The sequence below is a fragment of the Camelus dromedarius genome, chromosome 31 (genome assembly GCF_036321535.1).
Source record: "Camelus dromedarius isolate mCamDro1 chromosome 31, mCamDro1.pat, whole genome shotgun sequence".
In the NCBI taxonomy this organism is placed as follows: Eukaryota; Metazoa; Chordata; class Mammalia; order Artiodactyla; family Camelidae; genus Camelus; species Camelus dromedarius.
Genome location: NC_087466.1, coordinates 21,730,052 through 21,973,844, shown reverse-complemented (window position 1 = coordinate 21,973,844; position 243,793 = coordinate 21,730,052). Strand labels below are relative to the sequence as shown.

The 243,793-nt window shown below is 46.7% G+C and overlaps 2 long non-coding RNA genes and 1 other non-coding gene across 4 annotated transcripts; 1 reads left to right on the top strand and 2 right to left on the bottom strand.

Annotated features, from left to right (window-relative positions):
- Nucleotides 1–887: 887 nt before the first annotated feature.
- Nucleotides 888–33,701, top strand: LOC135319757 (uncharacterized). Of its 2 annotated transcripts, none has more exons than XR_010378613.1 (3): nt 888–1,874; nt 6,230–6,344; nt 32,987–33,701. It is a non-coding gene; the product is annotated as an uncharacterized LOC135319757 (long non-coding RNA). The 2 variants fall into 2 exon arrangements; XR_010378614.1 differs by lacking the exon at nt 32,987–33,701 and adding an exon at nt 7,326–7,509.
- LOC135319756 (uncharacterized) lies at nt 30,863–160,115 on the bottom strand. Its single transcript, XR_010378612.1, has 7 exons — nt 160,002–160,115; nt 121,868–121,922; nt 121,686–121,785; nt 97,282–97,339; nt 94,176–94,270; nt 53,554–53,676; nt 30,863–31,867 (listed from the first exon to the last, which is right to left on the bottom strand). It is a non-coding gene; the product is annotated as an uncharacterized LOC135319756 (long non-coding RNA).
- TRNAA-UGC (transfer RNA alanine (anticodon UGC)) lies at nt 142,475–142,547 on the bottom strand. Its single transcript has one exon. It is a non-coding gene; the product is annotated as a tRNA-Ala (tRNA).
- Nucleotides 160,116–243,793: the final 83,678 nt, after the last annotated feature.

The following is a 243,793-nucleotide window of genomic DNA, read 5'->3' as shown; positions in this document are numbered from 1 at the left end:
GCCAGGGGCAGAGGACTGCAGAGGAAATAAAAGCAATTCCGATCAGAGGAACAGATGAGCTCGGCTAATGAAGGGGATGAAATTTGGAGCCATGATGAGCCACTGTGTTATAATTGAGCATAAGTCACATTGTCAGTGCTGTTTACAATTTCACATGGCACAGAACCTTGCTCTAATGTCTATTTAATTATTACATTCAGAGGCTTTTTTTTCCCAATAAAGGCTTCTCACTGTAGCCAAATAGTCCACTTAGAAGCTTCTGTGGTACATGGGATTCCAAACTAGCTATGAAACGTTCATCATCGCAGACTTGGAAGAAAATGGCGTGCCAGTCTAAAGACTGGCAAATTCCTGCAGAGATGTTCACATGTTTAGGAATAAAGCCCAATGACTGTGACCTGTCTCTGTGGTTGTAGAAATACTGAGCTGAATTCCAAATATCATGGCAGTCAGGCCAGCATCCTCCTACCAGGAAAAACAAAACAAACAAAACAAAATTTGGAAAGAAAACGCATTCATAAATTTTTGCAAGGGTTGAAAAATCCCTTCTGAGTTGTTTGTTTGTTTGGTTAGTTGCCTTTATTTTTTAACATATCTTTCACAGATATTTCCTTATGTGTGATAAAAACATATGCCTCTTTTTGAAAATGACTGATATGTCATTATCATTCTTAAGTACAATAAAAATAGTGTCTTTAATATCATCAGATAATCTAGTCAGTGTTCAAATTCCCCACATGTCTGAGCCTAGTTTTAAACCTCTAATACAGGATGAGTAGATGTTACATTTTTTTTTTCCGTAGGTGAGCATCCACCTTTGAACTCTCTTTCTTTCCACCAAACTTAGCAAATCCCGTAATTGCATTCATCTTTGCTGGACTTGCCGCAGCTGCTCATTCTGTCACGTCGGTGGCGCTTGGTTTCCTGTAGGCGTTAAGCCAAATAACCAAACTGTGGAGACAGAGCCAGGCTTAGCTTGGTTTAAAAAATGAATTGTGGTACCAGCCTAGTGGAAATTTCCAGTATTGAATTGGAAGAAATGAAAGCTGTGTTTTTAAAGAATGAAAATGAACATTAACCTTCTAATTGCAGTAGCAGAGGTGGGAACCGGGGTGAGGAAGTAGACGCAGCGTCTTCTTAACTCTGTAATATTCCCGAAGCATCCTGGGCTTCTTTAAAATGTATCCGCTACCCCAGATGCACACAGAGGAAGCCAATGGTCTGAAACAGAACTGCCGCAGACCAACCTCTGATGGCTTCCGTTGTTTTCAGGAGCAACTGTCTGTCAAGCAGAAGTTGTCCCGGGAGCACGCCCGGCATTGTAACAGACACAGGACCGCCGACACTGCATTGTGATGTGCTGTGGTCCACCTGCGGCCTCAGGAAGCGTTCTTCTTGATCCAAATGGAAGCTGATTAGAAATAGAAATGAACACAAGAACGTCGCTGGAAACTCTCCATATTCGTCGACTGTTTTGGAATTTAAGTGCTTCAGACCTGCTTCCTAAGTGGGCTTGTTGATGCCTTAGGTCAGGTTGTCAACACTCACTCCGTCTGGGCTGTTTCTGTTTCCAGAACAAAGAACGCATTTCTGTTGCCCTCTGCCTGGAGCTCCTGCCTGGGTCTCGCCCCTCTGCGCCCTCCTTCCTTAAGGACATCATCCTTGTGACACCTAAAGGAGCCTTCCCGGCCCTCGCTGCCCACAGCTTCCCTGTGGCCGTGGTCTCCAGCTGGGCAGACCTGAAGCCCCCCTTTACCCACCGTAAACCCTTCCTGCTCATCTGTCTCCCTTTGGGTCTCCGCCAAGTCCAAGTGATGGTGGCTGACTCCCTTCGTACAGGAAGTTCAGAGCAAATTCCTTCTGCTTGTTCTCAGGTGAGTGGTCCCCCTTCATTTGAACAGCTGTGTGCACACGTGGCTCAGGGCGGGGTGGGGGGTACTGGTTCGGGGCCGAGGGTACTGGCTCGGGGCGGGGCCGGGCCGGGGGAGTGGGTGAGGAGGAGAAGGTTAAGTGTTTATATTAGAGGGAGAAAAGCACATTTCTTCAATTTACCCTCATATGCACACTTTATCCACCAGGGTATATGGAGTTCCTTGAAATGGAGACATTAATTAAGTCACTTTGAGTTAATTTCTCTCTCTGCTAAATTATTATATCCATAGTTAATTCACCCTAGGGATTACCACATGCATATTTGGCTTTTTGGAATCTAATATAAATCTGTACACCCACCACTTGTGAACAATGTAAGCACCCTGGAATCTTTTCATTGAATTTTCCATTCTTCAGTGTAATCATGCATTTTAATTAAACCCAGCAAGACACGGTTATTAGTATTGGCTTGTACTGTAAACATTCATTTAGATTTACCTTCATATTTATTCTATTTTATGTTCTTTCTTTCTTTCTTCATTTCTCTTACCGTCGGTAAGCAAATGAAATTTTTCTTTTTTTAGGTTTAGTTTAGTGTGAGTCTGCTAGCAGTGAATTCTATCAGTTTTTGCTTTTTTGTAAGTCAATTTGTCTTGCCTCTTTGTAACCATAGTTTTGTTGAGAAGAGAATTCCAGTTTAACAGTCATGGTCTTTGCAACGTACAGATTCTATTCCACGGTCTTTTGAGCACTATCAGGCAGTATTGCTCCAAATACTTCTGCTGTTTCATCTTCCTTCTCCTTCCCTTCTGGCCCTTGAAGGCACACCCTTTGGAGATTTTTTTCCCCCATATTCTATGTAATTATTCTGCTCCCCCCCCTTTTCTCTTTCTATGCTTCAGTTTGCACATTTACAACTGGCATGTCTTCCAAATCATGAATCTCTTCTTCAGCTGTGTCCAGAAAGCTGTTACATGTATTCAATCTGCTCTCAAGGTTTAGTTCCAGAATTTTCCTTTGATTGTATTTTACAAACCCTTTTGTCTGTGATGAACGTCCAACATTGTATCATCTGTTTTACTGAATGTTCATCATGGTTTAAAAAATGTTCGGTGTATGTAGCGTCTTCACTCTCGGCGCCACCTGGGGCCTGTGCTGGCTGGTTTCTGTTGCTCCTGTGCTTTTGAACGTTTAATGTTTCAGCTCCTGGCAGGGGATTAGGGGAGGGGAACGTGACTTTTTCTTCCTGTTCATGATTGATGGTGTTAGAGGCCGAGATCTTTCTGCTTCGCCTTTATCTCTGGAGCCCTTTACAGGCTCTGACGTACGTTTGAGTTACTCCTCCTCACGGAGCCCTGTATCCCGACTTTATGACTCTCCACATTTTGAGACGACCGAAAGCTCTGGCTAGTTCCTGGGTTTCTTCAGTGTTAATTTACGTCTTCTGCCTCCTGGCCCCGTCGCTTAAGCTCAGTGCCCGTCTTGAGGGCAGAAGCATGGCTCAGGCTGCTGTCTTCGCTGCTCTGTGCTGTTGGCCCCTAGGTCCTAACAGCCCTCGCGGCCCTGCGGTTCTGCCTTCATTCTCCTCGGCTCTGTGGACACCCGAGCTCTCCGCTCCGCTTCCCTGCCTCAGAGCAGCCCCCGCAACCTCGGCCTGCGTCCCTCTCTCCCCGGGGCCCCGGCAGCAGGTGGCCACGTCCAAGCGTGGCCACAGCAGGAGCTTCCGCCTCGCATGCCCTTCTCCCAGTGCGACCTGGAAACTCCCTCCTCTGAGTCTGTGTCTCGTTGCTGCAAACTCGGGGAGACTCCGTGATCGCTTCTGCAGACACTGTGCCCCAGAAGTGCGGCCACGTGCTCAGGGAGGCCGTCCCACAAGAACTTCACAGACTCCTGGTTGTTCTGTGTTACACGTACATCTGTGTGGGTACACGCATATGCATCCGTGTATTAAACGCTATACATAGCACAACTGTAATACATGAGCGTATAAACATAACACATGCATTTAAATCAAACCGACCCCGGCACAATCTGCGTACAGCACACTCGTTTCAAGTGTACATTTCAATCGTTTGACCCAGACGGGCCCTGGAACTACCCATGCTCGCGCTTCTTGGGTTTACAGCCCCTCCTCTTCCTCTTCACCCTTCTCTCTCCCACCCTTGAAGCCCCTCCCTCAAGGCCCCCTCCCGGAAGGACAAAGGAAAGAGGACAAAGCCATGTGCGTTGCCACTGGTGGGGGGATCCAGCCCAGAGGTTCCGGTTTTACAGGGCAGATTCTGCCTCTGCTGTTGTTTGGGGCAGAGACTGGACCACTGCGGACTGAGCAGCCTGGCGCCCCCTGCAGACTCAGGAGGAAGAGAGCCCGGGGTGGGGGGGGGGGATGAAACAGGCCCCACGTGGCTCACCACTTGCTCTTGGAAACAGCTGCCACACTGGGAGGGAGCCGAAGCAGCTCGGCGGTGAGCGCCTCCGGATGGCGACCCCTCCCCCCGACACGCCACAGCCGGGAGCCTGCCGGCCACGCGAGCTGTCCTCCCCCGTCACAGCAGTACAGCTGGCACCTTAGAGCACAGTGACGCTGCATGAGCCAAAAACGGGCTGACGTTATGTTAGGCAGTTACACTAGGGGCGGGGAGGGGACGGTTGCTGAGGGACAGGTGACTGATGGTTTATCAGAAGCCTTGGCAGGCAAAGCAGCGTAGAGGGCTGTGCTCCCCTGGTGGGATGGTCTCTTCATGTGCTTGTTTATTCACATTTTCAGTTTGGGGCAGCTCTCTAGTATCTCTAGAGACGTTGCTTCTCATGTCTACTAGCTAGGAACGTAGCAGTTCTCAGTGGGAGAGCTGGCAGACTGGGGGCTGACTCATCTTGCTTGGAAATGAATGTGCACAGGGCGTTGGCATTTTCTAAAAATCCCCCAAACTCTCACGTACACGTTGGCCTCTTATTTCTCAAAGATAAATGATTGTGATGTCATCTCAGTTTTTTCCCCCTTGTGTCTATTTTTAGCAACACATATCAAATTGATTTCATTAAAATCATTTTTAACAATTTCAGTTTGGGTCACATTAAACAGCGAAAACAAGAAGGGAGGCTATCAGCCATGAGGAAGAGCGGTTCCTTATTCTCAGGGAGTTTTCAGTCTAGCTTGGGAGACAAAGATAACCCACACTAATGCAGCGGAGACTAATCCCCAACAATTATGTGTGATTTAGAACGCGATTCCGCTGAGTGCAGGGACAGACGCCAGAAACAGTAAGTCGTCCGTCTACCACAGCGCTCTGTGGAATTAGCCAAACTGTAACCGACAGCAGCGTTGGCAATTACAGACAAAATTTACTAGGAAAACTGCGGCGAAGATATATTTACAAGCAACTTAATTTCACTTCTGTAACTTTGGTAATAGGGCATATTTGCATATTTTAAACCCCATTATGACTTTCACATAAATATATAAGGGTACGCTTTGGGCTCGTCATTTTGGTGGAAATGAAAGGTTTGGTTTAGAAGTCTCAGTTGCATGCTCCTTTGTCTGACTCTAACACTGGCTCCTGGAAAGGCTTAGAGGAATTAATTTTCTGGTTTTGATGAAACTGTCTTGGCTGTTTTGACCCACCCTTACCCTGGATTTCCATCAGTTGGCGTATGGGGAGGGTACCAGCCTCTAAGATGCCCTCAGAGGTGCCCACCCCCTGGCACCCCCACCCGTGTGTGATGAGTCCCTTCCCCTTCAGTGTGTGCTGGACTTGGGTCCACTGAACAGAATGCACCGAAATGACGAGAGAGCACTGCTGAGATTAGGTTACAAAAAAGACTGCAGCTGTAACGGGAGGTGTGCCCTCTCACCGCCTCTGGAGGAAAGCAGCTGTCATGAGGACCCTGGTGAACGAGCTTTAATGGTAGAGGACTGAGAACTGTCCAGGGCCCAGCGAGTCTGCCTGTAAGTTGAATTTTGGATCACTGTAACCCTGTCCGACACCCTGACCGCAACCTCCTAAGACTCCTTGAGCCAGAACCATCCAAGAAAACACCACTCGCGGACTCCTGACTCACAGAAATTGTGAGATAATGTTTGTTGTTTTCAGCTGCTAAGTTCAGGCATTATTTCTGTTCACACTACAATAAATAATATAGTGAGAGACCTCCTTGGAGCAATTGTTCTAGGCTTTATTTCTGTGATTTATAATTTATATGGGGCAGAAGGTTGACTTTCATATCATCAGGGGAGAAAAAATGCCACCCTCTGTATGGAAGAGACACTCCATCATAACCTTGGTCAGTGGCTCACAGCTCGGGCCGGGCAGCCAGGGTGTCTGAGAAGCTCGTTTAAAGTGTACGTTTGTGTGTGATTCAGATTCACTTCACTGGACTTCAGGTGGGACCCAAGAATGTGCACATTTCTCCAGATGATGGTTTCAGCCAGTTGGCCTGGGAGACTCTTGACTGACAGCGATGCGTTCATTGATCAGGTAAAATTAAACCTTACGATTTTGTCCAAAAGTTTCCTTGGCATGTGATAGCTGTTAATCTATCTTCACTTCACAGTCAGAGAGAGACTTACTCCTTTCATATTAGAGGGCACTCTTGTATTGACTTAATTTATAACCATATATATAGATATATGCGCATAGATATATGCTTAGATACTTGAGAGCTCACTTGACATGATTAATTAAAGAAGAAATAAGAGGCTAGAGGAGGGAAAAAGTTAATATTTAAGAAGATGAAAAAAGCCAAGAAGAGGAGGATGATGGAGAGATTCAGCTAATTCCTGGCATATGACTCTAGAATCATGAGCATTAAATGCTGTTGTAAATACTGCTTAACAAAGTGACCCGGACGTTACTGGGCGGTCATTCTGCACACCCACTGGGCAAGGGAGCAACATAAGCGTCCTGAGGTTAAACACACGGGCGCTGATCACTCGGGATGAAACTTCCAGCTGAAACATCAAATGCACATTCCAGACGTGCTTCATTTCAGGTAACTGAAAAGGTGGAAAGCTGGGTGAGAAAGGAGATTCTAGGCTAACAAAGATGGTGCTGTCACATGTATATATGAAAATTTTGAACACATTGCTTTAGGAAATAAAAGAAGGAAAACAATGTTTCTAAGATCCTCTGCAATGCCTGATTTTAATTCGGTTTAAGTAAGTTAGTAAGTATTACAAGTAGGCTATTGAATTTTTCATTCACATGCCTGCAAGTTACTATATGCAGGTTCTCTTTTTTTGCCCCCTTCTCGTTGGGGAAATATCCACACATCTAGCAATATTTCCTGTGAGGCTGTCAGTTAGCGCAGACTTGAGGACTCCATTGCTACAGCCGATTGGAAAATGAGTTGCTCAGTTGACAGAACGTTTGTTGATGCTGAAGATCTCATTGGATGGTTAAGAGGCGATGGCAATGCAGAACATTTCTGCTACTGAGCAAACTGTAACTCTCCCCCAGCAAAGCAGAAGCCATGAAGCAGTCTCAGGAAAAGACCAACATTTAATGGCTTTGCATATTACCATGGTCCGAGTTAACGGTGGACATCTAGCAAGAAAATCGACAGATCAGAGCACTGCCACAGAGGAACAGCAAGTAATTCCACCTGTGTCCAGAGGAACACCAGTGAGCCTTGGAACTCAGAACGAGCAAGGACCAAGATCAACTGTTTAGGTTGCTGAGGATTACGGACACCAAAAATGTAACTCATGTAACAGCAGAGTGAGAGACAGCCTTGCAAGGAATTAAAATTACCACCGTTTCAGATAATCGAAATATTTCAGGGTAAGCTTTTGGCATTTTCTTCTACGTGTTTGAGTCCTTTATCTCTCCCCTCCTAACCTTACTGAGAAATAGAGTGTGCACCACACACAGAAATACTTACCTCAGGGCCGCTGGTCTCTGCGAGGGAGGCTTTGAGACTCCGATGCTGCAGCTGATGGGAAAACAAGCTCAGTGACCAGTTCACAGAAAGTGACATGACAGTTGTTAAGAGGACGGGCTTTGGGGTTGATGGGCAACTGGGTTGCAAGAATCAGCTGAGTTTATTAAGCTGAACAAGAAAAAAACTAAGAGTTATGAGAGAGCCTACAAAACTGAAGTAGCATTTTGGACCTTTCTGATGACTCAGAACCGGCACCGTGATGAGCTTCAGTGACCGTGAGCGAGCAGAAGAGCTCCTGGGTGTCTGACCACCTTGCACTAAACACCTACACGGCGACTAGACCTGGCCGGCGGAATCCCCGGCCTGAGTTCCCCAAGCCCCCAAGCCTCTGTCCACCTGAGTTTCATTTGCTGTTCCCTGTATTAAGTGAAACACGCTGGGAAGGGTGCTGTGAAGCGGTGGCATCACTCCCGACAAGTCTTGACAAGGAATGCATTGGTTCTGCTTTCAAGCATGCAGACTGTATCGTGGTTTGGTCAACCTTTGGAAGATTTTTGTTCCAAAATTTTATCCTTCCTAGTCGGACGGAAAGACGGCACTGGCTTCCACAGTATAAAACTTCAGCTGTAGAGATTCGCTTGTCTATGTCCCTGTTGAAGCAGACATTTCTGAACAAAGAAAGTCCGTTCTAAAGAAGGCATTCATATTTTATATGCACTGTAATCAAAGGCGGTGCATTAACTTTAACTAGTGTGTTTCCATAATGGATGCTGGATGGCAAGCCCCCACAACTTGATTAAAGGGCAAAGTGTGTAAAAGGTCATTTTAGGAATGAAAAAAAGAAGGCAGTCTTGCTTTTGAGAAATACATTATAAGAGACATATTCAGTGGGTTAAACTACCGCAGAAGGAAGATGTGTTGATTCTGAGTTAATAATGACGGTGATTTTTTTTACTTCTCTCTGGTTCGTCTTTAAGGAGATTCTATTACTCATTTAGCTGACAAAGATGAAAAGAATTACGGAGCAAGCTAAGCACAGTCATTTCAGAGTGAATGGAGAATTCCTCCTGCGGATGCGAGTCTTTGCTCTTTTTAAAACAGGCACTTGTAAGAGATGTAAGTGATAAGCTCATTATAATTATGATATTTTTTTCCTGCATCTACTCTTGGGCTCCCTTTGTATTATTATCATTTTTTTTTACAATCTTTCAGTGGAAAGGGAGACAAATCCATAGACTTTGAAGGATTCTATTTTTTTTTCTTTTGCTTATGATAAGAGGAAATTTACACCATTCAGGTTCTGAAACTACTATCAAATACAAGAATACACTGTAACACAATTAAAATTTTTTGGTTTTTTTTGTCCTGATCATAGAATGAAAGGATACATGGATAAACCTGAAAAAAGAAAATGATTTTATATATATATGTATATATACACACCTATATATACAGACATATATGTATATATATGAATGTGTGCATACATGTATGCATGCATATATAATTATGCATACATGTATGTATACGTACATTCACATGCATATGCATACATACATATATACACATAGAAATAACAAATAGAAAAGTCTACTCTTTAGTATTTATTTGTTAAAGAAATACCGCTTCCCATGGCAATATGTACTGTGCACAATTTCACATATTGTTGAAAAATCAGGACTACCTCTCTCTTTTGAATTTATCTATCTTATTTCGGGGCGAGGAGGACAGTTGAGGTCAACTGACTAGAAAATATAATTGCCCAGATGTTAATAGGGTTCTTAAATATTACAGACGTTTTATTTGAAAATAATAGAGGCTTAGAACAATGTGCACTTTCCCGGGGCTACTCCCCCTGGTCTGGGTTAGAAGGGACGTGCTGGTCTCTGCTCTGCTTGGCACCAGCCAGGCCATCTGAGACCCGGGATGGAGTCTCAGATGGCCCACGTCACATCCGAGGCTGACGAGGCCACCCCCTCGGACCTCCCTGGGCCTTCCCACGTGGGCTGGGTTCCACGTGTGAGCGTCCCAGGGCGACCAAGCCGAGGCAACACTGCCCTGTCGATGCTTACTCGGAATTCCCGCAGCCCAGCTTCTGGCACATTCTGTGACTGAGACAATCACCAAAGACCACTCCATTCCAAAATCCACATTCTGGGGAGAGCACATCGAGGCCATTTTTGGAAGATTCGTTCCCTCAAGCTAATCATACCCAGATCGTCAGGGCCAACACTATCCCATCAGCACAAACATTGTTTGACCAGCGTCGTGCAACGTGTCCGTCACGGTGGTCGCGAAAGGGAGACCACCTTCCCCGTGTGTCACAGAAGAAGGGCGTGGCATGACTACATCACCCAGAGAGAGCGCTGACATCGGTACCAGAAACGCGCACGAGGTTGTCTTATTCACGTCGGGACTGAAGAGGAGAAATTGCAACCTTTAGGGCAACCTGTATGCAGGTTTAGATTTATTCTATTTTTATTTAAGAGAAGTCCACTGAATTCCCGTCTAGGGACCAGCCTAGGGATTTGTGTCCCTAATTTCCTTGAGGGCTTTCTCTTGACTCAACCAATGAACCTCTGGACAGAGAAAAATAACGCATTTCCTCACACTGTGACCAGGTCGAGACTCAGCATCTAACGTGTGCGAACAACCGTCTTCCCCCCACCCCAGGGTAATGCAGTCGGCCGGTCTAGCAGGTGAAGAAGCTCAGATCCTCTTAGAGGGTCACGTTTCCCCATCCCACGTATCTCTGTGCCCTGAATTTCAAGGATGTGAAATTGTGAGCTTGTCTCGTGCGGTCACAGGATGCACGATCGGGGAGTCCTCACCACCTCTCTCCTGAGGCTGCAGGGCGAGGGGACCGTGTGTATCAGCACGCACTTTTAAAATTTCTGTTTTCCAAACTTACGGTTACGGGGGAGGGGGGCATGTGTGAAGGGGTGGGGAGGGATAAACTGGGAGTTCAGGATTTGCAGACACACACTACTGTATACAGAATAGATAAACAGCAATGTCCTAATGTACAGCACAGGGAACTCTATTCAATACCTTGTAGTGACCTATAATGAAAAAGAATGTGGAAAAATATATACATATATAATATATATATAATATATATAAATGAACCACTATGCTGTACACCAGAAATTAATGAAACTTGGTGAAAAAAAATTTCTGTTTTCTGTTGAATTGACATCTGGAGTCTTGCTGATTAAGGAGACTCCCCGCTCTCAGGGTTAGCTAATTTCTAGGATAGCAAAGGACTGCCCATCTTTCATTTGTAAACCAGCTAATGCAGAGCCCACCCCCCACCCCCTCCTCCACTGAGCTCTCAGACTCTGAGCCGCCGCCCGCCTGCCTTGATCACCACGGGGCCAGGGACCAGACAACCAGGGGTGGCCCCTATGCCCCGAGCCCACTGACACTGTTCCTACCAGCCAGTCCCAAGCCTGCTGCCCTGTTGTTGCCTGCTCCTGCTCATGGACACGGGAGTGAAGGCTCTTGCCCACATTCACATCTTGCGGGATATTCTTGTGATCGTCTGCTTACTTTATATAAGAGGGAAAAAATAGAGCCACAGAGCTCTGGGCATGTAACTCCGCATCATGCTGACTGGTCCTGAGGTTCGGGGTTTTCCATCCGCCTTTGACTCTGTGGGTCAGAGTTCCGGCTGTGCTGTGTGAATGTGTTTTTCACCAGCCCTGCTGTCAAAACCGCTGTCCAGTTTGCTCTCAGCCTCCATCCAGATTTCAGAAGAGAGGTGACCTTGGAGACAAGGCTCACAGGAAGAAGCTTCAAAAGCAGCAAATGGCCCTTGAGTCTTCCGCTGGCCCGACAGGGAACCCCCGAGTCTTGATTTAATAGCTCCATTTTGCATCGGCTAAAACCTCAGCCAGGTACACACGATGTCTAAGGATTTCAAAACAGAGTTGTTGGTTAGTGTAATTTATCCACCCACCTAACTATGTTCATGCTAGCAAAAAAAAAAAAAAGTTTCAAAGAATTTCCATTAGGGAGCATGCAACATAATAAACTCACAACTTTATTTTCCATTCGTGGAGAAAATAAATTAAAATACTGAGTGCCAGTTGCACGACCAGGATTAAGACACATTTCTCTGTATGAGCCGCTGGGGGATAAACTGGTTCCTGGAAGATACAATAAATCCGGACTGGTCTCTGAACTCCAGGATGAATATGAATGCATTTCTCTAGAAAACTGGGCTCCGAAATTCCATAAGAAAATGACTTTCGCTTCACCCGCCAGCCAGAAAATTAGAGGTCTCAAAACCGCCTTTATTTCTGCAACGATTTACAATGACCACATTCAGTTACTCTAACCGGTATCCCACTTCATCAAGTGTTGGTTCAGTTCAAACCAGATGCATCCTGAGCACTGATACAACAGGAATATAATTAGTCTGGGGTGCATGCCTGTTGGGTTCTTTTCTAGAAAAGTTTCTTAGGAGTGGAATTTCTTTTTTTTTTCACATTAAAAAAAAATGAAGTATAGTCAGTTTACAATGTTGGAAATCTCCAGCTTTGTTTAAAAAAAAAATATTTTGGAAGTCTCCTGCACAGAGCGGCCGGAGGTCACATCAGATGAGGGGCGTTCAGATGCAGCTCTGGCAAATCCAGCACAGGGTCACTGCCAGGCCCTGGAGTCTCTGCAGCGTCAAGAAGATAAGGGACTCGTGAGGTATCAGAGTTAAAATACACACACACACACACACACACACACACACACACACACAAAGTGGAGGGGAGCCAGCTGGTAAACCCCGCCCCCTGCAGCCGTCTCTCCAGGGCAGCCTCTGGGCAGGTTGCAAACTGGCTGCCCTGAGGACTTGCCTAGAGCATGTTCTGTTCCATTTCTTGGTCGTTCAAGGGAGCCTTCAGTGCAAGCAAAGAAAGCTTGGATCCTGTATTAGCAATTTTACAATCTGACCGAGCATCTCTCCCGGGCAAGCCATCCAAGGGAGATGGAATTGAGCACAGAATTTGGAAGTATCCGGAACTTGGAAGGGAGATTGACTTTTCTCAGCAAAACTCTGTGCGTACTGACGGTGAAAGCTCTCAATTGCTAGCAGCACATTCGGTTTCAGACATCACCATGTGGACTGAAGCCAGAGGGAAGACAAAACAAGCAAACAAAACGAATCGGTCAGCCCTCTCCAGAACCGCCAGCCTCAGAGACCTCTGATTCAAATAATGCTTCACCTGCACTGTCACTTAGTCACTCAACAAACGGACGTGGGTTAAGTGCAGAAGGTGTGGCAGGTGGACGTGGGCCACAGGAGGCGAGAAGGGGAGTTGATCTGTGTTATGTGCATCTGGTGGGGAATGTTCTGGGATGGAGAGGGCAATGCAGGGGGCTGACATCACCAAAAACGGAGACAGGCATGGGAGTGAGGAGGTTGGGGTGCTGACAACCCAATCTCACTTTGCAGGGTCAGGGAGGGTCTCTCAGACAGCATTTTGCTTTTGTCTTTCAGCGGAGGGTGGGGCGATGCAGAAGGAGGAGACGATTTACACGGAAGCCCCTGAATATGAAGGGGGGCGTCTCTGTCGCTGGGGAGCCACACACGACACGGTGGGGCGAGGGCAGGAAGATTGGCCTGGAGAGCGGCCCCCGCCCCTTCTCCCTTCACCCCCACGCAGCTCAGACTGGGGGTGTTAAGTTCTCTCTGTTAAGTTCTGTTAAGTTCTGTTAAGTTCTCTCTCAGTTAAAATCGCCCAGTTACATGTGTTACTCATAGGACTCTGAGAAAGCCCCCCCGGCTTGGAAAAGAGTCTAAACAGAATCCCAGAGCGGGTGCCCCCTGCTGGGAGCTGGTGTCTGCAGCCCCCGAGGGGGTGCCGCTGTCCAAGGAACTCCATCCGGCCGAGCCGAGGCCCCCTTGGCCAGCTGGCGTCTGTGAGTGACCTGAGACCCCCAGGCGAAGAGCCAAGGCTCTGGTCTTGCCCTCTTTTATCGTTTGTTCGTTTAATTGAAGTACAGTTCATTTATTGCCTTCTTTTTTTAATTGAAGTCTAGTCAGTTTACAATGTTGCGTCAGTCTCTGGTGCACAGCGTAGCAGTTCAGTCACATGTGCACATGCATATATTTGTCTTCATGTTCTTTTTCATTATAGGTTATTACAAGATATTGAATAGAGTTCCCTGTGCTGCACAGTAGAACCTTGTTTTATACATATTTTATATGTAGCTGTTAGTATCTGCAAATCCTGAACTCCCAATTTATCCCTTCCCACCTCACCCACCATGTAACCATAAGTTTGTTTTTAAGGTCTGTGAGTCTGTCTCTGTTTTGTAAATGAGTTCATTTGTGTCTTTTTTTTTTTTTTTTGATTCCACACATAAGTGATATCATATGGTATTTTTCTTTCTCTTTCTGGCTTGCTTCACTTAGAATGATGATCTCCAGGTCCATCCATGTTGCTACAAATTGTTGCCTTCGTTCTTTTTTGGCGGGGAGGACTTGGCTTTCGTATTTATTAGGTTTCTTTCTTTCTTTCTTTTTTTTTAATGGAGGCACTGGGGATTGAACCCAGCTCCTTGTGCATCCCAAGTAGGTGCTTCATCTCTGAGCTACAACCTCCCCCCATTGCCTTCTCTCTAACCCACAGTCATTACATGCATTTCCACCCCACGCTCATCCTCCCGTACAGATTAGTTGCTCAAGAAGAAAAGTGAGCTCATTTGCCAGAAAAGGAGTCGGGCTGGAAGCTGCCCTCCCCTCCCCTCCCCTCCCCTCTTGGGCGGCCCCACTGGCCCTGGGTGGGGGCACTGAGCAGGCGGTACCCCGCAGCCCCCGTGACAGTGACCGTCTGGGGGTCTCGGCTGCGGGGGCTTCTGAGAGGCGATTAGGAAACAGTCCCGGTTACCGGCTGCCACATTCAGATGTTTCATCTCAGTTACACGGAGCTCAGGAAAATAAAAGGTCGTTTCCATCCAGTTCTCTGGTCTCCCCGCGCTTTGGGGAGTTCCCGCCAGGACAGGGTCGTGACCCAGGTCAGTGCACAACGACCAGGGACGCGGAGGTGGCTCAAGTTCTTTCTCTGCAGATCCGGCCCCACCCCCCCTCAACCATGGCTCAGAGGCTCACCTTCCTCAGTAGGATTTTTATATCCAAGCCAAGAAAAGAAATTAAGCTGTTTCGTAGATATTTGATTGTTTTTTTCTCTCTCTACAAACAAGAACCAATGAAGCATTTTGGACGCGCGGGTTCCATTCCCTGCAAGAGCGGCCTCGTCCCGGGACAGCCCTGTCTCTCCATCACCTTCTAGAAACATGCCTGGGGCTTCCCGCCCGTGGCGCCTTCTCTTTCTTCCTGTCTCAGCATGGACGTGATGTCTTTAGGGAGGACCCTTCTCTGCGACCCCCGCACCACTGTTCCCTAGCACACACTCTGCGTCTGTCCTGCCCAGGGCCCATCCTCGCTGTAAATCTTTGCAACCACCATCTGTTTTATCCACCCTGCTCCTAGGAGACCTGGTTTTCTTTACCTCTGTAGCCCCAAGGTTGATTAAGCGCCAGGCACCAAAGAGCCTTCACAAGTATCAGCTGAACTCGTGAATGAATAAATAAACTGAAAGTTAGATATTAAACATACCTACCAATTTCCACGACCCCTCCCCCCAGAGATGTATCATCGGCCACCATTTCCACCAGCTGCCTCACCCCTCTCTATTTCCCGGTAACTTATTGTTGTACTCTTTCTCACTACTGTTCCCAGTTCCCAAATCCGTAGCTTCTCTGTGTGCAAAACAGTTTATTTTCTTGTTTGCTTATCTCTTTTTACTGTGCACCTTTAGGTCTTCCACCTAAAATGATAAATCAAGAAGTTTCAACAACATTTTTTCCCCTAATAGTTGTTCAGTTAGAAAAAAATGTTTCACTGTGATCAGAAGAAGGAAAAAAATCCCAGATCAAAAAGAACGATGGGGTGCCTCCATTGTCTTCTGTCTTTCTGGTACACTGACAAAGTCAAGTTTACCTCATGACCCCAAATGGCTGCTAGTGCTCCAGTCATCACATCCACATTCTAGACAGCAAGAAAAGGTGAGAGGCAGGAGAACCAGATGGGTTTCACCTCTCACTTGCATCAGCTCCATTTAGGGAGCATTTTCAGAACCCTCACACGTAACATTTCTACTATTCAGCACTTAAAATTGGGGCACATTTAATTACAAGAGAGGTCGGGCATAGTGTAACCTTGCGTATGACTGAGTTTTTGATTCTAAAGGAGAAAGAGAGAATGGATATCTGGTAGGCAGCATTCTCCACCTTCTCCTCTCTGTTTCCTGCACATCAAAGAGCTTTCTTGCCCTGGGATCTCGGCTGGTATCTGACAATAACATGCACCGGCAGGGGGTCAGAGGGAGGGAGAAGGGCAAAGGCAAAGTACGAATTTCCCCAGCAAGCCCCCCCCCCCTCCACCGCACTACTGCTGAGACGGGCTGCTTCCTTTCCTGGAGTCCCGGGTCCTGCCCGGTGGCCTCTCAGCACAGCCCTGCCCGTCACTCTGCTCCCGTCCCTCCCCTCTGCGTGCCAGAGGTGGCCCTGTCCCACCTGTTACTAATCCCCCGCGTTTCCCCGCACGACACTGTTCAAGCGAGTCTATTAAGTTCTCCCGGCTCATCCCATGCTATGCGTGTCACCTACGTCCCCTCGGACCCTGAACCACACAGCACCAGCTTTTCGCCCTGATGTTCTGAGGGGGCTGCCCTGCGCACACAGCTGCGTGTGAGGCACTGCGCCTTCTGCGCAGAAATGAGCCGACGCCAGTGCGCAGAAATCGTAGGTCAGCCGCTGAATGCAGCTGACAAAGCAGGGGCCCCAGTAATGCCACGAACAACGTGCCTGCAGCAGGCGGGAATCTCGGACCATGCAGTCCAGCGCTCAGAACGCATGTTTATATTTTATAGATGACTGTGTGACTGTTTCACGGCCCTGTTGTGCTGAGCGGAGCGTGGGGACCCTGATCTCATCTGATGCAAGGTGGGACGGCTCCGTCCGTTCAGCTCTGCCCCGTCTTCACTACCACACCTTGTCTCTGCAAGGCTGTTGCTGCGTAAGAAGTGGAGACTCCGCCTCCTCGAGGGTGTAGTGTCGGCAAAGATTGCCTGGACTCTTTTGCTCGGGCGATTTGTCTCTTCTTCCATTGATGCACTTAGTTATTATGAATATCTGGAGTTCAGGATGATGGTTTGCCTGGAACCCCAGTGCTCTGCTGGATCTAAGAAAAGTCACCGCCTCCCAGTTTTTCCCAGGCGTGCCTTGTTCTAAGTACAAGACCGACCACCAAGTGCTTGACGTGCTGGAGCTGAAGCTAGAAATCCCCCTCCAGTATTTTTTGAAAGAAGATCGTAAAATCCAAATTTGTTTTAACCTGAGGTTGATTCCAAGGAGCTGCTACCATTCCTGGAAGGAACCCCAGGCCCTTATGCACAGAGCATGGGTCAGAGGCGCCACCTTCAGAAAAGCATCAGGAGTGACCGGTGGTGGCAGGGCGCCCCCTTCCACAGTCACCGGGGAGCTCCGCTCCCGGCCCCGTCGAGTGGGGCCAGATGAAGCCACCAGGATCACACCTTTCCGAGGGTGGCTTCCCCGGCGCTCCTGATGTTACGGTCAGAACTGTGAAGTAGGTCGGATCTGTTCTGTCACCTAAAAGCTCCTCGCTAGAACGGTTGGCCTGCTCCCAGCCGTAGGCAGTTGGAAACCCTGACTCAGACTCACTTAAACAGGAAGGAAATTGCTTCCTCTCACATGCGAGATGGAGATCTGGGGAAGATTACTGAGATCTTTGATCCAGCAGCTAAACAAGGTCATGACTGATCAAGGTTCTTCCCGCCCCTCTGCTCTGCTTCTGTAACCACCCTAATTCCTCTGGTCCTTGCAAGAGGGCTTCTAACGGCAGAACCATACGTTTATTTTTTTTCTCTATCACACCTGTGTGTACAGATACATAGATGTGCCCAGAAACTCGCCCAGCCACACTCGGTGAATCTTGGCTGCATTCTGTGTGAGCCAACTTAGGCGATGTCACCTGGCCAATAAGAGTTGCTAAGGGAATGACAAGCCTTAGGCAAGGAGGGAGCTGAGTCTTGAGCGGGGGCTGGAGTCAGCTCGTAAGCTGTGCCGTATGGGAGAGGGGAAGGCACGTTAATGGCATCAGAGCCGTGTTAAGAGGACCGGGGCTCAGAGCTGGAGGGCAGCGTCCACTCCAGAAGCAGTGCCCTGTCCGCAGAAGGTGCGCAGTGGATGAAGGATGCAGGATTGGCCCGGCCTCTCCTCTCACTCTGCAGCATCCCCTCCCCTTCCACGTGCATCCTCCTGCCCTGGGCTGCCGGCTCGGCCGTCTGTCATTCAGGACCGACAGCCAACTCACATTCCCCCGAGGGTTGACACTGAAGCGATCTCACCGCCCCATCAAACTGGAGGAAAGCACATTTCAGTGCAGGAGGGGAGGTGGGACGTGGACGTGCCCCCGGCAGTGCTGCAAACACACCCAGGGCACGACCCTCCGCTCCAATCCCTGTGCCTCGTTGTCTGGGATAAAGGAATTAACGTGTTTCTGGGATGATGATGCTGAGGGTCTGTCCGGACTCTGAGATCCATTCCAGCCGCACATACCGACCTGACTGTATTTTAGAAGCATCTGAGTTCTGACGATCACATAAGCACAGCTTTCTGGGACCCGCAGCAGCGGGGACAGCACACAGCCTAGTTCATCAGCCCCCAGGACAACGACAAACCAGCAACAAGCCAGAAACCGACGAGCGAAACTGACATCCTCTCCCAGTAACGTGCTCTCACGCTGATTGTGCGTATGAGTGTGTGTGCGCGCGTGTGTGTGCGCAGAAGACACAGGCTTTGATCGTCTATTGAGAACTGTCACAGTTTACCCCCTTGTACATGCTTTGGACACAAGTTCAGTCTGTAGCAACCATACCTTTTAAATACCGATGTTCATGCAAGAGCTCACACTCATGGTCCAGTGGCCAACTATTATTAACACGTTACTGAAGCCAGTAGAAAAATCACCTGATGTTATGTGTCTTCGTCATTTGAAAGCAGTATTTCCTCCCCCCCCACCCCTTTTGAAGACAGGGGAAAAAATGGCTCAGAGGTGTTCCTTTTACAACGTATCACTGTTGTGCGCCATTTATTTGAAATATCTCTTCCCATCATTAGAGCTTTCTTGAAGTGCTTCTGCGTCCACCTCAAATATTTGCGGCGTTCGGGCTTGAGATGACTGACGTGTATTTGCTTTTAATTTCCTCGGGTAATGTTTCAGATGGCACCGTGCATCATTATGAAGGGTTTAGAGTTAAATTACGTAGAGGTACCATGTTGCTTCTGATTGCCTGCGTTTGATGAGGTTATGAGAACGGCGGAAATATAAATTACCATAGCAACAAAAGCATGCATTTCACGGCTTGTTTCATAATCTCGTGCCTGAAGAAAAGCGTACAGCTCTTAGCAGCTCAGGCAGGATGCAACGTGACCGCTTAGCTGCTGAGCCGCAAGGGGTCCAGGAATCCGTCAAAGCTGACGGGTGTCGGACCCCTGGAACCATCGGGGCTGACTCGCCTGGCCGTTTCTTTTTAACTTTCCATTCATTGGAACGCCCGAGAGCGTGCACGAGGAAACACGCCTGCCTGCACACCCACGTGCCTCCCCAGAACGGGCGCTTCCTGAGAGCGGATGCTCTGGTCCGGAAAAGGCACCACCTTAAAAAAGCATGTCTTGTTCCATTTGTGAATGTCTCCTTCTCTCCCCACGAAGCAACGGCATCTCTGCCTCCAGAGTAACACGCGTGTATCAAGGGGAGGGGGAGGAAAACTTGAGAAAAGAAAAAAAAAAAGTGGATAGAAATATTACAAGCCCCGTAAGTGAAACATATACCTGGATCTAGTCAAGCCACCAGTGCGTCATGGGTCATCTTGCCTTTGATTGTCTGAGCCTGTCACTGGCTTGCTGCTGCCTCTGATGTTACCCCAGAGATAAAAGTTACAGGGAGGCACCGGGGTCCTTATGTGGCATTTCATAAGCCACGTGGCGTGACTGCTGTCAAGAAAGGAAGTGTGTTTTCGGTGTCCTGTGAGGCAGCAGAGAAGCTTGGGGACAGACAGGTTTGATTCTGGTTCTTTTCTTCTGGCTCTGGAGAGCTTTCCTAGAGTCACCTCTGACTTTGTTCTCTCCACTGGTGACCCTGGATGAGAGTCATGTTACAAAATAGTAGGTGAAGAGGGAATACGTCTGCCCCAGAATCTATATTGTATCAGCATTTAAACTAAATGAATCTCATATTCTGGTACCTGAGAACCGGACAGGTGAATACTCACAATGTTAGATGCTCAGGACCCCAAAATAGGTAAGCTGTCTTAAATCTTGGGGGGTAGGGGGTGGGTAATTAGGTTAATTTATTTATTTACTTATTTAATGGAGGTGCTGGGGATGGAACCCAGGACCCCATGCACGCTAAGCAGACACTCTGTCACTGAGCTGTACCCTCCCCTCAAGCTGTCTTCAATCTTAATGGCAGGATTTTTAAAAACTCAAGAAGGATAACCACAGTCTTCATAATCTTTAGAAGAAAAATTATAAAATTACATACTTACACAAAGGTGAGACATAGCCGGAGCCAGGCAAGCGACCCCACGCAGCGACTCTGTACCCCTAACAGGGGAGAGTTGTTTTTTGGGGGTTTTTTTGGCTTTAAAAGATCTTCTGCATTTCTCTCTCTCTCTCTCTCTCTTTTTTTTCCCCTTGTGAATCTACCAAGACCCTGCGGCAAGAACTGGGTTGTCTTCTTGGCAGGAAAGGTTTTCACTTGGCCTTCGAAGTTTCACCTCTCAGAGTTATTTTTTTCTCTCCTTTAATATCTACTTGCATGAATTGTGTCACAGTCAAGCAGAGTCAGAAATCAGGATCGACCAGCAACAGGCGCTCACTGTGAGGCTGAGGAAGGGGGGGTAGCGGCTAAGAACACAGACGCCGGCCTGAGACACGGGCTTCATTCCCTCATCGGTAAATTTGGGACGACAGTAATAGCCATGGTCATAGCTAAGCTGAGTGGCCAGTGCAAAGCGGTAGGCGCCGTTCCTGGAATTTAACAAGCACCCCGTAAACGGTAGCAATTTTGTGTTCACCATCCCCATCACCCAGAAAGGACGCTGTTACAGGCAACAGAACCAGCCGCGCTGGCAGTGCCAAGCTTCTAGCTCAGCGGGGCGCTCTCAGGGGCCCAAGTACAACGAGCATCTCAAAGGAGATCCTTATACGTGAACTCGGCTTCCGGAGCCAGTGGCCCTCTGTGCCAGCCTGATGCGTCGTTCTGCCCAGCTACCAGCCCGACGCCAGCCCCTGAGTTCCCTGCGGTCTCTTCAACGCACCTGCTCGTGGTGTGCGGGAGGCTGTCTCAGCGTCAGGCTTTTTCTCCTGTTCACGGCGTGGCTCACGCTCGCCCCTGTGCCATCGGGGCTCCTATTTTATTTGAACTGCGCCCTCGATGCCCTTCTCCCCGTTGTTGCCCTGGGACGCTTGGACAAGACACTGAGCAGAGTTCCACAAGGAAAAGGAAGGCGCCTGCATCCAGAGGGAACCTGATTTGACAAGCCAAGGGTTAGCCAGGTCCAGAAGGTGGGACAGCGGGTGATGTCTCTGTGAGATCAGCACCCATGCCCCCACCCCACCAGCAAGGGGACACTGACTTCCCAGGAAGCCGCCTCTTCTCTACTTTGAGTCTTTGTTGGGTGTTAGAAAGGGCCCCTGACCTCGTGGCCGTGAGGCCAAAGTTCTGCCAATCAGCGCATCCTCTGGCCCTGCCCAGAACGAGTGGGCCTGGGGTAGTCACGTGACCCAAGGCGGACCAACGAGACTCAACCCTGGGGTTTCACCTGAGTGGCCGTGGGGAGAGGAATCATGGGTACGTCGGATGCCGGCATCGCTCTTAAGTTACGCCCAGCAGTCTCTTTAATGCACCTGCTCCCGGTATATGTGACACTGTCTTAGTTTTAATTGTCTGGGACCAGGGGCACTTCCAGACCCTGCTCCAAATCGCTCAGGTCCCGATCATTTTTATGGGTGCTCGGCATACCATTGCTCCTACTGAGCGATGTTTTCGCCCAACACCTCACATTATTCATCAGAGCCAAAGGAAAAATACCGTTTTCATTAAGTGACTATTTTTCTAGGTGCTGCTTGGCACGCATTAACATACAGGTGGGCTTTAGCTTTGAAACTCGTAAGTGCTAACAAGGGATGACCTAGTTAGGCGAGCCATTTCCCTCCACGGATGGAAAGCTGCTCCGGAACAACACACACAGAGCAGCAGACAAGCTGCCAGAAGTGAGATCATTCTTAAGAGAGATGTGTGGACGTGAAGATGTCCAAACCCTTTGTGGTAAGGAAGAGGGTTTGTTCCAGGGTATTTGAATATTTGCCAGTGAAAGCAGTCAGCTTTCAGATAAAACGCATGGTAGAATGTGTCCTGCTTCCACAATGACCTCCAGAATCAAGCTGTCACGGGGTTGTTCAATGAGGAGGGGCCATTCAGAGCCCCATGTCCACACTAACGAAAGCGCGAGAGACTGCAGAGCACAGGAGGCTCGGTGCGCTCGGGGTAGATGGCTTAGCGTGTGGAGCCGTCTCTGGTGGGACTGAATCTTGGCTTTCCATCTGTTTTTTTTTTTTAATGTGACCTTCGGTGAAGCACTTTGCCATTCTGTGCCTTAGTTCCTCATCTGTAAAATGGGGCCATAATGAAACCTACCTCAAGGGGCTCTTGTGAGGATTCAGTGAGCTGCCCCTATGAAGTGCTTGGAACAGTGGGCAGGTACGTAGGTGCTGACTGTCGCCATCCTCGCCCTGCTGAGGATGAGTAGCTGCTGACTTGCCTGTATCCCCTTATCAGAAGCCTCTCAGCTCAGCAGGTGTCTCGGGTTTACAGCTGCGTCCATGGCACCCGGGATGCCGTGGCCCAGAACTGATCCTCAACAAATGTCGGTTAAATTCGTGAATTTTAGCACCTTGAGGAAGATAACCCTTGCAGGTGGATTGGACAGTTTGTCTCAGAAAGATGATGAGATGCACTTAGAAGATTCCTGAACCTCCCACGTGATCTTGGCCAAGTTACGTCCCTCCCAGGACGTATTTTCTCATCTGTATTGGATTCTCTTGAAGATTCTTCCAGATAAATTAGCAGGCAGGTCTCACATGCTATCATCTGGTGGTTCTCAGTGCTGCTGCACAGTAGAATTACCTGGCAACCGTCTGAACCATGCCGATTCCAACCGCAGCTGCCTACTGCGTGGTCCCAGCTGAACAATGTTTAGGAAAAGGCAAAGCCACGGAGATCATAAACAGGCCAGTGGTTTCCTGGGGACTCACGGGAGGGCGGGGGGACCAAGCGATGCTGCAGTGGTGGGCGTGGGATGTGACGTGTGTGCGCAACCCCGCAGAGCTTGACAGCACAAGCAGTGAACTCTGATGGAAGCCGTGGACTTGAGGTAACGGCACTGTCTCAGCGTCAGCTCACCCACTGTAACAGATGCACCAAGCTCACGCAGGATGTTAGCAGCAGGTGAGCTGCGTAGCGCTGGGGATGCTGTATGAGAACTCTCTGCCTTTTTTGCAGTTCCTCTGGAAGCTCAAAACTGCTCTCAAGTTCTCTATTAATTAAAAAAAAATACTGATTTCTCTTCTCCACCACCGGAGATGGGTTTGGGGTGGAGCCCGGACGGCTGTGTTTCGAAGATTCTCACCTCATTTTAATGTGCAGTGATTCTGACAACCGCTTATCTGGAATGAAAGGTCTGCGGGGACTGATGGATGTAGCAAGAGGGTATCTGAGTGTAGGGTGAGCGTCCCAGACACTCTAAGTCTGAACTGTGACGTGTGCTTACCTGCCGGTTGCTCTGTCTGGTGGGCGGTGTGTTATTCACGGTTGGAGGCATCCTAACCTCTGACCCATCATTTCCCCAATTAGACTGTGAGTGTCTGGAGGGCAGCGTGCCGCCGCATCTGTTTGTTGTGGTCCCTCAGTGTCCGGCGTGTGATCAGAGGGAACAGGTCCCAGCGCTCACCTGCTGATGGGTTTGGTAGAGTTGGTTGAGGTACCGAAGACTCAAGACTCCCTTCCAGCACGTCTCCAGAGGGAGTGACCAGTGGCCCCACCGGCAACAGGGTTTCCTCACGAGCTCTCCGCCCTCCTCCCCATCCAAGCTCCAAGACGTGGCTGTAATTCTCTTTAAGATTCACAAAGCCCACTGAGTTCTTGTCTTTCAAATACCGTTCCTCTCACATCGGCGCGGCCAAGGGGAGCAACTCAGCCCCAGAGCTGTGCGATTTTCCCTTATCTGATATTTCCAGAAAAGCAAACCCCTGTCTCATTTGCAGGAGGAAATTAAAAATGCATCTTCCTCAACTCAAGGGATAATCTTCAGAAGTTTGGGGGAACCTTTAATTAGAGAGGTAGGATCAGATTAAGGGATTCAGAAGACAAAATACCATCCCAACTTGAATGGCATCTTGCCGTGTGAAGGCTGGCAGTCGCCGGGACCCGCTGGGGAAGGAGTTATCTGACCACCCTGAAGTTTCTGTAACTGAACTTGGAGTGAGAGGAAGGTGATGTTCCAGAGGGTTCACCGTGTTTTCTTGCCAACTGAGACAATTCACTATCTCTCCTGGCAAGTGCAGGGTCCGATGCTAATTTACAGACAAGCGAAGAGGCCTGGCCCTCGAGAGACCTGCAGGCATTTGAGAGACTCACATATTCCCCTAGAACCAGAAAGGTGCCCTTGCTCTCAAATGCAAATCTGTTTTCAGTTGGACCCAGACAAATACATGGGGCTCATATTTCAGCTCCAGGAATCAGGCTTGGCTTTCTCTTTGGATGGGATGAGATAGAAACGCACCCACATGGTTGAGATGTCTTCAGCCCAGACACAGGCAGGGCCTGGAGAGGGTAGAAATCCCCGGATTCCTGGTGAGGGGAGACGTGATCTGTTCAGCGTCAGCCCCACCCCGGCAGGGGGAGCAGAAATATAAAATAAGGCATTTAAGGACACAGAGCTTGGATGTCTGCACCATTTGCAGAAATAAAAATCCAACTGTAGTCTGTGCCGCTCTCTGGCAGAGTGTGCTCTTGGTAAAAAGAGGTTACATAAGTGGATAAATTGAAGCGTACATCATAATTGTGTCAGAAGTGGAATGTTTATTTGTTCCGGGTGAAGCATGGTGTTTAACTGCCGGTATGTCAACCTGAAATTCAAACAAGGAAATCTGTGTCTAGACTTATCATTGGTTAATAAATGATGACTCTGAATTCATCCTCCTTCTGATCCACATTTGACAGAAAGGCAAGTCTGCATTTACAGACCATGTCACGGGTCATTAAAATGTCTCTCAGATCTAGAGGCAATGGCAGGAGCCGAAAAAGAGGCAAAGAAAAGTCTCAGAAAAATGGAAATTTTTTTTCCCCCAGACTCGCTTGCCTGCACAGTAGGCTGATTAGGGCTTTTCCAAGCACCTGAGAAGGGGTAAAATGATGATAAAGTGTGTGAGCTTTAAGAATTAGGTGACGGCTCCTTGGAGGCACTTCTGTCTTCTGTCCTCTGAACTGGCTTGCACCCAGTCCTTCTAACCACGGTTGATTTAGAGGTTCTTACACACACACACATCACCGTAGATGTGTGTGTTGTTTATAGATGCAAAATCATAGGTGCACGGTATAGAAAATTCGGAAAACTTGAAGATAAAAAGGAAATTGTGATGGGGGAGGGCAGAGCTCAGTGGGAGAGCGTGGTTTAGCACGCACGAGGTCCTGGGTTCCGTCCCCAGTGCCTCCTCCAAGAATAAATAAATAAACATACTTACCCCAACCTCCAAAAAAAAAAAAACACCTAAAAAAAAAAAAAATTGTGCTGCCCTGTGACCTTCTCAGTCATAAACAGGGACGTCCCGAGGGTAGGGTAGCACCCTTCCTTGGAAACCACGGCCTGGATCTGAATTCCACGTCTCCATGTCCTCACCGGGTGGTTTGAAAATTAAATGACAAATTATATGTAAAAACATAGTTGCCCCTGGCACCTAATAAATGCTCAGTAAGTGGTGTCTAAGGAAACACGCACAAGACACTTTCACAAAAAGATGCTCGTTGGGGATTAGAGAGAAATTTTAGAAACAATCAAATATCCACCAACTAAGTCATTAATCTTAGCGGCTCTGTAGTAATCCTCCCAGAAGTTCCAAACAGCGAAGCTGGTCTCCATACACTCACGCCATCGGTATTAAGTGATGAAGACACGCATTGTCAGTGAACCCACAGACTGATACCACCTATGATATTAAGAAGCACAGACTCAAACCATATAACTTGGCACAAGTGCTTGTGTCTCATATGGGCACACATGTTCTTATATATGCTTTACACAGGCATTTTCACACGTTCGTAAATTTTGGAAGGTTCCATGCCAGACTGATAACAGATATTCACTAAGGATAACTGTGAAGACAGTGTGAGGCCAAGGAGGGTGTGTGTGTGTGTGTGTGTGTGTGTGTGTGTGTGTGTGTGTGTGTGTCGGGGCGGGTAATTCGGATGCGACAACGGTAAGTGCCAAGGAAACGTGCCCCGCAGAGCAGAGGGAGATTACAGGGGTGATGCCGCTGGCTGGATGCTCTGAGACGCTGACTCCTGAAAACGAGATGCAAAGGAAGCCAAGACTCGAGCCTGGGCTTCTGAGGGGGGACGTTCCAGACAGAGACCAGCCGATGCCAAGTCGTCAGTGTGCCTGCACCCGAAGACGCCTTGTGCCGTTGGCCTTGGCAGGGGCACCAGGAGCCAAAAGCCGGGCGGGTGAGGCTGTCCGTGCCCAGGGCCCAGGTCCTCTCCCGCCGGTCAGCCCCGCGCCCCGGGCCGGACGGCGGGGTGGAGGCTCAGGGGTCCCCCAGGACCCTGCCGAGCCCCTCCCCGCCCCCGGCGCAGCGCTCCCGGGTTACAACCGGGTCCCCTGACAGGTGTCGTCCAAAGGCTTCTTTCCGGCCCCGTGTGACCAGCTTGGCACTTCCTGCTCCTCGCGCTGAACTTCCCATCACGGGGACAGAGGGCGAGGCGGGGAGCGGCCCCACCCGTGCGCTCCTTCCAGCTGTTTCTACTCCAGCTCTGGGCCAGGAGCAGCCTCCGTGTCACCTGCGGGGGTGACGCGCCCCTGCCCTGGCGTCCGGAGAGAAGACGGCGCCAAGACGAAGGCCGGGAGCATCTCTCATCCCCCCAGGCTCGCTTCTGAATCAGCATCCAGGCCTCGCCGCCGGGGGTGATGGATTGCTCGCAGCGTCCAGGCTCCTCGGAGCGCGTCCCCGGTGCGCGGTCAGCTGCCACCAGCTCCCTGCCCGTGACCCACGTGCGTCTTCCCGAAGCGGCCAGATACAGGCTCTCTCCACAAACCTCACCGTCTTCTCCAAGTCTGTCAGCAGCGCCAGTCAAGTCTGTGTGCTCGAGTAGGAGCTTAAAGGCTTCTGGAAACCAGACCCCTTTCCTGGAAGCCGAGTTGTGCTTTGCATCCGTAGGATAAATTAAGTCCAGTGACTGTGCCCGGGGAGGAAGGGGCTGGGGGCACCCCAGATGAAGGAGGGCAGGTGAGCTGGGGCCGGGTCATGCAGGACCTCACCAACCACTCTTGGGACTCTTTTTCAAGACTTTATTTTTAAGAGAAACTTTAAGTTCACAGGAAAATTTCAAGGAAAATATGAAGATTTCCCACCCAAGCACAGCCTCCCCGCCTACACCTCCCCCACCAGGCGGTACATTTGTTACAAGTGAGGACCAGCGCTGACACATCAGTACCACCCAGCGTCCCTGGTTCATGTTAGGGTTCACTTTTTTTTTTTTTTTATTGACGTCTAGTCCGTCTACAATGTGTCAATTTCTAGTGTGCAGTGTAACAGTTCAGTCATCCGTGTACACACGTATATTCCTTTTCATAGTCTTTTCCATTATAGGTTGCTACAAGATATTAAACACAGTTCCCTGTGCTCTGCAGCAGAAACTCATTGTTTATCTATTTTATATTTAGTAGTTCAGTATCTGCAAGCCTCGAACACACAGTTTATCCCCAGGGTTCCCTCTTAATGTTGTTCATTCTGTGGGTTTGGACAGAATAAAGCTGCTGTCAACAGCTGTGTGCAGGTTTTTGTGCGGATGTCAAGTTTTCAATCCCTCTGGGTAAGCAGGAAGGAGGACAGGTGCCCGGCTGCACGGTTAGAGGACGTTTAGTTTTGTAGGAAACTGCCACGCAGTCTTGCACGGCGGCTGGACCGTTCTGCCTTCCCACCGTCGGTGACTGAGAGCTCCTGTTGCTTCACAGCCTCACCAGCATCTGGCGTCAGTGCTCCAGATTCTGGCCATTCGAATTCTGTGTAGAAGTATCTCGCTGTTGTTTTAATTTGCGTTTCTCTGATGACGTACAACGTGGAGCATCTTTTCATGTGCTTATTTTCCATCTGTGTATTATCTTTGAAAAGATGCCTGTTAATATCCTTGTTCCCCTTTTAAATTGGGTGGTCTGTTTTCTTGCTGTCGAGTTTTAAGTATGTTCTGTGTATTAAAGGTAACTGTTCTTCATCAGATGCGTCTTTTGCAAATATTTTCTCCAAGTGTGTGGCTTGTCTTTTCATCCTCTTGAGAGTGTCTTCTGCAGGATGGAAATTTTTAATTTTAATGAAGTGCAGCTTACTAATTCTTTCTTCCAGGGATAGTTCCTTTGGGGTTGTATCTATAAAGTTGTCACAAACTGAGGGTCACCTAGATCTCCTTCTGGAAGCGAATGGCCCTGCGCTTCCATCTCAGTGAATCACAGCTCCCTTCTTCTGTCATCACGTCTACCTTCAAAACATATCCTGACTCTGAAATGGTCTCACCATCTTCACTGCTGCCACCCAGGTACAGGCACCACCTTCTGTCAAGGTCCTTGCCACGATCCCGTCCCGGGACCTCCAGGATTTCATTTTCATCTTCTAGTGCCTCTTCTCAAACAGAAGAGCTCGAGCAATGTTTAAAATCCATTTTATTTTTTTTTTCATTGAAGGGACAGTTGATTTACAATATTCCATTAATTGCAGGTGCGCAGCACAGTGATTCAGTATTTTTACAGATTACACTCCATTAAAAGTTATTTCAAGAAAATGGCTGTAATTCCTTGTGCCCCACAGTATATCCTTGTTGTGTATCTATTTTATACGTACTAGTTTCTGTCTCTCAATCCCAGACACGAGGGGAGAGGGATGGGGGATGGGGGATGTGGCTAGAGCCATTTTTTAAGATACAAATCAGGTGATGCTGCTTTTCTGTTCAGTATCTCGCAAATGGCTTCTCATCACCCTGAGCACCAGATCCAACATCCTTTCGGTAACCTACAGGACCCTAGGTGATGTGGTCCCATCTGCCTCCTTGGACCCATTTCCCATGGCTCGTCCTCCACCCCCTGGACTCCAGCCACACCGGACACCACGCTCCTCCATTACACCTTGTTCCTCCATCCCATCCCATCCCCACCTCCACCTCTGCACCTGCCGGTCTCTCTCCCTGGCACCTTCTTCCCCCGGCCCTCCCCCCATCCCTCCTCTTTCTCTCTTTCTTAGGTCCTCCCTCCCTTCCTCTCCCCTGAGGATGCACATATTCCTTGAAGAAATGGTCGCATTGTTCTCGCTCAGAAATAAACAAAGAAACAAGAACTGCCAGCTCCCCTTCTTTCTCAGCCCCAAGGACATTATTTGGCTGAACTCCCAGACGGTAATGAAGACAGGGAGGCGTTTAAGCTTTGTAATCATTTCTCTGAGGCTGAAAGAATTGGAACATAGGACTGGAAGTTGGCTAAATGCTCCACTGTGTTAAATAAAAATTAATAAGGAGTCTTACTGAACCCTTAGGGGGAATATGGCAAGTGGAATATTTCTGATGGTTTTAACTGGGGTTGATACAAGAGACACTAACAAGACAGGCACAGGTCAGGCAGAATATACACGCCCTACTGTCGAGAAGCAGAGAACACACCTGAATTTAAAACCTCTGCTCTATTCCCTTCTCAGTGCATGGCTCTGAGCCCACTGCTTCTTTTGGCTGAGCCTCAGTTTCCTCATCTGCACAATGGGGCGACAATAGCGCACTCCTCGTAAGGTTGTTGCAATGGCTGAATGAGACGATGACTGCAAATGTCTTAGCACCTTGTCTGGTACGTGGTAGACCTTAGGTACATAATAATAATCATTATTAGCAGCAGTAATATTATATCTATTACTACTACAACTATTATTGTTATTGACAAAGATCACATGGTAAGTAGCTACCATTTGATATTTCTTTATTCTCAGCCTATGATTTTTTTCTGCTCTATGGCTAAAACTCAAACAAACAAACAGAAGTCAGCATTCTTTGAGTTTCCAATCACGCATATATAAACCGTCTTGTTTCACTAAGGGCAAGAATCAAGAGATAAATACAGCGAGCAGATAATAAGAAAGCAAAGCCGCTCCCAAGTTCTGCCCTCCGCCTGGCCGCGACCTGGATTCTAACATTCGGGGTGGGGGGTGGGGGCAGCGTCATTTCAGACCTGCCGATGCAGGGTCTCCAGGAAGCCTGACCCCCTCTGGGGTGTGTCCACGCTGCTGTACACAAGTGGGCCAGTCCTCTGGGTTTAGGGGTGCTTCTCCTAGGTGCGTCTCTCCGGGGAGCCCCCAGTAACCGTCTGGACCCGTGCGGACGGGCCCACGGGTGCGGCACTGACAGACTCGTCTGGGGGAAATGGCTCCAGCGGACGAAAGCTACGCTGGGGCAGGTGGAGAACGAACACCGCACCACCGGGCACCGATGCCTGGGAAGTGATGGGTGGAGCATGTATGCCTCGGGGACGACGAGGCGGACGGCTGCGCCCACAGCACGGCGCTTCCAGGAAACGTGCTGCAAAAGGGAAGGCAGCCCTTGTAACAATGTGACAAGGAGGGCGGCGCGCTAAGCCCGCGTGCGACTCACCTGCAGGCTGCTGCCCCCCGCGCTCGCCTCGCCGCAGCTCGAAACTCGCAGGTGGAAGACGACCCATGAGCCAGGGCCCAGCCCGGCAGAGCTTCTCACGGCCGCCTTCGGAGGTGCACGCTGTCGTCGGCGTGGCTCTTCCCACGGACGTGCGTAAGGGAGCGTGTGCGCCCGTGCGGTGGTGGCTTTCCCAAAGAGGTGCGCGTTTGTTCTCAGACCTGAAAACACGCACACCCACCGGGAACGCATTACCTGTGGCTTAGTTCTCCTTGCCTTCTCTCTCTCTCACCAAAATGACACAGCAGAGGAAGCAGCAGAAAACCTCGATCATCCTGTTTAACAGGGTTATACGTGGGGGACGCAGAGGGGCTTCACCCGCCACCGCCCCTCGGTGCCTGGAAAAGATGGGACGTAATGCTTGACAAAGACCCCACCCTGGGGCTGTCAGCAAACTAAATGCCACCCAGACTTCGATTCTGGGCGTCTCCCTGGCTCCTCCAGGAATTCTCCGATCCGACTCCCGCTTCACGTTCCCGGAAGACTCCTCAAGAGGTGAACGCCTGTCTTCTGAATGTAGCCAGCACAGTAGCATTTACGGAACGTCTTTCCCCCAGTTAATGTACCCACTGGCTGGTGGCTCCCGGGGAAGGGAAGACCTTCGGAGAGGAACTGGGACCCTGCACGGGTTGGTCTGGATGCGGAGGGCAACAGAGGGAAAGCTCCGGAGAGCCTCAGCCAAGTTCTTTGGAAGGTGTTGTGATTCTGCCTTGCTGGTGAGCTTTTGTTTTGGTTACAGCAAAAGTGGGTAATGTTTCTAACCAGCACTTTGGAGCGGAAGGGGAGGGGGTGGGTCCTTGAAGGGCGGGACCCTGTAACTTCTAACCCACAGCCGACTCTGAGAACGGCTCCATTTGTGATGAAAGAACGTTCCTCATGTGTGTCTGCGTTTAACCAGGTCCAGCCCCACGGCAGCGAAGGGTCCCCGTCCAGCAGATCCACAGCCTAACATCGCTCAGCGATGACTGACAGTTCAACCTCCCAAGGGCGAGCTGAGGGAGCCTGTGGGTGAGCAGGTCTTGGTACCTGGAAAAGGGAAAGAAAACCCCTTTCATTCTGATGATGGATTTGGTCACTTACCTTCACGCCTGGAGCCACATTTGTAAAGAACAAGACGTCTTCTGTGAAACAGCAGCTGGGAAAGCCTTTGCAGCCCTTTCTAGGATAAATAATTCGCTGTTAACTGATTCCAGGGTCACTCCTGAAACTGGCATGCCCGGTGGCAGGAAGGAACGATGCTCCGCAGGAAAGTGCTAATGGCGTGGACATTCATTCCCCTTCACCCTCGGCGGGTTACAAGGAAGAGGCGACCCCAGCGCCTTTCAGTTCATCCAGGAATCAATCCTACACGGATATTTAAAGGAGCAACGCCCTCTATTTTCCAGATGAGGCAGACGCCACAGTGTTAGCTTAACAGTGACTTATTTCTTCTATATTCTGCTTTCACTGGAAGCTGACATCTGCTTGCTCAAAACGTCTCACCCTGACAGGTGACACTGCCGCGAGCATGTCCCCGGGGCTCCCTGGGAACCAAGAGTGTGATTAAAGGGGCGCCTGACCCAGGCCTCGTGCCCACACAGGGCTTCCAGTGTGGGCGCTTGTCCTGATCTCAAAGGCAGGCGTCATACCTGAGTGCAGAATCAATGTAACTTGTCAGCCTTAAACCACGACAAAATCTGTCTCTGCTTTCTTCATTTTTCAGTATACAAACAGGAACAAAATACACATGGGCCTAGATTCTTCTCAACCCCTGAGAGATCTGTTCACTTCCTCCACTCCACCCTCTCCCCCCAGACAGACCTGACATCCTTCATATGGACTGCTGTTAAATTATTCTTCACTGGACTTATCACAAGATTAAGGAATCAGTTGGTTATGTGACTAACTGTTTGCCTAATGCCAATCCTTGGTTTCTGATTGTAAAATCAATGAGGGGCTTATTTTAAATTTCATTTAATTATTTTATTTTATTTTACCTTATGTTATCATTTTTTTTTAATTTACTTCATTTTATATTGTATTATTTTACTTAATTTTATTTTCTGTAGTAGCCCAGATTTTATTTTCTTTTACTTTACTATTTCATTTCAACCCATTCCATTCCATTCCATCTCATTTCATTTCATTTCGTTTCATTTTTTGTAGTATCCCAGCGAGAAAACAGAAGAGTGGCCCCTGGCACCTCAGCTCGGCGCTGGTGCCCTCCTGTGAAACACAGACGGTCACAGGACATGGACATCAGGGAAGCCCACCCAGCCACCAGGACGGATCCTGCCACAACCACTCCGTAATCTTGTCCAAACACGGACAAACGCACACCCTCGCCGCGCCACAGGCCGCAGGCATCTCGCTCTGCGGCTGAAACGAGTAACTGTGGCCACTTTACCAACGTCAGGGGTGGCCTGGCTCTGCTCTGCCCTCCTCCCAGAGAAGCCTGAGAAGAATGCCCAGTCATGAATCACCCCCACTTGCTGGCAGCATCCTGTCCGGAGCAAATTCCTGCTTCTTTGAACTCTCCTCAAATCACCCAACACCAACCCAAACCCCACTAACAGGCTTTTTCTGACACCCTCTCACTGAGATGCCCCATGGGTCCCCCACAATGAGCAGCTCATTCAGATGCAGGTGTTTTCTGGGGGCCCTTAGGCTGCTGGGATGCAGCATTGTGTCTGGCACTCGGCAGATATTTGAAAATGGACGCATAAGCTCGAAAAATAACTGTATTGACATTTTTCGGTGTAATCAGTTCTTTGGAATCAGGGAAAAGGGAAAAAGCAAATTGACTTGAAAAGAATCATCATGCATACTACATATAGTTAACTATGAAATGTTTTCCTACGACACGAGCTGCAACGTAAAAATAAGTGAGCAAAATAACTAAACTCTAAACAATAGAAATTTCAGTTCCCAACAAAGTCATCTGAGTTAAAATTCCAGCGTGGTGACTGGTTGGGAGAATAGGACCGCCTGTTGCTAAAGGAGGCTTGTAAGAGATTGTTCCCCTCCCTCCGGGCCCCACTGTGCTCTCTCCATTTTCTCCTCCTCCAGGCAGCCTTCCCTGACCACTGCCGCCCACCCGGCCCCTCTGTTCCCTCACCTCCATGTGCTGGCCCTGCAGATGAGGAGGGCACCAGACTATATCAGAGGAGGCCAGCTCCACAGCCTCCAAGCGCACAAAAGACGGGGGCCTTTCTCCGGCCCTCTTCCCACCTGAAACTCTCAGGGGTGAGGATCACTCACTGTGGCCAGATTGAATCTCTGTCCCGCTGTATTGTTCTCTGTCTGTCCATTACTTTCCTCACCCCTGCAATTGCCCATAGCGACCTCTTGCTTTATGTGGTCCAGTCACCTTGGCTTTCCACTGACCTTCAAACACGCCTGCTCATTCTTGCCGTAAAAAGCCCTTCGATGTGGGATGGCTTTCAAGCAAAAGAGGTGTATAGAAAAGATTAACTTCATAACTGCTGCTTCCTGCCTGCTCACGAGTGCTTGGGGGGAAATGTGCATCGATGCGGTGGCATTAGGTTATTTTATGATCACGCACGAATCCTCGCCTGTTCAGTTTAAGAGATAAAGTCTCAGGTCCCGTCCCCCTGCTCAGTCTGAGTGAATCAGGACCAGTGGCCACCCTACCTTGTAATGCTCACAACAGCCTCGCCGGGTGAGCGCCAGGACTGTCCCGTTGTACAGATGAGGACTACTGAGGCTTACCGAAGTTAACTGATTTCCCTGAGTGCCCGCCCTCACCTCAGTTAGAGTGATAGAGCTTTCTTTGTCTCCATGTCCTTCCACTACAATCTCCCCCAGGCAGGTTCTCTCAACTACTTGTTCTGAACTGAGCTTGGGCACGGGATGTGTTTAAAGTGCCCCAGGTCATTGCCGCAGAGTTAAAAACACAGCCCCCAGCTGACGTGCTTCAGATGACATCCTGAAGCTGACCCTTACTGACTGTGTAACTGGGCAAGTGGTTTCGCGTCTCTGAGCCTCAGTTTCCTGGTCTGTAAAAAAAAAAGGGATCACTGCAATATTTATCTCGTAGGGCTGGTCAGAGAATTGAGTAAGTGGGCAGGTGTAAGGCTGTCAGAGCCGTGCCCGGGAAACAGTAAGCGTTATGCAAGGGTTGCTATTACAAGATAATCATCTTTGAAATGAAAGGAAGTAATGAACATGAAGATTCAAATCAGACGGGACCAGCGCTGTTCGTTTCCAAACAAAATGTTACTAAAGCTTAACACACGGTCGCGGGCTCAAACAGCATCTTCTCCCTTGGCACCTTGGACAGGGTGTTCCCGCTGCCTTGAAGAAATTGAAGCTGGTGGCTGGGGCCGCGGCCCTCATTAATTTTACTACAGACACGACTACCTTCTCCTCCAAAATGCGAAACATAGGTTTTAATTTAGTTTCACGGGTTCCTGCAGGACTGAGGTGACACACTGGAAAATAGATCAATTAGGTTTACTTCCCGGGAAGAAAAATTGCGCTCCTACGAATGGTCCAGGCTGGAAGTCGTCTAGGCTGTAAAGGTGACCCGAGGACGTCCGGTGCTTGACGAGCGATGCTGGGGGGCTGGGGGGGGGGCAGGGCATCCTGTCTTTACCGCCACATGTCCTTGCTCAGGGGGGGTGCGCGCCCTCTGGGAAGGCGGGCGTCCTACAAGCTGAGAGAAGATGGTTTGAGGGGAGCCTGGTAGCTCCCCCTCACGTTGTAAGTTGCACCGCTCACCCCAGCTCCTTCAAACGGAAAGTGCGCTCTGCTCCGTGGCGGGGACGATGGGTGCTGGCGTGGCTTTCCCCAGTCCTTCCTCACCCACCGTAAAAACGCTCGCCTTCGCTTCGTGCCTTAGGGCCCTTCTGTTTAATTTCCTCAGCAGTGGGGATTTAGATTTTTATGGTTCACTGAGCTCAGTTCACCTTCAGACCTGTTTTAAAACAGGCAGCAGTGGAGAATGTACTGAATTTGTTCAAATCACGGTGTTTTCAGCGGGACTAGGCTAGTCCAGTTGTGAAGGACTTCGCTTTCTGCTCTTATCAGGTTCGGATTTTTTTAAAAAATATACTTTTTTCGGGGGTGGGTAGAGCTCAGTGGTAGAGCACGTGCTTAGCACGCACACGGTCCTGGGTTCAATCCCCAATACCTCTATTAAAAAAATAAAAAGTAAAAAATAAAAATAAAAAGTCTTCAATATTCTAATATACATTATTATATATATGAAGAATATATATTATATATTAGATTATATACAATATTATATATGTTAGATTATATAATGGTATATTATATATTATATTATATATCTAATATATATTAGATTAGATATATATTCTTTATATGTGCTTACACACACACACACACACACACACACTTTTGTTTTTCCTCTTCTGGCTCCCCCCCCCCTCCCCCCCGCCAGCTGAGTTCTCTACACGCTGAAGTGTAAGTGGCTTCGACACAGTTGGAGGCTGGGGAACAGAAAAAATTCCAAATCAGCCATTTCTGGAAACATTTTTAGGTATTTCTAAGTGAGGCAGAAACGCGAGAGGCTTCTGATCGCACCGTCCTGGGGTGAGCTTCGGAGACACGCTGCCGGCCCGGGTGGCCACCCGAAAGCGTGCCGCGAACCCACGCCCCGGCGGGCGGCTGCGGTGTCAGGGTGCCTCTTTGGCGACGTGGGTTGCCCCCCAGCCTCCCCGCGAAGCGTCAGTGTGGCTTTTCAGGGAGGATTCTCCTTGCCGCCGCTCCGGCCCTGAGCTCCCCTCCGCATCGCTCCTGAAGGCAGGTGGAGGTTGAATCATCTCAAAATGTGCGGGTGGAGAGAAAAGAACGAGGCTCGGGCTCCTGTGGTCCCCCCGTCCCTGGCCCCCTCTCCACCTGCGCCTTCCAGACTGAAGTGCATTCCGAGCTTGGTTCTCACTGCGTAACTCCCCACAGTGTCCCTTTCACTCCGGCAGCCAGCGTCCTCGGCAGGGTCGTCTGTGGCGACAAATCCTGGGAGGGGGTTCGTGTGATAATGAAATATGGGGATTCTTCAAAAATGAGCAAGATTCTTTACGGCGAGCTTTCCAAGCGGCACGGACGTGTTCACGCGCCTTGTGAGTGTCTGCGAGGGAGGCGTGAAGTGTAGCGTTGCTACCCCCCGGACTCGGACTCGTGTTCCACCGAGCGAGAGCACTCGCTTATTTTTTAACTTTATTTCATTGTTATTATTATGATTTATTTAATTTTGTTTTATTTTATCATCACCTCATTGAACAATCAGGGCGTTCATCAAGCTCCCAGTGTGCCCCGGACCCTGTTCTAGGTACCGGAGGTCGACCCACCCACCAACAAATCAGATAAAGACCACCTCCACGAGCTCACGTTCTGGAGGGGGAAAAAATTTACTTTATAGGAGGGAAATAAAGTGATTAGAAGAAAAACAAACCCGGGTAAGGCTAGAGAGCACTAGACGTGGACACAGAATATTTTACGATTTTCTTTTTATGCATGTTAAGACTTTTTATGGTGGAAATAATAAAAAGTAGAGATGAAAACGGGATGAATGTCTACAGGCTTATTATCGCACCAATTACCCGCTCGTGAGTAATCTCATTTTCTTTTCGGGTGTATTTCAAAACAAATGACAGACACCAATCGTTTTTCAGTAACAAATGCCTTTGCATAAAAAGCTAACAAATAATGACTTTTGGGGGCACAATTACAATGTTATTATGATTCTAACATTAATGAAATTCTTTAATGTTATCTAGTATTCAGGCAGTATTCTGAAATTTACTGATTGTCTCCAAATGTCTTTTATTATAGCTGGTTTGTCTGAATCAGGATGCAAAAAAATAGCAAAAGCAAAAAGAACCACATTGCATTTACATTTAGTTGGCATGTCTCGGAAGAGTCTTGTAACCTGTAAGTTTCCCCCCTTCCTCCCTGTCATCTATTCGCCGAAGAATTTGGAGGCTTGATCAGTTCAAGTTCATGTCTTTCGGCAACGATGTTTCAGGGGCTGTGTTTGAACTTGCTGCTGCGTTGCACCTGGAGGGAGGGAGTTAGGTTTTGGCCACTGGGGTCGAATGGTACCAGCGTTAACCGCCTCCCATTGAATGTCCTCAGCGCTGTTGCTCATAGTCTCCATCCACATCTCCATTAAGGCTCCCAGAACGATTGATATTCTAATTCTAGTGTTTCGTCTGCATACTTAGCTAGAAATGTTTCCATCCGGGGAAAAAAAAACTTTTTTTTTTTTTGCAGTGTAAATGTTGTTAGCGGTCATGATGACACTGTAACCTCTCCTAAAGTTAAAGCAATTTTATTGCTCATGTTTTAAAACCTGTTTGGTCACAGTTTTGCTTACAAATTACAGCGCCTGAGGGGCGGAGTGTTTTCCAAGGCTGAGCTGGGTGCCCGAAGCCTCGTTTGGCCGGCCCCCCCCACCCCCCGCCACCCCGGATTCTGCCGTATTTCTTTATTTTCTTGGAAACGAGCACTTTGTTGGAACAGTGGTATTACGACCGAGGTCGATCTGGTAAACCGAGGACTGTCAGGAGGAGCCAGAGACTCACACTGACATTTCCTGACGAAGGCTGCCGGTCTTGCCCGGAGGACCTCATAGAGCTTCAAGGCTACGCTCAGCTCCGTGTTTTCCTGAACTTATTTCAGAAGAAAAGCACTGTTTCAGCCAGGCAAAGCCCAGCGCTGATGCCGCTGAGGTCCCGGGAGCCAGTTATAAGCACTGCGGCCTGGCTAGTTGTTGGGGAGCCAAGGGCGTGCGCCCCCCCCACCACTGGTTTTCCCACGCGTATCAGACTTTCTCCACATGCTGGTGGCCACGGTGTCTGTTTGGGTGGCCACGTGGCTGAAGAAGCTACTATGGCATTGACGTGACCTCTGAACAACACTGAACCCAGGCAGTGGCTCCTCCTTCTTGAGAAACCTCCATCGCGTGGTTTCAAGGGCATCAGTCACTTTGATTCTAACTCACTGCCCACTTCTCAGTTTCCTAGTCTTGTTTTCTGCATCTCACGTTCCCTGACATATCGAGATGCCCCAGATCTCCACCCTTGGACCAGGGCTTCAAATCACCTATTTTGGCTGCCAGCGGATTCTTTTATTCCCAGCTAACGTCTCGACCGCGCACTCCATACTCCATACCCAGCTGTTTACTGAACATCTTGGTCTTGGATGCGAGCAGACGTCTCGCACTTCATGTCCAAAGCTGAGTTCTAGCTTTCCCCCCGCACCGAACCACCCCAACACTGATTCCCCCCATGCCAGCAAATGTCTTCATCTTTCTTGTGACTCAGGGCAGAGACCTCAGGCTCATCCTCGACGTCTCTCTGTTTCTCCCACTTCACATCCAACCCAGGAGCAAATCCTGCTGGGTCTTTCAGCAAAAACATACTCCAAACCTAACAACTTCTGGACACCTCCAGCCGCTTATCGCCTCCTGTCCTCACCACCACGCTCCCTCACCTGGCTTATGATACAGTCTCGTATGCAGTTCCCTTTCTTTAAAAATCCTTGCCCCTGCTTCAGCCTTTTAATAATACAGCAGCCAGATGAATGGGGTTTTTTAAATGGAAATCCACCATGTCATGCAGTGGCTGCATTTTGCTGCAAGTAAAAGACAAAGTCCTTACACAGACAGGCAGGGCTGGAAGACCTGCATGTCCCCTCTCTGAATTCAGCCCTTACCAGTCACGTTGGCCTTGCTGCCCCTCAAACGTGCCAGTCACGCCCTTGCCCCGGGGCTGTTCGGCACACCGTCCTCTCTGCCTTGACCCCCGAGGGCCTGGTGGCTCCTTCACAACCTCCAAAGCATTGTTCAGAGTCACCCTTCCACGACGTCATCCTTGGCCCAAGCTGGGAGCTCAGCGGCCCTCCGCCTCACTGCCCGGCGACCTTTATCCCACTCTCTCTCTCTCTCTTTACCTCCCATTGCTATTTGACATGTCCGATGTCCCCCTGTTCACCGTCTGCAGCCCCTGGACCACTCACTCCATGAAGGCGGCAGGGGTTCTGTTGACTGCATTCCCAGTCCCTAAAGCAGTGCCTGGCACGTGGCAGGCATTCAATCCGGGGGCTGAACAAAGAAAACAAAACAGAAAAGAAAAATATTTCCGAATGAAAAGAAGCTTCTCTCCCGCCTCTGGGAAAGGAAGTTGCTTAGATGGTTTAGGTAAATCATTCTCCAGCTTGGTTTTCTGAGGCATTCACTCACTGGCGTGACAGATTGGGACCAGGTACAGGCTGGGCAGAAAGTAATATTTTTGTAAATAATTGTTAGATGCATCAAATCATCTTTTTTTTGGGGGGGGGCATTAAATCCAACAGGGATAAATTCTGGCTCCCTGAGACAACTCCAAAAAAAAAAAAAAAAAAAAAGAACAAATTTGAAATGATAGGAGAGTGTGTGAAGGGAAAGTCTCAAAAATCACCACGCACAAGGTCATTTCAGGGGAGGCAGGTGGCAGGAATGAACGGTTAATCTTCAACAACTGGAAAAATCTCCCACCGCCATTTTTCGTCCTTGGATATTGCTTCCAAATCAAATTCCGGGCCGAGTCTGACTTGCTCAGCCAGATCAGCCTCCCCACCTGCAGGGGCGGGCGTCATTATCTACGTTAATGGTCCCACCAAGATGGGGCTTAATATTTCTCAAGAGAGAGAATCTGCCAGAGGAAAACAAAACAAAACAAAACAAAACAAAACAGGAGGTCTATGACAGCCCGCAAAATCAATATTAAAATATCTGAGAACGAAAACCAGGATACCGTCCTGTTTGTGCATTAAACAAGGCTCGGCACATTTTCTACTCGGAGCAAGCAAGCACACACGGTTTGTCTTCTCGCTCCAAGGAATACCTGAGTCGGAATAAAGCTGCAAACAAACCAAAAACAGCCCGCTTTCCGTGATTTACCGTTTTCTCCCGTCAAGGCTCTCTGCAAGACCTGGCCGTTCCTGTGCCCACCCGTCCCAAACTAGCCCTGACCCGTTCCCCGCCTTGTAAGGACTACCTGCAGGTCGCCCAGCCCGGCCGCGAGACCCCACCAGAATGGTCCTGGTTGTTCTCCCTCCCTCGCTACTAAGCCGTCAGAATGATAGATCCTTCACTTCAGTGGGTATCATGGATGAATAATGGATGCAGTGTTGATCGACTTAGTCCTAATGGCTTTCTTATGAGGTTTGCTTCATGCACAGATGCTCAGAGGTGCCGGACAAGGAACCAAAGGCTAACACTTCTAGCTAAAGGTGTCTCTTCATCGGTCTTAGCGAAGTTGCAGAGAATATTTCTGCAGGGTGTCCATCCAGACTTTCTGGGGCCAGCCTCTGCACGCCATCTATGGACTCCACACCACCCACCTCTTGCCAGTTTTTAAAACACATGGAATAGGTTCTTTGGCTCTGAGTAGGATCTTAAAAGAGTAAATGAAAGGATCCACCATGAAAAAGTGCAGAGCAGAGGGAGCGAGGTGTTTTGGCATCATTTGGACAAATCTAGAATGCTTGGGGGCAAGCTGCCACAGACAACTGTCTTAGAGTTTCAACTCACAGGTTCGGGGGCAGCGAGCACACACTTAGGGTTCACGTGCATTTGCGGGCTTACCTATTAAAGAAAATGATTTGCAGGGTTAGGGTCACCAACCATCCTGATTTGACTGTAAATGGCATGGTCTTCGCACTGGAAAGCCTGCAACCTGGGAAAGCTTTCATTTCCAGGTAAATCTGGATTGTCGGTCACTAACAACTCGGACTCTATAAAGTCACGAGCGACTCTAAGTAGACGCTTAGTGAGCAAGAAGAGTGGACTCTTATTCGCAAATGATGAGGCTGACAAGGGATTAATTTCCAGAATACACACATAACTCATACAGCTTAATATAAAAAAGAAACAAAAACGGGTGGGCAGAAGACCTAAATAGAATCTCTCCAAAGAAGACATCCCGGTGGCCAACAGGCACGTGAAAAGATGCTCAACATCGCTAACCATCAGAGAAATGCAGGTCAAAACCACAGTGAGGTATCACCTCACACCTGTCAGAATGGCCGTCATTAAAAAGTCTGCAAATAATAAATGCTGGAGAGGCTGTGGAGAACAGGGAGCCCTCCTGCACTGCTGGTGGGAATGTAAACGGGTGCAGCCACTGTGGAGAACAGTATGGAGGTTCCTTGAAAAACTAAAAATAGACTTACCCTATGATCTAGCAACCCCACTCCTGGGCATGTATCCGGAGAAAACTGTAGCTCGAAAGGACTCACGCACCCCAATGTTCACAGCAGTGCTGTTTGCAGCAGCCAAGACAGGGAAGCCGCCTAAACATCCACTGACAGACGACTGGACAAAGCAGATGTGATACATACACACACGATGGAACACTACTCAGTCATTAGACAGAATGAAATCCTGACATTTGCAGCGACATGGATGGACCTAGAGCTGATCATGTGAAGTGAGGTACGTCAGACGGAAAAAAATACCATATGATACCTCTTATATGTAGAACCTAGAGAAAAAGGACACAAATGAACTTATTTCCAAACCAGAAACACACTGCAGTTTCCAAAGGGGAAAGAAGTGGTGGGGAAGGGAAAGCTAGGAGTTTGGGATTAGCAGATACACACTGCTGTCTATAAAAATGAATAAACTACAAGGTCCCTCTGTAGAGCACAGGGAACTGTGTACAATATAACCCATAATGGAAAAGAATCTGAAAAAGAACATACACATACACACACACACACACGTGCGTGTAACTGAATCACTTTGCTGTACACCCTAAAACTAACATCATCTTGTAAATCAACTATCCTTCAATTAAAAAAAAAAGAAAGGGTGAACTCTTGCCTTCAGGCACCCAGCTCCCGTGAAGCCAAATGCATAACTTAGAGGCATTTGCAGACTTGACAAGTCCCCAACGTCACTACGTGGGTATTTAAAAGTCTATGACTCATCATTTTATCTCAAAGACGGTAACACAACCTCCATTTCTGCCCCGCATCCCTGTGCGAGGTTGTCAGACTGAGGCAGCGGCATGTGCACGACGGGGACGGCAGCCCTTCCCACGAAGCATCTTATGTTTCCCCTGGTTAAACTCAGCCCCGCGTCACAGCTCACCCTCCCGGGCCGCGGCCGTGCCTGGAAACCATTCCTTAGCACCGACGGTACACAAGCCCCCAGCTCCCAGGCGTGAAGGACAGGAGAGCACGCACAACTGAGGCCACGCAGCACAGCCCAGGTGGGACGCTGGCTGGTCAGTGACAGACGACACCTGCACCCAGTACCTGGAGGCTTGTTTGTTTCCTTCCTTCCTAAGGATTTCTGCCGTTGTCAGCACACTTTGTCATGGGGGAAATCCTCCGCATCCCGCTGGGACCTGAGACTGCCCTGACATAGACGCTAATCCACGCAAAGACTCTCGCAGGGCAAGCGGCCCCGCAGCCGGCCTGTGGGTCTCACCCTTGCCCGCGCCTTCGGCCCACCCGGGAAGGCTTCTGTGCCTTAGGCGGTGGTGGTTTCACGGTCCGGACGGCTGGGTCTCGTTCGGGAAAACTTGAGTCTGTGCTTCCGGGGGTGGGTCCCAGGCACTGGTATTTCTTCACACCTCTGAGCTGGAACCAGGGATCAGGAAAAACAAAACAGACAAACTCCAGGGGTAGGTGGATTCCGTTTATGGGATGTATGTTTCAGAGTTGTCACTTTTTAATCACATGTCACTGATACAAGCCGACTTTATTACGCCAAACCCCATCATTCTGTAAAACAAGGGGACACCGTCCAAAATTACAGAGAAAGCCAAGCCAAGGGCTGCCCGCCTCAGGGAGGTCCGCGCCATGCCCTTGGCCGGGCGCTCTCCGGGTGCGCTGGCCGGGAGAGGCCGCAGGTGTGCCCGCTCCCCTGCTCCGCGCTGGCGTGCCTCGCGGCCAGGACATCAGCAAAGGCAAGCACTGAGGCTGATTTCCTAGCTGTGAACGGGAGCAGCCAAGGGTCCTGATTTCTCACAGACAACGCCTCCTCCTCTGGCAGCAGCTGCAATTTCTTTGCTCCTCCCCAGCATGGAAGCCAACTTTGCTTTGTGAATAATCAGCCCCAGTTTGGCCCAATGAAGCCAGGAGGCTTTGAGAGCGCTGTGATGGAGGTGCTGGGGCCATTTCCACGTGTGGATTTCTGTTTGCAGCCAAATGATAAGCAAATCCTAGAGAACCTTTCCTCTTCGCCCCTGGTGGAGCCCACTTCACTTGAATGAACAAATTAGGTCTCCCTTGACATTTAAAAAAAAAATTACCCATCACCAAGTAGCGCACTGTTTTTTTGGAAATAAAGCTCTACCCTACAAATAAAAATGCAGATGGCTTCTGGGAAAAGATCCCTTCTCCAGGAATCTGCAAATAGGAATTGCTAAAGAAAGCAACTTTGGGGCACAATGAAGACCATCGGTTAGAAAGACCACGAGTCTGATTTATACAGCCGTTCAATCTTAGGTGTCCTCCCTTACCCACTGTCTTTCAAATGACTTTCAAAATAAAACTGTATTTTGGCAAAGGCATTTATTTAGAAAAAAATCCCCACAAAGCTTATTTCACATAACATAATGCCTCGCAGGTCCATCCATGTTGTCACAAATGGTGAGATTTCCCTTTTCCAGGCTGAATAATATTCCACTGCATGTGTTTGCCTGTAGCCAAGACATGGAAATAACTCTGAAGTCCGCTGGCAGGTGGATGCATCTTGTGGATTTTACAGCGTCACTGAGACCCACGACTTCTGCAGGAATCAGGTGATGACAGTGATGTGGAGGGAGAGTGAAGACCTCATCATGAGATCGACTTGGGTTCCAATCCCAGCTCTGAGGCTTAACGTGTGACTCTAAAACCAGCCTCGGTGTCCTGAATCATCACACCCTCAACTGTAAACTGGGGAGGAGGGCCGCCGATTAAGGCTTCCTCCATGATTTAATGAGGTCATTTAAAGTCTCTAATAGCATCTTACACACTGTTGACACTCAGTTCCTGTAAATAGATGTACAGCGGCTTGGAATGATTTACAGCTTCTGGACATCAGGGGAAGCAGGGCTGAAATTACAGCCAGGCAGAAATGCGTCCTCCAAAGAGATTCCATCCCCAGAGAAACACTGATCAAGGGGGTCTCGGGTGCCTCTGCCCCCTGGTTACCGATCGCCTCAACCCAGCGAGAGCCCGTGAACTATGTACCCAGCTGCCCCTACTCGTTACGCTGAGATGGTACCACTCACGACAAGACACCAACAAGGGGACACTGGCTTTTATTAAATATCACATGCAAATTGCCCATTTATTCCAGACAAGAGCAGGTAGAAAATATAGAGTTAAATGAGCTCATTAATTTAGCTTTTATTCAAGAACACTCTGACAACGTTTGACACCCAGACATGCTCATCGCATTCGAGATCTTGGGATCAGAAACAGTATTTTGTCAGCAGGAAATAATTATTGTTTTTTTTTTTAGCAGGAAGCAAAAAGAATACCTCTGGGTAATGAATCACCGTCCGATCTGATTCTGGATTAGCATTACTTAATATTTAAAATTGTCTGGAGGAGAGAGATCTTTTTTTTTTTTAATGAAACGTTTAAGTCTGCAGACGATGCTTAAATCTTCCGAGTTGCAAATGTCAAGGGGGAGCGCTGAGCTGAGGAGCGTTCACAGTCTGAATGGGAGGAACAGAAGCGGAATCTTACGATTCATACGTGCACATTGTTTCCACTTAAATCAGGAAATGATTTGGGGAGTCTCAGAAAAATATCTAAGGACCATTTAGGGGCATCGTGGGAAATGCCAAGAAAATTTAGGTCATGATCAGGAAAATATAAATGGAAAACACATTTCTAGAGGAGTGTGTGTGTGTGTCGGTGTGTGTCCTGGAAAACAACATGATGATTTGCTGCAGACACTTCAGCAGGACCCCCTCTGTGCAGCCCTGCTCTAAAGCCCTCCGCCCTCCATCGCCTCCTGTCACCCTCGCCACAGTCCTGTGCAGTTGGCACGAGGGTTCTGCCCGTTTACAGACCAGGAAGCTGAGGTGCAGACACGCTGAATGGCTGGCCCGGGGTCTCGCAGCCGCGAAGTGCAGATTCAAGTCCAGGCCCTCCGCTGGCAGCTCGTCTCCAAGTCCAGCTGCCTCTCAACACAGCTGCGCTCGTGGGCGAAGGAGGGACATCCCGCCCCATCTGCCAGTCTTGAGCAGAGAGGCCCTCTCACCCTCCCAGTCCATCTGCGGGAGGCTTGCTCATGTCTTGTTTCATCCAAGCCCCTCCAGCCCGTGCGGCAGGGACCAGCTCACCCGAGCCAGGCTCCCCTGTCCGTCTCCCATCACCTCCCCCGGGGCAGAGGGCAGGCTCCCAGGTAACGAGGACAGCAGAAGGGATGCGGGTCCTCACCGTCCAACCCACTTCCTCATTAGCTCCACGCTTCCTCTCAAGGGGCCGGCACCTCTCCTTCCAGACCTTTCCTGAGAGTCTAGAGCAGACGAGCTCTAGCTGGCTGCCCTCTGCACGCACCGATTTCCTCCCTGCGCCCACACCCCAGGCATCCCTCTGCCTTCCTTCCTCTGACAGAACCGTGTTGATACGTCCACTCTCTGTCCATGCCTCCCTTCCTCCAGCGGAATAAATGTGTGTGTCTTCCACGTACAACTGGAATTTGTTTCAACTGATCTTCACAACAGCCCTACCAATGAGTCACCACGCCCCATTTTATACATGCGGACACCAAGCCCCACAGCAGCGGGACCATCGGCACCGGGTCGCACCGCCTGTGCGTGGCGGGGAAGGGATGGGGGCCCGTGACCTTTTTCGTGGTACCACTCATCCAGCTCCACCCAAAGTGAGAGCTCCCCCTAAACCGCAAGAAGGTAAGACCAACGCGTTTAAGGGCTAACGCAAAGGACAAAAGGTGTGATTCCACAGACTTGGAGAAGAAGAGGGGGGAGAGAGGGGCGGCCACTCCAAAGGGGTAAGAACCCAGTTTGGGAGCAGATGGAGGAAGAAATGTGCAGAAAGTGTTAGCGATCATTTACATAATTAAAAATCAATGATTTGTCTGCAGATCACATAATATTTAGGGCGAGGATTCATATAGGAAACATGGCCGAATTCAGCAACCCGAAAAAAAGACTGAGCACGTGAGGAGACGAAATCGTGCTTTCAGTCAAACTCAAGGTTTTCGGTGCAGACTTGCGAGAGGAGATATTTGACGCTGTTCCCTGCATCTTGCCACAGAAATGGCCTCAAACGCCCCGGATTATGTGCACTTTGATTTTATTCTGTGGTACGACTATGTTTTGTTCCAACCATTTACAGAGAAGCCGTTTAGAGCTGGAACAATCATGATTTTTGCCAACGTCCAGGGTGATTTAAAAGATTGTAAAATGCACATTGCTTTGATTCAGAGCTCTGAAAGGATTCAGATGCAAATCTCACACCTTTATAGAGCTGACTGATACATAACAAAGGCTTTAGAGCACTTAGCACAGGGTGGAAAGAACTTGCACTTGACGTTCACAGGAGTGTTGCTGTGGTTTGCAGTTGAACATCTATGTCCCTGTTGTGGTCAAAGAGAGGTGAGCAGAAAACTGACACCCCAAGCAAGAAATCTCTGGTACAAATTTTGAAAATTTGAAGATGGGTTGATAAAAACATGATACGGTGCTCACAGGGCGTAGAGGGACCGTCAGGGTTAGGACTAGACCCCTGGACTGTTAAGCGTGAGGGGCTTCAGGACTGGACAGAGGAGAGGACAGGAGGATTATGCAGAGAGCATCACTGACGACCAGCTCCAGTGCGCGGAGGCCTTCCCCACACACCCAACCCAATGCTTACGCGCCAGCTGGGTGTCTCACAGTTCAGCTCAGTTCTGACGCTGTTGACCCGGAGATGGCGCCACAGGAAGGGCTCAGTCCTACAAGACACCCCCAGCGCACCTCAGGCACCATTGCAAGTCCAGGTCATCTGTCTATAAAGCAGGGGATCCTACCCCTACCCCTTGGGTGCAACTCATCTGCCAGGACGGCTCACAGAACTCAGTCTGCTCACTGGATTCCTGGTTTATTACAAAGGATATTAAAGGCTAGAAGTCAACAGCCAGAGACAGAGATACGCAGGGCGAGGTCCAAAACAAAGGAGCTTCTGTCCTTGTGGAGTTTTGGGACCCGGCATGGTGGTATGCGGACAAATTCTGGTTCCCCAACCTGGAAGCTCTTCAAACCCTATGCCTTTGGGTTCTTACAGAGGGTTCATTATGCAGGTATGAGTGAATAAATCATTGGGCATTGGTGATTGAGTCAACCTCCAGCCCCGCCCCCTTCCCAGGACGTCAGGGGGTGGGACTGAAAGTGCCAACCCTCTCTTCGTGTTTGGTTTCCTTGGCAACCAGCCCCCATCTTCAAGGGATTTCGAAAGTCACCTCAGTGACATAAACCCTGTAGATACTGGAAGGGGCTTATTATGAATAATAAGAGCCAGTTCACATTTACGGCACGGAAGGGATTTCAGGAACCGAGGAGAAAAACCAAATATTATAACAAGAGATGCTCCCATTGCTCTTACTACTCAGGAAATTCCAAGGGGCTGAGGGGCTGACAGCCAGGAACCATGTTGGGTTATATGCCGACGCCAACCCCGAGGGAAGCTGGGAAATCGCACACTCACTAATGTTTCCCATCTCTGCAGCGCGAGAAGTGCTTATCCAGGAAGGTCGAAGGGAACTTGCAGCCGAGAAGCTCAGCCACAGCATCACTCGTGTGAGTTACAGGGAAGGAAAAAAACTTAGTGGTTAAAAGCTTGGGCTTTGGAGACAGTCCCTGCCAGTTTTAAATTCTGATTTCTCAATCCAGTATCCTTATGACCTTGGGAAAATTACCCTGTGCCTCAGTGCCTACACCTGTGAAATAGGGTAAGATTAGAAGTTAGCTCATAGGGTTGTCGTGAGAGTTTAAGTTGACCTAAAATTGCACAGTCATCGTCCTGGTGCCCAGCAATAGATGTTATAGGCAAAAACAGAGTGAGGAGAGAAACTGAGCATTTGTGAGCACTTGTGTCATGCATGGAGTGCAAGGATGTCACTATAATCACCATCATCACCATCACCACCAACATCACCACCACCATCACCACCACCATCACCACTATCGTCATCACCACCATCACTACCACCACCATCACCACCATCATCACCACCACCATCACCACCATCATCATCACCACCATCATCATCACCATCATCACCACCATCATCATCACCATCACACCATCATCATCACCATCATCACCACCATCATCATCACCACCATCACCACCATCATCATCTCAATAATCCTTTGAGAAGTAATGTGACCCTCCAGTGTCATGTACCTGGGACATCAGGCTCAGAGTGCACACAGAATGAATACTGATGGAGGAAAGGGCAGCTAAGATCAGTAGAGAGAAAAAGAATTAAAGGTTTTTATTAGTCTGTTTACTAGACACAGTAGATAAATGATCTTAAGAGCAAAGAGTAGGTGATGGAAAATTCCAACTGGAGATGCAAACACACATTCTGATTAGACTGAATGAGCAGATAAGCCGTTGGTTTTAAATGATTTTAAAAAAACCAACATCTGTGTGCTCAAGCCTGTATTTATCAGATGTGCCCTAAAAGAAAATGTGATGGAAAAAACCCCAACTGATATAATCCCAAATTAACTGAGTTAAAAGAAACAATGGATTATATTTTTACATCTTTCTGTTAAGCTAATAGGGCAATTACATTTAATACTTCTAATTTTCAAAAATTAATTTAAAGCAAATTATCTCCACTTAAGTAGACATAATAATAGAATCAAGCTAATAGAGTTTATTTTGAGAATGCAATAGGTATTTATACCACTGCTTATGGTTTATGTTAAGTGCTGTGTAAGTACGCTGTTATCACTATTATTAATAAATTATTTTAATTTGGTTGTAAGTTCAGAATCCATTTGCTCTTAACCCTTGAAGGGCTTTTAAATGGTCGGGTTATTTTCAGGAGCTCCGAGAAACAGATCGTTTAGAGACGCGGTGGCATTCATATCTGTAGACATCTGTATTTCCAATCCCTGAATAAGGTGTCCATTGCAATGCTGACAACAAAAGGCAAGACATAGCACCCTCTAGTCTGTTGGTCCAGAAGGACCCCACTGACATCTATTTCCTGATAGTTTTTCATTAAGGGCATCCTTGCCAAGAGGAAAAAAAACCCATACAATTTACATATACTATATATGTATATATATAATATATGTTTTTAAACTTAAAAAATTAAATATATAAAATATTTCCACATATATATACAGAGAGGGAGAAACTTAAATACACATAGAACCAAATACACTAGTAAGCAAGGCTTTACTTTTGGAAGATGAATAGAGAGATATAATTGATTTGTTTTTTACTAAAAAAAAATAGGGTAAATGAGTTTTTCTAAATTTACATGTGGTGTTTTGGGGGGTGGTGATTCCATGACCTTCCATTTCATTTTTAAGTAAATGGATTTATTGAGACGGACTGCATACACCATGCAACTCACCCAATTAAAGGACACAATTCAGTGTTTCTTAGTATATTTTTGAAGTTGTGCAACCAAGACCACAATCTACTTTTAGAATATATTCAGCCCCCCAATGAAAATCTCATACCCATTGTCAGTCCCTCCTGAGTCCCCCCTGAGTCCCTCCTGAGTCCCCCCTGAGTCCCTCTGGTTCCCTGCAAACATAAATCGACTTTCTACCGCTAGCGATCTGCCTAACCTCGACATTTTGTGTAAACAGGATAATACAGGCTGCGGTCTTTTGTGACTGGCTTCTTTCACGTCCCGGGATGTTGTAAGGTCCTTCTATGCTGTTGCAGGGGTCAGTACCACACTTCTTTTTAGCACCAGATAACATTCCCCTGGAGGGACATCTGACATTTTGCTTATCCATTCATCGCTTGATGGACATTGGGGCTGTTTCCACTTTTTGGCGAGTCTGAAAAGGGCGTGGTGTGGGTGTGGTTGTCCCTTCTCATCTGTCTTGTTGTCTTTTTTTTTTTTTAACATTTTTTATTGATTTATAATCATTTTACAATGTTGTGTCAAATTCCAGTGTTCAGCACAATTTTTCAGTTATTCATGGACATATACACACTCATTGTCACATTTTTTTCTCTGTGAGTTATCATAACATTTTGTGTATATTTCCCTGTGCTATACAGTGTAGTCTATTCTACAATTTTGAAATCCCAGTCTATCCCTTCCCACCCTCCACCCTCCTGGTAACCACAAGTCTGTATTCTCTGTCTGTGAGTCTATTTCTGTCCTTTATTTACGCTTTGTTTTTGTTTGTTTGTTTGTTTTTGTTTTTGTTTTTTAGATTCCACATATGAGCGATCTCATATGGTATTTTTCTTTCTCTTTCTGGCTTCCTTCACTTAGAATGACATTCTCCAGGAGCATCCATGTTGCTGCAAATGGCATTATGTTGTCGGTTTTTATGGCTGAGTACTATTCCATTGTATAAATATACCACTTCTTCTTTATCCAGTCACCTGTTGATGGACATTTAGGCTGTTTCCATGTTTTGGCTATTGTAAATAGTGCTGCTATGAACATTGCGGTGCAGGTGTCATCCTGAAGTAGATCCTTCTGGATACAAGCCCAGGAGTGGGATTCCTGGGTCATATGGTAAGTCTATTCCTAGTCTTTTGAGGAATCTCCACACTGTTTTCCATAGTGGCTGCACCAAACTGCATTCCCACCAGCAGTGTAGGAGGGTTCCCCTTTCTCCACAGCCTCTCCAGCATGTGTCATTTGTGGATTTTTGAATGACGGCCATTCTGACTGGTGTGAGGTGATACCTCATTGTAGTTTTGATTTGCATTTCTCTGATAATTAGTGATATTGAGCATTTTTTCATGTGCTTTTTGATCATTTGTATGTCTTCCTTGGAGAATTGCTTGTTTAGGTCTTCTGCCCATTTTTGGATTGGGTTGTTTATTTTTTTCTTATTGAGTCGTATGAGCTGCTTATATATTCTGGAGATCAAGCCTTTGTCGGTTTCACTTGCAAAAATTTTCTCCCATTCCGTAGGTTTTCTTCTTGTTTTATTTCTGGTTTCCTTTGCTGTGCAGAAGCTTGTAAGTTTCCTTAGGTCCCATTTGTTTATTCTTGCTTTTATTTCTTCTAGGAGAAAATTTTTGAGATGTATGTCAGATAATGTTTTGCCTATGTTTTCCTCTAGGAGGTTTATTGTATCTTGTCTCATGTTTAAGTCTTTAATCCATTTTGAGTTGATTTTTGTATATGGTGTAAGGGAGTGTTCTAGCTTCATGGTTTTACATGCTGCTGTCCAGTTTTCCCAACACCATTTGCTGAAGAGACTGTCTTTATTCCAATGTATATTCTTGCCTCCTTTGTCAAAGATGAGTTGACCAAAAGTTTGTGGGTTCATTTCTGGGCTCTCTATTCTGTTCCATTGGTCTGTATGTCTGTTTTGGTACCAATACCATGCTGTCTTGATGACTGTAGCTCTACAGTATTGCCTGAAGTCTGGGAGAGTTATTCCTCCAGCCTCTTTCTTTTTCCTCAGTAATGCTTTGGCAATTCTAGGTCTTTGATGGTTCCATATGAATTTTATTATGATTTGTTCTAGTTCTGTGAAATATGTCCTGGGTAATTGGATAGGGATTGCATTAAATCTGTAGATTGCCTTGGGCAGTGTGACCATTTTAACAATATTGATTCTTCCAATCCAAGAGCATGGAATATCTTTCCATTTTTTAAAGTCTTCTTTAATTTCCTTCATCAATGGTTTATAGTTTTCTGTGTATAATTCTTTCACCTCCTTGGTTAGATTTATTCCCAGATATTTTATTACTTTGGGTGCTATTTTAAAGGGGATTGTTTCTTTACTTTCTTCTTCTGTTGATTTATCGTTAGTGTAAAGAAATGCAACTGATTTTTGAACGTCAATTTTCTTTAGACTACTTTTCTCCTCTGATGACTGAAATAACTACACTTACCCACCACAGGTAGGATTTCTTACCCGTAAGTTTTAGTCTTTAAAAGCTTCTAATTGACTGCCCACATTAAATTTCTACCAATTACAGTCAAGTGACTGAAAAGCGAATGAATTATTCTCAAAATCGCATCAGTAGGGTGCATTCCATTTTTTATTCCGTGGCACTTTTTCAATGTTGAAAGTAGGAGATACGGTCAGACATAATTGAAATCTTTGCCTGTCTGTGTCTCTAAATAATGAAAATCTTCTCAAGTGTCTTCACCTGGTAATATTTAATTAAAAATATTGTGATGATTCACTCGTTTGGTTTCGTGCCTTCTAATTCTCCTCAGAGACTACAACAAAAGGATGAATTTTCTATGAACACGCAGCCTCAAACTCAATAAAGTAGAACTGAGCCACATTACAAAAGGCTCTTCTTCACTGAAATGAGAGACGAGACCTTTCCAATGGTGCTGCCCCCACGAGCAAACCCAGGGTGTCCTTGACACAGGTCTCAGTGCCCCATCCCCGCCCAGCGCCCCCACCTGCTGAAATGCCGCAGGAAGGGGGGCCCGGAGGGGTGGCTGGAATGAGGATGGATTTGCTTTCCCCGGGTCAGCAGGGTGCGGACTGACCCAACGCGCCATCTTGAGATGCAAATTTGGACAGAAAATCAGGCGGACCCCGAAGTCACTTTACCTTCTCAGCGCTGTGATCCAGGAGGGAAAATCCAGGACGCTCTGTGCGACAGGTGTCCTCTCCTAAGCACCCAGGACCAAGGGGCTTCGTGCAACTTTATGGAAGGAGATCTGGCCAAGCAACCTGGTGAGAAAATACAGTTTAAGAAAATCAACATAGCGACCATAAGGGGTTGGAGAAAAACAGTGCCCCGCCCCTCACATCGCCTTCTCATCAGTCCTTACTGAATACTTGCGCCTGTTCCCCATCAGCAGCAGGTGTTTGGAGAGGTCAGTTGGTGGTAAATGTGGTCTGTGCTGAGATCACAATGACTGAATACTGTGGGGTCTGGTCATGTGTCCTGCAGGTTTGTGGGGAATCGAGTGAAAACAGAGGAGGTGCTCTGTGTGCCCTCAGGATGTGGCCGCTGGCCTTTGGGCGACATAGTGGCCTACTTAGAGGGGACCTGTCAGGATGTCCGCTTGAACCCAGCCTTATTCCCTGGAGACTCAGGCCAGCGAGTCCCTGTGCAGACTTTCCAAGTCCGCTGCTTCAGAGATGCTTCTGCGCTGTGTCCCTTCCCCAGCTCTTAACTCCTGAATTCTTTTCCGTGGCTCTGAGAAAGTCAACCGCTGCCCCTCAGTTGTTATCTTCTAGAGTGCAAGCGGGTTTTTTTTTTGCTGCAGCCCAATTAATTTAGCTGGCGGCTTTTATATTTTAATTAAAGTGGCAGTTTTCATAAATATTCATCAAACACAAATAAGTTTCCAGGGTCAGCAGGCCATGTGCCAGGAAAGAAAGACAGAGATATTTTCCCTTCCCTGGAGCGGGGCTCACACTCATGAATACATAAGCAGCTGTCCAAACTTAGAAGTCTAGCGCTCGTGCGTTTGTTTTATAAGAACTTGTTGAGGGCCAGTAGGTGTGAGATGTGTGGATGGACCTGGATTGAACAAGACATCTACGTCTGCCTACATAACTGTCTGCACATCTGCCCTCCTACCTGTGGTCCAGCTGCGCCTACAGTTACATCCATAACTCCCTCTCAGCATGTGTGTATCCGAGACACGTAAATACACAAATACACACGTATACACGTTCATGGACATACGTGTATATGCATAGATGTGGAACATGTACGTGTGTATATAAAGTCGTGGACTGAAAAAAAACGCACACCCTAAAGGCTGAGAATTACGTTTTATTCAGTGGTCTTGCAGAGAACTTGAGCTTGAGAGGCAGCCTCTCAGATGGCTCTGAGGGACGGCTCTGAAGAGGTAAGGGAGGAGCCAGGAGATGTAGGACATTTTGAAAAACATAAACAAAAACAAAACAAAACCCCCAAGTAGTCAGATTATTTAAGATTACTGTTTATTAAAGAAGAAAGACATCTCAAGTTAACGTCAATGAATTTAGGGCTTCCTATGTATGGGAAGATGCAAGACTCTGGACTTGTTCAAATCATTCCTTTGATCTGCACCTTAACTATCTACGGCCAGTATTCTGTTTCCTCCATCCTGAATCCCCTCGGGGTGCTTAGTCGGAGAAGGGGGAGAGGGCTGCAGTGGCCACAGCATCCTTTGTTTCCTGATACAGCTGAGATGTTCTTCATCCATGGAATGCACAGTTAGAGGAGAGGAAACAGCTCTATAAACACACAGGACGAAGTGTTAGCCGTGGCAGAATGACAGCCATTCTTCTGCATGTTCATCCATTCTGTTAGTCAGGATAAGCGAGGTTTTGCTGTACAACAAATCGCCCCGCACCCACATTTTAATGACTTACAGCAAGCGCAGCATTATAACTCACATGGGACACAGAGAGGAACTTTCATAAACAGGTTTTGCAGGTTCCCTCCCATCTACACACTGAGTTCATACTGTAATTATCTATTAAGATATCTCCCTGTTTAGAGTAGGTCCCTGTCTGCACTCTTTTAGGCAGCTAGGGGGAAGGTCAAAGGTCTTCCTGAGTCTTTTGGGTTTTGATAGTTTTCAGCTCAAAATAATCCACAAGCCAAAGAGACATTTTGGGGGTGGCAAATTTTGCTCCCCTGCAGAAAGAAAGAAGGAGAGAGAGACATTGGGAGAACCTCCTCTCCAGTCCCCTCCCCACTGGCCCTGCCCCAGAATCTCTGAAGCATCAGAGAGAAGAGAAGTGTTAGTAAAATCGGACAGTCTCCACGAACAGACCATTCCCACCCCCAGCACGGAACAAAGGAGGGTATCAAGGCGTCACTTTGTTTAAGTCCTGGCCTTTCTAAAGTGGCTGCTTGAAAGCAATTCTCATCTTCCTTCCTGTGACCGGGTTGAAAAACCCAAGCAGAATACGTTTGGAGCAGCTCATTAGAAGGGACCGTGAGTTTTGTGCAAGTCAGCTGACCCACTGCCACTAATCAAGGGAGGCTGAGACTTTCGATCTGGATGGAAACCGAAAGGATGAAGACACCCCAGCATTAGTTCAGAGAGAACCCTGGGTTTAATTGATGTCACCAGTTTGAAACATGCAGCGATGTGTATTAAGGAAAGAGGAGTTTTGCTCAGCGTGGGTAAGATTTTTTTCTCCCAATGGATACTAACAACATTGCTCACTGATGAATTCCAGCCATTTAATTTGTTCCTTTAAGTAACACGCACACACATACTGTTGGCTTCCCTATTCCGAAGCACTGTGTGATCCCTTTAGACATGCCGGGAAGGAAAGGGCCTTAGTCTGTCGAAGTTAGTGAAGCTTAGTGACTAAGCGACTGATTGAGGGCAACGGAGCAAAGGACTCCGCGTGACTGAACCATTCTGCAACTGAGCAGGACCTTCTGGGGCCTTCCGGGGACCTGGGGTGGGGTCTGTTCCTCGGAAAGGCCCCACAGGGTCCTGCTCAGTGTCAACATTTGGTGATCAGAAGTCTTAGAAACAGAACAGAGGATTCTGTGAGTAGACAGAACACAGGAAGAGCATTTTCCTTAAAACATTGATCCGTATATACATTCCTTTTCGTATTCTTTTCCATTATAGGATACTCCGAGGTATTGAATCTAGCTCCCTGTGCTGTAGAGTAGGGCTTGCTGTTTATCTGTTTTACATACAGCAGTGTATTATCTGCTAACCCCAATATGTATTTATGTATAACTGAACCGCTATGTGTGCACCACAAATGAGCACAACATCGTGAACCGACTCTACTTCAATCAATCAATCACGCAACCAATATATATCAATCTCCCTGTCTCTCTACATATATATATATATACACACACACACATATATAAAATGCTAAAAAAAAACACCCACAGCAGCTCCCTGGTGCCAGGCTGCGAAGGAGGCTGAGCCTCCCACCTGTTTCCTCCTCCTCCGAGATGAAGGAAACCCCCAGTTGCTCGTCCTCGGGGCCTTTTAATTAATTGACCATCTTGACCTTTTATTTGTCAACCCCACATAATTAGCTTCATTTGGCTTCCTAGCTGCCCGATGGAACGTGCGAGAGAATTAACTCATTAAACTAATAAATCCATTATTACGGTTTGTTTACTTCCCTCGAGGCTTTGAGGAGCACTTGCTGGTTTTCAAATAATTAGTTACATGGCGAATTATAGAAAAGACCCTGGTTGGGGGGGTGGGGAACGTAGACTGTGCATCACACCGGGGTCACTTCCGCAGAGTCCCAGACTTCAGGGGCTTGCTGGTTCTGCACCTGTAAGAGTTTTCTCAGGACACGAGGGCCAGGGACAAAGGTCGCACGTGGATCTCAGGTGTAAAATGACGAGTCACAGAAATTAGACCAGGTGTCGTTCTCCAAGCTCCTCGATGCCTTTGTCTCCACGGTCCACCAGATGTTTGATTTTGAAAAAGTTAATTAATGTGTCCCGGCCTCTGAATCGTCCTCTTTGAAATGCAGACGAAATGGAGCATCCAGGGGTGGGCGGATGGTTGAGTCCAATCACCGGTGTCTGGTCCATCTTTGAAACTCAATCTGGGGTCACCTGCAGGATTCTCAGGTGCAGAAAAGGTGTCAGAAAATTAACACGTCACTGAAGCAGCAGCAGCTTTTCAGGGATGGAGAGATGCTACTGGATAGAAGGTTAATATTGTTTTCATTACAGGAGGGTATGTATCTATTCCTGAAAAGGTGTCACTAAATTACTATGAAAACAGGGGGCAGTTTAGAGTCAAAGGAATATATTCTATTCTTGGTTCTCTCCGTTCACAGCCACAGGCTTGCACACTCGAATCCCCGTCATGCTGGCGTGCGAAGACGCGAGTAATTGTGTCTAGAAAACTTTGATTATTGTAGAGACACTGAACCACTGAATTTGGCTGGTAAGTTCTCACCTGCAATAACTTTTGAGAGGACCATTTGTATAAAACTGAGAATTTGGAGCCTTATTACAGGTGTTAGAAACATTTGTTTGTTTGTTTTTTCAGAAAAAAGAACAAAGTAGTGTGCAGTGATAAATGCCGGGATTTGGTCCTTGAATGTCTGGCTCTTTTACAGCTCAGTTCGGGATAAAGGCTGGTGATGCTAATTTCTAACATAAAATTCCATCTGAGCTTAGACAGGCGATAGTGTTTGCTTCACTTAGGATGCTCCTTTATTACTAGACTATAATTGTAACAAACGGGGTACTTAGGCTGCCTTTATGGAAGCAACAATCATAGCAATAATAAAAAAAACGCAGTCATACCGCCTTCACTTAACCCCTGCCTTGGAGTATGTTTTACAGGAAGGTGTTGGGAGCCTTGGGGCTGAAGGCAATCAACGAGGTTCCTACGAAATGACCCAGGAGACATAAAGAAAGGCGGCCATGAAAGGAAGGATTTGGTTCCACGTGGAGGTTCTTTTTTATTTTGTTGACAGTCACATTTTACCTCCTGCTAACAAATAATCAGCTCTCCCATTTCTCCCAGAGCTCGAGGTGCCAGTAACCCAGCAGTGGGTGGGTGGGGCTTATTTCAGATACTCAAGAAAAGAAGGAGCATAAAAGCACATCAGTAAAATTAAAAAGAATAAAAGCATAAAAATTAATTTAAAAACAAAAAATCAAGAAATAAACCACATTAAGTCAATGATACTTCAGTTTTATTTTTGTTGGTTTTATGGGTTTTTTTGTTTGTTTGTTTCTTTTCAAGGTCATGGATGCTATTTCAGGATCCCACTTGGATGGTGGGTTTGGATCTTAGTTTACAAATTCAGGTTTGGGAGAATTTCCCCCCAAATCATCATTTTTGTTCTACGTTTCACCTTCATTCCTCTCCTGAGCCCCGAGTCATCCAGGACGGCAGGAAATCCACCCCAGCCCGCCCAGGGTCGCCTTCATTCCTTCTCTGAGTCTGTGTCTAAGGATCGGAGAGCTGGCTGAGACACCTGGCCCTCGAGTCGTCTGAGACAGCAGACGCTCTTTCTGCCAGAGCTAGGATGTAAGTCCTGCCCTGACTCCAAAACTCACGCCACTGTCTGTCCCCCATCTCTGCACACACGGGGAGTCTGATTTGATCCAAGCAGAAGCAGCAGCCAGTGCAAACTGGTTCTGTTGCCTTTCCCCAACATCCACGCACTGAAAGTCTCCTGTCCTCCTGAGCTTCTGTGTGGAAAGTGTGAGTTTCAGTAGAGATATGGAGAGAAAAACCCAAAGGAGATCTCCAGAAATTATATATATATGATATAAATACATGATATATATGATATAATATATGATATAATACATATGATATTATATTATATATGATATATGATACCTGATATAATATATATGATATATGCTATGATATATGATATAATATATGATATTATATAATATATGATATTACATCATATATACAATCTCAAAAAGATCACTTAAAGATAACACTGATGTTTTTATCTTGGTGGAGGGATTCTGTACAATAATGACTTTACTCTGTAATTGTGGGCTGTCTTCCCAATTTTCTCTAATGAACGTTTGTATGAAAATAGGCATTTACGTAATGGGAAATGCATCGCCATTGTCACACTTAACAAGTGTCCTAATATTTGGCAGCTGTTACACATCTTACCCCAGGCTGCACAAGAGCAGAGCAGTTGACGCCTGCAGAATTCTCTAGAGGTGAAATAGCAAACTGGTCTCGGCTGCCACGCACACTCCCCTGTAGGTGGTGTTTGTTTTCACGTGATGAGAGGGATTCAGAGAGCAGAGCCGGGTCAGAGAGTCATGATCGACTAGTGATGTCTGCTATGAATATAAGTCGGGTAAACGTGGTTTGCCTCTATGTATGTACTGCCCCCAATTTACAACATCGTGGTAAGATAATAGTGATTAAACGTCTGTACTGATGTTGTCAAAGTAAACCTAAATCATTTTTGTTTCACAGAAAAACTCCAGATTAACAGAATCCACGCAAAGCCAGTAATGAGACTTTCCTACCATAAATCCTCCCCACCCCGAGTCTAACACGGGTACCACCAGACACCAGAGCTGGTGCCACCCAGAGACTGCCGGGTGCGTTAGAAGTGAATAACGCATCTCTTGTTATCTCTGTATAAATAACACTAAAGGCAATATTAAAAATACAACCGCATATGTATTTATATATGCAAATCATGTTTCCCAAAAAAATAAATTGGGAAATTAAACTCATCGGCTCAACCTTAAGCTAAAAATTGCATGATTAATCCTTATTTTGTTTTCCTTTAAGCAAAGTGCAGACTCAAAAATTTGACTCTGGTAGGGTTCTAAGTGAATTGCTTAAGGAAAGCAATACTTTTAATTTTGTCACTTTCGCATGGCAGAGAAGCAATTTGGTTACCTAATTACATGTGATTTCACATAGACTAATTTATTTCCTCCTATTTAAATGATGCTATATTATCCTTCGAAATTGCCTTTTTTACAGCATTATTGATTTGTAATTCACATATAATAAACTCTATATATCGACAGCATGCAGTTTGAAAAACTTTGACATGTTTGTATCCATTAAACACTACCACAGGGGCTTCCGGGAGAAGATGGCGGAGTAGAAGGACGCTCGCAGGTCACCCTCTCCCACAAATACACCAAGACCCACATCTACAGACCCACTCAGCCAACCAGAGCACCTGTGGAACTCCGACAGAACATCGCCCTCTTCAAAAGATAAAGACGCCAAAAATCTGGTAGGAGAAAAAGAAAAAAGAAAGCACAAAAGGCAAAGCAGCGCGGGACGGGTCCCGCGGGGAGGGAGCGGCAAAGGAGGACTGGCGCTCGCTCGCTGGGTCTCCCCTCTCCAACTGAGAGGCCAGCGGGACGGAGGGGGAGCCTCCGAGGCTCGGATCTGTACAGAGCAGCCCTTGACTAACAGAACTAAGTTAAACGGGCACAGAGGGTCCCCCCAACACCCAGCCTGAGACGCGGGCTGGCAGCGGCGGGCAGGGCCAGGCTGCCCAAGCCGCGCGGAGGACGGGGGCGGCTGCACGGAGGCAGCCCCGGGGGAACGCAAGGGGCTGCGCGCCGTGGCTGTGGGTGCACAGGGCAGAACAACCTGGGCCCTCCATAAAACAGCAAGGTTGATGTGCTCTCGGGGGAAGGGTGCGCACCCCCATCTCTGAAAACCCGCGGAAAGTTTTCGGGGGAAGAGAGGCGGGGCTCAGGCACAGCCGCCATATCCTCCGCGCTGAGCACCCAGGCGGGGGCGGGGGCGAAACCTGCATCCGCACCAAAGGGCTTAGCAGCCTCAAAGGCCAGACTGAGACTGGCCTGCAGCCCGGGGCAGATAGGATCCTTCCATCCTGGTCCCTCAGAGAACTTGCTCCACAAAGACAAACAAGGAGCTGGGTTCTGGCTCGGAGCAGGGACAGGGCTGTCCCTCGGTCTTCCCCGAGCCCACCCGCGGAGCGCCGACCAGGGCGGAGCGCCGACCAGGGCGGAGCGCCGACCAGGGCGGAGCGCCGACCAGGGCGGAGCGCCGACCAGGGCGGAGCGCCGACCAGGGCGGAGCGCCGACCAGGGCGGAGCGCCGACCAGGGCGGAGCGCCGACCAGGGCGGAGCGCCGACCAGGGCGGAGCGCCGACCAGGGCGGAGCGCGCAGCCGCACAGAGAGCGGAACTACCGGCGGCGCAGGTAGAGCGAGAGCGGCCCCCCGCCTTTCGGGCAGGAACACAGCCCCTGACCAGGTGCTGGGAGGGGGCACGACCCGCCCTCCTACCCGGCCAGTCTGCAACATGTGACTGCGGCATCCGGAGGGGCAGCGACCCGCCCGCCCACAGCAGAGAGCTGCACCTGACCCAGTGTTAGGAGGAGGCGCGATCGGCTTGCCGACAGGTGCTGGGAGCAGCACAGAAGTGGGCGCCAACGGAGGGCCTCTGAAAACAGCAAGCTGAGCTTCCAAAACAGGACGAAGACAGAAAGACTTCACAGTAAAAGCACACAGACTCCAGGAGAACACCGACAAACCACCCCCCCTTTTTTTTTAAATCTGTTTTTACCTGTTCTATTTTCTATTACTCTCTTAATCTTTACTTCTTAATTCATTTCTATTTCTCTTGGGTTTTGATGTCCTGCTATTGATTAGACACAGGTTTCAAATACATCTATTCATCTTACCACCCCCCCTTTTTGTAAAGGTTTTAAAAGGACGTCTCAACCCGATTAATACTCTGCTTCAACTCACTCTTCTATTATTCATTATACACTGTTTTCAAACCCTCTTTCTCCCTTCTTTTAAAATTCTTTCTCTCACTTTTTTTTTCTTTTTTTCCTAAGTTCTATTCCTAAATAGGCATCAGATAGATAAAATCCTTAAGGACTAAAATAAACAACTGATACTCCATAAACCACAGTGCCAAAGAGGTATGAGCAAGATGAAGAAGCAGAAAAACCTTTCCCAATTAAAAGAACAAGAGAAATCCCCTGAAAGAAAGATCAACGAAATAGACATCGATAGCCTACTAGATCAAGATTTCAAAAAAGGAGTGATCGAATTGCTGAAGGAATTAAAAGAAATAGTGTTTAGAGATATAAAATATGTCAAAAATGAAATTGAAGCTATAAAGAAGAGCCAAGTAGAATGGGTAAACTCATTGACAGAGATGAGGAATGATCTAATAGCTGTGCAAAGCCGACTAGATAATGCAGAGGAACGAATTAGTGATCTAGAAGACAGGGCAATAGAAAGCACCCATTCAGAAGAACTACAAGAGAAGCAAATAAAAAATAATGAAAATAGCATAAGGGACCTATGGGATAATATAAAGCATCCCAATCTTCGCATAATAGGGGTCCCAGAAGGAGAAGAAAGATCAAAGGGGATTGAAAAGGTTTTTGAAGAAATCATGACTGAAAACTTCCCAAACTTAAAGAAGGAATCAGATATCCAAGTACAGGAAGCTCAGAGGGTCCCAAACAGGAAGAACCCAAATAGACCCACACCAAGACATATCATAATCAAGATGGCCAGAGTCAAGGATAAAGAAATGATTCTAAAGGTAGCAAGAGAAAAGCAAAGAGTAAGTTACAAGGGAATCCCCATAAGGCTCTCAGCTGATTTCTCTACACAAACACTACAGGCCAGAAGGGAGTGGCAAGATATATTCAAAGCCCTGAATGAAAAAAAGATGCAGCCTAGGATCCTTTATCCAGCAAGGCTATCCTTGAGGATAGAAGGAGAAATAAAGAGTTTCACAGACAAAAAAAAGCTGCAGGAGTTTAGCAACACTAAACCCATGCTAAAAGAAATATTGAAAGGGCTATTCTAAATAGAAAAGCAGCAGGATGCTATAGAAATGAGAAACACACAACTGGAAAGGTGATAACTCATGAATTACAAATAAAGTAAACATGAAATTATAAAAGAAGACATACAAATCACTGAGAGTGGGAGAGGGAGGCAGGGAAATATAGAATATTTTTTTCTTTCTTTTTAAAATTTTTTTTAACAGTAGGATGGGTTTGAGATCATGTTACTATCAGTTTAATAAAAACAGTTATAGTAATGGGTTGATAGATTTACAAAAAAGGGTAACCACAAGCCAAAAATTTACAAAGGAGTCACAAAAATTAAATAAAATCCATGATAATACAAAGGAAAATTACCAAACCACAAAAGGAAGAAGAAAGGAACAAAGAGGATATACCAATTCAACTGCAAAGATAAGTTCAAAATGGCAATAAACACACATCTATCATTAATTACTGTAAATGTTAATGGACTAAATGCTCCAGTCAAAAGACACAGAGTGGCAGACTGGATAATAAAGCAAGAACCTTCAATATGCTGCATACAAGAGACCCACTTTAGGGACAAGGACACATATAGATTGAGAGTGAAAGGATGGAAAAGGATATTCCATGCAAATGGAAAAGCCAAAAAAGCAGGTGTTGCAGTACTGATTTCAGACAAAATAGACTTTAAAACAAAGGCCATAAAGAAAAATAAAGAAGGACATTTTATAATGATTAAAGGAGTGATACATGATGAGGATATTACACTCGTTAATATATATGCACCCAATATAGGAGCACCTAAGTACATACAAGAATTACTAACAAAGATAAAGGGGGATATTGATGGGAATACAATCATAGTTGGAGATTTTAACACTGCATTAACGTCACTAGACAGATCTTCCAGACAGAAAATAAACAAGGCAACAGAGAAATTAAATACTACAATAGAAAAACTAGATTTGGTGGATATTTTCAGAGCATTACACCCCCCAAAAATAGGATATACATTCTTTTCAAGTGCACATGGAACATTTTCCAGGATCGATCATGTACTTGGGCACAAAAGAAACCTCAACAATTTTAAGAAGATAGAAATTATCTCAAGCATCTTTACTGACCACAATGCCATGAAACTGGGAATCAACAACAGAGAAACAAAGGAGAAAAAAAGGAAAGCATGGAGATTAAACAATATGTTATTGAAAAAACAATGGATCAATGAGGAAATCAAAGCTGAAATTAAAAAATACCTTGATACAAATGATAATGAAAGCACAACCACTCAAAACCTATGGGACACAGCAAAGGCAGTGCTAAGAGGGAAGTTTATAGCGATACAGGCCTTCCTCAAAAAAGAAGAACAATCTCAAATAAACAATTTAACCTGAATGAATTAGAAAAAGAAGAACAAAAAGCCCCAAAAAGCAGCAGAAGGAAGGAAATAATAAAGATCAGAGAGGAATTAAATACAATAGAGATTAACAAGACCATAGAAAAAATCAACCAAACCAAAAGCTGGTTTTTTGAAAAAGTAAATAAAATCGACAAACCTCTGGCCAAACTCACAAAGAAGAAAAAAGAGAGAGCACAAATTAGCAAAATAAGAAAGGAAAATGGAGAAATTACAACAAACAAAATAGAAATACAGAATATCATACGAGAATATTATGAAAAACTATATGGAACCAAACTGGATAACCTAGAGGAGATGGACAAGTTTCTGGAAACATACTGTCCACCAACACTGAATCAAGAAGAATCTGAACACTTGAACAATCCGATCACTAGAAAGGAAATAGAAATAGCAATTAAAAACCTCCCTACAAATAAATGTCCAGGACCGGACGGCTTCACCGGGGAATTCTACCAAACATACAAAGAAGAACTCATACCAGTCCTTCTCAAACTCTTCCAGATGATTGAAAAGGAGGGAATACTCCCAAACTCATTCTATGAAGCCACCATCACCCTGATACCAAAACCAGGCAAAGACACTACAAAAAAAGAGAATTATAGGCCAATATCACTGATGAACATAGACGCCAAAATCCTCACCAACATTTTAGCAAATAGAATCCAACAACACATAAAAAAGATTATACATCATGACCAAGTGGGGTTCATCCCAGGGACACAAGGCTGGTTCAACATACGCAAATCAATCAGTGTAATACATCACATCAACAAGAGAAAGGACAAAAACCACATGATCATCTCAATCGATGCAGAAAAAGCATTTGATAAAATTCAACACCCATTTATGATAAAAACTCTCACCAAAGTGGGTATAGAGGGAACATATCTCAACATCATAAAAGCTATATATGACAAACCTACAGCCAGCATAGTACTCAATGGTGAAAAACTCAAAAGCTTCCCACTAAAATCTGGGACAAGACAAGGATGCTCACTATCACCACTCCTATTCAACATAGTCCTGGAAGTCCTAGCCACAGCAGTCAGGCAAGAGAAAGAAATAAAAGGGATCCAAATTGGAAAAGAAGAGGTAAAAGTGTCATTATATGCTGATGTTACTATATATAGAAAACCCTAAAAGGTCCACACAAAAGCTACTAGAGCTGATTGAAGAATTCAGCAAGATAGCAGGTTACAAAATTAACGTTCAAAAATCAGTTGCATTTCTTTACACTAACGATAAATCAACAGAAGAAGAAAGTAAAGAAACAATCCCCTTTAAAATAGCACCCAAAGTAATAAAATATCTGGGAATAAATCTAACCAAGGAGGTGAAAGAATTATACACAGAAAACTATAAACCATTGATGAAGGAAATTAAAGAAGACTTTAAAAAATGGAAAGATATTCCATGCTCTTGGATTGGAAGAATCAATATTGTTAAAATGGTCACACTGCCCAAGGCAATCTACAGATTTAATGCAATCCCTATCCAATTACCCAGGACATATTTCACAGAACTAGAACAAATCATAATAAAATTCATATGGAACCATCAAAGACCTAGAATTGCCAAAGCATTACTGAAGAGAAAGAAAGAGGCTGGAGGAATAACTCTCCCAGACTTCAGGCAATACTGTAGAGCTACAGTCATCAAGACAGCATGGTATTGGTACCAAAACAGACATACAGACCAATGGAACAGAATAGAGAGCCCAGAAATGAACCCACAAACTTTTGGTCAACTCATCTTTGACAAAGGAGGCAAGAATATACATTGGAATAAAGACAGTCTCTTCAGCAAATGGTGTTGGGAAAACTGGACAGCAGCATGTAAAACAATGAAGCTAGAACACTCCCTTACACCATATACAAAAATCAACTCAAAATGGATTAAAGACTTAAACATAAGACAAGATACAATAAACCTCCTAGAGGAAAACATAGGCAAAACATTATCTGACATACATCTCAAAAATTTTCTCCTAGAAGAAATAAAAGCAAGAATAAACAAATGGGACCTAAGGAAACTTACAAGCTTCTGCACAGCAAAGGAAACCAGAAATAAAACAAGAAGAAAACCTACGGAATGGGAGAAAATTTTTGCAAGTGAAACCGACAAAGGCTTGATCTCCAGAATATATAAGCAGCTCATACGACTCAATAAGAAAAAAAATAAACAACCCAATCCAAAAATGGGCAGAAGACCTAAACAAGCAATTCTCCAAGGAAGGCATACAAATGATCAAAAAGCACATGAAAAAATGCTCAATATCACTAATTATCAGAGAAATGCAAATCAAAACTACAATGAGGTATCACCTCACACCAGTCAGAATGGCCGTCATTCAAAAATCCACAAATGACAAATGCTGGAGAGGCTGTGGAGAAAGGGGAACCCTCCTACACTGCTGGTGGGAATGCAGTTTGGTGCAGCCACTATGGAAAACAGTGTGGAGATTCCTCAAAAGACTAGGAATAGACTTACCATATGACCCAGGAATCCCACTCCTGGGCTTGTATCCAGAAGGAAATCTACTTCAGGATGACACCTGCACCGCAATGTTCATAGCAGCACTATTTACAATACTCAAAACATGGAAACAGCCTAAATGTCCATCAACAGGTGACTGGATAAAGAAGAAGTGGTATATTTATACAATGGAATAGTACTCAGCCATAAAAACCGACAACATAATGCCATTTGCAGCAACATGGATGCTCCTGGAGAATGTCATTCTAAGTGAAGGAAGCCAGAAAGAGAAAGAAAAATATCATATGAGATCGCTCATATGTGGAATCTAAAAAACAAAAACAAAAACAAACAAACAAACAAAAACAAAGCGTAAATAAAGGACAGAAATAGACTCACAGACAGAGAATACAGACTTGTGGTTACCAGGGGGGTGGAGGGTGGGAAGGGATAGACTGGGATTTCAAAATTGTAGAATAGACTACACTGTATAGCACAGGGAAATATACACAAAATGTTATGATAACTCACAGAGAAAAAAAAGTGACAATGAGTGTGTATATGTCCATGAATAACTGAAAAATTGTGCTGAACACTGGAATTTGACACAACATTGTAAAATGATTATAAATCAATAAAAAATGTTTAAAAAAAAAAAACACTACCACAGTCAAGATATTGAGCATCCCCCTTAGTTCCAAAAGTTACTTTATGTCCCTTTGTAATTCTTCCCTCCTACTCCAGGCAACCACTGATTGGCTGTCTGTCACTATAGATTAGTTTATATTTCCATAATTTTACATAACTGGAATCCCACTATGTAGTCATTTCAAAAAAACGCTTTCTTTCATTCAGAGCATTTGGTTATCCATTCATGCTACTGGATGTGGCAACTGCTCATTCCTTTTTTACTGCTGAGTAGTACTCCATCGTATGGATATACTACAGTGTATCTGTTTGTTGATGGACATTTAAGATGGCTCAAGTTTTCGGCTGTTGCAAGTAAATTTATGCTCTAATCATCCACATAAAATGAAAGCACATGTATGGACATGTGTTTTAATTTCTCTTGGGTAAATACTTTGGGGCAAGGAGAGCTAAGTCATAGGGAGGTGTTTATTTAACTTTTTAAAGAAACTGCCAAACTGTTTCCAAAGTATTCCAAAGAAATCACATTTTTATATCCCCACTAGGAGTGTTTCAGTTGCTCTGTAGCCTCTCCAATATTTTGTCCAGTCAACCTTTTTAACTTCAGCTATTCTAACAGGAGCGTAGTGTATCTCATCGCGGTGTTAATTTGCACTTCCCTTGTGGGTAATAATGTTTAGTGTCTTTACAGCTTTATTTCGCATCCTGTTCATTTTTTATTAGCCTATGTGACTTTATATTACTGAGGGGGGTAGTTTTTATATATTCTGGATCCAAGTCCTTCATCAGAGACGTACAATTCACAGACATTTACCCCAGCTGAACTCTTCTCTGTTCCTTCTCTCTCTCTCTCTCTTTTGAAGGTACTGGGGATTGAACCCAGGACCTCGTGCTCGCTAAGCACACACTCTACCATGGAGCTACCTTGTCCCCTGCTTCATTCTCCTAACAGTGTTTTTTGAATAGCAGACCTTAATTTTTATTAAGTCAAGTGCAGTATCCTTTCTTTAATCTACAGTGAATCATTCTTTCAATAGTGTAGTAAAGAAAACTATGCTTTCCTTCAGGTCACAAAGTTTTCTCCTGAATTCTCCTCTAGGAGCGATACAGGTCTGTGATGGAGGCTGTGTTCACGCCTGCGTGTGCTGCACAGTGCAGACGCGGCCGGTGTGTCTGGCAGATGGATGCTGAATTCCTGTCGCTCTCTCTTGTCTCGGGGATTTTGTCTCTCTGGGCTCCTAACTCTGGCTCCTCAACTGGGAGCTACCTGGGTTCTGCCTGAGTTTCCTTTTCCACCTTCCAGCCCGGAAAGCCTCTCCAGGCAGCAAGTTAAAACAGTTACTCACTCCAGGGCTCTCCTCACTTATTCCTCATCTCTCAGTGGTCACTGCCCTGATATCTGATGCCCAATGTCTAAAATTCTCATTTCAGACTCGCGGACATAGAGAGTAAACTTATGGTTACCAGGATGCGTAGGGGTTGGGAAGGGATAAATGGGGAATTCAAAATTTGGACCTCTTGGGGAGTGATGGAGCTGTTCGCTGTCCTGATTGTGGTGGTGGGTTCATGGCTGTGTACCTCTATCAAAATTCATCAAATCGTACATCTGACACATGTGTAGTTTACTGTACAGGAATCATACCGTAATAACGGTGTTAAAAAATAAGTCTTGTTTCATATATATACTTTTCCCATTTATTTAAGTTCTCTAAACCAGGAAGGTTTTGGTCCTATTATTTCATTATGGCCAGGAGTAGGAGTTCTTTTTACTCTATTAATAAAAATAAAATCAAAATGAATCTCAATAAAAAAAATTAAATCTATTTTTTTTGCCATTGCTTTAAAACATTGTTTTATTTTATTTATTTATTTATTATTTGCTTACTTGTCTCTTCCTTTTTTTGAGGGGGAGGTAATTAGGTTTTATTTCTTTTAAGTGGAGGTACTGGGGACTGAACCCAGGACCTTGTGCATGGTAGGCATGCATTCTACCACTGAGCTGTACCCTCCCCCTTTAAATCTTTTTTAAAAAATACATTTCCGGGGATGAAGGACACAAAGTCAAAGCAGGTTCTAGAAATCACCGGGGCACGTGCCGAGGACCCCACATTCATGACTCACAGTACATGCCCATCAAACGTAGCCGTGGTTAACTTTCCGGGCAACCGATCCAACCCCGAATATCATCGGTACATGAAAGCAACCTCACAGATATTAGGGAAGGCTCCTGGGGCTCAGCCGGAGACTGAGCTTTCCCCAGACTGGTTTCACACCCGCTGCATTCGTTCTTTTGGTAAAGCGATCCTCTGGGTGCGGGAGTATAACCGTGTACAATCTCCGTAGCATGTGCACGTGCACGTGCTGTATGCAACACAGGTGATCTATGTGTATCGATGTGAAACATTTGCATAGCCCTGTGGCAACACTGATGTTTCCCAAGCACTCCCCATCCTGTTCTATGATTTTATAGAGACAGTGATATTGACAAGGATTTTACAACATGTGGGGCACTGCGGGGAGCCACCTCATAACCTGAGGGCTGAAAGCAAAGACAAAAGGCCTAAAAACCTTAAAGTGCTGGAAGCAGGGCTCTGGGAATGATCAAAGAGACATTCCCTGTCCCGCCACCCCGAGAGTTAATAAAGATATATAGCCACCAAATGTTTTTCTTTAAGATGCTCTGCTTCAGAGAGGTTAAGGAATTTAGGTAAGTAGGATCTAGTTTATGGCCGGAGTGATAAGGATCTTAAAAGCTATAGTTAAAATGTTTTGCTAGAAAATGTAAACCTTAAAGATTGAGACATTTGTCTTTTACAACTGGACATGTAGTAAATCAATAAAAGTAGAAATAGTATATAAGTAACTTGAAAAATAAAGCGGGCGGCGACTTTTAGCCTAGCGTCTTGCAGGCTTGAAGTGCGTCCCTCTCGACCCCACTCTTTGTCTTGTCTCTTTCTTTCTCAGTCTCTCAGCCGCGCCATCAGGACCTGGCTGATTTGCCTGCTGGCTCCGGCAGGGCACCACGCAACCAATTTGTAGCGCCTCTAGCTTCCTTATAAAATAAGCCAGGCGTGTTGTTCCCATTGATCCATTTTTTCCCTCTCAAAGCTTTATTCAATGCTTGTGATATTTTTGAAATTCTAAAATGGGTGTATCAATTACAGAGAGAAACGAGGACATTTTACAGTATTGATCTGTTCCTATTTGTGGCATTTTAACTTAAAAAAAATTTTTTTTTAGTAATGTTGATTTGAACTGGTTGTCATATTACCTGGTAGATGCTAATTCAAGGAGAGGTGTCCTTTTTTTCTTTTTTTTTTTCTTGCTTTCTTTCAAGGTTTACTAGAAAGAAAGACCAGGAAACATTACCGGAGAGAAGTCACAAAGTCATTTATTGGTTTTTTTTTTCTCTGAAGAGTAGTTCGGGGTTTTGTGTGTGTCTGTCTTCTCTATCAGAATAATGTCACACGCTGACTTTTTAAAACTTCCACAGAAATCAGCTGGGCATTGCTAACTGCCAACACTATTTGCAATAACTTTACTCCCAAGAATTTGACCAATTAAAGGTTGGGGACGATCACTGCCACCCCCCCAATTTTTTTTTTTTTTTTTTTGCTCAAAGAGCAGCATATATTCCTTTTTAAAATATTTTTCTTCCCCAAATCCCACCTGAGGTATATGACATGGATTTGCAAAGAGAAAGGAAGCATCAGAAAGGCAGAGAACCAGCGGAGAGTAACCTGAGTTACCTAAAGGTGGTGTGGGACAGCCATTGCTTTATACTGAGTCTTCCTCTCTTTCTCTATATTAGGTGCTTTAATCTTAATTAACATCCCTGGGTGATACCACTCAGATTGCCAGAATTTCATAAATCATCATAAAATCCGCCATCACTTAGTAAATGTCTCCCGTGTTCCGTGGAGCGGGCTGCACACTTCAACAGATGCTACGTTATGCTTGACAGCAACAGATGGGGTAGGTCCTAGGATCACCGCCACTTCCACAGCATCAGCACTCTCCTCCGGACCCTGCAGCCCTGGCTTGTGCCCAAGCACACGGCATGCCTCTGTCGGAGAGGCGGTCACGCTTTTCATACATTCCAGCACTCGTGCAAATTCGCTTAAATAATGTTCTCTTGCAATGAAGATGGATCCCCAGGATCAACTCTGCCAAGCCCAGAATAACTGAAATGATTATTACAATGAAAACAAAAAAATGGAGGGGGGATTTCTTGCATTCTTTCTTTGTAGTAATTAGGAGTGGGGGATGGGGACAAGGGTGGTCACAATGACCAATGGGTATTTTTTTCTTTTTTTTTTAATTGAAGTAGAGTGGATTTACAATGTTGTGTTAGTTTCAGGTGTACAGCACAGTGACTCAGTTATACACACACATACACATTCTTTTTCATATTCTTTTTCTCTGTAGGTTAGTACAAGCTATTGAACATAGTTCCCTGTGCTCTACAGTAGGACCTCGTTTTTATCTCTTTCATACATAGTACTTTGTATTTGCTTATCCCAAACTCCCAACTTATCCCTCCCCTTCTTCCCCCTTTGGTAGTTTGCTTTCTATGTCTGTGAGTCTCTGTTTTGTAAATAAGTTCATTTGTACTTTTTCTAGATTCCACATATAAAATGATATCATATATTTGTCTTTCTCTGTCTGACTTACTTCACTTAGCATGATCATCTCTAGGTCCATCCATGTTGCTGCAAATGACATTATTTCATTTTTTTTTTTTTAATGGCTGAGTGACCAACAGAAATCTAACTTCCCAGACATGTATGAAAATTTGATATTCGATAGCATGGAGAATAGCAGCAATGTAAGAAACTTCCAGAACTGGGGAGGGATGAACCAGGTGCCTGCAGCAAAGAAGGGGAGGGGTGACATACAAGCAGTTTCAAAGCTGGAGCATATTAGGGGAGATGGACGCCTCGTTCTGGAAAAAGTGCTGAGGAGAAGCAGAATGCCACCTCGCTTGTCACCGGCAAACTGATGAGCGGACAGATGTAGGACACAAGCCAGCCATGACCTAAAGGCTTCAGAGAAACCTGTGTCCTCGGGGGGGAAGGAGCCCCCCGAGGAACGTCAATGTCAACAGGAGAAGGGATTATCTCAGACAGGAAAGCAGCGAGGGGTCTCCTGGTTCAGCACAGACCACAAAGCACGCTCAACAAAGTGAGGAAAATCAATGGTTTAGAAGAATCTGAGGGAGTAATCCTTTTTATCTATAAAACAGGTAACCAGGGTTAAATCCTATCAGAAGATCAGATCCTTTTAGTGTATTACAAGTTATTCCCTGTGACCGAAGGTGACTTCTCTCAGGGATGTAAAACCCCAGTAAAATCTACTGATGTAAAATTGATGAAAAGCAGACAGAGCTTACAATCACGTCAGTAGACTGCTAAAATGCGTTGGTTTAAATTCCCCCAAAACAAAGGAAACTGAAAATAAAACATTAAAAAGTCCCACACCCTCAATGGTCTAGAAATAATGCCAACTTCTTCACTCCACGCCAGTACCCGCTCGAAGCTTAGAAAGAAGCGTCAGGCAACTTCTCCGTCACTAATAACATTCCACGTTTTGCAAGCGTTCCTAACCAACGCGACAAGTAAACAAAGCGAAAACAAGGAACGACAGGGTGCAGAAGGATAAATATTGGGAAACACAAGAAAAACTGCCACGATCAGCTGATGTGAAATTAATTACATGGAACATCTGGTAAAAGCCACTGAACACCACGCAGCCCTCTCCCTGCCTCCCTCCCGGCCCCGGAGAGTCCCACGGGGACCGGGTGGGAGACTCGCCCCACACGTGCACAGAGCAGGAGGTCTGTGGGCTGCAAAGGGCCGACAGTGGTGGCCCCGAAAAGCGTGTGACAGACCAAGGCCCTGCTGCTGCCCCCTGGAGGCCCCACCAGGTCTGCGCTGAGACCACGCCTCCCGGGACCGCCCCGCCCCCCCCGGGGCCGCCCCGCCTCCCGGGGCCGCCCCGCCTCCCAGGGGCCGCCCCGCCCCCCGGGGACCGCCCCGCCCCCCAGGGGCCACCCGGCCAGACACGAAGACAGGCTGCCCTGAAGACCCGGGCTTCTTTGATGGTGACTTTGGCTTGAGGGTTCCCAGTGGACATTTACAAATGTTCCAGACTTCCTGGAGTTCTAGATGCCTCCACTCACCCGTCCTTCCCTCTTTTGTTCACAGTTGGACTTGCTGATTTGAAGACTTTTCCCACCTTCCCCAGCTTCCTGCCAACTTTCCCAAAAAGTATTTCCCCTAATCAATCTCTTATCACATTCCATCTTGGTCTCTGCTCTCTGAAGACCCAGGCTAACACACCAACGCTGGATCTTACAATACAGCTGCAGACATCTAAGGACCCTTGATAACCACTTCTCTAAATCTTTATCATTCTTGGTGGCTATTTTAATTTGAGCCACAGGCTTGTCTGCAGCATGAGAGCTTAAAGACCCCAATGACAACTCAGAGTGGGAGGATCTATAAAGAGGGTAACTCCAACCTTGACTTGGGAGCTCCCAGTCTAATGGGTACCATTAATTTCATAAAAAGGACTTAATCTATTTCATTCTACTTTACATGACTTACTCTAATAAATCCCATGCCACCAGCAGTCCTGACACATTGAAGAGATTTCACAGATAACTGGTCACTATTAAATTGTTCACGCATTTATTCTAAATTTGGAAGCAGGCCTAGTGGCTGCCTTTGCTGTGCTTTCTTGCAAATAATCCATCATTTCTAATTATCATTGATTTCAGATGTGACAAGATGTCTAATTCTATCAAAAGGCAAGGTTTGCCAAACACATAAAAATGAATCTGCTTCTAATTACTGGTTTTGATCATCTTAACCCCATTTACTGTTCCCCAGAGACAGACCATTGCCAGAAACACTTTTACTATGATAGACGAAGTAAAGATATTACAGAGAAATGAGCAGAGTTCAGAGGAATCGATAAATGCCTATCTGAGTCACAGAAAGCTGCAAGCGGAATTCACATTTCTTAATTCGGCAGAAAATACATGAGTCTGATTTCGGGTGGCATGAGTCTTACGTGGTAACAACGTTTTGGCAAACATTTTAACTTTATTGCCTATCCGGGAAAGTGATTTGGAAACTCTGGCTATTTGGTTATTATTGTCGAAGTTTGTTGGTGCATCTTTGGGGTTAATGGGCGGTGAGAGCTTTCTCGAGCCATCTGCAAAAGGGAGGTGCTCACATCACGGGTGGACTTGGTACTAGTTACCCCACCAGGGGGCACTGCACTGCTTTGAAGTTTCATATAACTATCTTTAAAATATTTGGCCGTCATAGCTCAGAGAAAAACACTCAATTCTCAGAGAACGTTCGCAGCATCTCCTTTGGAAAACACTTGAGGCGAAAGCCAATATTCTTCTTTAGAAAACAAAATGTGGACTGCTTGGATATTTCCTTGGAAGAAATACCATCTTTTGGTGATCAAGAGACAGAAAATGTTTTCTCTCGGCCACACTTGAATCAAACGACGTCCAACTTTTTAAAATGCTCTTTTATATTCGGAAACAATTGGCTACTCTACCATAATAATGCAGACCTAGGAAATAACGTCCCTTTTGAAAAACATAAAAGCCACACCAGCGCTTCATAGCTATTTTTTCGAGCATCTCTCCTTGACCCATGCCAAGTGCTGACTCAGATTTGCAGACGGCTGTGCTCAGTCATGGATTTTGAAATGACTATTGTCACCACGACAGAGACAGGCCTTGTAAAGATGGAGACAAAAGATAACAAAGAGGAAGAAACACAGCAAAGCAGAGATGTTCTCAGGAAACTGACAACCTCCCTCTCCCAACCAGACTTCCACGAAGGACCACCTGCACCCAAGTCCTTCCTCCGACCTGCCTTCCAGGGAACTTCGGCCCTGCAGGAGGGAAGGCCTTGTCTCTTCACATCAGCACATGTGCCGACTGGAAGTCCTGTGCCATATTCAACGTAAACCACCCATAATTCCCAGCTTCTATTTCTTTTTTCTTTTTTTCAATTGAAGTGTAGTTGATTTACAATGTTGTGTGTTTTAGGTGTACAGCAGAGGGATTCAATCATACATATATATAAGTATTCTTTTCCATTATAGGTTATTACAAGGTATTGAATGTAGTTCCCTGCTATATGCCAGGTCTTCGTTGTTTATCTCTTTTATGTATAGTAGTGTGTATCTGTTAATCCCAAACTCCTAACTTAGCCCTTCCCTCCTCTATTTCTTTAAAGTGGCAAGAAATAAGAGAATGTTGTGAAGCAATCTGAGTCGAGAATCTCTGCATTTTTACGACTTAAAAAAAATATCAAGTTCATCTCTGTATACTTAATTTGGTAAAATGATTTTTTAGTAGTTTATCTTTATATAGTTTTTCCAATACTTTCAACTTGGTTTTCAAAGAAATGACCTCTCTGGTTCTTTTGACACTTCTTCTCCATATTTGCACACTAGCTAATGATTTTATGCAATTAAATGGCAAGGAGGCATCCCCAAAAGTGTCTACAATATGAAGGGGGGGTTACTTTGGGGTTAAGGTTGGGGCTGACTTAGGGCAGAGGGATAGTAAGGGTTGGGAGAGCAGTGAGGAGACGTCATAACTCCCCAAGTTCCAGGAAGAGGTCACGCATCACAGAAGGAAGGACGGGACAGGCCATGTTAGATTCTGGAGCTAGATCAATGAAGGAGAAATATTATACCCCTCGGGGGCAGGTGAAGGGAGAGGAGACCCCTGGGGAATGATGATGAGCTCAAAACAAACTGGTGGCTAAGCCTGCAATAAAAACGAACGTGTGCACACGTATTTTTTAAGTGAGCAGTTGGGAATTTTCTTTCATATCTGTGTAGGAAAACGGAGGCAGGCAGAGTTAAAGTGATTCCAACACGGAGAAGCAGAGTGTGAACATTTCCCAGGCCTTTGCCCTTTATTACATAATCAAAGCCCACGGAATAAAATCACATGCATTTCCCCGGCTCACATTCTCAGCTAAATGTGCCAAAGAAACATGGGTAGATTTAAGCCTGGAAAACTCCCCCTGTGTCTCAAGGGTCTTGTTTGTAGTGAATATTTATGCTGATACTGTAATTTCTAAAAAGAGTGAAAAGCAGAGTCTTAACTCCAGTATTGGGCGTTTTTTTATTAGGTTAAATTTTATTTTTCATAATTGAAACCACTGCCTTTCATTCTTACTAGTAATTGCTGTAATCTGATGGACTTCTGCTTGAATTTATGAAACATAATGACAAATTGCAAATCCATACTATTGGCAAATTAGCGGTTTGCCTCCTTTGAACCAACTTTGCCAGGTTGGAATTTGTTTACTTAATGATGGGTGAGGCAGATGTTAAATGGCAAATGAGCCAAGAGAGGCCGGACTCCTTTAAAGGCGCTTCATACACTGATGGATGCAAAGAGTCTTGTTATGCAAATGGTGCTGATCCCCAAAGGGGACGCTGTGCTTTGAGTTGAGGGTAGAAAAAGGTCACGCCCTGCGTCATCTCCGGCTTTGTTTCCCTTGTGGCTTCCTGGTGCGTGGTCTCTTTTCTGACGGCCCCTCAATTTCTCACATTCGAATGAATGAACTATGGGTACTATGGGTGCCGTGAAACTCTCATGACGCCAACATTCATCTATGCCGATGTCCCTTTAGGACAGGATGCTCCTTTAGGGCAGGAACCAAGCAGCTGAACACCCTTCCGGTCCATTCCATGGACAAGATCTTTCCTTTTCTAGCTAATTCCTGGAATGGGATTTCTGCCAAGGTTTCAGTTTCTGGGGCGGCTATGCACCTGCCTCGCCCAGCGTACCCTCTTCATTCCAGTTCTGCGAATCCCTTGTGTCCATCCCGCATAACTAAGACTCCCACCCACTGCATTTAAATTTTAAAACCTTAATGGAATAAATGTAACAACTACTGAATGTGAACTTTCTATCTGTCGGGAGACTGGACACGGATGGTGAACGCTTCAGTGAAGAAGAGAAAGAGGGAGTAATTTTAAACCTAGAAAGGAAATTCCTGGGGTGACTATGTATTTTTAAGCTTTGTGAAAACAGGGATCCGATTTCATTACACACACACACACACACACACACACACACAGATTAACACAGACAGCACAGTACGGAAGCAGAGTACTGGACCTGACTCAGGGTTCAACAAACACACCACGTGGTGGCCAAGATGGCGGGCTGTCGCCCAGATACCACTGCTGGTCCGTTTATAGAATGACATCACTGGAAGCAGCCACCAGGGAGGGACCAAACTGCCATGTGTCTTGCTCTCGGCCATGTAGTGTGACCATGAGGGAGGTGTGTCGAGGGCCTTAAATATGGGTGTGCCGGCTCTGATGATGGATCCGTCCATCTGTCCACACACATGCAAATAAATACGTATTTATATTTATTTACACAGCAAATACGTACTGCGTACCTGCTGGGGGCAGTGGAGAAGACAGATGAGCTTTGGGGAAAGTCAGATCTGACCTTCCATGGGTACAACGCTTCAATATTTTAAGTCACTTTTACAGTGAACTTTTCCTAGTCACTATTTGTACCTGTACCTCTTCCCTCGCCGTGTCCCTGCCCTCCCGCAAGGCTCTCGAGGCTGGGATCGCTAATCCCACTTGGGAAGTCGCAGCCCCCGCTACTTGCCCGCGGTCACATAGCCAGCAGTGGCCGGGGCTGGACCACCTGCAGGGATCCCGGTCCTCCCTCCCTCTCCTGCTGCATCTCGGAACTGGTTCAGCCCGGCCAGACATCATACACTCAGACAGGACGGCGTGAGCCGAAAGCCACGCTGAAAATGTGCAACCAGAGCAACTCACTAATAAAATAGAAGCATTAAATATTAATTTTATTTATCTTCTTTGTCCCCTACCTTAAACAAAATCATTATTTTCCTTTCTCATACAGTCCTGGCAGACCTGAAATTCCCTGTATTTGCCCAGTATTTCATCTCGTTTCTTCCTTTGCCAGCATCCTCTTCCCAAACACCTTCCCCTGTAACCGTGAGCCTCACCTGCCTGATATTCCGGGAAGTGTGTTTACAACATCTGCATAATCAGTCCCTTTTTATTGTATATTTTTCTTAGTTCTTTGGGCTGTCAATCTACTGTGAGCGAGCTGCGAAGAGAAGATATTTTAACAACACCCTCTCCTAACTGTCATCTGTCACCTTTAATCTCAAAGAAAAAGAAATCAAACATGAAGCTTATGCATAATCCGAGCTGCAGCATAAAATCATGTTTGAGGCATCTAATAAATGCCAGCTTTGGAAACTAGAATTTATAAGGAGGTCCTATTAAAAGCCTGGTATTCCTATGAAGGATTTTATGTTTTCAAAAGTCTCCAGTGAATATCTTCTAGGATGTAAATAAAGTCGCATACTTTGGGGGAACGAAGTCATCAGACACATTTATTACCAGAACTCTCGAATAAAAGCTATGAAAATGTTTCTTATTTTCAAAGGCAACGACTTCTGGGTGGGCAGGGGTCATTTGGTAACTTTGAGATTTCTGAAGGTTGCGCAATTAAATTGAGGAAAATAAATCATTAGAATTTCATTGGGCAAAAATATCTGAAGGAAAGCCCTCCGTTTAGCAATGCGAGTTGCTGCCCTCTGGGGTTTTATCGCTGCAGTCTACCTGCGGATTCCCTGGGTCTATTACCCAACACATCAGAAGAGGGAGCCAAGCTTTGTCCTCAGGACCCCGAGTCCTTTATTTGTGAGAGAAATGAGGGAACAGAGAAAAGCTCCCCAGTGCCTGACACTGAAACACATCGCAGCCCTCACACCCGCGTCAGTCCCTGACCAGTGAGAGGACCTGCTCACCTGGAGAGGTGAGTGCGCGCAAACGGCTGCAGGCAAGGCTGAGCACACTCAAGAGCGTTTCTGGAAAAGACAGACGGCCAAGAACGCGCTGCAGACCCAAGTATGTGAGAAGCCACCGTGGTCAGAATGCCCCTGCAGCGTTTCTCAGCATCGTGGCCGCCTGGCCACGCCCAAGTGGCCCGCGTGATGGAGACTTCCCAAAGGTTAATCAGCAAGGAACCGTCTAGAGGAGACGGCTGGAGAAGTTCCCCAAATGAATGGACATGAATTCCTGGGCACCCAGAACGGATGTCTCTGCCGTGCAGCGGTGCATCCACAAATGACACTGCCAACGATGGGGAGGGTCTTTTTAAAGCTTCTTCGAAGGTGGAATAGACCCGAGTCTATGCCCTTATGCCCGCGTGCTTTAGGAAAACGGAGGCCCTTTGGGTTTTACGAGCGGTTCCTTCCTACTGTACCCTGATGGCAGGGACTTCTTCAGTGACTCCTGACACAAACAGTGGATGAGCCTTGGCTACGATGCAGCCGCGTGCTCGGCATAAGGTGACCAGGACAACAAGCCCCCTTCCCTCTTAAAATAAGAGGTCATCTGTTTTCCCAGGGAAGCGCTGCACAGGAGCAAATTCAATGCTGCGGGGCCCGCCCCAGGAGCGCACCGAGCCGAGAACGTTGCTGGTGCGTGGTAGAAAGCGTGCACTGGAAAAAGATTAAAATAAAAAGAAAAAGATTTTTTAAAAAGCTTGTCGTATAAAAAAGGAAGTCATATAAAAAGAGAACCAGTAGGTTTAAAAGTATTTCCCTAGGAGAGGGAGGGTGTAGCTCAGTGGCAGAGCATGTGTTTAGCACGCACGAGGTCCTGGGTTCCAGCCCCAGTCCCTCCATTAATATAAACAAACAAACCTAATTACCTCCCGCCTCAAAAAAAGTGGCTTCCTAGACCAATACTTGTGCATGCAAAAAATAAAATAAAAATTTAAAAAAATATATAAAATAATCAATGCTTCCCGTGACACGTTGCGCGCGCGCACGCACACACACACACACACACACACACACACACACGGCATTTCTCCACTGAGTTCTGTTTCAGATACCAAGAATGCTCCTTTGGGGAGAACAGTATACAAAACAGCTGAAATCAAGTTGTGATTCAGGTTAGATACCTGACTGGATTACCCACCTCAGCAATTACAAAGTCCCCAACTCTTCCGGTGTCACAGACAATCATTTTTGCTTGTTCAGCTGCCACAGCATTCTACAGATGGCTGTTGTCTGCTGTTATGATGGTTTTGTTATGTGGTTATGCTGTGTTTTTGTTTTGTTTTGTTTTGTTTTTCTGCTCTGTTTTTAACCCAGAAGTGACTTTCTTCCCCATCCAACCTGGCCCATGGCTGTGGTCTGCAAAGATATCCAGCTGGACTCACATTGGGAGCCAGGCTGGAAAGTCAGAAACCAGGTGCAGCCTGGGAGCTAATGGAGTCACTAAAAAGGAAAGGGTGTTGAGTTTCTGCAAGTTGGGTTGAGGAGATAAAGCTCTGATCTCAGCCCAGCCACAAACCAGAGTTTCGGAGAGGCTAAAACCAGCATTTCTGGTTGTGGAATCATTGGACCCTTTCTATCTCAGAGCCCGTCAGCCATTGCTCCCCACCTCCCTTTCTTGGCTCTAGAGGAAGAGGCGTTTGGGAGGGTCCTGAAGGCTGAACATCCGACGGCATTTCGGAGCACACTTACACACAGAAAACACGGTCCAGAAGCTGCAGGGGTTATTTCTAGGAACAGATTCCCAGTGGAGGAGAAGGTGGGGCTTTATGAAAAATTCCAGAACAGAGAGACCCAGGCAGAACGTGAAGTCACCAGGTGTGATCGTAAAAATGGAGCTATTCGTTTACTGCATGAGAACTTTAGGAAAAAAATGGCAGCCAGCCTAGGGCGGCTTAAATACCCAAACTGAGATTCAGACAAGAATCGTGGAATTACAAGGGCTCAGCTACCACGGTGCAAAGAAAGACCCAGCACGGCAATTTAAAAACTACCATCGAATTTTCTCGGTCATTTCTTACTGAGCCCTGACATCCAATAAAGCGCGTGGGGCTGGAGTTGGTCTCTCTGACACCCTTAAAATATGCACCATTTGAATAGAGCACATTTCATCCAAAGGACCAGATGGCTGGTCTCACTTCCCAGTCCCAGCGTGGGGGGGACGCCTGACATCACATCACCGCCACGGGGGACGCCGATGGGCGGGGCATTCTGAGGACTGCTCATCTCAGACCTGGTGCGTGCAGTCCTGATGTGTGGCAACCTGCCTTCTTTCTGTGCCATTTCATCAGCTCCTCTTGGTCATCTGACAGTTCTTTTAACTCTAAACGCACCATCGCTGTAAAACTAAGATAGCGCTTTGACTCTCCAGCAAGTACAAAAAAGTAATTCTTAGAAAAAAAAAAAAAAAGTTAAGGTCATGCCATGAGAGAAAGGGTAAAGTTGATGGAGTGAACCCATGTGTGACTTTTGGAAAATCAAATACTGAATATAAAATTAAAGAGGTCGAGTCTGTCATCACCAAGGTGAATTATCTAATCAAAAAGTAAAATTTCCCTCCGGTGGTTCATCGTCTTCGTTTCTCATGCCTGCTCTCTTTGTAAAAGACGTCAACGACTGAAGTGTGTATTTTGAAAATGCAACAAATATTTTCCCAATGTTCTCGATATTGTGTCTGCAGAAATAAAACGATCTCTCAGGAGCAATTCATTTAGCCTGCAGCTTTCAAATTATACCAGAAATCTACCGTCTTGCAGGGAATGTATCATTTTACGTGAACTGAGCGACAGCTAATAGGAATATAGTCGTAACTGGTAATAGAAATGGTGAGACATAGAAAGGAAGCCAAGGAAATGGCAGTTTACGGTCATCATTTGAAATGTCAAGATAGAAAGATAAGTTTTTTGTTTGCCAAACCACGTAGCCAAAGATCCCTTTTACTTTCCTGTCGCGTTGATTCTGTGTAAGAAATGCAGATTTTCCCCGTTTTCCCTGCATGGTTTGTCAATCATCACAGGATGCTAGCAGGCTGAGATCCAGTAATTAATTATCATTAGATAGGCCCCGAATCCCAGTCAATCAATGCAGATTCAGAAAGGGACATATGACGGGGTCTGATCTTTGCTGCTGTCCCAGGGCACCACGGGAAGCAGTTACCAAGCTGCAGGCGTTTATTTGCAGATTGAAGGGTTGGGCAACCATTTCTGCAGCAAGTCGAAGCGGACAGAAGACGTAAGAGGTCCCTCTTTGCTTGCTTGGTCTTTTTAAAATATGTTTTCATCATTTTTTCACAAAAATCAAACTGTGTGCAACTTTGGGGGGAAAAAAGGTGACTTTGTCATCATAAACAGACGCAGTTGACTTTGTATGTCTTTGTGTTCCTGAGTAGAAGGGACTGGAACGCGGGTTCTGGGTGTTACCTGAGGTCAAAAATCTCTGCTGTACGCATCCTTCAGCTGCATGACTTACAGGTTTGCTCTGTTGTCTTTGAAAGACAACCCGGCCTCTTGTTAGGAGCAGGGCAGGGCCACTTTGGGTGATTCTGCAGTTACAGTGCGGTCGTGAAATGGGGGGAGCCTGGGGCTCCGGGTGCCTGTCAAGCCATCCATGTAGACAATCAGACCGCCTTGGCTGAAATGTACCTGTTTTAACAGCTAATGTTAGGAGTTGGAAGGCAGCTAAGAAGAAGAGATGGGTGGTCCTGATGTGAGAAACATGCTTTCAAGTGTGAATTAAAGCTCTTACCTAGGAAGAAAGAAAAAGGAAGGAAGGGAGGGAGGGAAGAAGGAGGGAAAGAAGGAAGGGAGAGAAAAAAAAAAACTCTAGACAAATTTAAAAAGATGACTCTACCAACCCCCCAAGTTCTGACCATCAAAGTTTGTCTCAACCATGACATCCATTTACGAAGATGTCAACGGTGTGTCATACGAACCGGTAAAGACAGAGGTGACAGAATTGTAAGATAAAGCCTGCAGAGCTGCCCACCTGCCGGAATTCCTATAGAAGCCTTGTACTCCCTCCGTCAAGGGGACGTACCAAGCTCATTTGATCATCGGCCCTATTGCATAGTCCAATGTTTGCACATTTGATACACTCCTTATCAGAGAAAACGTTTTCTTTGCTTTCATGGGTAATTTATTTTACTCTCTGCTAAGCCGTGAAGAGCGAAGCGCAGAACGTGTCAACGCCAGAACGGGTCCCCGCTGCGGCCTGCGGTTCTTCATAACCGACCTTCCCTCCTAATTGAAAGTGTCATTTCTGTGGTTCTCCCAATACTGATCGCTTACTGCCTCTCATGCTCTGGGAATTATCACCCGGAGTTGGGAGAACTATATACACATTGCCCATCCAGTTGGTAGTAACATTTTCTAAAATGTGATCAAATCCAGTCTAGGAAACCACTAGACATGACTGGCTTTAACCTTCCTCAGCCTGTGTGTCCGGTGGTGGGAGGAGAAAAGGGGTGTTTGGGGCTCACGGTCACTAATATCCAGGTTTAACAAGTTCTGGGTGTTGACGGGGTGGGTATGCATCCTGACTTCACCACTTGGGTGCTCTGAGACCTCAGGGAACTCACCTCCTCTCGCCAAGCCTGAATCTTCTCATCTACAAAGTGCTAACAATGCTACCTTCCTCCACGGGGCTGCCGGTGGTCTCAGGGAGATGAAACACACAAAGCACGAGGGACAGTCATTGTGTCATAACGTCCCACGTGGTTAATGGTGGAAATTTTGTCATTCTTCTGGCAATGAATGGCTTTCAGAGATCTCTGTGCATTGAAACAGCTCCATTTTTGTGACTCTGTGTGGGAGAACATTCTTTCGAGCACGTTCGCTTTCCTGTCGTAGACTTCCCTTCTTTATCCCTTTTTCTACAAATGTTATTTTGAATGTATGCTGCGTACCAAGAACCGGGAGTAAAACAATTGTGTCGAAGTGTCAACCTTGTCCGCCCGGGGGAATTTCCTTTTCCATATGAAGACTGGTGTGGTGCCCAAAAGGGCATGAACCAACCCAAGCACTGAGGGGTTTATGGAAGAAACTCTCGCATCCTACTTGAACAGTCGCCCTTTGCAAGTGAGGTACCGAGGCTGGAAGAGGAAAAACAGATGCTTCACTGCAAACCCCATTTTACTGATTTCTCAACTGACAAGACCTGGAGACGTTTAGAGTTGTTTAAATCATTTCCCGCATGCACGACAGCAGGGTCCGCTCTGGATGCACGCCTTGGGTGGATCCAGGAAATCATTTCAGATAATGCCATCTAATGGAGCAGATGACACGATTACATTCCAGTTACTGAGTGCCCCGTCCTACTTACGCCATGAATTGATGCCAATTTGAAGTCGAAATCACTCATAAGAGGCCAATAAAGAAACACCTCTTGGATAAAACAGTGCGACTGAGACTGTTTTTTTTTATGACTTTATGTTCAGCAACATAAATTTGGCGTCAACAGCCAAGCACAGAAAGGACCTACGCGCTTCTGGGGAAGTGACAGCGAGGCGGGATCTCTGCTCATTCCATCAAGAGTCTCTGTGTGCTCCTCTAGAACCTGGTCTTCCAAGGACAGTTTTGGTATTTTTTTTTTCCTAGACATTATGACACATGGAAAAGAAATAGTACAAAGCCCAGAGCCCAAGTATTTCGTATTCTACAAACCCCTAAACCATTGCTGGGCGATTAACACAGACCTGCTCCCAAGAGATGAACGACAGAGAAGAGTCATGAAGACAGAAGAGAGAATTCAACTCCAAGTGCAATTTTGGAGTTAACAGAATGCCCCCATTATTTCGGAGGCATCTAAGGCCAGAATTTCGTCACAGCCGGGCAGTACATATCGCCAGCTTAGTGGCTGAGCACATGCTTAGCATGTACAAGGCTCCGGGTTCAATCTGCCGTTCAAAGCCCAGAATGGGATAAAGACATTTTTTTGGTTTGTTTCAGATCCCAAAGACGGACAAAATGATTGAAAGGCAATTACCAGAGAAAGAAACTGTTTCAAGAGTTTTAATTTATCAGTTTGGGCTCCAAGTTTTTGTGGCCATAATTTTTTCCCCTCAAATTTTATCCACCTACGTGAACGGTAATTACTAGAATAAACTGCCTTATGATTTCTTCTACAGACAAGAGTGACTCTTCCAGCCTGTTTCAGGTGGTTGAGTTATTCAGGGATTAAACGCCTTCTGATCGTTTCTGCAGAAAGCTGTGTTATGTCCGTGTTCAGCCCCGGCCACTTGGCAACACGAAACCGCTATCTGCCGACAAGACCAGGTGTTGGCGTTGGCCTGGGTGACGGCGGCTGCTCAAAGCTGTGACACTTCCGCTCGGCTAAAGGTGAGAAACTCATGTGTCTGACTTATTTGAATAAGTGTATTTTAGGCATGCGTTCCACTCATCTCCCTCCTTTTTCATATGAGACATCCTGGCAAACAGTTGAGAAGGAAGCAGATGAATGGATGGAAGATGCCAGCACATTTAAACAGGCTTCTTTACTGCAGGACTTTTCACAATCATTGCTATGTCGTTGCCCCTCCTGACACTCCGAGGCAGGGATACGGTTTGCGTGGCCTCCCAGCATTCACTGTGGAAGGGCTTTGATGTGACCAGCACACGTGTCACATGGATTTCCCACTATACTCCTGGGAGACCTGCCTGGGCCTTACTCAGAGCCCTCATTTTACAGATGAGGGGAAATGAGTTTGAGAGAAGAAAAGCAACATGCTTAGATTTTCATCTTTTTTTAAGCTTTTTTTTTTTTTTTTTCTGGGGAGAGGGGAGGTAATTAGATTTATTTAATTTTTTTAAGGCTGCACTGAGGATCGAACCCAGGACCTCGCGCATACTAAGCACACGCTCTACCACTGAGCTACCCCCTCCCCACAGAGTTTCATGTCTGTGGCAGTGAGAACTACATTTACTCAAGTCAATTCTTGTTTTTTTGTTAGTTTGCTTGCTTTTCAATTTAGTAGTCTTGGTGATTCCCTTTGAGGATCAAAAACTGACTTTTCCAGAGCAAACACCTTCATGAAAGTTTGCCAGCGCTTCAGAACTACAGTTCAGCTCCCTTTCAATCTAGAAGAGGGCTGAATTCCAACTCAGGGAAGATGGGTCTTTGGGACACTGGTCCACCCTCTTCTCGGTCTATTGGCTTTCCGACTAAAGTCACTATTCCTTGCCCCAACAACAACAAAACCAAAACACAAACAAATAAAACAGAAACTACAATTCATAACAAAGGAGCACCAGGCTCTTACTCTGTCCTTAGCAGAACACCCGAAGGAAGACATCGCCCAGAACTGGCCCTACTCCAGCTCCACGACTGAGCGGTGGGGACCTTCTTCCTTCCCCTCACTTTTCACGCCTAACTTCGCACTTGAAAATCAAACATTTGTTTCTTTGATGGTACCTGAAGGCACTGTGGCCTTTATCCCAATAATAATTAATGTTCTGCCCAAGCCAAGGTTAATGTTCACTTGATTGTCTCCTTTTGTGTTGAAACAATAGACAATCATCAAGAAATAAAATCCCCCCCCCCCCAATGCTGGAGGAAAAGGTGGCTTGCAAGCCCTAAGAAGGATAAATAAGATTTGCACACAAAGACCCACTGCAGGAGCTTTCTGGTGGAAGGGAAGGGAAGTCACAAAAAGACAGAGAATCCAATACAAAAGGCTCTGTTCTGTGTTATCTCTATAATGGATGCCTGGGTTTTAAGAGCTGTAATTAATTATAAACCATCACAAACGGTCAAGAAAAGCCAGTGGCAACAGTCCTAGTGGTTGACAGTCGGCCGTGATTTGAGGACACCTTGTCTCATTAAGGCTGGATAATTTATTAGACATTCAGTCTTCCTCAAGGAGCCTCCAAAGAGAAATTACTAGAAATGCAGAACAGCTTCGGGGAAATCCATGCCAGTGAAGTGGGAAGCCAGCGACAACCCCACGCAGGGTGGGTTCCGCAAGTCTGAGGGACTTCCCTCTCCACCTGGCCGTCTCTTCGCCTGGATGGCGGGGCCGGGGTCTCCTCCCTGCGTCCCTGACACCAGACGCACAGCCAGGCATGGGGCCGGTGCGAATGAGTCATTTTTAAGTAATGATTCGAATTCAGCTGAGAAAACCAGAATATAGTCAAAGTGCAGGAAAAATAAAAGAGGCTAATGTCCCTAAATCCTGAGAGGAAAGAAACCGTCCCAAATTCCCAGCTGGTTGGCGCACACTTATCTGGACCAAATGCTTTGATGAGAAGGAGGGATGGGAGGGTGAGTGGTACCCAGCGCACAGACGGCCTGAAAAATCGAACTTCCCAGACTTCACACTTGCCCAGAATGCGGGGAGCACGAATGGGAAAGGATTGTTCTTCGTTGGTTTTTGAAGCACAGAACGAAGATCTGTCAGATAGGATGTTACCTTCCTTGTAAAACTCAAAGAAGGGCTTCCAGCAAATCTGCTTAGTGATTTGTTAGATACACGGAGAGGTGACCAGGGAAGGTGGCGTTTACCCTCCCTCTTCAGGCCACCCCAGAGCCCGGGAAGTTCCCTCTATTCCTTGAACCCAGACAAGCTTTTACTGAAGATAAATTCAGAGGTGACACTCGGCACCACGTGAGTTATTGGGTGAAATTCCCTGAAAGGCCCATTTCAACCGTTTGAGCCAAACGGCAGCCTTCTGAGCAATGGGAGGGGATTGCATTTAGACTCTGGAAATTTAATCCAGGGCGTCGCTCAGACTTGGGGGGGCCGCAGCCCCGTCAGAAGAGGAGGCAGATGAGTAAGTGATTAAGGAGACGGGGGTGGGGGGGCCTCCAGGCAGAAGCTGAGTGGCTGGAAGGAGCTTTGCAGAAGCTATGTCCTCCCTTACCTTCCAGAGACCCCCTTCTCCCCATCCTGGGATAAAGAAGGGGGGTAGGTAAGGTAGTCACAACCTGACACCAGGTTCCCAAAAAAAAGGGCAGAGCTGGGAGAGGTAACTGATGATGGAGGATAATAAGCCTTTGATGAGGATGTTAATTCCGTCCTTGACTAAATGTCTGAGTCGGGCAGAAGGCAACACACAAAAGGCATTCTGATGTATTATGGAGACCAGCCAGACAGCACACCCAGTTACGTCTGTTATGGAGAAAAATGCCCAGTGAAGGTAAGGGATGAGCACCCCCCGGACCAGCCTCCGCCTCCCTCTGAATTAGGTGCTGAAATTGTTAGCGGAGAGGAGGTAAGATGAAGGCTAGGATCTTAAAGAGATTTACTCACATATTAAAAGTTTAATTTTACGTTAAATCGTGCAGGCAGTTCCAGTGTAATTAAACATTAATTTAAATAGATTTTAACATAATAGCAAAAGGGCTATTTATAGCCCAGAGCAGCCAAATGTTTGAAAACTATTTACCAAGTCCCTCACAGGCGGTGCAAACCGTCCGTGGGTCTACCCGCCAAACGGCAAGCCCACCATCATCAGTAACTCGTCTTCAACGTCAATGAAGCCCCATTAATCTGGATTCCATTATTTAAGGCAGAGTCTGGGAAGCAATTAATTGAATTTGGGATCAGCATAACCTTTCGAAGAAGATGAAAGGGTTTGGTGAGCCGGGAAGTGAAGAGGAATGTGGCTACTTAAATTAAGATGGAAGTGCTTTTTAAAATGGCATAATATTTGCATATAAGACAGTAACAGTAATAATAGTGACTACAAAAGCCAGCTGATCTTTCTCCCAAAAAGGCATCGGCAAGTCCCCCCCTTGGATATCACTGTTAAATCTTCACGCAAGTTCAGAACAGACATCTAACATGCACAGATCCCTACCATTCAGATTTTTGATTCATTCGAATGGGCTTTTTGATTCTCTTACTCTAAGTTTTCTATTCCAAACCCAGCCTCCTAGAAGAGGCAATTCAGAGCAGTGGTTAAGACCATGGGGTCTGGAGCCTCACAGCCCGAGTCAGCTTGGCCTCTCTGCCCTGCCGGCTGTGTGACTCTGAGTCACGTGCTTGGCGTCTCTGGGCCTCCGTTTGTCCATCTGTGAAGTGGGGATGATGAGAATGCCTGTGTCACATCTGCTGTTGGGACTCAATGAGCCGCAAAAGCAAAAGCACTCTGGCTGTGCCTCCCTTCACCGGCTCAAGACCAGCTTTATTGTTGTCATCATCTTGTGACACAAATGTGCCATTCCTGGTTTCACTTCTGGTCCTTCTGCCAGTGAGCTCTGTTAATGCTGAGTTCCGCTCTCTAGCATCAGGGAGCGAGCGACTCGGGCATTGTGTTTGTTTCCTCTTGCTGCTGTAAGGACCCACCATACACTCAGCAGCTTAAAAACAAAAACCCACACATCTATTATCTCGTATTCCTGGAGATTCCAAGTCCTAAAGCCACAGCACCGGCAGGGGCAGGTTCCTCGTGCAGGCTCTGCTGGGGACCCCCTTTCCGTGCCTTTTCCAGCTGCGAGGGCCCAGCATCCCCTGGTCCTCGTCCTGTCGGGTCTTGGGACCTCTGCTTCCCTCAACACGTCTTCTCTGATTCCCACCTCCCTCCTCCCTCTCTTTTCAAATTTCTTTTTCATCATCATGAAATTCCCTGACAGGGAGCTCGCTTCCTCTGGCTCTGGTTTTGAAATCATCAATCCCTTTTCCCGACAGGAGTCACCGTGGAGAGGCCGCCCTCACCCGGACGAGCGACGTGGTCAATGGAGGAGCCACCATGTGCAAGAGGAGCGCGTAGACTTTTTGCCATTTTGTGCCGCCTGGTTTGGGAACAGTGTTCAGAAGTGGGATGGGATATTTGGAATCTAACTGCCAGCCTTCTTCCCTCACGATACAGATCGGTGTCCAAAGCGAAGAGGTTTCTGCTGGGTGTCTTAACCGGGTTCTCCAGGAGCGCCCCGGAGGTGCTCCGACCACACTCTGGGCCGCTCTCTGGATGAGGTCTTCAGCAAAGGTATCCGGGTTCCCCAGCCCAGGGAGGCCCCCATCTTGAAGTCAAGAATCGTGAAGCTCGTCTTAGAAGCCAGGCTGCACCCAGCGCTCGCTGTGGGCGTCTTCTCCAGACCCTGTGCATCTCCTCGTCACCGAAGGCACAAATTAAGCAAAACTCCGACCTGTTCCCAGCTTTATTTCATGCATCACCAGGGCCAGCAGGGCATGGGGGCTGCACTCTGGGGGCCGCAGGCAGCGGTGGGCATGTGGCCAGAGCACATGGCCGAGCACACTGCAGGCTCCCAGGAAGCCGCAGTTTTTTTAGTTTCCAATTTTTATCTGTGGTCATATGTTTCAATTTTTCGAAACTTCTTGAATAGTCTGGAGTCCCTGACGTATCAATGGGCAAGACCATGCTGTTCGTTTGAATCTCTGGAATACAGGTGTTGAGACAGAGTTGGGAGCACACGCAGTTTGCGGGGTGATGCTTGTGGAAGACGAAAGAGAAGAAAGCATGATTGTGCACAGAGGATTCGAGAAACGGATCTGCTCAAGTTGCAGCCAACACAGTGGGGAGGCCCGGAGCAGAGGCTGCCCCCTAGACGAGTCCCACCCTGGACAGAATTAGCCTTGTCAGCGCAGGCAGGCAGCTAGACATGAGCAGAGAAAGGGGGCCACCAGCCAAGTGGCAGGAAACATACATCTTGTGAACAACAGGGGTCCTTGGTCAGAAAAAGAAAAGCAGGAACCTCTGGATTGGTAAGAAATCACACATTTTGGGGTGACAAGTGTCCTGGGGGCCGACAAAGAAAGACGGGGAGAGGCAGGCATCTCCAGCATCTGAATGTAACCTTTTGCTCATTGTGCCCTCATTTCAATAAAATTAGCCTTGCAGATTAGAAATGCCCATCGTGCACCGACGCCAGGACACTTCTGATCCAGACTAAACAAGGACAAAAACCCTCCTCCCCTCAGGAAGGTGGAGCCGGGTGGAAATCAGGGAATGCGACCCCGCACTCCTTCCTCCCCATTGAATATTCCACCCATTCATTTTCACACCCTATGTAACCAACTTGCCAAAGAAACTCAGGGCAGCTGCGAGCCTGAGTCTGCCCGCTCTCCCCTTGAAGGCGTCCCATCTATTACTAAACCCGCACTCTGCTTTCTTGATCATTCCCGGATCCCTTCATTCGTTGGACAGATATTCGCAGGGCTGCGATCTTCACCAGCCCTGTGCCAGGGAGAGCGCGCACTCTGGTGGGCAGTCAGGCCGCTAGCCGGGGCTCCACGGCGACGCACGGGGCTGCGAATTCAGTCACCACAGGGCGCTACGGGTGTGCCAAGGCCAGCTCCACACCCGGTCTCTCGAGCCACGAGTGACCTTGCATTCGACACGCACAACCAGCCTGTCTGCCCAAGCTTCCTGGTGCTGAGGTGGCTGTGTTACTGCAGATGGGCGGTGTTGCAGCTGCCGGGCCGGCTTTTTATCCAAAACAGACACAGCTGACTACTCGGATAAATCTCATTTCTGTCTCAAGAGGGACCTCAGGCTGGACATGCACATTTCTTCCCCTTTGGAATCCCCAGGTGGGCCCGCTGTAGGGAGCTGAGGTCCAAAATCAGGTGGACAGGGGGTCTGAGATCCTGCGTGAGACCTCAAAGCCACGGCAAGGAGAGAAACCAGAGCAGGTGGAGGAAAAAGGCCCACAGAGGGGGAAGCTAGAAGAAAATCACAGCCTAGACTTAAGACACTTAGCCGTGAGCCAAGCCCTGATCTAAGCACGAGGGATCGGGACATTTAACAGCGATGCTGATAATAACAGAAGCTCTCATTACTCCTACTTTACAAGTGAGGAAACTGAGACTCTCTGAAAATGGAGCAGAAAGGTTGCATTCAGCTCCAGGGACAGGGTTTGAGAGCCGATCTGAGGAGGATAAAGTCTGGAGTAGGAGCAAGTACACCTGGACACCCACAGGTGGTCCCGGTGGGATGATGGGTTCCCACCCTGTTAGGAAGAGGAGTCCCATGCCTTCCCTGACCCCGTCACCATCAGGTGACTCCCAGGCAGACGTCCCCACTCCGCAGCTGGCCGTCAGGCACGTGTGACAGTCACGCTCGCCACGTCTGGGGAGCCTCCGCCCTCGAGTCTTCAGCGGACACACAGGTTCTCCCCCCAGGATACTCGGGTCACCAAGCGGCCGTCCGGAAACTGGAGGAACGTCACCCCAGGCACGCATTTCACAGCTGCCGGTTGCACTGGCCCTCCCCCTGGAGTTACCGGACGCAGACAGACCCTGCAGTGGGTGAGCACGTGGGTGAAACTTAGGACCAGCTGCCTCAAAATGCAGACAACACGATGAATCGGGGTAATAAAGTGGTCATTGTGCAGGTGGCTGGATGTAACAAAGGACGTGCAACGGCTGACCAGGGGCTTTGTCTAGGAGGGAGGATGGGCTTCTCAGGAGGAGCGAGGCTCCGTCAAAACCCACCTCCCCTCTTAGCGCTGCAGGACTGTTTGGCTTGAACTTGACAATGATCTTAATTAAGAAGACGACAGTGCTTCACGGAGCAGCTGCTGTGTGTCCAGTACTGCCTGGGGTCTGGGTGTAAAACATGGGAAAAAGGCAGATGAAAAGCCCCTCTCTGAGGGGACTTAGGTTCCAGTGGGGAAGGCAGACACTAAGCAGGTGTCTTAGTGAAAGGTTCAGTGCCTCGGAGGCCACTAGGAGTGCGGCTGGGAGGAGGTGGAGAGAGTGGGATTGGTGGGCGGGGTACCATTTTAGGAAATGGTTGGGAATTCCTCACTGAGAAGGTGATCCCATTGGAACAACTCGGCGTAGCGACGCAACGGCAGAGTAACAGAATGACAGTGAGGATGAACGACAGTTATAAAGCCCTCACTGGGCGCCAGTACTGTCCGCCCAGATGACCTCACTTGGTTCCTCATTTTACAGGTAAGGTAACTGAGGAATAAGAGTTAAAACGCTTGCCCGCACTGTTTATAGCATCTGGGACATGGAAGCAGTCTAAACATCCATCAACAGATGAATGGATAAAGATACGATATATATATATATATATACACACACATACACACAATGGAATACTACTTGGCCATCAAAAAGAACGAAGTAATACCATTTACAGCAATGTGGATGGACCTAGAGATTATCATATTAACCGAAGTAAGTCACTTACATGTGGAAGCTAAAAAATGATACAAATGAGCTTATTTACAAAACAGAAGTATCATTACACTGTGCACCAGAAATTGACAACACTGTAAACTGACTATACTTCAATAAAAATATATATCTACAAAAAAAAAACAAACCACAAACAGAAACAGATGCACAGACATAGAAAACAAGCTTATGGTTACCAAAGGGGATAGGAGTGGGGAGGCATAAATTAGGAGTTTGAGATTAACAGATACACACTACTGTATATAAAACAGATAAACAACAAGATCCTACTGTAGAGCACAGGGAACTATATTCAGTATCTTGTAGTGACCTATAATGGAAAAGAATCTGGAAAAGAGACTAGATCACTTTGCTGTTCACAAGAAACTAACACAAAATTGTAAATCAACTATTAAAAATTAGTTTAAAAAAAAACTTACCTGGGTCACACGGGGCAAGAAGCTAAAAGTTAGGCACTGACCCAGCCAGTCTGACCCCAGCGTCCAAGCTCCGATGCAGTGTCCCTCCGTCTTCCCTGTAATACAGAGGAGAGTGGGTAAGGCTGTGTCTGCAGCCCCATAAACAGGACCCGAGAGGCCGCCTCTGCTGCCTGCTGGCCCGGTGATGTGGGAATTCCCTTCCTTCCTCTTCTTCCTCATCAGCATACAGGTGATAATGACAGGACCCGCTTCCAGGGGTGTGAAGTTTCAATGAGTTAATAAATGCAAAGCCCGGAGCAGAGTTCCGGGCACAGGGTAGGTGCTGCTCACGAAAGAGTGCTACTCCTCTTGAGAGCACCGTTATCATCAGGACCTCCTAAGTCCCGCGTAAGATGGAGGGAAAGTACCAAAGCCATCCTTGGTGGAGAGAAAGTCAGGAGCCACTCGGCTGTCATGCCCGTACGGCCTTGATGGGTGTTTCCAAAGAATCTGTCAAAGGACTGGTACCAACGGACTCTCCTTCAGCAGAACATCAGAGATCTGGCCTCCCCACATTCTTGCCCACACTTCGCAAACTGCGCCTTCACTTGAGCCATGCTGGTGGGTACGCTGCGGGACGGCGCCGTGTTTCCCCGGGGAAGGCTGAGGCCCCTTCCGGAGCCTCTTGGCCCCTTGGCCTCTCTGGGGAGCTGCCTGTCCAAGCCAGAGGCTCATTTTGCTCTACTGAGTTTAGAGTGTCAGAAGGGTGGGTCGTTGTTACTCTCGGGGGAAAGTGGGGGCTGGGAGGGGACAGGAAACGGTTTTCTGGAGCCCTGGTAGTGTTTCGAATTTTTATTTGTGAATGTTGGCTCACACTATAGCAACGCCAAACATCAGAAGAGAAAAAAATGTAAGCAGCGTCTCAGGTGTACACAGGTCATCGGCAGTGGATCCAAAACTAAAGCTCAGTCTCCTGGAGCCAAGAAGCCTTCACCTCTTGCTCCTGGAAGCAGATTTATGACCATGGGCTCAAGGCTCACATATCACCTCCCCAGTTAAGCTTTTTTTTTTTTTTTTTAATTTTTGTTGAAGTGTAGTCTGTTCACAACGTTGCACCAGTTTCCGGTGCACAGCACAATGCTTCAGTCACAGAGGAACATATGGATATGCATTTTCATATTCTTTTCACCATAAGTTACTATAAGATATTGAATATAGTTCCCTGTGCTGCACAGTATGAACTTGTTGTTTATCTATTATATTTACTAGTATCTGCAAATCTCGAACTCCAAAGCTTTCTTTTTAACTTTCTCCTCTCACCCTCCCCCTTGCAGATGAATGGTCATTCCCTCTGTCCCCTCTTATCCTTTGCTCGTATCACTGAGTGTTAGACATCGATGCACTTTATTCATTTATCACATCCACGGTGGCATCTGCCATCTGGCTGCAAGCGTCTGCAGGCCTGGGACAGAGTCTTACCCATCTCTGTCCCCCTGGGCTGACATAAAGTGAAGGATCAAAAAGTGTGCGCTGGGTGGGAAGTGGGATGAGCCATTCAGCGTTTGTTTTCATAGCAGCTGCTCCTGTTCAGAGCGAACTTCGCATCCCCGTCCGTGGAAACGTTGAGTGGGGTCCCCTCAGTCGAGCAGAATCTGTGCTCCATGGGTCAAAGGAGGTAACATTATATGAGAACTAGGTACAGAGGCGTCCTAAGAGCTCAGGTCACAGGAAACTAGAGATCGAGGACTGTGGCAAATGGCTGGTCCCCTCAGGGCTGGAGGAGTCAAGCCCAGAATCCAGGAACGCAGAGGACGGGTCTACAGCCTGCAGGGTGAGAGGCAACCCAGAGCCAGAGTCATACAACCCGGAGTTATAGGACCATGTCTGAAGGCCGGGGGCCCATCGGACTTGTGCGAGTGTTGTGCGACAGGTGTGAGATGGTTCGATTCCCAGATGCCTCCTCTTAGCACTGTTCTAGATGCAGAGAGAAACATTATTGGATGCATTTATAGTTCTCAGCAAACGTCCTCAAAATGCACCCCCAGGAGCACATATGGACCCACTAAGCTGGCTTTCCAACCATACAGAGGAAGCGACTGAAATCCTACATTCAGTTATAAATGAACGTGGGGAATTTGGAAATCTCCCACGACAGCTCTGCGCTCGAGACATCTATGAATCTCAATCTGTCAGTCCCCACGGATAATTCCAGGACATTCGAAACACACAGACGCGGGAGCTCGGGACAGCTGGGCTACCAGCCTCCTCCCCTCCAGCTGAGCTGCTCCACAGGCTCCGCGCGGCTGCCGGGAGCCAGGACGACTTCACACAGGCGGGTGTCCCTCTGCCCGAGTCGAACACATTTAACTCAGTCGACAGAGTTATTGTTCTGAGGCCAAAACGTCTCCACCCCATATCTTCCTTCCGTTCGCCCTGCTGTGTGAGGGCGATATTAATTTCTGACTCTGGGGGGCAGGGTGCCCCCAGCCTCATACAAACGGTGGGAGGGGTCTCTGCTGAGCACTCCCACGACGTAGCTCTTCATCTCACCAGCGGCACCGCAGTGGCAAAACAAATAGTACAGGCTTGTGTCAAGTTTTATAACCAGTCCAATAAAGGACAGGAGCCTCCTATCCTCAGCAACTCTCATGGGATGTGTTTCTCCTCCAATATGCTTCTTCCCCAATTGTTGGTGTCATGGATCCACTAAGGTTAAAAAAAACCTTTAAGAGCCTGAAATTCATGAGGCCACGTCCTTCGTTCCAGCGCAGGAACGGCGAGCTGTCCTCCTTTCTCCTCCGTGGACGTCTCTGAACCCAGACAGTGGTAGTTGCTGCTGGACTCACTCATGGGAACATGGAAACTTGTCAGAGCAAACTCGGGAACCTGCCTGGGAGCTGTGTTTGGTTCCCCTCTCCTGCAGGGCTGGAAGGAACGCCTGAGTCTGGTGATGGCCTTTCTTCCTGAAAGGACTACGCATTTCCTCTCGTCTCATAATCATCCAAGCCTGCATCCTGGGTTATCTCAACAGGAATGGAAAATCATCCGTCAAGGAGAAAAATTCAAATTACGTGGTATCTCCAAAGTCCATCCCTTTAATCAGAAAAGATTAAAGTGTGCCTCTTACCGTCTGGACGAGGCTTCCCAGAATTTAGGGAGAAGCAGATGCCACAAAAATCTAATTTCTAGAGGAAAAAAATAAGAAGGGAAAAATAAAAAGGGATATAAGTTGTTTTGTTTCTTTTATTTTAGTTATTTTTTCTTTTTAACCATCTCAACCATTCCAAACCCCCTCCTAGTTTGGGGTCAGACAGAGTTTTGCATTTAAATGGTCCAAAATAGGCTTTCTGAACAGTGGGCCCCTATAAAAGGGTCATATCATTTATTCCCCAGGGAAATAAAAGGAGCCTGTAAGCCTCTACCAGGTGCAAGGACTGTAATGGGACATAGTCATCATCTAGTTGCAGGAAAAATCATGGACAAGGATTACATCTCCTTTATTCACCGCCACCTTCCTCAGCTCAGGCTGCCGTTAAAGAAAAAATGCCGTAGGCTGGGTGGCATAAGCAGCAGAAATATACTTCTCACAGCTCTGGAGGTGAGTGGTCCAAGCTCAAGGCTGCAGCCAGCTCAGGTCTAGGGGAGCGTTCTCCTGCTGCCTGGTGACTGCTTGCTGAGTCCTCACACAGCAGGGGGAGGGAGAGGGCGCCAGCTCCCGGGAACCTGCTCTTGTAAGGGCACTAGCCTCATGAGCTCATCTGAACCCACCTACTTTCCAAAGGTACCATCTCTCAATACCATCAAATCTGGGGACATGAACTTCAGCATCTGAATTCTGAGGGGATAAGACATTCACTCCCCAGCAACGGTCGCCCCCCAGGATAGGCCAGGACCAGTGTCTAGTCGACGATTATCCAATATTTTGTGAAAGAAGGAAGTTTCCAAATTTGTCTTTCATCTTCCTTTGGTACATACAGATCTGTATTTTTTTTTTTTTTTTTTTTGCCAGTTTAACCCCATCACTACTCCCTTCCGAGCCTGGGGACTACTTCCCAGAAATCTCTTCTAATGAGAGGAAATCAAATGAGATCTGGAAGGCAAAAAGGAAGCAAAAGCCGTTATCACCGTGAGGCCATGGCAGATGGATGTGGCGGCTTCTGTACAAGCTCAGAGCAGCTTATCAGACTGAGCGCCGTTGCTTCGGGCTGAAGTCGCCAGTGACTTTTCCTCTGGCTGTCCAGCTGCAGCCTCCAGACCTTCCCTCCCCAGGTCCAGCCATACTCTAACTCCAACATTAAACCTATTAAACCTCCAATACTTGATACAGATACACTCCCCAGACTTTTTGCCTTTTTTGCAGAAGAATTTTTTTGTATTTTAATTTTTGCATTTGCTGTGTAATATTTTTGTCTCGTTAGCATCTCCTCCCCAAATATATTAACTCATAGAAGTCTTCCTTGCACCTGCTTTTTGAAGGTAAAAAGATGCTTGGGATCTGTGTAGGTTAATGAGAGGAGGATTATGCTGGTGCAGAGCACAGGACACACAAGGTCAGACACTGTAAATAACCGAGGCATAAGCCATACCCAAGAGACACATGCATACACCCTAAATGTGAGCAGGTACAGGGCACAGAGGACTCGGCCAGTAAGAACAGGGGCTCACAGGAGCGTTCTTGGACTATAATTATTATCAAAGAGGAAGATATTTTCCAGAAGGTCCTAGAAGACATCTCCTAATGTCTGATTGGCCGTAACAGGGTCACATGCCCCATGTCTGGCCCAATCACGGCCAGGGCAGTGGGATTATCTGGATTGGATTAGACCAACCATGGTTCATCCCCGGGATGGGGGAGGGGCTAATGTTGCCGGCCACTGTGGGTTCCCAACCTGGTCAGCCACAAGGTGGGATCTCTTCTCCAGGGGGTCAGGCATGATTCTGCAGTATAGACAGGTAGAGCTGAACTGCATTTCATCTCACTGTGACTAACTGATAGTCACAACTGTCCAAAAGTCTTCAGGCTCTTCTGGTTGCACTAAGGTTGCTGTCCATTTGATGCATTTATATCCCTGAATCCTTTCTGATGCTCTGGAAGCTTCCTTTCTGACATAAAGGGTGCAGAACTCAGGCTCAAAGCCTAAGGCAAGTAGCAGCATCAAGGTCATGATGCCCCGTATTTATTTTATTTATTTCCATAATTACCTATTTTTGACACAGAATAATGGTTTTTTCCATTCATAGTATGTAGACAGTTTCCTGTTTTAAAAGTTTTCTTCTCAAATATATTTATTTAAGTAAAATAAGACTTTTAAAGTAAATATCACAGAAATAATAGTACAAATATTGTAATTATGGGAAAAATTGTGAGCATGTTTGGCAAAAATCTGAAATTGGAAAATGCTGTTTAGAGAGCAGGAGAAGAGGTTTGGGAGAAAGATAGGCATTTTTCATTAAAGAGACACCTGACTTTGTCCTGCTTTTAACTGTGATTGGATGAGGATGTGATGCTGGGAGCACTGGCAGCTATTTTGGGGCAAGAAGCAAGAAACATAAGGACCAAGCTAACACACTGAAGAAACTGGAGCAGAAAGATGGAAAAATTCTGGGCGTTTGAAAGTATCTGTAAGTTTTTGAACCAACCATGTGGTCATTCAGCTTTAGACCTGTATTGTATGAAATAATGAATCCCTATTTTATAAATCCATCTACCTGAGTATTTGCTAGTGGGCATGGAGACAAGTTGGTTGGAGGCTTCCCAAAGAAACTGAGTTTCTAATGGTGAAATTCTGAAAACTGTAATACATAGTTTAGGAATGTATTCTGGGCTCCCATGCAGTTTTCCCAGAGGTTCTAAAAAAATGCAAAACATTTCTTATTGTTTCAGCATGAAATTGACCTTAACACAACTGCCCTCTCTTTGCCAGTGCAAATTTCAAACACTTTTTCATGCATATGTTCGTGTTGACTTATTTCATGACACACATTCAGCCAAGTACACAGACCCGCCCCATCGCTCTGTTCCACATTTCAGAGCTCTGACCTGGATGTGTGAGTTTCAATAAAGAAAGATTGCTAAATGCAGTCAAAGCCATAGGGATGTGGAATTGACTTATGGGGGTCAGGGAGTCTGGCTTATTTCTTTTTATTTCAGCAAAAAAAGCACAACTTTCCGATGCTACAGTCTTTGGGAATATCACATAAGAAAAATAAGAAAGTACATTGCTTTTTGTCAGCTTGATAAGTGACCCAGTAAAAATCCCCAAACTCTCTTAGCAGACTGAAAATATGAAATTTATTTTCCAGTTCAGATATATTTATTCTTCCTAAAAAAAAAAAAAAAAAAAGAAAGAAAGTTGAGCTGAAGCTGTGCTAACTCCAATAGTTTCCATGATTTTACTGGGTTTATAAAAAGTAATGATTTTATTAAACTGTAAAACCATGACAGATGGAGAAACTGTAATTTAGAGGGATTAAATGAGCTGAATTTTATATGCCTCTAGCATTTAAGGCATTGAAAAATATCAAAATAATTGGAAAACGATGCATTGTAGACACCCGGCTTTTTCTCAGCTGAACAGCTGATAATCCCTCCTTGCAAGGCTCCAGATGTGTGCTTCCTCTCATAATGGGGAGTTAAAAATAATTCTTTTTCCACGTGATGATCAGCCGTCCCGCGGCTGCCAGGCATCCGCCGGCGGGATGTAGCTGGGCATCTCGGAGCCGCCCAACAATAAATAAATGAGCATGTTCATCACATTATTCCAGTGCAACCTTAATTGCTTCAGAACTGGCTCCAAACTTTTCCAAGTCGGCTCATGATAACGAGCTCTCGGGCTTTTGTCTTCCAGCTCACCACTTCATGCTAAATGGACTGCAACTGGACGTGCCGCTGGATGAATACGTATCAGTGCCGCACGGTGCTTTGATTCCGAGTCTCGGGCTCCGCTAGCATCACGCAATTCCTGACCCACCTTCATCCGTCTTTGTGGGGGTAAAAAGCATGGTGCTGGCATAAGCTTCTGGTGCTGCATTGCTAGTTTCTTATGTCAACTGAAAGCTAAATGCACAACCTAAAAGTTGAGAGTTGTAGTTTACTCAATGAACTTGCTGAGGACTCCGAGCCCCAAAGGCAGCCTCTCCAGGAGCTCTGAGGGACTGCTCGGAAGACGTAAGGGAGGAGCCAGGATATACAGGAGCTTTTGCAACAAACAGCAGGTAGTCGGAACATCAAGCGATCACTGTTAATTAGAGAAAGCCGGGTATCTCAAGTTAAGGAACTGAGCGCTTTCCTGTGAATGGGAAGATGCAGGAGTCTGGGCTCATTGAAATCACTCCTGTGATCTGCACCTTGGCGCTCCAGGGCCAGTGTCCTGTGCTTTCGCATCCTGACTCCTCAGGGGCACCGCTGGTGGCCGGCCGCAATGGCTGATGGCCTGATGGTCACAGCACCCTTTGTTTACTGATACAGCGCATGGCATTCTTCGTCCACGTACCTTAAGAGATCGTGCAATTTTCTTTTCTCAACACCTTGGGGAAGTGAGCCCAGCTCTTACTTCAGCCAGAGCGCTGGATGGACGGTGCACAGAAAGATGCTGAATGGCCTCCTGTGCCACATGTTAGAGTGGGAGCAGCCTCATGCTCCACGTCCCAGGGCCCACGGTGGACTTTCAGCTTGGGGTCGTCGGAATGAGCCATGGCTTGGGAGGAAGGCTTGGAACTTAGTCCCAGTTTGTGCACCAATTCAGCGGGCTGGTGGGCAAGCTCATCCGAAGCATGAAATACCAATGTCCTGACCTGCCTGCCTCCAAGGCTCTTGAACAGATAAAGTAAGGAGACTGTGGGAAGGCTTTTCTCAGGATACGAAGTACCTGTAAGTTTAAGTCAAACTCTGCCTCCAACCAGGCTCTCTTCCTTGTGACTGCAGCCCCCGGGGACTGGGATGTCGCGCCGGGAAGACAGATGCCAGACCCTGCATCGTGCTTTGACCTCCCTGGGGTCGCAAGGGATGGGAGTAGAAAACCCAGATCACGCTGTCAGGACTGTGACACAGTCCACAGCACAGTGTCGACTCCAATCTCCCCCACGTCCGTGCGTGGCTGAAAAGAATGCCTTGCCTGTGACTCGGGACCATAACACAAAATTTTATTTCATCTCCCACTGCCCCTTTCAGATTTATTCAGGGGAGACCTGTGTTTCTGCTCATGCTTAAACAGCAGACCATTGGCTAGGAGCGACTTCACTGTATTCAAAGTAAGATTTGCAACCCCCCGAGTGATGACTACATCTTTGCTGTAGCCGCTCAGACCACCCCGGATGGTTTATGCTAATGGGATGACTCCGTGGGGGGGGGGGGTGTCGACCAGACTGGAATGACCAACCAGCTGCTTGGAGGTTTGGGGCTTTGAGTCAGGTGATGCCAACGCAACCTCCAGGGAGGGGAGGGGGCTGGAAATTGAGTGCAACCACGTGGGCACGGTTCAGTCACTCATACCTCCGCCATGAGGCTCCAATAAAGCAGCCCCGGTGAGCTGCCTTTGTGCACACTGTCACACGTCATCACTGGGAGGAAGCGGTGTTGCCCAGCGCTCCACAGGGAGAGGTCAGTTGGACCCCTCCCCAAGCATCCCTTCCTTTGACTGGTTCTAACTGGACCCTTTTAGGCAGCGGGTTACGTCCATACCCTGTACATACATACGAAAAGGCTGTGGATTTGAGAGAAACCAGTACTGCCACACTGAGCCCGTGTCCCGTGGTGAGGAGGAGCACCCCCGTGCTGCCCTGTGTAAATCCTGGGACCTCCCTGCACATCATGTGGCTGTTGAGATCTTGCACAATCTAGTGCCTGAGGGTGACTGTGAAGTGGTGGGTCCTCCACGACGGGACAAATGCACAAGTGGACTCCTCGGACCAGAAGATGGAAACGAAAGGGCCGAGTGATGGCAGGTGTCAGTCACCGATGCCAGCTGTGTTTGACCCAGTCCAACGAAATGGTTTATACTTTTGGGAAATGCCTGCATTCTGCAGGAGCATCCAGGGAACCTGGATATTCTAAATGGATGTTAGACATCCCTGGATAGTTCAGATATCCTAAAATGGGACTGCAAAGGGAATGACAGCCCCATCAGGAAGGAAGCAAGAAGGATGTGAATTAAGTACATTTTACAGGTGGTGTCTACACACCTGTCATTTTCTGGTCTTTCCATTCATTGGGTCAGATTTCATCATCAACTTAATGGAATAATTCTAAACTTGCAATAAAACATCAAAGTTGTGAACGACTCTAATTTTTTTCTTTTTTACATAATTTCAGGCCAAAGAAATAAAAGGAACAGTGACAGGTCAATCACGACCTCAGCCATTTAACCACATAAAATAGTTTCGAATGGGTAGAAAAGTCGGCCCCACACAGACCCCAGATTTCAGAACAACAGCCATCTCACTCTAATGTGCTTTATCCCAGCGAATAAAAAGGTGGCCTCTGCCCACAGCCTCTGCAGTATCTTAAGAGACCATCCTGAACGTAAAATAAAATAAAAAATTCCATCTAAGCCATAGACCCAGACCAACAATTAAAGCCAGGCTCATTTTCACGATTCTCCTAAAACACAAAGATTAGTTGGTTTTATCTACTGATAACGTTTCAGGCTTCCTCTCGGAGTAAGAGGAAATTTTCCCTGGTGGATTTTAATGCCCTTGAATGTTATTTTTCCATCTACAAAGTAATTGTGCTGCACCGATCTCCAGCTAGGGAAGAATTTATATTAAACTCTTCTCTGTACTTTCCTATATATTTTAAGTCTTCTAAAAATAAGCAACACCCCGCACCGTAGTGCATATAAACTGTATACATTCAAGAAGACGTCTTCAGAAGGTACTAAAGAATGTCAAGACAAAAAAGAAATCTTGAGTGCAGTCTCTGCACTTTGCACAGAAACTTCTAAATAAAAAGTGTTTGTTCTTTTATGAACCTCATTTCAAACTTTCTCTGTTCCTTCTATTTTTGAATCCAATTATACTGAAAGTTTATACATACACGCTGAGCTCTGGGAGGAATGCTCAGTGTCTGGGGGCTCAGTCCTTCCGTCTTCCATTCGAAAAACAATGAGGCGAAGCTATTAGTGAAAAAAATATATATATTTTTTAATATTTCTGAAATAATGCTGATGGGGAAAAGTGGACTTGGAAATACGGGTGAGCATTTCAATTCATATTCTGCCAACTCTTTTGAAGCAGGAAATCACACTGCTGTTTCCCACATTCAGCTTCACAAAGACCCCCTCCACCTAAGCCCGTTTACTCACAGGCTCCTGTGGGGCTAGAACAAAGAGAAGGCTTGGCATAGAGGGGATTATTAAGACGTATCAAGCTATTCAAACCCTGGAGTCCCAGGGAGATTTTGCGTTCCATCCTGAAAGCAAAATGTGGCATTTGCCAAAATGGCCACAGTCACGCTGGTAGTTTCAAAAGTGCACGCACATCTAACAGAGAATCCGTAGGGCACTTGGCAGATACACCCACCTGTTTTGCAGCTGAAACATCTGCAGAAATCTTCAGAGATCCAACTAGAATTCCCAGTGGTTTTGGATTTTTCTTGTGTCTCTAAAGCTTTACCTGGTCCACAGCATCAAGACCCTGGTGATCTTGGACTTATGTAAGCTTCTGCTCCCAACACAAATGCACATACATAGGAACACACACAGATGCGTACATGCACGTAGACACATACAAACACATGCATGTGTACACATGCAGGCACAGATACACAGAGGTGTGTACATGCACACACACAGACATTCCACCCCAATCAATAGCATACACATTATTTTCAAATGCACATGGAGCGTTCTCCAGGATAGATCACATGCTAGGTCACAAAGCAAGTCTCAGAAAATGTTCTTACTGACTGAAATGGCTCCGTCCTTCCGTCTTCCATTCAAAAAACACCTAGGTGATGCTATTAGTGGAAAATATATATTTGTAATATTTCTGAGATAATGCTGATGGGGAAGAATGAACTTGGAAACACAGACTTTGGAAATATGGATGCTTGGACGGAGCTCAAGCATCTTTTCCAGCCACAATCCTCTGAGACTGGAAATCAACTGCAAGAAAAAAAAAGCTACCAAAAACCCCCACAAACACGTGAAGGCAAAACAAATACACTACTAAACAACAATGGATTACCATAGAAATCAAAGGAGAAATCCAAAAACATACTTGGAGACAAATGAAAATGAAAACATAATGATCCAAAACCTATACGATGCAGATAAAACAGTTCTAAGAGGGAAGTTTATAGTGATACAAGCTCACCTCAGGAAATAAGAAAAATCTCAAATAAACAACCTGACTTTACACTTAAAGGAACTAGAAAGAACAAGCAAAACCCAAAGTTAGTAGAAGAAAGGAAATAAGAAAGATCAGAGAAGAAATAAATGAAATAGAGTCTTGATTTCAAACTATACTACAAAGCTATGGTATTCAAAACAGTATGGTTCTGGCACAAAAACAGACACATAGATCAATGGAACAAAATAGGGCGCCCTGAAATAAACCCACACTCAAACGGTCAATTAACCAATGACAAAAGAGGCAAGTGTATACAACGGGGAAGAAACAGTCTCTTTGATAAATGTCTTTGGGGACACTGGACAGCTACATGCAAAAGAATGAATCTGGACTATTTTCTCACATCATACACAAAAATCAGCTCAAAATGAATTAAAGAGTTTAAACTCCTAGAAGAGAACACGGGCAGTATGCTCTTTGATATTGGTCTTAGTAATGTTGTCTTTGTGTGTATTGCCTCAGGCCAGGGAAACAAAAACACAAAACAAGCAAATGGGACGACAACATTAAACTAAAAAGCTTCTGCACAGCGAAGGAAACCATCGACAAAACACAAAGGGAATGGGAGAACGTATTTGCAAATAATGTATCCGATAAAGGGTTAATGTCCAAATCGTCAGAAGAATAATCCAAATGATTAACGAAATCATACAACTCAATATCAAGAAAACAAACAATTCAACGGGCAAAAATGGGCAGAAGACCTAAATAGACATTTCTCCAAAGAAGGCATACAGATGGCCAGTAAACACACAGCCAGGTGCTCAACACATCACACGTCATCAGGGAAATGCAAATCAAAACCACGATGTGCCTGCATAGGGCTGTCTGCATCTTGCTGAGCAACTCTGTCCTCCCTCCTTGCAAAGCCCTCTGGAGGGAGGTGGTGCATTTTCAGCTCTGATGGGAGCCTCTGTCATGTTTTTATTCCCTGAGTTTGCCTCGTGCAGGAAGCCAAGCTATCTTGCCATAAGGATATCTGTAGTTTGCTGCTTTCAGTAGGCTCCGGGCTCATCCCTAAGGGGACAGTCCTTGCTTCCCCATTCCCCCTGCACGCCCCCCTTCCCCATCCCCTAAACTCTACAGAGTCTCCCTTTCCAGAGGGAGATGGCTGGCTGACTGTGATGACTTTTCCTGCAATTGAATTTAGATGCTTCTATTTCAGAAACGAATTCCCATGACGCCTGGGACAAATGTCAAGTATCCAAACGGAGGTAACGCTGAACGTAACTCCGAGGAGGGGCAGGCTTCATTTGAATAATTACATTGAATTAGCATGTGTTTCTCTCTCTGCAACGAGGGACCTCCTCTCCACTGGTCACTGTGGAGACCCAAGGAATTACCCCACACCGGCTAACACAAGAGCTCCTCCCACAAGCACTGGCCATCTTTTAAAATCATCTTTGGTGTTGTTAGTGGTCATTGCTGGCCATCTTCATTTGTTTCATACATGTGCCTGCATTTTCTAGATACTTTATGATAAATACTTATTCCCTTTATTATCGTGAAAATAATCAGCTAAGACAGATGGAGACTGCACAGAATCCAGGACTTCGGAATGAACCGTAATTTGGGTCCAGGTCTGGATGGCTGAGCGTCCTGAAAGCACCCACAGGTGGACCTGCTCACAACACACACGTATTAGAGCTGCTGTTTCCAGAGGGGCTTTGCACCAGGACTGGTGACGCCTCCAGTAAAGTAAGATGCTCCCTCCTTTCTCACGGGGAACCACTGGGCCAAGTGCAGCAGGGACGAGAGGCAGGGGTTTTACAAAGATAATGTAAATTTCCTTCTCTTTTCTAGCAGAGAAAATTCAGGGATAAGTGAGTCTGGTTTTTTCCCCTAGGTCACTGTGCTCACACATTCAGGGCAATGTCTCAGAGGCTCTTACAGGACACCATGATTCTCTGCCTCCACTACACTGGCTTTCATTTTTTTGCGTCAATGACTTGGGTCTTGTGGTTTCATTTTCCAGTTAAATTCTTCTTTAAAAAACCAGTCTTTACCAGTTGCACTTTTCAACCCCAGGTGTGACACCTACAGGACTCGGAACACCAGCTCCTGGGGATAGGCCCTCATCACCCGTGATTTATGACTTGCACCCTGTTCCCACACACACATACAACTGAGCAGGACCCTCGGGGCCTTCCAGGGTCAGACCCCTCCCCGGTGTCCTCTGCTGTAGCTCCTCGCTGAAGTACCCAGGTCACAGTGACCAAAACATGGCTTCCCTCATGCTAAAGCACATTCTAGCCTGACTCTAAATTGCACACATTTCTCTCCTCTTTAGAGGACCCACTGTCCCCCTTCAGCACCCTCTGTTCCAGGCACAGAAACGTCCAGAGTCATGACGCGTTAACTCCTGGCAGAGAAGACAAACACCAGCACAGGGACCACTGGAGGAAGAGGACACGGTCTGACAACCACAGAAACAGGAGGCCCGTCACCAGGTTTTCCTGACATCACTGCCTCCATGTCACGGAGGGAAAAATGCACCCTCTGCACGTGCAGAGTTGTTGCTCAGAAGCTCTGTTCCTTGGACGATCGCTATAAAGCTCCCTGCTACCCCTCCCCGAATGGGGCTCACAGTCTCTAAGGTGTAAGTCGCCCTTTTACCTGGCAAAGAAATAAAGCTATTCTTCCCCACTTCGCCCAAAACTCTGTCTCCAGATTGCAATTCGGTGTCAGGGCACAGAGGCCAGGATTTGGCAACACGCTCACACACACACACACACGTGGATGAGATTCAGGAAGAACGTAGTGGAAGCGGGCTTGGAAGTTCCCACCCATGGACAATGATGCAAAGAGGATGGCTGTGCCCTGGTGTGGGTACCTGGGTCCTCCATCACCCGTCTGGAGACCTGGAGCCACCTCTGATGACTACTGTAGGACCTTCCTTCCTTCCAACTCCTGCTCCTTAAAATTCCACTGTTATGTCCGTGAGCGGTGAGCACAGCTGGGACAGAAGGTTCCATAAACTGAGTCACAGAGAGTAAGACATCCCCGCCCCGCCCCCACACAAACCTGACTTGGAAGTGGACAAAGTCAGGAGGGAGAATCATTGTTCAGATGAGACGGCTGCGTGCAAAAGGCAGGGTCGGAGCAGCAGCAGTCAGCGTTTCTTGAGCCGTCACGGCATCCTGGGTGCCGCCCTAAGCTCGACCGTTCACATTCAAATCTGTAACCATAACCATAACTTTGTTTTCTATGTCTGTGAGCCTCTTTCTGTTTTGGAAATAAGTTCGCGTCTGATTTTAGAGTCCACGTATAAGTGATACCACATGGCATTTGCCTTTCTCTGACTTACTTCACTTAGTGTGATCATTTCTACGGAAAGGGGGGGAGGGCTAAATTGGGAATTTGGGATCAGCAGACACAGACTCCTGTATACACTACAGATAAACAACAAGGTCCTACTATAGAGCACCAGGAACTAGATTCAATAACTTCTAATAACCGATAATGAAAAAGAATCTGAAAAAGAATATATATGTATATATTTCCATGTATAACTGAACCACTCTGCTGTACACCAGGAACTAACACGACGCTGTAAATCAACTCTACTTTAATAAAAAAAATTTGTAATATAAAATAATTTGAAATTATAGAATAATGAGAGGCCAAGGTACAGACCACAGAAATTTAAGGGGCGAGCTTTGTCGTCTTTGCTTAAGGTCTCCTTTAAATAAAGAAAACGTTACAGATTCAGCTTAAAAATTAAAAAATAAAAATCTTGCTTCCCCTCTCCTGTCCCTTATATCGTTGCTGTCATTCATTCAACTGATGCGGAAGCACACATAATTGAATACGTTGCTGCAACTGCTGTTTTGAGCAGATTGTTATCTGTTAGACCAACTAAGAATAAGAAGGCTAAAATTTTTTATTATACTCTCATAACATTTTATTTCTTAGAGATGAAATGGCTCATCAGAGACCGTCATGGGCCGCTCTAACCCAATGTCCGTCTCAGCAGCTATGCCATCTTTAATAAATTAAAATTGTATTAAATCTTCCGACTCTTGAATTCTTGCTTTGCTTCACACTGTCCCCAGAGTTCACCAGGTAGCACTTTATTTTTTCTAAGTTATGCAAGCATCATGCAGAATGCAATTTCTTCTTTGCCACCGATTTACAGTCCCTGTGTTTTTCCTGATAACGGTTTCCTGATCTTAGAGTAGCCACTTCCTTCTCTGGTGCGTGTGTGCGTGTGTGCGTGTGTGCGTGATGCGCACACCTGTCATTTTTCTCTCTCCGTGTGCATCCTGTCACTGCTTTGTCCCCGCCAGAGAAGCAATTGTGAATATTTCACTGGCCATCATATAGATGGGTGTCTAAGTACTGTTAGATTGCAGTATCATTCTATTCCTTTTTACTTTAAAATTTTTGTATTTATTTATTTTTTCAATGGAGGTACTGGGGATTGAGCCCAGGACCTCGTGCATGCTAAGCACGCGCTCAGCCACTGAGCTATACCCTGCCCCTTCTTCTTACTTTTATCCAGGCAAACGGCAAGCCTCATCTGAGATGGTTTCTTAGGCAATCTCCTTTCTGTGCACAGCAATACCATTTTTAGATGTCAGAGTGGAGGTAAAAAATGAGGCTCACACAATGCTCGCATAAATAGATCTAAAAGTCGTCTAACAGAGCGACTGTGCCCACAGACACGAACCCCATCTCTTTCCCATGAAGTTGGAGGTACCAGAGGGGAAAAAATAAACATGTTTATGGTTCTCAGCATTTCCCCAAAATTCATGTTAAAAAAAAGGCTGCATGTAAAGCTTATTGGCCAGACAGCACTCTTTCACGGATACTCATTTACTAAATAAAATCTCTTGTCCAATTCAGATACAAGATATTTCAATAAGGAAAACGAGGCGAGAGAAAGCAGAGAGGAGAACTTGGGTGCTGCCCCTGAACCCTGAAGGGAGGGAAGCAGAGAGAACCAACATCCAGCCTGGGTACCCAGTAAAGGACATGAGTGACAAGTCCCAGAGAATAAAACTTCGATACCAATCAAACAGACCTTGAAGAAAAGACTGATCCCCCAGCCGCCGTGCCCAATTCCTCTTTCTAGAAGCCAAAGAAAACTAGTTTTTGATGGTCAGGCAGGGCAGAGGCTGGTGGTGCAGAAAGACGAGCAGGGGGACAAAATTGAACAAGGCCCAAATCTCAAGTGTTGTGCAGTGCACGTCCTGGTTACCCAGCCACACCTCCATCCCTGCCCTGTACGTAGGTGCATCAAAGCGTGAGCACAGTTCACTGTTAACAAGGGTGCTACTTTCAATTATCTTCCCAGTATGGCTACTCTCAGGCCACACACAAGTAATGACCACCGCGCTTTTTACAAAGGGCGAAGAATAGAAAATCAGCTCCCCAGTCCTTTCTAATTCCAACTGACTGTTCACCCCGAGATAATGAGTAACATCCATGAGTTAGTTCCACGTTCACTGGATCGGCACTGAGCTGATCCTGGGAAGTGTATTAAATGTCCTGTTGAGGCGGGAAGCCCCATAAAAAGACTGGCAAGACCCCAGACAAGGCCACTACTCTCCTGCCAGCACCATCCGGTTCCCTGGTCCAGAGGCTCTATCTCACTTTTTGCCTCTGAAAAGGCTTACTTACCCCTAAAATTCTATTGGTTCCCTGAGCTCACTCCTGATTGGTTATTTCCTTCACTCCTGATTGGTTCATTTCTCTAACTTCTGATTGGACCATTTGTAGTACTTCATTTGCATGGAGCTCACTCCTGATTGGTTATTTCTCTCACTCCTGATTGGTCCATTTCCCTCACTCTGATTGGTTATTTCTCTCCCTCCTGATTGGTCCATTTCTACAAAGCTTGTTCCTGATTAGTTAATTTTGGTTATACCTCACTTGCCTATGATGCTGCAAAGTGTAAACTAGCAGCCAATAAAAGCCTGTGTAAACCTACAGACAGGGTCCAGAATTTGGAGTGTTAACTCCTCTGGGCTTGCTGGTGTAATTAACCTGAGTTGTCCAACTCTCCGAGTGCTGCTTGGTCTCTCGCCCGGATCCAGGTTGCTGCAACTGAGCTGTAGCACTGAGCTGTCACACATTTTTTCTGCGGCACTGTGAGGTTCCTGGTATCTCCTTGTGGCTCATCTCAGGGCACATCCTGGCTTGACACCCAGCTGCCACTGCTCTCTCTAATCTCCCCAGACCTCCACAAATGAAGCTCTGTTAGATCATCCTCTGTTGCTGATCAAAGTCATGGCTCCCCTGTTCAAAAAGCAGAGGGCATAAAGGTGAATACAAGGATGCCTACAAGATAAGTGGAGCTTTACAGTCAGGTGGCTGTTTTCTTTTCAAACATAACTTTGGCACAATCATTTTAAACTCTCAACTGGGCTCTCAGGTTTCTGCTCATGGGATGTCTTGGAAAAGCAAACATAAGCTCAGATCAAGAAAGCAAATACCTGCCCTTCCCTTCCTCCGGCTTCCCTGGATCATTAGGTCCAGAAGTCACCTGCCAAGTTCGCTGCAAACAACAGTCCTCCCCAGGATGCGCCACAGCTTCGGCTCACAGCAAAGCCTGCAGCGGGTGGCTGCTGCCTTTCAGCTCACTGAGCAACACCGTTCTCTAAACTCAAAGGCTGTGGAAATCCCGGCTCTTTGAAACCCTATCAGGAGGCAGGAACCACCTTCTCTTGCCTGGAGGGTCTAGGTCACTTTGACACAGAAAAGCAAGTCTGATTTCCAACTCCAGGGCAGGATTTCAGAAAGGAGCTTTCTGAATGAATACGACTTTGCCATCCATGTGAACTCTGTGTTTCTCAAGCAAGCGGGACCCTGGTTCCAGGGCCAAGGCCAGAGTGATGCTGGCTGTCCCGCGTTGCCCTGGGCGACTCACCCCTCTGCGTGATTTAAATCACACCTGCCCCGCCCACCTCTCATGTGACTTTTGAAGCACTGGGGGAAATGACACATGCAATGCATTTGGCTGGAGGCTGGCACAATGTGCTCAATATAATGTAAGAGTGATGGCTGTTAATGATGCAAAGAGATGTTTCACGGGGTTTAGCACAGGCTTTGCAAGACACAGAGGAAGCATGACTCCCTGGACCTTAGGGAAGCAGTTGTGGGGAAAAGGGGCTTGTTAGGAATAACAAAACACTCATGCCACCTTCATGGTTCTGAACAGAAGATAAAAGACCAAAGATTATAACAAAAGATGCTCTGTGGTTCCTACCACTTAAATTCTAAATTGGGGAGACTTTAGCCAGAACAACGGATGATGTCTTAAATATAGACTTCTTGCGATGCCCCAAGCAGTCCGTAACGTGACATCAGCTCTCGGGGGAACATTCACTGCCATCATCATTGTGAGTATTTCCTGCGTAGACCCGATTTCTAACCATGGGGCTCGTTCCAGTTGCCCTCTGTCTCCCGGAGAAGGGCATCGGGACCCCCACTGGCACCCACAGCCTTAACAACCCTCTGCCACTGAGCAGAACTCAGTTCTCATCTCTCTTTTTCAATCTGTGCAGCTGCCAGACAAGGAGATGAGCAGAGGGGCCGTTAGCAGGAAGCCCTTCTTCTCCAACAACAGCGTCCCGTGAAGAGGCTGTTACACTCCATGGACATAACTGCTTTCCTCTCTAGTTCGTTTTCTGTTTACACGGCAGGATGGGCACTGTATCTTCTCCTTTCAGCCCTACTTCTGCCCTGGAAAAATCTGATCTCCAGCCCCAGGCAGTGATCCGTTCTCTCATTACACCCCAATGCTGGGGGGTTCACTCAGTCCAAAATGCTTGACTCTCGGGGCTGGTAACTATTCAGCAAGTCAGTGCAGAACAGTCACAACAGAAGTCACTTACTTAGGATGGTATTTGGGAGTCTGCGTTTCTTCTTCTCCCCTGCCCCACAGCCAGGGTGTTTATCCCCCATGTCTCTTTAGAGACTGCAACACCCCTTATGCAAGAGATATTATAAAAGCAAATCGATGGAGCTGGAATTCGTTTTGTGATGATGTGAAAGGGACTTGGGGCAGGCAAAAATCTACAGCAGTGAAGGTTCATGAAACTACAACAGCTCTGATTTACTGGGCATCGAAAGAACCAGAAGAAAAGGACTTGTATCAAACGTGGTTTTATGCACTAGTTAGTGACAAATGATGACCAGTCAGTCCCAGAAAAAGCATTTTGTCCTCGTCAATCACGATTAGCAAAATTGTAAGCCTTGCTCAACAGAAGTGCATAATCTCTTTTGCCTCTGTGTGTGCGCGTATGTGCGTGTGCACATGTGTGCTTGTGCACATGTGGGCATGCATGTGTGTGCACATGTGTGCATGCTGTGTGTGTGCGTGTGTGTATTCCTTACCAGATGCACTCAGTTCTCCATAAATCAAGCCTTGGGGGCATCAAATTTTATGCTTGGGCCATTTTTGACAACTCATAAGTCTTGGCCATATGGAACTAAGAAATAGTTTCATGCCAACCATAAACAGGATCCTTTAAAAAATTTAAACAGGAGAGTTTTGTGACAGATTGAAACTCTACTGGGCAAAGCGCTCAACAGAGGCTTTGAAAAAAAGAGTGTATTTTTAACTCCTTTAGACTGTAATTTTGCAGAATGAAAGTGATGGATAACATTTTCATTCTGACCTTTGTCTTCAACCTTCTGGGAGAGCCGTCGCATTAGCAGGTTAAGAACGAGGTAAGTCGGCCCCGTTTTACCTCACGCCTCCCTGCTGAACAAATACCGCACTTTGTGACGTTCTTTCTTGGGTGCTCAGGAAGCAGCATATGCGTCCACGGATGGAGAAGAGGCACGGGTAATTATAACTTCTTATGAGAAAGATGTGAGATCCAAGAAAGGTTCTCCCCAGAATCACAAGTACCCCCACCTCATTTTTCAGAGGCTGACACTGAGGCCCAGCAAAGGGACTAGACTGGACCAAGACACCGACTACCTTTGGAGATGACATTAGTTCTGGCTGTTCATCCGGGTCCCCGATGCCACTAACCTAGAGCTATCTCACATCTCTCTAGAAATCTCTCAAAACCTTGAGCAAAAAAATAAGGTCTGCTGCTGCAACACTGGCCTCTGCACCCCGACAGCCAGGTTGAGACTCGGAGGCAGTTTTGGGAGAATCAGAAAAGAACAGCATTATTGCTTTGCCAAACAAAGGGGAGTCACCATGGGCTCATGCCTTAGGGACTGTGAATTCACCTTGGGGTTGGGTCTTGAGGTTTTACAGAGACGCTGGATGGAACAGAAAAGGTGGTGACCATCAGGGTGTTTCACAGGGCACTACATTCCTCTCAACCTCCGTGAATCCTCCTGGTGTCACGGAGGAACCCCGGAGGGTCTGCCCATTCTTCTGAGATGATCAGCCTGTTACCTCCTTCCTGGAGCATAGCCTCCAGGTTAAAGCTATTCTTGGTAAAGAATATATAGGGAGGGGAGAGCATGATGGAAAAGTCTGGGGGTTATTCAACACAAAGGCAGTAAGGGGGAAAAAGCAACCTGCAGTATTTCTCAGAATGAATCTGCAAAGTTTTAGCATCAGGGAAGCCAGCTGGTTAGTTTTGTTTCTTACTCTGTCAGGTCCGGTATAGTCAATAGACTAGGGGTTTTCTCTGCCTGGGTCACTGGTGTAGCCCACGGATGCAAACGCATCACCTGACACATAGTAGGCGCTTCACAAATGTCTACTGAATAATAAGTTTTAAGGATAGTAAGATAAGAAAATGACTGCTGGAGGATGGACCAGAAGAACACCGGTGAGAAAACAGAAATAGTCGGTCGTCCATTCAAATGCTCCCTTTGTGTTTCCCTCTGTTTGCATATTTCAGCACCAACCCCAGGTGTTCGAATGTTACTATGGAACCAAGACCTCGCGATGGTGCATGAAGGCATCTAACCACCACAGCACCTGTCTGTGAGCCCTACACCGTTGTTCGCTCCGCCAAGATCAGAGACTAGGACGCTCCCATCCCTCACTTTCTCCTTATTTACTCAGCATCTCCTTTATCTCCTTTGAGACGCAGATCTACTCAGATAATATGAGGATAGACAAAAAACAGTACAGGAACATTTAGTAAAGAGAAACATACCAAATACTTTCAATCACACTGAAAGATACCTAATCTCATTCCTCTTTGAAAACATGCCAGTCAAACATGATGGAAATACCACTTCCCAGATTTACAAAACGTACATGTTAATAATCCAGGTTAGTGCATGCAGCAGTAATGCTAATCCTGGCTCATTCTGGTTCCTGAGAGGCAACAGTTAAATTGTTGGAAATAATATAATTTGCAGGATTCCCCCATAGCAAAGTAACTCATATCGGCTTCTAAAGTGTTGACTTGTTTATTTTCCTATTGAATATTCCACAAGCCATAATCACATCCTTTAAAAAGGACTTGGTATTTAAATAGTAATCTCCAGACATTTAAAATTTTAAAAATACACGTATTTGGAATAAAGCCAACTACAAAATAAGAATGGTTTTATTCCTTTGATAACTATGTAAGTTTGAAAAGCTAGGGGTCTAATCTGTTCTTAGAAATAATAATTAGTGCATATACGAAAACTAAAAAAAGTGCAGTATTCTGTATATACGTATTTACATGCAATATAATGTGTATATGCAGTCGAACTGTAATAATTCTACATAATAAAACTGAAAAAGGGAAGAAAACATGTATTTGTTGTTTGTTTGTTTGAATTTTATAGCTATGTAATTGTAGATCCTTAAGAACATTAGCAGAGGCTACTGAAAAGACAGTTTAGTCTCCCTCTTAGTTAAAAACACATTAATAAGGACAAAATGTCTGGGGGAGCCAAGGAACTATATTCAATAGCTTGTAATGGCCTCTCATGAAAGATAATATGAAAAGGAACATATATATATATATGCATATGTGTATATGTATATCTACATACATATATCAGTATGCTGTGCACCAGAAATTAACACAACATTACAAATCAACTTCTCTACCCATCCAGCAGCAAACATTTTGGGAAGACCTTCTTTCCTTGGGTTGCCTGTCAAAAGGAAAAATTCTCCATTGAGAACGATGCCCTGTACATAAGGTACCACTTGCCGAATCTACACTGAGACATGGACGCACCAGTGGAAACATCTGTCAGCTTCTGTTTATCAATCTGGACTTGACTTCCTTTCAAATACCCACATATCAACCAAGAATGCGCTTTTTAACGAACCAGATCTTCATTAAATGCTGCGCTGAGCACATGACTAGGTATATGCAAGACTGAATGATGACTGAATAAATGAATACTACATGGATGAACGAACAAGCTCAGTGAATATTTACGGAACACCCTGGAGATACCAGATGCTGTGTTGGACGTGGAGCCAGGAGTCAACCCCCCGAGACTCGTGAGAACTTACAGAGATCACTGTCTAGTGTGGGTAAAAGGTAGAACCAAGCAAATAAACACACTAAAGGAAAATTCCAGCTCGTGGTAAAAGCTATAAAGGAAACAAGGATTCCAGAGCATTGTTCTGATCTTTGGAAGAGAACTTTAGAAATAATCTTCCTCCATTGTTGCCTCAATTTCATTATTTTCACAGCTAATTTTCAAAAATTCTCACCCAACGGCTACTGTCCAATGACCCTTCTCTCATCATGTTTTCCACACTCCTTAGCTCAGCTCACACACCCTTCATGCTTGTCCTCCAGTATCTTCTCCAGCACGTCCCCTACAAGTGGGGACAACTGACATCGCCTCTATTTTTCAAGCACATTGGGAATTTATTTTTTAAAAAAATAGCCGAAGCCTTTTCTATTATGAGAATGCCTTGTTTCTCACTGTCTTCTTCATCAGATTCTCTCTACTCCCTCCTAACTCCCATATCTCCTTCTAGACCCTTTTCAATCACTGCCCAAGTCGCTAAAATAGAGTGTTTATCACCAGCTGCTGAGATGACATGGCACTCGGTCCCAGCTGAGCTGCACACCCAATAAAACGCACTGAAGACTTTCCAGAGGCAAGACACCAGTGAGTTTTTCATCTTTCTATTCTCAACGCTCAAGATAGTGAATGACATAAAGTATCTGACTGATGGATGGGTGGATGGATGGATGGATGGATGGATGAGCAAAGCTTCTTCCTTTCTCCTTAGCACGAAACCCCTACCCAATGGGAGAGTATGTGAGCCAACCGGAGTCTGTCAGAACCCCCAAATGCAGACAGCTCCAGAAGTGACTTGCCATAAACCTTTTACCTAAGCTGGACTAGAGCTTTTCTTAGGAGCTTTTGGACTGAACTTGGTTGGAAACGATTCTTTTCCTTCCTCATTACAGAGTTGTTGCACAGATAATGAGCTTTGAGCTGCTTTTGGCCATGGTCCCTATTTTCCCAAGACGCTTGTCTGGAGAAATAAAACTAATGCACAGAAATGAGAAACAAGAAGAAAGGGTCCAGTTATAGCTTCATCTCTGGTTCCAACCATCCCCAAGTCCCCAGCCTTCTAAAGATGAGTTTATGAGGTCCAACCTTCCTTTCCACCTTTTCTTTCTGGAAGCAGAATTCCATTCTCAGATTCTCACCCAGCAAGTTTCACCCTGGAGGTAAAGACTTTCCAGGGGACATTTACCGAGTTTGGGAGACATTTTTGGTAGTTTCAAGCACGTGGTTGCCACTGGCATCTGGCAGATGGTGGCGAGGGATGCTGATAAACGCCCTAGAATGCGCAGAACAGACCCTCCCAACGAAGGATGATCAGACCTCAAATGTCAGACTTGAGAAACCGAATCAGTTCAGACTCATCACTTACGACAAGGAGTCTAGCTAGTACATGCATGCCTGGGACTTGTAAAAGCCATGCCCTGAGGCTAAAGGCTACCCTCCACCCTGGGAGGCTAACTGGCAGGTTGCATCTGCAAGTCAATCCCCCAAACATTCATCCCCCAGCGGGGGGAGTCTCCCTGCTAAAAGAATGGATTTCTATTTACAGCGTCTTCCCTGCGATGCATGTGAAAAGCACTTTTCCTCCTTCCTTAATTTTGCTCTCTTCTGGCAAGGTTACACCACCAGCTTTGAAGTTAAATCAAGTAACAACAGAGCTTATTAGCCTTGCTTTTTTTTTTTTTTGAAACATCTCCATCCACCTTCCATGGTTTATGCAGGCTGGCGATGTGGGCTGATTGATTTGACTTAAAGAGCTCCTTCCTGGAGAGCAGACGTCAACTTTTCTGCAATTTGCAGCCTCCGTGCTGTCAGACAGAGCCCGGTCCCTGAGGCTCTATCGATCAGTGAGGGCACTGACTTTTTAATGAACCCACGTGCAATGCAGAATCTGAGTGGCCTTGCATCGATCCGACCTCAGGGGGTACCTTCTTTGCACAGGAAGCTCCCTCTAAGCGTTTCCCATCTCGTTTTGTCTTTGCGATTTTCGCTCCGCTGTTCACCTCCTCCTCAGCCCACACCGGCACGAGATGCTTCACACCCACCTGGCTCCGCACGGACTTGTTTGCTCCCACGTGCGTCCCCAGAGGGTCAAAGACTCTGACTGACCTTAGGACGCTCACCTGAACCCTTCAGCATTCATCAGGAAACTGGTGTTCAGTCATGATGCGTGGGGCCCTGCCACTAACACACCCCCAAGTTATAACAGCCGGCAGGTTCCTTCAGTGCTCCTATCATTTGCATCATCTTGGGTGGTAGCGCACGGCTGACAGAGCACAGACTCTGGGGTGGGGTGAATGGGGCTCAAAGCTCGTTTTACTGGTTGAATATGTGAGTGATCTTGGCACGTGAACTTCCAGAGCCTCAGTCTCTTCCTGCGAAACGGACATGACATCACTTATATCCTAAAGGACTGCTGTATCCAGCACTTTAAATAACCAATGAAAAGGGCCCAAGGAGAGGGGCAGGCGCCTGAGAATCATTCAGCAAACTCGGTTCTCCACTCTCTGCCTTCCGGGCTGCTGTACAGAAAGGACGATCTGAAAAACTTGGGGACGTGGGAAAATCTCTTATTGAGACAGGAAGGGAAAGGGGGCAGGGCATTAAAACCATGACACAGCCACGGAGGACAGGGTCCCCGGATAAAACCGAGATGGCGGAAGAGTCAGCGTCCAGTAGTAGACCCTGCCCTCGTGGCACACCCAGAGGCGCCGTGCCAGTTCCCAGGCTGACCAAAAGTGGCCAAAAAGTGGGCCAAATCCTGGGAACCCTCAGCCCTTACCCAACATAGTGGGAATAGTCCTTCCACTAATTAGCATATGAAATCTCCTGCCCATAAAAACTAACAGCCCCGCCCTCGGGGCCGCGCCCCCTCCTGGGTGAGACGGCCCACACCCTGCCCAGGTGTGCATCTACTTTTACTTTAAGCTAAACACCCCCACACCTTGAGGCCCCGCTCTCTTGCCTTCCGAGGCAGCCCCCACTCCGCCTCTGGAATGTGTGTCTCACTAAATAAATTAGCTTTCACTCTGCGATGGCTCGCTCTTGAATTCTTTCCTGCGCGAAGCCGAGGACCCTCACTTGGCAGGGCGTGTCCCAGGGACTCGCCTGGGACCTGGGACGTGACCCTCTTCTCCCGCCCAATTTTTCTTGCGACAATATTGGTCCTAAAGGACCCTTCAGTTGCACAGAGTAAGTATTTTGGAAAGATTAAGAAACCAAGCCTTGGACAGAGGAAACGACCAGCCCGAGGTAACGGGCAGTGTAGTAGAACCAGGATCTGAATCCACGCCATGTGACTCCAGACTCTGCTGTAGGGACGTCTATGCAGCTATCTACCCACATACAACCACAGCGCTGAAGACTGAAACGCGTCGTCACCAATATGGAAGAGAAGGGAACAGAGTACCTCAGGCTGATGGAGAGATTGAAATGTGGGCACAGAAGTAAAGGAACAGAGAACCCGGGAGAGCAGCAGTGAACAGACGGTGGGGGGAAGACGACGACTGTTTACAGAACCTGATTTAATCATGAGGACGTTCAGGGCAGGAGGGAGTAAATATAAAGGGCTCCTGGCCTCCGGGTGGCACGCAAGGGAGGGAGGGAACCGGGCCCTCCTGGAACTGGGAGAGAGCGCAGATATGCCCCGTGGTGCTCGGGCCACCTGCCCGGAGCTGCCCCCTCGTCTCTGCCACACTCGGCAAAAGGCCAGGCCACTATCTTGTTCCATGTCAACTGGTGGGGAAACTTCAGTTTCCGACACACATCTTTAGAAGCACCTGGGTCTCTCCTTCGTAAGGGGAAGCAGCTTCACCAGGGGAGTTTTTTACAGAAAGATCAGCTTTCGGAGATGGAGGCAAGTGGTAAAAACCAAGCTCCATGAAGAAGGTGCCCTCCGGGGCTGGCCGGCTTCCTCTGCCAGGGCTGAGGCGAGGCTGCGAGGTGAAGGCGACGGGAGGACAGTCTTGCCCCAGAGCTTCTAAGTGTCACTTTGTGTTAGAACAATGGTTACAAAGGGAGAATCTGACAGCTTTCGTGCTGTGGCTGTTAGCACCTTATAAAGTTTGGTAAAAGGAGCCCAATAAGGGCTGAAATAGGTAAGCTATGCCCCGCACTGTCCTCAACACACCTGGACAATTCTCTCCTGTTTAGGTTTTTAACCTTCCAGAGACATAGCCAGAAGCCCCCTGAATTAGTCTCAGAAGCAGCAATGCAGCTTCTAGGAAAGAGTTCCCTCTCTCATAAAGCAGAGAGTCACATAGCTAGAAAGTCCCTTTTTTTTTTTTTTTTTTCCATGACTCCTTTCCTGTTTGGGAAAGGGGTTTGTGTGAAGGGATGTGATGCCTGGAACTGTGGCAGCCACTTTGTGCCCATGAGGAAAGGCTTCTCCTTAATATGTGTAAGGATAGAGGGAAGGAAACACAGAAGGCATCTGAGACCTCAATGAGACGGCTGAATCTTGTTACGTAAGACATTAAATGCATTTATTGTTTAAGCCTCTGTTACCTGTGGCTCAAAGCATCCTTAAGAAAAGCAGCAACAGCAATAGTAATCATCGACCATAATCATGATCGTAATAAACCTTAAATTTGCTACATGATTTGCCTTTTACAAATTGCCGGTTACGTAACGAAATGCCTTACTCGCTGATGTCGCCCATTTTGCCTCAAGAGGCACCTGGAAACATGGATGCTGGTTGACTGATTGATCAATAATGATACTGTGTTATTTTCATAGACTGACAGGGCTTGGGAAGTGGCCCCGGCTTACCTTTTCTGTGAAGAGGAAAAAGCTGAGATTCTTAGCATTGAATTGACTTGCTGAAGGTCATGGAGGCAGTGATCCAGAGAGGAACCTCACTTTTCTGTATCTGAGGCAAAACAGGGTGTGGTTATGAGCACAAAGGGCAGGACACCAAGTGCCTGGGTTCAAATTCCAGCCTGGCCACTTACCGTGTGTGACATTTTGCCCCAGTTACTTGGCTCCTCTGTCCCTCAGTTTCCTCATCTGTAAAATGGAGAGAGTAGCATTACCTCCTTCAGAACTATCAGGCCCTGAATTCACTAAGATCCATGAATTCCTTAGCAGGGTAACTAGTCTGTAATGACCGTTCCAGAAATATTACCTGTTGTCTAATTCTAATGCTATTTCTCCTATCCTGGGAGGCATTTTTGAAAAAGAGCAGGTACGTTGAGTTGGGAATTTATTACTATTTTTGACTGCCCAATAATCACTCTTGCTTCTTTTAGGACAATACTCTGATTTTCCTTTGAGGAACCCCCACTCCTCACTTCTCAGTCCAGGCCGACTGGGCAAGGCTGGACCCAGGAGCGGACAGGTGACCCAGACCTGGACAGACACGGTCATGCCCTTGACCAAAGCCATCATGTTGGACGTGGGATGTGGCCTGAAATGCTTCAGTCAGAGCCAGTTCCAGGGCGTTTGCCAAAATTCTTAGGAAAGAGAACTTCCCTTAATGCTGGGCTTGCCGGGTGGAGAAGCTGTAAGCGCAGGATTGTCGGGGACCCATCGGGGTGACCTTTCCCGCAGGTGATTGTAACTGAGAGGAGAAGAGAGTGGAACATCGGGGAACACGCCTGGCTGGTGAGCCAAGGTCCCTCGGTCTGGACCATTTAGGGACATGAGCCAACACCCCGCCACTTCTCTTCATCCCACTGGAGTGGAATTTCTGTCCCATGAGACGGAAGGAATCCCGGTTAATACCCCTGGTAGCTTCTGCAGGAACCCAGCAGAAGGAACAGGAAGCCGACTGACTGCACGTGGCAGGAATTTATACTCTGAGTACAGCACCGAAACAGAAGCGAAGGTCTTTTCCCTGCGTGAGCACAAAATTAACACATCTCCAAAAGAACGAAGACCCTAAGAGCAAGGGTTAGACCACGTGTGCGATCTGAGGCAGCTGCCCAGACCCTACGCTCCGGGAGCTTCGCCGTCCTGAGAAAGGAGCTTCGGCTGGCGGAGATGAGGAGGAGGAGGAAGTCCTCGGTGACGTTTCTGGCTGAGGAGGGAAGGTGGGAAGCTTGCGGCTTTAAGAGCCACTTTAAAGGATTTCAATTAAGAACGTTAGTTCATGGGAGGAAGGTAGAGCTCAGGGACAGAGTGTGTGCTTGGCATGCACGAGGTCCTGGGTTTCGATCCCCTGTGCCTCCGTTAAAAATAACTAAATAAACCTAATCACCACCCCCCGCCAAAAAAAAAAAAAAATTAAAAAAAAAAAAGAATTAAAGAAAAAAAGAATGTTATTTCTTAACTGAGGTAGCCAAAACAGCAGTGAAAAAAACTGTCTAATTAATACTGAAATCACACTCTACACAGCAGGAACAGAAGGTTAAGAACGAAACACCTACAGTCCAGCCAACAGGAAATATATCGTGTATCTCCAATTAGGAAGGAATAATAAATGTCTAAATTACTGATATAAAGAAAGACAGAATTAGGCCATAACATCCAAATGGCCTGACATTTTATACTTAAATTCCTGGCTCCTGGTGACAAAGGAAAAGAAATCCATGCAAGTAATTTGTAGGCAATGTTATTTAGCATTGATGGCCGAGGAGGAGACACAGCCTGGAGCATCACTGAATATTCTGTGTGTCTCCTTCTAAATCAAGTTAGCATCATTCTTTTTTTTTTTTTTTTGCCATTATATTGTTTATTGTGTTTACTCTACACTCAGGTATTAAATGCTGGAGGAGCGTTGATTTTATGAAGGGGAGGGAGAAATGGGGAAATCTCAAGCTTGTATTATGTTTTTAATTGATTTACTTTTAAGATAGATACGTAATTATTTGCATACTGGGCTGTGAGAGTCCAGGTTAGCAGCATTCTGCCTTTCTCTTCAGAACACCCCTCTTAACCACAGCAGACAGGGCACCTTCCAGAAAGAGCAATGTACAAAAGGTGTCGCGGACTTACTTTCAATTTCACATACTTTTCACGAGTCACCAGGAGAATCCAGGGCTCTCAGAAATATTTTTCATCCTTACCCACTTCTGTGGATCCATCTTCTACTTTACAAAAAAAAAAAAAAAAATTGTCCCCAAAGAGTAAAATAAACTTATCAGTCACCAAGCAAAATTTGCTTGTAGCCCTCTTTAAGGAGGTGGGTGCACTGCTTTATTATTGTAATTGTTAAATCAGCAACATTTGAAAATCAAGATGTTGGAGAACCACTTCTAAAACGGCGGCCTCCCAACATCTGCTCCTCTCGTAAAGAAACGAGAACCCTGGCGAAATGGCCAAAACCAACTTTTTCAACAACAAAACACCCAGGGAGTGAAGAGGGTCAATTTTTCTAGAATTTCCCCATGACAGTATTTAAGATATCAATTTTCAACAAAACTGTAGGCGACATGAAAAGAAAGAAGAAAGTATGGCCCATTTGCCAAGCAACTAGATCTAAATCCAGCAAGACTGTGTTTCAGAAATAAAGGAGAAATTAAGAGATCTCCAGGTCAACAAACACAGAGAATTCATTGTCAGTAGACGCATCCCATATTATTAGTAAAGGAAATCCCTGACAACGAAAAGGTAGACTTTTGCAAAATGGATTTAAAAACGTTATCCAATTGCATGCTGTCAATAGGAGCTACACTTGAGATTCCGAGAGGTAAGTAAGTTGACAGTTGAAGGATGGGGTGGGGAGGGTGTAGCTCAGTGGTAGAGCGTGTGCTTAGCATGCACGAGGTCCTGGGTTCGATGCCCAGTCCCTCCTTTTAAAAAATAACTAAGTAAACCTATTACCCTCCCCCCGCAAAAGAAAACAAAAAAGGACAGGGAAAATATCACACAAACAGGATCCCAGAGAGAACAGGAGTGACCATACTAACATCAAACAAAACGGAAACTTAGCAACGACAAAGGAAGATATGTGACAATGGTAAAGCGTTCAATACATTAGGAAGAAAAAAGTGATGGAGACACATGTGGCTCAATCTAGAGGCATAAATAAATAAGCAGGAAATTCAAAAATAATCTTTGAAGACTCCAATATTCCACTTTTAATATTTTCAAAATAGCTAGACAGATTATCAGCTAGGAAACGGAAGATCTATGCGTGACTATTAAAAAAACTACACCTAACATATAAATACAGAATACTCCACTCAACAACAGAATGTGCATTTTGTTCCAGCGCACATAGAACATTCTCCAGGATAAACTGTATATTAGCCATCAAACAAGCCCCAATAAGTTTAAAAGGATTGAAACTAGGCAAATTATTTCTTCAGATCACAATAGATGAATTTTGAAGTCAATAGTAAAACATAATTTAGGAAATTCATGTGTGTGGATCTTAAACCACACACTCTCACTTTCTTAAACATAACACCGAAGCACATGTCACAAAAGAAAATAAATGGATAAAGCGGACTTCATCAAGAATTACAATTTTTTTGCTTCCAGAAACTCCATCAAGAAAATGAAAGGACTGTCCACAGAACCGTAGAAAATATTTGCAAATCACATAACCGATAAGAAACTTGAATCTAGAAGAATTTGTACAAGTCACAATTAGAAGAAGAACAACCAAATATAAAAATGGGCAAATTACTTCCATTGACATTTCTCTAAATATGTTATACAAATAGCCAATAAGCACATAAAAAGATGTTCCTCGTTGTCACTGGGGAAGCATGAATCAAATCAACAGTGAGATACCACTTCACACGTATTTTGATGGTTAGAAACGAAAAAAAAAAAAAAAAAACCAGACAGTAACAAGCGTTGACAAGGGTGTGGAGACACTGGAAACTTTATACGTTGCTGGTGGGACTTTAAAAGGTCTCACCTTTGGAAAACAGTTTGGGAGTTCCTCAAGACGTTAAACACGGAGTTACTAATGGCCCAACCACTCTGCTCCTAGCCGTCTACCCAAAAGAATTGAAAATATATGTCTACATTAAAGCTTGTACAGATATTTTTCATCATAGCCAACAATGGAAACAAACTAAGTGTCCACCAGCTTATGGGTAGATAAACAAAATGTGGTCTGTCCATATAATGAATATTATTTAGCTCTAAAAAGAAAGATGTATTGGTAAATGCCACAATAGGATGAACTTTTAAGACACTGTGCTAAGCTAGACTACGCGATGCTATGTTACGTTATGTTACCCGAAAGAAGCCAGTCACGTTGCATGATTCCAATTCCATGACACAGCCAGGATTTAGCAAATTCATAGGGACGGAAGGTAGGTTGGTACTTACAGAGGATGTGGGTGTGGGAGGTGATAAGGAGTGACTGTTGAGTGAGTCTGGTGCTGCTTTTGGGCGTGATGAACATATTCTAAAATCTGATGGTGGTGATGGTTCCACCACTCTGCGAATGTACCAAAATCCAGCCAACTCTACACATGAGAAGCACAAATTTTATGATACATGAAGTATATCTCAATAAAGCTGTTTTAACAAATCCAGAGGTTTTCTTTTAAAACTGGACTTCAACTTTCCTTAAGGAGAAGGAGTTCTGCCAACACTGGGCTTGCATTCCTGTTTGGAAGAGACTGAATTAGCTGAGATGGGGCTATGGATTTTAGCTGGAGCACAGGCAGTGAAAAAAATATTCCTAGGGTTTCCCATATTCTCCACCTGGCCCCCTACACCCAATTATATGACCAGACGAATCTCCATTGGCCATGAATATGGCCAGCCCTGCAGGAGAATGCTTAATTCCTCCTTACACTTTAGAAATACTGTATTTAATTGGACTTGAAGAGGGACTGGAAGGAGGAAGGACTGCATTCATTACTTGTTCTATCAATTTTATATAAACTCACACTTAGTCAAAACCCTAAAAATCACGTATTTAAAATTTCTGTGCCTCTGTTCCCATAGCTAAAACAAAGCTAAAAATAGTACCGAGCTCCCGTGGTTGCTGTAATATCAAATGAATTTATATGCGCATTACGTATGTGTGAATGAGAATGTCAGCGTGCATATCAAAGTGCCCTCTGTATAGTACTAACGTCTAGTAATAACAATAATGTTATTATAATTATTTTTGTCGATAGTAGTCTTCAGAGCAAGACAGTCCTGGATAATACAGAGATAAATAAGACATGGTCTCTGCTTTCAAGAAGGTGAAATTTTGGAAGTATATACAAGACCTTGTGGTAGCTCACAGCGAAAAAAATGTGACAATGAATATAAGTATGTTCATGTATAAATGAAAGACTGTGCTCTACACTGGAATTTGACACAACATTGTAAAATGACTATAACTCAATTAAAAAATGTTTAAAAAGTCAAAGAATGAGATAAAAATAAATGCAATATAAATACAAAAAAGAAAGTGAAATCCCAGGGAAGAGGCAAACCCCTTCCGTGAACATGTTCGTACCAGGCTGCTAAGAGAGGTGTTTGCACGGGGCGGTCTCAGCACAGCACAGAGAACCCTTGGGGTGGGAGAGGCGAGGAGGAGGAGGCTTTGCAGAGAAGACAGACCTGAGCTGGCCCTGGGGCACGACTTGCAGTTTTTCAGGTGCAGGGAGTGGAAGAAAAGAGGACGCCCAAGAGAGATGTGTATTCAGGAGAAAGACAGGCACGTGACGGCAGGTGTGGGGACCTAATGTGGTCCAGGATATCAGAGTCCGGAGGGCCTCTATCGGGAATGGAAAATCTGAGGGAAAAAGTCTGACTGTGTGCTTTTAACCAGAGAAGACCCTCAGGATCCAACTTGTCATAAAACCATCATGGCACCTTTAGTTCCACGAGTCAAGGCGTTGTCTTTGTGCAGAGAGAGCGCTTAAGCCAGTTTGATGTGGGTTTCTACTACATGCCACCAAAACATCACAATTATTTTAAAAATTGACGGTGGACTTGTCAGTCGCCACTGCCCACCAGCCTGGTGCCGGTTCCTCCAGCCAGAACCTTCTGTGAGGTGCTGACCTCAGTTACTGAGACTCAAGCATGCCCCTCTATAGGACTCTGTTCAAGGCGCACGTCACCGGCCATTCTCCCTGCCTGCAGAGTCAGCCTGTTAAGGAAACCTCGGTGGGAGAGCTTCTTTGCAGTCACTGCGCAGTTAACCCAGGAACTGCAGCTGCCGTATTGAAGCGGCTGACGCTCCCCAGAGGTGACACTGGGTTCTATTTAGTGACCAACGTCCTTGACGTTTCTGAGCCCGCAGCAAGTCACAGGAGACTTCCTCTGCCTTACCTCACCCATCACAGACCGCGGTGGAAAACAAGATGCTTTCCTGGGGCAGGGGAGGCTTTAAACATGTTAATGCAACTCCTTTGAGCACTTTAGCATCTCATTAGTGTCTTGTCCAGCTGACACCGAAGCCTGAAGACTTAATTATTGCTCAGTAAGTTGGCAGGCGCTACCTTCCAGAGCAGCAATCATGTTTTATTTATTTCTCGCCAAGAGTGAAAAAAAAAAAAAATCCGGTCCCAGGCTGCTGACGCCTGACTGGCTCCTGGCGTTCTGGAAGCCAAGGTTCACTGGCAAACAATTCAGTTCCAAATAACACGAAAACATGAGCCCAACTTTCAGCCTGAAAGGTAGACTCTCAAAGGTTACGACACAATCACACCCTGAAAAATCACATTTCTCCTCCGTCCCCAGAAGACCTTCAAAGAAACTTAGTGAAATGAAGAAAACAGGCTTTATAGATGTGGATGGAAACACACGTGTTCTGAAAATAAAAAAAAAATAAATGAAGCTTATCGTAACTAACGGAACCCTTCGTGGAAAAGCAGTATCCGGGGTACTTTTCCTAATAGTTTTAAGAATGTCCTGTATCTGCACAACACACTGAGAATTCCAGAGCTGATGCGCACAGCTCTGACCCCAGCAAGCACCTGCGGGTCCACCACCAAGCAGCTGAGTGATTTCAGGCGAGTTACTTAAGGTCTCCATGCCTCTGTCTCCACATGATAAAGTCACAAGGTAAATAGTAATTTGTGTGTGTGTGTATAATAGCTACCTCAAAACCTTACGCGGCTTCAATGAGTCCGTCCATCAAACGTGCTCAGGACAGTGCCCAGCGCACAGTGACAGCTCCCGAAATAGTAACCATTTCTTTTCATCAGCCGGATTCTACGCCTCTAAGGGCAGGAGGCACCTGCAGCCCAACTTGGTGGCTCACGAAGCTCCTTGTACGTAGCTCTGCTCAGAGAAGGTCATCTTTATCCGTATCGGAACAAAAGCATTTTATTAAACCTAAGAATACTTGGATCATAATCCCTCAGGTCTCAAGCCCAAGTCAAATCGTGAATGAAGATGTTCTGAATACCAAGCCACGCCTCCTATGAAGATTTCCAACATCGGGACGTTCACTGGGGATGTTGCAGCAAAGACTATGGACCACTCCTACAGGCGCTCACTGCATCTCTTGACAGCCTCGTGGGCTGACCTGTCTCCCTGAAATTCAGTCAGTAAGAAAGCATTGTGCAATGTCTTCTTTTATAAAGTTCATTTTATTTTATCCTTCCCAAACCTCACAGTAGAAATAACACTGTCCACATGTTTCACAAATGAGTACTTTCATTACTGGGGCTAAGGAGGAAAACAAAGAAAGAAAAGAGGAATGAGAAAAATATAATTGACTCTCTGACTCCCCAGCACCCTCTTTAAAATGAGATTTTGGTCTCTGTTGTGCCAGGAAATTTGGCCACCGTGCAAGTTCAGAGAGAAATCGGAAAAAGGTAAAATTTGACATTTGCGCTTCTAAGAATTCAGGTCCTGGAGATCTAAGAGAAATATACTAAGGACTTCCCAAAGGTCACCTGGACTGTTGACAGTTTTCCCCTACACAGTCACCTTGGAACTAATATTCTGTATCAGGATTAATGCCATCCTTCTACAGACAAAGGAAGTTCAAGTTCAAGTTTTAAGTTCAAGGAGTTAGCAAGTGGGGAGGCCAGGGCTGGATCAAGCTGCTGGCACGTGCAAGTTTAATCCCCAGACTGTGTGATTTTTTTTGTTGTGATGGTGGTTCTTTATCTTGAGCCAAAATTGGTTGCCTTTAAAGTTCCACTTTGGAATCCACTTAAAACAAACAAACAAAAAAAACTCCACTGACATGATGAGTCTTCCCAACCCTTAAGAAGAGTTCTCAGCCCTTCCCCTTCCTCACAGCCACGAGCCTTCTTCCCGCCGCACCAGGTAAACACCGACACTTTCTCTGATTTATTCTCCTGTGGTTCCGTCTCTGGGGCCCTGGGCACCACCGTGAACACCACTGAGAGAACACATTCCTGTGAGGCACCAGACTTCACCACACGACCTGGAATGACAGAGCGTGTACAAAGGGGCAAGGGACGTGAAGTTGGACTCCCAGATTGCCCAAAGCAAGGGTAGGGCATTCAGGGTTCAACATTCTGCTCCAGGGAGTCTCAGCATGGGTCTTTTGGATAGGGCGAATGTTAATTTTGAAGATGAGTTACTGAGGGACACTCTTGATTTCCCCCCCACGACTCAGATCTTTCTGGAAATTCTGGCCCTGACCATTCTATCCTTTCATGGCTCACTTCTGACAGAGACCAGGGTGCAAAGGTCACATTCTTCTGAGCTACGGTTTTAGGAAACGAGGCGAGCAAATCTGAGGAATGGTGCACGTAAGTACAGTGCAAACTTGACCTTCTCAACAATCGATGTGATAAATACGCTTTTTCTTCTCTTTTCTATAGAAATGTTTTGCTTTACATGGACATTAAATTTGGAACTAATAGCTACTTGTCAACGGGTCAGAAAATGTGGAGAAAAATTTGAAAACATGATCATGGAGCTAGGGAAGGTGAAATATTGGCATGTTTTATGTGTGTTTTTTTGTTTTTTTGTTTTTCCCCCATAGATAAGATTGCAGTCATTCATTTGTAACCACATGTTACCTGAACATATACTCTTGTCAAATTTCTATTCTGGGCTTGAAGATGATAAAGCAGCAAACGATCAAATGGTACAGGGATGAATTTGGAAGAATCCATTCTCACCAGGGAGATTCAACACCCATAAATAAATATTTAAGGCATCCATTAAGGAAGGGAAGATCTGAGGAACTGGGGATAAAATGAATTCATTCAAGTTTGGACAAAAATATAGATGCGAAGATAAGTCCTTAGGAGCAGAGCGGAGGTTTCCCTGAAAAAAAAAGACCTTCAGCCTGTGTTTTTGCAAGGTCAGCTCCTGTCTGAGTTTCCAGCTCCGCTTCCTGACAGCCTTACCCTGTGGGTTTCCAGCTTGTCTCGCCAGCCCCTACCAGTGCCCAGGGGGATCTCCTATAACAACTCACTTAACATATGCATGCACTCCTGGTTCTGTTTCTTCCCACCTGGCTGGAAAGGTGGAAGCCACGGCTGGCCCAGTGGCACAGCCAACATCAGAACAGAGACACTTCGAAGTCAGCATCCACTGTTGGCGCCACCACGGTATCGTTGCAGCCAGCGACCTGCCCCAATGAATGAAGTTAAAATGTTCTCTTAACTAACCCAGAAGGAACATCTGAGTGTAAAAATCAAATTCCGAAAACCTTGATTCAAACAAACAAACCGGCAAGAATGACCAACAGAAGCTGCTTAACTGTGCTTTGCACGATGTGAAGTTGTCTTGGTAGCAGAAATGACCAAGGAGTCCCAGAGCTCATGGATACTGAGCACAAGGCTTGTGGTGTTTCCTACACTGGGTCCCCCTGTGGCCAGAAGGCCCCAAGAGAAATAACCAGCTTCGTTCACCTTCTCTCCACCGGCCTCCCCAGGCCAGCCTCCGAAGGGAATTCTCCCAATAACTTTATTTCATTTTTCTCCCTTTGCCTCAGATGTTATGATTGACTTATGATTTATAAAACTTCAAGGCAGCTGTAAACTTCAACTGGAGAAAACCTAGGGGTTTTGTTACAACTTCAATATAGATTTTTAATTTTAGTGCCAAGCCTCCGCTACCTCTGAAGCTTGCCTAGCCCACCATTTAAACTCCGTCTTCGGAGTCTTTGATCACAGGCTCGCCCGCTAGCATATGTTTTTAAAATCCAGCTAGCTACCGGTCCCAAAGAAAATGAAGAGAGATATTTCTAATAAGACAGTACTTAGAGGAAATGCCATAAAAATTCAGGCAGGCTCAGAGCACAGCTCTTGGGTCAAAGAGGGAAAAACAGGAGGAAGCTTCCATGGTCACTCTGCCCGTGGACAGAGAACGTCCATCAGTGGTCAAGATGACCTAGACGGTAACGTCCACCCATCCAACCCCCTCGGGGGGTCCCTGCAAGGAAGATGGTGGGCTGGCGGGCTTCACGTATGGTTCAGCAAGTTTTCTTAGTTGAGTAAATACTTCTTCACGACTTGCACGGCAGAATATAAAACAGATGAGCTGAAACCCCTCCATGGAAAGCCTGAAGCTGGGGAAGCAGTAACAAATATAAATGTTCCTCCTGTAGAAAACGGTGGGGCGGGGGGGACTGGAAAGTCCAACGTTCACGTCCGGCATACGGCGAGTGGCCATCTCAGGAGTGCTGAATGGATGTGAAGCCAGGCACCGGTGCTCTGCTTGACACTCGTTTGGAATTTCTCTTTTCCTGATGTCCATCCCCCTGGTAACGGCAAGAGGGACCTTGGCGGCCACGCTGGGTCGCCAGAAACAAAGACAGACTCGCCGACATAGAAGACAAACTTATGGTTAATGGGGTTGGGGGGGGAGTGGGAAGGGATAAATTAGGAGTCTGGGATTTGCAGACACAAACTACTGTATATAAAATAGGTAAACAACAGGGACCTACTGTACAGCCCAGAGAACTATATTCAGCATCTTGTAATAGGCTATAATGAAAAAGAATATATATACACACATATATGTAAAACTGAATCACTATGCTGTACACCAGAAACTAACACAACACTGGAAATCAACCATACTTTGCAATTTTTTAAAAATTTAAACGAAACCTTTGCACTTTTTGCTCCCTGTGCCCTGTGCTTCTGCCAGTCCAGGTGGACCTGCCTGTGCACAGACCACCACGCTCAGTGCGCAGTAACCCCCACAGGAGGTGCCGTGATCAAGCCCATTTTATCGGAGGGAAAACCGAGGCTCAGACGTGATCACTGATGTGCCCAAGGCCAACATGGAATAAGCAGCAGGGTGGGGGGCAAGCAGCAGGCGCCCAGCTCCAAAGACCCAGCTCTCAGCGAATGCCCCAGACCGCTTGATGGAGATGGCTTTTGTGAGAGGGAGGGACTTCTACTGTCCCAGAGGCCGCAGGACAGATGTGGTGGCTTTGTCTGTGTGGGTAAAAGGCGAACAGGACGCCCCGCGCAGCCCTGCCCACGCCCCGTCCTACTGCATGAAGGGTCAGAGGGAGTCAGGAGTCTCCGGGCTCTGCAGCCCTGGCCTCCCCCGGCAGGGCTCTGAGGAGGGAATACAGCTCAAGACAGATGTTCCTGCCTGTCTCACCGGTTAAAAAAAAATCACCTCATTTATGGCCCCGGGCCAAAGGGGAGCAGCTGAGGGTTCCTTAGGGGGGCCCTGCTCTGCGTGGTGAGGGGGAGAAGAAACAGGAGAGACACGAGCGGGACTGAGCACCGGCATCTCCCTCCTAAACCCTGGCATCTCCCACGTCACCTTAATGGCAGAAAAGGGACGTACGGACACGACTCAGCCCAGGAGCCTGAGATGGGGAGACCGTCCTGGAATACCCAGGTGCACCCTGAACACAGCTGCGTGTCCTCACAGGAGGGGGCGCAGAGGACAATGTGACACAGAGGAGAGGCGAGGCAAGGTGGCCTGGGGAGTGGAGACGGCGGTGATGCGGCCACAAGCCAAGGAGCCGGAGGGGCCAGGACCAGGGTCTCCCCTGCAGCCTCTGGGGTGGGGGGAGCCTGGCCCTGCTCACCTTGTGATTGCGAGAGGACACCTTTCCGCTGCTTTTGAGTCACCCTCTTTGGGGTGATTTGTCACAGCAACCCCAGGAAAAAAATGGCCCATCAAGAAAGAGAGAAGAGACTGTAAACACACAAGTGAAGCGCACGAGACGGCTGAGAGGTGGGGAGAGACAGTTAGAGAGACCCAGGAATAAAAGAGAGGCTGGGGGAAGACGTCGAGAACGCCTGAGTTTGAACAGGGATGGATTCTGCATATATACGCCCCGCTCCTCCATCATTCACACACCCCCAGCGCCAACACCGAATAATGAGTGTCTCAGTGTTTCTCTCTTAATTCCTTCCCGGCACCTGAATCTATTAGCAGCTCGGCCGAGCCCTATCTAATTACATCTGTAACCTGCTAATGCAGCCGTCTTTGTTGACTGAGGGAATCTGCTTATGCAGCTTAGGCCAAATTAAAACTTCAATGTGACGCCAAGTTGCCCCCGAACGAGCGTGCAAACATCAGTCATTTAATCAACACCTAAACCTGGTGAGACGGCGCGGCTGCGGGCAGCACAGACCTCACTGAGGGCCCGCGTGCACCTGCTCACGGGTCCCTGGTAGGTCCGCTCACAGGGGAGACGTGCTGGGTCTCGGCTGCTTCCCAACCCTCGGGGACGCCGTGGACACACCCCGTTTCTGGCTCTCTGGACGGGGATGGGCCGGGGGAGGAAGCCAGCGCGGGAGACAGTGATAAACAGATACAGATCGAGGAGCGAGTGCCTGAGGGAGTCAAAGACGGAGAAGCAGGAAGGCAGACGGGAAGACACCGGGGAGGAAGACAGCAGAGAGACAGAGAATGAGGACGACAGACTGGCTTAAAAGAGAGATGCCCCAGGAGAGACGGCGAGAGAAACGAAGGCCCGCAGAGCAGCGAGATGGCGAGACAGATCAAGAGTCGCAGAGAGTCAGAGAGAGGTGCGGACCGAGAGGCAAAGGGGCCTCTGGCGCGGGACGCCTGCAGTCACGTCCGCAAGGCTAGCTTTTGGTTCCTAGTTACAGCAGAGCCAGCTCCATCGTGTCCTTGCCCGTCTCGGAGCGTGCACGTGGGCCCGTTTCTCACGGCTTCATGCAGCGAGACACGATCTCCTCAGAGATGGCTGGCATGCACCCGGCTAGAAAAACACAAAGTCTGATGGCCCTCGTCTTCACGGACAGAAAATCTCTCTCATCCTCCGACAAACACCTCAGTGGTTTGGGGAAATGATCTGGCGTCCCATTTTTTAAAAATCGCCCATTTCTCTTCAATGGAAAAACAACGGGGGAGATTTGCAAATGTTAGCCACTATATATAAAAATAGACTTTAAAATAAAGTTCCTTTTGTACAGCACAGGGGACTATGTTCAATATCTTGTAATAACCTTTAGTGGAAAAAATATGAAAACGAATGTATGTATGTATATGCCTGACTGGGACATTGTGCTGTGCACCAGAGATGGACACATTGTAATTGACTGTACTCCAAGAAAAAAAGAAAGAAAGAAAAAAAAAAAAAAGAAAGAAAAAAAAAAGAAAAAGAAAGAAAACAAGAGAAAAATAATGGGGGAGGCGGGTGGGTATCGCTCAGTGGTCTAGCGCATGCTTAGCATGCACTGGGTTCAATCCCCAGTACCTCCATTTTAAAAAAAAAAAAGGAAAGAAAAAAAGAAAGAAAACAGAAAAAACAACCATCTTCTTGGCTCCCCGATTAACAGAAAAAACACACATCGGCTTATTATTATCAAGATCATCAGAAAGGTCTCATTTTTGCCTCCAAAGGTTCTACGCCAGAAAATGACCCTTATTTATGTTCCCGAGGGAAAAACAAACGCAGTTAACGCTCTCCTCTCCGATGCTCTCCACGACACCCTCTTCTCTAAAATGTGTCCTGGTCTAAAGGGATCGCAGGTCCGAGGAGAGGCTTTTATAACACCCTGCCTAGCCCTGCATGGGTCGGCGGTGACCAAACAGGGTCAATGGGGGGGGGGGACAGTCCCACTGCCCACCTCTTCCAGGGAAGGAAAATGAGAATGTTTACGGTTGCACGGTGGCGGGGGGCAGGAAACCGAAGGCAGCTCAGTGATTTCCTTTGGTTTGCTGATCCCGAAAATAAACTTCTCTAAATCCAATTTGGAAGAGGGGCGCTGGGGTAGTGGTTTTGGGTATTTGATTTGCGCTGATCCTGTTATGAGACAGGGAAGAAATAACCCTGAATTTAACAGATCAATTTGAGGAGCAGTTCTTTTTATCAGGAAAGCAGGTGGAGCGTGGCAGGGTGATAGAGACAGCGACTGAACCCAGGAATTTACAGATTTACACGGGGTGACGGCCAAGGGGCTCGCCGACACCCAGAGGTCACCTAATTTCCACGCTGATGTGTCATGATGGAATTTCTAAATGACTCTCAATGGTGACGCTGTAAATGCTGAAACTCTCCTGTAAACCCCAGAGGGCAGGAGAAGCTTGTGATCTCGGGACGGACGCTGGCTCCACCTAGAAACCATCAGACTGGCTGATGGTCATCACGTGAAGTCCTGCTCAGTTGCTGCTTCCTTTTAAACGGAATCTTCACTTCGAGAAATAACCCGGTATCGTGTGCAGGGGGGTGGACCCACGCCACACGCACAGCAGCTATGATTAATGACTTGACCTAAGGAAGTCTGGCATGGGTCTGTGATGGTCATCGCGCCTTCTTTCCACGGCTTGTCCTGCCTCTGAGATCACCTTTGCTCCTGTGAGTCTCACAACCACCACGGGAGGAGAGCAGGCAGAGATGATGATTCCACGGAAATAGACAGGGAAACTGAGGCCTGAAGGTCAACTGGCTCGGCCAAGGTCATGCATGAAGTTTAACCTAGCACTAAATGATTTTCCTAAAGTTCTTTTTACTTTTTTTTTTTTTTTTTTTTTACCAGGGGGACTAATTCTGGTTCCTTCATTCTGCTACCGTGACTACTGAATGTAAAACTATCGAAATCATCTAAACACACAAAACACAGTCCTTCTCTGAGCTGTCGTGTTTGCTGTTCCCCTGCCTGGAACCATCCCTCCTTGGGGGGATCTCCCTGAGCAGCTGTCCTCTCCTCCGGCCTCCCTGATCCCCTTCCCTGTGTTGTACTGGGTTCTTTATGACTTGTGTCACCATCTGTGGGTTTGAAGCCTCAGGAGCTACCCAGGTGGTATCAGAAAGCAGTTCCATTCCTGGAGGATAGGGAGAGACAAAAAGAGGAGGCAACCACTCCAGACGGGTAAGTGGTGGTTTAACAGGCAGGGAACTTTCCTCGGGGGCTTGTCTTGGTTTCCAAAGGACCAGGAGATCTCAGCCCGCCCACCCATTGCATCTTAGAGTTTATAGAACCCCTTCCTGGGGTTCAGACACCCACATAGTCCCAAGGTCTCCACCACACCTGCTCTGTAGAGGTGGGTCCTTGAAACAGCTCCCAGGGTGGGCACAGTGGGCAGAGCAGACATCCCAAGGACAGAGCAGGTGAGGGACCAGCTCGTGGGTCAACCAACAGTGGTCACATCCTCTCCCGGACCCCCTCCAGCACCATCTCAGCTCCTCATGTATGTGTCTGTATCTGGACATACGCACGTGATGGCAGGTGGATTAGCAGTTCTTTTGGCACCATGAGGCGACAAGTATGCAGACCAAAAGAATCTCAGAGATTCCAGTCCTGACAGCATAGAACCACAGAGCCAAAGCAAAGACTGCCTGCCTCCAGACCTCCTGCCCCGAAGACAAATACAGAGCTGTGTGTTTTAGCTCCTGTGGTTTAGCTGTTGTGTTACTCACAGACAAAAGCATTTCTAATTGGCACAGGCTGGCCACAGACAAGAATAAAAAGTAACATGAGCCATTCCTCCCAGTGACTTAGTAAAGCCCAGGACAGGAGAAAGAAACAAAAAAAAGACAGATGGGACACTAGCATCCTGTGGAAAGGGGCAGAGGAGAGAGAGAGGGAAGAGGGAAGGTGGGAAAAAAAATTAGTTGACCAGTTGATCACCTTGTGATCCTATCTGTTGGGAACATGGGATCGGAAAACATTTCTTGTGAGACACAGAGAATCTCTAAGGTAATACAACACTGGAGGGGACAGCCTCTTCGCTGGGAGGTGAAATGGACTTTCATGTATTTAAGTTAAGTTTTTACACCTTCCTCCGCCAAATCCACGTGCCCTTTTGAGAGCCGAAAATCACAGCCGCACGGGGCCGTTGTTTGATGGATTGCCCTAAGTCTTCCCAACCTTCCGAATTGTGTGGCGCCTTATCTCACGTCTGAGTCCTCCTCTCTTTTATCTGAATTGGTCCAGGCAGTCCCAAGTTAAAAGACAGAGGCTCGGAAGAGAATAGCCTTTCTGCTTGAAAAGTTATCACGTTATGCAACCTTGATAGATTTCTCAGCTTGAATTCATCAAACCGTTCTTGGCTTTCTATCTCAGCCACCATCACCCCCGCTGCTTAATTCTTCAAAGGGCTGTGCTAATTGCTTTTCTGCCTCCTTTTTGCTAACACTGAAACAGTCTCCACGACACAGGTGCACTTTCCTTCTGCTGTTAACTCTGCGAGTCCCAAGAACCTGCAGGGAGGGGGGACGCAGGTCCTTCTGCAATGGTCTTCTCACCTTCAACCGAGGTGCCGCTGCACCTGCTCTCTCAAGTCACCAGCGGGGATGTCCCGGGGGAGTTGAAGGGCACTTAATGTTGATGACAAAGAAAGGATGTGTGCCTCGAGGGGTGACCCAAGAGGAGTCCGGCTCCCTGGTCGGAACTGGAATTGCCTGGGGGACAGAGGACAGCAGCCTTAACGCACCCTGCCCCCCACTCCTTAAGACAGGTGTGCACTTCTCAGGGGCTGTGGGTGTGACTGTGCAGTGTCGCCCGTGGATGGGCCTCCGGGACTCTGCGGGCGGCTGACACACGTTCGCGCAGGTGTGGGATGTGGCGGGACCTTGGGTCTGAAGGCGGCACGGAGGACCCACGGCCACCGTTGCCCAGATGCCCTCATCTGTGGGCACACATTTTACTACACCCATGTGGTCTTCCAAACGTGATTTGCTTCTGCTTTGCAATAAAAGAAGAAGGGGGGGGGGAGACTTCCTTGATACTTTAAGCCAGTTCAGGCCTGATTTCCCAAACTAACTGAACACCGAGGAACCCTAAATCGATGTGTCCGTTTCACTTTCTTTCCCCTCCCCGCCCTTCCCCAGCCCCGGCTCCCATCAGTGTTTCCGGTTCCTCACTGTTTCTCTGTTTACCTTTAGGTAAAGATTACAGAAGGACCCAGTGTGTCTGGACAATCTAGAGGGCTGCATGCCATGTCCCACGGTGCAGGGAGAGCTGAGAGCCAGCTCCCAGGAGAGGATGGCTGGCATGTTTTTTCCATCTTCTTGCCACAATAGAAAAGGAATCAACCCGTATTCCTCCTGCGGGTGATGCAGTGAATAACAAGTCACAATGTGACCCGTGCCTCGCACCGCAGGACGTGAGCGGGCAGAGGATGGGCGGGTGCAAGCCTCTGCAGCCCCTCAACCAGAGAGGCACCGAGCTACTCAGATGGATGCCCCCCAAAATAAAGGAGGTCAACCTTGAAACCACCTGGCAGCTGAGTCAACCTGCAGCTTCTGGTCACCGCTTTGATAGCCTCGTGTCACAACAGGCTGCCAGGTCTGTCTTCCGCAGTGGTGCTTCCATTTATAGTTTCTAGAAGATGATTTATTCCTGGAAACTGTCTAAGAGCTGAGTTTCCTGCTAGCCAAAAGCAACTTTAAAAGGGATCACGGGGCAGGGGGTGAGAAATAGCTCGGTGGCAAAGCACGTGCTTATCATGCATGAGGTCCCCGATCCCCAGAACTTCCATTAAAAAAAGCAAAATGAGTAAATAAAAGAGATCATTAGTCATAATAAATGTCCCTGACCAAGGAGCCTTCGGTCCAGTCCAGAATCCCCCCATTCAACTCCACTCAGGGGGAGGAATGATCTCAGGGCTGCCCTTCAAGATGGGTCCGAGCCATTTCCCTGCCACCGGCGCCCCCAACCTCGACGAGGACAGCAGCCTGCACAGCAGAATCCTCCCTCCCAGCCTCACCGTCCTCCAATCGCCTCCCCAAGCAGAGCCAGACTTGTTGCAGATCCAACTGTTGCAAGCATCCAGAAGTAAGACACTGCTTAAAACCCTCAGTGACTTCCCAGTGTTCTCAGGGGAAAAGAGAAAAAAGAAAAAAACAACCACCCTCGTTCCATGATCCTGGGAGTCTGTGCACGACTGGGCATCTGAGCGCATCCCTCATCTCGCTCTGCCCGCCCCCCAGCGCTCACTGCGCGCCCGCCCCGCTGCCTTGTCCCCGTTCCCGAAATAACAGGCTCCCTCCTGCCTCCAGCCTCCGCCCACAGGCTCCCCACAGCAGTGAGCTTTTCCCCCACCACCGCTCAGTTTTGCAGGCTGTAGCTTAAAACCGTGTGCACACAGAGTAAGTAGATCGTTTCAAACTGTCGACTGCAGTCCACGAATACAGGTATTTCCTCTTTGTCCACGCGGTGGGTCTCGAGGAGGAAGAGGTCTGCAGAGACGCAGCACCAGAACCTCCCTCCCTTCCCGGGAGAAGGACACCCAGAGCCCACGCCACCCCGACCCGCGTCCCGGCGGGCCATGGCACCCCCAAGTACTCAGATCTTTGAGAGCAGAAGGTAGAAAAAGAGGGACACACAGAGAAAGACTGTTCTCTGTGCCACAATTTAGTGTGATGACCTCACCAAATGTACTTTTCAAATATCTACCGTGTGTCAAACACCATCTTAAAGAACTGTGTTGAGGTGTACAGGATCTAAGATGGAATGCATGTATCTTACTTATTTTTAAAAATATTTCATGTATTTATTATTTTTTTATTTTGGCAGGGGGAAGGTAATTAGGTTTATTTTTTTTTTAGAGGAGGCACTGGGGATTGAACCCAGGACCTTGTGCATGCTAAGCATGTGCTCTACCACTGAGCTATACCCTCCCCACAGAAGGCATGTGCTTTAAATACCTAATATTTTGTAAGTTTCAACCTCTGTATATACCTGGGAAATCAGGACTAAAATCAAGACAAGGTTGAAAACAATTTACCTCTCCCGCTTTCATCCCTCCACGCCACCACTCCCTGGGACTCAGCCAGCTCGGCACACAACCTCTGCTCTGATTTCTGAAGCTGTCGACTTGCGTCACAGTCTGTACTTCCAGAAAGACGGACTCACACGTCTCCTGCAGGACCCCTTTCAATCTGCATCGCTCTCGTCAGATCCGTCCACGTTGTCGCGTGTATCAGGAGTAAATTCCTTTTTCGTTGTTTAGATGCATTTCTCTGTAGGAACACACCGCTGGTTGCCCAGTCCCCTGTTGATGTGTGTTATTCCCGGGTTTTGGCAAGTGCAAACAAGACTGCTATCAAGACGCATGAGCCAGTCTTTGTGCGGACATACATCATTTCTCTTAGATAAATATCCAAATATCTTAGAGAAATTGTATGCCATTCTTAGGTATCTATACATACCTGATAAATTTCAGTAGAATGGCTGAATCCCAGGGAAGGTATATATTTAACTTTCAAAAAACACTGCCGGGCTGTTTTCCAAAGCAGTGGTACCATTTTACTCCCCCCGCCCCCGGCAGAAAGTTCCAGCACCCCCAACACACACCCTCACCAACACTTGAAATGGTCAGTCTTTTCTTAAATTGGAGCCACGCTGACAGCTGTGTGGCGATACCTCACTGTCGTCTCAATTTACCTTTTCCTAATGACTAATGGCATCCAGCGTCTTTCTATGTTCGCCCATTCACTTGCCATCCACCCATTTCGTGACATCAGGTGTTCCACTGTTGTCAGCATCACAAACGTTGCCCTTTGAACCGAAACTCACAGGGAAAAGACTGAGCGGTCGGCCCCCGCCTGGGAGGAGAAAGCGGAGTGGAAGGGCAGTGAAATGAGGGTGAGCCTTCCGGTGAGAAATGCAAGTGGCCTCCGTCCAAGTGACGCCTACCGGCAAGGCAGGCGAGAGGAAGGGTCTGCCCAGAAGACAGGGCGCACGTCCTGGGAGGAGCAGGATGACGACCTGGAACTTGGAGGTAATCTGCAAGGTCTCTGCCCAAATCAGATACAGCCTGTGAACGCGCCGCCTCTGGACCGGAACTGAGGGAGGCAGGGCAAACATTCTGCCGTGTGGGAGAGGCAGGTGGACAAGCGGATGAAGCAGGTCTGGAGAGGGCACGGCGCTATTTGTCCGGTGGTGTGATGATGGACACATGGACGCTAGGGCAGACTTCTGCATACTTGGCCACCTGGCCAGTTCTTTCAACTCTATGCCTCAATGGCCACATCTGTAAAACGGGCAACCAAAGCACCTGCTCATGAAGTGTGATTATCATTATGACCACTGGAGGGCACTGTCCTGTCCGCATGGGGCTGCAACTCCCAGCTTTCAGTTCCTTGTTTCCAGAGTGGGGAGGTGAATTCATTTTTGCCATATCTTCATTTTTTTTTTTCCACGATGAGCCAGAAATCTTGACTTCAAGTAACATTCCTAAATTCAAATCTTTTTTTAAAGTGGGATTGCCCTTTTTAAAACAATTTTTTTTTAATTTCTTTTTTTAGGGAGAAGTTAATTAGGTTTGTTTATTTATTTACTTACTTATATACGCATTTATTTATTTATTATTATTTTTAATGGAGGTACTGGTGATTGAACCCAGGACCTCATGCATGCAAAGCACATGCTCTCCCACTGAGCTATACCCTCCCCCTGCTAAATTCAAGTCTTTTAATGTCCAAAAATGGAAGAAAATATATTCTGTGGGCCAAAATATTTTATCTGTCCAGCCTACAGTAAACTACAGTTATGCACGTTCTGTGAAATGAGGCAAGCGTGCAATTTTAATGCTCTTTTGGTCACCACAATTCCGGCCCCTTCTGCGCTATGATTTATTTCTCATGCATTTGCTAAAATGCAGGGCGCTCTGCTCACCACACCCTCTGTATTCTCTCAGCTGTATCACCTCCCCTTGGCAGATGGGGAAAAAGACGCTCGGAGAGGGTGGGAGGATTTGCCTGAGGTCACACAGCCCGGAAGTGGACAGCGAGCGGGGAGCTGAATCTGCCCATCGCAGGGGCGGGGTGGTATGCACTCTGCCCCGGCACCCCTCCCCCCAGTCTTATTCTGGAAAACCTACCTCTTCAGCCCACCTCTGCCTGGGGACAGATGATGGCTAAACTAACTTAACACTGGAGCTGAGATCTCCACTGAGGACTGAACAGCCTGGCGTGGGCTCTACAGACGTCACCCCGGGGAATAAGGGTCTGCTTCACACCTGGGCCCCTCGAGTGTATGGACACGGCCCGAGATGACGCGGGTCTGCGTCTGGGGCAGCTCGTTCCGGCCGTGATCTTGCTTAAACGTCACCAAGCAGAGGCTGCTGTTTCTCCTACAGACGCGGGCAGCTTTGGTTTGTGTACACCCACGTGCTATGTGTAGAAATGCCGTTCAGTTTCAGTGTTGCAGCCTGGCTGAAGATATTTCCAAGGGCCGTAAGGATACAATTTTCCATCTTTGTCAGCATTCTTGCTGCAAACTCCCAAGTAGGCACTGACCACATCAGAGTCTGCTCATCCTGTCCGAGGATGCATGGCGTTCTGAGAGATGACTTTGTGCAATCTCTCTCTCTCTCCCTCTCTCTCTCGTCACTGGACTCGGGGCCAAGGACTGGACCAGATGGGATGGAAACAGTGGTTGGTCGACAAATGTCTTGGATGGCCACAGAGATGAGCATCTTGGTCTACGATGATGTCCAGTCCCAGGGCGGGGGCGGGGGGCATTTCAGTGGCAGGATGCCCGCCCTAGGATGTTTGGGATTCCACTGCCCAACAAGAAAGCATTTGGTTTCAACGCAGATGCAGTTGGGGGGCCGTGGAGGCCAAGCTGGCCTCGGTTCTGGAATTCAAATCACGTTTCAGTCATGGCATCCTCTTGGAAAAACTTCCGTATTGTTGTTGGGTTTGTTGATTTATTTTGGCTTGGAAGGATTTATTCTATTATAATGTTGTCCCTTCTTGGGCATTTTTTTTTCCCATCTTCGAACCATGTACTAATAATAGAGGCAGATGATACAATAAACAAGCAAAGAGCACTCACAAGGCAGAGTGTCTGGAAAGAAATCCTTCTCCCCCTGGTAACACTTCATTTCTTGAGCTGTGATTTCCACGTGGGCTTGTTTGTGAGTGTGCATGTATTTAAGGTGGACACCCCACTCCTCTCCGGAGCCGTGGGCCTGACCTTGTTTAGCAGAGATGTGCACAGACTGGTGCGACTCTGCTCTGGGCCCCCAGTGCCTTGGCAGGTCAGAGGGGTGCAGAGGCAGGCAAACCGGGTATCTAACAGGTGGATCGCGAGGGCAGCCTTACAAACCCAGGGTTAGGTGCAGCCCTCGCCCCCTGCCCCAGGTCTACAAAGCTGCCTCTTAAATGGGAACTTCGAACAGCCCACAGGGACTCCGACTGGATGTAAAATCACAGGGCGGCGGCCTGGCTCTCCCAGAAAACTCGACCTTGTTTTTGTCCCATTAGGTTTCCGACGGCCTGGCCAGCTCGCTGTGCTGAGTAACTGTTCCCGTCCGCAAACTGTGCTCCCCTGGACAGAGATCGGGGCTTCGTAATCAGATCCTCCATGAATGAGCCGCCTCGTCAGCCAATGGTAAATATTTTCTAGAAGCAAGATGATTCTAGGGAGATGAGAAAAGGTGGCCAAGTCTGCCCTGCGAATCTCTGCCGCCCCTTTCTGGATCTTTCCCAAAGTCTCCTGCTCCCTTTCTGTTCCCAATTAAAAACCTATAGCATCTTTTACCTCATCTTGAATAGGGCACTTCCCTCAAGGCCACTGGAGTTTTACACCTGCTGCGGGGTAAAACCTATGGCAGATTGCATTGACCAAAGATGTCTGCAAGCAGACATTCACGTCATCTTCACTTGACACTGACACTCCTACTATCCCATCAGGGGAGGGAGGTCCACGAACCTATGAGGAAGAACTACCCCGCTGACTTGGGAGTTATCCACGGCTTGCTGAAGCACGCAGACCAGCAGCCAGTCCACACAACACACACACGGAGCCTCACCCAAGTCTGCAGACAAGCCCTGGCCTGTGTCACAGGCAGTCGGCAGGTCTGGGTAGAGGGACTCGCGCACACACTGCCAGACACCAGACGTGTGTAATGAGCCGCCTCCGAGCCGGGAGGCGCTGTTTGGGGGGATGCTGCGGGGGGCTCGCTGATGCACATTGAAACAGACGCCTTTGGAGGCGGTGTCGGGGAACAGATAAAAGACGGAGCTGTCATCACCAGTCGTAACTGGCAGATCACAATTCTGACAAATGTGCTGGGAAAAAAAAAACAACCCACCACTATTCAGGGCTCTGGTCCTGTGTGGGGGGTGAGGAGGATGACCTCCTAAACCACGGATGCGCGATCCCGGCCACGACGGGCCACTTTCCATCGGCAGGATGACTGCTGCTCCCTGATTACCCGCTGCCCTTCCTTGTCACTTTCTGCCGCTCCGTTTTTCCTTTTTTCTTTTTTTAACTTGGATCAATTTCCACTCTGACAGCTGTCTGTAGAGTCCTTTTTCGAGTCTGACCCTGTTCTGCAGAAAAAGATCCTTCTCTTTTCATTTCTGCTCCTTTCATGGGCTCAGTTTGAGCTGTTGTGCTGTTACATCCAAGGTGGGCTCAGGAAAAACCCATTCCTCCACTTTTGGGCAATCATGAAGCATTTTCAGTTCTTCAAGGATTCAGCCCCGGTCTACACCCAGACTTTCCAGTCCACAGAAATCCATGAGACCAAAGTCTGTTAGATTCACTTGAAACGGAGACAAATTCCAAATCCAGATGATTAGGTTTGAATTTTCACACGATGCTCAGTAGCTGGTCAAGAGTATCTCAAGTTGAGGAAATTTAAGACCTTCCCCTCCTGCCCCAACAATGAATTTTGCCTCAAAAAGTGAACAATAAATTCAGTTTCTAGTAGAAAAAAAATTAATGGATTTTACTGAGAAAGATAAATCAGGCAAAGGACAGAGTTCCCCATTTTAGCTAAATACTTTTCCAGAATTCTCTCCTGGAAGGCACAGGGGTGGATTAAGTGAGAAAGACAGATTATGTACCGCACATCAGAATGATTGAGTTATTTCACTATCTGGTTGGCTCAATTTTCTCCTGTCAAAATTTTTAAACTCAGAGGAGATCCTTCTTTGCATTTGAAATCTTTTATAACACACTCAACCTCTTCTAAAGGATAGTAAAATATATATCATTCTACAGAGAAGGCTGGGCATTCAGGCTTGATTCAAATCTCCGTGGGCTGTCAGCAGTTCAGATCATCCAGACATAAATTCTTATCTGCCTGGGGTTGAAGAGGGACTGGTCCTGGCAGAGCTGGTGGTACATCTGAATTAGACTGGTGGCTTCTTGAGTCTGACCGGAAGCAGGCATTTCCTTCTGAAATAGACCCAGCCCTCCACATCCGCTAAGTTCACATCCGCTAAGTTCCCATCCACCAGCAAGCATAAATTTGGGTGAAGAGGGAGATTAAATTGTATTATGTTTCAGACAAATCATTTCCAAGTCCTCCACTGTGTAGAGCACAGGGAACTGTATTCAATTTCTTGTGATAACCTATAATGGAAAAGAATCTGAAAAAAAAATATGTATGTATGTGCATATGTATGTATACGTTTAACAATCACTTTGCTGTACACCTGGAACTAACATTGCAAACCAACTACACTTCGATAAAAAATAGAATTTGAAAAATAAAATAAAAAATTGAAAAAAGAATCACTTCCAAGTCCTAAAATGGTGCATGTAATTAGATTGAATTCTCAGATACTTTCTAATCAGCAGGGGCTGTGTTTGTGAGAAAAATCAAGCTTCAAACAGCAGGGGGTCCTAAAAAGTAAGTGTTTCCACTGGCATCCAGGCCTGCACATTAAGCTTTCCATTTTTATAACTGTTTTCAAACATTATTCCTTTATTTTCTTTCATTTAAAAAAAAACCCCGAAATTGGCTCATACTATCAAATGTTTAACTCCATTTTTATTACCACGCTCTCCAAATCTTAACACGGACGCACTGTGGTTGAAATACAAGATCGGCAGGTAGATGGCATTTTTACATCACCAGTCTAGAAACCAGAGCCACGTCCATTTGCAGCTACCTTTTTTTCAGCTATTTTTATACTCGAGATTTATGAAGGCAATATTGTATAAAGTTTAATTAATGATGCAAATGATACCCTAATGCTCTGGAGACATTTAACTCCAACCATCTGCTTGGAACCAGAAAAAAAAAATTAATTTCTTTTCATCCTCATAAAGGCAGGTACAGGGAGGATTAAGATGTTTCTTCAGTCTTTCTTCTTGGTCCAACACCTGTTTTAAGAATAGGCACTTTTGGCGATTGGACCTAATTAAAATAAAAAGAACTAACATTTAACAGACATAGAAAACAAACATATGCTACCAAAAGGGGGAGGGGGAGGGACACATTAGGAGTTTGGGTTAGCAGACACACTACTGCCTATAAAACAGATAAACAGCAAGGCCCTACTGCACAGCACAGGGAACTATATTCAATATCCTGTAATCACCTATGATGAAAAAGAATATGAAAAAGAATACATATGTATATATGTGGAACAGAATCACTACACTGCACACTAGAAACAAACACAGTGTTATAAGTCAACCATTCTTCAATTTAAAAAAAAAGAACTAACTTTTATTAATTGCTAGTTATGGATCAAACATGGTGCTGGGTGTTCTCTATTCTTGTTCCATGAGCTTTTCACCCTGGCATACTGGACAGGTGGGGAAGACACCCCTGCAGCACCCCCACACCCCCCCCCCAGCCTTTCACCTACAATACGGCGGCAGGGCTGTGTCCTTGGCCTCAGTGCTCAGCCCTGTTGCCACAGGACGATGCCAATCCACCCCACCACAAGGCCCTTTGGACTGGGAGTTCAACCAAAGCTCTGATCCGGCCAACAGAAAGAGGTTCCATGTCTGAGCCTCGGATTTCAAAGGTCGTGGGTGTTCTAACCGCTCCCCAAGCCTCTGCGGTCTTCTTGAAAAGAGCACGGCGGGGCTGGTCTGCTGGCGCCGGTGGGACACACATGGGACACACCCGGAGGAGAGCCACCTCTAGCAAGAGCGCAGCCACACCCGTGGGGCCCAAACAGAGCACAGCTGTTTGAGAGATAATAAGTTAACAACTTTAATATTTCTTCAGTTTGAAATATTCAAAGTTTATAACAGTTGTAAGTACAGTAGAAGGAACTAAATATTTTCCCCCCTGAGAGCAAACTGCCCGTCTCCTGCCTGAGCACTCTGAAGTGACCGGAGTGTGTATGTCACACCACACGACCGAAACCGACAAACCTTCAGCACAGCCACAGAAATCGAGACTTTCACCTCGGTACATGACTCACACTTAGTAATCAAATCTCATGCGACTTCCACCAAATGTCCCACGTCTGCCCTTCACAGCAAAGGACCCAAGTCTGCATGATGCGCTGCTGACAGGGACCTTCTAAATGTCCTTCCTCCCAGAGTCGTTAAGCCGGAAGGGAAAGGCATGGACGCTGGTGGTCCTGCCCGTCAACACGCGGGGGAAACCCGGTGGGGAAGAACCGCACAGGCGGCAGCAGAGCTCAGATGTGGAAAAAAGGGAAGTAGGGTCCTGACGACGTTCCCTGAGCATCCGGACCCAAAGACACCCGGAGGAGCTGGAGCCAGCGGCCACCGGGCACCCGACGAGAGAGCAGTTCCTCCCGTGAATCCCAGGCCGGCTCCCTGCGGGACGCACCTGGGAAGACAGATGTTTCTCCCACTCCATTCAGGGAGCCGGACGTTTACCGCCTGGGGTTCTATGACACGGCCATTCTCTCACTGCCCTTACCTAATCTATCTGACTTATTTATTTACCAGTGTTTGCCGTAACTTGACATTATGGATTCAAACCCCAGTCAGCCTACGAGGTAGCAATGAACCTTTCAGTGCCTCGGTTTACTCATCCATAAGAATGGGTGCAGGAAGAACTGAATGGCCACATGAAGCCCTTAGTGAGGTCCCCAACCCACCATAGACATCCCGTGACGGTGCATGTTACGTGGAACACGTCTGTGTCCTGTATAATTGCCAGCATCATTGTCCCTAACGTTCCTCCGGCCATCCAGGAAAACCACAGGCTCATGGAGCCCCGTGCCGACAGGCTAGGAAAAAAGAGGGAAATTCGGCTTCCAGATAGTCTGTATTTACTGTCAATTACAAATGATCAAGTCAGACATTTCTGAAAGAAGACGCTAAATCTGAACTTTAATTATCTAGAAGGACCGTCTCCCGTGACTTACTCATTCTGTGCTGCTAGAGGAAGCTGTTGTAAGATGAACTCTGTTTTCCATTAAAACAAAAGTATTAGTCTGCAGAGGGACCGTTAAACTAGTCTCTTCATACTTCCGAAGCACGTAACAGAAATAAGTAAGTGTGGATATGCGAGGTCATATTCAGGGACTCCATAAAAAAAATTACATTTGCTTAAGTTAATTAAGCTGATTTAATTTTTGTGGCATTTTAATAAGTGCATTTTGTAAGAAAATTAACTTAAGAGGACAGTATATTTCATGGATTGCAATGAGGAAAACAAAAGGCTTCCAAATTAGAATCTACAGCCAGGCAAGAAATTCAGTGAATTGTTATGAGGTCCAGCATTTTATTATTTTTTTAATTGCATGGGATTTCAACTCATCCCATGGATTTAGGATCCAGATTAGCGATTCACATGCCATGTCTTCCAAAGCCATTCAATGATGCTTCCATCCACCACTGCCTCTTCCTCCCCCATCAGCCCTTGAGTGGGATAGAACATTCGAGGTGCTTCCTAACATCCTCCTTCTTATGGAAGAGGGGAGGTTCATAATCCCGTAGACCCCAGATCTCTCCTGCAGGGATCTGAGCTCAGCGGAGTGCAGGGAGATGGGAGAACTCCCTGACGGTCACCATGTGATACGGTCGATCTGTGATGCTTGGCGTATCAGAAGGACGTTCCCCGCCCCCCCCCCCCAAAGTTAAAGTCCTTGAGTTGGCAGCCTGAACTAGTGATCCAAATTCTTTTCCAGCTCATTCTCCGACTGCGAATGTGCTGAGAGGAGACAAACATCGTCTCTAACTCAGCCATTGACCAGTCCACAGAGCTCACCTCAGTAACACCCCAGCAGGGCACAACAGACTGGGATCACATTGGCTGGTTTAATCCACAAGCATTTACGGAGCACCGACTACATGCCAAGCTCTTCTCTAGACACTGATAATCCTGCCAGGAGGAGAACTAAGCTTCGATGATCATGAAGTTGTTGTTTTTTAAGAGTGTAACAGACCCCGATCAAAGACACATACAACATGTCAGATGCTAATAAATGCAAAGACGCCAAATAAAGCAGGATAAAGGAATAGACTGAAGACAAACGTGGTTATTTTAAATAGGGCATTCGAGGAGAGCTTTACTGAGAAGCTACCGCTGAAGCTGACAACCGAGGACGAGGACGAGGGAGAGAACTGGTGACAACCATCGGTCCCCTTGGCCGGTATCCTGTTCACCACTTGGCATGCGTCAGCTACCTCATGCAATCCTGCAAAGGAGATTCTGTTCCTACCTCTGATTTTAAGGGGAATGCAAAAGTTGAATTACCTTTTTCATAAGGTCACCCCACTAGTAGCTGGCTGTCGTATTGCTGAAGCATTTTCTTTTTTATTGACATACAGTTGATGTACAATGCTGTGTTAGTTTCCGGTGCATAGCACAGTGATTCAGTTATACACATGTATATATATCCCTCTTCACAGTCTTTTCCATTATAGGTTATTACATAGTATTGAATAGAGTTCCCTGAGCTCTACAGTAGGTCCTTGTTGTTTATCTATTTTATATATAGTAGTTAGTATCTGCCACTCCCAAACTCCTAATCATTTCTCTCTTCCCTCCCCGAGAAGGTTTTTTTTGAATCACGGATTAAAAAGAGCAGCACATTACTGCATCAGGGCACGGAGTGATGGCAACAGAACTTTTGACTCTTGGCTGTTGACTGTTCTGGCAGTGGGCTGAGTTGAACTGGGCATCGACCGTTGCTGACTGGTATATTTCTAGGCAGCAGGTGGACCCATCAGAGCATCACGCATTCCCTCGCAGAGTCAACGCCTTACCTCATCAACGTGTCAGACACATACCAGCTGCCTGATTTTAACCACCTCTATCAATGTCGGTTTTGCCGCTCCTACCTAGAGGTGCTGGGGCGTTTCATCATCATACCCTGCTGTAAATGAGCAACTTAAACTGGATACACCTTCTTGGGCAGTTGCTGGGGAACGGGAAGGAACTGGGATACAGCGCTCTGTAAGGTCTGAGCAGCCAAGTCTGTCTTGTCCCTCTCTGCCTTTGTACTGGCTGGCTAATGACCCTGGAAAACTGGCAGGAAAGGGGGCTCGTGCTAGGCTGGGAGGGGTGGACACACATTCCAGGGATCACGCACATTTCATTCACTAGACGCCTCCAACTCATGGTGAGACCATCTGAATGAAAGCTCAGTCGGTTCAATCCCAGCCCGTGACAACGGGGGACCCCAGGATGCGGCGTGTGGGACACTGCTTGGCAACTTCTGCAGAGCAGAAACCACTGAAATGTGCAACTGAAGGCATCTTAAGAAATCAGTAAGTTCCCACCTCAAGGGTCTCTGTGCCATTGTCTGCCTGGATTGTTCTTGCTTGGAGTTTTCTACAGCTGATTCCCTATTAATCACACAGCCTCTCAAATGTTACCATGCTCAGAGCAGCTTTCCTGGTCCTCCTCCCAAAGCCGCAGCTCCCACCTCAATTATATTACCTGGTTGTATTTGCATCCTCGCATTAGCCTTTGCTTAATGATGCTTTATTTATTCATCTCTGTGTTTATTTATTTATTTATTTTTCTGTCTAGGCTGCTAGACTAGAATGTAAACTCTGAGAAATTAAGAATCTAGTCTCACCCCCTGTGCTGTTCCTTCCTTGAATGCCTAGAAAAGTGCTTACACACAGGAGCTACTTAGGAATGAGTGGCTCACTTATAAAATAAGCCTGTTGGAGAAAAAAAAAATGTTACCTAATCTGTCTAAGGTCATGGGGACACCCCACAGGCAGAGATAGGTCTCAAATATAAGACCCTTGACTCTTGGTGGATTCAGCTTTCCAGACTCCTAGTGAAAAAAAAATTTCCTCATACTTGGGTGTTCAGCGGTGGATATTAAAGCAAACACTGGTATGTTGGAGATACACAAAGACTGGAAAGACTACAGCTGTCTTTTGTTTTCCTTTGTTTGCAGTCAAGCCTTATCACCCAGGAAAGTTTAGCACAGAGACTTTTCCTGAAGCACCCCCATTTCACCTCCAGAAAGAGATCTGGAAATGTTTTTCTTCTACAGACGACATTAGCAATTTACAAAATAATTTCAAATGTAGAGGCATGTCACAGTATTGCCAATAAGACTGAGCAAATCTCATTAATGTTAAGCTACACTAATTTGGAAATTACCACAATTCTATTTCACGGTGAAACAATCGTAATTAAGTCGCAGTGTGTCTGTGTTATTTAGGAAAATAAGCAATTACACGACGCCCTTGAGACACACTGCTAATTGGGCGCCTTGAGGGCACTCTTGTCTGAAACGGAATCGGATGATCCGATGTGCAGGACGCTGCTCGGGGCAGGGGACTGCCTCACACAAAAGATTCATTAGTGCCTGAGCAACACCGCCCGGCGAGGGGCAGGTCACACAGCAAACTGACGGCTGACAGACACTCACATTGTCTTTTTGATAATGAAAGACACAAGGGTGTTAACTTAACTTCCGTGTTCCAGGCCTGGGAGAAGACTCCAGCCACACTGTGGAGCTGGCTACATAAGGGGATTATCAAGAATTTCCCAGATCAACTCAAAGATGGAATAGCATCACAAAATATGGCATCGGAGGGTCTAGAAAAAGAATTGCGCTCCAATATTCAAGGCAGATATGTTTGCACAAGGCCAGCAGGTTAACCGTCTTGAGATCCAGTACACAGCACGCTGACCATGGTTACTAATCCCGCGTTTAGCCCTGGAAACTTGCTCCCAGTAGATTCCAGACGCTCTCATCACACAGACACACAAAAAGGTAACTACACGAAGAGATGGCATGTGACTGGGCTTGACTATAATCATTTTATGATACACCTGTGTCTGTCAATAGGTAGACAGACAGTCATCACACTGCACACCTTAAATAGATACAATTTTTATTAAAATTCTGATCATAGTTGTAACTCATTATTTATGTCTTTAAGAATTACTTCTACGGCTAGAATTGTAACATCCTGAATACAGGAACCGTGCCCGGATGGTTCAGCACCACACATGATAACAGTGGAGGGCCTGGCACACCGAAGGTACCCAATTTTCCTAAAAGTGAATAAATAATGGAGGTGGAGGGTTTAGCACAGCGGTGGAATGGGTGCTTAGCACACACGAGGTCCTGGGTTCAATCCCCAGTACTGCCGTTAAAAAAATCTAATTAACTCCCCACTCCGAGAAAAAACAAACAGACAAATTGAATAAATAATGAAAAAGAGAATAAATGATTGCATATCTGTTAGGGAATTTTAAATGAGTGATTACATATACCAGTTTATAGACTCCAACTGAGCATTACTAATTCAGGTGACAACTCCAGGGGACAGACGTCTATGGCTTCAGCCCACCCACCATCCCCTTTACTTTCTTCTGACGTCAGCACGCTAACATTCCCACGCAAACCGCCTCTTCCCCGTTCTCAGCCCAGGAAATGAAAACGGGGCAAGGCCACCGCCAGCTTCAGGGGGAGGCTTAACATACTGCTAATTGGATGCCAGCCACTGATAAGCCAATCAGGGCATCCCACCCCATCAGCACAGTTTAGAGAGAGACATGGGGCTCCCCTAGATCTGTAAATTTGAACCTGATCCTTTAAGTAATTATTGGAAAAGAAAAGCCCCCCCTTTTTTTTTTCCTTTCTGTTTCTGAGTCTCCTAAACTGATTGAACGAAAGCTTGGAGCCTCTGGGGGCTCAACTTCCTATCACAAGGGAAAGTGATAAAGCCGCACTGAGCTGAGCAAAAGGAGATCCTAATAATATGATTTCACCACCTTGATCCATGTGGATTTCTCACCATGTGAGTGAACGAACTGCCCCTGTGCATGAAGCTAGTTTTCATTAAGTCTCTATCAGTTTCAGTCTAAAATAATATGTTAATGGAGCTAGAGACTATTAGGGGGAAATAGATAAACTTTCTAAAACATGCTGTGTACATAGTAAAGGGTCAAAGGATTGAAGAGAAAAAAGAAATCAATGTGGGTGTATCAGTTAGCTGCTGCTGCATAACAAATCAGCCCCCAACAGGTTAGCATAAATAATAAGCATCAGTTATCACGTTAGCTGGGGCAGCTCTTCAGACTGCAAGTCTGTGCCTCTGTGGGTCAGCTGTACATATACTTTGACCCAGTACTTTCATTGCTAGGAATCCACAGGTGTACACAAGGAAACAGGGACAGCAATGTTCATTGAAGGAACAACCCCATTGCCAAGCCATCTGGATGTACTTAGTCTCCATGCAAGGAGTCTGTTAGCTGTCTCCCACTCACTTCCTCTGGTTTGGCCTGAGCTGTAAGAACACTTTCACATTTGCTTGTCTTTCTATTCTCTTCTGTCCTCCTTTATAATCATGTGGTTTTCAAATTCATTTACTCACATCGCCTCACCGTGAGTGTTCATTACAATACAATTTTAAATCAGGACCTTAGCTGCCTTTCTCACCCAAAGCGTTGGGACTTCACATTTAACAGCTTTTGAACTGCTTATCACAGTATTTCAGGCAGTTTTATGTTATATTCTATTAAAAAACGATTCCACCCCAGGTTGTCACAATTCGGAAGATTACAGCTTCTACAGGCTGTTTTGCTAGGAATATATTCATATACTGACTCTGCCAGACACATGCCATGAGCCTGCATTTAACATCTCATCTGATAGCATAATTCAACAAAAAGGCTAAAATAAGCAGTATTTATTAATATCATGGGATGGGCTTTTCAGGTCTGCTAGACAGGCACACCCTGTCTTCCCAAAGCAGACAGTCCTGCGCGTCTCACAAGGGCAAAGAGGAAAAGGGGAAGAAGCTGGAAATGGGAGGATGCCTCCCAGTGATGCAACTCCGGTTATGTATTTACTTCTTCTCAGGCAATCTTTCCCCTCTCTTCGGAAAGGAATGCAAAATTCATTCTCACAGAAGTCATAAACACCATCTGTGTTGTTCTCTGAGTTTGAAAACATCACTACTTGATCAAATAGTTTAAGAAAATATATGCCCTACGAGACAAAATCCATAGATAGCACTAGTTTCCAGACAGACAGTGTTTTCAGAGGGTGGAAAGTTGGAGTATCACATTTGGACTTCTCAGGCCCAGTACCTGGATCAGTATGACTACAGTGACGGCCTGGCCACCTCCGGTTTCTCCGCCCCCAGCATCTTCCCAACTAGAACCCGTCTGCTGCTTTCAAAGCCCAGGTGGGGTCCATCTATTCACCACTCCCGCAACCCTGCTCCTGGGGCTGGCTACAGAGACTGGTTCTGGGTGTGTCCATAATCCAAGTTACTCCCAACAGAGCCGGGAACCTGCAGCCCCAGGACTTGTGCTGGACCCGATGGGGAAGAGCAGTGATCTCCCTGAAGCGACCAAGCCAGCAGGGGGGACACTCGGAGCTGCTGGAGGTCAACTTGCTGAAGATGATGCCAACCCAGACGAAGAAAAGGAGATGGGCTGCTAAGGATACAGCACCCAGACAGCCCTGGTACTGCCCCCTCCTCCCCAAAGTCTCCATATGCACCAGGAGCCTAGGAGCCCTTTCTGCTGGGGCTTCATTCATGCAGTAGCTAAGGGCATTAATCAGACAAAGCCCACTGGATAAACACCCTCAGCAATCAAAGGAAGCAGGGACACATACACCCAGGGCCTTTGTGAAAAACAGAGAATCAAACAGATATGGCCTTTGGAGAGTGAGGACGATTACTGGCTACCTATCTAGCAGTCCCTCCTCTCATCTTTGACCACAGGGCCTGCTCCCAACTACAGATCCTAAAAATGTCCAGTCTTCACCTTACTAAACTCCTTTGAATCCAAGACCCACTGTGGACCAGTGGGATCGGAAGACTAGTGGCAGGGTTTGTGGAAGGGTTTTCTTTCCTGGTAAAGAGATATACTGGAAGAGAAACATCCCTCTCACTGCCTTTGGATACAGCTGGGTGAGGGTGTGATGTCCGGAAGAGCTGCAGCTATTTTGCGATCATGAGGAAAAAAGCTGGAGAATGACAGCTAGGGCACTGGATCTTGGAGTGGAAAAACAAAACATCTGGATGACACTGGTGTGCTGCTGGATTAATAAACCATAGAATCAACCACTTCCATGCTTCTTATTATGAAATATCATAAACTCCTATCATTTCAGCCACTTTGGGGTGGTATTATACTAACTGCAGCTGACCTCATCCTAAGGAACACACAGATCTCATGCCCTCTCCATGAATTTGCAACTGAGACTTGGGGAATGTTCATCAGATGTGTGTAGGTTTCCAAAAGCCCCGTGGCATCACAAAGTTGCACCATGAAATGCTTTCTCAGTGGATAGCACGGAGTATTGAGTATGAGAATGAGAGTGTTGAGTTTGGAATCACCTGGGTTCCTAAGAATCTTGAACAACTGCTACCTACTTAGAAGGTTTTGACTACTCAGCCTCAGTCACTTCTTAGTCTTTGAAAGAGATCCTCTAAAACAGAGGGAAAAACTGTCCCAGACAAGGTTTGTTGGGGTCCCCAAGGACAGAGCCCTCACTGTATAATTCCACCAGAAAAAGAAGTTCCAGCCAATCCTGCACACCCTCGTTCACTCAGCACTCACAAATTCTTTCATTAGACAAGTACTCGCCAGGTCTTCTTTGTGCTTTACGCTGTACAACTCAAGTAGTTTAAGGACTGAAGAAGAAAAAGAGAACTTCAAGGCTCTGTCAGACCCACACAGCTCTGAAAGCAGCCAGAGAAGATAAATAAACGAAAATGTGTGGCTGAGCTCTAAAATGTTATTTACAAAACAGATGATGGGCTGGACCTCTTGGCCCCGCCCTGTAGCTTTCTGACCTCTGACCTAAGAAAAAGGAAGTTTCTGCACTTCTTACAGGAAGGCTGCCAGACAGACAAGGCTGTGATGAGAAAAGTCTGTATATGGATGGACTCTTGGACCTTCTGTCACTACAGTGGAAAGGAGGAAAAAAACCCACAGAGTTATGAATGGGATTCTTGGAAGCTGAGTTAGGTCAACGAGTAGTTTACAAATGGGCACTAGAAATCCTGAATTCCATTTGGTTGGAAATGCCATACTCCTTGTGGGAACTGCCCCACAAAGGATTCTACAAGATCCAGAAATATTATCACCGTGGAAAGTTGGCAAGTGACGAATGAGTTTAAGGTGTTACTTGCTTGCCTGATTACGTGTGGTGGACAGGCAGACCTTGCTTTACTGCGCTTTGCAGATACCGTGTTGTTTACAAACGGAAGGTCTGCGGCCGCCCCGAGTTGTCAAGACGATGGTTAGCATTTTAAGCAATGAAGCATTTTTTAATTAAGGTATGTACTGTTTTCTTTAGACACAGTGAATTTGACAGATGGCAGTATAGTGTAAACATAACTTTTACAGGCAAGGGAAAAAAACAAAAATACGTGTGGGGGTCCCATTACCGTGATGCTTGCTTTACTGCCGGGGTCTGGAACGGAACCTGCGGTACCTGCGAGGTCTGCCTGGATTTAAATGAGCTTCCATTTCCTCCTCTCTCACTCAGAGTCTATTTTCTTTGAGCAGCTAAGACTGGAGGCTCCTATGTCTCTTTTTAAAATTCACAAGTCGTCTTTTCACCAAGGTTGGATAAATCACCCAAGAAATTGGAATCTCTGCCCAACTCGGGCCTCTCAGTCCTTGGGCTGTAGACACAGGAACCACCAACACCCAAGTAGAGGAAGGTGTAGCCAGACTGGCTACCTCTCCCAAAGGGATTAATCCCAGACCCCAACAGGGAGCTTCAAGGACTGAAAACTTGCTCTGAGAATTATTCATTCGGCTGCGGAGAATAAGGACCCAGGCAGGAGCCCCCCGAGCTGTCCACACAGGACCACAAACCACCAGGATGGTAAGAAGAGCATCTCAGAGCCTGAGCCCTGATCACACGCCGCGTAGCTGGGGGGAGGCCTCTCCCAGTGCCACCACCTAGGACAGAGGGGATTGTGTCCAGCTTAGAGACCCCCCCACTCCGTAGCCCAACCCAGGAACCCCTGCTTGCAACTTAGTCCTTGTCGTGTGGCCGCGCTGTCTGCTGGGAAATGATTTTTTTTTTCTTTTTGCCTAGGCACATCAGCAGTGGGAACAAGACCAGGATTCTGTAAGCAAAGGATAGAGTTTTTAACACTGACAATACAAAGCGTTGGTGAGAATGAAAAGCAACCTGAACTCCCACAGATCATTAGTGGGAACGCACAACAGTACCACCGCTTGCAAAAAAGAAGGCGGGGCAGTCCCTTAAAAGCTTGAACCTAGAATCGTACGGGCCAACAATTCCACTCGTAGCGAATGAAGGCTTGCCTGTGAATGTCTGTAGCAGCTTTGCTCAGAAGAGTAGGAACCTGTAAATTATCTGAACGATCCAAACGTCAGTCAACAAACGAAGAGAAGATAAACAAATGGTGGTGTATCTACTTCTCAGCACTAAAAATGAGTAAACCACACACTTGTAAAACAGGATGCGTGAATCTTGTAAGCATTCGCTGACTGAAAGGAGCTAGATACAACACGCTTCACAGTTGTACTTATATGATTTATAGTGACCGAAAGAACAACTTCTGGTTCTAGAGTTCATGGGTGCATTGATCAAGAAGGAAAACCAAGAAACTTGTGGGGGGTGATGAAAATGTTCTAGACCTTGACTGTGATGGTAGTTGTGTGTGTATATATATACATATATATATATATATATATACACACACATATATACACACACACACACACACAGATATGCATATTTATATGTAAATATATATTTTATTATCAAATATAAACATGTTTATCAAAACGCATCAGTCTTTACGTTGAAAATAATTAAATTATAAATTAAATCTCCATAAAGCTAATTTTTTAAAAAAGCCACACATTTGATAACCAAAACATACACAGCACACAAATGCATTTCCAGAACTTCCACCATCATCTAATCCAACTAGTACCTTCTACCAGTAACTATAAGGGCCCTCAACCGACTGCCCTCCTTCTAATCTTGGAGCCTCACTGCTTGATCTTAACAGGCAGAGTGAGCGTTTAAAAACCTGACACAAGTCATGTCACTCCTTGGCTTAAAAGCCTCCGAACACTTCCTCTAGGCTGAAATAAAATTTGAACTTTTTTGCTTGGTTTACCAAACAGGATTAGGTTCAGCTGTGGGTCCCAGAAGGGCCCCCAAAATGCAGCGACCAGCCGTCTGGCCAGGTGCGCCGCGCAACTCCTGGTTCAGGCTCCCTCCGCCTGGGAGCCCCCGGGGATTCCCGAGCCCCGAGCGCCCCCGCGACAGCGCCCGCCCCCGCCTTACCTCGGCCCGGGGCGCCCGCCCAGCCTGGGACCGCGCCCTCGGTGCGCGTCCTGCGTCAGCCGCCGCCTCCTCGGGCTCCGGGGCGGCTGCGCCTCGGCGGCCCGCGCCCACCCCGCGCCGTCCCTCCCCTCGGAAGACGCCGCGGCGCCGCCGGTCGCGCAGCTGCAGGGCCACCGCTCCCCCGGGGCTGGGGTTCGCGCGCTCCAGGCAGGACCGCCCCGGCCACGCCCACCAGCCGCCTAGGCTCCGCCCCCGCCTCCAGGTCGGTCCTGCCTTCAGTTCCGCCCCAGCTTGGACTCCCCCTCCTCACCGCCCCGGACCGCACCCCGCACCCCACACCCCCCACTCCCCACCTCCCGGAACCGCCCCTTCCCCGCTCCCCCAGCCCCGGTCCTCGACCTCCCGCCCGGCCCCGCCGCCCCGCCAGCCGCGCTCACCCGGTCGGGGGGTGAGGCCAGAGCTCCGGGGGGTCCGCGCGCGGGCAGGAGCACCCTTCCAGAATCCCAGGTACAGGTGCTGAGAAGGGAGACGCATAGGGGAGGACGCGGCGCCGGGAGAAGGCGCTCCTCCGACGGAAGCGCTCCGCTGTGGCCGCCCGCTGCCTTCGCGCTCTGGGTCGCAGCCCTGCAGAGTTCGGCCCGGGTCCCCGGGACTCTGACCTGGAGATGGCCCTTCACCCTCCCGAGACCCTGCGGGGCGGGGCACTCAGCACGCCGGCCGCAGCTCGCGACTTTCGGGTCACGCCCTGGCGCGGGGAAGCTGTGGGGTTAAAAACGCCCCCTGCGGTTTAACATGGACAGGTTCATAGTTGCATTTTTTTCCTGTTGACACCTGTCACCATACCTAGTTATAATTGTGTGTGTGTGATGAGAACTTTTAAGATTTACTCTCTTATAGTTGCCGTTTTTTTTAACTTTATTTTTTTTTTATTGTAGTTGATTTACAATGTTAGTTTCAGGTTGTATTTGTAAACAGGAAAAAACAAGGTGGAAAATTCGGGACTATATACGGCCATATTTTCACACCGGAAACCGTGGTACCCTGCAGAAGGGGACAGGGGAAAAACTAGCTGATTAATTCGTGCTCTTTCTGTACTGTTTGGTTTATTTTCTTAATATGCTTGTATTGTCTGTTCAAGAAAATAAGCAAACAAATTTAAAAAACAGTAAAACAGATGAAACAACCAGGAGCCCGGGCTGCCCAGTAGCGGCTTCTGCGCAGTGAGGCTGGGAGATCCACGCTCCACCCTCAGCACGTTTTCCCTCTGTTTCCACCCGCCCGCACCCCCCGTGCTGCGCCCTCTGAGGACCTAGTCCCTGCTGCCCCCCACGAGGAGTGCCACTCACGCCTTATGGGCCCTGGAAGACGCCGAGCCTCAGTAGGGCAGGATTGTGACACTTCTCTGGATGTCACAGGTAGAGGAACAAATGAGAAGTCAGAAACCTGCAGGGAGAGGCCTGGACTCCCGGCAGGCTGCACCTCCCCAAGCCGCAACACCTGGCCCTCGCCTGGGGGTCCGAGCTTCCCACCCACGGGGCTAGGAGGGGCCCTGCTCCCCCTAACTTGGCTCAGGGGAGCATCAGAAAGGCGGTAAGGAAGCCTGTCTTTTTCACGTGCCACCCTCTTCCCTGGTTATGAGAGACCATCTAGCATCCTGATAACAAATATTTTCAAAAACCAAACAAGAAAAGAAACACAAATCCATCTCTTTCCCCCAATACTGGTCCTAGAGAAACAGGAGCCAAGCCTGGGGGGAGGGGTGGATTTAAAGCCCTCAACCCTGGCACCTATGGCCTCTGCCAGCTCCCTGGGGCTGGGATCCTGGACCCAGACTGGGTAAGGAAGACTCTTCTTAAAAAGGGCTGCATCTCTGCGCTCATCACTTTAAAACTTGGACAGAATCCCGCCTTTGGGAATTTCCAGACACAGGGCTCCTGTTCCCCTGTGATCCAATGTCCTGTCTCTAGGAGGGCCCAGTGAGAGCTGTTTCTTAAAAAGTATACAGCATGCTGCTTTGGGTGGCCTGGTCTTGGGTGGCCTGGCCTTGGGTGGCCTGGTCTTGGGTGGCCTGGCCTTGGGTGGCCTGGCCTTGGGTGGCCTGGTCTTGGGTGACATGGCCTTGTGTGGCCTGGTCTTGGGTGGCCTGGGCTTGGGTGGCCTGGCCTTGGGTGGCCTGGCCTTGGGTGGCCTGGCCTTGAGTGGCCTGGGCTTGAGTGGCCTGGCCTTGGGTGGCCTGGCCTTGGGTGACATGGCCTTGGGTGGCCTGGTCTTGGGTGACATGGCCTTGGGTGGCCTGGCCTTGAGTGGCCTGGCCTTGGGTGGCCTGGCCTTGGGTGGCCTGGTCTTGCTTTAGAATACCAAGAGCCTGTGTTGTGATTCTCCTACTGGGGCTTCTGTAAGCTTCATGCTGCACCTTCCTCCCCATGGGTGCCTCCAGCATCATGGACCTGAGGGTTTGCCCCAAACATTAGAACTGATTGCACCAAACCCTGCTCTGAATAGAGTCCCCTTTCCTATTGTTGGCTCCACTCAAAGCTGGCAGCCTTGCATGTCATCACTTGGTTGATGGTCTGGAGGAGCACTTCTAAGTGGTTAGTTTTCTGCCTTTTTTGGGGTGAGGGGGAAGGTAATTCAGTTTATTCATTCATATTTCATGGAGGTTCTGGGGATTGAACCCAGGACCTCGTGCATGCTAGGCACGTGCTCTACCACTGAGCTATAGCCATCCCCCGGGAGCAGTGCCCCTCCTAAGTGTAAAACGTGTTTCCTCTGGAATCCAAAGAGACCCGCCAGACACCGGGCCTTCCTCACTGTGGTATCAGATGCAGCGATTTGCCTCTCACTTTGGAGCACAGGTGTCTTTCCAAGGCCTCCAGTCAAAGTCACTAGCCACCTCTTCCTCATTCTGTCCAATCAGCACGATGTCACTGATGCAGTGGACCAACACGATCTTCAGTGGGATGTCCAGGGAGTCCAGAGCTCTGTAGAGTATATTTTGTTTGGTTTTTTTTTCTTCCTTTTTTTTTTTTTTAACCGAAGTAGGGTTGGTTTATGATGTTGTGTTAGTTTCTGGTGTACAGCATAGTGGTTCAGTTATATATATATATTCCTTTTCTATTCTTTTTCATTATCAGCTATTGGAAGATACTGAATGTAGTTCCCTGCACTCTACAGTAGGACCTTGCTGATTATGTAGATTCTATTGTGAAAGTAGGGAGTGTTAATCTAGTCCTGAGCAGCACTGTCAACTAATATTTTGGTCCAACCACGTGCCCATAAAGATTTGTGTATGTGTGTGTGTGTGTGTGTGCACGTCTGTGTGTTCTGAGTTGTACGCAACAGCTCTTTAATAATGGGCGTTACAGTAAGAAATGGGATGCCACGCTTTTAGAGTCTGCACACGGCCGTAGCATCTTTGCATCCTTGGGTAAACTTATCTGTAACTTTCTACGTTGCCATGTTGCTCCCCGAAATGGTGGTGCCAATTGGCAGGTGGCCTTTGCGGTTAGAAGGTCACCTCACTCCCTGAAAGGGGAGGATTTCTCCAGAAACGAGGGCTTGGGTATCTCATTTCTGGGCGCTGCACATGTGGCTTGGTTTTATAGTTCTGCAGTTGGTGTTTTATTTTCCAGGGTAATGTTCATCTTTATGGCTCACCGTTTAATTTCCCTGCTGTCAAGAGGCAGAATTAAGTTATTCCTCTTTTTTAAAGAATGATAAGTAGGGAATAATGAATGCAAAATGCTGTCGTTAAACAACAGCAGACACGCTGACGGATCGGCTGTCACTCCGATTACGCGACGAACGGAACGAAAGTAATATTTCATCGTTTGCAAAAAAACAGGAACAGGAGTGATGGATTTGGTGTACTTGGCCTCTGAGTGAGTAATTACAGCCAATTGTCAGTTTCCAGTTAATAGAGGGAATAAAAAGTTACGGCCGAGGAAAGGCACTGCTTTCAATAGCAAGCCGGGCCTCCTGAACGGTTGTGGGTGGACCTGTGTTCTGTCCAGATTCACATGGTGACATCCTGATTCCCAGGACCTCAGAATGTGTCTGTATTTGGAGATAGGGGCTTTACAGAGATGATTCAGGTAAAATGAGACCATATGAATGGGCCCTGATTCCATCTGATTGACGTCTCTAAAGGAGGAGCAGTTTAGGACCCAGGTACACACCGAGGGGAGACCATGTGAAGGCACGGGGAGAAGCCAAGAAGCAAAAGCAGTGCCGAAAGGAATCTTTCTTGTCTTTTCCAGTTTCTGCTGGCTCCTGGCTGTCCGTGAATGTGGAAGCATTGCTCCAATCTCTGCCTTCATCTCTACGTGGTCCTACCCTCTTCTCTGTGTTTTCTCTTCTTCTTACGAGGACACGAGTTACTGGATTTAGCGCCCACCTGGCTAATCCATGAGTGTGTGGCAAACTCGGTCACTTAGCCAAAAATCTACAAAGACTCTTTTCCCAAATCTGGTCACATGTATATAAGTGGACATATCTCTTAAAAGAACCCTCCAAGCCGCTACAGGACCCATCTGGATAATCCAGGGTTATCGCTGCATCTCAAGATCCTGAATTGGACTGCATCTGCAAAGACCCTGTTTCCAAGGAAGGTCCCATTCACAGGTTCTTGGGATTAGGGAATGGACATGACTCTTGGGAGACATTACCAGCCCGTCCCACCACCCCACGGGGGCGCTGTGGGGTTAAACTATTTATGTATATTATCTATGTAAAGTGCTTGCTGCAGTGTCTGGCACTAAGTATTGATTAAATTAATATTTTTGTTATTCACGCTGTATCAGAAGTGGGGGGAGGACAGACAGGAGGAGAGCAACGGATTTCAAGATAAATGAGAAAGCACCCTTTTTGTACCAAAGAAAATATTCTTTTATGATTACCCTGCAAATGTCAGAAAAACACGTTCAAAGGATTCATTTACAACATCCATTAGATATAAACCTTTGGACCACTGTGATAAATTCACAGAAAAGACAGATGATGAAAAATATAATGAACTTATAAAAAGGCTGAGATTTCAGCAGGGCTCCTTTCTACATGCAAATAAGCTGAGTGTTGCTTTCCAGGTGTTGTGTGTTGCACCTGCAGTGGTCTCGCCCACTGAGCATGTCTACCAGCCCCTCAGGCATCGAGACCCCTGCCCACCGCCTACCCTCGAGCTGTGACAGAAACAGCCCCCGCTGTCACCTGGAAAGAGTCACTCAGATCCAGGGAAAAGGGGACTTTTTAGAAGCAGGGGTAGCCTGGGGTTTGGAGGCAGAGAGCTGGGTTCCATGGTGGCATTTCCATCTGTGATCCGCCTTGTGAATTTCATCAGATGACATGCTCTCTCTGAACCTCTTCTGTAAAGTGGGAATTTCCTTTGCAGTCTCACCGTGGGATTAAATGAATTAAAACAGGAAGAACAGCCCAGGCTTCAAAACATTAAAGATTTTTTTCTCTCAGTAAAAATCTACCCTAAAGAATTTAATCCAAATGCAGTTTGTTTTTTTTTTTAAATTCTTCCTCAACCGTGAAGACAAAACTGATTTATTTTTTAAATGGCAACACACAGTTAGGTAAATGAAAGCAGATCCTCAAAGATAATTTCATGCTGTATTTTGTGTTTTTTCCCAGAAACCCCTTTGGGTTCTCATTTTATGTGCTTCAAGGGCAACAACAAATAAAATAACTGCTTTGTCGGAGCCCAGACCACAGTGGAATCAGCCCTTGGTAAAAACGGTGTTGAAAAGGTAAAAACAGTTCTAACCAGAAATTCAGGATGCAGAAAAGCAGGAAGCGTTCTGTGCTTTGGATACTGGTCCCAGATAGTTGGTGCATATCTAAGGGATCATTTCAATCAGCCCAGATCCTTGCATCTCCCCATATATAGAAAAGTGCTTAATTCATTAACTTGCTATGTCTGTTCTCTGTGATTAGTGGTAATTTTTTGATGTCTGACTATGTGTTGTTTTTTTATCCCCCCAATCAAAAACCTCCCATACGTCCTGGCTCCTTCCTCATCTGTCCGGAGCCGTTCCTCAGAGCTATCCGAGAAGCTGTCTCCTGGGCTCTAGTCCTCAGTAAGGTTCCCCCAACAAAACTTAACCTGCGACTTTTGGGTTGTGTGTTTTCCTTCAGTTGACAGATACATTCAGGTTTTCACTTATGATTACGATTCCCTTACATGCTGCTCAGCACCTCAGGTTGCTGTGGCCCTTTCTTGCTGAGAGATCGTGTTGAGACCAGGGAGTCTCTGAGCGGCATTTCTGGGTGATGCTGCTTGAGGCGCTTCTGTTGTTTTTCTTCTCCAAGGAAGACAGTGGGTTTCCGTTGGTTTTCCTTTCCCCGATCCATAGCAGGGGACCAGGTGTGCAGTGGAAATTGCCTCTTGGGGTTCTAGAGGAATCTGCCATGTCCAGCTGCACTGGGGAGGAGGGGCTGCTGGTAATGCTCACGCCTGCGGGAGAAGCGTTCATGAGGTGTCCGCTGTTGCAGACTTGCTTTATTTGGTGCAGGGAGGGCATTAGGACCACCTCTTTCTCTGTGAACTCCGGCAGAGCCGGAGAACTTCCTGAGAACTGGGCAGGGGGCGCTGATGGCTTCTCCTCTGCGATTACCTGTCAGTCCGTGAAAGACCAAAACTGCCTGGAAGTGGCACTTCTGGGGTCCCTGCTGGGAAGTTCCAGGGACCTGGGGGACAACCACTGAGCTACATATTTTTTTCCAGTCTGTTTTTCTGGGAACATATTTTTCTGAAGATGGAAAGTGAAGTTATTTAAAATTGAAACAGAAATAGGTTATAATTAAACATTTGCAGTTTGGGCGTATTTGTCACTAAGATAGTCACATTTTTCATTTTGAACAGGTGCCACTGAAGTTAAATATACCGGCGAAACTGCAAGAAACATACCTATTACCTGTTAATAATGGTTGTCTTTATTCCATTTGTTTTCTCTGGAGCCTCAGTGACAATAAAAAAGAAGACAGTTGTGCACTGTGAGATTGAGCTGGATAGTGGAAAAGTGGGATTCATGAAAAGCGTTCTTCTTTCTGTGGAAATTTATTGACCTGTCTTTCTATGAGTTGAGAAAAGTTTCCTCTATTTATGGAGTTTGTTGGTTTGGAGAAATATCTTTCCTTCGCTATAAATCCTCTCAACCCTTTCCTTTAAAGATGAAGTTAAGTAATTACCCTCATCTGCCTGTAAAATTGGGGGGCCTGTAAGTAGATCAAGGAATCCCAAGTATTGGAATATCTCACTTTTATACATGCTTTGTATTTGGATTCCTCCCCTTTATTTTACTTTTAAAAGTAATACAAGGCACAATGTGACCCAATGTGGCATTCTGGGTCATTTATTCCAGGGAGATGAAGGCTTAGGAGCACACGAAACCTTGTATATGAATACTCATAGCAGCTGTCTTTGTAATAGCCAACAACTGGAAACAACTATTGTCCTTCGGTGAGGCAATGGTTAAATAAGCAGGGTAACAGCCAGGTCACGGAATACTACTTAGCGATGAAAAAGGAGCAAGCTATTGATATACTCTACAATTTAGATGAATCTCCATGGAATTATGCTGGGTGAAAAAAACCAATCCCAAATTGTTCCATACTGAATGACTCCATTTATAGACCATCCTTGCATGGACAGAAGTTTAGGGGAGGAGAACAGATTCATGGTAGCCAGGATTAGGGACCACTGAGGGCGGAAGTTGGGAAGAAGGTGGGCATTTCTATAAAAGGAATACGTCCCCGGTAGTGATGACACTGTTCTTGGCTGTGGTGGTGATTACACAAATTGCACAGAACTAAATACGGGAGACACAATTGGGTGTGTGCAGAACTAGCCAAGTTTGAACAATGTCAGTGGATTGTATCAGTGTCCACGTCCCAGTTGTGATACTGTGCTCTATTTACGCAAGAGGCTACCACAGGAGAGAAGTTAATGGGCAGGACATGGACTCTCTCTGCTTCATCTCTTACAACTGTGTAAGAATCCATAATAGTCTCAGAAATTTTAAATAACGGTTAAAAAGAAAACCCGATATAGGTCACAGTTAAAAAAATTGGAAAGTACGAAGTATAAAGAACCACTACGAATATTTTTCTCTTCTCCCATTTAAGGTCTTCCCTCCGTGCATTTATGACACACTTCAGTCCCCAGAACGCTATCTCTAGACTTCTTGTTATGAATAACAATACCTTTCTTCATTATTTAGAATACTATGCTTGTATTATCTTACCTGAAAAGCAAAGCATCCTAATGAATGCCCCTGCCTGAGTTGTCAATCTTTATATGGTTTTAGTCTTCCTGGTCTGTATTGCAATGAAAGGCTTCTCTCCATTAGGAAGCAAATGTTGAATCAATTTCCAGACCAGAGGCGGGAGTAGCAGCCAAGACTGAGATTAGCAATCAGCCTTAGGGGCACAGGTAATCATTTCTTTTGCTAAAGAACGCAGACCTGCTGTGGCTTAATTACAGTAGTTTTGCTGGGAAGAGCGATGGGTGTATCTCTTGAACGAGATTTGATAAATTTTACTGACAAAAGTAGGTAATGCCCTTTGGGTTGAAAGCTTTTTTTTTTTAATGTTCGAGGGTGTATATTTTTTAAATCTTTTTTTTAATTTGAAGTGTAGTTGATTTGCAATATTGTGTTACTTTCAAGTATACAGCAAAGTGATTCAATTATATGTATTTTTTTTCCAATGCTTTTTCATTGCGGGGTTTTACAAAATATTGAACATAGTTGCCCGTGCTGTACAGTAAATCCTTGTTGTCTCTGTGTTATATACAGTAGTTTGTATCTGTTAGTCCCATGCTCCTAATTTATCCCTCCCCACCTCTTTCTGCTTTGGTGACCATACGTTTGTTTTCTTTGTCTGTGAGTCTGTTTCTGTTTTGTAAATAAGTTCATTTGTATTATTATTATTTTTAGATTCCATATATAAGTGATATCATATTGTATTTGTCTTTGTCTGGCTCACTTCCTCAGTCTGATCACCTCTAGGTCCATCCGTGCTGGATGACAATATTGAAATCCTTTTTGGATTTACTAATGTAACCGGCAAAAAAGGAATATTTTCAAACAGCCTCCTGGAGGTCTCATATCTGTGCTTCTGAAAGTCTCCGTGTTGATCTCTCCCTGGGTTTCAATATTTGCTTATATCAAATAGATTATCTTTGCCATCTTTCTGCGTCTCCAAATCCTCAGCATCTGGGTTATCCCCAGAATCAAGAATCCCAAATGTCAGGACCCCAGATGTTTGAAAGGATGAATTTGGGAATCATCCTGTCCTGGTCCTACCAGGCTCTTGCTGTTACTGGTCAGGTGGAATGAACACAGGCGAGGAACAAGAAAATCCTTCTGCTGGAACCCTCTTGTGGAGTTCCGTTTCTTACCTTCCAGTGATCAGAAGTTGCCGAGCACATACGTGCAAACTGGGGTGGTCATCCAACCAGGGGAAATGGTGATGGTTTCGTCGACTTTATGAAACGTAAACCTCTGCTTCGGTTGACCTTGGAGACTTTTGTGGAAGGTGAGGCTGGACTGTGTAGAGAAAGAAGGGAAGCTGGAGAGATATGACATAGAAACAGTGGTTTGGGGTGGGTAGGGGGGGTCCCAGGGCAAATTCATGCATCCCCCCCACCCTCCACTGGAGCATCCATGCCATTCTTGGACACCGGCCCTGGGAACAGAGGTCCCCTCTCTCTTCCCCCCTTTTGTTAAACTCTGGCTTGAAATCCACAGTCAGAACAGGAATGCAGGTACCTCACTGGACAGTTGCAAGTGGATATGCATCCAAGGACAGAGTAGCGGTGCCAGACAGCCACGCAGTAGGGTCTCAGGGTCCATCCACTGAGTGTAAATGCATCTGACTCTGGGGGGTCCCGCGGGACCGTCACGCAGCTCACTGAAGTGAGGATTTCTGGGAAAGACTTCCCAGTGGATCCGTCAGAACGCCTTGGCAAGAGAAATTGTTGTCAGTTATGCTGGCCATTTAGAGCACAATTGTCTATTATTATTATTATTATTATTATTATTATTATTATTATTATTATTATTATTATTATTATTATTATTATTTTAAATATGACCTAAAAGGCCTTTGGGCAGCCCCTCAACTATTTTTTCATGATGTTATTTTTTTGAGGAAAAAATAATTGCAGTGCTTTATCAGGAAGTCCATTGTCTGCTTCTGTTACTCGTGATTTTAACATCTTAAAAGTGCGTTCATTTTAAACTCAGGGCTTACCAGCAAGATGAAGGTTCAACCAGCAGGTCGGAAAAGTGTCTTTGTCACAAGGCTGGAGAATAATCAGAAAAACAATTAGTATCGTTAGAATAACAGTAACAATTAGAATAATAGGAAGAACAGTAAAGGATGATCCAATCTGCATGGGGATATTAAGAGTTGAAAGCTTGGCATTTCTCTGTAAGAATTATTGCTTGGAAGTTGCCCTGCTTGTGTGCAGTAAACCATTTACACTGGGAAAATAAAGCAATAAACCAGCCAATGTCGTTGAAAGGCATCCAATTAACCCAGAGTGTGGTAAGCAACGTCCTTCATGTGCTCAGGAGTCTGTTCAGCATAAGGCTCATTTTTGGCTGGAAACAGTTCATCTTGCTGCGAATGGGCTTATCAGCATGCATTAGAAGTGCAATCTATGACATTCTGGAAGAGATGGTTGCTATTGTAGAAAAAGACGTGATTGATAGGCCACGTCTTGTCTGTGTTTTCAAACCCACCCGTCTGATCCTGTGTGGAGAGACTCAGACGGCGTGATTCAGGCGGATCCTGAAACTCTTCAGAATCAGTGGCTCAAAAAGCCCGCTCTTCCTTGGCACCCTGTAATAAACGCTGCACTTTCCATCCTCACAACCCCGGTGTTGGTAGATTGGCTTTAACTGCAGGCTGGCGAGCAGACCCAAGTTTTGATTTGGAAATAAGCATTAATAAATCTGTTTCCCCAGATGAGGTTTCCCAGTTCTGCTGATGTGAGCTGAGCATCGGGGCCGGTGCACCAGCAGGGGCATCTGAACCCTCCATGAACTCAGCTTCCCTTCCCTAGAGTCTAGAGAAACAACCGCTCCAGTGAGAAACATAGTAGCCATTTCTCTATCTTGGGCCATCTTTTCTTTTGCTTTCTCTCCCTGGATCTGAGCAGCTTTTGCAAGGCAAAAGAGAAACACTTTTTTTTTTTAATGGAGTTACTGGGGATTGAAGCCCAGGACCTCATGCGTGCTAAGCATGCACTCTACCTCTGATCTGTTTCCCTCCCCTCAAGAAACACTTCTCTTTAATAGAGTTTACCATAACCTCCTTCCTGATTCTAGCTGATACTTGATTTGCCAGACAAAATGATATCATAATCAGTGCATTACAGATAAGAGCACATTTCCATCAAAAGAAGTTCAGGAGTACTTGCATAGGTGTAATTAGTGAAGAAGTCGGAGAAATCACATGCACACAATCCTTATAAGGATGGTGGACTTAAGACCTAAATACTTTGGAGTGATTGGCCTATAAGAGAGATTTTGATGTCTTCGCAATGAATACAGTGGGGACAGGTAGTGGCTGTGATGGAATCATTGGGTTTTAATGAATTAGATTCTGGGGAAATGTACGTTTCCCAAAGGAGAGCTCTTCACTCAGGCAGATTTATACCCTTTGGGATTTCAGGAGCCTATAAAAATTTCTTCCATTGAATTTCTGCCTTACTGAGAAGTATTGAAAACCAGATAAATTGAAAGTCACAAGGATAACTTCTGATTTCTTACTGATGACATTCAGCCCATAAACGTGCCTGCCTCTGGCTTTTTCTCTCTGTTTTTAAAATTTATATTTATTGGATCAAATAAAAATATAATAAATGTATCATCTTAACCATTTTAAGTGAACCCTTCGGTGGTATTAAATATATTTATAATGTGCAACCGTTATCACCATCCATCTTCCTAATTCTTTTCATTTTGTGAGACTAAAACTCTGAATCCATGTCTCCATCCCCACCCCTTCCCTCCAGCCTCTGGCAGCCACCACTCTCAGTATCTCCTGTAAATGGAATCATACAGTTTCTATCTTTTTGTGACTGGCTTATTTCATTCCGCATTATGGCCTCAAGTTTCATACATGGTGTAGCATATGCCACGATTCCCTTCCTTTTTAAGGCTGACAGTATTCCATTGTAGGTAGACATCACATTTTGCTGATCTATTCATCCGTCTCAGAGGACCCTTGGGTTTTGTCTACCTTTTAACTGTTGTGAATAATGCAGCCATGAATATGAGGACATGTGTATCTCTTTGAGACCTTGTTTCAGTTCTTTGGGGCATGTAACCAGAAGTGGACTGCCGGGTCAGATGCTAATTCTTTTTGTAATTTTTTGAGGAATGACTATAATGTTTTCCACAAAGGCTGTACCATTTTACATTCCCACCCAGACTGCACACTAGTTCTGCAGGGGAGCAAAATTTGCCACCCGAACATGTCTCTTTGGCCTGCTAATTATTTCAAGCTGAAAACAATCAATGCCCCAAAACCCTTCCACTGAGCATGTCACCAGCTTAGATCACATCATTTCTTTCTTTTTAAAAAATTTTTATTGAAGTGTAGTTGATTTACAGTGTTAGTTTCATGCCCCAATGTTCATAGCAGCACGATTTACAACAGCTAAGACATGGGAACAACCTAAATGTCCATCGACAGAAGACTGGATAAAGAAGTTGTGGAATATATATACAATGGAATACTACTCAGCCATAAAAATGACAACATAATGCCATTTGCAGCAACATGGATGTCCCTGGAGAATGTCATTCTAAGTGAAGTAAGCCAGAAAAAGAAAAATACCATATGATATCACTCATATGTGGAATCTAAAAAAAAATGAAGACAAATAAACTTAAATATAAAACAGAAACAGACTCACAGACATAGAATACAAACTTGTGATTGCCAGGGGGAAGGGGGGGGTGGGAAGGGACAGACTGGGAGTTCAAGATTTGTAGATACTGACAGGTATATATAGAATAGATAAACAAGATTATACTGTAGAGCACAGGGAAATATGTACAAGATCTTATAGTAGCTCACGGTGAAAAAGAATATGAAAACAAATATGTGTATGTTCATGTATGACTGAAGCACTGTGCTGTACACCAGAAATTGACACAACATTGTAAACTGACTATAACTCAATTTGAAAAACAGAAAAAAATTCTCATCAAAAAACAGAAACAAAAACAAAAACCAATGTTAGTTTCGAGTGTACAGCCAAGTGGTTCAGTTATACATATACATACACACAAACATCTATTTTCTTTTCAGATTCTTTTAACATTATATGTTCTTCCAAGAAAGTGAGCATAGCTCCCTGTGCTGTACCATTGCATCACTTCTTAAATCACCCAGATTAAGATGTCTTTCTACCTCAGGAGGGAGAGCTACACAGAGCTGTACAGAAATGGATTCCATAAGTCCTTCTGCAAAGTAAGTGTTTTTATCAAGATCAAATAACAAGAGGAAACTAAAAAGACAACTTCTAAAAATTGTATTTAGGGAGTTAGTTTTAAATGAGTCTGAGCCATTGTTTTCTGGGACGGTCTGGGATGTTGTCAGGAAAAATAGAGGCAAAGAAAAAAAAAATACAGCCATTTCCTTAGCTATGTTTGGAGTTGGTCTCGATGATGCTGATAAAATCAGCTAAGCTGGAAGAGAGTGGGAGTTGTTAACCTGAGAAATGGTTGCAGGTTTGGCAGCTGAGAAAGCAGAAGAAAGCTAAGTGTTTGTTCATTATCAAGATGTATTGTTTTCCTTCAGCTCTGGGAAGTTGTTGGTAAAGCAAAAACAAGTTCACTCAAACTCGTCTGCAGGGTAAATTTTACTTTCCAAAAAAAGAGAGAAAGAGGAAAAAGGTTATTCTCTTAGGATTAGAAAGTGGGGCAAGGGGCTGGATGACTTGTTCAGGGAAAATGGAAGAGTCAGGTGGGATGCTGCTCAGGACACGCTGGCTGGGAAAATGTGTTCGAGATGAAACTGACAACAGCAGGGTCCACCAAACCAGAGACCTGGGGATGCGCGCTGTCAATTAAAAGAACATGCCAGATTTCAGAAAGGTCTAGAAAATAATCTATGTACCCAATACCTGAAATTGCTCTCATCTGTGGGCATGTGTCCTCCAATATTTTAAAGGAAAATTTTGCACATAGAGATGTCATTGGAAGCTGATGAAATAAAGAATCCACTACAGCACCTTATTATGTGGCTCATGGTTTATGCCATGAACCACGCACTTGATGGGGCCCTTTCCCGTTCTTGATCTCACGACGCCCCCACAAGCCCGTGGGATCACCCATATTCTCCCCAAACCCTGAAGCTCAGAGTCTGAACCACGGGCTGTAGACACAGGGGTCGAAGTAGAAGGCAGAGTTAGAAACAGCCAGAATCCACGCGCCTCGTGCCAGGAGTACTGGTGACACCAGATGCAGGTCCGGGGCCAGGTCCCGTGTGTGGCCCTGGGTCGTGGCGTTCGCGCGCGTGGGCTTGGGGAGGACAGAGCTGTGGCGGTGCTCAGAGATGAGGTGCTGTCCGAGCTGCTCACTCAGGGAAGGACAGCCTGCTTCCACAGAGCCCTGGAGACGGATGGTCCGTCCACGCTGGGGAGTGGGTCACCGACGGGCAGCCTGTGAATTAGGCCCTCCCAATGCCGCCGTACGACTTGCTGAACTTGGCCATCACTCTTGGGTTGACAGAGAGGAATACGGCACATTGACCGCGTTCTTGACATTCTGCTGAGTCTCCCGTTTTAAACTGCACTTTACCGTGTGTTTGTTTTCCAGAGCAAACGGCTCCTTCTACGAGATCTTGCAAGTGGACTTCGGAGTTGACAACAGCAGTGGCCTGGCCGGGGCCCAGCAGATCACCTGGCAGGTGGAGTACCCGGTGGAGGACTCCGTGAGCGAGCTGGTCGTCTCCGAGATCTTCGTCAGCCAGACCTCCTTCGTGGGCATCGTGCCTCTCGCCATGGTGAGAAGTCCAGGTTCAGAAATAGAGTCGCAAAGACATTTTTTTTAGAGTACTTTAATATCCAGAGATAAACGAGCACTTTATAATCTGCTGTTTTCTGTGCACCTGATGAAGGTGTTTGAACAAGGGAAATGCACTTTGATTACATCTTGTTTACCTGCTTTCCACACCGCCTCCTTGGAAACTATTCAGGGTCTGCTGTGTAAATCCTCTTTTCCTTTGTGGATGTGGCTGAACTGGTTCCCGGGGAGCCTGTGTGTGTGTGTTTTCATTTTTGTTTTAAAATTGTATCAGCCTGTGTCCATCTCAGGACCAAGTGCTGGGCTGGGTGAAGACGGACGCGTTGAAATGCATCCGGGGTGGGTGGTGGGGACAGCCGCTCTGTGTGCTGAGTGGACCGGCCCCTGGCCAAGCAGCTTTGCCCTGACAGTTTGCAGGTAGCTTGGGGACTGGCCGACTTTAAAATGCAGATGGACCAAAAGAGCCTTGTTGGGAAATGACCAGCTGAACCTGGATAGGATCCCAGAGTCCGTCAAACCACTTATGTTTCTGTTTCTGGCCTGGAGGTGACCACGTCTCTGCTGGGAACTTGGGTGAAGCTCCGCTTATGACCGGGCTCGGGGGCCATGTCTCAGCACACCGTCCTTTTCATTAGTCCTCCCCTCCCTTTCCAGCCGTCATTCCTCTTTTTTTGACCGTGACATGAACGTGAGTCGGGTGTGCAATTTCAAGGACCTTCCTTGTGAAGTTTGCTCGTGGTTTAGAGCCTCTTTTAAAATACACGATGGCATGTTGGCGTCTGGCCAGGACCTCGAGGTCGGCATCTGGTGTGCATGTGGAGCCCCAGGGATAGCAGTGCTGGTGCGTGGGAGCCAGACTTTGGTGGTTGTTCCCAGAATCGGAGATTTCGGTCTTCTTGTCTGGGGAAGTCTCTCCTGCAGAAAAGTCTGCCACCAATAGTCAGTTTCTCTCTGTGGTGAGAAGTCTTACCTCGTGATGCTGCCTCAAGGCCCAGCATGGCGCCCTGGGGGGAGCCCCCAGGAACCAGGGTGCTGACTGAGGTGCGGGCCATGGCAGGACACGGCACGGAGGAGAGAGAACAGACCTGGAGAGGGAGGTGTCTGGGGAGGGATTGGAAGAGCAAAGAGCCCACAGATTGGATCCCAGCTGAACGGAGGGCAGTACAAAGTCAAGATGCTGGTTGTCTCTGCCTGTCTCCCTGCTGTGACCAGTGTTCCCCAGTCAGTGGTGTCCGGGGTTCCTGTCCTATTTCTTTATGGGACAGCTCCTTGAGCCCAGCAGCTCTGCTGTGGGACCTTCTGGAAGAACAGAGTGCAGACAAGGTGCTTCCTGAGGACGGGAGGATGATGTCCCCAGAGGCCTGGCGCTGTCAGAGGTGGTGGGTGACTGGGGATGACAGCAAGGTCCAAAGGGCATCTCCAGCCACAGGAGGAGGATGCAGAAAGCTGTGAGCTGGTTCAGGCCAGCGCCTGGGGAGGCCCCGGCAGGTCACGAGGGGAAGGGGAAGCAGAGTACCACTGTGTAGCCTGAAGAAGGTCAAATGGGACGGTTGGGACCCTGCCCCAGGCAAGCAAGCACCATCCAGCCAGTGAGTGAGGGCTCTGATTGTAGACACGTCGTTCACTGAGCACCGACTGGATACTCGGCACCATGCGAGGTGCCGGGGAGACACCTGGTAACGAAACAAAGTGTTGGGATCCAGTTGGGAAATTCGAGATTAGCTCGAATTACAGACAGCCGTGTGACCTACGAGCGGTGATCACAAGTGAGCGAGAAAGGGAGGACCTGATTAAGGCAAAAAGAGATATACACACACACACAAAATCAGTCAAGCAGAGCATTCTGGGCCAAGGGGACCTGATATGGAATGAACTCACAAAACTCAGCGGAAAGACAACCAAGACCATCAATCCTATTAGAAAATGGGTGAAAAATAGAGCTGTTTCGCTGTGGAGGCGCTAAGGAGGGGAGATGCGTTCAGGAAGAGGTGTTTGCCATCATTAGCCCTGAGGGAAATGCAAATGAAGACCACAGTGAAGCAGCCTTCACACCTACCGGAAGATAAAATGTGAGGATGCGGAGAAACTTGCTGGAGGGGATGTAGAATGGTGTGGCTGCTCTGGAAAAGAGTTTTTCCAGAGTTATAATTAACCATATAGAACCCAATAATGATCACCCTCTTTGGCGTTTATGCCATAGAAATGAAAACCCAGCTTTACGCAAAAACCTGAGTATAAATGTTTACACGTAGCTTTTATCTGTAGGGAGAAAAATACAGGGAAATAACCCAAGTGCCCTTCAGGGGGTGAACGGTTCAACACTGGCTGCTGTGCCCATACAACAGAATCGCGATTTGCAAGGCAAAGGAATGACCGGAGACACAGGAATGTCCGGGTGGATGCAAAGGACGTCCTGCTTAGTGAAGAACAAATGCCAGTCTAAAAAGGTCACATACATATGTTCCTTTTCATTTTCTTTTTCATTACGGGTTACTGCGAGATACTAAGTAGAGTTCCTTGTGCTGCACAGCGGAATTTTTTTTTTTTTTTTTATCTCTGCAACATTCGCTTAATGGGAGGGTGGGGGTGATGTTATGCCATCTTTTAGTTCGCAATCGAAAATATAAGGATGCAGGAGTGAGGAGGGATGGATCGGGAGTTTGGGATTAGCAGATACACACTACTGTATATAAAACATGTAAGTAACAAGGTCCTGCTGTAGAGCACAGGGAACTCTATTCAGTAGCTTGTAATAACCTATAATGAAAAAGAATATATATGTGTGACCGCATCACTATGCTGTACACCAGAAACTAACACAACATTGTAAATCAACTCTACTTCAATAAAGGGTTTAAAAATAATTTTAAAAAATAGGAAAACAAAGGGCTTGAGGGCTGAATGCAGGCGAACGTCAGCTAAGTAGGAAAGAAAAAGGGAAAGCCTACGGAGACGCTGAATGGAGCCGACCTGTGCCTGCTCGGGGAAACCTTTGCTGGCGGAGAGCTTCTGAGGGTGCTCGGGAAGAAAGGGACCAGGGAGCGAGTTCGTGAAAGAAACTGGGGGCGTCAGTCCGAGGAACAAAGTGGTGGAATTCTGAGTGCTTCTGTTGCAGGCATGTGACATGACAAATTTCTAAGACTCTGTCAATACCATTAATATTTATGACCCGTCTCACAAAAAAAGGTCCGTCAGCAACACATCCATCAAAGACTCCTGCCCAGGAATTGTTCTGTTTGTTGGGTGCTGAGCCCCGAATGACAACATTGAGAGTGATTATGTGACGGGTTTTATGCGTCTGTTTGACTCACCCTTAAAGGTGGTAAAATCATCAAGAAGCTGTATTCAGAGAAAATCATTTTCTTCTTGGAAAAAAAAGAATCACCTTTCCTGTTGAGGGGGGAACTGAATTATTTATCACAAGGCAGAATCATAAATATGCAAACATTTATGAGCACCGAGAGGCATCTGGTCGCTGTCGAATCCACCTCCATCTCCTCTGATTTCGAGATTCTGCTTAGAAATGCTAAACCTGGGCCCTGCCTACCAAGTGTTTCTCTGCCTCTGCGCTGATCAGTAGAGGAAGGATTCCTCATCTTCTGCAAGGAGGGAAGCAAGCCCGTGTGATTAAGTGCGGACATTAACTTGAGCCACGTGGTCTCAGACACACTCCTGAGCCTTCTGGAGCCCTGGCGTCCTCCTCTGTAAAGGGGACAGTGTAATTCCTCCCAGGACAACCTCATCTGGTTACTTCCAGGATGAAATCAGGCAACGTTATGTGCACAGTTCTTGTTACCAGGTAAGAACATAATGGATGCCAGCAACTTCTTTTGATTATTATGCCAGCGTGATCAAACGGGGGCCACCTAAGAATAGCAGTGAAATTAAAGATATTTCCTAGCAGGGCGGCATGGTCACTGACACAGCGGAATAGTTGCAGCTTGTAACTGTTGCAACGCCGTCCCCCCAGTGCAATCAGCTGTACATCAGCCCCGCCTGAAACGGCAAGAAAATGTTCAAAGCGCTCTTTTTTTTCCCGCATTGCTCATTGCAAAGCCCAGCACACTTTTTTCCAAGTAGCTTTATTTTTGCAAATTGCCAAGATGGCGTTTTTGATTGGCTCCAACTATTTCCCCGAGGAGAGGGAATCACGGGCGACAGTCCCCGAGGTGCCCACTAGATGGCGCTCACAGACCGACCAGCTGGTTCCACGCTAGCTCCCGAACGCACCTGCCCTCCGGGGCCCAGTCTTCTCCCCAGTCAACTGCTTCATCAAGCCCTTTGCTCACTTGGGACTCCAGATGTCCTCAAGTGTGAGACGTGACGGTCCCTCCTGCAGCCCCACCCGGCGCTCGGCACAGCACCTGCCGCGCACCTGACCGCACCTGGCGCGCGCATCTGGCAGCTGGGAAAGGGGTTGCCTCTCAGCCAGCACCCCTGCCCACCCTGCGGCTGGATGGACGCCTGCGTGTGGCTTCTCTTCTCGAAAGACTTTATCATTTTAATTTTTAAAAATACATAGTCATTATAAAAATGTTAAACATAAGGAAAAAAAAAACCAAATCCCAGCACCCCCCCCCCCCCCATATGACATGGTTTATGTTAGAGAACCATCATTCCAAATACACAGCGAGAGGAATGGCTGGATGGCTGCTTGGATAGTGGTTTGACATCATATTTTATAGCGAGGAAATCCTACTCTATCTTAGAAGCTGACATTATTGTGAACGTGTTAAATTCATTTTTTATTTATAGATAAAAGAAGACAGAGAATCCAAAGCAGAGTTGTCGTATTTCATAAAACAAACACATGCAAAATCGGCTGGCAAGAAGAGATTTTGATTTTTAAAATATCCTAGTAAGGTTGTGAAAGAAAAGTCTGTATATAAAACCCACCAAGGTTTGGAACAATTTATGGTTGTTGTTGTTGTTGTTGTTGTTGTTGTTGTTGTTGTTGTCACACCATCTCTTATTTCTTTCCTGAGGCAATTTTAGCCAGCCAGATCGACTCCCTGCCTTGAAAGTACAGGAAACGGCACTCTGAGGTTTCCTGCCACTTCCCCCACCTGGGTGTTTATTGGTTTTGTAGTTTTTACACCGTGAGCGTCTGTAATGATCACCCGTCGCGGAGCCCCGTTCCCGCGTCCCTTCATTGTTAATTCGCTGACTATTCAGGTCTTGCTTCGCCAGTTACCCTCAGCCATCTGCTTCTCTCCGTCCTCAGAGATGATGCGCGTCTTTTATCTGCCGATGGCCCTTTTTTTCCCCTTGTTGTTGTGCCATCACGATGTTTTTACTCCTTTGCTCTCATTTTGATGTGATTTAGAGGATGAATGAGATTAGCCCGATAGTTCGTCCACCAGGATCCCAACGTTCTTTTGAGGCTGTAGAGCGCTGTTCGGATTTAGGGGGTAGGCTGTCAATCACTTCTTGACACACTTGCTGGTGGCCTGTGCGTCAGGCCCCGGGGCGGGAGCCGGGACGGGTGAGGGACAGTCCTTGGCATCAGTGACGTCAGCGAGGGCTTTCTGCTCAGGAAGAGAATTCTTTTTTTTTTTTTTTTTCATTTCTTTATCAAAGGATGAAACGTTCCACCCCACGATGAAAGACCGCACTAGAAACCCTGACGTCCTCGCCTGGAGTAACTGTCCCTTTACTGCTCTGGGCCCGGCGGGAGGGGCTGCCGGTTCCTCCCTGAGAAGAGGGCCGGGCGCTGAGAAGAGACCAGGGAGGGGCTCCGGGCCTCGGGCCCACCTGCCACCTCTCCCACGTCCCCAGAGCCGCCTGGGAGACGTCCAGCCTTGGCTGGGGATGGCTCTCAGGGCCCGCCCCCTCTGCGGGAGGGGAGCTCGCGATGGAGGGATAAATTAGCAGGAGGGGCTGTCGGGCCCCTAGACATCGGACTGGAGGGAGCGCGGTCCAGGTTGGGGAGGGACGCGCGCCCACCTCCGAGCTCCCTAAGGCTCCCCCAGGGCCGCCCGGGGCTCCCACCGGAGAGGCCGCGCACGGAGCCCGGCTCCCGCTGCAGCCGAGCGGTGCCCGGGCGGGACGAGCTGCCCCGCTCCGGTCTCCGCGTGGCGGGCTGGCCCTGACCTTCTCTTCCTCTGACCCCCGAGGAGGGAGGACGCGGGTCCTGAGAGGTGGGGCCGACCCCGCCCGCGTGCTCCTCTGGGTGGTGACGCTTCTCAGGCGGTTAGAGGTCAGAGCCAAAGCGAAGTCTGCAGGGAGGCGGCCACCGGTCTGCCTCTCCCAGGGGCAAAGGGACAGGGAGACAACAGGAGGCGCGGCTGGGCCCCCCTCCCCCCGCCACCCGCTCCACCGGGTTCCTGTCTTTCGGGTCACAAGCCTCCGAGGACAGGCTTGTAAAACGCCGCTCTGCCTGCAGGGCACGGGGCTTAACGTCGGCTCGCCAGGACCAGGTTCGCAGGCGGAGCGTGAAGGCGGTGGGGTGAGCGCCGGGCGGGGGAAGGAGACGGGAGAGCGGGCTCGCTCCCGCCGAAGGGGCGTCACCGCGCAGCTCCGCGCAGCTTCCACGGGAGAGGCGGAGCCCAGGACGGCTGATAAAAAGAACAAAAAGATTTTTTTTTAAGATAAAAAAAGATTTTTAAAAAGTGGGTTTTCCCCCCCAATATACAATTGCTATCTCAAATTTGTAAAAAGAAGTAACGCGCAGGGTGGCCGACTGGCAACATTTTCAGGAAGGTGGCTGACAGTGGACGGTGCCCTCAGTGAGGGGGTCCGCGTTTTCATTCTGTGTCCCCACCCCCGGAGCCCAGCGTGACGGACCAGCTGGGACCGCGTGTCGCTGTCCCGCGGGGGTGGCTGGCAGTGCTTTCCCAGCCTTCGTCAATGGGCTGCCTGGCCCTGCGGGTGAAAACTGACTTGTAAAGTTCTTTGAGCAGCGGAGGAGAGAGAGGTGGTGGATCAGAGAGACGGCAGACGGCAAAGCACCGAATTACAGACACGGGGGGCATTTGGAGTCAGGCCAGCTTGGGTTGAGATCTTGCCTTGCCGCTTTCCCCGGCTGTGTGAGCTGGGGCGAGACCCGGCACACCGCTGAGCCCTGATGTGCCCACCTGCCGAATAATGCGGGTCAGAGGCCGCTGGGAGGGCCGGAGGCAGTTGGGCTCCAGAATCCACCTTCAACCACTACCCCAGTTCACTGCCACCTGCCACCCCTCCCCCGCCACGCCCCAGTCCACCCCCACCCAGGTCTGCTTCCCTCATTTCCACACTCAGCTCTTGTTTTTGTTTTTTTTTTTTTAGAAACATAATCTTTTTTTTTTTTTAATGGAGGCACTGGGGATCCCCAGGACCTCCTGCATGCTAAGCATGTGCTCTACCACTGAGCTCTACCATCCCCCCAGCTCAGCTCCTGTTGACATTGGAATCTGAATCCCTGTCTCAATCAGATGTATTTCAACAGCTGAGGGGTGACAGATGGTATCTGATTTGGATGGTGACATGAGACAGCATCAGATCAGGCTCAACCTCCGAGGGAAACCGAGGCATGGGGGTGACTTTGCCAGGTCATGTGTTTGCTCTTCTCCAGACTCAGAAATTTATGATACCCGGCCAGGCAGAAGCTGCACTGACCCCCAAACTGTCCCCCCAGCCCCAGCCCTCTTTCCTGGGATGAGGAATAACGGTGTGAAAAGTCATCTGTGAAGATAACCGTGGCTGGGTTGGGCGGTCTCACTCATTTCCGCGATGCGGCTGTCGGATGCCAGGGTCCCAGGCAGGACACACAGGCCTCCATCAGCACCCGACCAGCACGTGCATCCCAAGTAATTAGCCGTTGGGCAGCCATTTAGACAGAGGCCACTGCTGTTTCACCAAAAGCTCATTCTCTTTCCACTGCCAATCGGTTGTGTGTTTTATTCCCGGTCCGTGAGTGATTACGCGGTGATTCTGATGTGAGTTCCAGTTCAAAGGGCTTCATTTGTAAGTCTGAGAACAAGCCTCTAATAGAGCGAAATTCCTGTTCACCAGCCCTTTCAGCAGCATTTGGATTTGGAAATCTAATTTGTGAAGGGTTTTCTGAGCTCTTGGTAATGCCAGGGCTCAGGAGGTCCTTCCAGTCCCATTCTTCGTGTTGACAGGCAGAACTGTCCCCCATCCGCCCAGGTGCTCAGAAGAAAAATCTAGGGGACATCCATGATGATTCTCCACATTTAACCATCCTATGGGACCTCAGAGATCTACCCAGAATCCAACCACTGCATCCCATCTCGCCTGACAACACCTGAGCCCAACCACATCCTCTCTTGACAGGGTGGCTGTAAGGACCCCCTGACCAGTCCCTCGTCTGCCCCAGTACACCTGCCTTTTCTGTTTCCTTCCTAGCACCCAAATCATCTTGTTCCATTGTTTGTTCTTGTATCTCTCTCCTGCCCAGCATGTTAAGTCCCTAAGGGAAGGTCAAGTTTGTCTGTCTGTTTCTGTACCCACACTGCGTGGCAGACAACTTGATGTCTGGTGGGCATTCAATAAATATTTGTTGAAAGAAGTAGGCTGAGAAAGGACAGAAATAACAACTTCAGCCATGTTGGCTTTCTAAATGGATACCGTCTTCTGACGAGTGTCCCCTCTGCCTGTCCCCTTTGCTCTGTCATCCCACTCTTTTCCTTCCCTTCTTTCTTTTACTTTCCCCTCCTATGTCTTCTTCTTTATTTTCACTGCTCTCCCATCTTTTTTATAACAGTGCATTTTGGGTCAAGCCGTGGGTGGTAGAGGGGCAAGATGAACCCGCCCCTGCCAAGACATGAGGGACGTGGACGCAGACAGTGTGTGTGAAGGGGCCTTCATTACATCATCATCTAAGCAAGCATACAATCGTAAACGAGAGTTGATGGCTGTTGAATGAGTAAATGAAAACTGGACAGCTAGACAAAGGGGGTGCGGGGCGAGCATTCAGGCCAGTGAGGATGAGGGAAACCCAGGGCGGTAAGTTAGTGAGGAAGGGAGAGGGGGAAAGATTATGTCCGACCTGGTAGGTCCCGTGGTGGGCTTTTGACTTTGTATAAAGCTTTCCTCTTTGTGTGAGACAGGGTTTGGGAAAAGCAAGATCAGATTGATATGTTAATGGAATTGCTCTGTCCGCCATATCGAACCGAGACCCACCAGGAGTTAAGGACAAAAGCCAAGACGGTGGCACTTACTGTGTGGCAGTAAATGGTAGCTCAAGTCAGGGATGTCGTTCCGGAGGTGGAGCTGGTCAGGAGGGGCCGCAGTCTGGATATTCGAAGGGGGATCTGAGACAATCCCTTGATGAATTTCTTGTGGGATGTGAAAGTGATGTCGCCAAGATTTATGTCTCAGAAAACAGGAGAGAGTCACAGCTAACTGGGACCCTAAAGCTTTAAGGAGAAGTGGTTTTGGTGCATCTAGAAAGACCATCATTGACAGCAGAGGTCGGCAAATTATAACATCAGGCCAAGTCTGGCCTGCTGCTTGGTTTTGTAAATAAAGTTTTATTGGAACACATCCATGCCTGTTTGTGTATTACCTGTCACTGCTGAACTGCAACAGCAGAATGGAGTAGTTGCAACAGTCACGTGGCCTGCAAGCCTTAAATATTCACTATGCATCCCGCAAGACCCCCAGTCTGTAACACTGAATGCAGTTCTATATGAACTGTTTAAAATAAAAATTAATGTTTTTTATAAAATTCAAAATGTACTCTATGTGCAAAAACTTAAAGTCAGGTGTGGACTTTTGAGAGCATAATACATTTTGTAGACAGAATTCACATTCAAATCGTACATGTCTATGTGTGACTTTTTTTTTATTTCTACTTTTGTTTATTGGAGAAGAGTCAGTTTACAAGGTTGTGTCAGTCTCTGGTGCACAGCACAGTGCTTCACACACATGAACATACGTATATTCATTTTCATATTCTTTTTCACTGTGAGCTGCTATATTGAATATTATTCCCTGTGCTGTATGGTATAAACTTGCTTATCAATTTTATATATATATATGTATGACTTTTTAAATAGGTGACTGGAGTCCGATTTTACCTGTCAGATCGACATCTTGAACTAAGAGAATGATTTCAACCAAAGGCTAAACGGGTCCTTTTTTGTCTGATCGTCTCTGTGAGAAAAAGAAGGAAACTCTCCATCTTCCCTTCCTTTCCTTGGAGAAACATTTCCTGTCACTTTGTGTTCTACATCAGTACTCAAGCTCATTTAAAACTGTCCAGGACAGGGAGGGTGTAGGTCAGTGGTAGAGCGCGTGCTTAGCGTGCACGAGGTCCTGGGTTCCATCCCCAGCACCTCCACCAAAAATAAATTAAGTAAATAAATAAGCCCAACCCCAAATAAAAAGAAGAAATGACCCAAACGTGAAACGATGCACCACCTTTGAGCAAGAGAAATACTAATGAAAAAAAAAATGACCCTCCAAAACCCCCAACTCTGTCTAACAAAATAACCTGTACACTTTGCTTCTCAAGTGATGCCAGAGTATTAGATAATGTCCTGACCATATCTGTAGTGGCTCTGACCTCCTGGTGAAAACGCAGATTGAAATAATAGCCCCACTTGTGGTGTGGGTCTCCCGAGCTAACGCAGTTTTACTGGATGCCTGGGGGGGTCACTGGACTTTTTTTTCTCAGCAGAGATGGCAGTGGGGACCTCTGTGCGGAGGTTTCGGACGGGGCTGTCCGCCTGGCTCCACATTTTAGCCAGTTCACGGTGGCAGCCTGATTAGGAGCTATTGTCTTGACAAACCAGAGTTCTCGTGTGATGAGCTCTTATTAGACGTTAATGGATATTATGATTCAGTAAGGAATTAAGAGAGCAGGTGATCTATTATTTTGCAATTTGAGTTTGTTCTGCAAATGGCAAAGAATGTTGATTTATCTGACACAGAGAACTGATAGTCCGTGAGAAAGACTGAATTTTTCTTTTCTTTAAATTTAAGAGAGGTTCAAAGAGTTTGCACACGCGTGCGCGCGAGTGTGTGTGTGTGTGTGTTTCTTTAGAAAAATATAGGTCATTCCTGAGAAATCAGCCCACTTAGATGCTTGAAGATTCAGGCAAAAGAAACGAAGTTGGCTTTAACAGCAGACAGCTGTGAAGACAAAAATAGATCTATAGCTAACAGTTATTTGATTCTTCAAATGCACTTCGTAAGTGCTGGGGCAGCACATTAGAATTAATTAGAATTAGAATTTAGATAATAATAAATACGCAAAGCAGTCACTTTCATAGACTTCTGTCTTTTAAGAAAAAGATAGTGAATAATTTATGATGTAGAAAAAGAGTACACGTTCTAATAGGTCCTATAACTTGTATTTTTTAATAACAGTAGCTTGGATTTGATCCGAACATCACAGTGCTCCACTTGACAAGTGAACATAGGAGACATGGAGGCTGGGGTTCATTTTTGCTGAGTTCTGCTTTTTGCTGTTTTCTTTCAGACTTTTTTTTGTTTTCCAGTGATAGAAATTTCAGACACTTTGAAAAAAATGTTGCAGTTCTGTCAGATTTGCCCGAAATGACATCTTCCCTTGGTACATTTTTCATTAAAAAAGTCTGAACCGGATAAGTCGTCGTACGAAGAGTTCCAGTTTTGGGGGGCGGGGAGCGGGTGTGTGGCGGGTCTGGCCTCACATTCAGACTCGTCTCCGTAATGAAGTGACGCCACGACTGAACTCACCTGCGTTTAGTAGAACCCAGTTTGGTCAAGGGGACTCCTCTCGTAGGTTTGTGTTTACTGTTTCTAGAGTGGGATACGAAGGCTCCTGCACACGCAGACAGTATAACCCAGCACTCCGCGGAGAAGAACGGGCCCGTCTCTGAAGATGTTAGGTGCTCGCTGCGGGCACCCCCCTTGCGGCCCGCATCCCTCAGCCACCTTGAGCCTCACTCTCCGCGTCCTGCGCTGAGCCTGACCCCCGACTGCTGTGCGCTTACCTCCTCCGCGCGCTGCTGCCTGGGAACGGCCACCAGGCGCCCGGCTGTGACAGCTGGAGGGCTCCCCTGGTGCTGGTCCATCTCTCAGCCAGCACAGGCTTGAGTTACCCACCGTGCCGGGTCCTAATACAGGTATTTTGTATAAGTTTTGTCTGTTTCCCTATGGATGGCATACAGGGAAATTCTGGTAGCACACACTTCTTCTAGAAGGCTGGAATTAATCTAATGGACAAGACAGATCATATGCAAATTGAATAAAGAGAGTTGTTATCGCTATAAAAATTAGTGTGGATGATGCGTAAATAATGCAGGGGATCTAGTGCTCAAGAAAGGCTCTCTCTCGGGGGATTAATGGCATATTTTGTGCAAAGTGCGTTACGCCATGATGCACAGTTGGAAGTGGTGAATGGGTTTTAGGCATTAGTGTCCTATCATTATGGTTTTTATTTACTTTTTTAAACTTTATTTTTGAGGGGGTTACGTAATTAGGTTTTTACTTATTTATTATTATTATTTTATTTAACAGAGGTACTGGGGATTGAACCCATGACCTCATGCATGCTAAGCATGCGCTCTACCACTGAGCTGTACCTTCCCCCGTCTATTTTGATGTTGATAAGCCAACTAGCAGAGTGTTTAAGAGCATGACCACCTGGGTTCGAGAACCAGGCCCAGCATCTCATAGCTGGATGTGGTGCAAACTGTCTCGGCCTTCATGGCTTCATTCGTGCAGGGGGGCCACGCAGAGGTTGTCCTCGGTGTGAGAATTACATACGTAGGGCCCGCCAAGTGCAAACAGTTCTTGCACATCCTAAGTACTTGGGGACACTTTTGTATTCCCTGGTGTCCCTTGTCCACAGGCCTCAGCGCCGGCTGCACAAATCTTGTGTTGTCTGTGGCCACCGGGAGGCCTCAGGAGATGTTACGGGTGGAGAATCCCTGACCCGTGCTCCCCATTTTGAAGGGTGCTCTCCCCAGGGTCCTGGCACCGTGGACGTGCGTCTCAGAGGTGGGGCGGGGCTAGTCCAGCCTGAGCTGGACGGTCACACAGCACAGTGGTCAGTAGACCTTGACTGCACCACACGCCCACCAGGAAGCCACCACGCCGGCTCTTCTCTTGGTTGGGAACCAAGAGCCCCTGCCTGGTGAGGTGGAAAGACCTGTCTGTCTTTTTCCGTGTGCTGTCTTTTTGGTACCTCTGTCTGTCTGTCCATCTGCCCTTCCCGGCCTCGCGGACTTCCTGCCTCTGCCCCGTCAGCTCCAGGACTTTCCATGTGGGTCTCACCACCTTGTTTCTGATGTCGGTTCTCAGTTTGTCACACATTTGTTCCCTCTGCCTGTCTCTGAGTCTTTCTGATTTCATTTAAACTTACGTGTTCTCTTGCTCTTTTAATATTTAAAAGATTTTTGAAACTTTTTTTTAATTTAAAAAAAATTAAACAAAAATTTTGGCGGGGTAGGTCATGAGGCTTATTTATTTCTGTTTTAAGTGGAGGTACTGGGGATCAAACCCAGGACCTTGCACATGCTAGGCATGCACTCTGCCACTGAGCTATGCCCTCCCTCCATGCTCTCTTTTTCTTCACATTATCTCCCTCTCTCTCTCCATCTCTTTCCCTCCCCCTGTACTTTTCTGTCTTCATCTTCCTCTCACCCCTGCTCTGCCCTCCCTCCTCTTTCCATCCCCCCAAGGTTAAGGACTGACCATAAGGTTGGGAATGAGCCCTGAGCCTCCAGCCAAGGTCCTCGCCGCTCAGTGAAGTCACCACGGCACCAGCCAGCTCACAGTCAAACATGCACAGAAGGGCTTATTCATATTCAAATGCAATCATGACCGCGGACTTGAGTTTCCATAGTTCTCTGCTTCTCCTTTGGGGCATGTCTCTCGGCGACGCCAGCTAATCAGGTCCGGGTTCTCATTGAGCAGCTGTGCTCTGTTTGCTGGTTCTGTGGCAACCGGAAGCTTGATTCAGTTTTCATTTGGCCCAAGATGTGTAAGGAGGTGTATTTCAGACAACAGAGGAACCACTGCAGTGAAGCAGAGCTTTGGAGAAGTGATAATAGTACGTACAGTACAGGAGAGGGTTAGACAAAATACTTCTCTACTTGTCATCTGCTGTCAGAGCTGAGACGCATGAAGGAACAGCGCGCATGGGGTCAGCAGAAGCGGGGGCACGCGGGATGCCCAGAGCAGGGGCCGGGGTTTCAGCTCATGTATACCCTCCCCGCCCCCGACCGTCCTTCTGTCTCTCTTCCTGTGTCTCTTTATTTAGCCGTCTAACTGGTTTAAAAACATGTCTAGCAGTTACATCTCCATAAAGCTGTTAAAAAATAGAATGTAAACAAAGGCAAAAAAGTGTGTTTTCTTTACCATCTCCCGGGCCCCCTCTCCCTGTCTGGCCTCTCCTGCCCTGAAGAAGCGAGTGTGTTCGGTCTTTCTCCGTCCAGTTCCAATACAGCCACAGCGTCAGGTGCTTTGTAACTCGTTCTCCGTCAGCGAGAGACGGCGCTCTTACGAGTCACGATAGATGGGTTTCCCAATCCTGCAATGCGCGAAATGATTTTGGAATAGCCAACCCCTATCTCTGGGGAAAAGTTTTTTTTTAAAAGCCTAACTAAATATGTGTAGTATTTGTTGCAAGGTTTTGTTTTGTTTTGTTTTTTCCTGTCTTTAAACTGAGATGACCAAGTCCAAGTGCAAATGTTACCCGTGATCCCTGAGTTTTCATCGTTAAAACAGCAGAGGTAGGTAGCCGGGTTCTCAGTCCCCACGCCCCTGCCAGCTGGGCCCTCACTCTGTGTTGTCCTCACGCCGGGACCCGGGCTGGTACAGCGTCACTGTCCCTGTGGCAGAGAAAGGCAGAGCATGACATGCATTTTCAATTTGATGGTATTTTCAACTTAGGATGGGTTTATTGGTTTGGGACCCCCTCGCACCCCCCTCCCCGTCCCCCATCAAAAGCGCAGGAAGATCTGGACATACGTGGGACGAACGAACAATGGAAGGTTGTTATTCAAAGAAGGAGGATGGATACCGAGTTGGCTTAACATAGCTGGGAGGAAAACTGGGCGGGAAACGCAGGGCGGGGAAAAGGAGTAACTTCCTGACATGCCCAGAAACAGACATGCAATTGAACGGGTTGTGCGGGAAGAGGTCACAGGGTCACGAGGAGGACGACCTCCGCGGGCCAGCACGTGGGAGGCGCCCGATGGCGAGGCCCCCGGGGCTCCGGCCGCGCCCGGGGCTCACGCGCGCCCCCTTCTCCCCCGCGCAGGACGCGGAGCTGCTGAACACGGCCATCCTCACCGGAAAAGCGGTCTCGGTGCCCGTGAAGGTGGTGGCGGTGCAGGAGGACGGCGCCGTGGTGGACGTGTCGGAGGCTGTGGAGTGCAGGTCCGCGGACGAAGACGTCGTCAAGGTACCGCGGGCTGGACGCCCAGACCCCCGCGCCCGGGCCGCTCCTGCCCCTTCCTCCGCCGTCCCGGGCGTGTTCCGGGCGTCCCGGGGCCCGAGGGGCGGAGGCGGGAGGACCCCGGGGAGTGAGTGCGCGGTGGTGGTGGTGGTGGTGGGGCTCTCCGGGGATCAGAGGAGGCTGCTCGCCGCTGCTTCCCTCCCCGGGATGGGGACCCCGCCTCAGTCTCGAGCAGAAGTCATCCCCCCACCCCCCACCTCCGCATACGCCCTTCATAATTTTTGCCAACGCCTCATGTCACATGTTATTTCTCAGCATAGTTTTTCTTTACATGATTCACTTTTTTCAACTTACAAATCAACTTTATGTGGTGTGTGTTACAAAACTGATGCCAAATAACTTAGAAGGTTTCACATGTTCTGAATGACAAGGTATTGACCGTGGTTTCTGCAAAACAGGCTGAGCGAAATAAAAACACACTTTAAACACAGGAAAGAGAGAAAGAAAGAGAGAAAGGAAGGAAGAAAAGGAAGGAAGGGAAAGAGGAAGGAAGGAAAGGAAGGAAAGGAAGGAAGGAAGGAAAGGAAGGAAAGGAAGGAAGGAAAGGAAGGAAGGAAAGGAAGGAAGGAAAGGAAGGAAGGAAGATCAACTTCAACCTCACTACATGACAGAAAAATCATGCGTTTGATCGACTTTTTCTTTTCTTCGTATACATTAAATTCAAAGACTATTTGGAAGACATACATCCATGTGCCCCTGACTTCACATGGGTACCAGTGGGACACAGCTCACAGCTTGGGGCATCTGGTCAGGGGACATTTCTGCTGGTTCTCCGTTCTGATTAGCTGGATTTATGATTCCAAATTCAGCCAGGAATCAGCCCATGAATTTTTTTTTTTCATATCTTTGTGGGAATCTGTTTGAATCACCAAATTTAGACTTTCTGCCTGTGTTCTCCTGGCACCCTGGTTGGCAGTTTCCTTCTGCAGCAGAGAACTCAGGGAGGAAGGACAGAAATCTTCAGAACTAGCCTTTCTCCTTTACGTTGCTAGGAGAGCCCCCAGGTCCTCTTCATTCATTAGACGACACAACACGGTAACCCAACACAGCACAAAACCACAACAACGCTGAGGTCCGGCCGGCCGTCCTTACAATCGGCCGGCTCCTGTTCAGAGGTTAAGTGAAACGTGGGCCCCAGCTGAAGGACTCTGTGGTGGACAGAAGAGGCCGCTGTGTCTCCCCCGGGGTGGAGAAGATCTGGGAGGGGCTGCCTCCTTCTTGCTGTGGCCTGCAGGGGGCTGTGCCTGCAGCCAGAGTTGGTTTTGTTAGGGAAGAGGTGATGTGTCTGTGAGGCCTCATTAAAGAAAGAAATGAGTTCTCAGGAACCCAGATTCGGCGCAGCCTGCCTCCTGGGCTGGGGGTGCCCGTTCTCCCCCTGGAGACAGCAGGTGGACAAGCTTCAGATACACATGGCCTTGCCCTGGGGCTCTGGGCAGGCCTTGTGCTCGGTGGGCAGGTTTGATGAAAAAAGTCCAACACCTTCTGCGTTCTGAGCCTGGAAAGATCAGAGCCAAGTCATCCAAACTCATCTGCACAGAATGAAAAATATTGATCCATTGCCCTTGGTTGCCTTTGACAATGCACGTTCCGCATCACCCCCGTGCAGGCGGCATCCGTGCGCTGATGCTGTCATGGGCTCACACAGGTGGCCCCCCTCCGCAGTTCCCTCAGCCTGTTCCTCCTGGGAGCCTGGTGTGGAGCTCCCCTCAGGGTGGGGTCCCCACTCCCCTGCCCTGGAGGGCTCTGCCCTGCAGAGGCGAGTCCAAATTCGTGGAGGGCTGAGATGCTGTGACCACGTTACTTGACTGTCTCTCCTCTACAGAAACATACTCAAAATCCCCTCTGCCCAACTTGAGCGATCACATCATTTTGGAAAACAGTCGTTAGGTGCTCCTTGGTCACTCTTACAGCTGCAGAAAGATGGGACTTTCCTGCCAGAAAAGACAGCCCGATCTTCAGAGGAACATACTGGGCTACGATGGTCCGGAGATGATGGGTCAGTACCTTGTGCAGAGGGCGGGTCTGCACGCTCCACCGCTCCCTCTCGTCCCCCCACAAAGGCTGAGGGACACTTGAGATCTCTCCTCTCACCTGCGCTGCTCCTTTCCCAATAGTAGGTTTCAGAGGAAAGAGACATTTCTTGCCCCCTGGCCTCTAGAAGAGCAAAAGCGACAGAGGATAGAGCTCACTCTGTGAGTAGAATTCTGTAACTTTCTGGGCATAAGAGGGATGCTGGAAATTGGGTTGTGTTCTGTCAGAGAGCGTCTGGGGGGCTGCGGGCCCTTGAAGTCAAAGCACAGGATCAGTGATGGAAGCAAGTGTGAGTGCTTAGCCTGCGGATGAGAAGAAAGGACCCAGGGAGAGGTGACGCGGGAGGGAGACGTGACAGCTCCTTTCAGGTCTTTCAAGAGCCATCCTCTGGAACACGGAGCAGACTGGTGCCTTTTAGAGTCCAACAGTGAATGTTATAAAGGAACCATTTTTAGCTCCCAAGAAAGAAAAAGAATGCAGAGGGGAGTGACTTCCTTGGTTAAGCTTTCAGGCAAATGTCGTTGGTTCAAATCCTCTCACTTGCTTGAGGCAGGGAAGAAAAAGTCCACTGGCTCAAGTGACTAAAAGGGGCCGTGATGGCTTCAGGCAAAATTAGGTCAGAAGCTCAGGAGGAATCGGTTCCTCTCCAGCCCTTCGTTCCGATAGCCTCTGTCTTTTTTTTTTTTTTTTTTTTTTTGACAGAGGTGCCAGGGCTGGAACCCAGGACCTCGTGCATGCTAGGCACGCGCTCTACCCAAGCTACACCCTCCCCCCACAGCCTCTATCTTCTATTTATACTCACCTGGACTTTCTATATATTGGTCTCCAACACCCAGAGGTTTATGTCATTTCTTATTCAAGTTTAAAAAAAAAAATAAAGCTTCTCTTCTCTTACGCCTCCAATAGGAGTCCCAGGTTTGATCAGAATTGGGTCCAGTGTCCACTCTTGGTCTTGTAGCCTCGTGGTCACAGAACAGAATATGTGCATTGGCCTTGCCTGGGTCACACGTCCACCTGTGGGGCTGGATGTGGGATCAGCTTAGCCTGAAGCTCGCGGACCCGGCACGAGACAGTGTGGGGGGGGTCATTCCTCAGGGGAGGTTTCATCCCGCTGTGTCCCAGGAGCACGGGACCCACCTGGGTCCCTGACAGGCGGAGGCTTTGCGCATCTTTTCCCCGTGCTCGTGCTGTTTCCTGTCCTCCCTCCCTCCCCGGCTCTCTGCACCCGGAGGAACCCCAGTTGTCCTCTGGACTCAGCTCAGGGGCCCCTGCTCTGTGCAGACACCTCCTTCCTGCCGCTCTGCACCCCCTCAGGGGTCCGGGGCTCAGCGCGTTGTGTGTCCCCACGCTGGCGGCAGGTTTGCCCCTTAAGGACAGGTCCGGGCCTCCCTTCTCCTCCTGTCCGCAGTGTCTGTTGGAAGGAGCAGTAAGAACAGCCGCACACACGGCGACACCAGGCCAGGCTCTGCTCCACTTGCTTTAAACACCGCAGCACCCAGCCCGCCCAGCGCCCCTGCACAGCGGGCACCAGCATTATCCCCATTTTACAGCCCGGGAAGCTGAGGCCCCGAGGGGTTTAAGTGTCTGGACTTGGTGAGTTTTGAATTAACATTAGTCCACTGCGTGTCCGAATTCATAGGACAAACAGCCCCTTCCTGTTTCGTCTCTCAGTTAAGGACAGATGTTTCCAAAAATCCAGATTTTTGTGTCAGATTTTTGACTTTGCAATATTGGCAAGCCATCCGGTTGACAGAGATGTGGAGATGCGTTTCGCCCAGGGCTGTTAGTCTGACCTTCTCCGTCTGTCGTGCTCCGTAGGAGCAGGTAAACCTGACGTGAGGTGACCCAGTCACAGGCGAGGTGGCGTGAGGACCGGGGAGGCCCCACCGAGTTGATGAAGTCAGTTCAGAGCAGTCCGTCGGCACTGACGTGTCTCAGGAGGGCCCTGGTCGGCCGTGGGCCCCGCGGGCCCCCAGGGGACCGCTCACACGGGCCCTGATTTTACTGGAAGGAGACGGAGAGGAGTCCTGAGGAGGCTTACGCCCGTTTCCCTCTGTCTCGGCGACGCTTGGCAAACATTCCTGCAGAAAACAGTGACCTTCTGTTTCTGGGCGTGACCCTCTTCCCCTCGCCCCTCCCCGGGGGCCGGGCAGCTGAGGACACGCCGTCAGGCCGCGGGGACGTGGCTGCCCGGTCCGCCCTTCTCTCTGCAAGTGACGGGGCTTCCACTGTCCCTTCCTCAGTGGAGACGTGTCGCGTGTTTCCTGTTGGCCGGAGGGCGGGCACTGCCCCTTCCCCGTCCCCCAGCTCCCCTCAGCATCACTGCGGTGCCAGTGTTAACGCCATCCTTTGTCCCCCACCTTTAGCATCGCTAATTAAGAACGAACACAGTGGAGTTGTTTTTGCCTAAAGCGGGGAAGTCTTGGAACGAGCCGGTTGTAGCCCTGCAACCCCCACCCCCGCCCCACCGGCCTCGGTCCCTCGGGAGGCAGAGCCCCGGGCTCCCTCCTGCCCGTCTCCGGCCGCCTCCCACCTGCTCCCCTCCGTCCGGCCCTGCTCAGGCCTCGGTCGGGGGTGTCCTGGAGACTCGGGTCTGTGACTGCGTGTCGGGCATCAGGCAGGGTCCGCTGCGGCCCCTGTGCCGGCGTCTCCTGGAGGCTTTTTATCGTTGGTGTTTGGAACCTGGTTCACAATTTACACTCTTGCCATGAGCTTTGAGGGTGAGCACGGTGGGTGGGGCGGGGTGGAGAGGAGGGAGGGGGCACTCGGAGGTGAGGCCCCTGGGTCAGCATCACACAGCTACACACGGAGCCAGGACATGGTCCAGTCTTCCGTTATCCAGAGCCCTTGCAGGGGACATGTGACCTTGCTCAGCTGGAGGAGGGCTCCGTGAGGGAGAGGGAGACCTGCCTGCTGACCGGACCCTGAGATCAATCAGTTCTGGGCACTTTTCCCTTCATAACATGGCCCTGGTGGCCTTGAGCTCCAGGTGACGGACGCCTCTGGCCATGTCTCTCTCTGCAGTGCTCTGGGCTGGGGTTCTGGCTGCAGGTCATGTGTCCTACTCTGAATGTCACCACACGCTGACCCCTGGGAGAAGAGTCAGGAATGACCTGCGAAGTTCGTGCAGTGAATGGCTGAACCAAGGGTCCAGCAGAGGCCTTTGAGAATCCGTGTCCTCTCTCTGAGGGGCCTTCGGTTGGTAACTGCTGGGTTCTCCTTCCTCAGACCCCATCCAGCAGTGTAAATACCATACTCTTCTAACAGATGGAAAGAACCAGGAGCCACAGAGATGCTACTGCACTGATCTGTGTGCAGCCGAGCACACATTCAGAGGCGGGGCACCCACTGAGGTCACACGGGAGTTCGGGGCAGCGCCGGAATCTGAAGCCCTTGCCTCCCAGCCCGGGGCCCTGGGGCTGAACGGCCTTCCTTCTAGAGTACCTTTAAGGAGGCTGTCTTTTGTCTTTTGTCTTTTTTTGCTCTTTCCTACAAGGAGTCAACAGGAATCTTTCAAGCCAGCAATTGCGTGTCTTTATCTCAATGCTCTGCCCACAGAGGTATTTTAGCCAAATCAACTTAAGTGGGTCTAAATTCAATTGCCTGGGAGTAACGTAAACAGAAACACGTTAGGCCCTTGGATAACTTTTAAGAATGTAAAATTACACCGTCTCCTCGCCTTTTCCTCTTGGAGTTTGGGGTTTGCAGATACAAACTACTACATATAAAATAGATAAATAACGTTGTAAGTCAACTATACCGCAATACAGAAAAAGAATGTGAAAAATCAAAACATTTTAGAACCACTTGTTCTAACCAAAGAAACATTTCTTTTGAGGCAAGAGTCTAGAATGGCCAGACTGCAGGCCAATGTATAAAAACAATAATACAGTAACAGTAATCATATAGTAATAATACTATTGTAGCAATGATAGGTAATAAGAGTAACATTAATAATGATAAGATAATAGTTGAGGATTTACCATGTACCAGGTGCGCTGCTACGTGGGTGCCCTGCAGGTGCAGGTGCCCGTTAACTCTCGCCCCAACTCTGTGACCCAGGCATAGTATTATCCCCATTTTAGGGGTGGAGGGAACCAAGGTTCAGAGAGGTGGATTCCTTGTCCAAGGTCGCACAGCGAAGGAAAGAGCTGAGATTCTATTTCAGGGACACCTGCCTCGGAAACATCCTGGGAGAGGATTTTGCAAAGATCACTGGACTCTTTGCAACACTCTCTCCAGCCTCCTCAAAGCAAAAGGCGCCCTTAGAATTTGGAAGAGGTGGGGTCTCTTCCTCTGGGAAGAGGGAAAACCTCCCTCCCGCCCTGCCCACGTCCCGGGGCTGCGGAGCCTCCTGCATCGGGACAGGTGGCGGAGAGCTCTGCATCTCCAGGCTGGGCTCCGGCCGTCCCTGTTACAGCGCCCCCTGTCGGCCCCTTGGAGCGTCTCTGGAGACGGTGCCGGGCGGGCTGTGCGCGGGCGCGCCCTCTAGCGCCGAAGGGCGGGAATGCACCGCGCGGCGCCTGGTCCTGCAGGTGGACGCGCAGCTGGGGCCACGCGTTACGGTTTTAAGTGTCACGATGAGAGGGTCTTGGAGCAATCCACCCTGTGTGATTCCATCAGTGGGCTCGCGCCTTCCTTTGGAGACGGCTTCAAAAGTGTAATGATTCTGAGAGGCCTTTCACGAGTGTGAGGACCGAACCCAAACTCTTCTTTGTTTCTCTAGCTGATTCCATCACGAGGTGAAGGAGTCTCGTGTTGTTACAGGGCACGCAGCTGGGCGTGTGGGAAGCTCCCTAGAAAATGCAAGAGTGACCTCAGCTGACCTTGGGGCCTTGGCTGTGGGCCACGTGCTCTCCTGAGTGCCTCACCTGTGTGACACCCTGTAACCCGTCGTGGATGACGAAACCCAGGGGCTGAGAGGTGCAGAAAAGTCCGTAACATCCCATCGCAGGGGCCGTGGTGGGATGAGGCCTCGGACCCGCCTCTCTCTTACGCAAGGGTGACCTCCTGGCTCTGCAGGAGGAGCGCAGACCTGCAGTCGGGGCCACTGGAGCGGGCAGGGGGCAGCTCCCCATCCTCCGGCCCAGAGGCGGACAGGTAACTGGCTGAAGTCTGTTTCAACGGCCCGAGAAGCACGCGCCTCCCCACTTTCTCCCAGAACAACTCCCCCAGGATGGGCACAAACTGAAGCGGAGGCTCAGGGAGTGGGGCTGGCGGCTCCCACGGCAGCAGGCCCGCCTGCAGCAGCCTCCGAGCTCCCTCGCTGGCGGGGTTACCGGCGCGCCCATCAGTCTTGCTAGCGCTCCGCATCCAATACTGGTGACCAGGCGTTTTTCTCCGTGTTGTGATTACTCTAACATGATCGTTATCAGGAACATCTGTCGCCGAACACGGCACTGTGTGCACAGCCTTGCTTGATTGGTTTCTATTAATTTCACCCATAAATTATGCATGAAGGTGGATGCAAAGGCGGAGAGGAGCGTGGCTGGAGTTGGGGGGACAGTGAGCCAGCTGTGATCCTAGTAAGATGTTGGAGTCTGGGCCAGGCTCCTGTTGGCTGATTGCTTTCCCTTTATGTGCATTTTTCTCTCAGCTCTGAGACTGATAAAACCCACAGAGAGCTAATGATCCATTATCCATACTATATATAGGAATGGATATAGTATACAGGCATGTATATGTATGTGTGTGTGTGTGTGTGTGTGTGTATAGGAGTATATATATATTTAGGTGATAGGAACATGTATGTGCACACATACCCACATACACCATATGTACACATATGTAGGTATGATTTATATACCCCAGATGTTGGAGACACCACATTGTCCTGGAGAGGTGATGACACTGCAGATGGACACTCTCGGGGATGGGGGATGGGTGGAGGGAGGGGTTAGAGGCACCTTGACCAGGGACCCGTCTGAGGTTCCCAGGGGAGCACGGGCCCCTGGAATCCGTGGTGGCGAGCATGGATCCCTCTCTGCTAAAGAGTAGGGGAGTTTATTGCCACCTGTCGGTAGACAAGTTGCATTTAGCTGATGCGTGATCAGCATTTCCAGAGGAGGAGATGTGCCCCTCTGAGGTCTGCACCATCCCCGCCCCCGCTGCTCTTCTGCACGACAGCTGATCGGTGCTCTGAGGTTGGCCATTTGACGTGAGCACCCGTGGGTGAGTTGCGTGACCTGCAGTCGTTCTGGCAAACAGTGTGAGAGCCTTTCACTGTTCCTGTGTAGAAAACAGCATTGTTTTCATTTTAAAGAAAGTCGGTTTAAATGGATTTTTACTTATTACAAGGAATGCCCCCACACAAACGTATACAAACACTAGAATTAGACATTTTAATTGAAAAAGGACTACAGGGCAAAAGGTCTAAAAATAAATATAAAATATGCTAAATTAAAATTAAACTGCCATCTAATAGAAATAATTCAACTTGGTATGTTTCTACCTCATGGTGTGTCCAACTCAGAGATGACCAGTCTTAATATTTTAGTGTGGATGATTCTAAGTCTTTATCCGGGCATTTCTGCATGTAGGAAAATCACAGACGATGCGGATAATCACTGTGCCCAGAGGTTTGCTTGTTCCTATTTATTTATTTTTAATTTTTTTAAATTGAAGTAGAGTTGATTTACTATGTTGTGTCAATTTCTGGTGTACAGCATAGTGATTGAGTTTATATATATATATATATTTTTTTTTTTCATTATAGTTTGCCTTGTGTTTCCCTCACACACACACACTGCATCAGCCTGCATTCCTCCTTCTCTTCCAGGCTCTTCCCGGGTGTGTTAGGGACAGAGCCGGCATCCTCACAAGTCAAGAGCTGATCGTTGCTCCTGGTTCGTGGCCTTGCCCAGCTCTGCCGTTTCTCTGAGAGGCTGTCATCAGGAGGGTATCTTCCCTCCCTGAGTCTTGTCCCAGGACAATGAACGGAGGAGGGGTCTCTCTCTCTCTCTCTCTGGTCGGGATGGTGGAATCTCAGGCGAAGGATGAAACACATGCTTTCCTCCTCCTCTGCAGAAAGTCCCCTCCAGACCTGGAGCTGGTCCAGCCAATCAGCTTCCTCCTCACTCAGCCATCCACCTCCTGCCTTCCAGGGCAGGAGTCTGCAGCAGGTCGCTAAGGAGGGTTTGGCTTAAACATCCAACAGCAAACAGCCCTCCTCCAGTCACCAAGCAGGTTTTGGAGAAAAAAAAAAAAAAAGCCAGACAAATGAATCTCCATAACTTTAAGCTCTGGCCATTCATCACATTAGGTAAAGTCCGTGCAGTTAAAAGTGCTCACAGCCAGGATCCCCATCAAATACTGAAAAGATCTGAGAACATTCTTACTCACCTCTTGGTTTTTGGCTGTGTTTCTTGGTGTCCCCTCTTTTTTCTTTTTTTCTTGAGATAGTTTAAAATCACGTGGCTGGAGGAATTTTTAAAACAAAAAACATTCGTCTGACTGATTCATTTTCAACATTTAAGCTAGAAAGATGGAAAGACACAATATTAATATTCAGTCTGAGCTTTTAAATTTAGAGAAAACATGGAAGTAAAAAAATAAAGGAAAGATGGCAGTTATTCTGGTCGCTGTTTCTCAGCAATCAGTCTGCTTGCTGGTAGGTGAGAGCGAAACCTTCTCAAATGCTCGGTTGATTTAGTTAGAACTGTTTTCTTAAATTGTTCTGAGTCTAAATTGAATTCATGGTTTTCTGTATTTCTGGTCTTCATTTTATCGGTACTTCTGTCAGTCTGGTGATTTCAGCAGAGGGGTTTTGTATCATTCATTACTGCTGGGAAAAGCTGGTCTGGGCAAAGTGCAAATCCTGGTGCTTACATGGTGGTATAGATGTATATTGTGTGAGTGCATTTCTTTCCAAAAATGATGCGAACAATATACATATTCACAATTTAAGAAACACACACACGCACACACACACGTTATAGTTATATTCCGTCTAGGGAGGGTAGGGGCGTCCTGGTTCGAAAAGTTCTGGTAAGGAGGACGTAGGGACCATCTGTGATGTTTCTCCTTTTCTGTTGTTCGCTTGTATAAATTGCCCTTGTGACTTCACAGATCACATTGTCATTAGAAATGAACAGGCACTTCCACCCCTGAAGCCTGCCCGCGCCTCACAGCACGGCCCCGGGAGGCTGCCCGCCTGCAGCCATCTCACCATTAGCGCCAGAGTGGTTTTGCTGCAGGCTCTTGCCGGTCAGTTTTGAACCTTTTAAAGTGAAAGGCAAGCTTTTTGAGGTATTGAGTGAATCAAAGAGCCGTGAGAAATGTCTTTTTTTAAGCCCTCATCTTCTCTCCTGCCTGGGGAAGGAATGCCTGATCTCCCCTGAGAGCCACTTGGGTCCCTGGCCGGGCCCTAGACTCGAGGTCGGGGAGGGTAGCTCCCCTCAAAGTGAGGGGCTAAAAGCAGCAAGGCCTGTCAAGGGCATTGGGGCCGCAGCCTCAGACCCTGGACAGCTCCCATTTCACAGCCTGAGCCTGGAGTTCTTCCCGACTGAATGTCATTAATTTCTATATGAATCCATTCAATTAAGTGCCATTTATAATTGAGATGAACTTTTAACGAGTGTTGGCCCCGTACCAGGCCCCCTGTATCCCCAGCACAGAGATGCGTATGTCCCTATCTCTGCCCCCAGATGCTCCCAGCCCAGGGAAAGCAACGGCCACACGCACAGATGGACGGAGAAACTCTGAATGCGCAAATGCGACAGTTTGCAAGTCACCACTGGCGTTCCTGCTCTCTGGGTAAACACATCACCTCTTCCTGAGTAAGGGTGACTCACTGGCCCGGCTTTCCCATGCCTGTAGGGTTTCCCAGGCCACGGGAATTTCAGCCCAAAAATGGGGACACAGGAATACATTGCTTAGTCTATTCCTGGGAGGCTGTGTTATATTTCTAGCAGTTTTCAATCGGGGGTGATTTGTAAGACTTAAGACCTGGTAAACTGGCATCACTAAATCATCTTTGCTATGAAACATTTCCCTTGGTCACAGCCGACTTTCAGCCACGGGGCCAATTAGACATTTGTCCTTTTTCATAATTAACTTGTCTTTCAACCAAGGAATTTATTATAACAAATGTATTATATATATAAGGTATAAGATATGACATATGATACATAGTACATATTATATAATGTGTCTCTATTATATGCATGTAGCAAATAATAATGCTTACGATGTTGCTCTCTTTGTCCATTTTATTGTGAACTTTCTTCCCCTCTGTTTCCCCAGTTCGCATCCTCAGAGAGCCCATATGGTGGGTGCTTTGGAGCAAAATCCTGATCATTGTTCCCAGGGCTTGCAAGCCTCCTTCCCCTTCTCCGTTGTGCTGTGAGGCTCATTTTCTGATTGTTATGTATTATCCCAGCACAAAAAAAGCAGACAATTGGGTGACCCCTGGGCATGGCACAGACCACATTTCATTATTGCTGGGATAAATGCCAGGGCCACTTTGGAAGCCATCACAGAAATGGTACAGAAGTGGCTACATCATTGCAGAGAAGAAAGAGAATGTCCCCCTCCTCAAATCTGAGCTCAGGAACACGGCTTTCTTACCCACAATGTTCTATTACCTTGGGGTGGAAAAAAAAAAAACAAAAACGATGGGCGTAATCTTTCTAGCAACACAACGATATGGTATAATAACAATTTAAATAATTACCATAACAGGCGAGGTCTAGGATGCATCTTCCTTTGTGCCAGGAAGTTTTAAAACATATTTTAAGGTGTGATACACACGCCTAATAAAAGTCATGGCTTAGGCGCGCCACGTGTTGGCCAGCTGATGAGGACCCACGCGAGAACTGACAGTGGGAGAAGCATCCTGGGCCCCTGTGCCACCCCGGGGGGCAGTCACTGACCACTTAGACCCTGATGTGCATGAGAAATAAGCCTTCCTGGTGTTAAGCCATTAGCTGGAGGGACTGTTTGTTGTAGCAACGCATCTTGGTTGATTGAGAGTGTCATGAAAGCCAATTTCCAGATGGGGCTGTTGAAATTTGAATGGGGTGAAATTCACTGAGCCAAAGAAATTGATATCGCCAGTGGAAATGTTAGAATCCAAATGGGGGCACACTTCAATCCAGAGTCCACACTACTGAAATTTGAATCTGGCTGAAATGCCAACGAGTGGCCTTTTTCATCTTCCACCTAGGTCTGCAGCTTTGGCCAGTAAAGCGACTGGTCGCCGAAGTAAATTTAAATTTCGGATAAACAGTGCCGCTTTGTTTTATTTTTAGTGTAAATGTGTCCCACACAATGTTCGGGACGTACTTATACTGAAAATGCATTTGCCGTTTCTCTGAAATTGAAATTGTGCTGTTTCATCCTGTGTTGTATCTGACCGTCCTTGGTGACGTGTCCCCTGGGTTCCGGCTTCTGTCTCCCTGGAACTTGCTGAATCCAGAATCTGCCGACATTCCTCTGGGAAGCCGTGGAAGGGAGCACGGGGCCCCGGCAAGCATGTGCTCCTGTTTCTCCCCCTAAGTCCTGCCGCTAAGACCTCACCTCTCTGTGGCCAGTTTGGCTTTGTTTTTCCCCGTTGCAAAGCACCACCGTCCGCCTGGGACAGTCATATCCTAATGACTTCCAAAGAATTCTGTTTTGAAAAGGATGCCTGCTATAAACACTTGATTTGATTTTTATTCTTTTAATTAATTAATTAATTATTTTGGTGGGATTTTTTTTTGCGGGGGAGGAGAGGAGGTAATTAGGTTTATTTACTTATTTTTCGAGGAGGTACTGGGGATTGAACCCAGGACCTCGTGTATGCTAAGCACGCGCTCTACCACCGGGCTGCACCCTCTCCCAGATACTTACTCCTGACGCTCCTGACCGTGGCCAGGACTTGTAGGGGACACTGTGGAACTTTCCTGCAGTGTGGTCCAGCCTGGGACTGTGGCTGCTCTGGATATTAACAGAGAACGCCCCCCAGGATGGAGCCAGCGCACCTATTTGACCATGGAGAGGGCAGGAGCACCAACTTGTCGTTGCTCTTGTCCGTGTGACACCTTCACAAAACCCACTAGTGACAAGCATTTGGACTGGGATTTCAAGAAGTGAAAGATGAGGGTAGGTGGTGTTTAGCAGAGCCCCGGTGGGAGTCGGAGAGGCTGTTTCCTGCCTGCCTTCTGCCTTCTCCCCCAGCCTCAGCACATGCCCCCACCGAGTGGGTTTCCCATCCAAAGACAGCTTCGCCAGGTTTGAGAATGGGGAGGGGAGTCTGTGGGCAGAGATGCCGCGGGAGGCTGGGGAAGACGCTCAGGGATGCTGCCTGCAAGGGAAGCAGCATTTCCCTGAGGTTAGCAGCTGTTGTGATGCGCCACGCGGACCCTCCCTTAAAGACGGAAGGCGTTATTCCCCAGATGCTGGCTGTGCATCCTGGTGACACCCCACAGCGGCCTGCCCTCTCCAGGAGTTGCGGCCACATTACCTCTCTTCGCGGGGAGGCTGCTTCCACGCTCCCCCGGGATTCTCTGAGGCCGGGTGCTGATGCTACAACACAGACCCCTTCCGCCTCTTCCAACGACCACCACCGACCTCTGCAGGCGTCCATCCTGGGGGCCCCGGCAGGTGAACCTCCTGCGTGCTAATCTCTTCCCATGAGAGTCAACTTCGCATGACACTGACCTTAACAGCTCATACGACGATTCTCTTCAAGCAAAGCTCTTGCCCTGTCCTTATATCTTCACTTCTGTTTCTCTGCTACTTGAGACAAGACCTGCCCGAAGGCCAGCACACAGCGCTCTGTGTCGGCAGAATCTTCATTGTCACTTAATGAGGGAGGCTGGTGACCGTTCATGGAGAGGACCGTTCTCGGAGGCAGCTCTGACTCCATCAGGACGTTTGGGGTGCTGAGCAGAGAAAACCGCCTTCGAAGTCTTCCCCAAAGAAGCGATTTGAGGAGCGGACCCCGGCTCACGATGCTGGCTCCGTTCCTGCTGCCCTCCTCGGCGCCGTCCTGCTCCGTGGTCCCCGTCCTTGCGGGTGGGGTCCAGCCGACATCCCGGGTCTCCCGGCTCCACCCTGTCCAGAATGAAAACTCTCCTTTCCCACATCGCAGGAGGCGTCGGGGGGGGGGGGGGAGCTTCAGGCTCCCATCCGGCTTCGACCGCTCGTGTGCCCCGAACGCCTCCTGGCTGATCACAGGGGTAGTGTTTCCTCCGCTACAGAGGCCACCCCCCCTTTTTTTGGTGATGCTTCCAGGTTTCTGAGGAGTTGTGTTTCGATCCATCATTCTGTGAGTCAAACTAACTGTTACAGCGACACCCAGCACTTGCACTTTTATGAGGAAGGGTATTTGGCCAAATAGCTTTTAATTCAAAGTTTCTCAAATTGAAATCCACAGATGCATTTCCCATTGTCCATTGTTTCTACGATGATTTTTTTTTTAATTGAAGTCTAGTTGATTTACAGTGTTGTATTGGTTTCTGGTGTACAACACAGTGACTCATTGATCCATATGTGTATTCCTTTTCAATATAGGCTGTTACAAGGTGTTGAATACAGTTCCCTGTGCTGCACAGTAGGACCCTGTTGTTTATCTGTTTTATATGTAGTAGTTAGTATCTGCGAATCCGGAATTCCCGATTTATTCCTTCCCACCCCGTTCCCCACAATAACATGAATTTGTTTTCTACGTCTGTGAGTCTGTCTCTGTTTTGTAGAAAAGTTCATTTGTGTCTTCTTTTAAGATTCCCATATATAAGTAATATCATATGGCATTTGTCTTTTTCTTTTTTGATTTAATTTATTTTTATTTTATTCTAGTTTTGGGGGAAGGTGATTAGGTGTATTTATTTATTTCAGCGGAGGCACTGGGGATTGAACCCAGGACCTCATGCCTGCTAAGCACACACTCTACCCCTGAGCTAGACCCTCCCCTGTCTTTCTCTTTCTGGCTGACTTCACTTAGTATGATCATCTCCAGGCGCATCCATGATCCTGCAAATGGCGTGATTTCATTCTTTTCTGTGGCTGAGTCTGACGATTTTTAAATCGTGCTGACATTATAATTCTTTTTCCGGTAATAAAGCACGTTTTGGATTGCCTCGTTTGTCTTTGTAGCAGATTCTTCTGGTGCCCAGGAATACCTACATCTTCTTCTTCCTGAGTACCCCCCAGAGCCGTCTCTCCACCCCACCCCTCACTCCCATGGGAGCCCCATCACTAGTTCTCACCCTTGGGATGTGAGCAGCAATGATGTGTGACATTAGGCTCAAGCAATTAAGAGCAGGTGTGACTTCGCCAGCCCCCACCTCTGCCCCATCCATGGCTGATTGTAAAAGAGAGTGAGTCCTGACAACACAGCCGATGCACAAGATTTAAAAAAAAAACGTACCTGGGACCCTGAATGGCACGATGGAGCAGGAAGCCCCACGGCCCTGCCCCGGCCAGCGATGCGCTGAGAAGCAGGGCTGCACCGTGCTGTGCCCCTGAGGCAAGTGCAACCCCATAAAACCGAGTGTGATTTCAGCACCCAAATTGGTGTTTTGAGGATGCACTTGAAAAGCCTGTGGCCGGGCCCAAGCAGTGGACTCCTGGGCTCACAAAATGTTCAAACAAATTTCGAAGAGCTGTCGATAGATAATTGAACATTCAGAATTTCACGTGAAATGTAGATGTCGCGATGACCTTTGCCCCTGAGGTCTCACCTGGGGATCCGTGAGTTACACTCCGAGAAAGACCTTGCAGCTCTCTGGCTACTCAGTTGCTCTTTAAATTGCGCCAGCCTCCCGGATGCTCCAGGGGGGCCCAGTGTAATCCCTGAGCCCTCAAAAAGCAGAGTTTTCTCTAGCCTGAGAGAGGAAGATGGATTGCAGGCACAGCTGTATCCAGGGGAGAGAGGAAGAACTCAGATCGGAAACACGAGAAGGGTTTGGTGTGTGGCTTGGAGACTTGGAAGGTGTAAGAAGGAAATTAATTCTGCCAACATTCTGAGTGGGCAGGGGAGCGGATTCCCCGGGAAGGGAAGCTGCTTTCCGGATCCCTGGGCTTTTGCCTCGGGAGACTCACAGCAGGGAACCCAGCTGCCCTGCCAAGCTTCTGACCCAGGGAAGCTGGGAGATAACACGGGCATTTAAACCCGCCCAGTTTGCCGCAGAGAAGGGACAGACTCATGAAAACGCCTGGCACATCTGGAAAACACTCACAGGTGCTGACCTAGGGTGAGTCATGGGGTCTCCAGGCCATCGCTTCCCCGGCCGTCACTCACGCTGCCTGACGGCCCTTCTGGCTTGTGGTACCCACCCTAAAACAGCGTGGAGCGCCGACTCGTTTGGTGTTTCCAAAATGTGCATCTGAAAAGTGATCTTGGCTGTCAGTTTTGTTTTTTTTTTCCCTCAGCTCCCTTTTAGAGAGTTAAAAAAAAAAAAAAAAAAGCAAGGGGTGGAGGAGGGTACAGCTCAGTGGTAGAGTGCATGCTTAGCATGCACAAGGTCCGGGGTTCAAACACCAGGACCTCCATGGAAAAAAAAAAAAAAAAAGGATGCCCAAACGCTTCAAATATTCTAAAAGAAGTTTTGCTTTAATATCGACCCAGAATCCTTCATTTCATTTTGCTCTCTGTGGTCATTACGGAAATTTCGGGATCAGTGAGTTGGCCGTGGGTCTTCTGTGCTGTGGTTATGAATATTTCCCACCTGGGTCCCCTAGGAGGCCTGCACCGAGGGTTCTCTTGATGCGTGAAAAGCAATTCATTTTTAATTGTCTTTAGAAATGGTTTTTCTGGTGTATCAGTTTAGAACAAGCTTGTTTATCAAAACCCACTGATCCAAATAATTCACAATCCAACTAAAATTACTTTTTTGAAATAATAATGAGATTTTAAAAGAGGAGGTTTAGTGGCAAAGCACCCATGGGACTGTGATATCAAGCTTGTAGACAGTGTATGTTCTTTCATGGGCAGCTGCCCCAAGGGAAGTACAAGGGTTTTTGGTGATTCTCAGGCTGCCAGCTTACATCCTTTCTATTTCTTACTTTTCCTGTTGATTAAAATCCAGATATCACTCCTGCTACCCCTTCCTTCCTTTCTGTCTTTTCCTTCCACCCTTCCTTTCTTTCTTCTGACATTTTGTGTTAATATCATCTCATGTTTGACATGACCAAGATAAATATGAGGTCCTGACTTCGTGGAATCAGGTTGCTCTGTTTCTTTGGCAAGTGATGCACAAAAAATGGATCTGACTTAAAAAAGGAATATATTTGGCTTGGGAACTGGAACATCTAATGGAAATTTGGATTGCAGGCACAGCTGTATCCAGGCGCTAATGCGACGGGGTTTCTCTTTCCACCTCCCAGCTCTTCCTTCTGTCGTGTGGACTCTGTTGTCAGACAGGCTTCTCCAGTATGTGACACATCTCCAGATCCAGAGTGCCCTACCCTCTCCAGGCTCATATCCAGTGGGAAAGATGCTGGTCTTCCTCCTTTCCAGTAGCACCCACCCAGTTCTGGGTTTCAGTCTGACTGCAGCATGGGTGAGGCCTTCCCAGGCTCAGCCCTTCTTAGGTCTTGAGGTGGTGGGGTCTGTCCTTAGACTGGGTATTCGAATTTGTTGCAAATCATTTGCGAAGATGTGGTATCAATGAATCAACGTTGATAACACGTGGACCATTCAGAAGGATGGTACAGGACGGGTAGCAAGAAAGTGGAACCGAACTTGAGTGTTGGATTCTGATGAGATGGGTAGCCAAGGCAGCGTCTGTACATCCACAGCTAATCAGGCGAGGGTTTTAGCGGGAGGTGGTTGGGGGGACGAGAAGCTTGGTGAGCCTCCCTCGGGACTTCCTAAATGCTAACAGGACTTCCGCTTGAAGAGTCCAAGTGTCACCACTTCCAACTCTAAATGAAACGGAAGAATCAAGATGCCGCTCGTCACATAAGTCCCCGTCTGCTGTCTCCTGAGATACGTACACTTGTAAATGTGGTAAATGGTAAATGCTCTCAGATTTATGCACCAGAGGGCTCATTACCGCCCCCCATCCCAAGTCACCCCCGCTGTTTCTCTGGGGTTTCTATGCCATGTGTTTATCTCTGAACCAAGAATGGTGGCCACTGGGAACCTTCAAGGAGGTTCTGGGCTCATTGGCTGCCTTGACTCGCTCACCCAACAGCCTGAGTGGTGCCATATTGAAGCCTGAATGGGGAGGGGGGCTGTTGTCCCTACACCTGTTCACAGCCATGGTTTGAAGGAGAGGCGATGGATGCTGGGTGTCCAAAACAATAAGATATCAAATAGTCGCAATCATGTGACGGATGCTATGAGGCAGGCGTGCGCATTCTTTGGGATTGGGGTAGCGGGAACGAGACCGTTCGTCCATAAAGTGTCAGAGTTTCCTCCAGATGGGGTGGGCTGAGATGGACCCGGTTGGAGGACTCAGAATGACTGAGGAGAACGCGTATTTACTCTGCATTCCTGCCGCCTTTAGAGTTATGTATTAATTGTGGTTTTTTTTCTTTTTCCCCCATTGTCTCTCCCATTCCCTGGTGGGGAGTGCAACATTCTGTTTTCACTCTTCCAGTGGCAGTGATTTCACTGTGTTAGGTCTCGTTGGTGAGATAGCTCATGAGCATGCTTTACGAATTAGCAGCCTTCTGGCGAGTCATTTCCTTCTCAAGGAGAATCTTTCGTTGTGGTTGCCTTCTGTTAGGTTCAAGGCTTGAGCCTTGTGGTTCCGAGAAGTGTCCTCAGTTAGTAAATTCATCCCTGGCCATTCTGCCCCTTGGTTCGCGCCAGCCTTGCCTGGCCCAGGGCTGCCCTGCCCGGCAGCGCCGGCGTCCAAGCCAGGCTTCAGGGACGCCGCCACGAACTACGGGCTTCACAGAACCTTTTGAAAAATCCTCTGTGTAGAAACCTTTTTGAAACAAACAAACAGTTTATGACTTTTTAAATCGGCTGTGGAAAAACATCAAAACAAACTGTAGAAAGATTCCTTTTCAGGGCTTCCCTACTCTGTCTGGCAGTTTGGCCGAGAATAATTTCACCACTTTCCCAATGTTTACCCCTCATAACGGCTAGTAAAGAGATTCCTTTTAAGATTTTGCTGCATTAGATGCTGAATCAAGAACAATTTTCTCCTTCCTCATAGGAGATGATTCTTCGTGTCTGTATCGTCAACTCTTGAGATCCAGCATGAATATTCATTTTTGTGCAATTGTCTTTACACTGTGATATGAAACGGTTTTTTTTTCCTTTTTCAGTTGCATTAGGTAGAATTATTACAGTGTGACCGCACAGATACATTTATATTGCATGTAAATACATATATACAATATACGGCACACTTGTTTTTAGTTTACATATACGTGCTGGTCATTGTAAAACAGTTTTTTTTTACCTTAAGATAGTTTTTAAAATTTATTTATTGATTTATGTGTCTTTATTGAAGTGCAGTCAGTTGACAATGTCTCAGTCATGCATATACACACGTATATTCCTTTTCACATTCTTTTTCGTACAGGTCCCTATGAGATATCGAACGTAGTCGCCTGTGCTCTACAGCAGCAGCTTGTTGTTTGACATAAGATGGTTTCGATGTTGATTTTGTTGAATAGAGTCCCGGCTATGAGCTCACACCCGTGGGATTTATGATTCAGTTCTATGATTCACTTGCTCATCTTCGAGCCAACTGTGTTCTGATAGACTTTCAGTTACATCAGCCGAGATTCTGCCCGAGATGGGAAAGAGATTAAGAGAGACAGATGATCGTGTATGTGAATAGAGCCGTCTTAGTTGAGCAGTGCACAACCTGAACAACGGTATGTGGTAGCCTTTCTAACACCTCAACATCAGGCCCCTCCTCATCCTGGTTTTATTATTTCCTCAGTTATAAGGCCCTCTGGCATCAAGTTCACAAGCAGTTACTGCCTTGTGGTCATCTCTGTGTTGGGACCTAGTGACACAGCCATGAGGATATTACCCCTGACTTCAAAGATTCCCAGTCTGTTGGGAGAGGTGGACTGTAAACAGAAGTTTTCTGTTAATTATGGTAACAGAATGGTTTCTAAGGAGTTTAGACTAAGGCACCAAGAGGGGATAGATAACAGATTTCTCAGTGAGCTTTGAGACCGGCCGCCCTGTGGTCATTCCACAGTCATGTACTGATGACCAATGAGCTGACTCTCCCTTGTTGGAAGTGGTCGTGGACCAAAGTGAGGTGATGGGGGGGAGGTGAGGAGGGTTCATTTGCACAAAGCCGGACTGTAAGTGCCATCTCATCTGGAGCAGGGGGTGTGGGGTGCTTGTCCCCACGCCTGGTCTGGTGAGAGCGTCTCGACCAGGACCCTGGCAGAGCTGGATGTGTGTCCCATTCAGGGAGGTGGGCACCGCGGACAGGTGTCCTACACACTGAGAAAGAGAGAGCAGCCACGGTGGCAGCACAGAGAGCCATCCCTGGGGGAGCTGGGGAGAGAGTGCGTCTCTCCCATGGGGGCTGACGTTGTGCGAGTCCTGGAACCTAGAATAGACCCCACACAGGGGTAGGGATGCTGGCCTGATATTTCAAACAAGATCTTGCCCAAGAGGACAGCATGCCCTGGAGAGAGGAGTCCACTGTGCTTCTGGGGTCAGAGCTGAGGGATGTCCAGTTAGAAGCTGTCAGCAGAGCCGAGGGGTGACACAACCATCTCCCAGGGTGTGGATCGAGCAAGGGCTGCCTCCCCTCTTCCGAGTCAGATGCTCTGGTTAGCAAGCTGGTCCAGGAGGGATGTGCTTAGTGGGGCCGAGCTTAGTAGAGCATCGGTGGTACCTGGTTTATTCCTGAGCCTGTAGGATCTTTGTAGAATAAACTGGATTTCTTCTTGGATCGCCTGACACTTGGCATTTGATTTAACTTTCCAAATTGTGTCTTTCTTGTATCCCCTTCCAGCCCCTCTGTCCTTACATATTTGGCTTTAAACGAAAAATAAAATTAATGCATTTTCCCCTTAATTTTTTTTTTTAACTTTTGGGAGAAAGCGAAAATTCTGATTTCTTAAATTCACACTTTTGTTTGACTGATTTCAATGACGTAGGGGATACTAAAACGGCCCCCCAAAGTCAATGTCTAAATGACAGTGCAATTCGCAGGTAGTTTCAAGCCTTTCCTTTCATCAGGCCAGATTCTCCAGATGTAAGTACCTATTAATAAGTGAAAAGGAAAGAAAAAAAAAAAAAGAAAAATTCAAGCCATGGCTAAGATTGGAAAAAAGCAACAGAACTGGGGGTGGGGGGGAGTGGCGGGAATCAGAGCAACAAGGAAATAAACTCAGATGTGCTTATCAGTTTTCTGCCAAGGCTTGGCTACAGTGTGTTCCCTGGAGATTCCCATCTGTCAAATGGGCGAACAGACCCATGGCCAGCCAGCTAGTCGTGGGACTCTGCCCCCTGGAGGCCGGGGGGTCAGTGCGCACACAGACTGCCTTTTCCACCTAGCGCTCGGTCGGCTGGATGCATGTCTGTGGCAAAGAACAAGTAATCCCAAGGTCTTACCCTGCTAACGCTGCACGCGGATGAAGGACCCGGGTTAGATGGCAAATATTTGCACTGTCTGCAGAGATTCATCTTAACGGGGAAGTAAGATCACATTTGAATACGGAACCTGTCCAGGGAGTAAACTGCTCATTTCACTTGGACAATTCCAATGATGAATTACCTTGGCATCTTATAAACATTTGTCATTTCAGTGTACTCAATCCATAAAAAATTATACCTTCTGTGTAAGTGGTGCATTTTGGTATGTTTTACAAGTTTAATACCAAACTGTTTCACTGTAAAGGGTTAGTGGCTCTTGGTCGGCAAGATTAAAAGCAAAACATTAGAGGGGACGCATGTATTTCTCCCTTCTTTCCTTCCCCCGTCTCCCCCACCCCTTCTTGTCGAACATGTAGGTATCCGGCCCCTTTCCATGGACAAGTAGAATTCGATGAAGAACGTGGTTACTGTGTCAGATGGCCGATTGCCCCTTGTGCATTATAAACCAGCCACCACCTTTAATTTCTGTTTCAGTACTTGAGCTTCGAAAAGTCGCATCTTTCCTCACTCCATCTACATTACCCGTTGAAGACAGCCATGATCTGAAAATTATTTTCCTGAGAGTCACCTTTTTTTTTTTTCCTTTACTGGAAATCAGAACTTCTCCTAATTTTTTTTTTTTTTTTTGCAGTGATTGCTTTCTGCTTCCCTAAAGAAAATTACTTAAGGGAAATGCTGGCGAGCAGAGGCGCTAATGCAATCTCACACAAAGATGACTAATTGGCACCAATCTGGAGGATGTGGGTAGACGTAAGTGCGCCCAGATGAGCCGTCCCTCGGGATGCAGTTAGTAGCGTGTCTGTGATGTCAAACATCTGGGGTTTTAAACATCCTCATCCCAGGACTGGTGACAGGCAGACCGATCATCTAAATATTGGGCTGGAATCTGTGCGTTTCATGTGGATGTCTGGCGTATTACAGAGACGGGCTTTAGTCCTGCTCACATGTTTGGTTTAGGGTGGTTGCAATCAGTGTTTCAGAAAATTCAGCGATGTTTTGCATTTTATAGCGGTGAGCTTCTGCTCGTCCTGTAGTGACTGGTGGTTTATCATTTCAGAACTCTTTTCTGGATAGCAGTGTTGGCGGTTAGCTTACCCTAGGCTGAAGGTCTGGCTGCAAGTTGTAGCTCAAGAATGGCTCTGCTCTGGAAATAAGTTTGGTGATTTTTAACGCCTCTGTGGAATATGCCCGCCACCACGTGTTTAATTAAATAAGTTCCCAACGCCTCTTAAGTTATAAGCCCATTCCCGGAAACAGGTCCTCTGTTCCTAGGGTTTGTCTTCCATTTACCCCCTTGCTCTGAAATGCTGTTATATCGTTACGTCATGTGCAACACTGGGGGCGGGGCCATCTCCATCTGCGTGTTTCCCTGGCCTCAGCCTGGATGGTCCTGAGTCTGCCTCCCCGACCCAGGTGGGCCTGCAGGTTTGTGCCACTCAGAACATGGGGCCATTGGAAGGGTCTTCCAACCTTCATCTCCTCAACCTTCTCCTCCTCCATGTGATGAGGCAGTTGGATATGACGGAATAGCAGCACTACTGGCCATGTGGGATGGGGAATAAAAAAGTGTTCAAGGGAAAATAGCCATCGACCTGGCATGTGGGGACGACAAAAAGAACCAGACCCCTGTCAGGTGACGATGAGAAATCTCGTGTTTCCAGCAGTGTTAAAGCTGAGTGATTCTATATGTGTCATTGCAAAAGCGAATGTCTTTAAATATTAATCATGTTTCGTGGGGAGTCAACTGACTTAAAAGCATGCCACTTTCTTGCAATCTTAATGAGGGGGAGGATTTAGGCTAAATTGGGTGCAGGACTGAGAATCACCCCAGGTTCACTGGTTATTGCTGTAACCAGTGCAAAATGTTTTGACTGTCACTGAGGCCATGGGTCTAAGCCAGCTTGTTCCCTTATAAGTGGCCCAAAGGACGAGCTCTTTGAAATTCCACCTTTAGTTTTGATGGTGTTGCTGCCACCCCCTGTCTGCTGGCACTTGTCCCTGCTCGTTCATTCGTTTTCTTTCTTTCTTTCTTTCTTTTTTTCCCCTTGTATCAGGTCCTACACTGTCTAGTTTGTTTCTTGTAAATTACATTTGCCCAGGAGATCACGTGACTTCTAGACTGTAAGCTCCTGAAGGAAGAGATCTTGTCACCTTGTTCATCTAGCACCTAGGTGGTACAGAACCAGGGTGTTTTAAATTAATCAAGAAATGTTTGTTGAATGAATAGTTGAGTGTATTGACATTGCGTGTAATGTAAGAGTACATGGGTGCCAAGGATTCAAAGGAATGCCCTATGTTCAAAGCCTGTAGGGTCACCAGTCTAAAATAAACAGACATAGTCATGTGTCAACACGCTTGAAAACCAGGGCAACCAGGTATCAAAAGCATCCAATAAGAGTCATAAAAAACAAAAGGGAATCAAGCTAATACCAAAGAAAATGATCAAGCCACAAAAAAAGAAAAATGAAAAGAAAAAGAAACGAACAAAGAAGAAATACAAAATCAACTGGACAACAAATTTTAAAATGGCAGTAAACTCATGTCTGTCAATAATCACCGTAAATGGCAATGGACCAAATGCCCCAGTCAAAGCTCAGCTGTTGAAGACACAAACTTCTTTTAAGAAGATTTAAAATTGCCTCTTAACTTTGGGCTCTTTCCCGGGGGATGCAACACTGCATGTCACGGGTACCACAGCCTTGCTGCACGGTTCGTCTTTCCCACGTCTCTCGGGAAAATTATTTTTCCCTCTCTGTCTGTATAACTCTGTACAGGTCTTCAGTGTCAACATTCAGGCGATCCCCAGACAACGATTACACTTTCTTATGTGTGCTGTTTTGCGCTCAGACTAGGGAGAACCCTTCCAGGTATGTAATTGCCAGAGCTTCATGCTTTTTGTTTTTCACAAAACACGACCTTAGGAACCATTCTCCTATTTTAAATCTTAACGTGTTTTAGTGTCTTATTTGCCCCTAGTTACATCAATTCAAATTTCTTGAGTAAACGGAGCCCCCTTGCTTTCTGGCTGGTCATTGCCTGAAAAGTTGAAACTGATAAATACAGGAGAACCTAACGTTAAGAGTTTCTTGTGTTTTCAGAATGTCCATTTTTAGCACAAATATTTTCTGCTAAAAGTAAGGCTCTAGAGACAACAGGAAAGCTGCAGGCTTGAAAATTGGCATGAAGTCCAGCCAGCGTTGCTTTGACGCATTGCGCTGAGAGTCTGAGCTGGGGGATAAAAGGATATTATTTTGCTTAATGAGTTCCAATTTTGTAATAAAGGATATAGACCTGGGATTTTTAAAATACTTTTTCCACAGCTGTTTTTGTAACCATCAGTGGAGACACTTTTCAGCAAGTCCCTTCTCAGAGTAGGGCGGGGTAGCTCATACTGGAAGGGATGATTTTGGGGAGGACACAAAATTCAAGAAAGCTATAAATTCAGCTACTTAACGACATCACACTAAAGGGTGAAGAAAAATGACCATTGATGATATTAAACGATCTTAAAACCATGTGCTGGCATCAAACTAAAATCTCTACCATGTGTTCCTCCGTCACGTTGTCAGACGTTGGCGTTATCTCGGGAGCAGCATATTTATAATAAAAATATCTCCATGTGTTGAGGGAATTAAATTTGGGAAACCTATATATCTAAAATGAATCATAATTTCTTAAACCCTCGATTGCCATTTCTTCACTGAATCGTTTAACATAGTTCATATCTTTATTGAAATGGAAAATATTGAGAATATTACCGCCTGTGTTCGCACCTTCCAAATGGGATTGTCCGGACTTCTCTGGACCCTGATCTATGAAACAGCTTCTGATTTTGCTGACTTTTGTCTGAAAAACTTGAAACAGGCAACAACAGAAGAACATAACCTTAAGACTTCGTTGTGTTCTCAGAGTGTCTCAGAAAAAAAAATTTTTTTCTCAAAGAGCCTTTCCTTTCACTATCCTTATACCCTTGTGAGAGCTAATGGACATCTGAACATAAAGTGGGTACACGACTTGTGCAGAATTTACCAGAAAGAAGAGAGTGGGGGCCAGTGCTAAATTCCATGTTTTGACTCAGAAGCTCACATGTGATGGTCCGGTCTTCAGGAATGAGATGCCTTAGGTGATTCGGATGTCACGCTAGAGCAGGGTCGCCGTGAGGATGGAGGAATCCAGTTGCCAAAAAAAGCAACTGGGTGAATCGACAAGGAGGGTGGGCGGGTTACCGCTCTGCCATGCTCAGCAGTGAACTTGGGACACCGCCCCCCTCTCCAAGGGCGCCACGAAGCTGCGCGGCCCCTGTGTGCACGAGGAATGCGGATGGACCGCGGTCCATAGCCACAGGCAACCTGGTCAGGGTCCACTGGTCCCTGTACCGTATTCACTCATTGATGCCTGAACTGTCTCTCACGCAGAATATGTTGTGAGCTTCATTTTCATCCGAAAGAAGCCTGTGCCTGTCTAGGGAATGGCCACCACTTCTAACGGGCAGAATGTTGACCACAGAAGATCTGAGAGCCGACTCTGAGTCTCGTCGAGGATGAGCAGGTTGGAAATTGACTACTCAGTACGGGTACCACTCATTTCATTTTTCTTAAAGAACATGATCGCCAAGATCTGAAGAGTGAATTGGGAGTTTGTCCAACAGCTTCTGAACGTGAGAAGTGTAAAAGGGTAGTGTCGTTTGATCCAGCCAGCCCCACTTGAAACCGCTTTCAGTTTGTTTTTATGTAGCCATCAAGTACTGAATAACAATGTATCTGGAGAGAAAAATACTGTGGCCATCACACCCCTCCCTGCCTCTGAAGGGACTCATGGTTTTATGATCACATTTTTAACAAGGAAGGATTTACTATGGTCTCTGAGGCTCACACGGATTGCTTCCTTTGCATTCACAAGATAGTCAAATATTTTTTTAAGGTATTCTTCACATATTTTCAAGGAGGGTAAGTGCTCCAAGTTGGGTAACGCTGAACGCGTCCCAGGATTGCTACTTTACCCGCGCCTGCGCTCAGTAAATAACTTCTTGTTTTAGAAAAAAAGGATGAAGTCCATATGCCCCACTTATTCCAAAGCCACGGCGGAAATTGACGGTGCTAAAAATTCCCAGGGCTTTCAATTTACCTCTCCGAACACCCGAAATAAATTTCAATCTCTGACAAAGTTATTCTAGGTCACATACCACCAACAATCATAAAGCTTAAACTAACATCTTTTTGCTGAAATAAGCAACAGGAATTCTCCTTGTAGCTTCCTGTTCCTCTGACATGTTTTTTTTTCCCCTCTAAAAGCTGTTTTTATTTCCCCTAGAGTATTTTTAAAAGAGTGGCTGGCAATTGCTACACCCTTTTTATTTTTGAGGGAAGAGAGAGTGTGTGTATGTGTGTGTGTGTGTGTGTTGTGAACGGTCAGCAAACTTTGCCATTTTACAGCATGAAATACCTGTCAGACTTGAAGGAAACAGTAATTATGAATTATGGATCATTTGCAAGAAGCGGTACAAAATTAGCTTCTGGGCCTGTTTCCAAAGTTGGAGTGAATTTATGACAAACTGGATATTGATGAATGATTTATAAAGCCTGTTGAATTTGTCAGCATTGCCTGCGAATGAGGATTGGTCGGGTCAAACAAATTAAATTGTAATGAAATAGATTGTTTCTTTATGAAAAATTAAAATGCATGAGATCTGGTCATTGTAAGTCTAGATTTGAAATCTCTACTTTATGGGTACTTTTTTTTTCAAGTTCTGAGTGATGTGTTTAAGTTCTCGTGCCAAGAAGCACACCAAACCCTAAAAATGACCAGCAGCAAATTCAGGATGGTGGTGGAGAGACAGAGCCCATCCAAGTGGCTTTATTTATATCATTTTATTCCTGAGTCACTATGGAATGCTGTGACATTATTCTCACAGTTTTAATAGAATATTATAAAGGGACACTTAAGGGTTCAGCAAAGCAATGGGGAGGTAAGAACCCCCACTTTCCAAAGTGGGGTCCTGGACCATCTTTGTAAAGACGGCGCCTGTAGGTCTTCACCGTTCCTAGAGGGCGACAGTCCAGGAAGCTGAATACTAGAGAGGGGATGTCTTTGCAGAGCATCGCCTGTGTGGTAACCCTGCTCCTCCCTGAGCGACCAGCAGGGGGCACTTGCCTTTCACTTTAAACTGGGAACGAGAGGGATTTCGCCTTAATTTGCCTTCCTTCACGATCAAACCTGGGAACCAGTATTCCAATCAAGTCATTCAGGTGAGAGGTGTTCCCGGGAAACGCTGGTGGAGAGCAGAGTGAGGCAGGGAGGGAAAGACGCCAAAAGGGATGCTTGGATCAGTTCTTCTTTGAAAACTGAGATTAAAATCATTTGATAAGCTTCACCTTTTAAAGTGTACAGTGTGCTTAATACATACATAAGGGTGCAGCATCACCACTATCCAATTCCAGAACGCTTTCATCACCCCAAAAAGAAACTCCACACCCATGAGCAGTCACTGCCCTCCCCCCCCACACACCCCTGTAAACCACTGATTGGTTTTCTGTCTCTGTGGGTTTTCTGATTGTGGTCATTTCGTATGTGTGGAATCATACAACATGTGGCCTTCTGTGACTGGCATCTTTCACTTAGCATTGTGTCTCCAAGGTCCATTCATGTCATAACACGTATGACTAATTCATTCCTCTTTATGACTGTATATGTTTCCACTGCAGGGATATACAAACTTTTGTTTATTTATCAGTTAATGGACATTTGGGCTGTTTCCTCATTTTGGCAATTAGGAATCATTCTTCCATGAACAATTATGTCAAAAATTTACACATATATATAAATATAAATACATATATATTTGTTAGTTGAGAAAATATTTTTCTTTTTTTTTACTCTAGGGTCAAGTATTAAGGGTCAAATGTCAAGATCAGACCTCTTTTTGGGAAAATTAGTGGTTTTCTGAGCGTTCCCTCTTGGTATTTAATTCAGCTGTTTACTTAGTCCTGTACCAGACATTCATTACCGGGTTAGAAATGTTCACTGATTTCATTTTATAAAGGACCAGCAGAAGCATCTTCTTAAATAAGAAGTACCAGGAGACAGAACTCTCAATGTGAATAATCAAAACCTATCAGAAATCTCCGTAGCGCTGTCTCACCCACCTCCCAGAATACCCAGTTCAACATTCATGAACAGCTGTCCGGAAAGCTTTAGAGATTTGCTTTCAGGCAACCTGAGGGATCTTCTCCCACTAGGCTCCGTGTGTGCGTACAAGACCAACCACCCGGGTAACGGCTGGTCTCAGCCGTTCTAGAAAGCTTCCTCTTGCTCCCTGAAAAAAAAAAAAAAGTAATAATTCACCCACGGCAGACGATCTAAAGAGCCTCTGTTGCCCAGATGAGGCAGGATGTGTATTCGTCCAAAGTGGCAGTGTTTTTCTCAGCTTCATGCCTGCAGAAGGGAAACTCATTTTTTAAAATTCTCATTCATCAGAGTAAAGAAAGGGAGAGCTGTACCCTAAGTTGATTGGAACCAAATGTGTGTGGAAAATCCCTGAGCCAAGCAAGTCCATCATTGTTGGTAGGGAAAGCTGTCCTTGAACAAGGCAAAAAAAAAAAAAAAAATGGTAACTTCGGTCCTCTCTCCCTTTCTTTGATTACATGTGGTCCTTGGCCAATGCTTCTGACATCCAGGTATCAATTCTCTAATAATCTCACCACCTCCTCCATTAAATCCTCTGCCCGTTAGAGTGGCATGCTGGCTCTCACGGGGAAATGGCCTTCGTTAGCTTTTAAAACTCTTATCTCTCCCTGTCAGCACCTTATCAGGAGCCCCAGCTGGAAAATCTGATGTCCAGGTCTGGTGTCGCCACTAACTCAAAGGGGCATCTCTCCGATTGCCAGGCTGTGCAGCTTGCAGACAGTGATGGTGGCAATTCATCTCGTGTGTAGACTGGTGGTCATTTCATACCGATGTGAGTCTCCGGAAACACTAGGCGTCCTTTAAGAAACGTTTGTGTGAGAGCACTTTCTCTTTTGTAGCTTCTCTGTCCCTTAAGGACTGTCATTACCTACACGGTTGCGTAAGAGGCACCTTCACATCCTGTTGCAGCTGGTGGAGAGAGGGGAGATGAAGGGAGAGGGGGGTATGTCCCCTCCCTTTACAGCTCTGACCCAGAAGATGTGTGCACGGTTCTCCATGTGCTGTGGGACAGAATTCAATCATGTGACCACAGATAGCTGCAAGGGAGGCGGGAGGATGCGGTGTTTATCCTGCACAACCGGCTAAAATTGGGGATTTTGTTAGTGAAAAAAAGAAGACTGAGGACATGGGTATGAGGGGGTAGCAACTGGCAGCCTACTGCAATGACACGTTAGTGCCGACAGTGTGGGTGATTGTTGGGTAAATAGATGTGTGTGAGATAAATTATTATTATTATTTATTATTATTATTATTATTATTATTATTATTATTATTATTATTATTGTTACCTGATACTGGCAGACAGTCTCTGCTCTTAGACAAATGGGGGAACATTTTTCAAGCCACCCGTTAGGACTGCTGACATTTGCTGTAAACCTACAAAAATGAATTTCATTGCACAGGAAGTTATTTCCTGCGTGCTGAGGAAAGCCATGATTTTCTAGAGCGTTTCTTTCAGACACTCTAGAAATTGCTGGCCAGGGGTTGGCAGAAATTAAAGTTAGTTTTCCAGCTGCTGGTTAACAGAACTCAAGAGAATGTACTGTGCGTTGATGTGAGAACAGCATTAGAGAAAAAGCCATTGTTTCATTGTATCCATACGCTGGCCCACACCACCGCACCGCCGCTGATGAAATGGCACAATGTAGGGGGTGAGCCCACATCCACGGAACCTCATGATTAGAAATGCTTTTCTCAAACTGCAAAATTGCAAGAATGCACTAAGCTAAATATGGGAGTTGATGCAAAATAGGGCAAAGAGACCAGATGTGTGCTTCCTGGACTTAGATAGTTGTAAGACTTTTCCATCAATTCTCCCACCTTAAAAAGAGACCCCTGCCCCACCTCAAAAAAACATGTTTCATCAGTGTCTGTATGCTTGTACACAATATAGTCCTTTTCTCCTTTGAGTATAAATGCAAAGTTTAATTTGTGCGCCAAATTTAAATCTATTTCTATAAGTGTGAGTAATCTCATTGGAATAAAAAATATGTTTAAAGATGATTTAACATCATTTAAATGCAGAAACACATTCTTATAGAGGAGTTTTATGACACACACTTGACCTTATTTCAAAAGAGAAAACAAAGTAATTTGCTTAATCTAACTGACTTTGAAGTTTGTCATATTAACATTTTCCATAGGCTACTTGTTTCTTAAAAGACAAACCATCACATAATTTTCAGCATTTTTCTCTTTCTTTCTGACTGACTTCACTTAGTATGATGACCTCCAGGTCCATCTATGTTGCTGCAAATGGCATTATTTTAATGCTTTTTATGGCTGAGTGGTACTTTATTCAATCATCTGTTGATGCTCAGCATCGCTAATTCTCAGAGAAATGCAAGTCAAAACTACAGTGAGGTATCACCTCTCACCAGTCAGAATGGGCATCACTCAAAAGTCCACGCACGATAAATGCTGGAGAGGCTGTGGAGAACAGGGAGCCCTCCTACACTGCTGGTGGGAATGTACTTTGGTTTAGCCAAATAGTATGGAGATTCCTTAAAAAACTAAAAATACTTACCCTATGATCCTGCAGTCCCACTCCTGGGCCTATATCCAGAGGAAACTCTAATTCAAAAAGACACACGCACCCCAGTGTTCACAGCAGCACTGTTTACAACAGCCAAGACATGGAAGCCACCTGAATGTCCATGAAATGCTATTCGTAGGCAATCTCACCCCAGTCACTGGGGGCACCGTATGGTGAAAACACACCCTTTGTGTGTTTTCTGTCTGTCCCTGTACCAGTGAAAAGATTACTTCTTTTCCCTGGATGGTCGGAATTGAAGGATTTTTTTCATTTTCTTTTTGAATCTATGTTTAAATTCATTTTTAAAATAAATGTGCATTTCTGTATTAAATCTTTCTTTAAGTAAAATTAAAATGTCATCTAAAGAAAGGATAGAGGTCAGTAGTTTGCAGAAGGGAGGTCAGAGGCCTGTCTCCACATACTGAAGTGTTCACATCTCATGTCAGTCTTGTGGGAACAGAAGCTGGTGGGAGAACGATGCTCTTTGCCGCTGTGAGTCAATCAGGTCAAGTTCTACCACCCTCGCTTGGGCTCATACTTCCCCTGACCTCATTTTTTTTTTTATTCCCTTTAAAGTTGCAGATACATGAATCACTGACTTTGCAACTGTAGCGGAGAGCTCTGAATGAGTGTGATGATTATTTCCTGATGCCTCTCATCAGAGGCTTAGCTATCACCATGACCACAATACGCTCATCGAGGCTTGATTCCACATGGATGGATTCCACATCTGAGTCATCTGTGAAAAATGGATGCAATTTTGCAAAATTGGTGCCACCACAGCGCATGAATTTTGCATATTATTTGTAAGGGGATATTTTTGACTTAATTGCCAAGTTTATCATTGTGGTTGTGTTTACATTTCACCAAGGATCACCTCAACTTCCTTTAATGACTGTAGACTATGATTTGTCACGAAATGATCAGATTTAACCTGGAAAACTCAACCGATAAGGTAGTCACAAATCATATCTGTTTTTTGTTTGAATATAAAATAAAACTTCCCTCTCTGCCTAAAAGTACTTTATAGTTTCTTGATTTGCTCAGGGAATCATGAAAGAATTCTATTTGTCCACAATTCAAAATCAAACATTATTTAAAATTTTTTTTTAGTCATTTCAAGCCCCCACATCTCTCTTTGGCTGCTGCCATAAACTGAATGTTTGCATTCCCTGCTCCCCCCGCCTCCAGATTCATAAGTTGAAGCCCTGTTCCCCAAGACGGTGGTATTGGGAGGTGGAGCCTTTGGGAGGTGATGAGGTCATACGGATGGAGCTCTTGTGAGTGGGAGTTGTGCCCTTTTAAAAGAGATCCCAGAGAGTCTGAACCGATGAGTTCTGGGCAAAAATTCTTCCTGATTAAAAAAAGATACACAAAAAGATGTTCTTTTCACCGATCTCACGTTCTATACTGCTTTGTATGAGGTCTATGAGAATGTGATGCCTGGCTCTCGGGCAATCATTTTGTGACCATGAGGCACCAGGAATTAGGAGGAAAAATCACAGGTTGGATATACAAGCGTGAAAGAGTGGAAGGAGCCTGTGTTCCTGATAATATCATCTAGCCACTATGAAAGAATCCTAAGATAGCCTCTAAGGGACATTTCATTAAATCAATGACAAATGCTTGTATATTTTAAGCCAGTCTAAGTTAGATTTTCTGTCCCTTACAGCCAAACCCAACAAGAAAGACATACCCCCTCAGGTTTATTTTTATTTTTTATTCTGATAATACATTGGTTACATTGATTTTTGAAAGCTATGACAACCTTGCATTCCTGGAATAAACCTCAGTGGGTGATGATGAATGATCAATCATACATGTTAAATTGGATTCAACAGTCTAAATTTATTTATAATTTTTGCATCCATTTTCATGAAAGTTATCAGTCTATAGTTTTCGTTGTTATAATGTTTGTGACAGCTTTTGGCATGAAGACAAGGCTGCCCTCATAAGTTGGAAAGCAAGTATTCACTCCCTCTTCAATCTTCTGGAAGAAATGGACAGGAATGAGTTACTTAATTTTAAAATATTTGGCGGAGTTCTTCCATAAAGCACTCTGGCCTGGAATTCGCTTGGTGGGAGGGTTTTAAGTACAAATATGATTTCTTTAATAACCATAGGAGTATCTAGTTCATGTATTTCTTTTCGTGTGTGCTTTGATACTGTGTCTTTCAAGGAATGTATCTGTTCCAACGAAATTGTTGGATTTATAGCCTTCTTCGTGATGTTTCCTTGCGGTTCCTTTGCTGCCTGTGGTCTGCAGCAGGACGTGCTCTCTGATCCCTCACGCTGACGATCGTGCCTTCTCTCGTCTTCTCCCCGATGCGTCTGGCTAAGGATTCTCAACTTATCTTCTCAAAGAACTGGCTTCTGTTTCATGGATTTTTCTCTCCATTACTCTTTTTTCAGTTCAGTTGGCTCCCATTCTGATCTTTATCATTTGTCGTCTTCTGCTGACTTTGGGTTTCATTTGCTCTTCTTCCTCATTTTTTCCCCTTTGTTTCTTAAGGCGAAAGTTGAAGTCATTCACTTAAGGCCTTTCTTCTTTTCGAATAAAGGCATTTATCGCAACAAACTTTCCCCTAATACACGGTTTCAGCGTTGTCCAGTAACCTTGGTATATTGTGTTTCATTGTCATTTGGTTCAAAGCACTTTCTCATATCTGGCTTGAGTTCTTCTTTAAAATCGTGTTATTTCATCCCCAAATACCTGGGGATTTTTAAAATAGGTTATTGCTGTCTAATTTAGTTCCATTTTGGTTAGAGGCTATGAATCATATAACTTTAATCCTTTAAAATTACTTGAATTTTTATGATGGCCCAGAATATGGTCTATCTTGACATGTGCTCCATGAATATTTGAGACAATTTTAAGTTTTCTGTTTGTATCAACAATCAGAAGCACCTCTCCCTGTCTCTCTCTGTCCTTCTCCCTCCTTTTGGACCCCAGTTCACAGATAGATCCAGATGAGACCAAAGAGACGACTGAGTCTAATATTCTCGTTTTACAACAGGAGTGACTCGTGTGAGAGAGTGCAGCTCCTCGGTAAACCCAGCCTGATTTTCTCAGTCTCTGTCCCTCTTTTAATCCCATTTTCTTCCTAAGTCGCCATAATGTGGACTCCAAATAAAAGATTAAATTATTTATCATCATATCATTGAGCAGTTTTATGTTTCTTGTTCTTAATTATGAAAGTGAACGAGTAGGACATTTTATACCTCCCTAAGCACAGAAAATCACTTAATTGGATTTTTACTTTTATGAGGTCTACAATTATTCTCTTCATGGTTAATTGTCCACGGTAGGGGGAAAAACGGTTTCCCACACCATTACTGAGTTGCAAAAATCTCATTTATTAATAATCGTTCATATTAATTACGGGGTTAAATATGCCAGCTCTTACCAGCTTCCTGCTGGGGCTTCAGGAAGTCCATTGCTTCCCAGAACCAGCAACCAGGTAAGGAGTCATCAAATGAACTAAATCTAATCTAATTTCCCCCATTGATTCTGGTTCTTAGGAAACTTCTATACTCTGAGGGGCACTGAAGCACATTTACGAATATTAAGGGAGGGTGAGAAGTTGGCTATTAATGTGTGTCCCTGCCTCGCTGCTAGTCCTTACTTAGAAATCGATTGTCTCGGGGGCACAGCTGAAACTTCCATTTTGGGGATCCTGTATCATGTACGCCCTTATTTAGGAGGGGGGTCACCTTCCTGCTGCTTCAAAGTCCTGTAAATGTAGGCTCCTTAACTTCCTGTGGCCACTGCTGCCCCCGCGGGAAGGTGGGCTTGAGTTGCGTGTATGCCAGTGCGTCAGTTTCAAGGGTGTGCCGTCTCCCGCCAGACGGAGTCCCCGAGTCGGGACTGACGGGGCAGCCAGTCTGACACCAGGCGTAGTGTCCTCTCTGAGCTCTCGAGGACCGAGCCTTCTGTCAGCGCTACCCGCAGGACAGCGACTGATTGATGCCTTTGCTTCTATCTGCCTGGTCTTTCTCAAAGAATTTTCACACACATCCCTCCGATTGGGGAGAAAAAAAACCATTTGCACAATCAGTTATCAGCATGCATGAACACAAAAACAGAGACAGAAAAAAAAGAACAGTTTCCACAAAAGTTCCAGGTATCCAGAATTCAAGTACGTCCTGGTGCCCAGTGGGTAGCAGAGGTGATCGCAGGTGTGCACGAGGAGGGGTGTGAGGACTGTGGAAACTGGAGAGTAGGGCTCTTGATAAAATCTGGATCGAGACTTGCAGCATAATCCCAAGCCCCTATTTCTTTAGGGGACACTCAGCCTTGAGGAGTTACAAGAAATAAGTACACTGTTTGCCCAATAGAAGCCAGACTTGCAGCACTGAGCTTTTTCAGTAAAATGGATAAAGGAAGGTACTTAATGGACATGTGACAAGAGCCAAGGCAGCAGAGAAACGTCAGCGTCAAGTCGCCCAGTAGGCAGCCCACGCACCCCTGACGGAGACTCGCTGCAAACAGTCGGTGTTTCCCGTTTGTAAGTTCAGGGACTGGTCGAAGGTTTTGATTCTATAGACCAGGAGCCTCTCAGCCCTCCCAGGTTCGCCTCCTTCACCCAACTTACTCCCTGGGAAGTTTACTAGAAGGCCTGACGTGGTGCTTAACACCGCCGACTTTTTAAAAAAAAATCTAGTTTTATTGAAGTGTAGTCAGTTTACAACGTTGTGTCAATTTCTGGGCCGCAGCACAGTGCTTCAGTCACATAGGAACATGCACACATTCGCTCTCACGTTCTTCTTTGCCATGGGTTACTGCAAGGTGCTGAATATGGTTCCCTGTGCTCTACAGTATAAACTTGTTTCAGCGTAGATGTTTAATTCACTTTATTTATTTATTGTTTGGTTGGGGGGAAGGTAATTAGGTTTGCTTATTTTTTGCAGGAGGTGCTGGGGATGGAACCCAGGACCTCGGCATGTTAAGCATGTGCTCTGCCACTTGAGCTGTACCCTCCCCTTTCAGCATAGATTTTTTAATTCAGATAAAATTGAGTTTCAGTCCCAGCTCGGACCCTCTCTCCCTCTATGACCCCCTGAGACTTAATCTCCCAGGGACTCAGATTCCACATAAAATGAGGTTAATAGCTATGATGAGGGTGGATTAAATGGAAAAAAAATAATGGAAACTTACCGGCGTCATCAGTTTTGTGCGGTCAGTGCCTGTTGGCGGGTGCCCTGGGACAGCGTGTCCTCTGTGACCTCCTCCCCAGCAGCAGGAGACCTTCACCTCGTAAAAGGCACCTCACCTTTGACAGGACCTCAGGGCGAATGTCTTAACTGACGGAGTGAAGAGGAAAGTAACCCTCATGAGCCTCGTGACTGCGGTTACATTCGATCGAATTTAATCACGCAGTCGCTTCCCTGAATGATTTAACACAAGAGACACGAAAACTGCGGCTGTTTAGCGATGAGATTGTTCACCCGCCTGCCGATGGACCACGGCCTCCCTGTCTTGGCTGCGCTGCGGTTTCCACGTTACTGCCCTGAACGGGTGATGATTGCACCTGACAGACAGTCAGGGCTTCTCCTGAAGACAGTGCACGCTGAACATCGTGTTGCTGAGAAAAAGTGACTGGTGTGCTGGCTTCGCCATGGCAAGGTGACCACAGGCTCACTGTGAAATCAGAGGCGTGTCCACCTTTTAGACAATTAGCTAAACACTGCTTCGAATGCCTTGTGCCTCCATTCATCAGAATTAGCGCCTGTCCTGTGCCACAGACCACGAGATTCCCAATTGACACAATGTTCTGTAACATGCATGGCGCGTGCTTAGACTCAAAATATATTCCTGCATCTCTGAGATTCAAACTGAAGTGGATGTGCTGCAACTTTATGCGCTAAATCCGGCGACCCCAGCCTGCGGTCAGGGTGGAGTCTAGTGCAAATGGGCAGATACCCAGACAATGGCAGCACAGGGCAGTCACCGCCGTGATGACATGTGCACAAGTGGTCCAGGCGGAGGAAGTGAAGGTGGGTCTTTCGGCAGAGGTCCTCCAGCCAGTGTCTGCCCTCCCCATCGCTCCTGGGTGTTTCAGCCTGAACCGTCCATTCTGCCCTCCACTTGCAACCTCCCAGAAGAGCCTCTCCGGGCCCCAGGGCTCCGCCTGCCCCCACTGCCGTGAGAAAGTTTACTCTGTGACTGTGGGCTGCGCTGGGAGTCCTACGGTGTAACTGCATCCCGGCCTCGAGCACCGCTCCACCAGTGACCCGGGGGGGGGAGCAGAAGTCCCCCAGCCCCGCACCCCGCAGAGGGCGTGCTTCGGAGGGGTGTGTGTGTGTGTGTTGTGGTTTTTCCTAAAACGTCACCACCCCATTTCGATCCAGTTACACCCCCGTGACAGCTGGCTTGCCTGCTTCCCCCGAACGTCCCTCTTGGCTAGAATCCGTGGTACCTGATTTGACAGCGCGGGCGGAGAGGGCGAGGCGGGGAGCGGCCCCACCCGTGCGCTCCTTCCAGCTGTTTCTACTCCAGCTCTGGGCCACGGAGCAGCCTCCGTGTCACCTGCGGGGGGACGCGCCCCAGCCCGGGCGTCTGGAGAGAAGAGAAGACGGCGCCGAGACGAAGGCCGGGAGCGTCTCTCACCCCCGCGCGCTCGCTTCCAGATCAGCATCCGGCCTCGCCACCGGGAGTGATGAACTGTCCCGCGCGTCCCGGAGCGCGTCCCCGGTGCGCCGGCAGCTGCCGCCCGCTCCCCGCCCGCGACCCACGTGCGTCTTTCCCGAAGCGGCCCAGGTGCAGACTCACTCCACAAATTCTGATTTTTACACAAAGTTGCTCAACACAGCCTCTGATTGTAGCTCTCTGGATGCCTAGTCAGGATTTTAGGCTTTATCACACAAAAGCAGCCAAAACCAACATTCTCTTTTTTAGATGTTTTTAAAAATTTTTAATTGAAGTGCGTTTGATTTACAATGTTAGTTTCAAGTGCACAGCAAAGCGATTCAGTCACACATATACGTACCTATATATATTTTTTCCAGATTATTTTCCATTATGTTATTACAAGAGATTGAATTTGGTTCCCTGTGCTCTACAGTAGGTCCTTGTTGCTTATTTATTTTATATATAGTAATATGTCTTAATTTTTAAAAAATTCAATTGAAGTAGAGTTGATTTACAATGTCATGTTAGTTTCAGGTGTACAGCAAAGTGATTCAGATATACATACACATATATATTCCTTTTCATCTTCTTTTTCATTATAGGTTATTAAAAGATACTGAATATAGTCCCCTGTGCTGTACAGTAGGACCTTGCTGTTTATCTATTTTATATATAGTAGCATGTATCTGCTAATCCTAAACTCCTAATTTATCCCTCCACCCACCTCTTCCCACTTTGGTAACCATAGTTTAATTTCTATGTCTATGACTCTCTTTCTGGTTTGTAAAAAGTTCGTTTGTATCATTTTTTAAAGATTCTATGTATAAGTGATATCATATGGTATTTGTCTTTCTCTGTCTGACTCACTTCGCTTAGTATGATCATCTCCAGGTCCATCTATGTAACTGAAAATGGCATTATGTCATTCCTTTTTATGGCTGAGTAGTATTCCATTGTGTATATATGTATCACATCTTCTTTATCCACTCATCTGTTGATGGACACTTAGGTTGCTTCCATGTCTTGGCTGCTGTAAATAGTGCTGCTATGAACATTGGGGTGCGTGTATCTTTTTCAGTTATAGTTTTATCTGGATATATGCCCAGGGGTGGGATTACTGAATCATAGGGTAACTCTATTTTTGCTTTTTCATAGAGCCTCCATACTGTTCTCCACAGTGGCTGCACCAAACTGCATTCCCACCAGCAGTGTAGGAGGGCTCCTTTTTCTCCACACCCTCTCCTGCATTTACTATCTATAGACTTTTTAACGATGGCCATTCTGACTGATTCCCTTTATTAAAGGTGAAGGTTGCTTTGCATCCAGGAATTAACACCAGGTAGCTGTGCTCAGTGGGGAAGAGGGAGGCGACAAGAGATGGAATGAGTGGAGTTGGGTCATTCAGAGCCTCAGTGACCACTTGGGATTTTTAAAAATTCTAAGTGTGATAAAATGTCCTTGAAGGCTGGGAGGAGATGGAGTGACATCCTGCAACTTCAGATCTAAAGTGGCATCTCTGGCCCTGGGCAAAAAAAGGAATCATGGGAACAGACTCAGGGTTCTTATGAATGTCCCAGAAAGGGTCATGGCGGTGTGGGTCAGGCTGGCGACAGAGGGTCTGATTTGCCAACTGGTTTTGAGATGGAACTAATAGGATTTGAAATTTTATTATGTGGAGGAAAATATTTAAAGCCAATTTAAAATGTATGCATTTAGGTAAAGTGGACATCTCATTACTGTCATAGCACATGAGATTATCAGGATTCCAGGTTTCAGCGGATGCTGACCGGTGACCTGGTCAACCAGTGACATCTGCACACTGTTGCTTCTTAACAGCCACCATTTACGATTCTAGGTCCCATTAAGTCTGCTCCTCACGGGTCACCTAGCTCTGTCCCTCCTGGTGGCTCCCATGCATCCAGGGTCCATCCCCAGAGTGCTGGTTGCTGGGGTTGCCATGATAGGGGTCCCCAGGTCACCTTGGGGAGGCAGAGTCGTAAGCCCTCGCCTTTCTGAGCTTCCCCTGCCATTGGCACCTGGGTCCTGGGCAGCCAATCCCATGTCACCCAATGCCATTCTCTGTCCTTAAAGTGTTTCAGTGAAAAACCTCAGACTCACCTTTGCTTGTTTATATGGTGCAGTCTAAAATATATTATTTTATATGTTATTTTTGATATAAAAGTATATGAAAATGAACAGTTTAAATATTTTTTCAGTACTAACAAACAACCCGGGAGATTTAGGAACCATAACTCATTTTTTTGCGGGGAGGGGATGGTCCCATCCTTCCTGCACCGGGTTAAGCACACCCACAGGCTTACTTCTTTTCAGAATTCCCTTAAGGAATATTATTTATCTTTATTAGCTTTGTTTCTCCATTTTTTTTTATTGTGGTAAATACACACAACATAAAATTGACCATCTTAACAATTTAAAATAGACCATTCAGTGGTATTAAATACATTTATAATGTGTCTAGAATGCTTTTTATCTTGTAAAACTGAAACTCTGTCCCATTTAAACACTAACTCCTCCCCACCCCAGTTCTTGGCAACCACCATTCTCCACCCTGTCTCGACGATTTTCACGACTGTAGGGACCTCATGTAACTATAGTCATGCAGTATTTGTCTCTCTGTGACTGGCTTATTTCACATAATATCCTCGAGTTTCCTCTCTGTTGTAGCACGTGTTGAAATTTCCCCCCAATTTAGGGTTAAATAGTATTAACCCCACACTGATGGATGCACTGATGGATAGACCACATTTTGTTTATCCACACGTCCATAGATGGACACTTGGGGCCTCTCAAACGCCACCTAGACGATCATATTTCTCATCACCATTTTTGTGACTGTTGCTAAAATTCCCACCAGCAGAGTCCACCTTCCATTCTCAAAAAGTTCCCAGTAAAATGGAAATCTGCCTTCTGAGCTCAGTCAATCTGTTAACAATTTACTGAATAGACAAGTCCAAGTAAGTTGCCCTGTTACCGCCCTGCCGCCTTGGGAATGGGAGAGGCGTATCGAGGGAACGATCCTATGCACGGACCAGTATTCATGTGGGAGAGTCATCGAAAGAAATATTGCATCTCATTTCTTTTGCAGATGTTAATAATTTGACTTTCTAGTAAGGTTTTCCTCTGGTGTACGTGTTCATAAGTGGGACTTTATTTTGCAATTAAAAGGAATGTCAGAGTACTCGGGGGACATCCCGTGAGTTCTACAATATAAACTGGTGAGTTCTAACCTAAGACTGACTCTCAAAGCATCTGCATTTGGCGGTGGGAGAATCTGTACTTGTGTTTCCTCTTAAGACCGGATCTTGCACAGAACACAATGACCAAGAAGAGCCCTAGCCTGTGATCTTAAAGCTAAAACTGAGCAGGAAGGATGGCTGTTTTAGCTTTGCATGTAGAGGGTCTCTGTGTGTGACTGTCTTTGACTTTGAAAATGAGATAAGCAATCTCTTCCCTTTGATGTTGACTTTGGTTTCTCGCATGGGCCTTGGGCCATATTTGAAATGCACATAGTGTTCTGCATGAGGCAACAGCTGGAATGTACTTTCCAACAGCTGCTAATATAAATAATTCACCACTAATTGGTTCGAGGGGCACTCCTGAAATGGGGTGCCACGTTGGATTATAGTTTGATGGTGCAATGGAAAGTGATAATATTACGATTATTTATTCCCGTCTGCTCTCGTTGGTTACGACAGAAAGGAGCCTCAGACTTTACTTCAGGGGTTGGTGAACTTTGCATGTTCATCACGGTGGTACCCTGACCTCTGACTTCCAGGCTCCAGAACCGGGAAGTAAATGTCTGGCATCTCTCCCGATGGAAAGGGTACAGTAGGCTGTGCTCATGAAGAGCCAGGCACTCAGAAATCCCCAAAGATGGAGGGGACGTTTTTTCAGACAGCCAGACACCTGGCAGAGATCAAAATCCACAAAGAACCGTATGTGGCGGCCCCTCCATCCTCTCAGCACGTCACTGAGTTACTTCCTGGCCAGCGCTGTGCGGGAGGCTGTAGAAACGATGGGGGCGCAGACTCATTCCCCACACCCTCCACCACAGTCCAGTGGGATCGGTCAAAGGCAATTGCTGGAGTCACCGCTGCTACGTTTCCAGACTGACAAGAAGCACAAGCATCTCAAGGACAAGAAGCAGCACCTTCAAGGTGAAGAAGCAAGAGACGGCTGACTTGAGGGTAATTAAGGCTCAAGGTCCATCAAGAGTGGATTTGTGAAGCCTCTTCTGTGCAAGTGACCGAGACCCGACTTGACTGTGCTTGAGCAAAAATGAAAGTTAAATGAACAAAAACGATAATGCATCACCTGCTGTTGCTGAAAAGCACAGGAGAGAACTTAAGTTCTCAAAACTGGTTTTCAGGTCACGGGGCTTTCATCTTTTGGGCTCTGTTTTATTCTGTAATTCTCAGGTAGACCCTTCCCGAGTGAAAACGAGAGAGATCCATGCAATTCCAAACTGTCCACCTACTGGATGAGAAACCTGAGTGAATTAAGAACAACTTCCTCTCAACAGACCCAGCCAAGTCCCAGGGCAGATGTCACTGGCCTTCGTGCCTGTCATTTATGTGTACTCCCTAGGGGATGTGACACACTGATTGGCCAGGCTTGTGTCAGGTGACTTCCTGCATCCTGGGGCTGAGGTCAGGCTCCCCTCTGGACCAGGTCCTAGGAGATGCAGGGGATGAAGGCAGGACCAGAGAGGGTGCACCTCCAAAGGAAATCAGGCACAAATACCAGAAGGGGGCTGCCTATGGGAAGAGAGGAAAACTAGCAACACAAAAGCCAAATGAAATAAACATAACGCAGATGTCTTCAACGAGCAGGGAGACATTAAGTAATACGATGCTATCTTGTGTTTATGTGCGATGGAGGTTTTTCAAGTGTAAGACACTGAGCCAGACTGAAATCTGAAGACATGAAAGTCCACAGGGAGGAACTAGGAGAAGCAAGGAGCAGGTAGACGGCTCTGCACTTGGTGTGTGTGTCTGCATTTGTCTTTATTTTGGTTTTGTTTTTGGGGGGAGGTTGTTTTGTTTTGCTTTTTTTCCTCTATAATTAATGTAAAAATAAAATGTTGATGCATTTACAAAAGCAGCTATGCCTCCTTGGAGCTTGGCTCAGAATACTTTCTGTTACTGTCTATTTATTGTTTACAACACTGCAAGTATAGGAAAGGTACAGAGAAATGTAAGGGTGCTATTGAAATAGCATTTGGAAGATTTTTTTTTAATCTATAAATTGGATGTAAGTTTTTAAGGGCCAAGGACTCAAACTCACAGTTTTAAAACAAAGAGAAAGAAAACATGGTAAGTGGTGTATGTTTGTGCCTGATTTTCTTTACTTTTTTTTTTTTTTAAAGGCTGGTCTTTAGCACGTTAATGATTAAAAACTGTCCCCAGTCAGGGACTTGATCCGAGAGCAGTCAGCCCTGAACATAGTGATTTTGTCAAACTCTGGGAACTGAGTTTCAGGTGTGTTTAAGAGCAGACCAGAAACTAAAGCTGATGTTAAAATAAACGAGCAGGTCCTTTGGACCCATCTCCTCCGTCCCGCTCTGTACCGGAGGGGATGGGGATCGTGAAGCTGTATCTTTCACGAGAGGAATCTCAAAAGAAACCGACTGCCCCTTAACGTGTGCTGTGTGACGCTGCGTTTCACTCAAGGCTGGCTGCTCCGTTTTAGGGGATGCTTTGGGGAAAACTGGGAGAAAGTGTCCACAGTGTCTGTGTGTGCTATTTCTGACAGCTCAGTGTGAATCTACAATTATCTTTACAGGGTTTTTTAAAACCTGGAGTACAGTTGATTTATAAAGTTGTGTCCGTTTCTGGTGTGCAGCACAGTGATTCAGTTATATACGTATTCTTTTCATTATAGGTTATTATGAGATATTGAATACAGTCCCCTGTGCTCTACAGGAGGACCTTGTTGTTTATCTGTTTTATATAGAGTAGTGTGTGTCTGCTAATCCCAAACTCCTCATTTATCCCTCCCTGCCTTTTCCCCTTTAGTAACCGTCAGTTTGTTTTCTATGTCTGTGAGTCTCTGTTTTGTAAATAAGTTCATTTGTATCATTTTTTGATTTCCCGTGTAAATGATATCAAATGGTGTTTGTCTTTCTCTGTCTGACTTCCTTCACTTCGTGTGATCACCTCCAGGTCCATCCATGTTGCTGCAAATGGCATTATTTCATTCATTTTGATGGCTGAGTAGTATTCCATTGTGTATATATACCACATCTTCTTTATCCACTCATCTACGGATGGGCATTTAGGTTGCTTCCAAGTCTTGGCTACTGGAAATAGTGCTGCTATGAACACTGGGGTGCATGTCCAGTTCCCATCACCGTTTTCAGAAACTCTGCATCATTTTCGTTTTCTGAGAAGCACCATGAACCTGTGTCTGTAATTCCACTCCTGCCCGCCTGGGGCTGGTGATGACACGTGCAGCCTCTTAGCCTAGGACGAGATCCAGTGTCCTATGGACCACGTGGTGGCAGCCACATAGGAAAAACAACAAAAGGTGTCCCACCCTCCAACATCCAGCCCCACACTCAAGTTCAGAGCTTCTTGCTGGGAAACACACACTCACACCAACACTCTTTTAAGTTCCAGCCCGGGACGCGCGTTAGCCTCTTTCGCACCTTTGTAAAACCAGAGTACTGTTTCTCCCGTTTGGAACCTTAGAAATACAGGCAGTTGGAACTGCTAGAGGATGAGGCCATGCCTCCTGATTAAAATGTACCCATTCCGAGGTCCGTTTTCACACTTCTGCGGAAGTGTTCCACTGAGGATTGCTCTCCAGAAGCCAAGACACAGCAGGTCCTTAATTTGAATGTTTTGGACCAATGGGTCTGGCTCAGCCACTGGCACAAATCGGAGCTGCAGAAGCTTGCGTTGCCCAGACACAGAAGGCGGGCTCATGGTGCAGGTGGGCGTGGAGCCTACAACGTACGTGTTTACGCTTTCTGGAACCGTGACCCTCCCAGGGGGTTTCAAGAGCAATAAAAACAGTGGCCCTGGCGAGGTGTCTTGATGTTGTTTGATTGAGATTTCCCGAGGGAGCACTGAGGTCACAGGTTTCTACTTTTCCTTTCTTATCTTTCTTCCCCTTCAAGGGGTTTCCTTCCCTGTAACAAGGACTTGAAGTACCGTGAATGTTTAGGGATGTCAAAGTACGAGACGATTTCCAGGTACAGTGATGGAGAAAGCTTCAGTCAATCAAAAACGAGCAGAATTTCTTTTTTAAAAAAAGGCAACGATGGGGGATGGCTGTGCTGGTTTTTCTTTCTCCTGCCCTTCATGGGACAGGCAGTACCCAAGGGAGTTTCTGAAGCTGGTGAGTAAAGAATAAAAGACAAGAATAAGGGTCATGTAGTATAATGGTGTCTTCAGTTTGATGTCAGGAAAACGCTTTTGGTGAGGACGCACTTAGGGGAAGGTTAGTAAATGTTGAATTGAAAAAAAAAATGACGTTGAGTGTCTTAACAATGTGGAGCCACGTCATCTACTAAATCTAAACCAACACGTATCTGATGACCCAGAGGGCCCCTGCTGGGTGTGTCCCCAAGAGGAACGAGACCCTCAGGCTTTCTTCATAAGAGCCGTATCTGGAAACAACACAAATGCCCACCAATCGGACCATCCGTAAGAGAGCTGGCGGTTCTGTTTACACAGTGCAAATATTGTGATATAGCAATGGGCCGAATAGAGCAGTAGACGTGGACTGTTGCTTCACACAGCAACACGCAGAAACCTCACACAGAAAAGCACAGGAGAAGCCAAGCACGATGTAGTTCATATGCATGATTTCCTTTGAGTCCCTGCGCGTGAATCTCAGGAATACACACAACGGTGGGAATAGATTTCTCCTCTTCCCCACGTCCCCCCGGGGAGAGATGAGGACTGAGGTGCTAACTGGAGAAGACGTGAGGACGTTTTGATGTGTTACAGATCTGGTCTGGAAGTGGCTGTAGAGATGTGGGTACCACTATGTTTAAGTTCATCGAGGTCGGTTTTCCAGATTTGGACATGAGACCAGGTATGTAGATTGTACTTTGATTTTAAAAAATTATGAATTGCCCAAGAAATTACAACAATATTAATAACAAACAATCGTTTAAGCATTACTGAGTCTTTAGTGTGACCAGCGTTCTGTGTTAATTTGGTAATTTTCTCCTTAGAATAAAGTCAATTGCTTAGGATTTAATTCCTAATTTATAAATAGGGACAGCACAGTTTAGGGAGGTTGACCCCTTACCCAAGGCTCCGTGGCTATTTAAGTAGCAAAGCTAGGACTTGAACCTAGATGTTTGCAGGGAAGGGAGCTTGTCTGTGAAGGCAACAGGAAGCAGAGAGATGGACAGAGAAGAAATTTATCTTGAAGGGAAAATGCAACTAGTTGGTGTTACTCTACTCATCTCTGCAAATTCTGCAAGTGTACTTTTGGAGCGTTTGAGTTTTTAAAGTCTTCTTGTTTTCTGCCTTGACTCTGGTCATTAAAGAGGAAATTACATTTTCAGTTCTACAAAGTCTACCTTGAGGTGTGTCATTTTTAGAGCTGGGGACACAGGGAGACAATGTGATGGGAATTTTTCCAGCAAAATACAGAGATGAGCAGAGACACATTCTTTGACTGTGACATTGACCCACTACTCGCATCTCAATCTAATCAAGATTAGACTCTTTGATTCTAGTCTCTATCGTCCAAGAGTTTTGACACATGTATCTCTTAAAGCTCATCTGTTCCAAGACTTACGATAAAGAAGGACGAGGAGGAGACGTCATAGTGATGGAACCAAGCAGGACCCTATGGCCCTTCCGGGGAGAGACCCCACCCCCACATCCTCTGCTGTGGCTCCTCTCTGAAGTACCCAGACAGTAGCCTCTGATGCACACTTCCCGAGTTGTTTTACAGATGCTAAAACCATCACCAAGTGGAGGAAATTAACTACTTGATGATCAGGAGCCCCCAGACCTTCTGGCACCTAAGGACCGCTGTTACCTCACCATCAACCAACCAGAGGCTGTTACCTCACCGTCAACCAACCAGAGGCTGTTACCTCACCGTCAACCAATCAGAGGCTGTTACCTCACCATCAACCAACCAGAGGCTGTTACCTCACCGTCAACCAACCAGAGGCTGTTACCTCACCGTCAACCAATCAGAGGCTGTTACCTCACCATCAACCAACCAGAGGCTGTTACCTCACTGTCAACCAATCAGAGGCTGTTACTTCACCATCAACCAGAGAGTTGTGCACAGACTGATCACATCCCCTACAACCCCCCACCACCACCCCACCTGGCCTTTAAAAATGCTCTGCTGAAAACCCTTTAGGAAGGTTGGGGTTTTTATTTTTGGCACAAGCCACTGGCGCACCTTGCTGCACTCTGCAATAAATCTTTCTCTGCTCCAAACTCTAACCTTTCAGTCTGGCCTCACTGTGCGTGGAGCACATAAACTTGCCTTCAGTAACAGCAAGATTATTTTCAAATACTCAGAGGAGTAATTTAAAGATTTTTTTTTTTAACCTTCTTGAAATGAATTTTTCTCATTTCCCACATGGATGTGCTGCAACCAGACACCAAGTAGTGCTTTAGATACATAGTACTTTGCCCTCCAAAGTCATTACTGAGTTATTATGACATTTTTGAAAGTTCAGTATTAAATGGTCCTCATTGGTTCTCAACCCAGAGGTGGGATTGTAACCCCTAGGGAGATTTGGAACTCGATGGGGAAACTTAAGATTTTCTCATTAAGTGAAGGGCACTCACAGCATTTAGTGAGTGTGGGCCAGGGGTTCTGAACATCCTGAAATGCATGAACAGTCCCAGGCAGTGAAGAATTGTGTTGCTTTAAATGCCTGTAATACCCCTTTCAGGAATGCTGGAGCAGAAGTGGTGAAGTGCTCTGGTTTGATTGGGAGTCCTTTATTCCTACAGGTGAGCCCACTTAACCATGGTCCTAAAAGGGCCCAATTCCATCCATCCATTCACCCATCCATCCACCCATCCATCCATCCATCTACCCACCCATCCATCCATCCATCCATCCATCTACCCACCCATCCATCCATCCATCCATCTACCCATCCATCCATCCATCCACCCATCAATCTGTAACCACCCAAAATTGTTCACCATATAAATGTTCCCTCCTACCCTCAACTAAAGCTTCCAGCATGCCTTGCCAAGTTTCCAACACTCTCTTATATCCCATAGAGCTTCCGCATCATAGAAATCTTCTTTGGACTTTCGCAGTAGAGAATTGGGAGGAAAAAAGCTAATAATAGGGAAGGGCAAGAAAGATACAGCCTGAGGCAGAAGATAATTTTTCAAAAAGTTGGACGTGAATATAGCAATGGAGCAGCTCTGTAAGACGGTATGGATGAAAGGTCAAGGCTGTTCCCCTCTTCAAAAGAGCAAGTAGATCAAAGGCTCTGTCAGTAGCCATGAATATTTACCATGTGCATGAAGAAAACGAATTCTGATCCAGAGATGACATCAGTGGTCTCATGTCCACCTCATCTGTCACAGCAGATCCACTGATGAATTGATGAAAGGAAGACACATCTCACCCAGTAAGACACGGGGCACAGAAGCTTCTTGAATCACATAGTCCTAGTCAGTTTTAATAAAAAGTCTCTGTAAGAACACTGGTGCTATCTTACATTTTTAGCTCTAAGATATAGGTGTGCAATTCAACAGTCATTTTATGTGCCCTGTCAAAGAAAGGCAAGAAAACATCATCTCCTGGTGTCTCATCTATTTCTAGGCACATCACCATATGGCATTGGTGATATTCTCTTTTTGATGCTTTCCCCTTTTGATAGCACTGGTTACCATGGAGACAAAGATGCCTCTGTTCTGGGCAACACTCAAGGAAATTTACAAGCGAAGGAGAGCGTCCTTTATAAGGTGATGACTTTTCCTGCCCACACGATGAACTCTCAGAAGGCAGCCTGTTTTTGAAAGACACACAAACATACCCTGCAGGTGAAATTATTGAACACGTACTCGGGCTCAAAGCATTCCGATGGCTGGACAATTAGACATAAATAACCTCCTCTACCCAATATTGACGCCTCAGAGGGTTTGGTATCTAAGTTGATGTATTGCTGGACCCTGGTTTCTCAGAACCTAAATGTATGAATTTCTTTGTGCCCGAGCTTTCCATGGACATAAATGTTTGTAGCCTCCAGAGTTTGGAAGGGGCTACAAATTCTTTGTGTTGCTATGGTAATTCGTATTGTCACCGTTTTAATAACCACATCAATGCAGGCATGCAGGAGCAACATAACACCTCTGGATAACTTAACAGCAACCATTCCTAACAGGTTGTGGCAAAATTTGAAATATTACATGAGGAAATTAAACACAAATAGAAACGAATTATGCCAAGCCTGAAACATGTAAATATCAGCGCTGGGCTGTGTGTGTGAACACCACGGGAGAGAAACCTGACGGTAGGAAAAGCTGGTGCTCAAAAAATCATGGAAAATCTCAATAGTTGTAAGGAATGACACTTGACTCCAGACGATTTTTTTTCTCTCTCTCTCGATAGATAGATAGACATCCAGTCATCTGCTTCAAAGAAAAAAAGGATAATGGATGTTTGTGTAGGGGAGCAAAATCTGTCACTCCTGAATGTCTCTTCGGCATGCCAGTGATTTCAAGCTGAAAATAATCAATCCCCAAAAGACTCAGGAAGAACCTTTGACCTTCCCCTTAACTGACTAAAAGAAAGTGGACGGAGGACCTGTTCCAGGAAGGGAGCATCACCATAGATCACTGCGGTGTGGGCTCGGTGTGTAGACGGCGGGGGTGGGGAGCCTAGCACAGCCTGTTTTATTTTAAATTGAAGTACAACTGATTTACAATGTTGTGTTAATTTCTGGTGTACAGCACAGTAATTCAGTTATACATTTTTCATTATAGGTTATTACAAGATACTGAATGTAGTTCCCTGTGCTCTACAGTAGGACCTTGTCATTTATCTATTTTGTATATAGTAGTTTGTATCTGCTGATCCGAAACTCCTAATTTATCCCTGCCCCTTCTTTCCCCTTTGGTAACCTTAAGTTTGTCTTCTATGTCTGTGAGTTTGTTTTGTAAATACGTTCATTTGTATCCTATTTTAGATTCCTCATATAAGTGATATCATACATTTGTCTTTCTCTGTCTGACTTACTCCACTTAGTATGATGATCTCTAGGTCCATCGATGTTGCTGCAAATTCTTCTGCCTACTTTTTGATTGGTCTATTTGCTTTTGTTGTTGATTCGTATGAGTGGTCTGTGTATTTTGGACATTAAGCCCTTGTCCATCACGTCATTTGCAAATATTTTTTCTCCCAGTCTGTAGGTTGTCTTTTCATTTTGTTTATGGTTTCCTTAGATGTGCAAAAGCTTGTAAGTTCAATGAGGTCCCATTTGTTTATTTTCTCTTTTATTTCTACTGCCTTGGGAGACTGACCTCAGAAAGCATTGCTACGATTCATGTCAGAGAATGTTCTGCCTGTGTTCTCTTCTAAGAGGTTTATGGTGACCTGTCTTATATTTAAGTCTTTAAGCCATCTTGAATTTATTTGCTCATTTGGTCCTTCAGCGTTTGTCCTTCCTTCTCCTATTGGCCTGGCTCATACCTGGGGCGGGAGCAGCCCTAGTGACTGTGCTGAACCTTGACCAGGAGAGGTGGCTCAGGAACCGTGCGGTGGTAGGCCCTCAGTCGCATAAGTGCCTGAACCCCAGGGCTGCTCTCCCCTGGACTCTTATGTGTGAGAGATACTAACATCAGTCTTCATAAGATTATTTAATGAAGCCAATCATAATCAATGTTTCAGTTCATGCTCTCCTTTGATAAATCACTGTACTTGTATTATTTACTTAGAGCTAGGAATAAATTACCTTCTACACACACTGTGATCTCAAGATGACACACCTGCTCATTGCCCACTGTTCTCCATTCAGATGCTCTGGTGGACAACTGGGGGGTCTTGGTCACCAAGCATCCATCCCCCACAACCTCGTTTTTTTTCTGGTACAAGCACCCAATTCCATTTGGAGAACACTTTTTTCCTATTCTAAATCCATGTACTTCAGAAGGTCTCCATACCCAGATTCGGGGACTGGATCATGAAACGCAGATAGAGTTAAACAGATAGAGGTCCTACGCATGGAAATTCTTCCTAAATGAACGCAGATTGGTCAAACTCTGAGCAGAGTGAATCCAGCTATTTGTTCTGGAGCCTTAGAGAGAGATGATTTATTTTCTGCTTAAAATCCTAAAATGATTGGTGTCGCCTAAAACAATGAGGCTACATCACATGGCCCCATAGATGAAGCCAGCCCAGCAAAAGACAGGATGAAGAGAGGGAGGAAACTCAAGACTGATGCCCTCATGTCAGAGCCAGGTTCGAGGCTAGCCTGGAGCCAGTCAGCTCTGTCCCTATTATTTCAGCCATGAGTCAACAAAAATCCCTCTACCAGCTGAACTGGGTTGACTCGGGGTTTATGTTGCTTGTAGCTGTAGGAAATTGACACTGATGGAAAATAGGCCACCGGCTAATAAAACACTCTGGCCCTTCTCACCCCATCACTTCCTCACATCCTGGGCCACATCTGGTTCCGCTGATTAAATCCAGTGCTTGCTGGCGATTGGTGCCATTGCCTACTTTTTTGGGTGTCTTCTTAAATCGACTCTCTCCTTACTTGACATCACTAAGATGCAAGAGACTCTGCGGGCAAGTTACTGCTGTAGCATTGCAGGAAAAAAGAGGAGCAGCATCTGGAATTGCTGAACCTCCAGAGATCGTGACTCCAGCAGCCCGGAAAGATTTGTGAGATGCCCTGATGCACGAGGCAGCCACTGTGGCCTGTGAAAGGCGGCCAGGGGTTTCAGCAGGAAATGAGTTGCAAGAAAGAGAGACTCGAGGACCATTTCTTTATTTTAACGGGAGAGTGATCTATTAATACTGTCTTCAAAGACAGTATTAACATTTTGGGAAAAGAGAGTGTGCATGCAGTGCAACTTTAGTAGCTCACAGAATACAGGGAACTGGAGACAAAACAGATTCCTTAGAGGGGACTTTCTCCTCCATTCAACAGAGACAATCAAGTAAAACAGGTTCTTATTGAGGGAAAAAATCTGCTTTTTATTGATCATCAAATTTGGAACAAATCTGGTCTGATCGAAAGAAAATAATCATAATTTTTAAAAGGTACATATAGATAAAAAACCAGATATATTCTGTACAGCACAGGGAACTGTATTCAACAACTTGTAATAAACTTTAATGAAAAAGAATATGAAAAGGAATATATGTATGTCTATGCACGGCTGGGACATCGTGCTGCACACCAGAAATGGACACATTGTAACTGACTGTACATCAATTAAAAAAAGAAGTTCAGTGATTGAAGTTCGAGGACTTTTCTTGATCCCAGCGAAGAGGAGAGCACGTGCTTGTTAACCTACCCGTCACTCCATCCTCAGACTCCCTCGCCTCTGACTCAGCAGGGCTGAGCTCTGCACTGGTTTGATGCACCAGCCTAGTTTCGGGGCTGAGACAAGTGAGGCTGCTTTTAATCATCTCTATTCTTTAAAAAATTTTTTTTTTTATTGAAGTGTAGTTGATTTACATCAGTTTCAGGTGTACAACAGAGTGATTCAGTTATACATAGACATGCATCCATATTTTTTCTTTCCAGATTCTTTTCCATTGTATGTTATTATAAGAAATTGAATCTGGTTCCCTGTGCTGTCCAGTAGGTCGCTGTTGTTTATCTACTTTATATAATGTTGATGACCTCTGTTCTTAAATGAGTAAGATCATCCCATTACACTCTAGACTGAAAAAAAAAGCAGTTAAAAATGAATAATAAATTCACTTATTTTAGAAGAAATATTCCTTCAGTCCTATTACTCTATTGCTTTTTTTAAAAAATCATAAATATAGATTTAATTTTCATTAGAAAAATGAATCCAGAAAAATGTCTAGGGCAGCAGAAAATAGCTCTTTTGTGCTCCGGTTGTCTGGGTTAGCACTTGGTAATGAATTCACCATTCCAGGCAGATTCTTTCAGGAGCAGAAATGGTCTTTATTCGTCCGTACCAGGGGGGCTTTTGCAACTGCTGTTTATGCTAATTCTTGCTTACCTGCAGATACGCCTGTGGGTGCTTTGTGCCTCACCGGGCGTTGGAAGAACAATCCCCATCCTTGAAAGAGAGCTCTTGTTTCAGCTCGATCGTGACCTTCCAGGGTCTTGGGAGCACAGCGGGTGTATCTGGGCAGCCATGAGGGGGGAGCTGGGTCTCGGACCTGAGGGATGTCTTCTGTGCAGCTTCTCCCATCAGCTGCAGTCATTTTTTGGAAAGATTTTCCCTCGTCTCAGATTGTATAGCAGTCCGATGATAATTACATTTTCTTTTCATTTTTGTGGGGCGCCATTCCTACAGAGAGCAATGTTACACACACAACAAAACCTGCGTACTGCCTGCTTTAGGGGCATTTTAAGAGATTTTCAGGGGCCCATTTCTATGCAACGTTTCCACTTGGGTTCTGAATTTACAAACCATGCATCAGTTATGACCTGTTGTGCAAGTGTAGGAAACATCATAGAAGAAATAGGAAATCTGTAAAGAGCTGTTTCTAACCCCCGATGAGTTTTTATGGTAACAAGTGAGCTGAGTTGTCATCTTAGAGAGTTTTACTCTGATAACTTGTCTGAAATGACTCAGTGTGGAGAAGGCCGGGTGGCTGGAGGTGGTCAGCGGAGGGTTAAGGGGAAGGATGGAGGTGCAGGACGGGGGGCAAGACTGAGGGGCCCCCAGACAGCCTGGTGGCTTGTGGCCAG